The following is a 288,358-nucleotide window of genomic DNA, read 5'->3' on the forward strand; positions in this document are numbered from 1 at the left end:
GACCCCACCCCCATTTGTAACTTTAAAGCTCCCTTGAGCAGCGGGCTGACGAGCCTGGGATCCCGCACCTACGCGCCTGAGTGGTACTATACCTGGCAGATATTGGCAGCCATCGGCAACCCCAGTACACGGCCTATCCCTGCTGATGAGGGGTAATACCCCGAAACACGTGTCCAGGGATGGCGAAGACAGCGGAGATGGCAGAAGATCGAAAGATGATGCATCGCGAACACTTTACTACATTGACCAGAGTCCTTAGGGGCGACACCGCCGGTGTGTGAGTAGTGTGCGACCCCACCCCCATTTGTAACTTTAAAGCTCCCTTGAGCAGCGGGCTGACGAGCCTGGGATCCCGCACCTACGCGCCTGAGTGGTACTATACCTGGCAGATATTGGCAGCCATCGGCAACCCCAGTACACGGCCTATCCCTGCTGATGAGGGGTAATACCCCGAAACACGTGTCCAGGGATGGCGAAGACAGCGGAGATGGCAGAAGATCGAAAGATGATGCATCGCGAACACTTTACTACATTGACCAGAGTCCTTAGGGGCGACACCGCCGGTGTGTGAGTAGTGTGCGACCCCACCCCCATTTGTAACTTTAAAGCTCCCTTGAGCAGCGGGCTGACGAGCCTGGGATCCCGCACCTACGCGCCTGAGTGGTACTATACCTGGCAGATATTGGCAGCCATCGGCAACCCCAGTACACGGCCTATCCCTGCTGATGAGGGGTAATACCCCGAAACACGTGTCCAGGGATGGCGAAGACAGCGGAGATGGCAGAAGATCGAAAGATGATGCATCGCGAACACTTTACTACATTGACCAGAGTCCTTAGGGGCGACACCGCCGGTGTGTGAGTAGTGTGCGACCCCACCCCCATTTGTACCTCTTGGTATGTTTGCTATCAAAACACGAACAGAATTCCACTGGGTTCACCCCATTGGAAGAGGTGTGGCGCAGCAGCCAGGGCGACTGATGCTGGACGCTGGGGCTCACGGTTCGATCCCGGCTCCAGCAGCAGGGGTCTGCCCAGCACCGTGTGATTCTGGGCAATAGCTCGCTTAATCTTCCTGACGGCCCCCAGCGCCTTGACACCTTCGGGCAATTGTTCGCGCTTTACAAATACTGGACATTTGAACTGTTATTTGGGAGAAAACTCAGCACCCTATTAGAAATGGCAGTGGAACAATGGACAGAGCGGGATGAGGGAAAACCATTGTTAGAGTATAGTACGTCATTAAAAGAGACTCTAGCCACCCTCTGGGCCAAAGTTCATAGCAATATCGAATGGGCACAACCAAAGCAAAATGAAGTATATGACTCAGATAGTAAACTTAAAGTCTGGTCTAACCTTCAGAGAAAACTCTCTAAACGAAAAAACACAGTGCTTTACCCTCATGTGGCTTGGACATTTAGTTCCCTCCTGACTCCGTACCTGACGACACAAACAAACTGACAACTAATCCTACAAGGAAAAGGAAATACCCGTTACTAATCTACTACCTATTTACCTCTAACCTTGGGTTTTGGAGGAGCATGTTAGTCACCTCAAAGACCTCGTCTGGGGTAGTTAGCGATACATAAATACAGTTTACGATTACAATGGCAATATATGTATACACTTATATATCGAAAGAAGTATGAGGCAAGCCTGAATTATACTTAGAGTCTTTGACATCACTGTTACACATGAATTTAAATATCCTAGTGATATTTGCTAATGACTTACTAAGGGGGGTTCAGATTCTGGTACTGTTAATGGAGTGATTAAAACTTTAGAGAATTTGTAAACATTTTGGAGATATAAAGTCAAAGTTGTTGAAATTAAAAGCTTGGGAAACAAAAATCCAGGGTTGACCGTATCTTAGCGGTTTTATTTTTTACTTTGAGCAATGCCACAAAGCAATGGCCCTGCTGTACATGATTAAAAAAACACATTGACAAAGCCAATCTTGTTTTGCACTTGGGCAGCCCTTCCTGTACTAATATAGCCAATGAGTCATTATAAACAATGAGAATGGTACTGCAGGGGTACCCATGCTGGACCCATGGTGCAGCATCCACTGCTCTCTAGTTAAGTCCGCTCTGAACAAATAGCATAACATACTATGGACGGTACCTAGTTTCACACAATCTTGGCACTTAGCAGGGCTGTCAGGAAAACGTCTTGATGTATTACTCCACTCACTAATCTTAGTTTCATCGCCCTCGGAAGGACAAACAAATGAGTAGGCCTCGACCTACCTACAAGCTATGCACTGTGAGAACTCTCCACTGGCAGCATTCACTTACTGTGGGATGTCAGTGGGAATTAGAGCTCCTTCGCTCCTATAAATCCTTTTAAAATACTTCAAGAAATGTAGTTTAAATATCATTCCAGGCAATGATCACAGATGCTGGATAATACAGGACAATTATAAAATACTAATTACACTGCACTAAAGGACAATGAACATTTTCCAGCTTTAAAATTTTCAACAATGCTAAACTGTAAGCCTATATTCTACGTATATAGGACGTACTAGGCTTACAAAGAGAACAACATTTTGGTGTATTAAAAAACAGAAAGAAACTCAAAAAGGTCCCAGCTGAAATGCTTATAAATTAGACAGATATTGTAAGAAATTGGATTATTATTTGGGATGGACGACTGCGTCAAGGAATAATCACAACTCTGTCAAGGCGAACCCTCAAAGTCACTAAATTAACTCATACAACCCCCTGAGAGCTGTCAGGAAGAAGACTGGCTTAACATAGGGCAATATATGCAGTAACAAAACAGTAATAAAGTCAAAACACCAATTAATAAAAAAGCAAACTGAATTAGAAAAGTAATAGTAGAATTTAATAAACAAAATAAAACCAAAACATCATAATTCCAATATGCGGAACTAGAGATATGAATTTTTTAAGTTTTGATTAGAAATAGCCCCAAAAGCACAAAGCACAAATGCAGTTCAGGAAAGTGGTAGACCAGGACCACAACATAATTTAAGGAAGATTGAGATGGAGCCCTCCTGGGATACAACAAGTTGATTGGTCCCGGAGAAAGTGGAAGTCAAAAAGTTTGAAAACATTTCTAACTCCCTATGCAGAAAGAGGTTTTGTCACTTTTCTGAAGAACAATATTGTCATTTTTTCTAAGTTCCAAACAACTAACACCAAGGTCTAACACTTCTAAGGCCTCCAGGACCTCAGGCGAATGCTCTTAGAGACTCGATCCAACTCCAGTTGCCACTGGTCAGCTGGACACTTTAAGAAAAAGGCTTCTTGAAGCTTGTTGTGTCCTCGTGGCCAAACAGGGGGTCAGCCAACTAACTCTTAGAGTCTACTTCTTTATCCTGGGCACAAGTGGGAGCAAGTTCATTCCTTCAGGGTTCCTCTCAGGTCACAGGCAGCAGGTCCAGTTCTCTTCTGTTCTTCAGCAGGTAAAGAAAGTGTTTTGAGGATGGTACCTTGCAGTGGCACATTTATGGCTAACACCAGGTACTGGGTGTGGGTGACTCTACGTGAACCAAGATACAGCATTATCATTTTAATTTGTACTATAGTTTTATACATAGGAGAGATAGGCCTGCCACAGTGAACAAATACAATTGAGGAGATCAATAAGGTTGAAGTGGTAACCAATCTTTTCTCCCTTTGAAGCACCGAGTATTTGGATATTTGTTGTTATACCGAGCCCTAAAATTGTTGAGCGCCCTAGGAAATATTTCATGTTTGCCAAAGCATTTGAGTACTGCCACAGTGAACATTGCTTTTTGGGCTGTGTCACTATAGTGACATAGTAATATTAATTTTCTACATTTCCCACTTTTAAATAATATGCACCCTGCCTTTTTGGCTACAAGGTCTAAATAGGGGTGACTTACTAAATTTTAAAAGGGAGATTTTTACCTGTGAAAGATGTATATTGTGATAGGTTGCACTGCAGGGTTTACACTGCAGCAGTCAGACTTCACACACTGTCACAGCAGTTCCTGTCAATGCAATGTAAGTTTGACAGACAGCTCTGTCAACCAGACGGAGCCATACGGCAAACTTACAATTATTTTTTTATTTTCAAAAAGAAAATCCCAAATTATCTTTTTGAAATTAAAGAAAAACAATACCCTTTCCCCCTCGCAATGGCAGCTTCTTCCAATGACAAGGGGTGCACTGGCACTGAGCACTTTTCAATATCTCTACTATCAGGTTTTCCTGGCAGTGACTGGCATTGAAAATCAGCTCTATGGCCACCCATCTAAATTAGGTGGGTGGACATATAGCGAACTTCCAACAGTCTCACTCCATCGGAGGGGTTTGATGACGGAGGATATATTTGTTCACCAAATACACTGAATAAAACACGCGTCTAGTACTTTTTTGACAAGTTGAAGTTGTGCTTTCCCGTATGACACATTACATCAAAAGAGAAGCCTCAAACAAACTCATCAGTGAAAGCTAAAAAACATACTTAAAAGTTAGTAGGAAAAAGATCACAATAGTGGGGATCTGAAAAACGTTTTCAGACATTTTCCCAATATTTAATATAATTAAAGTCAAATCTATTGCAAAAAAACTCCCACCGTTTACAAGTAGAACTAGAACTAAGTGCTTATAAGAAATTCCCTACAATTTGCTTCAGCTCACGTTGCCCGATTTCCAAAGCATTTGCATATCCAAGTTTTACCTTAGATGAGCAGAAAATGTATTTGAAATCATGAATTCTCAATCTACACAATTTCATCTTCAAAAGTGGAAATTACGCTAACATAGTGTGTTTCAAAAGTCAGAGTTAGAGGCAGGTTTTTGAGTGTCTTGCATGGGTCTACCAGTTATGGTCTGTGATCAGGCTCACACTTATATGCTTGTGGATAGTCCTATACCTCTAAATGTAGTTTATCTCTCTAGAAACCAACACATATTTAATCCTGTCCGGTAAATTGTAGGAGCAACTGTGATATTTTCACTGTGGGAACCCCTAAAAAGTGTTAACTGAGTAAATACAAATATCCTATTTCCGAATGTGGAATCTTTTGCATGCTTTATTCACATACAAAGAAATTTAAGAACGTCATTGATTTCCTCAAGTGCCTGAGGGATTACTGTGAAATCCAGATACAGTTGGAAATGTACTCCAATAAAATGTAGGCATTAAAAACTGACCATTTGTTGAACGGGGGTGGAGGGGGGAGTGTGACGGTCTTTAAACAATCACTGAGAAATTGTGGAAACACTGAAAGAAAAATTCACTTTGTAGAAGACACTTTCATTGCCAGTGCAGTACATAACTATTGAGATAAACTGGACATCAATATTTCATCGCAGGAAACTACTCGTTTCTAAAATTATATCGAACTGAAAAGGCCAGTTGTAGTGGACAGTGTGTGTGTGGTGGGGGGGTGGGAAGTTTGGGGAAATTGAACAAAGAACAAAACAACTAGTGAAGCCTTTTGTGATAAACCACCTACTGCATTTTAAAGCCATCAAATCACATTTCATTTTTGGTTTACTTTCCAGGCAAGATAGAAGCAAGGTTACTTTTTTGTCTTTATTTAAGTATTCCACATATTTCTGGAAAGCATAATAGACAGAACAGTAGATTTCCACCAAGTAAATATTTACACCCATATTGTATTTGAGTTCCAAATACTACTCTGCAGAGCTATTTAGCCATAACAAAAGTCTCTGTAGTAGTCAGATTTGTAACATGGTGGGCAGAGGATAAAACTGGAATGCTGTCCTACAATGGGATTTCAGAATGTCTCATAATTCCAGCTATCAATTGTCCAAGATACTTACAGAGAGAACTCTGGATGCGTATGCAACCCGAGTCTCAATGTTCTAAAAACACTTTTCAATCAATAAAAAATGATGTTCTTTCTTTTTGAAGTAAAATTGTGTCCTCCTCTGGTTGACAAAATTGTAGCAGTGCAATGATGGTTATGATAGTTTCACACCAATTTTGCTCTGATCTTTTTTAATTAACCTTTGGGCTTCTTTTTCCATTTTCTTTCTTTGTTGCTCCGCTGTTCGCTTTTCTCGCTCAGCTATTTTCTGCTGGCTAAAATTAAGAACACAGAACATATGGATTCAGTTTGTACTCAAATAGATTAAAACAAACAACTTCAACGGTTCAAAAATGCAATAGGAAACATTGGAAGTGACAATCACAAGGAACACTGCTAATAAACTACAAGGATGACCTAAAGGAAGCTCTGCCTCGCTTTTAAAGTAAAAGTATACTGATCATATTGGATACAGCAGGACCTTTGTTTTTGCAATAATATAATTTCTAAAGGCTATTTTAAGAAGTATTGTATAGTCTCTTACTTTGTATACACCTCCTTCCTTTGAAACACATGTCTCCATGGAAACAGTCCTGCTTCATTTATAACGTGATTGTATCAGGATGATGATAAATATTTGTTTCCAGAAGAAATATACCTTCGGATTGTGAATTATATAAATTAGGTGGGCAATGAGCCTTCGATAAAGCACATACTACTGAACAAACTAAAATTGTAACATGCCCTAATTTACAAAAAAGTTAATATTTAGTTAATGGTATTGCCCCAAAAATGCAGATCATGAACTCAATAGGGAGAGTAGCACATGCAGGATTTGAAATGGAAAGTGCCATGGGTTATGTACTCATAGCACATATTAATATACGTAGACACCGCTCACAGCAAATGGGACTCTAACATACATTTAGAAATGAAAACTACCTAACACATATATTTGTTTGAAATTACAAAGAGGCTTATCTCCTGAGAAGACTGCAGCTTTTGCAGAATGCTACAGCACAACTTCTTTTAAAGCTACCCAGAAGGACTCACATCCAACCTCCCCGTAAAGAACTTCATTGGCTCCCTATTAAAGAGCAGTGAGGTTTAAAGGACTCATCATGACACAAAGCCTTTTACCACTCCGGTCCCCAATATCCATCTAAAAGGACCATTCCCTATTTTCCACCCAGATCACTCCACTCCTCTGACTCTTTTCTGGTGGTGATCCCCAAGTTTAGAAGGAAAAGATGGGGTGGCAGCTACTGCTCTTACCTAACCACTTAAGACTGGAATGCCATTTCACAGCAGGTGCGGGATGCAGAGGATATTTCTGTCTTTAAGGGTTTGCTCAAAACGTGGCTTTTCAGTTCTGCATTGTAAACTACATGACAACAAGTATTAGTACCTAATACAGCGCTGAGTCACTCACTGAATAGCTGTTGCGCGCAACAAATCTCCCAGATAGATAAGAGGCGTGAATGTTCTAGCACAGTGCAGCAAAATTATGAATTTATGGAAGGATGTATGTATCCTCGAAAATAAAATTGGTTATTGGAAATAAAATCATTGAAAACAAAGAATTTACCCCAAACAGAAATTGAAAAAAAATAATCTTAAACTAAATGAATGGATTAATAAAATGTCCAAATATGCAACACTGTAACCGTCATGTTAATTACCACAATTGGTCTGTATTTCCACAATAAAGTGAGAAAAAAATTATCGGAGGGGGCAGGGGGTTGGTTGGGGGGCGGGGGGGTAGGACTGCACTGTGTAATTAACATAGTTGCACAATGAGTGATATTTTTACCTAACTCGGACGCCATGTTAACGATTTGGACTTGAATATGGACATAGATCTATAGAGCTTGATATCTCCAAAACGTTAAAGTAAAGTGATGTTCGAGTTAGGTTAAAATATCACTAATTTTACCTAGTTATAAACTTAAAATAGCATTGATATTCAGCAGTTATACTTAACAAAACTAGCTAACTATAACTTGCACCTCCGCCAAATATTGCCTATGAGCCCAAATATTGCTTCATCCATGATATGTTCAACAACATCAATGACGACATCTCAAATGAGTGCACTACGAGGCCGCAAGTTACAGTTAGCTCAGTTAACTATAACTTCCCACTTTTACAGGTTTTTTAAAAATTGTTTTAAAGAACGCAAAATGAGGTATTTTACCAAGTCAGATTTTGAGGATTCCTTAAGTGTGATTTTGTAAAAGTATGTTTTTTTCACTGGTTTTGTGCTCTATCTCTACTATCGCCATACCACCATATCCAATGACAAGACTCCGCAGCAATGCGGAGATGCTTGTACGTCCGGAATCTGGATCTCTCTACACTGCTGCAAGACCATCGTAGAAGTATAAATGTTAGGTTTAATATACTACACTAATTTATTTTTAACTTTGAGGTTTAGTAAACGGGTCAGATTATGAGTTTCAGTGGTGTGTTTTTGTATTTAAAAACAACTTAATTTTGAGTTTTGCAGTCTCGTAATGGTATTATGGTACTCTCGCGGAGTACTGGAGACCAGTGTCACAGACATGAAAAACGTATGACTGGTTAAAATCACCATCTTCCTTTCTTTCTACAAGGATCACAACTTTTGAAACGTATTTGAGAGTAGTGTTTAGCTGGGTATACTTCCAAATTTTGGGGGATTTTTCCAATTGTTTTTGGGAGTCAACTGAAATAAGCAATGATATCAGGAGAACAGAGTCCAGAAGAGATAGAGGAGGAAGAGCAAAGTCTCGTACCATGGAAGGTACTATGGGATTTTTTTAACCATCCCATCAGGTCCCAAAAACGTTAAAGCAAAAATTTCCACTTTCAACATCGGTCATCAACAATTCAGCAGGGGGCAACCGAATAGTTACTCTTTAGGCGCGTCTATGATGCTAAAACATATGCGATCCTTGCATTCCCGGATATTTGCCCAAAGGGAGCGCTTACGTCTGAAAGGGGATGAGGCCTCAGCATCTGGCACAGGACCATCAGCTGGACAAAGTGCACCATCAAATCTGCTCCAGAAAAACAGTGGCCAAATGCCAGCCTACCAGTACATGGTCACGTAATACAGCCAGTGCTGGATAGTGGTGGCAGGAGAAAAGAGCACTGCAGCAAGAAATAAGCTTGTCATCGACCACCAGGGAAAGCAAAAGTAGCAATTCCTTCTGTTACAACTCCAAGTTCAGAAGCATATGCTTTAGTTTTCCTTTCAGAACCCAAAAATAAATTAAAATCAATTGAAAAAACACTAAAAATAGTGGTTTAAAAATGCTTCTATTTAACGCCACCTTTACAGGTTTAAAAAGTTTATGTTTGTCAAGTCTATGTGCATGTGTGAGTTTTTATCTGTGTGCATGTCTGTGTGTGAATGTGTGTGTGTGAGAGAGCTTGTGTATGGATAAGTGCAAGTCTGTGTACGTTGGGTGTATGCATGAGTATGTCTGTTGTGGGGGTTTGAGAGTGTTTACGTAGGTTTCAGTACATGTGTATGTGTTAAACCGTTTAAGAAGGAGCCGAGGTGGATGCTATATGATGGATGGTATATATTTATACCACTGAAAAAAAACAAAGGTTAAAAAGAGGTAATAGTTAGATAAAAATATTAGTTAAAGCATACCATTTTAACAAACAAACCAACTGAATTTCACCAGTTATAGTTATCTAAAGTAAATATAACTTGTGCCCTTAAGTAAGTAACTGGGGCCATCGCCATGCACAGCGTTATCATCAATGGTGTAATTTTAGATATTGCAGGGATATTATCAATGGTATTATAGCACATGTAAAAAATAAATGTAATTTTGGAGGTAATAAGCAGTGCACGGCTAGGGCACATTTCAATCTACATGCTACAAACAGATGCTTACATGGGAAGTACAATTTTCCATTCATAGCATGTGATGCTGTAGATACACATGCTCTGGATACACAGTGAAGCAGTACCCTACCTAAAACTGGTGGCTAGGGTATGGATGATGACAATGTCTAAAACAAGGTCCTTAGGAATGTGTGGCCAACCAAAGGCTATAGTATAGTGAGGACATCCACACAGTGGTGTTTGGTAAATGAGTGAGCGATTGCTACTTTGCATATTTTCTATTTTCTATTTAGGGGGTTTTGTAGAGCGCTTGGTGACGCACAGCGGCGTGTCCCCGCGCTAATGAGCTAATGTCTACCAGACTGATAAATGCAGAAAATTACTGTGAAAATAGAGCAGTCTTCAGCTTGGCTCTGAAGAGTGTTTCTGAGGGTTCTAGTCGCAGTGCCATTGGTAGCTTGTTCCATCTGGATGCTGCAAGGAGCCTAAAAGATCTTCCACCCATCCGGGCTCTGGACACCTTGGGAATTGACAGGAGTCCTGAACCGGAAGATCTCAGAGAGCGAGATGGCTCATAGGGTGTCAGCAATCCTTTCAAAGGGAGCGGAGCTCTCCCGTTGATGATCCGGTGGCATGTGCACAGGGCTTTGAATTCCACCCTGCTGCGAATCGGGAGCCAGTGCAGAGACCGGAGGGCTGCTGCGGAGCCCGCTCTTCTAGGTAGTCTAAGCACTAGTCTAGCAGCGGCATTCTGGAGAACCTGGAGACGGCTCAGGTTCTTTTCCAAGGTTCCCAAGTAGAGAAGATTGCCATAATCCATCTTTGACGTGACTAGTGCATGCACCAGAGTTTGGCGGGCTCTGATAGGTAAGAATTTTAATACCTTCCTGAGACTTTTAAGGGTCCCAAAACATGATCCAACCACCTGATTGATCTGAGGACCGAAGGCAAGGTCAGAATCAAACCAAATGCCCAGGTTCTTTGCTTTCTGGCAAGGGGCAGGTAGTGGGCCCAAGCACGGTGGCCACCACGCCGACGTCCACGCTGATTGGCCTCCCCCCACTACCAGTACCTCGGTCTTGCCTCCGTTGAGTTTGAGGCAATTGGCGGACATCCAGGCCGCGAGATCTTGCATGCAAGCTCTGAAGATGTCCGCCGAGGGACCGGGGGTACGTGATAGGGAGATGACCAACTGCGTGTCGTCGGCATATGATACCATTTGGAGGCCGTAGCTCTCTACCAAGGTAGCAATCGGGGCGACATAAAGATTAAAAAGAGTAGGGCTCAGGGACGAGCCCTGCGGCACCCCCTGATCCAGAGAGATGCGCTCAGAGTAATGGTCACCCTGCCTCACTTGGAAACCCCGGCCTGTAAGAAATGAATAAATCCACTTCAATGCTGCCCCTCTCACCCCGCCTTTGCTCAGACACTGTAGCAAGATGGAATGTGCTACAGTGTCGAACGCGGCGCTGAGGTCCAGGAGGATTAAGGCCATGGTTTGTCCCTCATCAGCACGTTGCCTGAGGGTTTCGGTAGCCCTAAGAAGGGCAGACTCCGTAGAGTGACGCGGCCGAAACCCGAATTGCGTAGGGTGAAGGAGGTTGCTTTCTTCCACAAATTTCATTAGCTGCTTATTTGCCACTTTCTCCGCGATCTTAGAAAAATAAGGCAGCAAGGAGATGGGACGAAGATTCTCTAGCTTCTCGGCGCTAATGTTGGGCTTCTTACGTAAGGGGAGCACCACAGCCTGTTTCCAGTCCTCTGGTATGGAACTGGATGAAAAGGAGATGTCTAGCAGATGTCTGATATAGGGTTCTAATGTTTCCAGACTGTCTCCCAGCCTCTTTGGAGAGGCGGGATCCCGAGGAGAGCCAGATTTAACAGATCTGCAAATCCCAACTAAATCCACCGGTGGAGGGGTGGTAAAATTAAGTAGTAGATTGTGATCGGCTTCATCACTCAATAAGTCTGCTGACATTTCCGCTGCAGGAGGTATAAGGGGAAAAGCGGAGTAAATCTTGGAGACTTTATCTCCGAAGTAGTTCGCAATGCGATTACATGCTGCTACTGAGTGGTCATCCTCTAAGGTAGAGGTTTTAGGGGTAGCCAGGGTTTTATATATGCTGAACAGTTCCCTGGGGTCATGGCTCTTTCGTTGGCTTTGTGATAAAAGGATGGAATGCACTTCACTAGCCATCTAGCAGTAATTACTTTCTAATAGGCTGGTCTTTGTGAGGCTTGTTAAATGACACAAAGAATTGGTCAGTTTTACTTAGGCGTAGTCCTGTCAATGTAATACATAAGAGCCCATTTAATTCATTGAGTGTGTAGTTGCCTCTGTGCTACGGAGTCTGGTTGGGTAAAGAAGATTGAGAGTTCTGGTGTCTGGTTAAGGTGGAAAGGAGACACCAGCTAGGGCAAAAACCTAAAAGTGGTTCTAAATACTACCCTGTCCTTATTGCACGTGAAGGAAAGGTTCCTGCAATAGGAGTGCCTGAAATTCTCAAATTCGTCTGAGAGAAGTAAATGTCACCAAAAAAAAGCCACTTTTCATGAAAGATCTTGGCAAGAGCAAGGGTGGAAGGGTTTGAAGGGGCCCCATGAGTCTGGTAGCGCTACATTGATGTTCCGCACATGGAACGGAGGGGAACTCAGGGAGGGATGACCCTTTTGAGACCCTCCATTAAGGCTTTAATCACTGATATCAAACAAGCATTGGAAATACAAACGGTCTCGCATTTGTTTGAGTTAGAGGTTTTGTCAGTTAATGGCAATGTCTTTTACCTATGCATTATAGAGTGTATGTATGTGGTGTTTAGTTGAATTATGCAAGTTTAATTGGATTAGTTAGCTGTGGACTTGTGTGGCGCATAATTGTGTGGTGTGGAATGAATTTGTGTAACATGGTGTCCTGTGGAATAATGTGGATTGTAATTATGTGGAGTGGGATTGTGTGTTATGGAGTGTGATTGTGTGTTATGGAGTGTGATTATGTGGAATGATATTTTGAGGAGTGGTATGAAGTGGAGCTTAATATGGTGTGGAGTTGAAATGTGTGGAATTGTGTGGGGTGGATTGGAGGTATATGGTGTGTTATGTAATAGTGTTATTGACTTGAATTATGTGGTTTGGAGTCGAATTATATGGTGTGGATTGGAAATATGTGGCTTGGAACTGTGTGGACAGGTTTGTGTTTTTGGTGACAAAAAAAAAAGATAGGAGCTAAGATCCAGATGTGCGTTTGTGGGTGTTTTTAAAAATAAGAAAATGTGAATCGGTGTGTTTCTTCTGTGAAAATATGTCTTAGAGTAATTAAATACAATGCACATAGTATACATTTACTGCAAAACTTCTGATGTCGATATCCACCATATTGAAAACCCAGCTTTGGAAATTAGTCTAATTTATTATTTAAAACGCTGGTGAGGCTCCTAATTGCATTTATTATTAGAAATGACACGATCAGATTTGAGAACCAGACTCGGCTAGATTTCCCCCAGTTTGAATTTTTAAAATTAAAAGATTGTTTGTGTGTCCGTGAGGTATTTTAGAGGTCGCCAAGCCAACAGTCCTATTTGTCCAAGAGCTCTGTTCACGAGAGAGACAGCTGTGTCATAAATGGTGTTACAGCTAAGAGGTTAAATATGTCTTTTTAAAAAAACAGTACGATGATACATATTTTGCACATTTACTGAAAACGTTTCCATTGGAAATGCTAGGAATTCCACAGTTTCTATTCCAGTAGCATAACTCTGCAGCTGCTTTACTTTTGTTTAAATGCCCGCACACAGAAAGTTAGCTCTCAAGTTCTACATTACGAGGACCCTACTTTATCGTGATAAGATGACAGGGATCGGAGCCGCGTCCTTAATATCCAATTTGAAACCGGTCTGGTTTCAATGACAACAGATCTGCCTATTTCATTACAATGATTGGTTCATATGGTTTTGCCACTTACCTACTTTTCTTATTACAACATAGAAAGGAACATTTTGCAAAGCGAACCCTTATATATTCCTTTTAGCAGATTTTTGAAAAAACAAGAAAAAGGGGTGTGACTGAGTTATGGTGCACTGTTATGAAATCGTAAAATCCATTCCGTGTCTATGGCGTTTGCTACTGCTGCCCGTGTCTGTAGTATGCCACTGGGCACACCTGTGTTCCTTCCAACCACATCTAGTGGACTTTGCACGACTGAGGCAGGCCTGGGGTTTTCTTCCTGCAACTACCATCACTGCCACTTTCTGCTCCCATCACCAGTGGACACTGCGTCATATAGAATGGTAAAATGCCTGTGATTGGGGAGCGCATTCTGACCTTTTCAAGACCGGGGTTGAGTCATTGGTGTCCTTGTAATTTATATTGTAGTGCCTCCCTCTCCGTGCAGCCAGGGCCAGCGTATCCAAGTAGGCAAGGTGCAACACTTCCCCCCCAGGGTAGAGGTGCTAAACAATTAGACAGGGTCTGAATCACACAGTGTGGCAGCCGTGAAGCGGGAGCGCCGCTCATCTTTAAAGGTAAAAAAAAGCACACTAAACCACCAGGGTGGCATCCGTGAAGCGGGCACCACGCTCACCTTAAAAGTTAATAAAAACAAGTAAAGAAATATTGCCTTGTATGACACTGAAATAATGTAAATGTCACATTTAAGCAATTTGAAACCTTGGCAGCTGTGTAGAGCCTGACTATACAGGGACATCTAGTAATCACTTGAGGTACTGCACCCTCATATATCTAACGGGAAATGGCATCTGGAGGAAGCACACTAATCCGTGGAAAATTTGCATTCCCATAATCTTTTGCTGCACAGCAGCCACGGTTTAATTCTTGCATGATTACATTCTTTAAGGGTATATCATGTAATAATTTTGTTTTTAGCTTTGTTTATTATTTACATTTGAGAATATTTAAGGTGCAATAATACCCCCATAAAATTGGTGTGGTGTACGTATTACCTGTAACTTTATTGTATCGCTACTTTTTCAATGTGGGCAACCTTTTTCCCTTGTTCACTGTACTCAGTGTGATAGTTAAGTTGGAGATACTGTGTTAAATGTTTGGGGGACTCCTGCGGGTTTCCAATAATTATCGCGTGCTGCCTTCTGTTTAAAGCTGGGTTACAGCAATTCGGGAAAAGAGCACATCATTGTGTGCTCGCAGTTCTCATTAGACCGCGCGCTCCCCTTTAATATTGTAGTTTGGAAACTTGAGGTTCGTGGTAGGGTCACACCACCCGTGAAGACACAAATTAATGAATATAGGGGCATATTACCAAGGGCCTTATCGCCGCTTTAGCTGGAATTTTTCCCGCTAAAGCGGCGATAATTTAATTGCCCTATTACCTAGCTGTCGCAAACACCAGTTAGCGACAGCTAATAGACAATAGCGGGCATTTAGGGACCCACTTTGCATGTCAGCGATAATTATCGCTAATGCCATGCAAAGTGGGCGTGCCAAGATGTTAGCGACTGGAAACAGTCGCTAACATCGCTATCCCCTATTACCAACTTTTGGAAAAGATCGCGCTAAGCTCGATTATCTCCAAAAGCTAACGCCTGCCCAGAGCAGTTCTTAGCCATGTTATCCAATGGTAGGTGGATAACATGGCTAAGAGCATTTGCTCGGTAATGCATGAATATCGCGGACTTTTCAGCGATATTCATGCATTTCGGCCGATTTTTATCGCTTAGGAGATAAACCTTGATAATAGCAAGGCTCCTAAGCGATAAAAATAGGCGAAGCTCGGCGATATTATTTTGGCCGCTAACCAAGCTTAGCGATAATTATCGCTATAGCTTGGTAATATGCCCCATAATTTTCAACAACTGGAGGATTGGGCTTAAAACTATGGAGTGCTCCTGCTCTCACAGTGTGTCCTGGCAAGCTATGTAGAGCCTGACTATACAAGGACATCTAGTAATCACCTGAGTTACTGCACCCTCATATCTAACAGGAAATGGCATCTGCAGGAAGTACAATACGCCGTGGAAAATTTGCATTCCCACAATCCTTTGCTATACAGCAGCCACGGTTTAATTCTTGCATGATTACATTCTTTAAGAGTATATCATATGATAATTTTGTTTTTAGCTTTGTTTATTATTTATATTTGAGAACGGTTAAGGTGCATTTATACCCCCCTAACACTGGTGAAATGTACGCTCTATCTGCAACTTTATTGTAGCGCTAAACATTGTCATTGTTGGTTAAAATGTTTCCTTTGTTCACTGTACTCTGTGTGATAGTGAAGGTGGAGATACTGTGTTGAATATTTGGAGGATTCCTGCGGGGTTCCAATAATTATCGCATGCTGCCTTCTGTTTAAAGCTGGGTTACAGCAATTCGGGAAAAGACCATGTCATCGTGTGCGAGCAGTACTCATTAGACCGCGTGGTCCCCTTTAATATTGTAGTTTGGAAACTTGAGGTTCGTGGTAGGGTTGCACCACCTGCGAAGCCACAAACTAATGAATATAGTTTTCAACAACTGGAGGATTGTGCTTAAAACTATGGCGTGCTCCTGCTCTTACAGTGTGTCCTGGTAAGCTGTGTAGAGCCTGACTATATAGGGACATCTAGTAATCACCTGAGGTACTGCACCCTCATATATATCCAACAGGGAAATGGCGTCTGCAGGAAGCACAACACTCCGTGGAAAATTTGCATTTCCACAATGCTTTGCTACACAGCAGCCACGGTTTCGTTCTCGCATGCTTACAATCATTAAGAGTATATTGTGTGATAAATTTGTTTTTAGCTTTAATATTTATATTTGGGAACGTTTAATGTGCATTTATACCCCTGTAACATTAGTGTGATTTAAGTTTCTTTTACTACTAAAGACAGCCTTTATCCTTCCTTCGATCACTGTACTCCATGTGATACTGAACGGGTATAAGGCCGCTTGCTGCCCTTCTCCATATGTCCTTCAGCCAGGCCGTACCAGGCCGCAGAAAGGATGGACAAGCAATGGCACAAACTCGCACGAGCTTGCACTGAAGTTAAAAAAAATATAGATCCACAAAAAACAACCTACACAAAACAAGCATTGGAAATGCAATAGGTCTCGCATTAGAAAAGTGGAGTTATTGGTCTTGTAAATGACATATTTTATTTATTTGTTGGTTTTTAAAATTGCTAAATTGATGGCTTTGTCATTTACAATGCCAATAGTTATAACTTTCGCGAATGTGACACCTATAGCATTTGGAATGTAACATGTTTTGTATTTACGTGACTTAGATGGCAGCTCTGGTCGTTAGGCCACATCTCTAGAGAGCAGGAGAGTGCAGCAGGGGAGAGAAGCACAGCAATGCAATAGGTCTCGCATTAGGAAAGTTTGAGCTATTGGTATTGTAAAGCACACATTTTTTATTTATGTGCTTGTTTTGAAAATAGCGAAATTAATAGCTTTGTTATTTACAATGCCAATAGTTTTATCTTTCGCAAATGTGACACCTATTGTAACACAATATGTGTTGTGAGGGTGAGTGAGGGTGAGGGGTTGAGGGTGAGGGGTTGAGGGTGAGTGAGGGTGAGGGTGAGTGAGGGTGAGTGAGGGTGAGTGAGGGTGAGTGAGGGTGAGGGTGAGTGAGGGTGAGTGAGGGTGGGTGAGGGTGGGTGAGGGTGGGTGAGGGGTGAGTGAGGGAGGGGGAGGGTGAGTGAGGGAGGGGGAGGGTGAGTGAGGGAGGGTGAGGGTGAGTGAGGGTGAGGGTGAGTGAGGGTGAGGGGTTGAGGGTGAGTATGGGTGAGGGTGAGTGAGGGTGGGTGAGGGTGGGTGAGGGTGAGTATGGGTGAGGGTGAGTGAGGGTGAGGGGTTGAGGGTGGGTGAGGGTGAGGGGTTGAGGGTGCGTGAGGGTGAGGGTGAGGGGTGGGTGGGTGAGGGTGAGGGTGTGAGAGAGGGTGAGGGTGAGAGAGGGTGAGGGTGAGAGTGAGTGAGGGTGAGGGGTTGAGGGTGAGTGAGGGTGAGGGTGGGTGAGGGTGGGTGAGGGGTTGAGGGTGAGTGAGGGTGAGTGAGGGTGAGGGTGAGTGAGGGTGAGGGTGAGTGAGGGTGAGTGAGGGTGAGTGAGGGTGAAGGTGAGTGAGGGTGAGTGAGGGTGAGTGAGGGGTTGAGGGTGGGTGAGGGTGAGTGAGGGTGAGTGAGGGTGAGGGGTTGAGGGTGAGTGAGGGTGAGGGTGAGTGAGGGTGAGGGGTTGAGGGTGAGTGAGGGTGAGGGTGAGGGAGGGTGAGTGAGGGTGAGTGAGGGTGAGTGAGGGTGAGTGAGGGTGAGGGTGGGTGAGGGTGAGTGAGGGTGAGGGTGAGTGAGGGTGAGGGGTTGAGGGTGAGGGTGAGTGAGGGTGAGGGGTTGAGGGTGAGTGAGGGTGAGGAAGGGTGAGGGTGAGGAAGGGTGAGGGTGAGTGAGGGTGAGGGTGAGAGGGTGAGGGGTTGAGGGTGAGGGGTTGAGGGTGAGTGAGGGTGAGGGGTTGAGGGTGAGTGAGGGTGGGTGAGGGTGAGGGGTTGAGGGTGAGGGGTTGAGGGTGAGTGAGGGTGAGGGGTTGAGGGTGAGTGAGGGTGAGTGAGGGTGAGGGGTTGAGGGTGAGTGAGGGTGAGGGGTTGAGGGTGAGTGAGGGTGAGTGAGGGTGAGGGGTTGAGGGTGAGTGAGGGTGGGTGAGGGTGAGTGAGGGTGAGGGTGAGGAGTTGAGGGTGAGTGAGGGTGAGTGAGAGTGAGGGCGAGTGAGGGGTTGAGGGTGAGGGTTGAGGGTGGGTGAGGGGTTGAGGGTGGGTGAGTGAGGGTGAGTGAGGGTGAGTGAGGGTGAGTGAGGGTGAGTGAGGGTGAGTGAGGGTGAGTGAGGGTGAGTGGGGTGAGTGAGGGTGAGGGTGAGAGGGTGAGGGTGAGAGGGTGAGGGTGAGGGTGAGTGAGGGTGAGGGTGAGTGAGGGTGAGAGGGTGAGGGTGAGTGAGGGTGAGGGTGAGTGAGGGTGAGTGAGGGTGAGGGTGAGTGAGGGTGAGTGAGGGTGAGTGAGGGTGAGTGAGGGTGAGGGTGAGTGAGGGTGAGTGAGGGTGGGTGAGGGTGGGTGAGGGTGGGTGAGGGTGAGTGAGGGAGGGGGAGGGTGAGTGAGGGAGGGGGAGGGTGAGTGAGGGAGGGGGAGGGTGAGTGAGGGAGGGTGAGGGTGAGTGAGGGTGAGGGTGAGGGTGAGTGAGGGTGAGGGGTTGAGGGTGAGTATGGGTGAGGGTGAGTGAGGGTGGGTGAGGGTGGGTGAGGGTGAGTATGGGTGAGGGTGAGTGAGGGTGAGGGGTTGAGGGTGGGTGAGGGTGAGGGGTTGAGGGTGCGTGAGGGTGAGGGTGAGGGGTGGTGGGTGAGGGTGAGGGTGTGAGAGAGGGTGAGGGTGAGAGAGGGTGAGGGTGAGAGTGAGTGAGGGTGAGGGGTTGAGGGTGAGTGAGGGTGAGGGTGGGTGAGGGTGGGTGAGGGGTTGAGGGTGAGTGAGGGTGAGTGAGGGTGAGGGTGAGTGAGGGTGAGGGTGAGTGAGGGTGAGTGAGGGTGAGTGAGGGTGAAGGTGAGTGAGGGTGAGTGAGGGTGAGGGGTTGAGGGTGGGTGAGGGTGAGTGAGGGTGAGTGAGGGTGAGTGAGGGTGAGGGGTTGAGGGTGAGTGAGGGTGAGGGTGAGTGAGGGTGAGGGGTTGAGGGTGAGTGAGGGTGAGGGTGAGGGAGGGTGAGTGAGGGTGAGTGAGGGTGAGTGAGGGTGAGGGTGGGTGAGGGTGAGTTGAGGGTGAGGGTGAGTGAGGGTGAGGGTGAGTGAGGGTGAGGGGTTGAGGGTGAGTGAGGGTGAGGAAGGGTGAGGGTGAGGAAGGGTGAGGGTGAGTGAGGGTGAGGGTGAGTGAGGGTGAGGGGTTGAGGGTGAGGGGTTGAGGGTGAGGGTGGGTGAGGGTGAGTGAGGGTGAGGGGTTGAGGGTGAGTGAGGGTGAGGGTGGGTGAGGGGTTGAGGGTGAGTGAGGGTGAGGGGTTGAGGGTGAGGGTGGGTGAGGGTGAGGGGTTGAGGGTGAGTGAGGGTGAGGGGTTGAGGGTGCGTGAGGGTGAGGGTGAGGGGTTGAGGGTGGGTGAGGGTGAGGGTGTGAGAGAGGGTGAGGGTGAGAGTGAGTGAGGGTGAGAGTGAGTGAGGGTGAGGGGTTGAGGGTGAGTGAGGGTGAGGGTGAGGGTGAGGGTGGGTGAGGGGTTGAGGGTGAGTGAGGGTGAGTGAGGGTGAGGGTGAGTGAGGGTGAGTGAGGGTGAGTGAGGGTGAGCGAGGGTGAGGGGTTGAGGGTGAGTGAGGGTGAGGGTGGGTGAGGGTGAGGGTTTGAGGGTGTGTGAGGGTGAGGGGTTGAGGGTGCGTGAGGGTGAGGGTGAGGGTTGAGGGTGGGTGAGGGTGAGGGGTTGAGGGTGGGTGAGGGTGAGGGTGTGAGAGAGGGTGAGGGTGAGAGTGAGTGAGGGTGAGAGTGAGTGAGGGTGAGGGGTTGAGGGTGAGTGAGGGTGAGGGTGGGTGAGGGTGGGTGAGGGGTTGAGGGTGAGTGAGGGTGAGTGAGGGTGAGGGTGGGTGAGGGTGAGTGAGGGTGAGGGTGGGTGAGTGAGGGTGAGTGAGGGTGAAGGTGAGTGAGGGTGAGGGGTTGAGGGTGAGTGAGGGTGAGTGAGGGTGAGTGAGGGTGAGGGGTTGAGGGTGAGTGAGGGTGAGGGGGTGAGGGGTTGAGGGTGAGTGAGGGTGAGGAAGGGTGAGGGTGAGGGTGAGGAAGGGTGAGGGTGAGTGAGGGTGAGTGAGGGTGAGTGAGGGTGAGGGGTTGAGGGTGAGGGTGGGTGAGGGTGAGTGAGGGTGAGGGGTTGAGGGTGAGTGAGGGTGAGTGAGGGTGAGGGGTTGAGGGTGAGTGAGGGGTTGAGGGTGAGGGTGGGTGAGGGTGGGTGAGGGTGAGGGGTTGAGGGTGAGTGAGGGTGGGTGAGGGTGAGTGAGGGTGAGGGGTTGAGGGTGGGTGAGGGTGAGTGAGGGTGAGTGAGGGTGAGGGGGTGAGGGTGAGTGAGGGTGGGTGAGGGTGAGTGAGGGTGAGTGAGGGTGGGTGAGGGTGGGTGAGTGAGGGTGAGTGAGGGTAAGGTTGAGTGAGGTTGAGTGAGGGTGAGTGAGGGTGGGTGAGGTTGAGTGAGGGTGAGTGAGGGTGAGTGAGGGTGAGTGAGGGTGAGTGAGGGTGAGGGGGAGTGAGGGTGAGGGGTTGAGGGTGAGTGAGGGTGAGTGAGGGTGAGGGGTTGAGGGTGAGTGAGGGTGAGTGAGGGTGAGGGGTTGAGGGTGAGTGAGGGTGAGTGAGGGTGAGGGAGGGTGAGGGAGGGTGAGGGAGGGTGAGTGAGGGTGGGTGAGGGTGAGTGAGGGTGAGGGGTTGAGGGTGAGTGAGGGTGAGGGGTTGAGGGTGAGTGAGGGTGAGTGAGGGTGAGGGGTTGAGGGTGAGTGAGGGTGAGTGAGGGTGAGGGGTTGAGGGTGAGGGGTTGAGGGTGAGTGAGAGTGAGGGTGAGTGAGGGGGTGAGGGGTTGAGGGTGAGTGAGGGTGAGGGGTTGAGGGTGAGTGAGGGTGAGGGAGGGTGAGTGAGGGTGAGGGGTTGAGGGTGAGTGAGGGTGAGTGAGGGTGAGGGTGGGTGAGTGAGGGTGGGTGAGGGTGAGTGAGGGTGAGTGAGGGTGAGTGAGGGTGAGTGAGGGTGAGTGAGGGTGAGTGAGGGTGAGTGAGGGTGGGTGAGGGGTTGAGGGTGAGTGAGGGTGGGTGAGGGTGAGTGAGGGTGAGTGAGGGTGGGTGAGGGTGAGTGAGGGTGAGTGAGGGTGAGTGAGGGTGAGGGTGAGTGAGGGTGAGGGTGAGTGAGGGTGAGTGAGGGTGAGGGTGAGTGAGGGTGAGTGAGGGTGAGGGGTTGAGGGTGGGTGAGGGGTTGAGGGTGAGGGGGTGAGGGTGAGTGAGGGTGAGTGGGTGAGGGTGAGTGAGGGTGAGTGAGGGTGAGTGAGGGTGAGTGAGGGTGAGTGAGGGTGAGTGAGGGTGAGTGAGGGTGAGTGAGGGTGAGTGAGGGTGAGTGAGGGTGAGTGAGGGTGAGTGAGGGTGAGTGAGGGTGAGGGTGAGTGAGGGTGAGTGAGGGTGAGGGTACATGCTTTTCACTTTCTTCAAAGGTTGTCCGTGCATCAAGGGTAGTTGACTGAACTTTAAGTATAATAATTGTACGTACTCTTCGGTGGCATTGAGCTCACACCCTCGAATGGTCTTCGGTAGTATTGTTTCCTGTAGAATTCTATTTCCTGCTTATAAATTGCATGTCTCGGTCAGTATCAGCAAAGTGGTATGTGCATGTGAAAGTCGGAGAGTTGGAGGCGGTTAAGGAAATGCAGAACATTCTGCAAAAGTAATTGGAAACCATTTTTATCTTGAAACTGTTTTTAACCGACAGTCTTTTATTCCTAATCATAGATGAGTGGGAGTAATACAGGGACTGGAGCAGCAGCGCCTCAGTTTGGATTGGTGTGGCAGGCAGGAGAAAGTCAGGAGAGGGAGGAGAGGGAGGAGGGGGAACTGCTTGCGAAATCAAATTAAAAGCGGCCGGGCGGGAAATGCTCTCGGTAGCATTCGTTTGAAGTGTGAAGCAGGGGGCGGGAGCAGCCTTTGATGTGCGGATAATTAGGGGAGGAGCAGCCAGGAGATCCAAGCTGGGGAACAGATGGCTGGCGATCTGATGCTGTGCACGCGCATTTTAGGTCAATGACCTAAAAGCGCACGGGTACAGCACCAAATCGCCACAGTTAGTTAAGCTTTGTTTAAAGCCCTATAGTCTCGCTTCTCTCAATGCGCATGCGCATTGATAGGTCACGAGACCTAAAAAGCACTAACATCAGTAAAGGTCCAATAGCCATGGGCGTGATCTGTCATTTAGCTTACAAATAAGGCACTCAAAGCATGCCATGTCGTACATGTTGTCCAACCAGGTTCTTTAATGTTGGAATTGGAGTTGACTTCCAAAGTCGCAGCACTGAAGAACAAGTTACTTACCTATGGTAACGATATATCTGTAAGAAACAGTAGTTAGTATTAGATTCCTTACCTTAGAATATCCCCAGGCGTCAGACTGGATCCGGAAACTTTTGCGTAGCAGTACCCTTGCGCGTCGGTAGGCGTCGTCTGCGGCTCCGCGTCTGTCGTCGGCGCCGTCATGATGTCGTCGGAGTACTTAGACGCCGCCTCGGCGTGCTGACGTCAGTTCTTAGACACAGCTTTTCCACGCCAGAAACGCAGAGCCATGTTAAAAACCAACACTGGTGCCATTGAAACTAGGGCCCTTATAGGGGATGACCTTAACCCTAGATATCGGTTCGCAGAACGGGGATGATGGGTGGGGCGGTAAGGAATCTAATACTAACTACTGTTTCTTACAGATATATCGTTACCGAAGGTAAGTAACTTGTTAATCTGAAAGAAACAGGTTAGTATTAGATTCCTTACCTTAGAATAGATACCCCAGCAATACCAACCCCGGTGGTGGGTCTGCGAACCAATAATCACACCAGAAAGTCCTGGAGGACGGAATGGCCAAAGAAGCCATCCCTCCGGACTTGGCTGTCCAGGCAGTAGTGTCTTGCAAACGTGTGCAGCGATGCCCACGTAGCTGCCTGGCAGATGTCCTGCAAGGGGACTCCCCGGCCCAGGGCAGTGCGAGCCGCCGTTGCCCGAGTGGAATGGGCCCTCAGCCCAACAGGAGGCTCCTTCCTTGCCAAGGAGTAACATGCCTTGATACACAAGACGACCCACCGAGAGATGGTCCTCTTGTGCACCGCCTGTCCCTTCTTAGCGCCCACGTAACCAACAAAGAGTTGGTCATCCACCCGTAACTGGCGTGTGCGATCTAGATAGAACGAAATCGACCGTTTTGGGTCCAGACGGTGGAGCCGCTCTTCCTCTTTAGAGGGATGCGGTGGCAGAAAGAAGGTGGGCAAGGTGATAGACTGCCCGATATGGAAGGCCGTGACAACCTTGGGCAGGAAAGATGGCTTAGTCCGCAACACAACCTTGTCCGGATGGACAGAAAGGAAAGGGGGTGTGCATGAAAGAGCCTGGAGCTCACTCACTCTCCTAGCAGAGGTGATGGCAACCAGGAAAGCAGTCTTCAGAGTTAGAAGGCGGAGAGGACAGATGTGAAGTGGCTCAAAGGGAGCACACATCAGAAAGGTAAGAACAAGGTTCAAGTCCCACTGAGGCATCACAAACGGAACAGGAGGGAACATGTGTGTGATGCCCTTCAGAAAGCGAATTACAATATGGGACTTGAACAAAGAAGGTTGATCAGGCAGCCTCAGAAAGGCTGAAAGGGCAGAAAGGTGGCCCTTGATAGTGCCCAGAGCAGAGCCCTGCTGGGCAAGGAAAACAAGAAAATGAAGAACCTCAGAAAGAGGGGCAGAAAGAGGATCCACAGCCTTTGCTGTGCACCATGCCACAAATTTGTTCCACCTGCAGGCTTATACCGACTTTGTGGAGGGACGCCTGGCTGCCATAATAACATCACAGACTTCAGGAGGCAAGTCAAATGGCCTCAACTGTCGCCGCTCAATCTCCAAGCATGGAGGTGGAGACTGGACAGGTTTGGGTGGAGGACCGTCCCCTGCTGCTGCGACAGAAGGTCCTCCTGAAGAGGCAGACGAACCAGGGTATCGACTGGCATACTGAGTAGCTCTGGATACCAGTACCTTTGTGCCCAGTCCGGAGCCACAAGGATGACTTGGGCCCGGTCTCGTTTGATCTTCTTCAGCACTCTGGGCAGAAGTGGTATAGGAGGAAAGGCGTACAACAGACCGCAACTCCACTCGCGACGAAAAGCGTCTCCGTGCGAGTGCCGCCTTGGAAATTCCAACGCGCAGAACTGATGACATTGCGCGTTCTCTTCGGTGGCGAATAGATCTAACCAAGGCTCTCCCCACTGCTGAAGGAGGCCTTGTGCCACGTCCGAGTTCAGACGCCATTCGTGATCCATCATGCACCGACGGCTGAGTTCGTCCGCCCTGGCGTTCAGAGAACCTGCCAGGTGTTGAACCACCAGGGTCATGCCCTGATGTGCCAGCCACTGCCAGTGGCGCAGAGCCTCCTGGCAAAGGGTCCACGACCCCACCCCGCCCTGTTTGTTGCAGTACCACATGGCGGTGGTGTTGTCCGTGAACACCTGCACTACACTCCCCCGGACAGAGGGGAGGAATGCCTTCAGTGCTAAACGAATCGCCCGCTGCTCCAAAAGGTTTATGTGGAGCCGGGACTCTGCCGGAGACCAGAGGCCTCTGATCTCCGCCTCTCCCATGTGGCCTCCCCAACCCTGGAGGGACGCGTCCATCACAACTACGTGCTCCGGTTGGGGAAGGGAGAGGGATCTGCCGCTGACCCAATCGCGGTCCGTGAGCCACCACTGCAGCTGTCTCGCAGTGCCCTCCGAGATCAGGACATGGTCGGACAGGTTGCCCTGATGCTGGGCCCACTGAAACTTCAGGTCCCACTGCAGAGCCCGCATCCGCCACTGTGCGTGATGCACCAGAAGGATGCAGGAGGCCATCAGCTCCAGGAGCCGCAGCCTCAACCTGACCGAGACCCGGGACAAAGGCTGAAAGAGTGGAATCAGAGCCTGAATGTCCCGAACCCGCTGTTCGGGAGGATAAACCCGAAACTGCGCAGAGTCAAGAACCGCTCCGATGAAGAGGAGCTTCTGAGAGGGGCACAGGTGTGACTTTGGCACATTGATGGAAAACCCCAGCTGGTGCAGGAGGTCTGCCGTCGTTTGGAGGTGGCTGACGACTGTTTGGGGCGAGCCCGCCTTCAACAACCAGTCGTCGAGGTAGGGGAAGACTGAAACCCTTAACCTGCGCAGATGAGCTGCGACCATCACCATCACCTTTGTGAACAGCCGTGGGGTGCTGGTAAGGCCGAAGGGGAGCACGGTAAACTGAAAGTGCTCGTGGCCAACCGTGAACCGCAGGTAGCGCTGGTGGGCCAGCAGGACGGGGATATGGAAATAAGCGTCCTGCAAGTCCAACGCTACCATCCAGTCTCCTGGGTCCAGGGCAGCTAAAACCTGAGCCAATGTCAGCATTTTGAACTTCTCCTTCCGGAGGAAGCCGTTGACGTTCCGTAGATCCAAGATAGGGAGTAGGCCCCCTTTGCCCTTCTTGGGTACCAGACAGTAGTGGGAATAGCAACCACACCCTACTTCTGGCCCAGGAACGCGCTTGATGGCCCCCTTGGCCAAGAGGGCCGTAACTTCCTCTTGCAGAAGTCGCAAATGATCCCCCGAGATGCGGTGGTATTGCAGTGGCATGGCTGGAGGGGTCGCCTCGAAGGGGAGGGAGTAGCCCCTTCGGACGATTTGCAGCACCCACCTGTCCGATGTGACAGTGCGCCAGTGGAGGAGGTGATGGCGAACCCTGCGCCCCACTGGCGTCACATGGGCCTGAAAGCACGGACTAGGAGGGTTTTGAGGCGGACGCTGCAGGGGAAGGTGTGGACTGACCTCGCCGTTGTCCCCGACCGCCTCCACGGCTGTTTCCACGGCCGCCACCGCGTTGAATGTTGGTTTGCGGCGCGTGGCTGGCAGCACGTGTGGGGGCGCCCCTTCCTTGGCCACGAAAGGAGCGAAAGGCACCTGTTTGCTGGCGCGGGGCCGAGAGTCCCAAGGACCTGGCCGTAGCCCTGGAGTCCTTAAAGCGCTCAAGCGCATGGTCTGCCTTGTCGCCAAACAGGCGACGGCCATCAAACGGCATGTCCATGAGAGTATTCTGGACATCAGCCGAGAAGTTGGCGGACCTCAACCAGGCGTGGAGACGAATCGCCACCGTCATTGCCATCGCTCCGCCCAGTGAGTCGGTGGTATCCAGCTCACACCGGATAGAATATCGCGCTGCATCCCGGCCTTCCACTAGGGCTTGGCAGAGTTTAGCCCGTACCTCCAACGGGCATTCTGGCAGCACTTCCGCGACCGTGTCCCATAGAGAGTGGGTGTAGCGGCCCAAGAGGCATGCGGTGTTGGAGGACCGCAGTCCCAGACTCAGGGAGGAGAATACCTTCTTGCCGTACTGCTCATACCTCTTGGATTCCCTGTCCGGCAGGGCCGACGGGAATGCGGTCTGGGAATTTGAAGATTGGATGACCAGGCTCTCGGGGGTGGGGTGGGTGGACAGGAAAAATGGGTCGCCCGGGGCCCGGCGGTGGCATCTGGCCACGTTCCTATCTACAGGCGAACCCGTAGCGGGCCTGGACCAAGTGCCCAAAAGAACGTCAGTCAAGGCATCGTTAAACGGCAGCAGAGGCTCAGCCGAGCAGGACTGCGGTTTAAGGACCTCAGTGAGGAGGTTAGTCCTCACGGCCGCGACGGGGAGCTCAAGGCCCAAGGCCTTGGCAGCCAGCCTCAACACCACACTGTAGGTTGCACCCTCCTCCGTAGCGACGGTAGGAGGCGAAACAAAACCAGTGTCTGGCGAGGTGTCAAGACCACTGGCATCCCCAAGTCCACCTGTCCAGTCCTCCTGGGAGTGACACTCCCGTGTCAGAGGGTCCTCAGACCCCTCCCAATACACCTCATCACCCATCTCCTGATAATCAGGGTTGTCAATGGATGAGGCCGGTTCGTTGAAGTAAAACTCCCCAATCGACATCGAGGGCGGCACCGCTCCGGCCCCGGATCGAGGGAGGCATCGGGGACGGCGCTGCCCGAAGACGGCGTCGAAGGTGACACCTGAGGGACCGGCGTCGGTGAGGTCGTCAAGTCAACTGGCGACGACCCGGATCCAGAAGCGGATCCTGTGGGGCCCTGCAGCACCGAGCCCGAAGGCGCCCGCGGCGTCGGGGCCGAAGCCGCCGACCCGCTAGGGCCCCCAGACAGGTCTGCTTGGCCCGAAGGCGCCGCGGAGCCCGCTGGAGGAGTGAGGGACCTCATGGCCATGAGGAAGCGTTCGATCTCCTCCGGCGTCGCGTGCTGCCCAGGGACCGGAGGCTATGGGCCAGGCCGGGACGCCCGCAACTCCGACGGAGCCACGTGGGCGGTGTTCACCCATACCCCCGGCCGCGTCACGCGGAGTCGGAAGAGCGATGACATCTCTGACTTCTTATGCTTACCTGACGACTTCGAACCAGAGGAGTGAGGTCGACTCCCGGAGCTATGATGGCTCCGACCCCGCGACCGGTCCCTCGACCTCCGTCCGGACCGGGACCTCTCACGGCGCGGGGCCGACTGCCGGAGTTCGAGTCGCTTGCGGAACCGCTCCCGCCTAGCTTTCGAAGTCAGGGCCCGGCAGTCAAAGCAAGTCTTGTCGTCGTGGTCGACGTCGAGACAGTGTAGACACCGGCGGGGAGGGTCGGTGACCGACATCAGTCGGTCGCAGTCCTCACAGGGTTTAAAACCTGGCATCCCTAGCGGCACCGTTCTGAGTCGAAGACTCGAAAAATGATCAAGAAGATCACAAAAAGTTTAGTCAAAAAATGACTAAGGTACCACTTTTTCCGGATCTGCGCTTGCTGGCGCGGAAAAAAGAAGAACTGACGTCGGCACGCGGAGGCGGCGTCTAAGTACTCCGACGACGTCAACACAGCGCCAACGACGGACGCGGAGCCGCAGATGACGCCTACTCACACGCAAGGGTACTGCTACGCAAAAGTTTCCGGATCAAGTCTGACGCCTGGGGATATTCTAAAGTAAGGAATCTAATACTAACCTGCTTCTTTCAGATAATTTCATTTAAGTGGCTTTTTTTGGTGACATTTACTTCTCTCAGATGAATTTGAGAATTTCAGGCACTCATATTGCAGGAACCTTTCTGCCACCTCTAGGGCAGAGCAGACCCATCTATTACATTGCTGAGTCACAGAGGGGAGGGCAGAAGTATCATGCAGGAGCACTAGTCTGGCGGTCAAAGGTCTGTCTACCCCAAGATCTTTCCTAATATGGTCCCAGCCCTGCAACCAGAAGGTTCACAGCCGGTCATATTCCCAGAAAATATGGACTGTATCACATTCAGTTAAGTTGCATCTCCAACACAGTGAATCTGTACTAAGACTGAAATTGTGTAACCTGGCTGGTGACCAGTGCCAATGGTTAAGGTTCTCGAAAAACAACTATGCCTAAGGCGTGCTTCCAGTAACCCTTTAAAAATAGTCCACCAGTAGAGAATCCCAGTCATCATCCAAGAACTGCGTTAAGACTAGTTTCCCACTAGGTATGCAGTGCTGTGGGCGAGAAAAAACAGGAGTCCAGCAATGTGCCATACAGTCCCACAATTGTTCACTTAAAGTTTTTAAGTGTAAATATGTGTGCTAGGGAGATCGATATGTGCATTTTCCAGGACATATAATAAGGCGTGGGGCAATTTATTACATCTCCATAGTTGGGCGGATGGAATTGCAAATTCCCATCTCAAGTCAGAGTACGCTTTGATGGAGCCGTTAGAGAACAAGGTATTAAATGTGGTGAATACCATGAGTATTTCAATTGGACCAGTTAATTTCCTCACCACCGACATTGCGCGAAAGTGTGGCTTTTTGCGTTAATGCAGTTCGAGACTTGCACCAGCCTTTGGTCTTATGCTATGTGTACTGAAAAGTATGAATGATCAGGTTGAAAATTCCTCAAAATGTAATACATGGCAAGATCCGCAGACGTCTGCAATATGTGAAGCTCCAGCAACACCCATAAGAGTATGGACCTGAAAGAAGGCAACCAGTACACAGAATGGGCCAGCTGTTGTGACAACCAATATCCCTCCAAGAGGAGTAAGTTGGCCTTCTCAGATGAGTAGTGGAGCCTAGCCCCCTTTAGTCTTGGTCTATCTGGCCCCCAAATGAATCCGGAGATGGAGTGCTGGATGCTCTGCCAGCAGGAGACAAATATAATGAGAGGCAGCATTCCAAAGATGTAGTTGAATTTGGGGAGGTCTTTCATCTGGATAATCGGATCCTTACCTCACACGGACAGGTTCAGGTCAGAACACCTTTTAAAATTGCACTCCATACGATCCACAATGGATTGCACATTATCCAGAACCATATCTCCCGGATCCAGATTAATATACACCTGAAGTATTTTAAATGTGACTCAAAACACTTAAATGGTAGGCTACCCAAAGAGGCTCTTGTGGTGGATGGCGTTAAAACCAGGTCCGCGCATTTCGATCTAATGGCCAGAAAAGTGGGAAAAATAGTCCAGTTGAGAAACCAGAATGACTGCTGAGGCCAAAGGGTTTGATAATGTCAGGAGAATGTCACTTGCGTAATAAAAGGCCTTAACCTCATCGCATCATGTGAATACCGTTATTGCTGGCATTAGATAGAATTGCAATCACCAGACGTTCCAGAACCAACAGGAACAACGATGGGGACAAGGGACACCCCTGTCTAGTGCCGCTGGGGATGTCAAAATATGGGGAGGAGAAACACCTACATGTGACAGATTTAGGGGGATAATAGTACATGCCCCTGGTTAGTGTAAGAAAGTAGTTACCTATGCCCATCATGGTTGAAAGAGGTAACCTCAATTGACATGGTCAAAAGCCTTCTTTGGCATCCAAGGAGCAGAGGACTTTCTCTTCCACCTGGTCCCTCACTGGCCAAATAATATGCATGAGTATGCAGATAATTAGTAAAGGAGCGACCGGGGACAAAGCCCACCAAAGAGTCGTGAATAGAATAGTGATCACTATTCAAATGTGCTGCCGAAAACCTTTGCCAAAATCTTAACGTCTGCATTTATCAAAGAAATTGGGCGATAGCTCGAGCATTCCAGAGGAAGAACCGTAATTCGTGATCTGAAGAACACAGCTCAGAGGTGCCAGTTGTCTAGGTCCTGTAATAAACCGAGAAGATGGGGATGGTCTGGGAATTGGTAGCTTTATAAAATTCATCCGGAAGGTTGTCCTCACCAGGAGCAGTCTGAAAACCTCTGTTTGATTGACCAACGCCGAATATCTCATCAGCATGCAGTGCAGCACAGCCTTCCTACCACCCACGTATGCGCCGAGGTCACCAAGCCCTTATTATCCTCCAAATATAATTATTTATATTCTGTGAGGCGACGTTTTTCCTCAGAGTCCTTATATGGGGAGGTATTGAAGCACCAAGGTCCTTGCAGGAGTGGTATGCAAACCCAAATCGGAGTGCAGCTCTACAGGGTCATGATCAGAGACCCAGCAGGGGGTTATATTTGCATTTGCTAAGTGTTGGTTCACCAAAGGGGTACAAAGGAAGTAGTCAATGAGAGTCCGAATGTAATGGGAACAAGAGGTGAATGTATAGTCTTTAGCTCATGGGTGCAAGGTAGGCATGATCCTACATTAGTTTTCGTAGGCCATGCCTGCCTACATCAGGGTGTGTGTGAGGCCTGCCCCCGCTTCTCATTTATCCACGGAGCGGCGGATGGGATGGTTGGGTCTTGAAAATCTCCTTGACTTTTAAGTACGGCATAGCCGCAGCAGCGCTAGAGGGTCTACCACTGGATTCCATGTGAGTACTTAACGAAAGCCTCTACAAAAACTATGTATCATTTGTCCTTTTCCTTGAATATACAGGTTGCTCAATTAGCACCAGATCCCTCCGTTTATCAGGCTCATGTCACAATTCAACGACTGGCAAAAAGTATGCATCTTTTCTACCATATTTTCTTTGCCTCAGATTAACTTTATTGAATATAGGACTATCACAACCAATGTCCTTCTGAATAGAGTGTGTGTTATATGTTATGTGTCTTTGTGTCTTGTACTTGTCATTTTTTACAGGTCACTGCACCGAATTAGAATGACCTTAAATGTCTAGAAGTAACAAAAGTGTCACTTTCTTTAGGACACTTTCTAACCATGCTGGAGTTTACAACATGAATACAACATGTGTTTCTTTTTCCTTGTGTTCTTCATTTTTAGGTCTCGCCTGTCGATGCGCATGCGCATCGAGCAAGGCGAGAGTATTGCGAGTTATCCACTCTTTATCCACACTGCAAGGAATCGTGGCGATTCCTTGCAGTGCCCGTGACTTTTAAGGTCAATGCGCATGCGCATTAAGCTTATGCGCATTGACCTTAAAAGTCACGGGCGCGTGCATGTCCGTCTTTGTTTACCGTGTCGCATTTCTCCTCCCCCCTCCCCTCTCTTCCCTTCGGCTTGTTTGTTGATTTGACCCGCTCCGCCCCCTCCCCTTCCCACCGTGTCGCATTTCTCCTCCCCCCGCCCCTCTCTTCCCTCCGGCTTCGTTTTTTTTGTGGTTTATTTTACCCGCCGTGTCTCCGATCCTTTCGCTTGTTTATTTGAATGAGCGTTTCCCTGGCTTAGAGCGGCACCCAATTCATGGGTGCCTTACTTTAATGTATACAGATGCTTGCTCTCCTCCCTTTGTGAGTGTTTCTCTGGCTCAGGCAAGCATGCTGCTGGCTTTCACGTTCCTGTAGCTGTACCCTTTACATCCGTGTTCCTAACCTTACTGCTTCAGACTATTAAGCCACCTTCACACCACCAGCCCCCTTTAGCAGCCCACGCATGCTCCTCCGCACAGAGGTTCCAATCACAGTAACTGCATGCCACAGCTTCTTCGTAACTAACGTCCTCCTGTGCCGTGAACCTCAGAGAACGAACAAGAAAGAGGTTACTGGAGGTTCTTTCAGTGGGTACACACTCTCCCTGAAATCTCAGCTGAGGGGCACCGACAGCGAAACTGGTTAATGCAATCTAGTATCGCATTTCTCCTCCCCCCTCCCCTCTCTTCCCTTCGGCTTGTTTGTTGATTTGACCCGCTCCGCCCCCTCCCCTTCCCACCGTGTCGCATTTCTCCTCCCCCCTCCCCTCTCTTCCCTCCGGCTTCGTTTTTTTTGTTGTTTATTTTACCCGCCGTGTCTCCGATCCTTTCGCTTGTTTATTTGAATGAGCGTTTCCCTGGCTTAGAGCGGCACCCAATTCATGGGTGCCTTACTTTAATGTATACAGATGCTTGCTCTCCTCCCTTTGTGAGTGTTTCTCTGGCTCAGGCAAGCATGCTGCTGGCTTTCACGTTCCTGTAGCTGTACCCTTTACATCCGTGTTCCTAACCTTACTGCTTCAGACTATTAAGCCACCTTCACACCACCAGCCCCCTTTAGCAGCCCACGCATGCTCCTCCGCACAGAGGTTCCAATCACAGTAACTGCATGCCACAGCTTCTTCGTAACTAACGTCCTCCTGTGCCGTGAACCTCAGAGAACGAACAAGAAAGAGGTTACTGGAGGTTCTTTCAGTGGGTACACACTCTCCCTGAAATCTCAGCTGAGGGGCACCGACAGCGAAACTGGTTAATGCAATCTAGTAGCACAATTAGGGGAGTGATGATCATTTTTATGTGTTGATACATTTTAATTATTCAATGAAAGTTTTACTGCATTTTTTTTTTTGTTGGGTAGCTTCATCATTAACAATGGCGGCGCGTGCCTTTATTCATCTTTAATAATGGCGGTAGCATGCCTTTCTTTTGTTCTGCGCGGCTCGCCCATCTCTTTATTTACTTTGCTGTCATTCAGAAGCTGTCAGTGGTGGCCGCTGTTCAACAGCCTGTTGCGTTTTTGCGGTCACAGGAAACAAAGTTCCAAAACGTTCCTGGGGCCGTAATCGAAAAATGTCATGTCAGCATTAGGAATAGGCGTGGCAGAAAGCAGCATAGCTTTTTCACACCGCCTACAATGTCTCCAGCCTTATATCTGCTTTATTCGCTACAATCAGCAAGTCATGAATATTTGTTGGGCGAAGCGACATTTAACGCTTTGCAGTGAGTTATAGTGCGTGTGCATTTACACATGGGGAAGGGGGTTGTTAAGCGCCTGCTGCACAAAACATTGCTCTAGGAGCGCTGCGCAGCAGACAATGGAAATCCGATGGAAGTAGATAAGCACTAATCACTGGTTACATTCTCAATGGCTCCCAATGCTGATAAATAATGTTTAATATTTGTTATCAGACGCCACAGTGGAGCCGCTGCAGTTCTGTGTTCATTTCCACACAGAAAGCCGGCCCTCTTCTTTCTCTCACTAGCTCGCCTCCAACCCTCATCTCCCAATGTAATTTCATGTAATTCTTTTAGTGAACGACTTTATTACAATGATGCCAAATCCACGATAAGAAGACAAGCAGGTTTATTGCAGCACAGCTAAGGCGTCCGCCCAGGTTGATCTCCAGATGCAACTGGAGATAACTGAGTGGAATATACAGTTACAGGCACTCCATTAAGAATGTAGAACGCCATGTGAAAATACACAGAGCGCACAACAACCAGGCCTCATCAGCTGTACCTCAAAACAACCAGGACTCATCACCCCTCTCTCACAACAACCAGGCCTCATCACCCCTCTCTCACAACACTCACTCTCACTCACCCTCAACCCCTCAGCCTCACCCTCACCCTCACTCACCCTCAACCCCTCACCCTCACTCACCCTCACCCTCACCCTCACTCACCCTCAACCTCACTCATTCACCCTCACTCACCCTCAACCCCTCCCCCTCGACCCCTCCCCCTCAACCCCTCACCCTCACCCTCACTCACTCACCCTCAACCCCTCACCCTCAAACCCTCACTCACCCTCAACCCCTCACCCTCAACCCCTCACTCACCCTCACTCTCACTCATCCTCACTCACCCTCAACCCCTCACCCTCAACCCCTCACTCACCCTCACTCTCACTCACCCTCACTCAGCCTCAACTACTCCCCCTCACTCACCCAAAACCCCTCACCCTCACTCACCCTCAACCCCTCACCCTCAAACCCTCACTCACCCTCAACCCCTCACCCTCACTCACCCTCAACCCCTCACCCTCACTCACTCACCCTCAACCCCTCACCCCCTCACTCACCCTCACTCTCACTCACCCTCACTCAGCCTCAACTACTCCCCCTCACTCACCCAAAACCCCTCACCCTCACTCACCCTCACCCTCAACACCTCACTCACCCTCACCCTCACCCACCCTCACCCTCACTCACCCTCAACACCTCACCCTCAACCTCAACCCCTCACCCTCACTCACCCTCACTCCCCCTCACTCACCCTCACTCACCCTCACTCACCCTCACTCTCACTCACCCTCAACCCCTCACCCTCACTCAGTGCAATAGTTCTCAGACCATTTCAGTTAGAGCTTTTAGAAATGTTTATGGCTTTTTTTATTTGTAATACTTTAGCATTGGCTACAGGAAACAAAAATGCTAAACATTGACAAAAAAACCCCATAAACAATTCTAAAAGCACTAACTCTAATGGTGCGAGACCTATTGCATTTCCAATGCTTGTTCTCCAGGTCCTTATTGCAGGAACATCGAGTTCGATTAAGAACATTTAATATTTTTACCTATTTAGACAGAGTACGGGTAATTTAAGCCCTCATTTTCTGACGTGAGTAAGGTGGGGATCTGTGCACCCCGTCCTGAAGAAGAAGCCTAGCTTCAAAACAGGTCGACGCACTAGTGAGGTATTGTACATTATATACAAAGTACCTCCTCCACTACCCTTTTAACAATACCAGCATGGAGACAGAATAAAATATATTTCAACACTCATATGCCAGGTATTTTTTAGAGACACTTACACGTTATTTCACTCCTGACCCCATCACTCACATATTGTCCAATACCCTCACGCACCACACAGTTTCATAACAAGTGCTCCCGCGTAGTCGCCGGTTAGTAGCACGCTGCATTCCATAGAGGGATGCGAAGACCCCTATGAAGAAGCATGACACCAAGGGTCCTTTTGGTGTGTGAGGGGTATTTAAAGAACACTGTGTGCTCCTCACCACTGTAGGGACCACACTAAATACTAAAACCATGTGGATTCCTTTTGTTTATACATAGTACGCACGGGGAGACCGAATCCACAATCTTTCCACTCTCTCTTTGTTTTGTTTCAGGATCTCTCTTGCATGCTGATGCTGTACACAACATGACAAGACAAGGCACACAACTGGCACAAACCATGTCAGCTCTAAGGAATTCCAGTGGTGGAATAAAGGTAAGGTTCAGACGATCTGGGATCAAAACACCCAAGAAAAGGGGCATATAATCCTTCTCAATGCTCTCTGGTAGGCCAATAATCCCGCTATTGTTGCAGAAGCGGAGGTCTATCAAATCTACAACTTTCTTCTGGAGATACCAGATATCCTTACCCCAATCCGGATTGACATCTGGGCGGGATTCCACATTTATCAGCTGCCCTGCTAGAGTTGTCAGTCTGGCATGAAAGGAACTAATGTCACTTCGCAACGACGTACTTCTGAATTTGTTGTGGATGCTAAAGAAGACATCTGTGCAATTGAACCTTAAATCTCAGTCAGTTCATTTTGGAAAGAAGTGAGGGCAGACTCCAGAAAAGCAGGGGTTGAAGAGGAATCGGAGGATGGTGCATTGACCTGAGCTGTGTTAGCCACAGCTTCCAGGAATGTGGACTCGTGAGTAGATTTAGATTTTGACATAAGAGGAGGCAAGCAGGAGATTAGGTGAGGCTAAAGGATGAGGCAGCACAGGAAGCCAGAGGCCTTTAGGAGTGCTCGGCCCCCCCCCGAAGAGGGGAGGTAACATCCATAAGCTGCAGAGGGCAGATTAGAAGATGGTATCCAAAACAAGAAAGATTCTCTTTTTGAGTTTACTTGAAGCTACAGCCCACAATTTTCATGTACCACGGTAGTAACTCTGTAAAATATTCCTGCTGCTGGTGAATGTCTAAAAACTAAAACCCTCAAATGAGATGTCCCCATTATGGGGGATTGGATTCCACAACCCCCGTCTGCACCAGAGTCTTGACTGTATCCTTAAGGAATATGCTACTTACCAGTATGCATCTGTTCTTGGCATGTGAGGCTGCTGACATTCATATCTTGTGCATAGATCGCCGCCTAGTGTTGGGTCCGGATGTTGCAATTTGTCAAGGAAGTCTTCAAAGTATCACGAGATAGGTGACTCCTCCCCTGGACTACAGTGCGCATGGGCATCTTCTCCATCCTCAGATTGTTTTTCGCCATTGTGGCAAAGATGGAGTATAGTAAGTAAGAGCTGGCCATGCAAAAGAGAATCCTGCAGCTGCAACAGGCACCGGGGAGGAGGGTGGGTGATATGAATGTCAGCAGCCCTACATGCGAAGAACAGATGCATACTGGTAAGTAGCATATTCCGTTCGAGGCATGTAGGCTGCTGAATTCATATCTTGTGCATAGACTGTATAGCAGTATCTCCTCTAGCGGTGGTCACCTGTACCAGCTGCAGCAGTCTGAAAAAGAGTTTTAAGGACAGCCTAGCCTACCGCAGCTTGCTGCTTTGATTGCACGTCTACACAATAGTGTTTAGTGAAAGTGTGTATGGTAGACCATGTAGCTGCCCTACATATGTCTTCAAGGGGAATATTCCCTAGGAAAGCCATGGATACCCCCATTTTACGCGTAGTGTGCTTTTGGGGGAACTGTTAAGAGTGCATTTAGCTTTTTGATAACATATTTGGATGCATTTAACTATCCATCTGGCTATTCCTGATTTTGAGATGGGATTACCTTTATGTTGTGGTGAAAAAGTAACAAACAGTTGCTTTGTTTTCCGAAATGATTTAGTCCTGTCCACATAATATAGCAGAGCTCTCCTTACATCTAGTGTGTGTAGGGCTCTTTCAGCCACTGACTGTGGGTTTTGAAAGAAAACTGGCAATTCTATGGATTGGTTGATATGGAAAGTGGATATGACATTTGGCATGAACTTAGGGTTAGTTCAAACTACTACATTATTTGCATGTATTTGCATAAAAGGTTCTTGGATGGTTAGTGCCTGTAGCTCACTTACTCGCCTGAGGGAGGTAATGGCAATTAGAAATGCCACCTTCCATGTTAGAAATTATAATTCACATGAGTGGAGTGGTTCGAAAGGAGGTCCCATAAGTCTGGTAAGTACTATATTTAAGTTCCAGACTGGTGAAGGTGGGTGCTTTGGAGGGATTATCCTTTTAGGACCTTCCATAAAAGCTTTGATTGGTGGTACCCTAAACAGAGACAGGTGTTGTCTGTTCTGGAGATATGCTGCTATAGCAGCAAGATGTAGTCTTATAGAAGAGTATGCTAGATTGCATCTTTGAAGGTGCAAGAGGTAACAGATAATGTTTTGGATGAAAGCATCTAATGGATTGATTTGGTTATTGTTGCAGTAAATTACAAATCGTTTCCATTTAGCTGCATAGCATGCTCTAGTAGTTGGTCGTCTTGCCTCCTTGATAATGTTCATGCAATCAGGAGGTAAGTTAAGGTATCCGAACTCTAAGACCTCAGGAGCCAGATCGCTAGGTTCATCTGATTGGGATCTGGGTGCCTGATTTCTCCATGGTTCCGAGTTAAAAGATTGGGCGAGAGGCGTAGTCTTTGGTGGGGAACTACTGAGAGTTCAAGGAACGTTGTATACCATGGTTGTCTAGCCCATGTGGGAGCAATCGGGATCATTGTGAGTGACTGCTGATGTAGTTTGCGTGCCACTAGCGGAATCAGTGGAGCTGGTGGAAAAGCATACACAAATCTGCCTGACCAGTTCATCCATATCATATTGCCCTGTGACAACGGATGTGGGAACCTGGCTGCAAAGTACTGGCATTTTGAGTTTTCGTTTGTGGCAAACCCATCTATCTCTGGCTGCCCCCATTTTTGGAAGAATGGTTATAGAACTTGAGGGTGAATCTCCCATTCGTGTAGCTGTTGACTGAGTATGCTTAGCAGATCCGCTACTTAATTGTCTTTTCCTGGCAGGTGTTCTGCTAGGAGAAAAATGTTTTCTGGAATTGCCCACTTCCATATGTTCTGTGCTAAGTGGGACAGTTGTGGAGAGTGTGTCCCTCCTTGTTTCTGAATATAGTACATGGCTGTCATGTTGTCCTTCCGAATCAACACAGCCCTGTTGCACAGGTACTTTTGGAATGCTTTTAGTGCCAGAAATATTGCTAGCAACTCTAGTTGGTTGATATGCAGTCTCCTTTGTTTGATTGTCCAGAGCCCTTGGACTGTGTATTGTAGTAAATGGGCTCCCCAACCTGTCAGTGATGCGTCCGCTGTCAGTACTACTTGTGGAACCGGCTCCTGGAACAGTCGCCCCTTGGAAAGGTTTTGTGGGTTCCACCACTGCAGAGAGTTGTAAGCGCGACTGTCCACCAACACTAGGTCTTTTAATTGTCCCTGAGCTTGGTTCCACTGCCGTGCTAGGCATTCCTGTAGTGGACGCATTTGAAGTCAGGCATGGGGGACAATGAATATACAGGAGGCCATCATGCCTATGAGTTGCATGAATACTCGAGCTGGCAAAGTGTGTTGTGGCTGAAATTTCTGAATGAGAGTCTGCATGTTGGCTATCCTTGATTGATTTGGATATGCCTTTGCTAGAGATTTATTTATTGTAGCCCCCAGATATTGTTGTATGTGGGAGGATTGTAGATGTGATTTTGGGTAGTTCATGGAAAAACCCAGGCTGTGTAGCAGCTGGAGTGTTTGAGACGTATGACTTGCAAACTGCTCGTACGAGTTTGCCTTTATGAGCCAATCGTCCAGGTATGGAAACATGTGGATGTGTAGCCGTCTGAGGTGTGCAGCTACTACCGCTAAACATTTTGTGAAAACTCTTGGGGCTGTGGTTACCCCGAAGGGGAGACCTTGAACTGATAATGTTGACCTTCTATTGTGAACCGGAGATATTTCCTGTGAGCTGGATGTATAGGTATCTGAAAATATGCATCCTTGAGGTCTAATGTTGCTAGGAAGTCACCTTGCTGGAGTAATGGGAGTACTTGTCGCAGAGTGATCATATGGAAGTGCTCTGAGAGTATGTATTGATTTAGAGGCCTGAGGTCCAATATTGGTCTGAGGGACCCGTCCTTTTTGGGAATAAGGAAGTATAGTGAGTATACTCCTGTTCCTTGGTGTTGAAAAGGGACAGGTTTTATGGCTCCCTTTTCTAGCATGGATTTGACCTCTAGTTGTAGCAGGGTGATGTGTTCTTTGGACATAGGATGTTGTCTGGGAGGTATGTTGGGTGGAGTAGAAGTGAGTTCCAGGCAATAACCATACTGGATAATTTGTCTCACCCACCCGTCTGTGGTAATTGCATTCCAGACTGGTAGGAACTGTTTGACTCTGCCTCCGACTCGTGTTAAATGGTCTGGAAGGAGTGTGATGAAGTCACTGTTTGGAGGCAGTGGAGGCTCTGGTGTTATTGCCGCCACGTCCTCTGCCCTTGTTATTATTGCCCTTGTAACCTCCCCTGTTGGAGCCCTTATTGAAGGAGCTTTGGGTGTTGCTTTTGTATGCAGAGAAAGTCTGTGAAGTGTTGCCTCTTGCGGCGCCTCTGTAGGAGGAGCGACGAAAGGAACATCTATGTTGTTGAAACTGCGGTACAAAAGGGGGTGGTAATGGACAGAGCATCTGAACCAATCAAACACTCACACCCAGTCAAAAGATCTGCACGCCCATAGATTTTGCAGTTTCAGTATCTTTCTTCATTTTGTCTAAAATGGTATCTACTGCAGGACCAAACAGGAAGTCTTGGTTAACTGGTTGGTTAAGGTTGGTGGATTGCACCTCGTTTTTAAAACCAGAGATGCGTAGCCACGCGTGTCTGCGTAGTAACACACTAGTGTTAACTGACCTGGCTGCTGTGTCGGCTGCGTCTAGTGCACATTTAATGGAAGCATTAGTTATAAATTTGCCTTCCTGTATGAGGTCGCTAGCTCGAGCTTTGAAAGGTTGTGGCAAGTGTTGTAGTAAACCTTCAAGCTGGTCGTAGTGCGCTCTATCATAGCGAGCTAGGAGAGCCTGTGTGTTTGCGATCCTCCATGAGTTAGCAGCTTGTGAGGCCACTCTTTTGCCTGAGGCCTCCAATATTTTAGACTCTTTGTCAGGAGGTGGAGCGTCTCCTGTTGTTTGCTAGTTGGCCCTTTTGCGAGCGTTTTCTACTACCAGGGAGTCTAGAGGCAATTGGGATTTAATGTAAGTAGGGTCTGTAGGTGCCGCCTTATATTTATGGCTTATACATATGAATGCCCCAACGGTAAGGTCTTACGCGCCTTTATTACACGAATCCTTTTCGGTTTCAACTTCCAGAAACGCGGAAGTTATACACAGCCCGATCAACAGCTGCTACCTAGCTGGAGGCGTACTCTGTTGTAGAACGTGGATTACACACACGGTAAGCACCGGCACTAGATTTGAATATACACTGCAGCTAGATTACTGTTTTGAGCCGCCTAACAGTAGTGTTGCTGTTCCTTTATAGGCACGAGAGGTGGGACAGCACAATGGCCACGCTCCACGGGTGATGAGTAATGGAGGGATGAGGAGCATCTGATTGTTTTCTAAAACACAGGTAATTCACCTAGAGGCCTGGTTTCCTTCTTTTGTCACTGTGTAGACAGTGCATTGTAATGAAGGGAGGTTACAATAATGGCCCCTACCATTATTATGTTCCTACAGGGCTTCACCACGCAGATTCTGGCTTTGATCCAGCAAATTCTTCTCCCCTTGGGAATTGAGGGATAGGGACACCCTGAACACGAAAAGGTATGGTTTATACAGTCACTCCATACAATATCCTATTAACATCACCCCGGGGAATGACACTGATAGACATAATTATATCCCCTACAGTGTTATACTTATTATCGAAATTGCAACTCATCGACTACGCATTCGGATCAAATAATTCATGGAAGAAGTCATTCCTTTCAACCACGTTCTGGTAAATACCAATTGGGCTCTTAGCCTGACTAGTGGACTTCGTTTATTGTGAACTAGTTCTATGTATACTTGCTTTTAATATTTATTATTGTAGGATTGAAGAAAACTTCTTGGGAGCGTGGGAACAATCGCCACCACAGTCTTCAGAAAGGGTAAGCCACTTAGAAATGGGTAGGGCTTGACCTCAATAGTAGTTGCGGCAGCACTCATAGAATCCCCATTTTTTGTTTTAGGGTCATCCGTTACCCTTGGTTGCCTCGTTACTGCTTTGTCCTGATGAAGACTCGCATGGCCAAGGCTTAATTGACCGACAGGCCTTAAAGACGAGTCGAAACGTCCACGCCCTTAATAACAAATACCTGCACCATTCTGTCTCTGTATATTTATGTGCAGATCTTATTGTTGACACTGAGTAGTCATGAACATTCAAAGATAAGCATTTGACCTAATTTGTTTTTGTTTGTGGCCAGGTTGTATACTACGACTAATTAATTTCTTCGTTCGGTATATATAAAAACAGTTACGATTATTTTATGTCACAAATATTTTCTGTGAATTCCTTTTCTGTCTTTATCTCTTACACACCTTTTCACCCAGAGCTTTTCTATCTGCACGCTCGTATTGGGGCAACCTTTGCTATTTATAAAAACAAAAATTTTGAAATGAGTAATTTGCTGACCTGGTAATATTAAATATTACTTTTGTTTTTGAATATATTTTGTCTTTTGCTGCCGTTTCTTTTCAAATGCGTTTAAATTTCTCATGTTTTGTAGAGTGAGATACATTTATCGTGTTGAGCTGATCTGTAATGACAAGCTCTCGATTTGAAAATTTACTGATTAATTCAGGGATACATGAAAAAATATAGAGGTCTTGGACCATTGTTTTTGTATCGTTATATTTTTTCTCAACCCTGGGATTGAGCACCTGTGCCCTGGCTGGATCCTTGAATATGTCTGGTTTGTGTTTTAGTACCCCTTTTAGCATAGGAAGTGTCCTGACATTTTTCTCGGAGGTTGGAAAAGTGTCAAATAGAAAATCTTCTATTGGGTCAGTGTGCATGTCGACCTTGTGGTATTTTGCAGCCCTATCTAGCAGTTGGTTAAACCCAATGGTGTCATCAGTAGGCAACGGCTTAGTAGGGTATGGGGAGGTGTCAGGGATGGGTTGTGTGTCATATGGATCATTTTGATCATCCCATGTGTCATCCTGAGCCTGTGGATCCTCTGGGTCATTAAAATCTTCCTGAGGATCTTTCGCCATGTTATCCTCATCATTGTATTCAGAGTGTGTAGGAGAGTAGGGCACAAAAGGCATATTAGGATAGAAAGGAGGAGTAGTAAAAGGCCTAGGGGGAGATGTCCCGAAGTCCTTTTTCTTTGGTGGTACAGGGCAAGTAGTGTCCGTGTCCAATGGTCTCTTTTTCCGGTAATTGATGGTAACTTTGCCGGTTTCAGGGTTTATATACAGTTTTTATTGTTCCTCTGATTCTGGATTAGGATGGAAGAGTTTCTCTTCCACTGTCCGTGGCTTTGGCGCCGATGTTTTTGGCTTACTGACTTGCTTGTGACCTTTTGGCTCGAGGGCCTTTGGTTCTGGAGTCTTTTTCGGCTCGACTGTCGGTTTGGGGTCGGTAACCTTTTTTGGTTCGACGTCTTTCATTGGTTTGGCATTCTTTTTTTGTTCTGCGACTTTATTTGGGTTGACGACCTTTTTCGGGTCGATCCACTTTTTGTGCTGGATGACTTTTTTAGGGCGAGTGCCTTTGGTCGAGTCGATGCCTTTTTTTGGTTCGACTGGCTTTGGTTTATTTGCACTCTTTTTAGGATCGGGTGCTGTTTTCGGATCGTTGACCTGTTTAGGTTCGAGGCTTTTCTTTGGCTCGATAGCTTTTGACTCGATAACCTTTTTGGATTGGACAACCTGTTTTGGTTCGACCCCCCTTTGGCTGGTCGACCTTCTTTTGTTCGACAACCTTTGGCTCGACGGCCTTCTTCGGTTGGACGACTTTTGGCTCGACAACCTTCGGTTCGACAACCCTTTTGGGTTTGACGACCTTATTGGGGGGAATGTTACTTGGTCCTGGGCTCTCGGAAGGCTTTGATTTGGTCTTCTGAGCCGAGCCGGAGGGCGGGGCTTCTGAAGGGGTTTTTCGATCTCGGCTAAGGCCTTTAGGCGATGCTTCGACCGGAGCCTTTGGTTCCGGATAAGCGGCGTTGGGGGCTGTGTACTCCCGATTTGTCCCGGTGGGATCTCGTCGTCTGAGTCCGACTGGTCCTCGACGGTGACGATCTCTAGGTCCGAGTCCGCCGCTTCTGGGAAGTCGTGTTCATCATCAAAGATGTTCTCCAGTTCCGTGCCGACCGCTGCATCTCTTGCCTAGCGGCCCGTCGAATCCGGATGGTCTTCTTCGAACGGAATTGGACACACGCTGGGCAATTCTGTTCGTTGTGCTCTGGTGATAAGCACTTGTTGCATACTGTATGCTTGTCAGTATGCGGGAATTTGGAGTGGCATTGTGGGTACCTTTTGAACGGGCTCCTTTCCATCGACAGCAGACCCACGTGGCGCCGAAAAGGCCCAACGGCCCACGTCGACGACCGGATCAAGATGGAAAGGTTGGTCGAGTCAAGAAGTACCGAACGAGAACAATACCATCGAAGTCGAAGGCCTTTTGGCCTTTAAAGTAGTTAGTTTCGGTTTTCGAAGTTGGAGTAAAGGAATAACATCCGAACCCAATGGAGGAAAAAAACAATCTGAGGATTGAGAAGATGCCCATGCGCACTGTAGTCCAGGGGAGGAGTCACCTATCTCGTGATACTTCGAAGACTCTTCCAGGACAACCAAGTGCAATCATCCGGACCCAACACTAGGCGGCGATCAATGCACAAGATATGAAATCAGCAGCCCACATGCCTCAAACACAACGCTTCCAGACTGAGGAGTGTTTTAGCCATTATATTCTAGTATAATACAGTCCCAAAGATCGTTGAGCTGGCTGTGCAAATCTTATGTTTTGTTAGTTGACAAAATAGGCATATTTTATAGAACCTTACAAGCTGGTGTTTGATTTACATCATAATTGGATTTTTTTTTTTTTCGAGCTACTTAAAGCTGATTACAGAGTGATAATTCCAGCTAAAAGACTCATAACTGCTCCTGGTTCCCTTGTACAGAAGGCACTTCCTACTCTCACTGTTATTGTTGGACTTGTGTATACACTTGTATGATATATTACCAAATACACTAGAGTAATGACAATAATGAACTAATTACAACAAAAAAGTCTGCAGTTCCTCCTACAGGACAGATGGTGACGGTAAGTACCCCCTGTCGTGAAAAAGCCATCAATAGTCTCTAATGCCGCAGGTCTGTTGAAGGCCGCAATACGGGAATGGCCTTCAAAAGGCTCTGTTGCTGCGGCAGGGGTATATTTCCTGAGTATCCCTGTCTTCAGGTTATCAATACCACCACAAGACTGTGGTGAATGACCCCTGATGCCTCCAACGGTCTACGTTAACAAGGACGCGGCTGTTCAATCACACAAAGGAAGGACAGCAAGCTTGCTCAATCCAGCAACATGCTGGATTGTTGAAAAAAAGTGCTCCTCCTCCACCCTCCAGATAATCAATCCCTCATGTTGAGGTCTTCTTGACCCTGCTCGACCGTCAGTGAGCTACCATCTTCAAAAGCACCTACCTGGCAACCTCTAGTGAAGGCACATGAAAGTCTAAACTAGGCCTGACTTCTAGTATTGAAGTAAATATAACCTGATATTCTGGACAGCGGAATTTGGAGGTCCCAGTAATGCGGTAGTGGACAAATCACTTCCACTTGGCTGCATAACAACCACGTGTATACATTCTTGTGGGAGATCTAGATAAACAAACTCTAGGACTTCAGGTGCCACAGCTCGAATGGGTTTTGGATACCTGATCTGGATTTGGATCCGGATGAGAAGGTCCAGCCTGCTGGGTGTTTTTGCAGGGGGACTGATGAACATATAGAGGAGTGCTGAGTACCAGGTCTGTCTGGCCCAGGTGGGGGCTAAGCGGATGAGGGTCTCTGATGACTGTTGCATCCTGCATACTATGAACGGAGAAGTGGCAGAAAAGCATAAGCAAATATCCCTGATCAGTTCATCTATAGTGTGTTGCCCATGGACCATGCGGTGGGTACTTGGAGATGAAGCTTGGGCATTTTGTGTTTTTATGGGTGGCAAAGATCTGCTTGTGGGGCACCCAGCAGTGGACGTAGCTGTGGAGGACTTGTGGATAGAGATCCCACTTGTGGAGTAATTGGTACATCCTTCTGAGCAAGCCTGCAAGGTTGTTGTCCACTCCCGGAAGAAAGTCCACCATCAGATGAATGTGGTGGAGTGCCCAATGCCAAATGTTCTGAGCTAACAAGGAGAGGTAAAAAGAATGAGTGTCACCTTATTTCCATACGTAGTACATGGTGGTCATGGTATCTGTCCTAACAAATACAACTTTGCCCTGAATGAGAGGAAAGACGATGTTGAGAGCAAACAGAACTGAAATTTGAGGTTGTGGATGTGGTGTCCCGGTTAATGTGGAGGCCATGCTCCCTGTTCTGTAGTGAAAATTAGATGTGCTCCTCGGCCAGCTTGTTAGGCACCCATGGTGATCGTGACTTGCGGTATCGGGTGCAAAAAAGGGCTGCCTTGCAACACACCACTTCAGAGGGCAATGTATGATGGTCTTTACAAATGCTAGCTCCTATAACAGACCCTTGGCTTCTGATCATTAGGCTTAAAGGCACTGTTGCAACAGACGCATATGTAAACGGGCATGGTGCACTATGGCAATGCATGAGACCATCATGCCGAGGAGGATGATTTGGCTGAAATCGACACTAAAGCTGTTGACAGGCCAAGACCCTTTGTTGGCTATAATACTTTGCCTGTGATGGAGTTTCGTGTTGACCCCAGGAAGGGTTGTATTTGGAGGAGTAACAAATTGGAAGTAATGGCAATGATGACGAACCTGAGGCTGTGGCGGAGAGAGAGATCGTAGCCTGGGTGTACTATACACACTGGTGAGCTAGCACTCTTGATCAGACAATCGTCAAGGTAGGGGAAGACGTGTAGGCCTCCTCTTTATAGATGTGCGTCGATCACTGTGAGGCATTTGGTTAAGACCCTTTGGGTAATGGTGATGCTAAACAGTATCACTTTGAACTGGTAATAAAGACCACCTAAGCATGAAGAGCAGGTAGAGTCAGCAGGTGGGATGGATGGGAATATGAAAGCAGGCGTCCTTGAGGTCTAACACCATCATAAAGTCGCCTTGATGCAACAGAGGGATTACATCCTGTAAGGTTACCACACAGAAGTGTTCAGACAGGATGTAATGGATGAGGGGCCTGAGGTTCAAGATGGGCTTTAAGAGGCTGTCCTTCTTGAGGATGAGAAACTAGAGACAGTAACCCCTTACGCCCAATAGGTGGGGAGGGACTGGTTCTATAGCCTATTTCTGAAGAGGTGCTTGGACCTCTTTCTCTGTGAGGTTAAAGTGGTTGCTGCTGAGGTTGCGTTTGTGTCGTGGGATGTTGGTAAGGAGTGTGAGAAGTTCAAGCTAGCAGCCTGGGCGAACCACAGCCAAGACTAATTTGTTAGATGTTATTTCTTGCCACCATGGAAGAAAATACTGGAGTCGCCCTCTATGGCAGGTGTTATGTGATCAGGAAAGGTGGATGGAGTCTACGTTTGGTGGTGGAGGCTTCTTTGCCAGATCTCCCTTTTTCCTTACCTCTGATGTTATTACTACTATAGGTACACCTGCTTTAGCCATGTGGTGTGAACTGCTGGTTGGCCTACTGCTGCAGTCTCTGAAATGAAGAGGTAGGCTTGAGAGAAGTGGTTAGCCTACCTTGGTCTAAATATTCCAAAAGGAGCCTCTAGGGTTGGATGGTACCCATGGACTTGGACGTGTCAGTGTCTTTTTTTATATTATCGAACACTCTGTTAACCTGGAGACTGAAGGAATGTTCCCCATCAAACTGCTGGTTGAGCAAATACAGAACTAAAGGCTTAAAGATGGAAATGTGGAGCCAGGCATGGGCTACATCCAGGCACTTGTATTGTCGCCCCAGGCAGCGGTATCCGAAGCGCTCAGGGAACACAGGATGGTGGCGTATGAGATAGATCTAACCTCTGCCACCAACTCTTTCCACTCTTGTTAAACTTGTTAGGCAGGTGTTTTATGAGATCAGTCAGCTCAGTGTGCTCCGTTGGACCTGGAGAGTAGGCAGAGTTGGCGATTCTCCAATCAGACCACATCCCTTTCCCCGACAGCATCTGGCGTTTTTGCTCACTTTACCGCGCCGAGGAGCATAGCCCAGGACCGGAGAGTAGTTTGTACTACTAGAGAATCTGGAATTACTTCATTTCAAATGTTTGGAAGATATAAATGTTGTGTCTACCCTATGGGGTTACCACCCTAGCCTTGATCGGTTCTTTGAAGGTGCCAGTGGCCCACTTTAGCATCCCCTTGATCATGGGCAGGAACTGCAATGTCCGCTTGAATTTAGATAAGCTTTTCACAAGGAATCGTTGTCCTCAGGGAGGATGTGCATATCAACATTTTGGGAAGTGGCAGCTATTTGGATGACCTTCGGATATGTGATGTTTCTTCTGGTAGTGACGACCTAGGTGAATAAAGAATCATGTCTGGATCTCATCATTATCATGTATAAAAGTTTATTAGTACTCTCTGCTGGAAAATTAACGTAAAACATTTATTGTTAGACGTAGTATTATGTTAGCCATGTAGATCAAAGAGTCTACTAAATGTTAATATTCCTCTTGGCTATGGATTATGTTAAAGATAGGATAAAAACAAATTCCCGAATCACCGAATAAAATACATATAATGCAAGTTCATATGCATGCACATCTTTAATATGCCACGGGCTGAACACTGGAAACTCACACAAGTTGTTTTCCAATTGGAGTGGCACAAGGGATCATTAGGTGATCCTGACGAAAAGCCTTTGGGTAGGGCATGAAACAGGTAGACCTTTGAAATACATGCATTTAGCTGTATGCCTTTTCATTTCTCCTTTTTTAACCATCCCAGTAGAGAAAGAATAAATCATTTTCTCTACTTAGCCAGGTATTTATAACGTTATTTTCCATTAGATAAGACCCTCCCACTCTTACACCTCCCCATTCTTCATAATTTATGTCCAAAATCCTCCCACGTATTCGTCAATTGCAGCACGCCCAGTTCCGCAGCGGGACGGAAAGAACCCTATGATGAAGCATGCTACCAAGGGAAACCTTGGTGGATGAGTGTTATTTTAAGAAAACTTTCTATTGTCTACCGAATAGAAAGAGTGGAAAGTAGCCCAAACAAAACGGACGGACTCGCTTTGGTTATTACATAAAACAGTACACCAACATGTGAAAACAGTGATAATTGGAATTGTGGAACTGCCAATACATTTGTAATAAAACTGCTTTAGAGTGTTCCCAAAATCCTAGTATCGGGGCTCACACCACTATCACTACACCCTCCAAGCCAAGGCACTGAAATTAAGGGTGCAGGGTGCTGCAGTACCCCCCATTAGCCCAAAAAAATAAACTTGCTGGAGTTCTGGAGGTAAAATGAACAATAAAGAAGCCTTTAAATGTTGTTTTTATTTTGTCACATTTGGTGTGCGTCCAAAGAAAAGACGAATGTCAGGCAATGTCTTCTGACAAATAGCTGCATATTCTTTTAACATGGAGGTTTACCTTAGGACAGCACGGGCCTAACTCTGTAGCTTTTGTAATTCAGAATTGTGATTAAAATAAAGATTTAATAAGATTTCTTGGTGTAGCAAAAATTATAAATATTTGCTGAAATTTGATTCCACACATTATCCTTTGTGCGTTATATAGTTTAATCATAAAACCGCATATCAGTGTGAACTTAGTTGCCTTTTAAATGGGAAAAGTGTTTTTTGTTAAAGAAAATGCACTACCACACCATGCTTTAGTAATATATTTGTGACAGTATGCTTTAAAATGCAGCACTGGCTACATATTACCATTTTCTGTACATGTTTTTTGTGTGACGCTTGCATTTTTAACAAAACCTACGACTCTGGTACAGTTACATTGATGCCAGCACCCCCACTCTAAAAATTGTATCATCACCCCTGCATCCAAGGGGTGCTGGAAAGCGGGAGGGATGGCATGCAGAACTTGAAGAAGCCAGCTGTGTGGGTAGTACGGAACAGTACTCACATGAGATACAACCACTGCTTCATTTGTGAAAGAAAGTGTGCCGGTGCCTGAAATGTTGGCGCGTGGAACATCAAGGCTGGTCATTTTAAAACCATCTCATTCCTCTTAAATCCACAACAAGAAACTCCCCCCCACCCCTCACTCCCCTCAATCTCACTCCTGCAGGTTCCTACTTTTTTCTTTTGTGAAGGTGTGATTTTCTTTCTGATCTCTGTAATTTCCCTCTCTTGCACTCGGTAAATAAAGGATGCGGAAAAGAAGTGCCGGTGCTTAAAAATTGGTGCCAGTGCCCCCTACCTTCTCAAATTAAGCACTAGAAGCAACCTCTGGTGGCAAATATATCCTTCATAAGTTGACTCATTGGATGGAGGTGGATGGGATAAATAATATAAACATATAGCTTTTTTTATGTTTATGTTAAATCCTTAGAATTGTTTTTGAGATCTAAGTAAATATTCATTGAAAACATACCGAAAAACTTCCTCAGTTTGTAAAGCATCGTCCTCTTCCTCCCAGGCATTTGTGTTCTCCTGCCAGGTTTCCAAGTCCCCTAACTCGGGCTGTAGGCATGAACAAAACAATAATTGTTAGAAAGAAGCAACAAAGCAGCATGAATATTTTGCAGTTATCAAACCATATACACTAATAGAAGTAAATATTTGCATTTGGCATGTTTCTGAGGAACGGAGAGAATGTTGGTAAATTCTGTATTTTTTGTCTATCCGGAAGAGTTTAACTCGCTACAACACTGATTACAGCTCTATTAGCCTACTGCAAGACTCTTACTTCTCAAGCACGTTAGTTATATTATTACTAATCCCCACTAGCATAAACACGGTCAATTGAGTGTGTGAAGGCTAAATATGTATTTAAAACCTGGGGTTTTATTTGATACTACCTTTTGTTTCAGTTTTCCTGAGGTACACATTTAGAAAAGAAAAAGACACTTTAAAAAAGGTTCTTTCCCAATAAAAAAACTGTTACCTCTCCCGCTATCATGTCAAATAGTTTACCAGACATGATAGCTAGGAGTCAAAAAATGCGCAAGAACTTTAATTTATCATTTAAAAAAATAATAATAAAAAACATTTGTGGACTAGTAATAAAGAAGCATAAACCGTATGAACACTTTCTGCACAAAGACACTGTTTAGACAATGCTCTTCAATCGGACAGAAGGAAGCACAGTCTTGGCAAGTGCTGAGCAGTCTGAAACGGCCTCTTTAGTGGTGCCTTCACTCATTAGCGCGAGACATGTTGGAGACACCTCTTGAAACACTTTCCTGCCGAGATGGCTGAAACGGTGGCCTGAAATCCTCGTCAGTTCAGGCTAGATTTCTGAGCCGCTCGGGAATCCTGCACTTACGAAAGGTGATGTTGTACACTGATCCAGTGTATATTAATTCAGCATGCTTTAGTAATTGGCGAATCATACGGGTACTTAAGGAGGGAAACGCAGGTTAATGTTATAGAGTGGGTTCTAGTAGGTCAGGTAGCGTGGGGAAATGTGTGGTCTTATATACACTAAAGAAAAGAAGTCTCGGCAAAAGATAGTGATGACCATGAAGTGCCTGGAGCGCACTCTTTTTGAAGTTTAAAGCTCATGTAGGACTGCAGAGAGGTCATTACAGACATCTGAAGAAGGAAACAATTTAACCAATAAACCACTACATAGAAAAGGGGTTACCGAGAAATATAACTTGGAAATTTGTTACCACGAAACATTAAAATGAAGATTTAAAAGGGTTCAAAAGAGACAAGGTACATTTTATCATAAAGGAGAAATGGTATGGTTGTAGTTTAGGAGAGACAGCGCACTTGAATCTAGATGTTAATTTAAGATCATTGCTTTTATTAATGAGCTCACTGACTGACTACAGGAGAATTACATTGTAGAATTGTAAGAATGAAGGTAGCCCGCATAGACAATGAAAAAGGATGAAAGTAGGAGTCATAGGTTACAGGTGTAATTAGTAAGCTAGCAGCCCCACCAGGAGCAGCATCCCAGCTGCTCAGCCCACACACACCAACTGAAATTCACTCCACCAGGCACACAAACATTCTAGGACATCCCACTCACTCTCGCTGAGCAGCAGGGCTCAGGAAATGTCCTTTAGAACGAAGCCGTAATCCCGCTGTGCCTACACAGCGCAGGCAATAGAACAACTGTGTATCAGTATGCATTTGTTCAGCAAGCAAATCACCTTACCATAAACCCCCAGGAGACGACTGTTATCCTGCGGCGTACTATAAATGGTCCGGGGAGGAAACAGTTAACACTCTATACTCCGCTTTTCACAAGGCTGTTCAGAAAGCATCACTTGGCCCCATTTCTAATAGGGCTTTGATTGCAGTCATTCCCAAACCAGGTAAGGACCCACTTGCTTGTGGCAGCTACCGTCCTATCTCCCTTATTAATAGACATGTTAAAATTCTGGTACGTATTCTGGCTACACGACTTTGCAAAGTCATTCCATCCCTCATACATCCTTCTAAGGTTGGTTTTGTTCCAGGTCTTTCCCCTAGGAATCACCTTCGAACTCTGGCTCATACTTTATGTACCGCGAAAGAGCTAACGGAAGATGCAGTGGCTCTTTCATTGGACACAGAATAGGCGTTCAATTATATAGACTGGGGTTCTCTTTGCTACTTTGAAACGCTTTGGCTTGGGCAAACAATTTATTTTTAAAGTTCGCCTGTTATATGAAAATCCAGTAGCTCAGGTTAATTGTGGTGGATTTCTTTCAGACCCTTTTCCAATTCAAAGGGGTAGTCACCAAGGTAGCCTCCTTTCTCCCCTCTTATTTCTGCTGGCAATAGAACCTCTTGCCTCACTTATTTATTTGTCATTCACCGTGGATTCAGGGTGTACCTATAGCAGGTGGGAATCTAAACTGTATTTATATGCTGATGACATTCTTCTTACTTTAAAAGATCTTCCTTATTCTTTGCCAGCCTTACTTGAGATAATTGATGTCTTTGCTGCCCATTCTGGCTACAAAGTAAATCGGGATAAAAGTGAGGCCCTTCCGCTCTACTCTGGCACCACAAAAGTATCAATTGACGGATATCCCTTTTGTTGGAAAGCGACACATCTAAAATATTTGGGTATATTGGTTTAGCTGAGGTTTGGTCTCAGATAATCTCTCCTCACTTATAACACAAATAGAAACTGATTTTTCAAAATGGTTCCTCTTAGGTTTCTCCATGTGGGGAAGAGTACAGGCCATAAAGATGGTCACTTTACTTCACTTTACTTATGTTCTTGTAATGCTTCCTATTGTAATCCCTTTGTCCACACTGCGCCGAATAGATGCCTGTTTTCGGGCTTTTGTCTGGGGATCTATGCATCTTCGTCTAGCTGCTGCGAAACTGATCGCTCGCCGCTCCCATGGTGGTTTGGGTTTGCCACCCCTTGAACATTATTCTGTCGCCCTGCATCTCTCAAAATTAGTTTACTTGCTTCCAGGAATGGCTGATCCCCCACAATGGGTTACAACGGAATATTCTCTACTTAATCGTGATGATGGCCTTAATTTTTTATACGGAACCCGTAACCCACTTGCATCCCCTCCGCATCCTGCGATCCAAGCTACACACCATGCATGGAACCGAGCGCATCGTCTTCATCGGACTGCATATTGTTTACACTACAAAGCTACACTTTGGGGTAATGAGAGCATTGGAATAAAAGGTCATGCACTTCACTAGTCTGTTTGGAGAACGAGAGGAATTCAGACACTAGATCAGCTTATATTAAATGGAGATTTAAAATCCTTTGACTGTCTTTGTGAGGAATTTGATCTCCCAAAGCACCAGACTTCGTAATATTTGCAACTACAGCAATGTTTGAAGCCCTGTCTGGGTCCTCTTCCCTGGATATTAGACTCTTCACCAATACTAAATTATCTTCTTACTCGGGGAAGATATAAAGGAGTGATATCAGGTCTGTATAGTGTTTTAACTAATCATTTATACTCACAACCACTTCTTAAAACCCTTCGTAAAAAATGGCAGGCGCGCTAACTTATTATAATTGATGATGATGATGTTTGATCAGACGTATTGGAAGCCCTTGACTGAGGTACTCTGGAGAAACGTTTGAAATTTTGCCTTTTTAAAACTTTACATTATTGGTATTGGACACCTCTGAAATTACAAAGAGCAGGATTAATATCTCATTCTACGTGCTGGAGGTGTCCTGGTATTAATTGTGACCTACCTCGTATACTCTGTGAATGTCCCTCTATACAATGTTTTTGGGCTTATGTAGGGGATACTCTTGAGGAAACATGCCCCTTCCTCCTCCCAATACCTTATTGCATTATCTTGACAACTCTCCTGATATTTAGACGTCCACAACGCTGTCTTTCACACTGCACTTTCTACAGCTAAAATTTGTATCCTAAGGCAGTGGCAATCATCCAGCCCCACTACGCAGGAAGACTGGATGGGTAGCAATGATCCAGACAGCATCCTGATTACAAGATCAGGAGGAAATGTTTCTACAGGTATGGGCTTCTTTTCTCCGAGATCCCTGAATGTTTCTTTCCTTTTTTTTATATTTCATTCATCTTTTCTTCTTTTCCTTCCCCTGTTCTGCTATCTCCCTTTAGTTCCTCTCTTTCCTTCCACTCCTCCCCCCATCTCTCCTTTCCTTTATTTTGCATACACCTTACACCTATACATTTCCCTCCTTTTCTTTTTCTTTTGTTCCTCTCCTTTTCCGGGTAAGGTGTCTGTAATGAAGAAGCTTACTCAGGAAAGAAAACTTTATTCAGTTGCTTCATCAACATATAACCCAGATTTTGACAGTTGGGGTCTGGGAGTGCACATTAGAACCCTTACAACATTCTTACAAACGGTTCAAAACAACGGAAGAGAGTAGGGCGGAAGAGTACAATGGAGGGAGAGAAAGGAGGGAAAATAAAGATAGACTACAACAGAGTCTATATCCCCGCTTATCTATTTATTTATATGTGCATTTATCTATTTATGATTCTTTTTATGACTCTATCATCCTCAAGGTTCATCATATTTAATGTTTCACAGATTAAAATTTCTCCCTTTGTATCCACATTTCAATCTATTGAATTTATTCCATGACTGTTCGCGACAAAGATTATGAATGCTTAAACATACTGTACACTATATTCTTTTCTCCTGTTATCGGTTTCTTATCTTCTAGAAGACCCCTTTCTTATCCTTCCTCTCAATTATTCTGTATAAGTCTTTCCTCTTTGAAAGTGTACTAATGTTGTTTTTTTGTCAATGGACTGTTGTGCATTAACTTTATATACATATAGAATTTAGAAACAAGCATTGGCATAGCCAATAGGTAGCGCCTTTGGGGCCTTAAAAGTGTTTAGGCAGAGCTATTGACTTTGCCAATGTGTTTAAGCTGTGCTGTAGAGACCTGTGGCTGCTGTGCAGCATGCTGAAAAGTGCTGCTGCGGCGGTGGCCCCGAGTGCTGCGGCGGCAGAGGCCCCGAGTGCTGCGGCGGCGGAGGCCCCGAGTGCTGCGGCGGCGGAGGCCCCGAGTGCTGCGGCGGCGGAGGCCCCAAGTGCTGCGGCGGCGGAGGCCCCAAGTGCTGCGGCGGCGGAGGCCCCGAGTGCTGCGGAGGCCCCGAGTGCTGCGGCGGCGGAGGCCCCGAGTGATGCGGCGGCGGAGGCCCCGAGTGATGCGGCGGCGGAGGCCCCGAGTGATGCGGCGGCGGTGGCCCCGGGTGATGCTGCGGCGGTGGCCCCGGGTGATGCTGCGGCGGTGGCCCCGGGTGATGCTGAGGCGGTGGCCTCAAGTGATGCGGTGGCCCGAGTGATGCGGCGGCGGTGGCCCCGAGTGATGCGGCGGCGGTGGCCCCGAGTGATGCGGCGGCGGTGGCCCCGAGTGATGCGGTGGCCCGAGTGATGCGTCGGCGGTGGCCCCGAGTGATGCGTCGGCGGTGGTGATGCGGCGGCGGTGGCCCGAGTGATGCGGCGGCGGTGGCCCCGAGTGATGCGGCGGCGGTGGCCCCGAGTGATGCGGCGGCGGTGGCCCCGAGTGATGTGGCGGCCCCGAGTGATGCGGCGGCGGTGGCCCCGAGTGATGCGGCGGCGGTGGCCCATAGTGATGCGGTGGCCCCGAGTGATGCGGCGGCAGTGACACAGTGTCTTTGCTAGTTACAGTGGGTAGAAGAGGGGTAGTAGGGTAGAGGGGTAGTGGAGGAGGTAGAGGGGTAGTTGAGGGGTAGTTGAGGGGGGTATAGGGGTAGAAGAGGGGTAGAGGGGTAGTAGAGGGGTAGTAGGGTAGAAAAGGGGGATAGTGGGGTAGAAGAGGGGGTAGAGGGGTAGAGCGGTAAAAGAGGGGTAGAAGAGGGTTAGAAGAGGGATAGAGTGGTAGAAAAGGGGACAAAGAAGGGTAGAAGAGAGGTAGAGGGGTGGAAGAGGGGTAGAAGAGGGATAGAAGAGGGGTAGAAGGGTAGTAGAGCAGTAGTAGAGGGGTTGACGGGTAGTAGAGGGGTAGAGGGGTAGAACAGTAGAGGGGGTAGAAGAGGGGTACAGGGGTATAAGAGGGGTACAGGGGTAGAAGAGGGGCAGAAGAGGGGCAGAGGGGCAGTAGAAGGGTAGTAGAAGAGTAGTAGAGGGGTATAGGGGAGGTAGGGGGTTAGAAGGGTAGAAGAGGGATGAGCAGAAGGGTAGAAGAGGAGTAGAGGGGTAGACGAGGGGTAGAAGAGGGGTAGAAGAGGGGTAGAAGAGTAGAAGTGGGGTAGAATGGTATAAGGGTAGTAGAGGGGTAGAAGAGGGGTAGACGAGGGGTAGAAGAGGGGTAGAGGGGAAGAAGAGGGATAGAGGGGTAGAAGAGGGGTAGAAGAGTAGTAGAGGGGTAGTAGAGTGGTAGAGCGGTAGAAGAGGGGTAGTAGAGGGGTGGAGGGGTAGTAGAGCGGTCGTAGAGAGGTAGTAGAGTGGTAGTCGAGGGGTAGAGGAGTAGAAGAGTGTTAGAGGGGTAGAAGAGTGTTAGAGGGGTAGAAGAGGGATAGAAGAGGGATAGAAGAGGGGTAGAAGAAGGGTAGAAGGGTAGTAGAGGGGAAGAAGAGGGATAGAAGAGGGGTAAAAGATGTAGAAGGGTAGTAGAGGGATAGAAGAGGGATAGGGGGTGGTACAAGGGTAGAAGAGGGATAGAAGAGGGATAGGGGGTAGAAGAAGAGTAGATGGGGTAGATGGGTAGTAGAGGGTTAGAAGGGTACAAGAGGGATGGGTAGAGGCAGTAGAAGGGTAGAGGGGGTACATGGGCAGTAGAGGGGTAGTAGTAGAAGGGGGTATCAGGTTAGAAGAGGGGTAGAGGGGTGGTAGAGAGGTAGAAGAGTAGACGAGGGGTAGAGTGGCAGAAGGGTAGCAGAGGGGTAGTGGAGGGGTAGAAGAGGGTTAGTGGAGGGGTAGAAGAGGGATAGAAGAGGGGTAGAGGGGTAGAGGGGTAGTAGAGGGGTAGAAGAGGGATAGAAGAGGGGTAGAGGGGTAGTAGAGGGGTAGAAGAGTAGTAGAGGGTAGTAGAGGGGTAGAAGAGCGGTAGAAATGGGGTAGAAATGGGGCAGTAGCCCCCAATCTGCCCCCTGGGAAGAAAGCCCACTAAACACCAGCAAATCTTTGGGTGCACTTGTTTTTAAGGTAGGGGCTGCCCAAAACGGTCAGGCCAATGCCCCCACCCCACCACAATTACAGCCTTTCTGCCCCCCCACCCCGGGGGGCAGAAATCCCACTGGACGCCAAGGATTTATTTGCACAATTTCAATGGGGGTAGGGGCTGCCCAAGACGGGCATGCTAATGCCCCCACCCCGCACCACCATTACAGCCCTGCTGCCCCCCCGGCGGCAGAGGTCCCCAATCTGCCCCCCAGGGGGGACAGAAAGCCCACTAAACGCCAGGGATTTTTTTGGCGCATTTGTTTTTAGGGTGGGGGCTGCCCGAAACGGGCACACCAATGACCCCACCCCCTTGCCTGGATTATGGGAAGGGAAATGTTGGGGTACCCACGCAAGCCATACCTTGCTGGACTCCCCGAGGTGTCTAGTTTGCAGAAATGTGTGAGTTTGTTAGGTTTCCCTAGATGGCCGCTGAGCCCGGGGACAAAAACTCATGGGATCCCCATTGCAAAACTAGGTTGATTTGTGTTAGGTAATTTTGATGTAGGTTTTTGGCCCTTGCCTGTCGCGAGTGCTTGACCCACCCACACAAGTGAAGTACCATTTTTCTCAGAAGACTTTGGGGAATGTGGGGTGCGTTGAATTTTGTGGATCCACACAGATTCCATAACTTTTCACCACAGAAATGTGAGGAAAGTTTGTTTTTTTACAATTTGTTAGGTTTGCAAGGGATGCTGGGTAACAGAACTTGGTGAGAGGCAGTCAAGTCACCCCATCCTGGATTCCCCTGGGTGTCTAGTTTTCAAAAATGTATAGGTTTGGTAGGTTTCCCTAAGGGCCGGCAGAGCTAGGGTTCAAAAACTACAGCTAGGCACTTTGCATTTTTTTTTTCATTTTTCACTGAGAAATTTTGGTGTGTCCATGTCGCGTTTTGAGCAGTTTCCTGACGCGGTCACTAGGCCTCCCACACAAGTGCGGTACCATTTTTCTCGGAATACATTGGGGAACGCGGGGTGGGTGGAAATTTGTGGATCCACGCAGATTCCAGTACTTTCCACCACAGAAAGGTGAGGAAAATGTGGGTTATTTGACCATTTTTAAGGTTCGCAAGGGATGGTGGGTAACAGAACCTGGTGAGAGCTAGTCAAGTCACTCCATCCTGGATTCCCCTGGGTGTCTAGTTTTAAAAAATGTATAGGTTTGGTAGGTTTCCCGAAGTGCCGGCAGAGCTAGGGTTAAAAAACTACAGATAGGCACTTTGCAAAAAAAAAAAAAAAAAAAGGGTAATTTTTCATTGTGAAAATGTGGTGTGTTCACATTGCGTTTTGAGCCATTTCCAGTTGTGGGCACTATGGCTACCCACACAAGTGAGGTACCATCTTTATTGGGAGACTGAGGGTAATTCAGATTGGGAAAGCAACTGTTACTACCTATTGACGTTCGATGCATTTCTGCCTTCCAAATGAAAGACAATGTGTAAAAAATAAGACATTTTGAAAAATGACCGATAATTCTCATGCTAGTATGAGTATTCCCAATTTCGGCAATGAGCAAATATCTACTATTTCTAAACTCTATATTTTGTTCCCATTTCAGAAATACATAGATGTATTTCATACCGATTTTTCCATGTATACATTTTCCCAGGATATTTGCTATATACCCGGTACATAATAAAAAAAACACCTCGGAAGAGGTGTGGCGCCGTGGCTAGGGCGACTGCCGCTGGGGATCACGGTTCGATCCCCGGCTCCGGCGGCAAGGGTCTACCCAGCACCATGCGACTCTGGGCAATAGCTCGCTTAATGTTCCCAACGGCCACCAGCACCGGGATACCCCTGTGGGGTGAGCTGTGAGCTATACAAGTATTGGATTTACATTGCAAGTCGCTTCTCACTATTTGGCTCTGGGTTCGTCGGGTTCTTGGTGAATCTATAAGTCTTATATATCCCCACAACCAGTAACATCCAGCGGATGTAACAGTATATTGCTTTCAAAGAGCCGTCATATCAGAAGAAGTTACAGGTGAAAACGTTGACACAAATTGCTGTTTTTGTCAACTAATTTTTCCTATATTTAACTGTTTCTATAAAGAAACCTTGAAGGATCTACACAAATGACCCCTTGCTGTATTCAGAATTGTGTCTACTTTTCTAAAATGTATAGCTTTCCAGGATCCATTATTGCTTTCATACCCATTTCTACCATTAACTGTAAGGAGGTTGAAAGCACATAAAATAGCAAAAATAGGCTAGGTCCCAAAAAAATGCCACAACTGTGTAAAAAATCTGTTGGTTTTCTGACAAAAGTCTGTCACTCCCTAAATGCTGGGAAAATGGTGATTTCAGCCCCACAACCTCTTTTTGATACCATTTGCAGGGAAAAAAACAGACGCTATCATTTGCAGCACTTTTTTCCCAATTCCCCCCAAAAAACTAGATTTAGCTTTATTTTGGCTAATTTCTGGGTTCCCTCCAGGGGAATCCACAAACCCGGGGTACCTTTAGAATCCCTATGATGCTGGAATAAAAGGTCGCAAATTTGGCGTGGATACCTTATGTGGTCAAAAGGTTACGGGGCCTAAGTACGAACTACCCAATACCAAACAACAATACATATAAGAAGGAAACCATCATCAAACGGACCTATAAAGAAAGCAGAATACATAGAGAAATCACATACACATACTCTCCCCTTCAGAAAATGTGTGCAATACATGTGCCCCTACTGGTGCCATCATGCCCCTATGGGTGCAATACATATGCCCTAGGATTGGGTGACGCAAAGTAAATGCCCCACCACCAGCAATCTTAAGGAGAGCACCTGTGTGCAAGACATGACCCCCATAAAACTTAAATGAATCATGGTTTGGGTGCAAATGCCCAAGCCACTAAAGTTAAGTAGTACTTGAGGTTATATCCAATATACCTCATTACATGTAATGCAGAAGTAAAACACTAATTTTAGAAAGGTTTGAGCTTCATGCAAATATCCATTACCAGTAAAACGTAAGCACTGTGTGGAGTCACAACTAATATGTCCCATCACATCTAATATAAATGTAAAATGTTTGAGCAACAAAAAAAAAAATATGCCGGTTAGAAATTAGGGTATCCAGTTGGCACTAATTCCTTCTAGTCCAGGAAGAGGTATACTCTTCTAAGATAACCCCTTCTCACCCCCTTGGTAGCTTGGCATGAGCAGTTAGGCATATCCAGGCAATGTGTAAAGCATTTTCACATAACTCACAGTAATACAGTGAAAACACTACAAAATGACACCACACCAGTTTTAGAAAAATAGCCAATATTTAACTGTACAAAACAAGGACAAATCGATAAGAATCCAGAATACAGTTCTTCAAGAATATCAAAAATAGACTTTAGAAACAGTTCCTTGAAGTTGATAGTTCTGCCTGGAGCTACCTTGGGAATGTGGAACAACAAGTCCCATTGTTCCGAACTGCCGCAGCAGTGCTGCCTGACTGCAGAGTCGAAAGACCCTCAAACAGTACCATTTGTTCCGGCTGACCGCAGTGGTGCAGGGCGGTGAGTAGCACAGAGAAAAGGAGTGCAGTGCCCTTACGCCGGCTCTGTGGTGGACGTCCAGCAGAATCATTAGACCAGGACTGTGGTGCGAAGTGGGGCAGTGCTCATCGCAGTGCGGATGGTCACAGTGCAAGCAACGGAGTCCATCGAGGACCAGCAGTTGTTGGGTCTGGTGTTGGTGGGCCGAGACTGCTGTGTGGGATGGGGCGGTGTGCTGAGTACATTACGCGTGATGCTCCCAAACCACAGTTGAAGCAGCGGCTGCAGCGATGTCAGCTATCAGCGGTGGTGTCGGTGAGACCAGGGCAGCGGAGTGAAGTGTGGCGGTGCGGACTGCTATCTCTATAGGTTGCGGTGCGATGTCCACAGGTCACGGTGGCTCGGTTGCAGTGCGAAGAGTGGTGGTGCCCTCTGCGGTGCCTTCAGGTCACTGGCCAGCAGCAGTCTCGGTGACGGCTGGGGATTTCAGTTTCCCTCCGTGGCAACTGAAACACCCAGTTCCAAATGTGGTACCCAGAGGAAGGTTAAATCTTTGCTGTTCCTGAGACTTCTTGAACAGGAGGCAAGCTCTACTTAAAGCCCTGGGGGGTACTATGATGAATACATTTGTAGAAAGTTCAGTCCAGTCCTTTCACTGGCAGACAGAAGCATCTACTATAGGCCAACACAGCAAAGCACACAGCAAAGTGGTAGACCCTCCTCAAAGTTTCTCCGGCTCTTCTTCTTTGCAGGTTTCTTGATCCCAAATAGTTCCAAAGTTCTGGGGTCAGGGCCCCAAAATTTTCCTTTGAAGTTGGTACAAATTAAGTTCCTCTGGCATACATAAACCAATTCTGTCTGGCCGAGGCTGGGTTCTATCCATGGGGTAGAGACAGCTTTGTGGAAGGCAGCCACAGTCCATTCAGGTGCAAGTGGCAACTCCTCCTAATTCTCCAAATGCAGCCAGGTCTATTCAGCCTGGTCATGAGTCACCCACCTCCACTTGTGTCCATCTACTGTGAAGGCACATCTGCAGCTCCTGTCACTCTGAACTCAGATGTTGAATACACAAATGGGAGAGGCACACAGGATGGTTATGCAAGAAAAAGCCCACTTTCTAAAAGTGGCATTTTCGAACAGACAATATAAAAATCATCTTTCATAAAAGATGTATCTTTAAAATTCTGAGTTCAGGAAGCCTAAACCCCAGTTCTCTATCTTGTCCCAATTGAAAGTTGGGCTTGTAAGGGGTCAAAAGGCAACTTCCACGTTGACCTATGAGACAGATAGCCTTGCAATAGTGAAAAACGAAATGTACAGTACTTCACCATCAGGACATGTAACACACACTAGTACATGTCCTACCTTTCACACACACTTCACCCTACCCACCGGGGTACCTTGGGTCTAAATTAGGGTAGTCGTACGTGTAAGAAAAGGGGAAGGTTAGGGCCTGGCAAGTGAGTTTACTTGCCAGGACGGCATGGCAGTAAAAACTGCGCGCAGATACGGTAGTGGCAGGTCTGAGAACCATTTGAAAGATGACTTGTGTCGGTGGCACAATTAGTGCTGCAGGCCTACTAGTAGCATTTGAATTTCAGGCCCTGGGCATACAAAGTGCACTGTACTAGGGACTTACCAGTAAAATATGCCTATCCGGGAAAACCAATCATAACACAATTTACAGTAGGAGCACTTGCCCTTTAACAATGAACAGGAGTGTGAAAGTGTGCAAAGGCACTAAAACCTGCAAAAACCAAGTAAAAAACTGAAAGCCAAAAAGTCAGGGAAAAATCTGCCAAAAAAGGCCATTCCAGCAATGTCCATCACCAGAAAATACAAAATATTTTTGGGGTAGCAACATACCGCCCTCAAAATGGTTTGAGCTCAACAACTTGTCCCACCACCAGAAAATGCAAGAAAAGTTTGAGTGCAAAACCATGCCTCAACACCGTAAGAACACCTAACAAATAAGGTTTGGGAAATGGGGTGCTGCCATATCACCAGTACAAAGATTTGTATGGGATGCATACAAACCAACATATCCCAGCACAGGTAAAAGCATGCAACGTATGGGTGAAAAAACAACCTTAATCTAAAAAGCAACACACTCACATTCAGGTGCAACACTCCCACAGGTGTATAACAATACATGGAGGTTTAAACCTCAGCATGCCAAAGCTGACAAGTAAACATGGCGGAGACAATTCTGCAGAAAATGCCAACCATTGTAGAATATAGCAAACAGCAATAAAATAAGAAAAAAAAGCTGAAATAGTAAATTAAGAAAAGCACTATCATCACTAGAAGGGATAATTGGCATTACATAAACAAATCATTAGCAAATCCAGAGTAGAACTTAAACATATACTGGCATGGCGTTTTAAACAACATGACACGTCTTACGATATAAACCATACCCCGGTGAGCGGTTTCTCACCCTAAACATACCACCTCTTAGTAGCCTTCCAGAATGACGCTAATGCGCAGATCTCAGCCAGTTAAATCGTAAATCATACGTTCTTATATAGCGCCTTTCACCGTAAGGTCTCAAGGCGCTTGCTTTGGGAACCCGTCCTGGTTTTTCCCTGCGAGATAACCCCTACTGGGCCTCTCCAAGGTGAAAGCCAGGCATCCCATCGCGGTGGGGCCGTAGTGGAGAATATGCAAGCTATTGCCCAGAGTTGCAGAGTGTGAGCCCATGATTCGAGTAGGCACCGAGGCGAGAATTATCGAGTCCGTGGACATTTTGAGCTCAAGACCCTGCCGCGTCGGGGATTGAACCCTGGTCCTGGGTCTGACCTCTGCGTCCGGGTCTGCCTCCTCTAACCGGTGAGCCACACTTCTTCACAACAATTTGAAGTTGGATCTATAATGCTCACCGAGCAACCTTGTCAATGAGAATGATAGTCCCTTATCTTGTACCAGTTCTCCGCAGAAGGTAAGAACTCACTACCAAAATGCATCCAGAAACGCCGCTCCAAATTGCGGAAATACAATCACTGAGTCTCCCTGATTCACAATGAAATCAAGTCATTGTAAAAGTCCCAATTGGCACTGCAGATGCCAATGTGTAGACAAAGCCTCACTTTTTGAACATGCCACAACAGTAAGAGGAGGTAACATCTTGCTGAGCTGTCGTTCCAGCTGTACAAGAATGGTAACTGGTGAGCTGGTAAGCTGCAGAGCACTTAAAAAGTAAATTGGAATTAGGTTTCAATACACACAGGACACTGCTTCCTGTTTCCCCTTAGAAGCAGTAGAGCGCATTCCAGTGTTTGTTGCATCAGCCAACAAGTAGGACATAATCCCATGCGGCAGGAATGCCAATCAGCCTTGCGGTTCTAGTTGCCACCGCACGTCATGAATTCCACAACACAGCCAGCGTGAGCCTCTATGAAATGCCTTGCAGATGCAAAGCGCATTCATCCTCCTTAAGGCTCGAGGTCAGCAGCTCGAGCATGAGTCTGAGTTGTTTAGATTAAAAAAGTAGGCAGCCGTGACAGATTTGGAAAATGCACTCACCTGTGCATTTAAACTTTAACTCACCAAGGTTCACGCTAAACTGTACACAGGAACAGAACATCCTTGATGAAATTTCCAGCCGGTTTTTACAGGTGTAATGCACCATCCCTCTGGCAATGACATACTGCAAGGCTTCAAACTGCCGGTGGGCTCTGAATTCACAGTGCTGAGAAAGTGCACCCTTGCCTATCCAACTTTCCAACGTCACGCTGTCCACATAGACAAGATGAATGTGATGGAGCGAGGTGGCAAACGCAAAATTTTGTGTACCCCTCTTGAAGTCAATGTCCCATAACGATAACATTTACTAAAGGTCAACCATAGAATAAGATGCACACATTTTATTATACACTGGAGTACTAATTTTGCTTGCATGTTGCCACATAATTAATTAATATGTTTTGTTATTGTGAACTAATGCGCAGCTTAAATATAAAGAAACGCAGACTAAATGTGCTTATTGTATACGTTTTTGTGCTAAGAAGTGGTCGATTATGTAAGTATAAAACGTATTTGTGTGGCTTATTTGCTAGGTAACAACTAATGGGAAACATTAGTATGGTGGGAGGTAAACAGAATGGGTTTAAATTCAATAATTAACATGAATTTGTGTTTGTTTCTATAATAGTTCCAAAAGTGGCTTCTGAGGCCTAGATAAAAAATGGACGCTCGGGTAAACAGTGAGCAAGAGCTGGACAGCGCAGGCGCGCCAAAAACCTGCAAGTCAGAGTGAACTGCATGTGCTCGAGGAGGTTCAAGGCAGCCTTGGCCCGGAACCTAGGATGGGTGCCAAACATGGATGTTTGAATGTTGAGATCGTGAGAATAGGAGGCGATGTTTCAACTAAAAGAAATAGCTAAGCTATGGACTGTCCTAAAACAAAGACCCTTTATTTTTCTGCTGAACCATCGAGAAAATGATGTTGTAATGGTGAGATGATGCTCACCCACCCCGAATTTGTCCAATCAGAGTTCGAATAAGTAGTGCTAGTTACAATTTAGATAGATTAAGTTAGGGAATTTAGGTATAAAAACCCCTGGTTTTGTCTAGAAGGAGTCGCTTTTTCGATTTCTACTGGAAGTGCTGCCCGACTGATGATAGATTCCTGGATGTAAGACTCTAATGATCTTTATTTGTTTGCTTTGCAGAATTGAAGGATAAGATGAGGGTGTTAGTTAGGGATGTTAGGAGAGAATGAACTTGGAACTATCTGTTCTTTGCTAAACTTTAACTGAATTCTAAAATAAGCGATTTTTCCTGAGCTCTAAATAAAATGATCATTTTGAAATAAAGTTTAAGATTTTACTGAATAAAGAATTGACTAATGCATAAATGTCAGACCTAATAAAGTTTGCTGTTAATAAAATTGGGAAAATGGAATTTTAAAAGCTGGTCTTGTGATTTTCCTACGCCTAATTTTCTTTCTAGCAGATCCGTTGCCACTATGGTGGTGTGTCTGAATAAGTAAATGTTTAAATAGAACCATGGTAAAGTGCAATAATTTGTAGGTGTAAATAATAAATAGTTAAATAGGTTTAGACGCTCCACCAAATGTTACAGCATTTCTCCATTACGATTCACCAAAAGTCTTGAAGCCAAGTGAGCAGAGTAAATGCGCAGTGTTATGGGCCCCACTGATGCATGATTTATGTGTTTTAAAGGTTTCAGGGAATTGGTGAGTATTGATTAGAAATGATTTCTGGAGCCGCTCTGTATCAAATGCAGTCAATACTGCAAATGAATCAGAAAGATGTAGGCGTCAACTGTAAGTCTAGCCTCAAATGCTTCCTGCACTTTTACTCAGAAGGACAGATAGTAGAAGTCTTTGTAGGCACCAAAGTAACTCAGCAGCCGGACTTTCAATCTGCGGTATGCCTGTTTAAATGCCCTGGTCTGTGGACTGTCTGAAGGAAAGAGACACTGGTGGGGCTACCAGCTGCATTAATATGACAGGCTTAAAAAAGATTTTCTTAGTAATCCTTTTAATTGTTTTGTCTCTGGTATAGATTCAGTTACACTCCAGTTTCAATCTGATCTCCTCCCCTGTGGCATTTTCTTCCTATTAGGCCCATTTTCTGCTTGTTGTCAAAGTAGAAAAGTAAGAATCAGGGTAGCCAGTATAGATGACGAAACAAATTAAAATGTAGTGTTTAGTTTCAAGTTGGAGGCATAGGTTACAGGTATTCTAAGTAGTAAGGTAGCAGCCCTACCGGAAGCAGCATCCCAGCTGCTCAGCCCACACACACCAACTGACATTCACTCCACCAGGTACACAAACATTTAATGACATCACACTCAATCTGGCTGAGCAGCAGGGCACAGAATACAAAAGAAGAAATACATCGCAATAAGAGCTGGATACCACACACATCTACTATACACTGCAGCACAAACTCCATCTCCCAGTCAGCTTGCTCTTGCATACACCACTACCACAGCAAATGCTTTATACAAAGTACACACAAACCATTTTGTACAGCAAATACATTGCAGTCACAGGAAAATGTACATCAACCAACCTTACCTCCTGCACAAAAATAAAATACACAACATTCTATATCTTATTCACCAGGATCCATTCTCTACCAATGACTACAATACGATATGAATGTCAGCAGCCCTACATGCCAAGAACAGATGCATACTGGTAAGTAGCATATTCAGTTCGAGGCATGTGGGCTGCTGAATTCATATCTATAGCATAGAATGCATAGCAGTCCCTCCATTAACGGCGGCCGCCTGTGCCAGCTGCAGAAGTCTGAAATAGTGTCTTAAGAACAGCCTGCCCTACAGCTGCCTGCTACTTGGAGTGCACATCTACACAGTAATGTTTGGTAAAGGTATGTGGTGTAGACCATGTGGCTGCTCTACAAATATCTTCCAAAGGGATATTACCAAGGAAAGCCATAGAGGCCCCCCACTTGCGGGTGGAGTGGGCTCTGGGAGGGACCGTTAAAGTGCGCTTAGCCTTGTGATAGCAAATTTGAATACACTTAACGATCCACCTGGCTATACCTGCTTTGGAAATGGGGTTGCCTTTGTGCTGGGCTGAGAAGGCAACAAAGAGCTGTTGTGTCTTTCGAAAGTGTTTTGTCCTATCGATGTAGTACATCAACGCTCTTTTGACATCAAGAGTGTGGAGCATCCTTTCTGCTACCGTTTCAGGGTTCTGAAAGAATGCGGGCAGTTTGACGGTTTGATTAACATGAAACTGCGAAACCAACTTAGGAAGGAATTTAGGGTTAGTGCGCAGCACCACCCTGTTGGAATGAATTTGAATAAATGGCTCTTGTACTGTGAGCGCCTGTAGCTCACTAACACGTCGTAGAGAGGTAACGGCAATGAGAAAAGCCACTTTCCATGTTAAGAATTGAATCTCACAGGAATGGAGAGGCTCAAAAGGCGGGCCCATCAACCTGGTGAGGACCTCGTTGAGGTTCCACACAGGAGCTGGCGGGGTCCTGGGAGGGATGACCCGCTTCAGCCCTTCTAGGAAGGCCTTAATGGCAGGCACCCTGAAAACAGAGAGGTGCTGCCTGTTTTGGAGATAAGCCGCTATGGCGGATAAGTGTATCCGAATGGAAGCATATGCTAGATTGCATTTGTAAAGATGTAACAAATAGCAGATGATATTAGGAATGGATGCATCTAGCGGGTTGATGTGTTCTGCACAGTAAATGACAAACCGCTTCCATTTCGCTGCATAGCAAGCTCTGGTAGTGGGCTTTCTTGCCTCCCGGATGATGTCCATGCATTCAGGGGGCAAGTCAAGGTAGCCAAATTCTAAGACTTCAAGAGCCAGATCGCCAGGTTGAGCTGTTGCGGATATGGGTGCTGAATGTCGCCATGGTTCTGCGTCAAAAGGCTGGGCGTGAGTCGCAGCCTTTGATGCGGCACCACGGAGAGTTCTAGAAACGTGGTGTACCATGGTTGGCGTGCCCACGTTGGAGCAACCAGGATGAGTGTCATCGAGTGTTGCTTTAGCTTTCTTGCCACCAGCGGTATGAGAGGTGCTGGGGGAAAAGCGTACGCAAATCTGCCTGACCAGTTCATCCATATCGTATTGCCCTGCGACTGTGGGTGAGGGAACCTGGCGGCAAAGCTTTGGCATTTTGCGTTTTCCCTTGTGGCAAACAGGTCTATCTCTGGATGACCCCACTGCTGGAAGTACAGTCGGAGTACTGATGGGTGTAACTCCCACTCGTGCTTCTGGTGGCTGTACCTGCTGAGCAGATCCGCCATCTGATTGTCCTTGCCCGGGAGGTGTTCCGACATGAGGAAGATGTTCCTCTGAATGGCCCACTTCCACATGCTCTGAGCCAGGTGAGACAGCTGTGGAGAGTGTGTGCCTCCCTGCTTCTGGATATAGTACATTGCCGTCATGTTGTCCGTCCGGATCAACACAACCTTGTTGCAGAGATGTACTTTGAAGGACTTCAGTGCCATGAAGATTGCCATCAGTTCCAAGTAGTTGATGTGCATCTTCTTTTGCTGCGTTGACCATAGTCCCTGCACCGTGTAGTGGAGTACATGAGCTCCCCATCCCTGGAGAGATGCATCCGTTGTCATGATAATCTGTGGCACAGGCTCTTGGAACGGTCGGCCCTTGCAAAGGTTGTGTGGATTCCACCAATGCAGAGTTGTACGCCCGACCGGTCACCTACACTAGGTCTTTCAACTGTCGATGAGCCTGAGTCCACTGATGTGCCAAGCATTCTTGGAGCGGATGCATATGTAACCTCGCATGCGGGACTATGAAGATGCAGGAGGCCATCATGCCTATCAACTGCATGAACACTCTCGCTGGAAGGGAGTGTTGCGGTCTGAACTTTTGTATCAGCGACTGGATGTTGTCGATCCTCACTGAATTTGGCTGAGCCGTGGCTGCCAGAGTATCTATCGTCGCACCCAGATACTGCTGCACATGGGCTGGCTGAAGGTGCGACTTCGGATAGTTTAGTGAGAAGCCCAGACCGGGAAGGAGATGAATGGTGTGGGACATGTCAGCGGCGCACTGCTGGGCCGACTTTGCCTGAACCAGCCAGTCGTCTAGATAAGGATAGACATGGACGTTTGGTCTCCTGAGGTGCGCCGCCACGGTCGCCAGACATTTCGTGAACACTCTGGGGGCTGTGGTCACCCCGAAAGGAAGGACCTTGAATTGGTAATGCCGATTTTGGATGGTGAACCTGAGGTATTTCCTGTGGGATGGATGGAGTGGGATGTGAAAGTAGGCATCCTTGAGATCCAAGGTTGCGAGGAAATCTCCCTGATTGAGCAATGGAAGAACCTGCTGCAGTGTTAGCATGTGGAAGTGTTCTGAGAGAATGTACTGGTTTAGGGGCCTTAGGTCCAGAATAGGCCTGAGGGACCCGTCCTTCTTTGGGGTTTAAGAAGTACAGGGAATACACCCCTGTGCCTTCTTCCTCCACTGGCACGAGCTCTATTGCGCCTTTTTGCAGCATGACAAGAACCTCCTGCTGCAATAAGTGCAAATGCTCTGCTGACATAGGACGGTGCTTTGGTGGTATGTTGGGCGGAGTGGATGTTGGCTCCAAACAATAGCCGAACTGGATAAGTTTCCTGACCCACCTGTCTGTGGTGATGGATTTCCAGACTTGCAGGAACTGCTGGAGTCTCCCCCCGACAGGTGTTGGATGGTCGGGGGGCAGTGACAGGGCGTCACTGTTTGTTGGTGGCAGAGGAACGGGAGTTGTTGTTGCCTCTGCCTTTGGCGTTGTTGCCTCTGCCTCTGCCCTTGGCGCTGTTGCCCCGGTATCCTCCTCTACTCTGCTTGGTGTACGAGGATTGCGCCCCACCTTTATTGAACTGTGTCTGCTGTGACATCTGGCCTCTGTTAACACCTCGATTGCCTGAGCGACGAAAAGTGTTCCCTCGAAACTGTTGGGACTGGAGAGCGCCCATGGACTTGGCAGTCTCAGTATCTTTCTTTATTTTTTCCAGGGTGGTATCCACCTCTGGACCAAATAACCCGTCAGGGTTTACTGGCTGGTTAAGGATGGTAGTTTGGATTTCTGGTTTAAAACCTGAGATTCTGAGCCATGCTTGCCGTCTGAGCATTACACTGGTATTAATTGCTCTGGCCGCAGTGTCCGCAACGTCCAGTGCGCATTTAATGGAAGCGTTTGTGATGAGCTTCCCTTCCTGGATAAGCATCTCCCCTGACTCCTTATATTGGTCAGGTAAATGTTGCAATAGGGTCTCTAGTGTGTCGTAGTGTGCCCTGTCGTAACGTGCCAAGAGGGCCTGCATGTTTGATATACGCCAGATATGGGCAGCTTGAGCTGCTACTCTCTTCCCTGATGCCTCCAGCACTTTCCATTCTTTGTCTGGGGGAGGAGCTTCACCGGTGGTCTGCGAATTCGCCCTTTTGCAGGCATTAGAAACTACCAAAGAGTCCAAAGGCAACTGGCCCTTGATATAGGTAGGATCGCCAGGTGCCGCTCTGTATTTCTTCTCGATTCTAGGGTTGACTACCCTTGACCGTGTGGGTTCCTTAAAGATGCCCGCAGCATGTTTCAGGACCCCCTTTAGCATAGGAAGAGTCTTGACAGTCTTTTCAGCAGCGGAGAAAGTGTCAAAAAGGAAGTCCACATCCACAGGGTCAGCATGTAGTTCTACATCGTGGTTCTTGGCAGCCCTTTCAATTAAGGCATTAAATGCCGCAGAATCCTCTGTGGGAGAGGTCTTAACATTGTACACCTGAGGGTCCTGGACGGTGTGCTGATCCCCTTGGTCACCTGCCCCTATCCAGGAGTCCTGTTGCTCATCAGGCTCTGTGTTGGCTGGGAAATTATACTCCTCGTCCTGCTCTCCTGCATCCTCTCCATCAGAATAAGTGGGTGAGGGTGTCGCAATTCTTGGAGACTGTGGAACAATTGGTTCGACCAAGACCATGGAATCTGGAGCAGGCCTTTTGCGCTTTAGAGGAATGGTATAGGACTCCAAAGGTTGCGTTGCCGTGACTTTCCGCTTGTAAAGCGTAAGCTTCCCGGTGTCGGCATCAATGAAATGCTCTGTCTGCTCCTCTGGCAAGTGTTGCTGACGCAGCAAACTCCCATCCGGGCGAGTCGGCTTCGATACCACAGAGTCCTTGGGCACCGAGCGGGGTGAGAAGGCCTTCGGCGCCACCTTTGGCGGCAGCGTGAAGAGGATCGGCGTCGAAGTCTTCGGCGTCGAGACAACGGGCGTCGGGGCGGAAGTTGTCTTCGGAACTGACGTTGAAGCCTTGTCCCTAATTCGCTTCAGGGAGTCCGAGACCTGCTTCGTAAAGGAAGCGGACGGTTTCGTCGACCCGACAGTCGACCTCTGTCCACCCCCAGGGGAAGACCCGAGCGTCGATGACTTCTGCTTCTTGGGGCGAGGCATCGGAGCATCCTCCTTAGGTGCGCCACGACCCTTGTCCTTGGCCGCAGTCGCGGACTGCTGCGGCTTCGGATCGGTGGCCTTGACCCCTGGCGTCGGGGTTCCGGTCTTCGGCTCGACGCCCTTGCCTGATGTCGGCTCGATGGCCTTCTTGGGCTTCGGCTCGACGGTCTTTCTCGGCTCCGAGTCGGCGGCCTTCTTTGGCTTCGGCTCGACGACCATGACCACTTTCGGCACCTTGACCGGGCCGACAGCTTTTTTCGGCGTCGACCGCTTCGACACCTCGGAAGATGACTGCGTCGATGGGGGAGCAGAAGTCTTCGGTTTCGATGGTGCTTCGGCCAGTTTAGTTGTTATTGACACCGATGGTTTCAGTTTCGGTTTCGACAATGGCGGCTCCGCCGAGGTGTCCGTAGCAGGGCCAGAAGGCGGGGCCGTGGATGCTGGTATAAGGTCTTGGGTAAGGCCGAGTGGCGATCCCTCGACCTGAGCCTTTGTAAATGTTCGAACGGGGCATAGCTCTTCCTCTGAGCTATCTTCCATGGCCCCATAGGCCTCATCGTCGTCTCCTACTTCGTCGACGACGTCTTCAACATCAAGGCCTCCGACATCCGCGTCGTATTCGATGTCCACCGTTGGAGGTGAAATCTGCATTCAAACCTCTTGTTCGTCTGCTTCTTCGTTGTCGAAGATGTTCACCGGTGCCGGGGCCGACTGCCGGGCCGCCATGCGCCGAAGCCGAAGAGTTTTCGTCGAACGAAACTTTGAACAAGCCATACAGCTGGCTTCATTGTGGTCCGGCGACAGGCACTTGTTGCACACCGGGTGGACGTCGATGTGTGGGTACTTCGAACCACACACGGGACACTTCTTGAACGGGCTCCGTTCCATGTCGTTGTTGTCGAGGGTCTTGCTGTGTCGACTGGGCCTCGATCACTGAAGAGTCACTTGACTCCCTGGAAATCCAACTCGGGAACCGAGTCGGAAACAGAACCGGGGCACCGAACGCAAACAATACAGACGTATAGAGAAAGGCCTTAGGGCCTCGAAAAGTTTAAGTTGATTCCGAACTGGAGATAACGAAATGACATCCGAACCCAATGGCGGAAAAAACAATCTGAGGATGGAGTCGATGCCGATGCGCACTGTAGTCCAGGGGAGGAGCCACCTATCTCGTGATACTTCGAAGACTCTTCCAGGACAACAATGTGCAATCATCCGGACCCAACACTAGGCGGCGATCTATGCTATAGATATGAATTCAGCAGCCCACATGCCTCGAACACAGTAGTTCCAAAAATACTTCTTTTATTAAATCAATCCTTAAAAACCGGCACACAGCCAACGCGTTTCGTTCCCGGTAGTGCCAAAAGGGAACTTCATCAGAGCTCTTAGATATATAACCAATCTGCAATAATAAGTTAGATGCTTGAACAGTTGACGTCCTGAAGGGCACAATACGCTTGGAACAAAGTAGGTAAGGATATCTTAGATATTCAACCAATCGGCGATGATGAGTTATATGCTTGAACAAAGGGCACAATTCACCTGGGTCAAAGTAGATAAGTATCTTACGTCATTAGCTTTAAAGAAGGTCTCTAAAACGGTCTTATAGATAGTACGTGCAAATCGCCACTTGTTTGTCAATAGATACTGACTGGTACTCTCCAAGGAAAGATTTCGTAGAACGACATGATAACCGGCTGGGTCCGGATGTGTGGAAGTTGATTTTCTTCAAAGAGGTCTTCTCGAATCATAAGGTAATGTGATTCCACCTCTAGTTAGTAATGCACATGGTCATCGGCAGCATGGTTACCTGGTTTTCTACACGACAAGTGAGGCTGGCGATAGAGCAAAGAGATACAGGAGAGAAAGCAGGCCTCAAAAATAAACTTCGCCACTCCCTAAGGCAAGTCAGATTTGATCAGGTCGAGATATTTTTAGTAACTACTTGTCCATTCTGGTGAGTAAACTTAAGCTGGAAGGAACAGGTGTTCTGTTCACTCAAAGTGAATGAGCAATAAAGACACCTTTGAAGTACGAGTTACTTACCTTCCGTAACGATGTATCTGGTAGAGACGATTCTAGCCGCAGAGTCTTTAACGGAGAATTATCCCCAGGCGTGAGACTGGCTCCGGCAACTTTTCGCCACAGCAACCCTGCGCGCCGGGGAGTGGGGGAGGGGGGTGGCTGGCATCACGCGACTCCGCCCAGGCTTTGTCCGCATACAGGACGTCAGTGAGGTCACATAAGTCCTACCCGGTGCGCCTACATCAGTTTTCTTCAGAGAACATTTCCGTGCCACAACGCGGAGCCATCAGACAAAACTGTGAGAGTATAGTAGGAACAGTGTATGAAAGAGCAGAAAAATTGGAAAAAGGGATGGTGAGGAACAACACCATTAAGAGCAGTGACAGGCACTGTAGTACCTAAAGGCAGGCAAAGAATAAAGAACAGAGCCCAGCGGTGAGCAGCAACCCTGCCAGTACGGAGATAGCCCCCCCTGGAGACAAAGAACATGTGTAAAAATGTCATGATAACATGTAGCAGGACTACAACCCCAACACAAAAACAAGGAAGGGGAACGAGTCCGGGACAACAAAGAACGACAAAACTCCAAGACGGTCCCATCACAGAGTGTGACAACCCCTATATGGAACAAAGGGCAGAGGCACAGCCAAAATATCCCAACCTCGAGAATAACAGAGGGCCCAGAACCCTAGCAACCAGAGCATAAGGGCGCAGAAGTACCCATAAACCTATTCTCCAATGTGCCAAAAGGGGAGGAAAAGGAACAATTAAACAGGACGAACATCTTGTCAGGACGAGTGAAAGAATGTACACATAGAAGACACAGCCACCTACAGTGAGGCGAGTGCAGAAGACCAAGCCAAAGTACATGCAGAACGGGGAGGAAGAGCGGGCCGTGAAGGAATCTGTGGCTAGAATATTCTCTACCAGATATATCGGTACCGAAGGTAAAAGTAACTCGTACATCTGCTAGAGACTACTAGCCGCAGATTGCTGAACGTAGAATAGATACCCTAGCCATATGCAGAGGGTAGGGGGGTCAGCCATAGGACCCCCACCTGCCTGGACATAACAGACCGCCCCACAGGGGACGGTTCAAACGGACAGGGTGAAGAGCCCTGTCCCCCCAGGCAAGGGGAACCCCTACACTTAGAAGACCACCGACCCTGGAGGGGATGCCGGAAGACAAAAAAAAGAGGCAGCCCGTCCTAACTCAGCAGTGGAAACAAGGACAAGGCAAAAGGAGGCCAAAGCACACCACGCCCATACAAGGTAACAGGGCCTCCAACCACGGCCAAGACAATGAAGGAGGAGCACCGAAGAGAAGAGCAACCTTGAGACCCCAAGGAGAAGAGGAAGAGCAAAGGCAAGCCCCCCACTGGGAACACACCCAGTGAAGAGGGCAGCCAAGCCTATCACAGCCAGAAGGCAATAGACCAGACAGAACGACGCCGCCAGCAATACGCACGCGGATGCAGACAGAGGAGTCCGAGGTCACCCAGGAAGAACCATCCAACGCTCGGCAGGGACAGATTGCGCCCGAAAGAGGGACAAGGAACACAAGAACCATCTCATCCCCCAGCGGACAAGGCAAGGATGACTGTCCCACTAAAGCGCCAAGAAGGCACAATGGTGCAGAGGACAGGTCGGCACCGGCAAGCACAGCCAGACGCCTAGAACACCACGGAACGATGTACTCAGGGCAAGCCAGAAGTCAGCCGAAGACAGAGAGCAGGAAGGCGAAAAAGAGTTGGGACACGCTCCAGGGAGGGGACCACACACACGGCCCAAAAAGAAGTGGAACCAGACAGAGCCATGACGCCAGGCCGCAGACAGCAGGCAAGACCAGGCGAACAGTGCAGCGATCCCGGAGAAGGACACCCAGGGGCGCAACTCAAGCCATTCCAAGCCATCAGCAAGAGGATTGCATCTGCAACCTACCGTAACGCCACGGAGAGCAGAGACCCGAAGGCGACCCCAGCTCCCGAGCTATATAACAGCTACCACTACCCCAGACAGGGCATGTTACGTCCCAAGATATGGGAACCTCTCAGGAAAAAACGTTCGCAACAGAAAAGACCTGCGGAAAAACCAGCAGAAGGCTAGTCAAGCAGCCAGAGAGAAAAAACAGAAGGCCTAGTCTGAGGGCTGAATGTATGACATTGTTCTGCATTCTGTCCATCAACTGTTGTTTTTGCATTTGTCACCCCGAGTGGGACGGGTATGCTCAGACGGGAGTCCCGTGCTCTCCACGCCACTGGAGTCAAGCTATCTTGGCTGAAGACGGCTGATAGCCAGAAACCGGTCCTAGGATGCTTCATTCCGGTCCAGGGAAGACATGGCTTGGCAGTTCGGACTGGAGTGTTCCCATGAGGCACAGGGTCAAGGCTGATTTGCATATGGCCATGTCAGAACGAATAGTTTTCTTACCTGTCGGTGTAGTTTTGCAGCTTGAAGATCTTTCTGGATTCACTATGCTGTGCATTATTCCGCGGTCTTGTGGTTGGGTCCGGATTCGTAGTCTTTTCTTAGTTTTTTTTTTTTTCGTAGCCCAGGTGGGCGTCGGCGTCACACCTCCTGGGTGTATTTCCGGTGACGTCGGCATGCTTCCTGCGGAAGCTCCCACTCTTGGGAGCCATCTTCGGGTTCTTTTTTTCCGTGTTTCTTTCGTTTCCGAAGTAATGGCAATGTTCTATTTAGGTGATATTTTACTGCTTTGTACTTTTCAAGTCCTTTCACCTTTTTCTATTTTTTTTTATTTATTTTTTTCATATCCACCTCTTCTCTCTCCAGCCTCATCTTTCTAGCGGAGGTTGGTGGGTTCGCTAGTGAATCCAGAAAGATCTTCAAGCTGCAAAACTACACCGACAGGTAAGAAAACTATTCGTTTTGCAGTGTGAATCTTTCTGGATTCACTATGCTGTGCATAGATTTTGTAGCCGTTTCTCATCTCTGTGGCGGCTGGGTGGAAGATGAGCGTTGGCTATTGAATATGTGCTGGAGCACCTTCTGTCCGACTTGTGCTTCCTTGTTCATCTGTATATCCACACAGTAGTGCTTCGTGAACGTGTGCACCGAAGCCCATGTTGCCGCCAGGCATATGTCCTGTATGGGTGTGTTAGCCAGGAAAGCTATTGTAGCACCCTTTTTCCTAGTGGAGTGGGCATGTGTCCCCTCTGCTAGCTCTTGTCTTGCACGTTTGTGGCAGAGTTGAATTGTCTGTGCGATCCATCGTGCAATAGTCTTTTTGGTTACTGCCTTTCCCATGAAACTGTTTGCGAATGACACAAAGAACTGTTTTGTTTTCCTGTGTCCCTTCGTCCTCTCAATGTAGTGCATGACTGCCCTTCTGGCGTCCAGGGTGTGCAGGGCTCGCTCTGCGCTAGTTGTTGGTTTTTGGAAAAAACTCGGTATCTGTTTAGACTGGTTCATGTGGAATTTGGATACCACCTTCGGCATGAAGTGTGGGTCAGTCCTCATCACAACCCTATCATTGTGTATTTGTATGTAGGGTTCTTGTAGCGTCAGCGCCTGAAGCTCGCTAACTCTTCGTAAGGACGTTATTGCAACCAGGAAAGCTGTTTTCATCTTTAGCATCTTTAGGGAGGCCTTGTGAAGTGGTTCAAAGGGTTCCTTCATGAGTTCCGTTAGGACTATGTTCAAGTTCCATGCAGGTGGCAGCACCCGCTTGGGTGGTGCGATCCTTTTCGCTCCTTTTAGGAATCTCTTCACCACCTGTGAAGTGAAGAAACTCCTGCACGTTTCTCCCCTTGTGTAGGCGACTATCGCTGCCAAGTGAACCCTTAACGAGGATGAGCTAAGGTTCGTCTCCAGCAAGTGTGTCAGGTACTTTAGCACTGTGGAGTCCTTCTTCATTTTATTGTGAAGTCTTTCTTTCCTGCACCACATTGTGAATCTTTTCCACTTCGCAACGTAGCACTTCCGAAAGCTGGGCCTCCGTGCCTCCTGAAGGACCCTCAGGGTGCTTTCTGGCAATCTCAAATGTGCGAACTCTATGTCCTCAGGAGCCACGCTACCAGGCTCAGGCTCTCTGGCTCTGGATGTAGCACCTCTCTGTTCTGCATGGAGAGTAGGTCTTTCCTCTTGCCGAATCTGTGGGGTGCACACTGTGTCATCTCCATGATCTGCGAGTACCATGTCTGCCTGGCCCACTGTGGCGCGACCAGTATCAGGGTCATGTTGCTCGCTCTGCACTTGCTCAGCACTCTGTGCATCAGTGGTATCGGGGGAAAGGCGCATGCAAATGTCCCGGACCAATCTATCCATAGGGCATTCCCCAGTGACCTCTCCTCGGGCTGTCTGGATGCGAAGTTTTGGCATTTTGCATTCTGACGTGTGGCAAACAGGTCCACTGATGGTGTTCCCCATCTGTCGAACAGCCACTTTGTCTCCTGAGCATTGAGCTCCCACTCGTGGGATGCCGATGTCTGTCTGCTGAGCCAATCTGCCTGTATGTTGTCATTCCCTGGTAGGTGTATGGCTAACAGGTCTATTTTGAGAGGGATGGCCCATCTCCATATCTCCTGCGCCAGCGTTGAAAGCGGGGCTGACTGTGTGCCCCCCTGCTTGTTGATGTAGAACATCGCTGTGGTGTTGTCTGTCTGCAGCAGCACCTTGTGTTTGTACAGTCTTGTTTGGAAAGCTTTCAGTGCAAGGAAGATTGTCTTCAATTCTAGGTAATTGATGTGCTTTGTCGCATCTGCTGGCGTCCACAGTCCCCTCACCTTGAGCTCCTCCATGTGAGCGCCCCATCCCTTCAGGGATGAGTCTGTGGTGATGGTCACTGTTGGCGTTGGGGGCGTTAGAGGCTTTCCCCTTGTTATGTTCTCCATGGTCCACCATGTCATCTCCTTCTGCACTGCGTGCGTTACAACGACTAGATCCTCCCAACTGCCTGTAACCTGTGACCATTGCTCCTGTAGCCATTCTTGAATGTGTCTCATGTGGAGACATACATTCGGTGCCAGGTGGATGCATGATGCCATCATCCCCATGATCTTGCTTGCAGTCCTCACTGTCCGAGCTTGTCCCTTCCGGTAGAGGCGAGTTTCCTTCACCAGCGCCCTCGCCCTCTTCTCGCTGGGGAACACCTTGCCCTGTAAGGTGTTGATCTGTGCCCCCAGAAAGATCTTCACTTGTTCCGGCTCCATTGATGACTTCTTCCAATGGATGGAGAACCCCAGGCTTATGAGCGTGCTCGTCACTGTATGTGCGTGCTGCTTGCATTTCGGGTATGAGTGTGCTTTCACCAGCCAGTCGTCCAGGTAAGGGTATACGTGTATCCCCTGCCTTCGTAGGTGTGCTGCGACTGCTGCGAGGCACTTTGTGAAGACCCTTGGTGCTGATTTTAGTCCGAAGGCTAGTGTTGTGAACTGGTAGTGGCTTTCTCCGATGGTGAACCTGAGCATATGCTTGTGCCTTCTGTTCATTGGGATGTACAGGTAGGCGTCTTTGAGGTATATTGTGACCATGAAGTCCCCGATCTGCAATTGCGGGAGCACCTCTTGCAGGGAGGTCATTTTGAATGTTTGCGTTCTTATGAATTTGTTCAGGAACCTTAGGTCCAGAATGGGCCTCATTGTCTCGTCTACTTTTGGCACCAGGAAGTACGTTGAGTATATTCCTGTGTTTCTTTCCTTGAAGGGTACCCGTTCTATGTGCTGCTTCCGCAGGAGTTCCTTTGCCTCTTCCTGAAGACTCTCTAGCTGCTTGCTTGCTAGTTGTTTTCTTTTTGGTTTTCTGCTTGTTGACCTCCCCTCCAACTCTATGCAGTATCCGAATTGGATGATGTTGAGGATCCATTTGTCTGATGTGATTGCTCTCCATTCCTGGAGGTAAAATCTTAATCTTCCTCCCACTGGTGTTATGTGGTCGTAGATGTCTAGCTTGTCTTGATCCCTCTGTACGTGCTGCCCGCTGGGATCTATTCTGTGGGTGGGCGCACAGAGTTTTTTGAAGTCACTTAGAAGCGGGCTGCTGTCCCCCTCTTCTATTCTGGCCACGTCCATTTCCTCTCCATCGAAAGGACTGGCCTCTTTGTTGGTATTGCCAGGACTGCTTCTGCTGACCCTGCTGGGCCTGGGAGTCCGCCTGGTGCGTTTGTTGGAAAGCCTGGTGTGATGTACCTGGCTGGTTTCCACCTCTCCCGCCAGGCCTCCGTGACGGTGTGCCCCTTCTGCTGCCTCTGAACTGCAATGCTCCCATGGACCTTGCTGTTTCGTTATCTTTCTTCAGTTGGCTGAGCTTCTCATCAACTGTTGTTCCGAAAAGCGTGTTGCCGTTGAACGGTGTGTTCAGAATGCTGTGTTGCACCTCTGGTTTGAAACCTGAAATCCTTAGCCAGGCGTGTCTTCTTTCAGTGACACCCATCATTATGAGCCATCCAGGGCCGTCTTGAGGCAAGAATTTGCCGCGTTCTTCCCTTCTTCAACCAGTTTTTCGGCCTTCTGCCTGGCATCTTGGGGCAGGTCCTTCACCAACTGCCCCAGCTCCTCCATGATCTGGTACATGTGCCTGTTTATCAGGGCGTTGGAGTTAGCCATGCGCCAGTGGGTCGCGGCATTCCGTTCGATCCTTTTGCCCACCAGATCCATCCTTTTGCTCTCCTTATCCGGTGGTGGTCCAGAGGTAGTGGGTACGTTAGCCCTCTTCCTTGCTGTGGCCGTGATAATGGAGTCTGCGGAGACCGTCCCCTGAATGTAGGGTGGGTCTTTTGAGGAATGTTTGTATTTTTTCTCTGTTCTGGGAGTTACTGCCTTGCATGTTGCGGGCTCCCTGAATGCTTCCTTCCCCTGGGTCAAGACGCTGTCGAGCATTGGCAGGTACTGGCTCCTTGTTTGTGTGGGGAGCAATGTCTCTAGAAGGAAGTCTGCTTTCTGCTTCTCTTCGTCGAGCTTGAGCTTGAATGCCGCTGCGGCAGACCTTATCACCGAGTTGTAGGCCCCGATGTCGTCCGGCGGCGAGGGCCTCGAGGGATACGTTTCGACCGCCTCCTCTGGGCTGTCGGTCTCGACATCCAGGTAATCCACCTCCTGTAAGTCAGAGGGGGCCGACTCTGCGTCCGTCCTGCTGTCCTCTTCCTCCCGATAGTTCTAAGTATCGTAGGGATTCTCGTACTCTTCCTGGTCGTCGACCACCTCAACGTCCGGGTCTTGTTCTTCGGCGACCTCGTCTTCCTCCTCGACCACCTCCACCACCGGTGGCTTGGTCTTTTGAGGGATCATGAAGGCCTTCATCTTTGCGTCAAATTCTTTCTTCCGCTGCACGATGTTTTCCATTTCGGCCTCGAGGCGCCTTCTCTTTTTCTCCATCTCGGCCGCGTGTTCCGCGTCGGATGGTTCGGCCGCTCTTTTCGGCGGTTGGCTCGGCGCCGTGCCTTTCGGTGCCGAATTTTTCGACGTCGGCGTCGAACCGAATTTTGGGTCTCTGGTCGGCGTCGGTAGTTTTGGGTCCTTGTCCCTCGGCGTCGATCGATCCTTTTCGGGGACGATTTTCGACAACCTCTGCTGTTCAACAGCTCTCGGCGCCGGGGACTCCTTCTCAGAGGATCCGCTGGGCCTGTGAGTACTCACGGACGCCTGGTGTTTCGGCGTCGGCGGCTTCGCCCTCGTTTTTTCGAGACTCAGAGTCTCTCTGGTTCTTGGGGGCCGGAGAGTCTCCTACCTTATCAGAAGTCTTCGTGTAGTCAGTCTCTACGACCGTGTAGCAGTCGTCTTCGGGGGCAGCGTTGTCCTCTTCCTCGGAAGACATCCCCAGATCGTAGAGGGACGGAGTCGGTCCCTTCCCTTGCAGGGTGGCGTGCGCTACCCTCTGTCTCTCTCTCACACGAAGGGTCTTCGGGGCAAAGGCGAAGCAGGCGTTGCAGTCCTCGCTTTCGTGATTCACCGGTAGACAAAGGTTGCATACCGGGTGCTGGTCCTTCTGCGCGTACTTGTGGTGGCAGTTACGGCAGAACTTGAACGGCGTGTTGTCCATCATCGAGCGCTCAGGGCCTCCCTGGTCGCGTGTTCGTCGACGGTCGTCGAGGATCTCTATGAATTCGCCTTTTCCTTTGCTGACTCCTCGTCGATGAAGTCCCCTGGAGTCTTCAGATGACTTTCTTTGTAATTTCTGTATTTTTCTTTCTTCTTTCTCCAAAAATGTCTGGAGCCCAAACGGGAACGATCCAGACCCGACCGCAGAAAAAAAGAATCTGAAGATGGCGCCCAAGAGTGGGAGCTTCCGCAGGAAGCATGCCGACGTCACCGGAAATACACCCAGGAGGTGTGACGCCGACCCCCACCTGGGCTACGAAAAAAAAAAAAAAGAAAAACAAAGAAAAGACTACGAATCCGGACCCAACCACAAGACCGCGGAATAATGCACAGCATAGTGAATCCAGAAAGATTCACGCTGCAAAACTGGGGTGGTGTGGTGAGCAAAAAAACGATGGATTTAGGCCCAGATCTCTGTACTGGGGTGAATGTATGACATTGTTCTGCATTCTGTCCATCAACTGTTGTTTTTGCTCAAATCAACATAGGCACCAGTCTGAGAAACGGCAGACATAAGGGACTCCGCCGAGTCCCACAAGCTAGAAGTGGCCCTTGCAAAACAGCGTGTTAAGGGCCCGCAGAGCCGCACTGGTTGAGGCGAATATATTGAACCTCCAGGAGTCCAGCCAGCGGGCCTCCCGTGAAGTGGCGGCGGAGAGGGAAAGGTATTCTGCAAAAGAGGGCCTCTGCTAGAGGGGTGGAGGGAAAGACACATCGGATCACGAGGCGCCGGATGGTGGTGGTGCAGAAGGTGTTGGGACACCGGGTCCCCCGTGGCGGGACGGCCCCAAGTCCCCAAAAGAGAAGAATGGAGCGAACCCTTAAAGGGAAGCAGCAGCTCCCTACCACCAGAGCCCTGATGGAGAAACTCCATAAGATGATTTGTGGGGAAATGGGCAGCTGGATCACCCATGTGCAAAATTCCCACAGCCGTGGAAACAGCGTGAGCGAAGGCCGCACCCGCCTCCGTAGGACCCAGCGGGAGGGAAAGCAGCTCCTCAGTAGGTGACGGCTGCAAGTTAAGGCGGCCGTCCCCCAATCCAACTGGATGAAGGAAGTGCCAGGTCCGGAAAGGAGGAAGAGGGACCGAGGAGTGGGGGACCTGCTGCGCCTCCGGCAAAGACCGCGGCCGCGGTGACGGCGAGGAGCTCTCCTTAGACGATGTCGGGGAAAAAGCTGCGACGTGTCGGCTCGTCTCCGGTGAGGATGACACCAGCAAGCACGAACCTCTGGAGAAGAGGCATCGAGGACGAGTCAACGGCCGATGTCGGCCTGGCGCCGAAGAGTCTGCAATCTGAGGCAGGACATCGTCGTCCGACACCAGGGGAGACGCCGGAATGACCTCAGCTACAGCGCTCGGCGCAGGAGATCGGGGCTGTGCCGGAGCCGGGGCTGTGAGGGAACGGTGCCGGAAAGGCGTCGACCCGACCGACGAGGCAGCCGCCTGCGTGGAGGGGCGAGAGGGACCCGGGGAAGGACGAGGGGTCCCCCGCCAACCTCGTCCTGTGACTGGACGAGAAGGGCATCACCTCGGCCAAGGCCACCACCCGTCCCGAAGACCGAGTGGGACTCGGGGGTTCGACCTGAGTCCCGGAAACCTCCTGCGACACCACAGGGACTCCGCAGGAGTTTGCGGCAAAGCAGAGGCGCCGTGACCCGAAGGAGGGACCCCCTCAAAGGGCCGCACCTCAACGGCACCACATTCTCTGAACCTGGATTTGAACCAGTTGGCGGCGGGGCTGGAGCTGCCAGCAACGCCGCGGAGGGTCCGCACACTGCAAGGGATCCGCTGACGTCCCAGGAGTGGAAGGAGGAGAAGCCAGCGAGGCCTGCAAAGCCGCCGCATATGTCTCCATATGGGCTCTAGTCGACCCCACAACGGGAAACGGCGGATAGGGGGACGTCACGCGGGCCACACCACCTGCGGGGAGCCCACGCCCCCAACAGGCAGGGAACCAGCCCTTGGGGACAAAATGCAACACTTACCGACAAGGGAGAAACGCTCTTGCGGCATGGGAGAAGGACGATGTCAACAACGGAGGCAGCGGTTCCGAAAACCCTCCGCAGGGGCCGGGCGTGGTGACGACGCCGATCTGGACATGTGAGCTGAGAGAAACTTCAGTTTCATCTGCTGGCACGCCTCACAATCAGTGGAGTCGTGGTGTTCCCCCAAACACCACATGCAGATGGGGTGAGGATCCGTTGCCGACATCTGGCACGCACAAGACGAGTACTCGCATTCGCACACTGTTCCCACACACACGCAAGAAGCGAAAGGGAAAAGGCCTGAACAGGCCAGAGCACGATCCGGATGCACGTTGCATGCGGAAAAGGAAAAAACTGACGAAGGAGCGCTGTGGTGGGACTTATGTGACCTCGCTGACGTCACGTACTCAAACAACGCCTGGGCGGAGTCGCCTGATGCAGTCCCCCGGCACGCAGGGATGTTGTGGCAAAAAGTTTCCGGATCCAGTCTCACGCCTGGGGAGAATTCTACGTTAAGGAATCTGCGGCTAGTAGTCTCTATCAGATTCTTATTTTTAACTTGACACGTTTGTTGTCTGTTCAAGGATAGATGTTAAATGTCAGTTTGTCTTTTTATTTGTTGTTTCTTATCTTATCCAGAAAAAGTGTTTACTTTTCTTTCTCTTAAAAAAGTTTAAGTTTTTTGTTAATTGAGCTTTCTATCATTGTGAAACAGAAGGCAGTAAGATGTCATTTTTTTTCCGGACACACAACATTTTAACAGCTTGTAAGTGAATAGTACAAGTATTTCAAAATATATCAGGAATTGCAAAATCATTTTTTTGTAATTCATAAGTGTGATGCAAACAGATTTAAATTGGATCAAAAGAAATCAGAACACTTTACTTGGTGATGTCCAAATGACAAATATTTCACAAACTCGTTTTCCAAACATTATTCACTAAATAGTTTTATCAGTAAACGTTGTGGCCATTTCAATGGAAAATCAGATAATTACAGTTTAACCAAGAGGGACAGCTCTGTATCCTATGTGTGGCTACATTTGTATTATAAATGGAGCAAAAGTTCAGTCTACTAAACCAAATAAAGTAGTATTTCATACAGCAGACATGGTGAACTGGCATATTTGAAGGTGCTCTATTGCGAGAAAGAGCAAAACGGCAGCTCAGTGAATTAATATATTTGCCCAGGATCATATAATTTGAAACCAGTTTATGGGTCAAGATCATTATAATTAAGTCAAGTGCAATATTTAAGTCACTAGATCTGCAGGTTCATTAATAATTTTAGGATTTGCAGAGGCCTAGGAAGAGAGGGAACTATGCAAGAGAAGTCATTAGGAATAAGTGCAACTCCAGCGGCTTCCCGGGAGGAGGTTGTGTGCATATGAATCCACAGCACTACATGCTATGAACAGATACTTTCAAGGTAAGTAACATTTTCCATGTGAGGCTTGTGTGGTTTTGGACACACATGCTGTGCATAGACTGTAAAGCAGTCCTACCGAAAGTAGTGGCAAGTCTGTGGGTGTTGCAGTAGCCTGAAATAGTGTACGGAGTACAGCCTGGCCAACATTGGCTTGTTGGCGTGCTAGTAGATCCACACTATAGTGTTTTGTGTAAGTGTGTGGTGTAGACCAAGAATCTGCTTTGCTGATATTAGCTAAAGCAATTTTCCGGAGGAAGGGAATAGAGGCCCCTTTTGCATGTAGGGTGGGCTTTTGGAGGAGGAGTAGGCAAAACCCTCTTGGCTTTTGCATAACATGTTTGTGTACATTTGACTATCCATCTGGTTACCCCTGATTTTATGAGGTTTGGAAATGGCAAAAAAGAACTGAAGGTTTTTCTGGAAGGGTTTTTCTCCTGTCTACATAGTATATTCCGGGTCCTTAATGCCTAAGGTATGGAGGGCGTGTTCTGCAACAGAGTCAGATTCAGGAAAGAAAAATGGGATTTCTATAGAGTGATTAAGGTGGAAAGGAGAGACCACCTTAAGGAGGGAATTAAGGCTAGTGCGAAGGACAACCTGTGAACCTGAAAGAAAGGTTCTTCCAAAGTTAAAGTCTGGAGCTCACGGACACGCTCAGGCAAGATGCTAGAAAAACCACCAGGAGAGGGCATGCATCAGTTGTTAAAATGGAAGACCCACAAGACTTGTATGGACCATATTGAGATTCATCATGATCTTTTCTGTCTTTATTTTGGTGTGTACACCATAAAAGAAAAACCACATATAAATGCAAACAATGCTAAAACACATTTAAAAAAAAGCTAAAAGTCAGGATAAACAATTGTGAATTAAAAATGTATTTGGGTTTAAAACTGTGAGAATCACATAGCTTAGCCCATGGTTAAATTTCAAGAAAATTCATTCTAGCCCACCACTTGGAACTTAAAACACGTGATACTGAACAGACAATAAAAAGTTCACTATTATATTTTAGTAGCCCGAATGCTTCTTTACAGTGTGTTGTGCCAAGGTTCCTACACAACTGGATCAACCATCTGTGTCTAATATGGGGATTCCACACTGGGGCCGTGGGGACCCCTGGAGGAAAGACCCTTTTGAGACCCTCCATTAAAGCTTTGAAAACAGGAATCCTGCAGAGGGAAATATATTTCTTATTTTGGAGATGAGCAGCCAGAGCAGTACATGGAGCTGGATAGAAGTGCCTGCTAGTCCACAGGTCTGGATGTGTAGTAGGTAACAGACAATATCCTGGACGCTAGCTGCTAAGGGGTCAATGTGTGTTTAAAGTCAGTAACAGTCAAACCTTTTCTATTTGGCAGCATAGTAAACTCTAGTAGCGGGCATGCATTCGGGAGGTAGGCTGAGATAACCAAACTAAGACTCCAGGAGCCAGATCACAAGGTTGAGGCTCCTGGTGTGCCTAATTTCTCCACTCTTCTGCATGAGAAGGTCCGGCCTGCTGGGGAAACTCTTGTGTGGCACCACCGAGAGCTCAATGAGAGCGGTGAACGAAGATGGGAGCCACCAGGATGAGGTTGAGCGAGGTTTGTCGAAGCTTCCGAACCACAAACGGAAGGAGACGGAGAGGCGGAAAAGCATGGGAAATATCCCTTACCAGTTCTCCATCGTGCATTGCTCATGGACTGTGGGTATGGGAATCTGAAGATAAAGTTTGGGCTTTTGGTTTTTCTGCTATGGCAAAGAGGTCCACGTTGGGGAATCCCTATTGCTGGAAGTATTGGAGGAGGACTCGTAGGTGCAGTTCCCAAATGTGGACTTGTTGCTGCATCCTGCTGAGGAGATATGCAAAGTCGTTGTCTACTCCCAGAAGGCACTGCAACAGCATATGGACCCTGTGGTGGAGAGTCCACCGTCAAATGGCCTGGGCTAGCTGTGAGAGCTGGGGAGAGCAAGTGATGCCCTGTTTCTGTAGGTGGTACATGGCTGCCATCTTGTCCATCCACACGGCGATTACCTTACTCATAATGTAGCAAAGGTAGGATTTCAGCACTAGATGGAAGGCTAACAACTATAGATAGTTGATGCAGAGACCCCGTTTCCACTGGCATTAAACAGTCAGGTCTTGTAAATGCGGACCCCACCCAGTAAGAGATGCGTCTGTTGTAACGTTAATTCAAGAAACTGGGTCGAATAAAGGCTGCCCATGCAACAAATTGCTGGTGTTCCACCATTGCAGAGAGCGGTATGTGTGGCAGCTGATCAACACCAAATCGCCCCAATGACCATCCGCTAGAGACCATTGATGGATTAAGCATTCTTGCAGAAGGCGCATCTGTAATCCCGCGTGGGAGACTATGGCAATGCCAGAAGCCATTATTCTGAGTACGTGCATGACTGTCCGAAATATGACTTGTTCATCTGGCTGATAAAGAGGGAGCAACACATGGAAGGACTGCACCCTTGCAGGGTTAGGATAGGCCTTGCTCACTTCTGAATTGAGGCCTGCCCCAAGATAGGATTGAATCTGATGGGGATGAAGGTGGGACTTCGCAGCATTGGTGGTAAACCCAAGGTCGTATAAGAGGTTTATTGTGGCCTGGCAGAGTGAGCGACACTGTTGCTGTGTTGCTCTCCTTATCAACAAATTTTTCAGGTAAAGGAATATAGGGATGTCCTGTAATCGCAAGTACGTGGCTACCGCTGTGAGGCATTTTGAAAACACTGGAAGTGCGGTTGTGATCCTGAACAGCAGCACCTTGAAATTATAGTGGTTGCCACTTTCCCCACAAACAGGAGGTAGAAACAATGTTCTGGATGAAATGTGATGCGGAAGTAGGCATCTTAGAGGTAGAGTGAAGGCATGTAGCAGTAGAAGGACATCCTGAAGAGTTAACAGGTGGCAATGTTCTGATCGGATATATTCATTCAGGGGGCCTGCGGTCCAGAATAGGTTTGAGGGACGTGTCCTTTTTGGGAATGAGGAAGTAAAGGTAATACACCCCTGTGCCATGTAGATGCTGTGGCACAGGCACTATGCCTCTTTAAGAGGAGTGCTTGAACCTGTTGCCGGAGCAGAAGTACGTGTCTGCAGGGTGGTATGTTGGCAGGCATGGAAGTGAGCTCCAAACAGTACCTGCACTGAATGATGTCGAATACACACTGTTTGGAGGTGACGTGTTGCAAAGTGGGGAAGAACCTCTGAAGTCGACCCCTGACAGGTGTTATGTGGTTTGGGGAGGAGGAAGCAAGTCATGGCTTGGTGGAGCAGGTTCTTTGGGGGAACCGTCTTTTCCTCTACCATTGGAACTGTATGCCCCTCAGAAGCAGCCTCTTGGGGAAGATTCCCGAGCCTGCTGGCACTGGAAGGAAGTGGCAGAGTCTGAGGAGGTGTCTTGGGCCACCATCGTAGGTGGACTAGCAAAAGGGACCACAAGGGGTGGACGTCTGCAGCGCATTCATTGCCTTTGCGGTCTCCATGTCTTTTTTAAAACATCTTTTCAAGCATCGCCCGAATAGGTGTTGCCCATCAAATGGTGGGTTGTGGAAATGCTGTTGGACGTTCGACTATGAGCACGCTTGAATTGATGTCCTTATTGGTGGTGTTGGCACTATCAATGGCACATCTGATTGTGGAGTTCAAAATGGGCTTCCTTCCGACACTAGCTCATGCCCTCTCGTGCAATACTCCTTTGACAGATTTTGGAGGAGTTCCTCCATCTTGTCCATGTGGGCCCATTCGTGTCAGGAAAGCAGGCCGATTGAGCTGAATTGTGCCAGTGGTTTATTATTTATTTATTATTGCAATTTGTAAAGCGCAACGATTGCCCGTGGGTGTCTTGGCGCTATGACTTCGGTTAGTGTCTTAGTGAAGAAACGGGAGGAATTCTATCTGTGATAATTGGAGACGAGAAAGTTACTGGTCGAACAACCAGGTCTTCAGCAATTTCCTGAATTGAAGAAGAGAGGGAGTTGATCTAATCACTAGCAGAAGGGAGTTCCAGAGTCTAGCAGCTGTAACCGTGAACGTCTGTCTCCCCAGGTGACAGTCCTAGTCCGCGGTACCACTAGTTGATGCAGTGTTTTGGACCTTAGCTGTCTAGTAGGACAGTATGCAATAAGCTGCTCTAGTCAGATTGTGCAGCAACTCGATTTTCAGCTGTGTCAATATGCTTTTTTTCTTTCTACGATGGTGGCACGTTGCCGGTACCCTGTACGTTGGCTCGTTTGCGAACCGTATGCACCTTCAAGGAGTTGGGGTGGGGATTGGGGGGGGGGTTTAACCCCAGATGTAGAGTGGATCAGAATGGGAGGCCTTGTATGTTTTGTGCCTACCATAGGGGTGATTGCACAGGCTTGTGCCTGGCTCTCTAAAGATGTCCAAGGCTGGTTTTAGCGTGCCTTTCAGCATTGGGTGGAACTGCATGCAGCGCTGTGAGGAGGAGAGCTTTTCCAGCAGGAAATCTTCCTCAATGGCATCCCCATGCATGCTGACCTTATTGAATGAGGCCACCGTAAAGGAGGTAGTGTCATCTGGTGGGGTGCGACGGGGGCATGGCTAGGCCAGCCACAATGTCGAACGTGACTCTTTGAAGCTTCGCTCACCGGCCCGCAAATCATCAGTCATCTGGGTTTGGCCCTCCTTGGACGGTTAGGGACTGCCTATATGTGAGGGGACCCATTGCATCTTTCAGCAGAGACTTTTGTTATGCCAGGCAGGCTCTTGCACCCAGATTCCAGACAACAGGTCCAGCACCCAGGCCCTGATCGGCATGGGATGGGCTGCAGCCTTTGCCCCCAGGGAAAAAGACCCATCTTTGGAGCCTGCCCCGGTTGAGGCTACGAGGACTGGGGTCTCCAGGAGAGGACAATACCGGAATGCATTCGCTCCTTCCCTTTTGCAGCGTAACCCCTGACTAGCACGGACTAGCGAGTGTGTAACCGAGGAGACACCTGCCCACACAATCATGCTAAACTTCTCCTGGGAGACAAATGCAAAAACAACAGTTGATGGACAGAATGCAGAACAATGTCATACAGCCACCCCGTACAGAGATCTGTGCCTACAGCCATCGTTTTTTTGCTCACCATGCCATTCCAGTTTGAACACAGCCATATGCAAATCAGTCTTGACCCTGTGCCCCATGGGAACAGTCCAGCCCGAACTGCCAAGCCAGGTCCTCCCTGGACTTGTAACAAGCATCCTATGACCGGTTTTGGGCTTTCAGGCCTCATCAGCCAGGATAGCTTGATTCCAGTGGCATGGAGAGCATGGGACTCACGTCTGAGCATACCTGTCCCACTCGGGGTGACAAATGCAAAAAAAACAGTTGATGAACAGAATGCAGAACAAGGTCATACATTTACCCCAGTACAGAGATCTGGGCTTAAATCCATCGTTTTTTTGCTCACCAAGCCATTCCTGGCTGATGACGGCTGATTAGTCAGAAACCGGTCCCAGGATGCTTGTTTCCAGTCCAGGGAAGACATGGCTTGGCAGTTCGGGCTGGACTGTTCCCATGAGGCACAGGGTCAGGCTGATTTGCATATGGCCATGTCTGAACTGGGGTGGCGGAGTGAGCTAAAGAATGATGCTGGATTAAACCCAGATCAGTTGACTGGGGGTGAGTGCTTGCAATGTTCAACATTCCGTCCGTCATCCCCTTTGGTTTTGCTTTGTTCGCCCTAAGTTGGCATGGTATGCCCAGACGTGGGTCCCTTGCTCACTTTGCCACTGGATTCAAGCTAGCCAGGATGATGACGGCTGATTAGCCAGAAACTGGTCCTAGGATGCTTGTTTCCGGTTCAGGGAAGACATGGCTTGGCAGTTCAGGCTGGACTGTTCCCATGAGGCACAGGGTCAGACTGATTTGCACATGGCCATGTATGAACTGGGGTGGCGGAGTGAGTTAAAGAAAGATGATGGATTAAACCTGGATCAGTTGACAGGGGGTGCGTGCTTGCAATGTTCAACACTCCGTCCGTCATCCCCTTTGGTTTTACCTTCTCCCGAAAGTCAGAGCTCCAAATGTAGGGAAGGCCGACACATCCAGTAGCGGCCTGCCCCGGGTGGGGACGCCGCCCCAGCTGGGGATCACCACAACACAGCGAGCAGTCTTGGCCACAGTGAGTACGCTACATCAAGGCTTTTGACTTTGCTGAGCATGGGCCACCCAGTGGGCCATTGCCATCTGACCATGCCCCCGACCAACGCAATGCCCTGCGTTACTTCTCTTCCCCCTTGCTTCAGGTGCACGCTGGCATGCTTTGGCCACAGACCGCTGCCCTAGGGACTTGGACACGGTTGCACTTCTTGCACTTCAGCTAAGCCTGGATCCTCCCTCATGGGCCTCTCCTGCTCTGCATCATTGCATTGAGGGCCCAGAATAAACTTACTCTTTGCTCCCCTCCTTCTATTGTACCCGGAGGCTCAGGCTAGTCTTCACACTTACCCTACATTGCTTGACCTTGGCTGGGGCCCGCTGAACTTTCCTGTACCCAGGCAGGACTTACTCAATTTCCCCTCCTATCGGTGCTCATGTAGGTACGTGTGTGGGGACTTGCTGGACTTAGTCATATTGGCACGAACTGAGCAGGCCACTGCACCACAACAAATAGCCTTCCACCTCTGTGATGCACATTTTGAGTCCCGTCAGTCACGCACTGATGTGCCAACAGTACTGCAACAGCCACCTCTTTGTTGCTCCCACCAAAAACACCTGCGCCTCATGTACTGTATCTTCCCTGATCATCTACGCAACCCCCCTGCCCCTCTTGGCGTTCAATTGGTGTACGTGGGTAGAGGAGGGGCCGGACCAACCACCGGGGATCGCCTCGGAGCCCTGCTTGGAGCCAAGCACGTCACATGGGGCTGGGGTTTACAACCGCAGAGGACTCCTTCAGATGCTGATACCCTCCAGCCGGCCATCCTAGTCAGTTATCACCTTCATAGGAGTGGGCGGCAGGAAGGGGATCGCAGGACTAAACCTGGCACCATCAGATTGCTTTGGCAAGGAGACACTCACAGCTTTACATCATGGGCAGATTCAGGTCAACCACTCTGGGCCCATCTTCATCATGTGCAGCTCCACCGCTGGCGATGGCGAATCCTGCCCTATGTCCACATCCGATTGGTTTGACCAAGTGCTGGCTGCCATTGAATTCTCTGATGTCTCAATGGAGGCAAGGAAAGATTTGGCTCCACAACAATCATCGTTCTGTATTTGTACAGAATCCCAGCAACATGGCACCAGCAATGATTGGTCTAGTTCTTATTCACGAGAACCCTGAAAAGTGCTTGTGCTTATCCACAATCCCCTAGCACAGTTTCCTGGAGACGTCCGTGGTGTGAGGGTGTGGCATCCTATATTTAAGGAATGACTGAGCTCGCCTCTACTATTAGGGCCATTAGGCCTATCGTAACCCATGGTTGGGAAACCAAAGTTTTGGCATACGCCGATGATATTGCTCTAGTGACTCCCAATCCCGAAACGGCTATCGTTGAAATCAAAGTAGAAGCGGCGAGATTCGGGACACTCTCGGGATATTCCCTTAATCGTAGCAAAACACAAATCTGTAATAAGAACGTAACGATTAATGATGTTCGAGAAGTTAAAAATTGCAACATATCTCGGTGTCGATCTCTCTGCAAATATCAACAATATTGTTAAAGATAATGTTGAGCCACTAATTGCTAAAACGAAATCAGACCTGGTAAGATTACATAATTTACACTTATCCATTATCGTCAGATGTAATATTATCAAAATGTTATGTTTTCCCAAGTTTTTATACTTGTTGTGTGCAATCCAGCTGGAATTTACCACTAACTGTCTAAAAGAAATTGAGGCTTTATTTTTCCGATTTATCTGGGCATACGCCAAGCCAAGAAGGGCATATAAATAGGTCTCTTTACCTAAGAAAAGGGGAGGACTGGCCCTACCAAATATTAGACTTTTTTGCTGGGCCACTACACTACTATATAACCTAGTTCTTGTACAAGAGAAGCCAAGTGATAATGCAACAGAAGAAGTACCGACCCCGCTGGAACTCGTAATGGGGGTAGAAGCGTGGGGCTGGGTCTGGCGATATTTAAATGACAATCACAATAAAAAAGTTCACTTTAAAACACTGCAAGGGGGGTATAGAATTATAAAATCAGTCAGTCTGGAAACTAACCGGTTTGGGGCATATGAATGACTACACACCACTTTGTAATAACCCCAATTTACCTGAAATGTTTAAAGGCCCAATCATTAAAAGATGGGGCGACGCAGGCTTGACTAAGCTTGGAGCCTTTTTTTCCCAACAGGACTGGTCTCTTTTGAAAATCTTAAAGAATGGTATGAGCTAGATCAGAGGGATTTTTACAAATATCAGCAAATTCAGGATTTTATAAATAAGAAGGGGGGTCCAATAGGTGTGGCTAATAACGATACAGATACATTAAGAAAGAATAGAGATTTATCTATTGGAGTGGTTTATAACTTACTTAATTCACTAATGTTAGATGACATGGAAGATCGGGCATTAAAGTGGAAAGCGGAGACTGGAATCCTGGAAAATCTATTTATTTACTCTGTCAAATTTGCACAGAATATTTTAATCCTAGCCCAACTCCAGGTTCAATACTATAAATCATGCTTCTCATTATATTACAACCCAAAAAGGATCGCTAAATAGGGGACGGGGAGAGGAACTGTCTGCCCCCGGTGCACATTATATCAGGCAGATCTTAGTTATATCTTTGCCTCCTGTGATGCACTTAGTAAACTAAAACAAGAGATTACCAACTTCTTTAAGGAGGCTTTAGAAGTTGACTCTTCTCTCTCTCCGACCTTGATACGACTTGGAGGTAGCCCAGGACATGCAGGGGAAGCCTGGAGAAGAATTAGTGTTTATCGGTATGGCGATCCTTCGCTTATATCTCGCATCTGCCTGGCTGGATCCTAATCCCCCGGGTTTCAGCAAAGGCTTTCTCGGCTATTAGCAAACTATAATTTGGAAATAAGCTAGATAGTCCGTTTGGAATAAGCAAGATAGTCCGTTGCAAGCTTATATCTCGCATCTGCCTTGCTGGATTGTTGGGCTGGAAAGAATTGTGATTATATAGTATTGCTGTGTAAATGATGAAATGATCTCTAATTAAAGAAGTATATAAAAATGTTCTCTTGCAATAGATATGAATGCGGTATGTGATAACTGAAAGATGTGTAAGAGGAAATGGCGGAGGAGGACTCAGATGCCACTCGAGGTGGTGGTGGCACAGTAAATGGAGCCGGAGGTGGCAATGGAGTTGACCCAAGCATCTGAGTGAGGGGCTCTAGCAAACAGCCTGCCAGAGGACCAAGGCCGGGAAGCCAGAGGAGAAAAACTTGCAGCACCAAAGGAAGGTCTCCGCATGGAATACTAAAAAATTCCAGGGAGCCAACAGACACACCAGCAGGAACTGCAACTCTCTTGAACATGTCATGACTTAGAGAAAGAAGGCTAGGCCGGCATCCTGCACCAGGAACTGCAACTATTCCAGTGTCCAAATTAACCTCAGTACTGGAGGTGAGAGTATTTTTTATTTTTTATTGTGCCTCTTCATTCATTTGAATATTTAGACAAAGGGGAGGGATAAGGGGACCTGGATCGCATTTTGGCTCTCGACCTTCACTAGGATACTTTTTGACCCCTAGATCCATCTCTAGCATGAGTCATCAAAAGCTTGGATTCAATCTCTTTGATGGCTTTGCGGTTCATGCAGGAACAAAGGGCCCACAAAGAAGAGTTGTGTTTGGAGAAGAGACACCATAACAAGTCATCAGTATTGCAGGGCTTAAACCCTGACTTTTTAAGTTGGGAGGGGAGGGGCTTTTAGTGCAGCAACAAAAGCAATTTGAAAACCAGAAGCTTTTCACCTCAGAGTTAAGAGAAGCTACAGACCTGCATCGAAAGCCCTAGGAAAAAAACAGTAAATCATGTCAGGGAGCAAGTAACATCAGTATGACCCTAGTGTTTAGCTGAAGTCTGTGCGTACAATCAGTGATGGAGAATTCCGGATCAAGACTGGCCTCAGATGTTCGAAGGTGATAAATCTGCAGGTAGAACTATCCATCAGAAACACAGCATTTTATAAATTCAATTACAATATTGTGTTGCACAATACAATATTCCACATGTAAAGATCTCAATTTAGGAACTCTGGTACAATAAAAATAATGGTTAAAAAGAACAGAAAACTAGTTACTTACAGACTGATTCATGAATGGAATATCTAGGGTGGGTGCTGCAAGTCTGCTGGAGAATAATGTGTTTCCATCTGGGACTGCAAAATTAAGTGGTTCTCTTTTCTTAATTACAATCTGCCAATGGAGAACAAAGATAGAAGAGACTTGTTACATAGGAACTTTAATGCAATGATTACCGCAGGAACAACATACATAACTGTTAGGAAAGGATTGTTATTTTACCCGTAGAGAAGGAGAGTCCTAAGAAGAGTCATTAAATACTTCTAGAATGTGGAAGGGGAGTATATGCAAGACGATTTTGGACAAAACACAGTAATAAATAAAGGTTTGAGAGCGGAATGGACTAACCAGGAAATGATGGACAGCTGCCTTGCACAAGTTGGAGGTAATCATATAAACATAGATTTTTGCATGATGAAGTAAAAGTAACTTTCATAAAATCAATAAACGCTGATTTGCTCTACTTCTGTGTGGGATAGGAAATACTCTCCAAATTAAAGCAAAACATGTTAATATAAATACAATGCTTGCTTTCTATTGTGTAACATTTAGCAAATATGTACGAGCGATATGAAGAAACAAGTTTAAGACCAAACAGCTCTGCTATCCAAAAACACTTTCCTGTTCCTCCTTTGCAAAGTGAAACAAGCATTGGCAAAGTTAACTGGTTCCGCCTTTTGGACCTACTGGCTTTGTCAATGGTTCTAACCTTGCTGCCTTAAGATGTAACTTTATTTATTTTAGGAGTTTTAAACAGCACTAGCTGGACCCAAGGGTATCAGCGCGCTTCACAGCAAGTAACTTGTGTGCAAATAGGCAGTACAGAGAATATAGTAGAACATAAGGGTTTGCGCCGGATATAGATCGAAGGAGTGATCAAGCAGAAGGAGCATGGAGGGTGCAGGTCAAACAAGACGTGTATCCAAAAAGTTTTCTTGATCAAAGAAGACTAGTATCAAAAAAGTTTTTTTGACCAGAGTCAGTGTCACCGGTCACATAATTAAAGTTGGATGGAGTGCAGGCTAAGGTACTTCCATGGCTCCTATCGGTTCACTCGAGAGCAGTCGAGGAAGAGGACTTTGAGCAGGTTTTTGAATTTTGGAAACGAGGGGATTGTTCTGATGTGGGGGGGATGGAGTTCCAGATTTTGGGGGCGTTTCTAGCAAACGATCTGGCCGCAGTTTTTTGTTTGCGAGTTTTCAGCGGGATGAGTAGCAGAGTGTTGGAGCTCCTGAGGTTCCTGAACTGGCCGGCCCTTTTGAGTTTGGCGGCCAGGTATTCTGGTTTGCCTGTGTGCAGGGCTTTGCGCGTGAGGCAGGCTGCTCTGAAGGTGGCTCGCAACTCAATTGGGAGCCATTTAAGTTCTCTGAGTGCAGGGGAGATGTGTTCGAATTTCTTAGTTCCAGTGACCATTCTGGCTGCTGCATTAAAGCATTAAAGATTGTTTTCAGGGAGGAGAGGTGGGATTTTGCTGTGCCAGTCAGGGCTGCAAACCCATAACCGATTCTGGGGAGGACCAATGCTTGGGTGGCTTGTTGAAGGTCCTTGGGCGGGAGGAAGGGTTTTATTTTGTACAGTAATTTCAAATTGAGAAAGGTACTTTTAGCGGATCTTGTAATGTGTTTTTTCATGTCCAGTTTCGGGTCTAGGGTGATACCTAGAGATTTTACCAAATCTGCCAGGGTGAGGTTACCATTGAGGGCGTCAATAGCTTCGATCCATTCTGCAATTTGGGGGTTTTCGTCTTTGTTTGAGATGAGGAGTACTTTCGTTTTCTCTTGATTGAGTTTCAGGTGGTTACTTGAGAGCCAATGTTGTACCTCTCTGCGCGTGGCGTTGAGTCTCTGGATGTTGTCAATGGAGGTGGTTTCCAGATATAACTTCGTGTCATCAGCATATAAGTGAAAAAGAAGGTTGGATTTCCTGAGTAGAGTGGTAAGGGGTTCAATGTAAATGTTGAAAAGCTGAGGGGAGAGCACTGACCCTTGTGGAACACCCATGTTAACAGGATGGAGGTCGGACTCGAAGTTTTTAATTTTTATTGTTTGTGAACGGTTGTGGAGAAAGGAAGAGAACCAATGGAGGACCGTCTCTTCAAGACCAGCCCTTTCTTGTAGAACCCTGATGAGAAGTTTGTGATCGACTGTATCGAATGCAGCCGAGAGGTCCAGGAGGATGAGAAGGCAGCATTGGTCCGAGTCAAGTGACTTGTGTAGATCGTCTATGACAGTGAGGATTGCGGTTTCAGTGCTGCAATCTTTTCTGAAGCCGGATTGATGGGGAGCTATAAGGTTGATGTTGTCCAAGTGTTGGGTCAGTTGAAACTTTCATATATAGATTTAAGTCATGTTGGCTCCACTTCTCATATATATTCAAGTCCATTATGTGTTTTCCACACTGAGTGATGAGTCGGTACACCCACCCAGGGATGACGTCTGAAGTTTTTTCCATTTCACAAATTCTTCGATGTCCACCACTACAGACTGCGGTGACCTTTCCCTGTGACAACCACTAGATCCTCCTAACCCCACAGACTGTATGGGCACACACTGTTAAAGTGTATCTTACAGTGGCAAAATATGGTGCCAGCTGAATGGAGGATGTTCTCTATTCTTCCCAGTTTACTGCTTTTCTCACGTACGAAGGCGGATGTCTGGTAAGGAATATGCTACTTACCAGTATGCATCTGTTCTTGGCATAGAGGGCTGCAGAGTGGTACATTTATGAATAGATCGCCATCTGGTGTTGGGCTCGGATGATTGCACTTTGTTTTTCTTCTGGAGAAGTCTTTGTCGTCATAGGTGACTCCTCCTCTCGGTGTTAGTGCGCATGGGCATCGGCTCCATCCTTAGATTGTTTTGCCATAGTAGGGTTAGATGGAGTAGTGTAGTATAGTACATAAAGATATGCCCATGTAAATGTATCTAAATAAGATAATGTTGGGACAGACACAGGTTCCCGGGGAGGCAGGGAGGGCATGTACCACTCTGCAGCCCTCTATGCCAAGAACAGATGCATACTGGTAAGTAGCATATTCCGTTCGAGGCATATGGGCTGCAGATGGTACATTTATGAATAGATTGTAAAGCAGTTACCTCCCTAGCGGTGGTCACCAGTGTCTGTCGCAACTGTTTGAAATAGAGTTTTTAATACAGCTTGGCCCACTCTGGCTTGTTGTGCAGCCTGTACATCAACACAGTAGTGCTTTGTGAATGTATGTGGTGTAGACCAAGTTGCTGCTCTACATATGTCATCTAGGGGAATGTTCCCTAAGAATGCCATAGATGCTCCTAGTTTTCGTGTAGAATGAGCTCTAGGAGGAACAGTTAACGTTCTCTTTGCTTTAATGTAACATATTTGTATACATCTTACAATCCATCTTGCGATGCCTGCTTTAGAGATAGGATTGCCCTTATGTGTTGGGGAAAATGCTACAAATAGTTGTTTAGTTTTCCTGAAGTCTTGTGTTCTTTCTATGTAGTACAAAATGGCTCTTTTAACATCTAGTGTATGTAGAGCCCTTTCTGCCACCGTCTGTGGCTTTGGAAAGAAGACTGGTAATTCCACTGGCTGATTGATGTGGAATGCTGAAATTACTTTAGGCAAGAACTTTGGGTTTGTTCTAAGAACCACTTTATTCTGGTGTAACTGTAGGAATGGTTCTTGTATTGTTAATGCCTGTAATTCACTTACTCTTCTGAGTGAGGTAATGGCTATAAGGAAGGCCACCTTCCATGTAAGGAATTGTATTTCGCACCTATGCATAGGTTCGAAGGGTGGCCCCATTAGTCTGGTGAGTACTACGTTGAGGTTCCAGACTGGGGAAGGTGGTAATCTTGGTGGAATGACTCTTTTAAGACCTTCCATGAATGCTTTTATCGCTGGTACTCTGAACAGTGATATGCGCTGCCTGTTTTGTAGGTATGCTGCTATAGCTGCTAGATGTACTCTGATAGATGTGTACGCTAGATTACATTGCTGTAAGTGTAATAAGTAGCAAATAATCTCCCTTGTTGATACGTCCAGAGGGTTGATATTGTTATTAGTACAGTGTATAGCAAACCTCTTCCACTTAGCTGCATAGCATGCTCTGGTGGTTGGACGTCTCGCTTGTTTAATTATCTCCATGCAATTTGGGGGGAGATCTAAGTACCCAAATTCTAGGATTTCAGGAGCCAGATCGCTAAGTTCAATTGAGTTGGATCTGGGTGCATTATTTCTCCATGGTTCTGTGTAAGGTGCATGGGTAGAATTCGTAGCTTTTGATGTGGCACTTGTGAGAGTTGCAAGAGCGTGGTGAACCACGGCTGTCTTGCCCACGTGGGTGCTACTAGTATCATGGTCATTGAATGTTGTTGCAGTTTCCTGACCACTAATGGGATTAGTGGGAGAGGGGGAAAAGCGTATGCAAATTTGTTGGACCAATTTATCCATAACGCATTGCCCTGCGACAGGTGATGTGGGTACCTGGACGCGAAGCTTTGGCATTTTGCGTTCTGATGAGTGGCAAATAGGTCTATCTCTGGTTGTCCCCATCTTTGGAAGAATGGCTGCAGTATTTGTTGGTGCAGTTCCCATTCGTGTATTTGTTCTGACTGTCTGCTTAAGATGTCTGCTATCTGGTTTTGGACTCCTGGTAGGTGTTCGGCTAACAGATAGATGTTTTGAGGAATGGCCCATCTCCAAATTTCCTGTGCTAGTCTGGATAATTGGAGAGAGTGCGTCCCCCCCTGTTTTTGAATATAATACATTGCTGTCATGTTGTCTGTTCTGATCAGGACTGCTTTGTGGATAACATGTATCTGGAAGGCTTTCAATGCTAGAAACACTGCCAGTAGTTCTAGATAGTTGATGTGCAGTGTTCTTTCCTGCACACTCCACCTTCCTTGTACTGTGTACTTGTCCATATGTGCTCCCCATCCGGTGAGCGATGCGTCTGCTGTTATTGTCACCTGTGGAATTGGCTCTAGGAACGACCGCCCCTTGGTAATGTTTGTTCTGTTCCACCACTTCAGAGAGCGGTGTGTGCGGTCGTCTACCAACACCAGATCCGTAATCTGCCCTTGAGCCTGATTCCACTGTGTCGCTAAGCATTCTTGTAGCGGACGCATTTGTAGTTTGGCATATGGTATTAGCAGTATGCAGGATGACATCATGCCTAATAGCTGCATGAACACTCTTGCTGTTAGTGAGTGTTGTGGCTGAAATCTCTGAATGATTGTAATCATTGTTTGGACCCTGACTGGGTTGGGGTACACTTTGGCTTTTTCTGTGTCTATAGTAGCCCCCAGATATTGTTGAACCTTGTTTGGTTGTAGGTGTGACTTTGTGTAGTTCACCGTGAACCCTAGCTGGTGTAGTAGCTGAATTGTCTTTTGTGTGTCTTGCAGACACTCCTCTTGCGACCTGGCTTTTATTAGCCAGTCGTCCAAGTATGGGAAGACATGAATTTGTTGTCTTCTTAGGTGAGCTGCTACCACTGCCAGGCATTTTGTGAACACCCTTGGTGCCGTTGTGACACCAAATGGAAGGACTTTGAACTGATAATGGTGTCCTTCTACCACAAACCTGAGGTATTTCCTGTGGGCTTTGTGAATAGGGATATGAAAGTAAGCGTCTTTTAGATCCAGTGTAGAAAGAAAGTCCCCTTTCTTCAGTAAAGGAAGTACTTGTTGGAGCGTGACCATGTGGAAATGTTCCGAATTTATGTATGCGTTGAGAGGTCTTAGGTCCAGTATTGGCCTTAGAGACCCGTCCTTTTTGGGAATTAGGAAGTATAGGGAGTATACTCCTGTTCCCTGTTGGTGCTGTGGAACCTTCTCTATGGCATGCTTTTCTAGCAGTGATATTACTTCTTGTTTTAATAGTGTCAGGTGATCTTGTTTCATTGGACGCTGTTTGGGGGGGATGTTTGGTGGGGTAGCTGTGAGTTCTAGGCAATAACCATGTTGGATAATTTGTCTTACCCACTTGTCTGATGTGATGTTTTCCCAGACAGGTAGGAACTGTGATAGGCGTCCCCCTACCGGTGTTATATGGTCTGGGGGAAGCTCTATGAAGTCACTGTTTTGGGGTTGGAGAGTTGCGGTTGTTGTTGTTTCCGCGACCTCTACCCTTGTTGTTGTTACCCCTGTATCCACCTCTAGAATGACCTCTGGGTGATGTAGGTGTAAAAGAGGTTTGCTGTTGGTTTGTACCTGTACTTTTGGATCCTCCTCTATAGGTGGATCTACGAAAGGAACCTCTTTGTGTCGGCTGTTGCAATGCTCCCATTGATTTAGCCGTTTCTGTATCCTTCTTCATCTTTTCTAGGGCCTCATCTGTCCCTGTGCCGAAAAGTGTTTTCCCATCAAAAGGTTGGTTCAGTAACGAGACCCAGGCAGAGGCGCACCCGCTGATGCTGACTACAAGGACCACAACGCATCGGGGCTACACGCTGGTAGGATAAGTAGTGAGCGACCCACTGGACTTACTTGTACATTCAGGCTCCCTTGAGCCGGTGGGGCTGACGAGCCCGGGTTGCGCTCCTACGTGCCACGAGCGGTACCAAACCTGAAAATATTTTTGGCAGCCTACGCAGCACCCCTTCACACTTTCCTACTCCCTGCTGACGAGAGGCAACAACCTCGAAACACCGGTGTCCAGGGATGGCCAACGCGACTGATTTTTCCTCAAGACCCAGGCAGAGGCGCACCCGCTGATGCGGACTACAAGGACCACAACGCATCGGGGCTACACGCTGGTAGGATAAGTAGTGAGCGACCCACTGGACTTACTTGTACATTCAGGCTCCCTTGAGCCGGTGGGGCTGACGAGCCCGGGTTGCGCTCCTACGTGCCACGAGCGGTACCAAACCTGAAAATATTTTTGGCAGCCTACGCAGCACCCCTTCACACTTTCCTACTCCCTGCTGACGAGAGGCAACAACCTCGAAACACCGGTGTCCAGGGATGGCCAACGCGACTGATTTTTCCTCAAGACCCAGGCAGAGGCGCACCCGCTGATGCTGACTACAAGGACCACAACGCATCGGGGCTACACGCTGGTAGGATAAGTAGTGAGCGACCCACTGGACTTACTTGTACATTCAGGCTCCCTTGAGCCGGTGGGGCTGACGAGCCCGGGTTGCGCTCCTACGTGCCACGAGCGGTACCAAACCTGAAAATATTTTTGGCAGCCTACGCAGCACCCCTTCACACTTTCCTACTCCCTGCTGACGAGAGGCAACAACCTCGAAACACCGGTGTCCAGGGATGGCCAACGCGACTGATTTTTCCTCAAGACCCAGGCAGAGGCGCACCCGCTGATGCTGACTACAAGGACCACAACGCATCGGGGCTACACGCTGGTAGGATAAGTAGTGAGCGACCCACTGGACTTACTTGTACATTCAGGCTCCCTTGAGCCGGTGGGGCTGACGAGCCCGGGTTGCGCTCCTACGTGCCACGAGCGGTACCAAACCTGAAAATATTTTTGGCAGCCTACGCAGCACCCCTTCACACTTTCCTACTCCCTGCTGACGAGAGGCAACAACCTCGAAACACCGGTGTCCAGGGATGGCCAACGCGACTGATTTTTCCTCAAGACCCAGGCAGAGGCGCACCCGCTGATGCTGACTACAAGGACCACAACGCATCGGGGCTACACGCTGGTAGGATAAGTAGTGAGCGACCCACTGGACTTACTTGTACATTCAGGCTCCCTTGAGCCGGTGGGGCTGACGAGCCCGGGTTGCGCTCCTACGTGCCACGAGCGGTACCAAACCTGAAAATATTTTTGGCAGCCTACGCAGCACCCCTTCACACTTTCCTACTCCCTGCTGACGAGAGGCAACAACCTCGAAACACCGGTGTCCAGGGATGGCCAACGCGACTGATTTTTCCTCAAGACCCAGGCAGAGGCGCACCCGCTGATGCTGACTACAAGGACCACAACGCATCGGGGCTACACGCTGGTAGGATAAGTAGTGAGCGACCCACTGGACTTACTTGTACATTCAGGCTCCCTTGAGCCGGTGGGGCTGACGAGCCCGGGTTGCGCTCCTACGTGCCACGAGCGGTACCAAACCTGAAAATATTTTTGGCAGCCTACGCAGCACCCCTTCACACTTTCCTACTCCCTGCTGACGAGAGGCAACAACCTCGAAACACCGGTGTCCAGGGATGGCCAACGCGACTGTTTTTTCCTCAAGACCCAGGCAGAGGCGCACCCGCTGATGCTGACTACAAGGACCACAACGCATCGGGGCTACACGCTGGTAGGATAAGTAGTGAGCGACCCACTGGACTTACTTGTACATTCAGGCTCCCTTGAGCCGGTGGGGCTGACGAGCCCGGGTTGCGCTCCTACGTGCCACGAGCGGTACCAAACCTGAAAATATTTTTGGCAGCCTACGCAGCACCCCTTCACACTTTCCTACTCCCTGCTGACGAGAGGCAACAACCTCGAAACACCGGTGTCCAGGGATGGCCAACGCGACTGATTTTTCCTCAAGACCCAGGCAGAGGCGCACCCGCTGATGCTGACTACAAGGACCACAACGCATCGGGGCTACACGCTGGTAGGATAAGTAGTGAGCGACCCACTGGACTTACTTGTACATTCAGGCTCCCTTGAGCCGGTGGGGCTGACGAGCCCGGGTTGCGCTCCTACGTGCCACGAGCGGTACCAAACCTGAAAATATTTTTGGCAGCCTACGCAGCACCCCTTCACACTTTCCTACTCCCTGCTGACGAGAGGCAACAACCTCGAAACACCGGTGTCCAGGGATGGCCAACGCGACTGATTTTTCCTCAAGACCCAGGCAGAGGCGCACCCGCTGATGCTGACTACAAGGACCACAACGCATCGGGGCTACACGCTGGTAGGATAAGTAGTGAGCGACCCACTGGACTTACTTGTACATTCAGGCTCCCTTGAGCCGGTGGGGCTGACGAGCCCGGGTTGCGCTCCTACGTGCCACGAGCGGTACCAAACCTGAAAATATTTTTGGCAGCCTACGCAGCACCCCTTCACACTTTCCTACTCCCTGCTGACGAGAGGCAACAACCTCGAAACACCGGTGTCCAGGGATGGCCAACGCGACTGATTTTTCCTCAAGACCCAGGCAGAGGCGCACCCGCTGATGCTGACTACAAGGACCACAACGCATCGGGGCTACACGCTGGTAGGATAAGTAGTGAGCGACCCACTGGACTTACTTGTACATTCAGGCTCCCTTGAGCCGGTGGGGCTGACGAGCCCGGGTTGCGCTCCTACGTGCCACGAGCGGTACCAAACCTGAAAATATTTTTGGCAGCCTACGCAGCACCCCTTCACACTTTCCTACTCCCTGCTGACGAGAGGCAACAACCTCGAAACACCGGTGTCCAGGGATGGCCAACGCGACTGATTTTTCCTCAAGACCCAGGCAGAGGCGCACCCGCTGATGCTGACTACAAGGACCACAACGCATCGGGGCTACACGCTGGTAGGATAAGTAGTGAGCGACCCACTGGACTTACTTGTACATTCAGGCTCCCTTGAGCCGGTGGGGCTGACGAGCCCGGGTTGCGCTCCTACGTGCCACGAGCGGTACCAAACCTGAAAATATTTTTGGCAGCCTACGCAGCACCCCTTCACACTTTCCTACTCCCTGCTGACGAGAGGCAACAACCTCGAAACACCGGTGTCCAGGGATGGCCAACGCGACTGATTTTTCCTCAAGACCCAGGCAGAGGCGCACCCGCTGATGCTGACTACAAGGACCACAACGCATCGGGGCTACACGCTGGTAGGATAAGTAGTGAGCGACCCACTGGACTTACTTGTACATTCAGGCTCCCTTGAGCCGGTGGGGCTGACGAGCCCGGGTTGCGCTCCTACGTGCCACGAGCGGTACCAAACCTGAAAATATTTTTGGCAGCCTACGCAGCACCCCTTCACACTTTCCTACTCCCTGCTGACGAGAGGCAACAACCTCGAAACACCGGTGTCCAGGGATGGCCAACGCGACTGATTTTTCCTCAAGACCCAGGCAGAGGCGCACCCGCTGATGCTGACTACAAGGACCACAACGCATCGGGGCTACACGCTGGTAGGATAAGTAGTGAGCGACCCACTGGACTTACTTGTACATTCAGGCTCCCTTGAGCCGGTGGGGCTGACGAGCCCGGGTTGCGCTCCTACGTGCCACGAGCGGTACCAAACCTGAAAATATTTTTGGCAGCCTACGCAGCACCCCTTCACACTTTCCTACTCCCTGCTGACGAGAGGCAACAACCTCGAAACACCGGTGTCCAGGGATGGCCAACGCGACTGATTTTTCCTCAAGACCCAGGCAGAGGCGCACCCGCTGATGCTGACTACAAGGACCACAACGCATCGGGGCTACACGCTGGTAGGATAAGTAGTGAGCGACCCACTGGACTTACTTGTACATTCAGGCTCCCTTGAGCCGGTGGGGCTGACGAGCCCGGGTTGCGCTCCTACGTGCCACGAGCGGTACCAAACCTGAAAATATTTTTGGCAGCCTACGCAGCACCCCTTCACACTTTCCTACTCCCTGCTGACGAGAGGCAACAACCTCGAAACACCGGTGTCCAGGGATGGCCAACGCGACTGATTTTTCCTCAAGACCCAGGCAGAGGCGCACCCGCTGATGCTGACTACAAGGACCACAACGCATCGGGGCTACACGCTGGTAGGATAAGTAGTGAGCGACCCACTGGACTTACTTGTACATTCAGGCTCCCTTGAGCCGGTGGGGCTGACGAGCCCGGGTTGCGCTCCTACGTGCCACGAGCGGTACCAAACCTGAAAATATTTTTGGCAGCCTACGCAGCACCCCTTCACACTTTCCTACTCCCTGCTGACGAGAGGCAACAACCTCGAAACACCGGTGTCCAGGGATGGCCAACGCGACTGATTTTTCCTCAAGACCCAGGCAGAGGCGCACCCGCTGATGCTGACTACAAGGACCACAACGCATCGGGGCTACACGCTGGTAGGATAAGTAGTGAGCGACCCACTGGACTTACTTGTACATTCAGGCTCCCTTGAGCCGGTGGGGCTGACGAGCCCGGGTTGCGCTCCTACGTGCCACGAGCGGTACCAAACCTGAAAATATTTTTGGCAGCCTACGCAGCACCCCTTCACACTTTCCTACTCCCTGCTGACGAGAGGCAACAACCTCGAAACACCGGTGTCCAGGGATGGCCAACGCGACTGATTTTTCCTCAAGACCCAGGCAGAGGCGCACCCGCTGATGCTGACTACAAGGACCACAACGCATCGGGGCTACACGCTGGTAGGATAAGTAGTGAGCGACCCACTGGACTTACTTGTACATTCAGGCTCCCTTGAGCCGGTGGGGCTGACGAGCCCGGGTTGCGCTCCTACGTGCCACGAGCGGTACCAAACCTGAAAATATTTTTGGCAGCCTACGCAGCACCCCTTCACACTTTCCTACTCCCTGCTGACGAGAGGCAACAACCTCGAAACACCGGTGTCCAGGGATGGCCAACGCGACTGATTTTTCCTCAAGACCCAGGCAGAGGCGCACCCGCTGATGCTGACTACAAGGACCACAACGCATCGGGGCTACACGCTGGTAGGATAAGTAGTGAGCGACCCACTGGACTTACTTGTACATTCAGGCTCCCTTGAGCCGGTGGGGCTGACGAGCCCGGGTTGCGCTCCTACGTGCCACGAGCGGTACCAAACCTGAAAATATTTTTGGCAGCCTACGCAGCACCCCTTCACACTTTCCTACTCCCTGCTGACGAGAGGCAACAACCTCGAAACACCGGTGTCCAGGGATGGCCAACGCGACTGATTTTTCCTCAAGACCCAGGCAGAGGCGCACCCGCTGATGCTGACTACAAGGACCACAACGCATCGGGGCTACACGCTGGTAGGATAAGTAGTGAGCGACCCACTGGACTTACTGGTTCAGTAACGATGTTTGTACCTCTTGTTTGAACCCTGATACTCTGAGCCATGCATGTCTCCTTAACATGATGCTTGTGTTTGTCGACCTTGCCGCAGTTTCTGCCGCATCTAGGGCGCACTTTATTGAAGTGTTAGTAATTAACTTCCCTTCTTGTATAAGTTGATCTGCCCTCTTTTGATGTTCTTTAGGGAGATGTTTGATGAGTGTTTCTAACTCATCATAATGCGCTCTGTCATACCTTGCAAGTAGTGCTTGCGTATTAGCTATGCGCCAACTGTTTGCCGCTTGAGATGCTACTCTCTTGCCAGAGGCATCTATTAGTTTAGACTCTTTGTCAGGAGGTGGAGCTTCTCCTGTAGATAAAGAGTTTGCTCTCTTGCGAGCGTTTGTGACCACTAGTGAGTCTAGAGGAATTTGCCCCTTAATGTATATTGGGTCTTTTGGAGCTGCCCTATATTTTTTATCAATTCTTGGGTTCAATACCCTAGCCCTCACTGGGTCTTTGAATATCTCTGATGTATGACTGAGAAGGCCCTTAAGCATTGGTAGTGTTCCTGATGTTCTTTGTGCAGTAGGTAGTGTTTCTAATAAGAAGTCCTGTACTTGAGGTTCTGTATGTAGGTCTACCTTATGAAATGTTGCTGCTCTAGTAATGAGTTGTGCAAACCCAGTATTGTCATCAGGAGGTGAAGGTTTTGAGGGATATGACTCAAGGTCGGTATCATTACCTGATCCCACATTATACTCTTCCCATGGGTCTGCCTCCTCTGGGATTGTGTCCTCATCATCCCCAGGGTGTCCCCCCTCCCCTGTGTCACTCTCTCCATCTGTTGTAGGTGTAGATGGGCGTGTGGGAGGAATATCTGGCCTATTGTGAGGAAGAGGCGAAGATGGTGTGTGAGGTTTGGGAGAAGGGGGAGGAGTTGTATTCGTCCCCATTGTTCTCTTCTTCGGATGAGTCTTGTCGTCCGAATGTTCATGTTTCCTCTTTTTAGGTAGTTCTGTGGCTACCTTGCCAGTCTTTGGGTCAATAAACAAAGTCTTTTGTTTAGGATCCGTTCCGTGTTCCTGTGTCGGTACCGCAGTTTTCGGTTCCGAAAGGTGTTTTTTCTTTGGAATGTCCATTTGTATTTTCGGTGCCGAAGTTTTGTTCGGATCCGATTTCTTCGGTATCGAAGATGTCCCCGGTGTCGAGGGTGTTTTCGGCGCCGAAGCGTGCTTCGGTGTCGACATGGACTGCTTCGACTTCGAGCTTTCCTTGACCTGGTGCTTCGGTGTCGATGTGGTCGGTTTATCGGAACCGGAACCACTATGATGGGGGACCGAGTGTTTCGGTTTCTGTTTCGTTGCCGGGCTCGAAGGCGGGGCGTTGGAAACTTTTTTCGGTTGTCTGACCGGGCTCGAGGGCGGGGTCGATACCGTGTGGGGTCTGTTTTTCGGTAAAGGGACGTCGTCACTCACGGTTTGTTGGACGTCGATTTCCTCGACGTCGGACTCGTCCGCTTCAGACCCCGCCTCGTCGGCCTCTTCTTCCTCGTCCTCTGGTTGCTGGTCCTCAAACAGCTCCGGGATTGCTTGTGACTGCATTCTCGATACCTCGTGTCTTCGGGCTCGACGGTTTCTAATCGTCGATTTTGACGAGAACGCTGCACAGGCCTCACAGTCCCTGGATTCGTGTTCAGGGGACAAGCAGAGGTTGCACACCTCGTGCAGGTCCTTGTGTGGGAACTTAGCACCACACGTTGGACATTTTTTGAATGGAGTCCTTTCCATGGACCCCGGGCTGGACTACGTCGAGTTTCTCGTAGTCGTCGTCCTTCGAACCGCGTCGGTATGGAGTGAAGTCGCGTTCGATAACAATACCGTCGATTTGGAAAGGAATACGCGCCGGTTATAACCTTCTTTGTTGAAGTCGGTCCGGAGCGCTTCGATCCTCATCCGAACCCGATGGCGGAAAAAAACAATCTAAGGATGGAGCCGATGCCCATGCGCACTAACACCGAGAGGAGGAGTCACCTATGACGACAAAGACTTCTCCAGAAGAAAAACAAAGTGCAATCATCCGAGCCCAACACCAGATGGCGATCTATTCATAAATGTACCATCTGCAGCCCATATGCCTCGAACGGAAGGTTTCTCTGCTCTGTAATGCCAAATGCATGTACCTGGGGAGGTGGGTTAAACGAAACGTGCACTATATCTAGCTATACTTCACAGGACTGTTTTGTATTGACTGGCATGGGATAGGTTTGAGTTCACTGTGAATTCACATTGGAACAACTGTTACAATGTTGCGTCTGATCCCCTCTGGCATTGTTGAAAATAATTCCTCTTCACCAGTGATTGTTACTTCTAGACAGGAATCGAAATAGATGGAATCCCTGTGCAAGTGAGGTCCAACAACTGAAAAATATACGATATCGGGGAGAAGATTTGATGATTGGTTGGTTGAACTAAACTGGTAATATTTTTTCTTGTGCATCAGTATGATTTAAACTGACAGCCACTACGTAGCTGCTTCCCAGAACAATGGAATGACTGAAATGTCATCATTGTGATGTAGGTTGTTGTAGTATAATGGTTGAAGCATGAAAGAGGTGTTTTGGTTAGGGTTGTGTTTATATGAAATTAGAAGACCATATGTCAGGAAGCTGGCCTGAAGATATTGCTTAGTGACTGGTGGAGAGATAAATACTCCAAACCCACTAGTGCGGATTTTCCTTCAGAGATGGAAAGGTTGGCAGTTCCTGCCGTGTCAGTGCTGTCTGCACTGAGACTTCACATGTGCAGAAAAAGCAATAATCAATAGCATTTTGGCAATGAAATACAAAACATTTCGGCTGCACTTGAACTCTCGCCAAGTTCAAAAAGACAGAGCCCATCTTGGATATGTAGGTTTTACTTTCCTCAAGGTCTATGAGGGTTGTCTTGCTAGGCAGTTGTGAGGTGTGTTGCTGCAGCCAGTGCCTAGGGATCTGGATCTTAACAAGAAAGTGCATAGTGACGAAGTTTGAAGTAGTCATTCAAGCCATAACGGGATGTACTAGTAAACATATATTTAAGGCACTCATGTTTAGCTTTCAGATTGAAGGAGAGAGTCAGTTATACAGAGATACAGCTAAGGTACGAGATCTGAACCACGTCGGTGAGATTTCCCCGATGTTGTGCCCATTGGAACTTCAAGTCCCAAGACTGAGCCTGCATACGCCACCTGGCGTGTCTTACCAACAGGATGCAGGAGGCCATGAGGCCCAACAGCCTCAGAGTCAGTCTCACCGAAATCCTGGATAGAGGTTGAAATATCGGAATCAGCCTGAATAGCCTGAACTCGCTGCTCAGGAGGATAGGCCCGAAACTGCAATGTGTCCAGAACTGCTCCTATAAAAGAAAGTGTCTGAGAAGGAGTCAGGTGTGACTTTAGCAAGTTTATAGAGAACGCCAGCAAATGCAGAAGGGTTGCCGTAGTCTGAAGGTGAGAGACAACTAACTGGGGCTTGGATGCCTTCAGCAGCCAGTCATCGAGGTAGGGAAAGACTGACAACCCTAACCGGCGCAGATGAGCTGTGGTCACAGCCATCACCTTTGTGAACACCTGAGGTGCAAGGTAAGACCGAAGAGGAGAATGGTAAACTGAAAGTGTTCATGGTCTACCTTGAACCGCAGGTATCGCCTGTGGACCGGCAGGATGGGAATGTGAAAATATGCATCTTGCAGATCCAACGCTACCATCCAGTCTTCTTGGTCTAGGGCAGACAAGAACGGAGCATTTTGAATTTCTCCTGTCTGAGGACGAGATTGACGGTCCGAAAATCCAAAATGGGCCATAGCCCTTTGTTCTTCTTCGGAATCATAAAGTAGCGGAAATAACTGCCACTGCCTACTTTTGAAACTGGGACATTTTCTATAGCTTCCTTGGCTAAGAGCCGTAACTTCCTCTTGGAGCAAATGTAAATTATCCGCCATTTACCAATCCAAATTTGGCAGATTAGAAGGAGGAAAAGAAAGAAGAGGTAGAGATTATTCCTCCTGGACTATCTGCAAGACCCACTTGTCCGTTGTTATGGATCTCCAGTGGGGGAGATGACAAATTCTCCCACCAACTGGAGTAGTGTGGTCCTGCAGAATTAGCCTAGGATTGCTTGGAGGCTGCGGAAGTGTGGTTGACTTCTGGCATCAATTCCGAAATCGGACTGCACCCCGTCCACGTCCTCGCACGGCTTGGGCAGTCTGTGCGGGAATTGGCTGGGCTCACTCGGCTAGAAACCCCTTCCGTTGCCACAAAAGGGGCGAAATGAAGACTGGCCAAGGGGGGTGGAATAGAGGTCCAATGATCTGGCGTAGCTCGAGAGTCCTTGAACCTGACCAGGGCGGAGTCTGCCTTCTGCCCAAAAAGGCAGGTTCCATCAAAGGGTATGTCCATCAAATTGGCTTGGGCATGCACAAGAAGCCAGTTGTACGTAGCCAGGCATGGCGCCTCAAGGCCACAGTCGTTGAAATCGATTTGCCTAGCGAATTGGTCGTATCTAGGCCACACCGTATGGTGAATTTTGCTGCATATCTCCGCTTGGGAGAGCCCAGCCCAGGCCTCTTCCTGGACTTGTGGCAGCACTTGTGCAACCATCTCCCAAAGGGAATGGGAGAAAGGGCCCAACAAGCATGCATATTCACTGCCCGCAATGCCAGGCTGGAGGAAGTAAACCTATTCTTCCCGAAAGAGTCCAGTCGCTTGGATTCTCTATCCGGAGGAGCGGAAGGGAATGCGCCTTGAGACATAGAGACCTGCACCATCTCTGGAGTGGGGTGTAGGCTGAGGAACTTTGGGTCGCTCAGAGCTGGGCGATGGCAGCGTGCAATCGTCCTATTCAAAGGAGCCCCTGTGCTAGGTTTGGACCATGTCCCTAGAAGGACGTCTGTACGTGCCTCATTAAAGGGCACCAGGTGTTCGGAAGTGGAAGCCCCAGGTTGAAGCACCTCAGTCAGGAGGTTAGTCCTGACCTGCACTGAGGGCAGCTCCAAGTCCAAGGACCTCGGCTGCCCTCTTAACCACCATTTATATCAAAACGAAATTACCTGGCCTCCAATTCTCATTACTGCTTATTTATTCAGCAGATTTTAAATACAATACATTCAGTTATTGTACCTCACTTTAACATTTGTGTATATTGCAATTTCCTTTCTGCAACAGTTATACAATTTTGGTGCATTCAGGGATACTCATCTCATTTTTCAAAATAATTTGTGCAAACAATAGTGAAAAAAACATTAACAACATATAAATACGATAAAGCATACCATTGCATAAATTCTTTGTAGATTCTACAATAGTTACACCAGTCAATATTATAGAATCTTAACCACCATGGCATAAGATGCCCCCTCCTCCGTTGCCACTTTTGGGAGAGAGAGCATGCCAGGATCTGGAAAAGTATCCAGTCCACTGGCCTCCCCAAGTTCCCTATAGCAGTCCAAATTCTCCTCAGACACTTCCTGGGTTTCAAGAGGGCCCTCAGATCCCTCCCAATCCTCTCCTGAGCCTACCACATCTTCTCAAGGGCTCAGACAACACCATAAAAGCTCTGGGTTATGTCATCGTCGGAACCAGGGTCGATGGATGGAATTCCGTCTCCGTGTCATCGGGAAGGAGGTTGCCACCGGCTGGCATCAGTGACGTCGCAAGCACAGACTTCGGATACAATGCCGAGGAACATCGCGATGGCACGACTGGCGTAGTACCATCCCCGAGGCCCCACCGGCTTCATGGACGGGGCAAATGGCGTTGTACCCAATGGGGCCCCTTTCAGCCTTGCAGGGCCCAACGGCTCACTAGAAGGGTCATTCTGCTCAAATACACGGCGCATGGCCTTGTGAAACTTATTATTTTTATTAGAGGGGGAGTTGCCCCGGCTCCTGTAAAGAGGGGGTGGGGTGGGTCAGGTGAGACACAAGGTCGAATCTGGCTATGCAGAACCGTGCCAAGAACATCGGTGCTCCTTACCTCTCTCAAAGACGGACGCTAGTTGAGGTGAAGATGAAGACTGCTTGGACTTCTTCTTATGCCTCTTCCCCGAGTGTCCTGAGGATCTCGAATGGGAGGAAGAGGACTTAGGGCTCGAGGAGCGGTCCTGCGACCTCCTGTTCTTTGATCGTGACCGTGACCTCCTCGGCGTCTTGCTGGACGGTGTCAAATGCCGGGCCTCGAGCAACTTCATCGCCCGCTCCCTCAAGGTATTCGGGGTCATTGCCCAACAGTCTGAACACGACTTCGTATCTTGGTCGCGTTCGAGACACCAAAAACGTACCCGATGCGGATTGGTAACTGACATCATGCGGGAACAAGTTCCACATGGCTTGAGACCGGTCTGCCTTGAAGACATCCCTCACACATAAGTTGGATAAAATAAAAATGTTCTACAAAAGTTGAGAAAAAACCTGGCAAAAAGCAACAGAGAGGCAGCTCTCCCCGGATTGGGGAATAGTGGCATGGAAAGAAAAGAAATGACGTCCGCCTGCCTGGCTGGCGCCTATATAGGCACCACCACGCCATAGCAGACTGAGGCTTCTGGCAGATCCCCAGTGAGATCTCTATCGCTGGAAAACCTCTGTGAAGAGTAGCATAAGAAGAAAAAGGATTATTTACCCTCAATGTTCTTGAATTAAAGTTACATAGCTCACATGGATGTAAACAATTGAAAAAGGAGTTATAATTTGAGAATATTCTTGGTAGCAGACTTAAAAAGACTATTACGAAAGATGCACCAGGGTACACAATGCTGAGCCCACGGGCAATCAAAACCTAACAGAGAACTCTAGAAATAAGGAAGCCTGTGAGGACCAAGATGTTTGCTTCTCACAGGAAACGGTGCACAAAATTAACAAGCAAGGGGTATAGCTTCAAAAACAGCTTCCTGATTCCAACGGTATACAGAAGAAGACAGGTAGTTGGAGGCCAGTAAAATGGGCCAGTGGTGAGACAAAGTTGGGGAGGAGGTGTGCCTGGTCTTCAAATTCTGCAGCACCACTAGCACACTTTAATCATATCTGGAGTCTACTAATAAGAAGTGGGGGTGTCCGGGGGAAGGGAAAAAGCAAGATGCAATGACAATGGTACATGGGAGCACAGAATAAGGAAGTGGGCATGGATGTGGACCTGGGGGCGGGAGGGACTGTTGATTATTTCCCATGATGTATTCTCTAATGCCCATACATATTAACTGCATTTCGAAATGTTTCTTCTGCCACAGACTGCTATGCTCCCTATGCTTATCCTTTTAAAAATCATACAGTTTGCATTATAAATTCTTTTTCAAAAATAATGAATGTGTTTACTTGTGGCATTATTCATATATGAATAGAGATGGTAGTCTAAAAGAGGTAAAAACTTTCATCTGGACAAATGGAAACTCTTTATGTTGTGTTCCAGATTCTTCTTCATATCCACAATTTCTCAAGAGTATGCAACGATTCAATTAAAGCACATGTTCAAATATACAACTGGGGCGACTTAATTTTCTGTTGGTTTATGGTATAAGCAGTAAGTGTGGCAGAGAATACAAATGCATGAGTGATGCTGTGCTGACAAGAATGCAGGGACCTACTTTTTGAGTTTTCCGTATAGTTGGCATCATATCCCTGAAATAATCTGGCTCGTTTTCATCCATTTGTGATAGTGCATTGCCATTCCCACCTTCCACTTTCACACTCGTAGGTGCATCCTCATCCCAAGAGCTCCAATCTTCGACTTCCGCCTTAAAAGAAATGAAATGCAACTAGGTTAATGTAATCTAACAATTTAGCATGGAGTCTGTTTTTCTATTATCTATGCAAACATCACAGATGACAGGGAGAGGCATAAGGCATACAACACACAACACCAGAAGGATCTCTTTTCAAGGAATACTAAGACATTTTAATAATGGCTAGGTTTCTACTTTCCAGTTTCACGATCACGCCTAGTTAAATTGGAGGGTTTGGTGTCAACATTTTGGCAAAACGAAAATTCTCAGTTTTATCTTTCAATACTGCAGTGTCACCTGGTCACCAAGCAGCCTCTCTCTATGACAGAGTTGCATTTAAAGGCATGGCTAACACTATAGAAAATCACACGCTAATACTCCTATTCCAGCAATTAATTATGATAAGAAAAATTAACAATCCATCAATAGCACAGTCCATAAAATCTGGTAAAAATGTACGCAACCTTCCTTTCTTCTGTCCTGCAGTTACAGTGGGCAAGAACAGTCGATTTTTGGCACTGGAAAGTATGTTAATAGCTGGTTACAGTTTCATACAGATGTTCAAATGACGTGCCTGAGACAGCTTAAAATGCATACAAACCCTTCAGTTTTCCAACTAGCATGTTTGTAGATTTTACCCTAATTTCAGTTCCTCCAAACAGCTCTTCCTTTTTCCTTTCATCTGTATAACATATTATGCATGTATGGCGTCTTCTGTGCCTTTCACAAGGAGGCCTGGCCAGATGGGGTTCCGCCCTGAACACAGCACGGAATCCGTTCTCCTCATAGTTACTGAGAGATTTAAAATGATATTGGACATGGGAGAAACTGCCACCATTCTTCTTCTTGATCGAAGTACAGCATTTGATACCGTTGATCACAGTATTTTAATACATAGACTAGGGGAGGTTGGGATTCAGAATAAGGCCATCCTATGGTTGTCCTCCTTCCTAAGTGAAAGATCTTTCCAATGCAGGGAATCGGGCTTCTTCTCAGACACGGTTGTTGCCCCATATGGCGTTCTTCAGGGATCAACACTCTGTCCCACCCTGTTTAATTTTTACATTAGTCCTCTGGCACAAATTGTAGAGGAGTTTGGACTGTCAATACTGTCTTATGCTGATGATACACAATTGGTAGTCTCAGTGTCTGATGCCACTAACTCAAATCATCTGAAGAAAGTCCGATGCGTGGAAAAAATAGCAACATGGATATCCAACTGCTGTTGAAAGCTCAACGGTGAAAAAACCGAGCTTCTGTTCTTGGATTACTGCACAGATCCTAGGAAAAGGGTCAGCTGGCCAAATAACAGGGGTGTGAACCCGCACCAAGCCCTCCATCAAGATCATGGGGATATGGCTTGACCGGAACCTTTCTATGGACACCCTAGCAAAAACACGTTCAGCTACCTGCTTCGTCATTCTACGCTTACTCTCTAAGATCATAGACCTTCTCCCAGACTACGCGCGGAGAACGATGATTCAGGCACTAGTGGTCTCAAGCTTGGACTATGGTAACTCACTGTACCTAGGGGCCCCCAAATATGTAGTCAACAGGATTCAGGTGGTTAAAAATGCGGTGGCCAGGATGCTACTGAAGATACCAAAGTAGGAGTCTGTGAGAACTTCAATGTCCAAACTTCACTGGCTTCCTATTTAATCCAGAGCCAAGTTCAAGGCACTATGCCTAGCCCACAAAGCTATGCAGGGCAGAGCTCCAGCCGTGTTACAATCCCTTGTCTATCGAGATGTCCAGAACAGGTCCCTCAGGTCCTCATCTGATTATCTCAGGAGTAAAACGAGAATAAAAAGAACCAGATGGGGAGGAAGATCCTTTACCCATTTGGTCCCAAAACTTTGGAACTCAATGACCACTGATTTGCAACTTCTAAAGGACCTACGTAGTTTCAGGAAGAAACTTAAAACTTGGCTCTTTTCATGATTTCCACTCTACGCCGACCCGCTACGCTCACTGCAGCGCTGGGAAGCCCTTGGGAAGCTATGCGCTTTATAAATCACATATATACATAAATAAATAAATAAATAAATAAATAAATGCTACTACTAGGCACTTTGTAAAGACCCATGGTGGGTAGTGACACCGGAGGGGAGAACCTTAAATTGGTAGTGTTTTCCTGCTATGACAAACTTGAGGTATTTGCGATCAGCAGAATGAATGGGTATATGGAGATTGGCGTCACCGAAGAAAGGGAAGTTTGGTATCAAAACTTGCATTGATAAACCCACACTGATTTCAGTGTTGGATTTATCAATATATGCCCCCACGTGGTACATTAGAGGTGCCCCCTGAAAACCTACCAGCCCCTGGTGTGGTTGCTGTATGGTCTTTGCTAGCCTGCCACCTGAGACACTGTTCTGACCTCACAGGGAGAGAGCCTTTTGTTCTCAGGAGACGTAGAACAAAAGCCTGTCTTGGAAGACGGTGCAACACCCCCTCCCACAAGATGACCTGCTGATTAGCCTCTCTAGAGCAGCAAGAATCAAAAAGCTGCTGCCCTTGGAATGCAAATCTGGCTCCCCTCAAAGGAGAGGAAGCCGACCTCCATTTGTCCAGACCACTTTGCCATCTGAAGAGGCAGGAAAAGTAGCTAGGCGTGCCACCCGCAGGCTGGTACCACACCTAAGGTGAGCTAAACTAAGGTGGACACAACTTTTCAGAAGTAGCGATCTTTGTGGTAGAATAGTTAGGAATTCTGGGACAGGTTTATGCCCACTTCCTACAGAAACTTGTCATATAGGGGGCTTAATTACCTTAAAGGTCAGTAACCCATTGACTACTACCCTGTACTCCCCTAACGCCCCTATATTGATTATTTAGGGAGGTCCCTGGCACCAGAGAAGCATATTGTGATGACATAAGAAGAGAGAGGACACCGAAGAGCCGCAAAAGCAGTGAGAAGCAGCAGCTGACCTGGTATCAGCCCCGCTGGCCTGTCGGAATCCCTCGTCGAAAACTGCGCCTCGTCCTGCAAATGGGGACTACAGAACCTTGGGAGGACTGCCTGCCTTTGATAACGATCCAAGACCTCTCACGGGACAGTGGAATTGTTCCCTGCATCTCGCAGCAACTCCAAAAGAGAAGACTCCTAGGCCTCCGGAACCAACAAAATCTAAAACGTGAAGCCACCACAGCACCCTTTGTTCCAAGCCTGAGTCAACTTGGGCCAACAGTGCCATCGAGGTCCCCAGCCCTCCAGAACCCAAGTCCATGGTGGATTCACCCCTTGTGGACTCCCAGATGTCGCCTGCAGCCTCAGCACACAGGGCCCCCTCTACCGCAACTGCTCCAGTAAGGAAAAACACAACAGTTAAGGTCACCCCTGCACCAATTGCCCCTGGGCAAGGGAGAAGAGGACCGAAGGTGTCCCTACATCCCAGAGCATCATGAGGCCGGAGACGCCCTGTTGGTTCAGCCGGATTGACCTCCTGGCCAGAGTCTGCAGCCTCTTTTTGTAGAGACCAAACTCCATAAAGTAACAATGGGATCACAACGCTGTTCTGTACCCTGTACACAGCTGCCCTTGTGCCACTGGTGGTGTACTGCTGGTCCGGTTTTGGACTTTGCTCACCACTCAACTTAACTCCTGGAGATTAGTCCTATAATTCGCTGTACTACACCTGTTTGCAAAACCTGTTCTTCCTTCCATAGGACCACTTTTCTGAAATCGAAAATTGAATTTAGGGTCCCCTTTTTGAACTGAAAAGAATTCCCTTTTAAAAACTTACTTACCTGAACAATTTCTGATGCCTAAACATACATAAAGATACTTGATATTTCTATAAACTGGGATGGATCTCCTTCTTGAGTTGTCTGTATCACTTATTGATCATTGTGCTTATTTTGCAGATATCTTGCACTACTCTCTGTTAATTTAAGGCTGCTTGATCGTACTACCGCTAATAGAGCACCCCGGGACTGCTAGAGCAAGCCCTTGCCCACTTTATTAGGGAACATGGTATATCAGATTATTGATATATTCCATAAAGAGCCAGATTCCTATACTTTTATTCCCCAGAGAGGGCCAGTTCTCTGGGGGACGCACAGCAGTGAAGTGCTTTACTTTACTTTTGCCAAGTCCCCTAGAGGCAGGTGATGTGTAGCGGTACCAGCCAGAGTAGCTATTTGCCTGTTTGCTGCAGTGTCTGTGAGGCTGGGTCGCCTCCAGGAGGAACACAGTGAGGGTGTGTGGCTTGCAAATTCTTTCCTGAAGAGTGAAGCATGAGTAGAGAAGAGATCTGGCTCCCCTGCCTGCACCTGGAGGCTATATGCCTGCCAGCTGGAAGTGTGCCCTGACCTCGCGGGCTTTGGCTCAAGTAAGGTCACAGGACTCTGATACAGGTGCCCACAGAGAAGAGACGGGCAACCAACTCAATGAGAGCACACACCAGTGGGCACTTAAGTGGAAACAAACGAATAGTAAAGTTATGCTAGACTAAGGCATAGCCGCAGCAATGGCTCAGGAAACCATTGGTGCAGACTTGCCCTACAAGCCCCATTAAGTACTGATTAAAATTTGCATATTGCTCTCACAGGATCCCCAAATTCATTTTTGTTGGAGGCCACCCAGGAGTATTACTGACACTGAATGGGTGTGGTGGCTTCTATATCCACAGAAAGTCTCTCCCAATACGAGTCATATATTTAATTATGCTCACAGGACGTACCTTACTCTTCATAGGTTACAGACTATCTAGGACGGGAGACTAGAGGCTGCCTTTGCTGTGCAACACTGAATGCTGACTTTGGTCACATGACTTGGGGTTTGCCTGGGCACACAGGGTTCTCGGGGAAGGTAATTTTGCATCTCACCCTTTCTAGGACACTCGCTAATATGCCTGCAGTTTGCTTATTAGGCCTCTTCCGCAAGCCGAGCCCCATGAAGGTGAGGAACAGATTCGAGGACATGGCCCTGGCTGTGGCCAAGCGACGAGTGGCCATTGCCTGGAAATCACCCAGAGGAGTGTGGAAACATAGGTGACTACCATCACGTACTGGGCATGGGCTGAAGTAATTGCACTACAGGGGGAGGAAGCAAGGGGTGTCCATAACAGACCTATAGAACCACTCTGGAGGGAAGTGGTTGATGAATGGGAATCCCGGGTGCTGCCGTAAGCAGATGGATTGCTCTTCCTTGTCCCTCTCTTGGCCCCCATCTCCTCTGCAACTGATGTCGTTCATACATTCTGTGACAAGACATAGGAACGCATGGAAATGGTTATAGTTGGTTTATTAAATTAGTATTATCATCTTTTGGTATTCAATTCACCTGAAAGTGCAGCCATAACCCTTCCCTTGTGGGTGCTCGCTTGCTCCTGTCTGCACTGCGTGGACTACAAACTGTAAATCAAGATTCAGTGGTAACATTGTACTGTATTGCTCTATCATTTGAAATACCTATAAACAAAAGTATTAATAATAACTATACATTACAGGTATTGTCTTGGTTAGAAACCTCACCCGGATAAAAAAAAAAAAAAAAAATCAATAAAAATAGTTGGATTCACAACTCAAAACCCAATCTCCTCTCACCTATCCATTTATCGCACCAATGGCCGATACATGAATTCACATGAACTGGCATATCCCCTTCCGTCGGGGGTAGAAAGCGCTATATAAATGTACTTAAAATTGATTACAATGTGTATGCATGGATCTAAGATTGACCGTCATATATGTCTCCTTTATTGATGAGATGTTTATTTTATTTATCCATGTGTTTCTGAACATCTGTCTTTGCAAAGATGGGCCACAGAGTGCGAATTAAAAACATTGTATGGTAAGAAATAACATGTTTCTATAGTACACAATGCTGCAGTATTTGTTATCCAGAAACTGAGCATGAGGAAGAGAACAGAGCGGTTTGTCACAAACATCTGGAACACTTAGGAAAACAGCAGTTTCCTGATAGTAAAAAGGGACCAAGTCAACATACAGCGGGGACCGGTTAGGGCATTGGTTGGAAGATGGGGTTCTTGTTCTCTGCTTTGGGGTCAAATGGGAAGAAGGCTCCAATGGAGGAGAATGGACAAAGCAGAAGGCTTTTCTTCTTGAAAAATGTTTTGAGTTCCTCACACTGTTCGACATTACTTTTTAATAGCCAGTTTCAGCCCATGATGCTGCACAGCAGTGACTGCTCCTCGTACTGCACATCAGGACCAGCCCATGATACTGCCCTACAAAGAACTCAACACACTGCCGCGGACTTGAAGAACTTTGCAATACCAAACTCATGCCTGCTCTGTGTATTTCTTACCAGTAACCACTTCTCACACTGCTCATTATTCTGCCCATCACTGCCAGCTCATTACACTTGCCATCTTCATTGCCTGTGCACATCACCCATCAGAGCAAGATCCCGACTTTCATCAAGGACCCCCCAAGCATCTCCTCGCCTTGCCCATCAGTGTAAAATCTGCACGCTGCCTGCCAGCATCTGATGTTGATTTCATTCTCCTGTTACCCCTCCTCACAGTAGCTTCATGTGTGCACCAAAAGTGCTCTTCACAAGGATGACACTGTTTAAGTCAATGCTTGGCATCTCTTCTGAAGTAGTAGTCAGTAAGCCATCTGTGATATTGATTTTAAGTACAGGTTTTCCAGTATTGCTTTTTGTACTCTGCTAAACCAACCAATGGCAGTATTACACATGAATGCGCCGGTGCTAGTTGTCACTGTGCGCCAGAGTATGCTTGTGTTTGTGTGCGTTTACGTCTGTGCGCTAATACAATATGTACACAGATGCAAACGCACAAACACAGAGCTCAAAGTCTGCACCAACATCACAGCGCATTACAAACCGATCCTCTGTAATGCCATTGAGCACATACTCTGGCGCACAGCAACAACTAGTGCCGGCGCAGTCATATGTAATAAAGCCCCGAATGGGTACATTCTAGCCATGAAGTTTTGGTCCATACTGCAGGGATGTTTAGAATGTGATTATGAGAATGATCATGAACAGGACCCTACAATTAGAAGGAGAGTTCAGTTGTAAAGTGTAGTAAGGTCAGCCAGGAACAAATGCACCATTACTGCTATGGTAAAGAATGAATTGGTCAACCTCGTTACAGTCAAGAGGATGGCCCAAAAAATGTGACTGCTATAAAACATGCTGGCTGAACTAATAAGTCATTGCAACATGAAAAGGGATAGCCTTATAAAAACAAGCATTGAAAATGCAATAGGTCTCGCTTTTGATTAAGTTAAAGCCATTTGCTTTGCTAATGGAACAGCATAGCAAAGCAAATGGCTTTAACTTAACGAAAGGCGAGACCTATTGCATTTTTATTGCTTGTTTAAATTAGACTTAGACCCAGAAAAATTGACAAAGTTATGAAAGGGGAGAGGGAAAGGAAGAGAATGACAGAAAACCGGTGACAAGGAAGAAAGCAGGGATGAAATAGAACCTGAAAGGAGTGGATAAGAGGTCATCGGGCGTCTGTGGTGGATTGGAGGGACCTAGAATAGAATCGAGATGAGAGGCCCCGGTGTTCGATACCACTGTCCGCTGGCTCCACAGTAAAACACTGGTGGGTTCCAGCACCTATTCTTACAAATTAAGCAGTGGGTAAGTCCATCCCAACAGAGTAGAAAGTGTCATATGCTACCCACCCCCTCAGTGTGATGACAAGCCAGTGACGTGAACTCCTGAACGATGGGGCAGGTTTGTTCGCTACGGTTGTTTCAGCTCCGCAAACTACCATCCATGCCAGGTATGTTGAAAGTACCAGGTGGAAAATCACCAGGGCAAAACAGACCTCCACCCTGTCCACCTGCATTCTCTTGTCTGTGGCCCCCCAGTGGAAGGGTTTATGAGAAAATGCATAATTAAACAAAGCAGAGAACATTAGTTACATCCGACACCTAAAAACCTGACCGGTTGGCTTTGCTAATATTTGTCCTTTGCGGAGATGTCTACTACATGAAGAGTGTCAGGGGTGTAGAACTTTGACGATAAGAGCTGGAGTCTGTGTAACAAGGTTAACGGTAAATAACGTTTTGTTTTTTCCAATGAACGAAAAGCATTTACACCAACTGAGTTAACTCCAGATCCAACATTCTCAGTACAATGTACGCAAGCGAATTAGCATACCACCCCCACAAAAAGCAGCACCGGCAGTCAAGTGCGCTCACAGCCCAGCCACCCTGTGAACATCCTAACACTTGTAATAGGGTGCATCCAAAAAGAGCGCACATATTTAGGGAAAGCATGAAAGCCTGAGTGGGACGTTCAAAAACTATGCAAGTAATAAGTACTAATATCCTCGTTATGCATTAAGGAAATCTCAGTATGCATGGTCATTTATTCGTTCAAGGCGGTTTCAATTTGTCTGAGTCTCGATCCAAAATATCCCCAAACTATTAATTCTGGAAAAAAAAAAAAACGTGCATGAAGCAGGAGAGCAGCTTGCTGTGAGAAGTTGGCCTGGCATATGCTGTCCACTATTCTAGTGGGCACCTTGCACCAGTCCAAACGACCCCTTATTGATGGTAGGTTAAAGACAACCTTATAGAAAGCTATCCTAGTGGTTACTGTGGAGAGCAGTCTTCAGGCTAAGTCTTGAAGGAATGTAAAGCAGCTTGTTTTACCAGTCTATAATCTCTGGAGAACCACACCAGGTATATATATAAAATATATGTATTTATTCTAAACACATCCCCTAGTCTCTTCATGAGGCTAGTGGCATAAGTACACAAGTAAACTTATTCAACACACAGTAAATTAGCACAATATATGATTAGCCCTAGGGGTGTCACAAACCATATACTAAGAAAGTGGTATAAGAACCACAACGGACATAGGTACATGGCATAGAGCCTTTAGAACCGCTGGGGCCACTAGGAACCACCCAAGGTAGTAACACAGGGGACCCACGGGGGACGCGTGCAGTGTCTAAACACAGCCGCGAATCACCATTAACTTCGATAGGAAAAGGCGCGGTTGGAAAATTAAAGATTAAGGGCACTTAGGAGTGGACTAGGTGCAAACCCCTTTAGAACTAGGCAGTTCTAGAGTCAATACCCATGGGAGCACCGGAGTACTCATGTTACCTCATCCAGGGAAGCCAGGTGCATAGGTTTCTTTTGATGTCGGGTTTCGTCGTCGTTTCCTAAGGCGAGCTGTGAAGAAGTGATGCAGGCAACCAAGTGGAAAGTGTCCGGATGTATCTAAGGGTGGATCGAAGATCTGAAGAACCGAAAAGCAGAGGGGACAGAGTCTGGGTCACTAGCCAGTAACCAGGAAGGCAAGGAGAAGATGCTGACCAAGGTCGGGTGATTAAAGGTGAAGAAGGTGAAGTTTGACTCTTCAGCCATGAGGACCAGGAGGCGTCGACGACGACCAGGAGCTGGATTTGAGCTGTCCCACGAAGGATGTCGAGTGCTGCAGCGTCGGTATCCAGATTGGAACCAACAAGCCTTGGCAACAGCAACCCACGCAGAAAGCAAAGATTGGCTCCGGTGCAGTCCAGCAAGGTATGAGGGACTCATCCTTTTTGGAGGGGAGTCAGGGCACGTCTGGAGCAACTAGGAAAGCCCAAAAAACAGAGAGTTACCTTTGTGTGGACCCACCAGTCGACGGACAAGGGATCGCAAAGGAGCCTTGAGCTGAATGCTAGAAGCGGGCCCACGGAACACTCGTGGAGTGTAGGCCCACAATCTTCGGTGCAAATGGTGTTCGGGGCTTGGACTACAAGTAGCCCAGCACACAACTTCGGGAAAGCTCAGGAAGTTAATGCACTAGCAAATGTACACGGTGTCCAGGGTCTCCAGTTCCACGTCTCTCATGATGGCTGCGGGTCTCCGCTTTGATGTGATCTCGTGTCTGGGTCCCGTGTCGGAAAACCTTCTGGATCCGGCGGGACCCTCAGAAATGCAGACCGGCAAGATGCTTCTTTGGTGCCCGTTTGAACAGGGGAGTCAATCATTGACCCCAAAGGAGATTCTACCATCTTCTAGTTGATGTAGAAGTCGAAGTTCCAGGATACATGTTGCAGAATTTCGTCCAGGGGTAATCTGAAGTCCTAAGGACTGGGTTCCCATACTTATGTGAAGTTGGGGGTTGGACATACTCTGGGGACCCACCTATGGGAGGATCCAGGGAGGGGGATGGCTACACCACTTTCCCGTTGTCCAGTTTCACGCCAGAGCAGGGGCTGAGTGCCCCTGCAACCAAGTGTGCCCCCAGCACTGTCTGAAAAGCATTCTATGCATTATCCAGGCCTCCCCTGCCGGAGTTTCTTCCAGCAGCAGTAGGTCAGATTTGTGTCTGTGGCTGCAGCATCCATTTTGTGATGCTGGGGCTCTTTTACGAGTTTGTGAGCCTGGGTACAATACGGTATGGAAAGATAATGGTCCTCAAACCAATCAGAGTAAAATCAATTACGATTTGTTTGTTACAGAGCTTAAATGAATACCACGCTCTTGGAGAGAGACAATACTTCTGAATAAGTAATATATATATAATATATAATGAAGGATGTGCAGCAACTGTATTTGTATGAAACAAAATAAATGAATTCCAATTGATAAAGCTTCTCAAATGTTATGCTTGGAGCAACCTCTTCAAATGTTTTTGCATAAAGTTTGAGAAGCTTTATCAATTGGAATACATTTTAATGATTGATTGGTTTGAGGAGCATTGTCTTTCCATACCGCCATTCCAAAGTTAGCATTAACCGCAAGGTTGTAATGTACTTAAGAGTATATGGCTTGGCTGCATCACAGAACAGCTACACCAAAGTGATTCCGAAAGCTGCAGAGAGGCTCAGCTCATGCTTGGGCACCCTCTCACACAAAACCAAGCACTCTGCCTTCAGGATTGTTAAGGCCTGCCATAGGAGGGACTTATAGGTTTATATGTGTCAGTGATTAAAGGTAGATATAGGTAACCTATATCTTAGTAAGGGGTGTATGCACCACCTTACCCAGGCTTCTGTAGCAGACCTGTGGTGCCATTTTGGAAGGCTTCCCATGGGTGGCATAACACATAGTTCAGCCCCTGGTAGGCCTTTGGGGTACCTATGCCCCTAGTACCTAAGGTATCATATACTGGGGACTCACAAGGGTAACCCAGTAACCAATCTAGAGTGTACCTACTGTACATGCAATCAATTTAGAGAAGAAGAAGCTAGGCTGGGGTCGTGGTTAGCAGGGCCCCCTGCCAGACTAAAGTCGAAAAACAGTGAAACACCAGCAAAATGTGGGGGTAACCATAGTAAGCATATTCTACTCTCCTACACTTGCAAACAGAGCTGAGAGCTTTGTGGCTGTGCCGGGAGCCGGCACAGTGCTGAAACATGTTTACACTGTGGGCAGAGGTGCTGCCCGGGGCTAGCCTGTCATCTGCGCCCCTCACCACAATTTCCGTAGAAAGCGGGGAGGGGGCTCCTCTAGTAGGCGCTGGGGAGACAAAGCTCGCACCTCCACCCCCTCTCCTTTCTTCCAGCTCACCATTGAAAAAATAATTAGAAAATCTGTTTGCAACATCCGGGTCTGAGGTGCTTCTGGATGCTGTGATCTATGCAGTATTTTCTATATTTATGCCAAGTAGTTGAAACAGAGTTGCAAGTGGTCTGGTGTTTCAGACAGTTCTGGGGCTTTGTATACTATAGCCCTGTGCATCCATGTAACTATATGCTCAAAACGCCACATGCGAAAGCAAAACTACATCTCCCAGAAAGCACAGCGTTGCTGGCGTAAAACCAGGTATGGCTGCGCGAGCGTGTCATATGTGGCGCGAGGATACCTGGCAGCTGTGTGGGAGGAGCCAGTGGGAAACATGAATTAATCCGTTTGTTCAGCATGTAAAATAGGGCATTGTCTGTAACTGTTTTGAGACACGTAGATAAACATTATGGGAAAATCTGGGTTTCTATAGTGCTAAAAAGAAGTCAAACACGGGGTAGAGAGCTAGTCCATGTTACCAGGAACGGAGCACTGTGCTGCGGATACCAAGAGCCCCAGGGCTGCGTGTGGTGGGGAGAGAGGGCTGTTCGGTCGTGAATAATTCACTGGTAAGCGCGAATCACTAGCCAGGAAGGAGTCGATCACAAGTCAGGGCAACATTACAATATAGCGCCCCAACCAGACAAGCATCACCGCGCTGCACGCACAATACTTTGTGAGTTAGCATCCATTTAATAAGGCACGATCAAAAGTGAGCAACAGCACAAAGAAGATCTTTACCAGCATTGCAGAATGGAGTAGCGCTGCATCACTACACAATAGCACCGCACCACGAGTGCAGATGTACAACCCACATCAATGCACTATCAACATCAACTAACAGGACGCATAGGGTGTCTTAGACGGAAGGCCTCGTCTCTGCGGCTTAGAAGCTGGGATTGTATTTAGAAAGATTCGCCATTTTCACCTCGTCATCCCTCACCGCCGCCCGCACCAGAACCAGCTGGGAGACACTCCAGGACCTGGGGGCTAAGGCGACAGACTCATCCGACGCTCGTCTCATTTTAGTACACACTTAGCCGCACGCTCTCAAGTGTAAGTATAGCACCCCCACATACACCCCAGAGACATAAATATTCATCGCACTATAGAGCTCTGAATGGTAAGAAGGCAGCGCGATTTGGAAACGCTTGAACATGAGACAACGAGTCTACAGCCGGTCTTGATCACGCTGCCTGCACGGTTGGTTGACAAGCTCCACCAATCACAAAGGTTATTTGGTGGTTGCCAACCAAATAAGAGAGCCAGCTAGGCCGTGCAGACAGCGTGAACAGTAGACTCGCTGTCTCATTAACGCCCAGTAAGATAAGAAAACCTTTGCGACGGGAGGAAAGCAGGCGAGCCCGTCCAAGTGGGCCTTCTGAAAAAGCCAAAAGTACACAACACAAAAAGCTCTTTTCCAATGGCTGGCCACCGTTCACCATAAACTGTGACGCCAGCCAACGGGAAAGAGGGGCTGGGCTTGAAGCCCTTTACTGAAAGTCCGCGAAAACATTAAATCTCGCCGGGCGGGCTGCGCATGTGCGCAGCCACGCTAGCCGAGACCTAAACATGACACACTGGACAAGATACAAACATGCAGGAGAATTCCATAACCAAGAGAATGAATGAAACTGGAATATATTTTGGGGGGTGGAAGGACAGAGATGTGAATACTACTGATAAGATATGACTGACACCTCTCTATGCCTTAATTTCCTCTAAGAATCACAACATCTATTTCTAGTATTTAAACCCAACTGTCCACATTCCTATAGCAATGGAACTGGAACAAGGACCCAATGGTCACGGACTCCAGGGTACAGAGTCAAAAATCTAAAATCTGAAGTGTAGAAGTAAGACTCATCTGAAGCAATAAGTAAATAAAGAGAGATACAAAGGGAGATATAGAGCATGGAGCAGTTAGTGGCCCTCTGGGTGAAAGCTTAACAGTAGCACCAAACAAAAGAGCACAGGACAATAGAACAGGGCTACTGTATACCGATCCAATCATGCTGTATGCAATAATACAAAATTAGAAACCATATTGGCTGTTGGGTCATGTCCCAACTCAAAATCATCGGAGGGTAAAATAGCATGGCTCCAGTCACCAATCGACAAATAGTCTAAAAAGCAGCTATCTAGATCACCTTAAAAGTCCCTCCCCCTTTTAAGGTGGTGTAACATACGTTCAAAGAGATCATAAATGAACGGAAAATACTAACCTAGTTGAGAAATGTTGAAGACCTACACATTTACTGTCAAATACCCCAAACAGACATCCAAGGACCCATTCCAGATTCATTAAGGCTAGACAGGCATATTACTAGTCACAGTCCTCCGCCATCCTTTAAATTGGTGTGCTATCGCACCACCTTTAGGGTGCATCTTCAAAGTGGAGGCTCTAAATTATTCTCCGCAGCCCAGTAGTCTCAATGGTATAAGCTCTGCTCTTGAACCACTCTGTAAAGACCCTAGATGTTGGAAGCATGCTTATCTTTTAGGATACCTAGTTGTATTTAGGGAAGCAGCCTTCAACTGCTCTGTATAAATTCTCCCTAGAAACTTATTTTTGTTTTGTTTGTCTTGGATGCTCGCTAACAATGTAACATTGTTTTCAATAACTGATAGCACTCACTGTAACTTGTGCATACTGTAAATGATTTGTAAACACTACCAATGAAACGGTCCCTTTGGTTATGCTTCGATGCTGCAAAAACATTTGCGAGAATGTTGGTGGCAAGATGGAAGCAGACTACAGAGGAGATAACCATGCTCTAGTTCTTACTCTGCTGTTCTTGGTTTTCCAATACTGATAGGAAAGAATACATAAGGTGATATATTGGAGCACACCCCTGGAGACTGCACATGGTCACCTGTATGTAAGCTTTGACCCCTGTACTGCATAGCCAGACCCCTCCCAGAGGAAAGGAAACGGCGTGCCCCATCTGAATGGCACTGTGGGCTTGCCCATCTATGTGTACTTGAACATTTCAGCTGAATCTTACATTCAACTTGCTGGACACTTTTTCGACCTAGACCTACATGGTTCTTTCACCAGTTAGTGCTACCAAAACATGGTGCAGAATGCTGCTAAATTTCTCCTTGCTAGGAGCAAGCCTGAAAGCCCCTTTTAAAGTCCTGGGGCCGTATTACGTATTTGTTTTGGAAAACAGGGGACCCCTACAAATACATAGTTTGCTATACGTAGGGAAATAATACTATGTTTGAAAAATGAGAACAAATAGCAAAACATTCAATTAATTACTGCCAGAAGCTCTCCCTTACTTAAACTCTAAAAAACATTGTGACTACACAACATGCATAGAATAGACACCAATTTTTTTTTGTTTTATATGAAAAACATTCTTTATTCTTTTCTCAAGACAATTAGTGTATAATCGCTTTTTTCAAAGTTTTTATGGAATATGTAAAAAAAAAATGAAAATTATATAGTAAAAGGACATCATTTATTTTTAAACTGAATTTTCATAATTCAAAAATCATATGTATAGAAATATATATAGAAATATATATATATATATATATATATATATATATATATATACACACATACAATACATTAACTCAACAAATAACAGTAAACCAGTCAAAGCTCTTTATAAAGTAGGCAAAGCGGTGAATTGAGACTATTACGTATTTGCATTGTTTGCGCCCGCTGCATCTTTCAAAAGGTGCGCCGGGCTCAAATAATGTCTATGCACCCTATAATGATCTATGTGCTGCCCCCAGGGCAGCCGCGAACTCACCCTGCCAGCCGCTCCTTGTTTTCACAGTGAAGGCAGCACTCGCCTGCACTTTCAATGGGGATTAGACATCCCCTTGCAGGCGGGTGCAGTCAGTGACTGCACCCGCCTACAAGGGGATGTCTGGGGTTCCATGGAACCCCCTTTGACCCCTGCAGAGGGCTGCTGTTAGGAGGCGCACTGACAGTACGCCACCTTTTAAATGGCACACTGTCAGTGTGCCTCCTGAGGGCTTCTTTGACTCTGTGCCCGCGTCTGTAATATGGCGCAGGGTCAAAGGAATTCCCTCATTTGTATAGGGCATGCCCCTATGCAAATGAGGGAACACCGCACCAGCACTATCTGTATTATAGAAGGGGACGCACAAGCGTATGCCCCCCCTTCTAGAATACCAAGGTGCCCAGTGGGCAAGCAAAGCGGGCGCAAATGCCCATTGCACCCGGGGCACTTCCTGCAATACAGCTTCTGGCGAGCAGTGCAGAAGCCCCAAGGCAGCCAAGCTACGCAGAAACATTGTTATAAGTTCTCGCTATCCACAACCAGAGACTCGAGGAGAGCTACACAAAAAAGGTGCAAATCACAGGGTCGCAGCAAACATTATACAAGGAACACAGGCAAGAGACTATGAATTACCACTATGTTGAGCAGTGTATAGTTTACCTTCTATCCTCTAACTATTAAGGTATTTATAACTTCCTGAAGTATAATTAAAGAGTTTTTCCCCCACAACCCTGGCTGGACATTGACATCTTTATTGCACTGTGATAGCTGTGTTGTCCTGTACCTAAACTTGCACTATGCGGCTTATATTGGTACTGACTTTCCATCTTTGTCTACTTGGACAGTCAAGGTCGCTTAGTGAGGCTGTCTATTTGTCATGTACTATCATTAAGAGAGGTGGTCCCAGCAAATCCATGTCCTGAAGACAAAGCCTAGCCATAACAGAGGGCTAATTCTCAAAAGGCAGGTCGCATTGCCTCGATGTCCACAATATCAGCCAAAAGCAGTCTACAGGTCCCTTATTGGACAAACACTTTCTATTGTAATGGTAGCACTGTACTCACTCGCTCTCCATGTACAAATAATTATCAGTCTGATGTAAATTACTTAGTTGTACATTGAGTTCAGGCACATACAATGGTGGAGGGCAGAAGGTCGACATACTTAAGAGACAGTTTGGAGTTGTGAATTGCATTTACCATCACTATTAAGAATAGGGAAGATTGTGACAGGAAATCAAAAAAGGTTTTTACCCCTCCCCCACTTGTATAGGTTTTGTGCTCGAGCGCTTGCCTTTTTTTTAATGTCCTGGGCTATTTCTTTTTTTATTAAATGTTTTATAAATGTTCAATATATTGTTGTGCATTACATTTTTTTAAGAAGGGCAATTGTGGTGAGGTCGAGTTGTTTTATTTAGGGCAGAGATATTATTGTTGTATTGAGACAGTAAATAGTGGATCATATAAATACAAATAATATGGAATATATAAATATATATTGCTGTCCACCACTATTTGTGGCTGTATTATACATTGTGCCCCAGGGAGGAAATGGGCGTGTGCACCAGCTTTGAACGCCCACGTGGCACTATGGTATTACAGAAGAGGGTTGCAGACGCTTGTGCGTCCCCTTCTGTAATACAGATAGCACTGGAGTACATGTCGAGAGAGGGCAGTCCCTCATTTGCATAAGGGCGTGGCCTCATGCAAGGGCGTGGCCACAGGGGCACACATGTCTTTAACAGACACACTGAAAGTGCCTCCTACAGGCAGCCCTCTAAGGGGGGGCGGGGGTATAGGGTAGGGGGCCAAAACGGGGTTACATGGACCCCTCAGACATCCCCCCCTGAAGGCGCGTGCAGACACTCACAGCACCCACCTGCAAGAGGATCTCTAATTACCCCTCAAAAGTGCAGGCAGGTTGCCGCCTGCACAGTGAAACACGGAACAACTTTAAAACAACGGCTCCGTATTTCACTTAAATGCGCTATCCCCAGAGTAGCATGAGTTCGCAGTTGCCCTGGTGGCAGTTTTGCTCCCCTCAAATCATTGTCACATTTTCTTCCCCATCGCACACGCACCCAGGATTGTAAGTGTTTTATTAGTTGCTTACCACTTGATTCAATGTTTAGTAGAAGCCCCATATAATTCATGTTTAGATTTTACTATTGTTTTGACTATTATTCATGCTTATGATTGTTCACTTAATACGTTATATCACAACGCTACATCATAAAGCCCGCTCTGTCCTCGCTGGACTTATAACTGAATTGTTATGCGTGAACTATTGATCTTATGATTATTTTACTACCCATGTTTGACTCATGTTCTGATTGTTACCTTACCTATAACTGTAAAGCGCTCTGATATCCTTCGGGATCTAGTACGCGCTATATAAAACTTTATATATAAATAAATAAATCATTTGTTCTAATACGGTGCACTTTCCTTGTTTTAGGAGGGCACACCTTTTGAAAGGTGCACTGTGGTGAAAACAAGGACAGTGTGCAGTATTTGTAACACAGCCTTTGGTTTCTTCTTCGGTTGTTCCCTTTTCATTGCTTCGTGTTGTACAGAAGTGGACTACGTAACCTATTGATATTTGATGTAATGTGCCAGGGCCTATTTGTTGAGGTTTTGATGAACTAAGAGAAGAGCCTGCCACAAGACCCTCGCAAGTGCTAGAACTGCCTCTAGTACATGTCCAATATTAAAATGCTTTGTTATCACTTCTGTAGCAAAGGGGGAATAGGAAGCTGTTTATCAGCACTGATGCATAACTCTGCTAGCATGTCCAGTCTGGCTTGCCCCTTCCCCAAGCCAAGCCAGGCATGACTGGACACTGGTGAAAACATTTCTGTGCTCATATATCTTTGAAATGGAAATGAAAGTGAGCTTGAAGCACCAGAGCCTAGAATGCCTTCTGCTACATGCGCAATGGTGACCACGGAGGGGGAGGGGGTGGGGGGGGGAGCACACCCCAGCACAGTTCACTCCATTGCATCCTGGTAAATGTAGTACGCTTACTTTCAAAGTTGCTGTAGTCTTCCACCAAAGTTGGTGCAGGTAGTGCTGTTAGCTCTAGACATGTGTTTCTGGGTTTAACCTGTCATCAGTAGAGAGCAAAAAGTAGTAAGGAGCAGAGAAAAGCCATCAGGGGTTGCTAAAATGGTGCCCAAATTTTCACAGGGTCACAGTACCTCTCCACAGGCACACAGGTGCATCCCAGGAGAGCTTTTCAGCTCGTTGGCTCAAGGGAGCCTTTTGAAGACGGGGGGAGGGAGCACACTGCCTCTCTTCCCAGCACAGTTCACCCCATTGCATCCTGGTAAATGCAGTACGCTTACTTTCAAAGTTGCTGTAGTCTTCCACCAAAGTTGGTGCAGGTAGTGCTGTTAGCTCTAGACACGTGATTCTGGGTTTAGCCAGTCATCAGTAGAGAGCACAAAGTAGTAAGGAGCAGAGAAAAGTCATCAGGGGTTGCTGAAATGGTGCCCAATCTTCACAGGTCACAGTACCTCTCCACAGGCACACAGGTACATCCCAGGAGTGCTAGGAGGCTCAAGTGAGCCTTTTGAACACAGGGGAGGGGGCACACTGCCTCTCATCCCAGCACAGTTCACCCCATTGCATCCTGCTAAATGCAGTACGCTTACTTTCAAAGTTGCTGTAATCTTCCACCAAAGTTGGTGCAGGTAGTACTGTTAGCTCTAGACACGCGATTCTGGGTTTAGCCGGTCTCCAGTAGAGAGCAGAAAGTAGTAAGGAGCAGAGAAAAGTCATCAGGGGTTGCTGAAAAGGGGCCCAAGTCTTCACAGGTCACAGTACCTCTCCACAGGCACACAGGTGCATCCCATGCTTGCGCAATGGTGCATGCTCTGTTTGCTGAAAATGCATGTGCACAGCAAGGTTCACGTGGCAGCACATGCCCATTAGTGCTGTAACACACATCAGAAAACGCTTTAGTCAATTGCAGGGTTTCTGTGCGTCAGGACTACATAAACCCACAGGAAGAAGTAGAGGAATTCCCATCTGGCATTACTCAAATTGTAAGTTGCAGCAGTTGCTACTAGTCAAAGGCTTATTTCAATAGATTGATCTTAGGCCAGCGGTAAAATGTAGGATGGTGTGGTTGTGTTCTGAGGGCTGGAAGGCGGACGTTGCAGAGCCTAGTGACCAGTATACTCAGGAATGTGCATATATACTTTTATAAAGGAGGATGGTAAAACACACAGTTATTTGGGAACGTTGCCAAAGAAACCAATGCAGATGACTGAACTGTATTATGTACTTTTCCAAGACCAGCAAATCAGTGCTTTAAGAAAGCTCACTTATGCCTCTCAAACGAAAATAAGGGAACCACTGTTTCCCATTATCCTAACACTTTCTGAAACCTTAAAAACTGAAAACCGAAATTAAAACAAGTGGATGGACAACACATGCAAAGTCATGTTACTGCTCTTGCACTTCGTAAAACACAAATTCTACATACATGGATGCATTTTATTTTATCATGAACTTTAAAAGAAAATACTAAGGGAAAAATTAAGAAAACGAAACGGGTTCACCAAATATATGTCTCATAAAGAAACTTTAGCAGATCAAACCAGCACTTACCTGTTTAGGAACAGAGGAGTAATCTACAGTAGTTGGCAGAGTTATTTGGTCTCCACTGAGCTTCCTTCCTCTTCCCGTCCTAGAAATTGGGGGAACATTTTTAATTTCAAAATGTACAATAGTTTTAAAAACTGCTTAAAACACATTTTTGCAACAGAAATGCCATTTAGAAATAGGACCAGGTTTATGAGCGTTTTTGCGTAAAGTGAAGGAAAGTAGCGAGAGATCGCATTAAGTACTATTGTTGGATTCTCATAGTATACCAATGGACACTCTTAGTAAAGTAAATATGCAAATAATATTATAACAAGAAAGATGTAGTACCTTTTGTTTCATGTGACCAGCAAGTTTAGAAAACTTGACCATACTAAGGGCATTAAGAATGTTACCAAGGTTTTAACAAAATATGGGTAAAACAAACTTAGTTCTGGCTCAACCACTAGTTAATTACGATGGCAGTGCCAAGCTACACTTGTCCCTCTTCTATCCTACATGCATGTAAGTTGTATGGCAAGGTTTAAACAGTTTCATCAATGCATGTACATTGCGGACTTACTCGCATGTGTTATTCATTGAGGCATGCTCGAGTGGGTGGAAGAACTATATGAATGGCACAACCACAGACTAATGGATGAAGTCTATCTGCAAACCCCTATTACTAACTATGTTATACATATAATTCTAGTTAAAAGGTCTGGCTGACGCAGACCTAAAATGCCTGCAAGCCTCTTGTCTGAGAAAGAAGCCATGAAAAGAAAAAGGCAAGAAAAAAAAAAAAAAGATCAGGATAGCTTTCTTTGAATCAACCCACTGACCTATCTCAGCAACATGTGAAGGTAGCAATTATTGCACTGTAATGAGCCGTTTACCTGGCTCATGCAAGCATACATAATTACACTGCTAATGAGTTATCTAAACAGCTTCAGATTCATTTGTGATTACATTCTGAATGAACCATCTTACAGCCACATAAAGATACCTGTAATTCCATTTTAAGATACTGAAGCACCAGTAAGTTTCTTGTTTTTTTCTAAGGGTCAAAGTATTTTAATATTAGGTACTAAAACCTAAATTACACCACACCTATGTTTAAATAAAAGTGTTAAAACTACGCTGCAAATTAAACACGAAAAAGCCCTGTGCTCTTCCTACGCAAAGTTTATTTAAGAGCCACTGGGGAAACCAAGTCTAGGAAAAACGTGTTCTGCAGAATTGTTTGAATATGAATTCACGTTCTATAATAATAAAGCTTCCGGTTAGCGTATTTGTTAGAAGCAGCTGTCTCTAGTTGGCAGAGGTATACACTTCTGACAAATAGAGACACACCTTTTCTAGTCAGGGCAAGGGGATCACACACTTAGATAACCCCTGCTCACCCCCTTGGTAGCTTGGCAAAGCAGACAGGCTTATCTCAGAGGCAGTGCGTTAAGCATTTATGACCACATACAGTAATAAAGTGAATACACTACAAATGGACACGACACAGTAGTATTATAAAAATAAGGATGTTTATATAAGGCTTAGCACAAGACCAAATAACGACAAAAATATACCACAATCTTAATAAATACTCTTGGAAGGAAAAATAATAGTTCAAGCGTAGTTTCTTCTTAGCACTAAGTCTTTAGTAACAAAAGAAACTCTTCTTCTTTAAAACACAGTTCTTGGCAACAATGTAACTCACACGGGAGTCACACGACGTCGAGGCAAATTTAATCCAAAGGTTCGGCGTCGAGCGCTACGTCGAGTCCGGAGTCGCACAGACCCCCACAACACAGTACCTTGGAAAAAGTGAAGCACTCGATCAGCGGCGTCGAGATGTCCGGCGTCGCGTCTTCGGCGTCGATCGAGCCTCGGAGTCGGAGCGATCTGCAGCGGCGTCGACAGATGTCAGGCAGGAGCAGCGCTCACGAGGTGAAGCAGGATACGGAGTCGTCGTCGATGTCGATGTTGCAAGAGTGAGCAGCGCTCATGGCGTCGAGAGGGCTCGGGGTCGATGCGATCAGCGGCGGCGTCGACACAGGGTCACTTGGAGCTGGAGCCGAACTCGCTACTCACTGGCATCGCTACTGGCGTCGATCGGGCCCGGCGGCCGGCGTCGAATGTGCGGGACACGAGAGCTGCATTCACGATGTCGAGCTGGATTCGGCGGCGTCCGTCGGCATCGAGATTGCTGGATACTTCAGAGGTTCTGGACTTTCAGGTTCCAGCAACAAGCACTTTCAGCAAATAAATGAAGTCCTTTGGCCCTGTGACTTCAACAGGAGGCTAGCACTCTTCCAGCCCTTGGAGATTTTCCTTGGAAAAGCTTGAGTACACACACTCAGTTCCTCTCTCCTGGTTCCTTGGCAAAAATAAAGAAGCAACTGCAGGATTCCCCCAACAAACAGCACACTGGCAGAAGGGGTAGGCAAGTCCTTGGATCAGCAGGCTTCTTGTCCTTGGTTCAGGTTTCCTTGTCAGAAGTTATCTAAATTCTTGGTTCAGGGGTCCTACTCTTATACCCCTTTTTGGCTTTGATCTCTTTGTCCATGCAGGGGAATTTCCCCCCATCTTGCGTTTGTTGTGGGTGTTGCCAGGCCGAGGCACCTGGCCTATTCACTGTGCAGGGCAGAGTCTTCAGCCGCCCAGCAGGAGCGGAGCCGGCATTGTCACCGGCAGGGGCAGGGCCATTAGTCGCCCGATAGGAGGTGGGGCCAGGAAAGTCCCTGGCAGGCACAGAGTCATCAGTCGCCTGGCAGGGGGGTGGAGCCAGCATTGTATCGGGCAGGGCAGGCTATCAGGAGCTACACTTCCCCTACTCTCAATGCAAATGCCCCACTCACCCCACACTGACTCATTCAGACCTCTGGAGCCACCCAGCTCCTGTCACACGCACACCAGAACCAGCAGAGACCGGTAGACAGTTAGACAAGAAAATAGCTACTTTCTAAAAGTGCTATTTTCAAACACAGAGTCCAAAAACCATCCACCCAAACGGATGCGTTATTAAACCCTGAGTTCAGGGATACCAAACTCGACATTGCACCATGCTCCCCGAGCCCGCTAGGATTATAGCCTTAATAATCCTGGCAGCCCATTCTAACTGATGGAGAGCAGGTAACCTTACAATAGTGAAAACGAATATGGCTGTAATTCACTATTAGGACATGCCAACCTTGTCAGGCTTGTCCTACCTTATGCTTACAATGCACCCTGCCCTTGGGCCTACCATAGGGGTGACTAACATGAAGTTAAGGGAAGGTTTAGGGACTGGCAAGTAGGTGTACTTGCGCAGTCTGCGTGACAGTACCAGACTGCACGTAGGTCTAGCAATGGCCGACCTGTAGACATACTTTTACTAGGCCGCTTCTGTGGGTGGCAAAACACATGCTGCAAGCCCACTAGCAGCATTTGTATTTACAAGCCCTGGCACTCCTGGTGCACTCTACTAGGGACTGACAGTAAACCAAATAAGCCAAACATGGAATTCAATCAATACAGCAATTTCACATAGGGAGCACTTGCACTGTGGCACTGATCAGCAGTGGCACAGTGCCCAAAGCATTATACCAGCAAAAACATCGTAAACAGAGGAGGCAAACAGAAAAAAATGGAGGAGAGACTCATGCCAATGATGTCAGGTCTAACAGTATTATATTAGAGTAAAGGGACATAACACTTCCAAATGTGCGTAGCAAAAAAGGGATAACCTAATGGAGAACAGTTACAAATGGACACAATCTGATATGCTGTGAAATTACAGCAGTCAAATAAACAAAGGCCCTCACAAAAGAAATGTACAAAAGCATTGGTCGGAGGGGAACTGCTAACGCTAGGATGTGCTCTGTGCTCACATCAAAAGCATCCTGATATCGTAGGCTTAAAGCACAAAGGTAAAACTAAAGTAATTATAAAGTAGCATAACTACCTTAAGTGCGGAAGTGCTCCTTGTGAAAGAGCAAAATGCAGTCACTCAAAGTGCAATTAACCAATGACTTGAGGTGACAGACCCATTGCTCCATGCTGTAGGCTGAAGTGGGCAGAAGCAAAATGGGAATGACAACAGACCAATGGATCAAGAGATGCGTCTGAAAGCCCCTTTAAGTTAGTATACTATACAAAAAGCATTGGCTAATGTCAGACCTACAAACAAAAACGTGTTTTATATAGTGCTTCGCAGAGCATTTCTGCAGTTTCCATGCACTATAAATAATGGGCGTTACCATTACTCCATTGTAAAAGTAAAACATTTCTTTAATGGTTGTGGAACACCTCAGACTGAGTAGAACTCATGAAATTGGGGTGCAAAGTTTAAACTATACACGAGGTGAATTCTGCAATAAACGCACCGGATCAGAAAAACTCCCACATTGAAGTAATGATTCTTACATTTGACCATGAAAGGATTGTATAGAAAACACATGGATTTGCTCAAAGCCAGCTGAAAATAATGATGTGCTAAGTCTATTTCTGGGGATGGTAGATGAGCCTCTTTATGAATGTGAAAAGGGGGAGCGCTGGAGGGCACCAAGCAAGATAGCCACACATTAACAGTTCTTTGGCGGCTGTAAAGAATAGCTTTAGAAATCGCAAAGTGAACATTATCATACATCGCAGAAATATCAGCATAGTACTGTCCTGGTACCAACTGTGTTGAGCGATGCTATTTGGAGTTGCCATGCTGCTCCTGCAGCACCGTTGGGCCCGCCAGTATCTTGTGTACGAACAGCAGCCTAAGCAGGGGGAATGGGGAGAGGGTGAGGAAGAGTACCAACTAGGCTCATGCACCAGCAGCAATGCATAGGGACCCCAAACCAAATCCTGCAAGCGGCTCGTGCAGTCTATTGTTGTGAGCTCATTGAGGGACTAGGCGGTGGATTTTGCACCCCCACCGTAAGGGAGGTACGCGAGGGACCAGTGTGGAGAGGTGCAGAGATGACTGGTGCCTCTATAAATGGTTGCCTTGGCACAGGGTACTACCAATCCAGCAAACTGCATGCAATCTCAATTTTGTTACTTGCAAGATGCTAAGTGCATTGCCTACTCAGTACCTCTTGGGCAAAATCCTTCCTGTGATCAGGAGTGTGCTACACAGTAGATAAGCTGCTCATATTTTTCACACCTGACACAATGCTGCAGTAAATTCGCCATGCTTATGTGCTCATTGTGGTTTCTATTGGTGATCCTGAATAACGTTTGAGCTGCTTCAGTATAAGCAGGTTGCATGAATGCATGACAGGGGTAGGTGCTGTTCTGAGCAGATCACCGCTGATTAAACATTAACCGTGGAAACCCTACTTTTTTATGGCCAGTTGAGGATGCCATTGCACCTCTACAACAAGGATATAGTTGCATAATACAGCTGTCTCATACACATCTGTCAGTAAAATCAGAAATAATGACCTCTTATCCAGAATAACATTTCATGTTTTGTGTCAGAAAGGGGGAAATCAGACGCTAAACAACCAAGACTCAATTTCTGGAGTCGCAAAATTACATGCAATATCAAGTAAGATGACAAAGTAGGCCCTTCGCTACATGGTCCACAGAACCCTGTAGTCACAAAGGATTGTGGTGTAAAGGGCTACGACTGGGAATGAAGGACAGCCTTGCTACTACAGACTATAAAATAGACTCACTTGCAAAGCAACTGGATGACTCGAAGGATTGCCTCGACAAACTGCAGACACCCAGGTGTCTGGAGATGGCAGAACATTTCAGATGCAGTAGGCGATATGGTAATTTAGTCCAAACTCCAAAAAGATGTAGAAAGAGAGCTTGAATAACAAACTCAAAACAGAGGACCTCAAAGCACGATCCAGGCGGGGAAATTTGCACATAGCCGGAATTCCAGAATCAACATAAATGGGCTGTGTTGCAGATTACATTAAAAGAATACTCTGACATTTTTTAAAAGACAATTTATCTGTGACCTTTGTGGTGGAGCTAAAGCATTGCTTCATTTCACGCAAGCCAGTCCTTAGAGCTGCTCCTAGACTCATTGTAGCCGAACTGCTGAACTATGAAGATCGCAATACAATTTTGAAAACTGCGAGGGAAAAAGCAGTCACAAAACATAATAGCGCAACCCTGTGTTTTTCTCCAAATTTGACCCAAACATTCAGGAGGAGAGAGAGAAATTTACACCATCGAAAAAAGGCTAGGCAATTTGCGCATTCGGTACTGCATGATTTACCTCCACAAAGCTCAAGTTTGGCACAGATGGCAAGTCACAAAGAAGTGGACAAATATATCTGTAAATTATCCCAGGCTGCCAAGAGAGTATGCAGACACCATAATGGCTCTACAGAAGGCCACCTACGTGATGTTGAATGGGGTTTTTATGCGATCAGCTGACAGGTAAATAAGTGCTCAACTAAACATAGGTCACCATGCCCTCTGACATTCATTTCCTGCGTGCAAATATTTATATCAAAGCTCTTACTTTGCCAATCCGGGGTTAGAGATGATTTTCGTTCTGGTAACTTAGCAACTTTGAATGCTGGCTGACAGTGACTGATTGCCGTCTTTGCTGGGCGGTTTTTCCTCTGGTAGGAGCTGATGTGCCACAACCTAATGGTGGCTCTGCTCTTATTTAGGGTTGGCGTAAATAATAGGTGGAACTTGCCCAACCTGAACCCCTGTGTAGAGTAGGTTGACCTCAGTATTGGTGGCTTCCTAGTACCTTATTATACCAATCTCTGGTGGTTCTAGCTTTGACTTACATCTGCCATGGGTTTGCATAAGAAATGGAAATTAGAGCCCGCCACTCTGCTTGACTCAGTTTTTGTGGCTGAAGTCCAACAAGCCATTCTCAACAATTCTGCTACAAATAAAGATTCAGTGGAGGAGTTTTTAACTCTCTGTGAAGCTTTCAATGCTGTTATTAGGGGTGGACGCATTGCTAAGGGGCATGGAATTCTGAGTTCACTGGGAAGGAGTAGTTTCTGTCCTGTAACTCCAGTTCTGTAGTAGGGGTATCTCTGTTATAGTCATAATCTAGTGAATAGTCCCGCCCATGTGCGAGGACCCCGGCAATCAAAAATAATCTCTTAAATTGTCAGAAAATTGCAGAACTGCAAAGACACTTAAGAGAAAATTTAAAGACAAATAATGCAGCCTATATCCACAGGCTACACTGTCCAGTACTTCAACTAGAAAATTCCACCAAAAATCCACAAACAGCAAAGCCTGTCCAGATTTCCCTTGCTTTTACTGCAAAACCCCTCATAAATGATAGAGAGGAAGGCATGGACAGACAAGCCCCATAGGCTGCCATTTTGTGGCTTAAATAGGATACTGTGCCTTTAAGAGAACCTTCCAGAACTTTCTCCCAGTATCCCAGAATGCATAGCAGGCCCAACTTACTTTCAGTTCTTTTTGAAGGCGTAACACGCCAGACCTGTCGCATTCCTTAAAGGAACATGTCTCTCTCTCCACCGGGGAGGCGGGAGGGCGCTTATGACTATAACAGAGATACCCCTACTACAGAACTGGAGTTACAGGACAGAAACTACTCCTTCTGTAGTAGGGGATCTCTGTGTATAGTCATAATCTAGTGAATAGAATGGCAAGCCCATCCCCACACCAAAGCGGCGGTGGAGAAAAGAGAATTAACACCACTATTGTGCGAACAGATTTCGCAGTGAAGCCTGTCCAACCCGAGCATCTGCCCTGGCATCAGTGTCCAGGCAGTAATGCTTAGCAAAGGTATGAACAGACTTCCAAGTGGCCGCCTTGCAGATTTCTGCAATCGGAACATTACGGAGCAAGGCTTTCGTGGCAGCTTTGCCCCTGGTGGAATGAGCCTTAGGCTTACCTCCTAAGGTCTTATTAGCTTTTTGGTAACATAGCTGTATGCAGGACACAATCCACCTAGAGATAGACTGCTTAGAGGTCGCAAGACCCGTCCTGACTGATCCATAATTGATAAACAATTGGTCAGACCTACGAATATCTTTGGTCTTATCCAGATAAAATTTCAAGACCCTCCTAACATCCAGGGAATGTAAAGACCTTTCCGCTGGAGACGAAGGATTCTGAAAAAACGTAGGCAAAGTTATAGTCTGGTTAACATGAAAATCAGAAATAACCTTGGGAAGAAATTTAGGGTGAGTACGCATAACAACCTTAGCAGCATGAAATACAGTATAAGGTTCTTGACAACACAACGCCTGAATTTCACTCACCCTGCGGGCCGATGTAATGGCCACGAGGAACGCCGCCTTCCAGGACAGGTGCTGCAACGAAGCCTTATGAATAGGTTCAAAGGGTTCCTTCATCAATCTGGACAGCACCACATTCAATTCCCATGAAGGCGAAGGAAGCCTGACAGGAGGGAACACTTTCTTCAAGCCTTCCAAAAAATCTTTGATCACAGGGATCTGGAAGAAGGAAGTCTGTGAAGGGCATTTCCTGTAGGCAGTCAAAGCAGCAAGATGAACCTTAATAGAATGGACATTAAGGCCAGACTGCGCCAACTGTAGAAGATAAGGAATGATGACATCTTCTTTACATGTCGTCGGGTCATAGTTCTTGGACTTGCACCAGATGCAAAACCTCTTCCACTTGTACGCATAAGAAGTCCTAGTGGAAGGTCTCTTAGACTCCTTCAGTATGTCCATACAATCTGCAGGAAGATTCAGATGGCCATATTGCACTATTGCAGGAGCCATGCTGCCAAACTGAAAGACGAGAGGTTGGGGTGCAACATCAGCCCCCCGAACTTCGTGAGAAGGTCCGGCCTGCACGGCAGCCGCATGTGAGGAAGGAGAGACCGGTGAAGCAGGTCCGTGAACCACCACTGTCTGGGCCATTCCGGGGCAATCAGTATCATCCGCGCCCTGGACTGGGACAGCTTGATGAGAACCGTCGGAATCAGGGGAATGGGCGGAAAAGCGTACAGAAAGCTGTTCGACCAGTTGATCCATAACGCATTCCCCAGCGTCCCCGGCTGGTAGTACCTGGAGGCGAAGTCTCGGCATTTGCTGTTTTCGGCAGTGGCGAACAGATCTACGTCTGGAGTCCCCCACCTTGCGAAAACTTCTCCTAGCACTTCGTCGTTTATGACCCATTCGTGGTTTTCCTGTATCAGTCTGCTCAGTGCGTCTGCCTGAACATTCTGCACACCTGGCAGATGTGTAGCCGTGATCGTCAGCCCTCGAGCCAGAAGCCAGTGCCAGATCGCCTGCGCCTCCTGCGACAGAGTGCGTGATCTCGAGCCCCCCTGCTTGTTGAGGTAATACATCGTGGTCGTATTGTCCGTCTGTACAAGCAGAGAGTCGGTCTGGAAGGACGGATGAAAAGCCTTCAGTGCCAAGTGAACAGCTCTGAGTTCCAGGAAATTAATGTGGTACGTGGACTCCATCGAGGACCACGTTCCCTGTATCTGTAAGTCTCCGGAGTGCGCTCCCCATCCCTGGAGAGAAGCATCCGTCACAACAATCTGAGTGGGAATGTCCTTGTGGAAGGGAACCCCTCTGAGGAGATTTCTCCGCTGAACACCACCACTTCAGAGACTGAACAGCATGCAGAGACAGTCGTATCTTGTCGTCCCAAGATCCTCTCTTCTGATCCCACTGATCCTCCAAGCACTCCTGCAGCGGTCTCATGTGCAGCCGCGCATGTGGCATCAGGAAGATGCAAGAGGCCATCGAGCCCAGTAGAGAAGACACTGTCCTCACTGTCGTAGATGGAGTGGACATGAGAGCCTGAGCCTTCCGAAGCAGTGATAACCATCGCTCTTCCGAAGGAGACACGCTTGCAGACAGTGTATCAATGGAGGCTCCCAAGTACTGAATTGAATGCACTGGACCGGAGTCTGGACAGACTTGGACATGTTGATGTGCAACCCCAGCTTGTTCATTAGAACGCACGTCTTCCGGAAGTGTGCTTGCGCTTCCGTGAAGGAGGAGGCCTTGATCAACCAGTCGTCCAGGTACGGGTAGACAAACACCTTGTTCTTCCTTAGGTGTGGCGCAGACTTCAGTCCGAATGGCAGTACTGTGTATTGATAGTGATTGGCGCCGACTTGGAACCGCAGGAACTTCCTGTGTTTGTGTGCAATGGGCACATGGAAGTACGCATCCTGGAGGTCTATGGCACACAGCCAGTCCCCCCGTTGCAGCTGAGGATAAATCTGATGCAACGACAGCATGCAAAATTTTTCTCTGCGAATCCATTTGTTTGCCTGTCGCAAATCCAGAATGGGCCTGAACTCGTTCTTGTCCTTTTTGCGAACCAGGAAGAACCTGGAGTACAGACCTCTTCGTCTTGGAGACAGAGGTACGTCTTCTATCGCCCTTTTCCTCAACAGGATATCGGCCTCCGCCTGGAGCTCTCGCAGTTGATACTGTGAGCCGACCGGAGGAATCGATGGAGGCGGGCTGGTGAACCGAAGACTGTATCCATTGCAAACAATATTCAGCACCCACTTGTCCTGAGTAATTTTTCTCCACTCTGCCAGAAAAGATTGAATGCTTCCCCCCACCGGAGCGGCTAACAGTCGCAGGGGAAGTAAGTGCTCAGGGCCTAGACCCGGCCTGGCCTTTAGTCGCTGGGGTCGACTGATGGCCGCCTCTGCCCCTCTGGCGCTTTTGGAACGGTCTTCTGAACTGCTGCTGTTGTTGTTGCTGCTGTTGTCCAGAAGACTGGCCACGTCCTCTGCCCTGGCCACCGAACCGCCGTTGGAACGGACGGTACGCTTTCTTTGCCTCCTTGGGCTTCTCCAAACCCACCGCTGTGAGAGTGTCGGCCTCCGCCTTCATGCGGGCCATTTCATCGTCAGCGTGCTTCCCGAAAAGGGTCTCGTCAGAGAATGGAAGGTTGGCAACCCTTTGTTGAGCGTCCGGTTTCAGAGACGTGAGACGCAGCCATGCATGTCTCCGTTGGTTAATTCCATGGCAGAAACCATGTGCCGCCAGCAGTGAAGAGTCAGCTGCAGCACTGATGACTTGATTCGCCACCAACATCCCTTCATTCAGCACCTCCTGAAAGTCTTCCCGCTTGTCCCGCGGGCGAAGTTCCACAAATTGTTGAAGGGATTCCCAAAGGGCTCTGTCGTACCGACCCAACAAGGCGGTAGCACTAGCCGCCTTCATTGAGGTCGCTGAAGTCCCACAAACTTTCCTCCCAGATGAATCCAACCACCTAGATTCTTTATCTGGTGGAACCGTGGAGGAAGGCGTGGTGGCGTGCTGTTTGCGTGCCGCCGTCACAATCACCGAATCCGGAGGGGGTTCCACCCTCAGAAAGGTCGGGTCCGAGTCCGGAGCCCGGTACTTCTTCTGTAGCCTAGAGGGTGCCGCCCTAGTCACCGCTGGGGTGAGAAAAAGATCCGTGGCCGGTTCTTCCAGACCCGGCACCAGCGGCAATAGCGGTCGAGACAAATGCTTCTGGTGTAGCGTCCCGAAGATGACTGAAGTCTTGGGAGTGGGCACTGTCAAAGTAATGCCCAATTTCGCTGCACCACGTAACAGCACGTCCTGGAATGACACCAGATCGTCAATCGGCGAAACCCTCGTATCTGGTGAATCCGACAAGGTCGGGGAGTAATCCCTGGTCCCAGACGACCAGGTCCGCGAACGAGACCTGTGCCTCCTGTGGCGCCTTCTGGATCGTGTGGAGGACCTGTGGCGCGAACGTTCCCTTCTTCCGGAACGGGAGCGCGACCTCCCCGCACGTGGCCGCTCCACCGGTTTCCGTGGCGGCGTCTTCCGTGGCCTGTCCTGGGGTTTCGGAGTCGGTGTCCCCTTGGGAGGTGTCGGAAGCAGAGGCAGTGACACCGACCTCGGTGGCCTGACCGGAGGTCTCTCTGGCAAAGGCGCTGGTCCATGAGGTGGGACCGGCGGAGGAGGTTGCCCTGTAGGCGGAAGCGGAGGAAGTGGAGGTAGAGGCGGAGTAACAGGAGGAGCCTCCTTTGGCAGAGGTGGAGGAGTCGTAGGCTGTGGCGGTGTATATACCACCGAGTACACCGAGCCCTGTGACTTCTTCGGGGGAGGGACCTGTGACCCAGACCCTCCAGAGCGTGAGCGACGCCTCTGACGTCCTTCACCAGATCCAGCGTGACTTTTCACGCCAGAATCTCTCCTGCGCCGCTTAGGGGAGGTTGAGACCCTCGGGGACGCTGATCTCTTCCTGCTCGACGTCGAGCGTCGTTTTTCAGGCGTGGAACGGCGATCCCTCGACTCTGGTGTCGAACGCCGTCTCGACGTCGAGTGCTTCTTCCTCGACGACGATGGCCGTCCCCTCGACGACGAACGGTCCGACCTCGACGTCGAGCGTCGACTCTTCTTCCTCGTCGACCGTTTCCTCACCGTCCTCGACGTCGAGGATCCCCTCGACGGCGATCTGGTCGACGGCGGCGTCGCTTCGACGGTGAGCGCCGGTGTCTCCTTCGTCGACGTCGATGCCTTGACGACGCCGTCGGCGGTGATCTCGACGGCGGCCTACCCAGGCCTCTCGACGTCGATCTTCCACGCTGCCTCGACCCGGAGCCCCAGGGAGAAGGGGAACACACCGTCGTCATCCCTCTCGACGTCGTCGATGCAATCGACGTCGACGGAGACCGGGACCTTTTGCTGGTCTTCCTGCCTCTGGGGAGCCCCACAGAGGCCTCAGCAGGGGCAGAGGGAGCCTTCCCAGCCTGCCCAGACCCACCTGCAGCCTGCAGTCGCCTCTCTTCTAGGCCTTGGAGCCTAATTTTCAGCCTGTCCCTCAGGGTCCTTGTAGAAAAGGTCTGGCAGATGCCACAATCCTCAGGGAAATTCTCTTCAGGGAGGCAAAGAATGCAGACGTCGTGTGGATCAGACTTGGCCTTCTTCCTTCCACATGCTGGGCACTTGTCGAACAAAGCAGGCATTTTAGATCCCTCAAAGCCTGAACAAACACACAGTAGTGAAAAGGAAACACCAAGAATCAAATGAGAACACTTTTAATCCAAAAAGTGTACAAAAACTCCAATAAACCCTTGAACAAGGGAGAGCTCAATGCACAGGGTCCTGTAAGCAGGAGCCGGAAAAAAGAACTGAAAGTAAGTTGGACCTGCTATGCATTCTGGGATACTGGGAGAAAGTTCTGGAAGGTTCTCTTAAAGGCACAGTATCCTATTTAAGTCACAAAATGGCAGCCTATGGGGCTTGTCTGTCCATGCCTTCCTCTCTATCATTTATGAGGGGTTTTGCAGTAAAAGCAAGGGAAATCTGGACAGGCTTTGCTGTTTGTGGATTTTTGGTGGAATTTTCTAGTTGAAGTACTGGACAGTGTAGCCTGTGGATATAGGCTGCATTATTTGTCTTTAAATTTTCTCTTAAGTGTCTTTGCAGTTCTGCAATTTTCTGACAATTTAAGAGATTATTTTTGATTGCCGGGGTCCTCGCACATGGGCGGGACTATTCACTAGATTATGACTATACACAGAGATCCCCTACTACAGAAGCAACGTTAGCATGCTTAAGAGGGAAATAGCACAATTGGAAACAACAATTAGCTGCCATAGACTTTACTGTGCACGCTTCCCTTAACCTAAAGAAGATAGTGTTCAGGAAGGAAGCTGAAAGGGAAGATAAATTTTTGGGGAATACTCAGCAGCCTGTAGATTTGGGAAGTCGCACTCCCCAAATCTATTGCACCGAGGCCGCTTATTGGTGTGAATGGATTGACGTAGACATAATTAAGATTAATACAAAGGATGGGCATGCTCTGCACTGCACACACAGCATTCTGATGAACGAATTACAAGATCTGGGCTTACATTTAACTGGTATAAATCTGAAAATAATGCCCTAACTCAAAAAACTGTCCTCCACTCAGCACCTGACTAACCACTCGCAAGGCAGGTGGAGCTAATTGGTTATCTTGGTTTCAGGTATCACTAGGCTACAGATTTAATGCTGCAGGCTAACTATTGGGAACGTATTACCACAATTGCTAACTTAGCAGAGAGATGGATTAGGCTGCCTTTGTCACTAGCTGTGAGAATTGCATTGATTAAAATAATACAACTATCCATATTACTATATTTGTTACAATATGTCCCCATCCTCTAAATAGGTAATTTTTTAGGCAGTTAAATTCTCTGCTGATTCAACTTGCTTGGGTAGGTTGCCAGCCCAGAAGTGCAATTTTGAGCCATATTACTATGTAGCGCAGGCCCCATACAGCTAATTCTTGTTCCACAGAGGGTGGCAAGCGTCACACCTAAACCTGGAGGCAGGGCTTCTAGCCCCCCTGCCCATTGAAAGTGGCATTGTTCGAGCAACCACCTACAACTCAGTAACATACATTCATACAGGTAACTGCCCAATTTGGGCATGGTCAAGACTTATTTCTCTGACAGGCAGAGCCAACAATTATTTGCCAACAACCGACTGATTATTAGTCCCTGTTTTGAAATGATTAAAGATAAGATCACAATTAAATGTGTGCAGAACGAAAGCCTGTAAACCATAGGTGATCTCATCAATAATGCATTATGACCCTGTCAGACTGTATGAATGAAGGAACGATATGGCACCCTCATGGACATCTTAGTATATAAAGGCCTGTGCAGCACACTGCACCAGGTATGCCCCTACATGCCAAGGAATGTCCTGAGTGGCTGGCCCTCGGCATGATGCTTTCTAACCCCAGCTCCGCTACATTGATAACTAGATTATCTATCAGCATAATTAATGAAATGTCAGCAGAGGAAGTATATGTCAAATGTAAGTGGGAACATGCACTCAAACATGATATCATAGACACTCAGTGATCCTTCTGCTAGCAGCAGACTAACGAGATATCCAAGAAAAGCAGACTCCATAATAACCACTTAAAATATGTACATCAAAGCTATTACACTCTGATGAGCTTGTTGAGATACAGCATTATATCTGTCCCTAACTGTTGGCACTGTTGGACTGGTGAGATTGACTTACTACATTGTGCCTGGCATTGCACGCAAATAATGCTCTTCTGGAGGGAGGTAAAGGCTGCATTGTGTGAAATGACAGACCTTCAGATAGTTCTACCCCTTCATAGCGTTGTTGGAATATGTCCAAGATATTATAAACCATACGGGGCCTCACCCTGTAGACATTTATTCCTATTAAAAGTGACAAAAAACAGGGTTTTTAATATTCTTCTCAATTCCCTTGAGTGTGTGCAGTCCAACTACTCATGTTTATCACAGTGTCGCACTAAAAAGCTAATGTCTGCTACCATACAAACTCCCCACCTTCCATCCAATGAAAAAATGTGGGAGGAGAGAGAGAGTACCTCATGGTAGAACCGCCAACAGGGTTGCTGGCTAGCAATCACCAGTTTACTCACATATCATCATTGGTAACTCCCTCTCTTCAGTGAAAGAAATAAAATAAAGAAAAGAACAAGCATTTGCAATCGAATAGGTCTCGCATTAGGAAAGTTTGAGCTATTGGTATTGTAAATGACAAATATTTTATTTATGTGTTGGTTTTGAAACTAGCGATATTAATAGCTTTGTCATTTACAATGCCAATAGTTTTAACTTTCGCAAACGTGACACCTATAGCATTTGTAATGCAATATGTGTTGTATTTACATGACTTAGATGTATTAATATTACAAATAACAATGGCTTTTATTTTTTTAATAATTAAATACAAGTTATTGTAATTTATAAAGGCAATACCTTAACATTTTGTAAATAACTTTTGGGAAGATTATGTTCAGTGTATTTTATTGTGATGAAAATCCAAGAACAGAAGTGAAATATTAACATCTTTTTGTGACATTTATAATAAAGCTTGAAACATTGAGAGAACATATTAGAACCAGTTGTTGTTGAATGGTTGCACAGAGTGATGCTGTGGCCTTCAGTGGTGCTGAGTGATGCTGTGGCCTTCAGTGGTGCTGAGTGATGCTGTGGCCTGCTGTGGCGTCGAGGGGTGCTGTGGCGTCGAGGGGTGCTGTGGCGTCGAGGGGTGCTGTGGCGTCGAGGGGTTCTGTGGCATTGACTGGTGCAGAGTGATTCTGTGGCGTGTTGCGCTGAGTGATGCTGTGGCGTCGAGTGATGCTGTGGCGTCGAGTGGTGCTGTGGCGTCGAGTGGTGCTGTGGCGTCGAGTGGTGCTGTGGCGTCGAGTGGTGCTGTGGCGTAGAGTGGTGCTGTGGCGTCGAGTGGTGCTGTGGCGTCGAGTGGTGCTGTGGCGTCGAGGGGTGCTGTGGCGTCGAGGGGTGCGGTGGCGTCGAGGGGTGCGGTGGCGTCGAGGGGTGCGGTGGCGTCGAGGGGTGCGGTGGCGTCGAGGGGTGCGGTGGCGTCGAGGGGTGCGGTGGCGTCGAGGGGTGCGGTGGCGTCGAGGGGTGCGGTGGCGTCGAGTGGTGCTGTGGCGTCGAGTGGTGCTGTGGCGTCGAGTGGTGCTGTGGCGTCGAGGGGTGCTGTGCATTGAGGGGTGCTGTGGCGTCGAGGGGTGCGGAGTGATTCTGCAGCGCTGAGTGGTGCTGTGGTGTTGAGTGGTGCTGTGGTGTTGAGTGGTGCTGTGGCGTTGAGTGGTGCTGTGGCGTTGAGATCGAGCTAACAGGGGAAAAGGAGTACAGGAGGTTATTATGAGAAGTTAAACACCTCTTACGCCGAGACCTTCAAGTCATCTTTGATCTGTAAGGCGATTAGACATTAGTGTGTTTATTCCAGTATGGCTGCGTTTTTTCAGTGTGTTTGTTAGCATGTGAGCCCTTCGGTGTTGTCCGTGGGTGGGGGTGGTTGGAGATGGTTGATAAAAAAGTAAAGCGGTGTTCACATCATCTAAAAATGTGGCCACTGATATTAGCGTGTGTCTGTGCAGCTCAGTGCCGCACGGAAAACGCTCGAGGGGGTGAAAGACCGACAGCAGAGAGCTGTTAAGTGAAACTAGTCTTCACGGCTCGATGCTGTTTGGGAGGTGGGAGGGGGAGTGATAGGGCTGAAAGCGCATTGCTTTGAAGTCGTGGGGAGGCAGTAGTAAACGAGTGGGAGGGAAGCGCTGGCAAAGCGTCACGCTTCAAGAGCCTGGTGGGGGAGGGGCCAGGGCAGCAAGCGAGTGGAGCGCATTCCAATGAAGTCTGGTGCGATGGATGTGAAGTGATCTTTTGTGACTCCAGCCGGATGCATTTGAGCACCGTATTAGCGTCCCTGAGATTAGGCCTGATAAGGCTTTTGGGCTAAATGGTAAAAGGAAACTGCATTGAAAGGAAACAGATACCTCGGCACAGCACTGCGTATAACGCCTCGCCTGAAAGGCTACTTTCATAAATATTAAGGCCTTTAGGATCTGTCTGTCTAACTGTAGGTCATGTTGTAAATAATCGCACATTTAACAGAAAATTATTTCTTCAACTGCATTTCTTATTTAGAGTTAACGCGGAAGCTTTTTAATTTCTTAACATCGAGGGGCCTGGAGCAGGTTTCTCAGTGCACGAATTATGCCTCAAGTAAATACTGTAACTAAAGATGCTCCGTCTCGATGCATCGACTCCTTTAGCTGTCCATCTGATGACGTCATCCGGCACGACATGAAATGAGGACAGAAACAAAAGAAGGTGATAGCCCGTTACATACCAGGCTGATATAATAGCACCTAAATATTTGATGGTGGGAACGGGCTGCCTCTTTCCCAGGAAACTCAGTTTCTTTGTTTCACTGAGACACTGTATTAAAAAGTTCCAAAGCAAAACTGAGAGGTACAGATTAAATTTCAAAGGGTCCATGGCGCAATAGTTGACAGCTTCACGAACAATGCACTTTCTGTGAAAAATAGCATATCACACAGTGAGTCTGCTGAATCTGGAGCTGTGCACGTTGCTTACAGACACGCATGTTCCCCCCCCAATGAGCATGAATGTTCACATATTGGGCTGTTCCAACAGTCCCTTCCCTCCAATACCCTCCTGGCTCAACAGTGAGGAAATAGGGGGAGGACGGGTGGATAGACTTTCTCAGATAAGCATCTGCCCTCGCTGGCAGATGCCCCCAGTTCCTCCAGAGGGTGACAGAAAGTGCGAACAATTTAAGTGCTAGACACGAAGCACATTTTATTTTAAAATAGAAGTTTATTTAATTGATGTAAAAGCACGACGATGTTAGAAGTACACATTAATACAGCAGTTGAAAAAAATAAACAAGCATTTACAATGCAATGGTCTCGGCATCATTAAAGGTAGAGCTATTGGCATTGCTCATGACTTTTTTTTCTTTAAATCATAAATAAATGGCATTGTCATTTACATTGTCAATACACACCACTCTGCACTCAACTGCACTCACCTGCACTGCACTCAACTGCACTCAACTGCACTCACCAGCACTGCACTGCACTCACCTGCACTGCACTCAACCGCACTCACCTGCACTGCACTGCACTCACCTGCACTGCACTCACCTGCACTGCACTGCACTCACCTGCACTGCACTGCACTGCACTCACCTGCACTGCACTCGCACTGCACTGCACCTGCACTGCACTCACCTGCACTGCACTCACCTGCACTGCACTCACCTGCACTGCACTCACCTGCACTGCACTCACTTGCACTGCACTGCACTCACCTGCACTGCATTCACCTGCACTGCATTCACCTGCACTGCACTCACCTGCACTGCACTCACCTGCACTGCACTCACCTGCACTCACCTGCACTGCACTGCACTCACCTGCACTGCACTGCACTCACCTGCACTCACCTGCACTGCACTGCACTCACCTGCACTGCACTGCACTCACCTGCACTGCACTGCACTCACCTGCACTGCACTCACCTGCACTGCACTCACCTGCACTGCACTGCCCTGCAATGCACGCACTGCACTCACCTGCACTGCACTCACCTGCACTGCACTCACCTGCACTGCACTCACCTGCACTGCACTCACCTGCACTCACCTGCATTGCACGCACTGCACTCGCCTGCACTGCACTCACCTGCACTGCACTGCACTCACCTGCACTGCACTGCACTCACCTGCACTGCACTCACCTGCACTGCACTCGCCTGCACTGCACTGCACTCACCTGCACTGCACTCACCTGCACTGCACTCACCTGCACTGCACTACACTCACCTGCACTGCACTACACTCACCTGCACTGCACTGCACTACACTCACCTGCACTGCACTACACTCACCTGCACTGCACTACACTCACCTGCACTGCACTCACCTGCACTGCACTCACCTGCACTGCACTCACCTGCATTGCACTGCACTCACCTGCACTGCACTCACCTGCACTGCACTCACCTGCACTGCACTCACCTGCACTGCACTGCACTCACCTGCACTGCACTCACCTGCACTCACCTGCATTGCACGCACTGCACTCACCTGCACTGCACTCACCTGCACTGCACTCACCTGCACTGCACTGCACTCACCTGCACTGCACTCACCTGCACTGCACTACACTCACCTGCACTGCACTGTACTGCACTCACCTGCACTGCACTCACCTGCACTGCACTCACCTGCACTGCACTCACCTGCACTGCACTCACCTGCACTGCACTGCACTCACCTGCACTGCACTGCACTCACCTGCACTGCACTGCACTCACCTGCACTGCACTGCACTCACCTGCACTGCACTGCACTCACCTGCACTGCACTGCACACACCTGCACTGCACTGCACACACCTGCACTGCACTGCACACACCTGCACTGCACTGCACACACCTGCACTGCACTGCACACACCTGCACTGCACACACCTGCACTGCACTGCACACACCTGCACTGCACTGCACTCACCTGCACTGCACTGCACTCACCTGCACTGCACTGCACTCACCTGCACTGCACTGCACTCACCTGCACTGCACTCACCTGCACTGCACTCACCTGCACTGCACTCACCTGCACTGCACTCAACTGCACTCACCTGCACTGCACTCAACTGCACTCACCTGCACTGCACTCAACTGCACATACCTGCACTGCACTGCACATACCTGCACTGCACTGCACATACCTGCACTGCACTGCACATACCTGCACTCACTACTCTGCACTGCACATACCTGCACTCACTACTCTGCACTCACTACTCTGCACTCACTACTCTGCACTCACTACTCTGCACTCACTACTCTGCACTCACTACTCACTACTCTGCACTCACTACTCACTACTCTGCACTCACTACTCACTACTCTGCACTCACTACTCACTACTCTGCACTCACTACTCTGCACTCTGCACTCACTACTCTGCACTCACTACTCTGCACTCTGCACTCACTACTCTGCACTCTGCACTCACTACTCTGCACTCTGCACTCACTACTCTGCACTCTGCACTCACTACTCACTACTCACTACTCACTCCTCTGCACTCACTCCTCTGCACTCACTACTCACTACTCACTACTCACTACTCTGCACTCACTACTCTGCACTCACTACTCTGCACTCACTACTCTGCACTCTGCACTCACTACTCTGCACTCTGCACTCACTACTCTGCACTCTGCACTCACTACTCTGCACTCTGCACTCACTACTCTGCACTCTGCACTCACTACTCTGCACTCTGCACTCACTACTCACTACTCACTCCTCTGCACTCACTCCTCTGCACTCACTACTCACTACTCACTACTCTGCACTCACTACTCTGCACTCACTACTCTGCACTCACTACTCTGCACTCACTACTCTGCACTCACTACTCTGCACTCACTACTCTGCACTCACTACTCTGCACTCACTACTCTGCACTCACTACTCTGCACTCACTACTCTGCACTCACTACTCTGCACTCACTACTCTGCACTCTGCACACTCACTCTGCACTGTGCACACCACTGATATCATGGAATGTTCCACCACACTTTCTAAAACTCTATAGTCCGAAGCATAATAGGCACAGAACCAAAAGAAGGGTAGACATTGCTTAAAATAATCTTATTGTAATTATGAGAAGCAAAAGCGAGACTGTGAAATGTGCTGAATATCAGTTTGTTACGAATCAACAGAGTGGAGTTAGAGAACCAAGAAATAGTAATTTAGAATCCGGGTTAGAAGGAGTAGTAATCACAAGCTGAGGATCAACGGGCACGAAACAGCGTGGTGGGCGCGCAGGACACGCAGCGTGAGCGTGCACATCAGCTGAAGATTGCCGGAGAAGACACAGAGCCTGCCTGCTGCCATGACTGACCCACTGCGGAGGGAAAGAGCCCGGTGAGTGGGGATAAGGGGGGGGGGGGGGGGGCGGCAGAGAGGGAGTGAGGGTGTGTGTGTGTGTGTGCGTGCGTGTGTCTGTCTGTGTGCGTGCGTGTGTCTGTCTGTGTGTGTCTGGTGTGTGCCTGCCTGCCTGCCTTTGTGTGTGCGCGTCCACAGATCCTGGTCGGCTCGTGCACCGCTCTGTACTCCCTTGCGAGCTTACTCGGCGACAATAGTTCTCGTTGCCGAGACCTAAAAAAATTAGTACAGTAAAAATAAAAAAGAGCAAGGAAAGGAGGGGACTTACGCACAAGTTAAATAAAGTTACATAAATGTCTGATGGTAAATGACAAACAAGCAAGCTCTTGGCATTGCTGTGGGGAGGGGGGGAAGGGGGAGGAGAAACAAGAGACACGGCCTGGCGGCCGTGAAAGTGAAAGTACGGCCGGCCGGCCGTGATTAATTAGGGGAGGAGAAATGCCTGTAACAAGAGGCTAATGCGGGGAGAGTGCAAAATGATCCCTTTCAAGTGAAGCTGCTGGCGGCAGATGGCTGGCTTTCATGTGCGCGCGCTTTTTAGGTCAATGCGCTTGCGCATTGAGCTTGCTTTTCATGGGCACAGCATGAAATCGCCCGATGGTTAAGCTCTCGTTAAGCCCCTATATTCTCGCAAGCTCAATTCGCAAGCGCATTGACAGGCGAGACCTAAAAAACAGTGCTTGTTCTCCTTCTCGAGAACCACAAACAATGGTGATCACCCATGTGATAGTAAGACAAGATAGACAATGCTTACTATTGTGTATATACATATACCCAGAGAACCCCAGTGACAAATAATAAATGTGATTCTCACCATTAAAATTGTAAGGCTTGCTGGCCAATCAACTTAAATTCTGGGCTGCAAGCCCTCCAAATTAAAAATGGTTCCTATCAAACCATATCTAATACTTTATTGCCATTGCCAACATGGTTCATTGCTGTAGTCTTGCGCAACTTCATCAGGGCTAACAGGGGTTCATCTTCTCAATCTTTCACTTCGTATTTATATTTGTGATGGTAGATAACCACATACAACAAACTTGAGCCAGTTGTAAAGAATCACATGCCTACACCACAGGCAATGTGAATTTCAAATAGACTATAGTGGCACTTAGATCATTTAGAGCATGATTACCTGGAGGTTGCCCCTCCCCTAAGTTGAAGTAAGCTCAACTGCCGAACAATGCCTGGGCGAGGTTCATACTTATGCTGTACATCAGCTGGACTGTGGGTGAGGAGGCCTCACTCTTTCATCGCGAGTAGAGGGGGACGGAAGCAATAACTTAGAGCAGCAGCGCTGCCTATCTACTCTACACAAGTGCAGGGGAGACTCACTTGTGCCCCAAAGCACTGCATTTGCCTCTACTCCTGCCATCACTCACCAAGTGAATCACACCTACTTTGATACCATTAACTGTGACACCAGCATTAAACCAGGGAAGACCTGGACTTTGCTTGGCCCCTCGGCTTGGTTAGGGCTCGTAAGACTATTGGGATCCTGGGATGGTGCTCCCCGGGCCCCTAGTGTGGCTACATAGGAGCAGCACTGACCTGACCTGCTACTTCTGAGTGCTCACCGGTCAGCCGTAGGGTGGTGTCTCCCTTTGTTTTGGCCTTTCGCCTCCTGCTCTGGACTATATCTTTTTGTTGGACTTAGCACCGATTAGCAGCAGTAAAGTGCAAAGAGTCCTAAGGTGCGGGTGCTCTCTCCTAAAAACATGATGACATTGGCAAACCGGTCCCAGGCCTCTGCCACTACAGTAAGGCCTGCCCCTTCCATAGGCCAGCATTGAGAACTCCCTTATATCCCTTTAAGTGATAACTCTTGAATAGGAAGGAGCAGATACATCGTGTTCGGTATGGTTGGAATGGTAGAGAGAAATCTTCTCTATTGGTGTCTTTGGATTTAGCACTACTGTTTAAGAATTGCCACTTTTAGAAAGTGAACACTAATATACAACTTGCTCCCCTCACACTTGTGTGTTGCTTGATATTACAAGTACATAAATCAGGACTACTTCTGATTATGTAGGTTTATTTAATTTCACCCTTTACTTTTCAATTTTAAGTACAAAAAAGTTTGTTATTACATGTATGAGAAACACGAAACATAAAACGTTTAGACAAATATGCAAACCATAAATGACAACAAAAATTATCAAATTCACAATATGAAACAACACATTTACACATTATTTGAATATTGCAACATTTGTTCAGATTGTAACAAAAATGCTAGTATCAAATATACTTTTTCCATAAGTTCATTAAAGGACAAAGAGTCTGAAAGAGGGCTAATGGGATACAAATCAATGAATCCAAAGCGCAATTAATCCTGTTTGTTTTTATAGCCTTCTTTGTGCCGACGCGTTTCGAACCCGTTAATTGGATGAACGGGGTCTCATCAGGGCCTTGTCACTTCTAATATCTGTGTGTTATGTGCAAAAAAAGGGAAAAAGAGAACAACATCTTAGTTCTGTTGTCCTAACCCATTTCACTTTACTAACACTCTGCCTCTAGACAAAATCGTACCTGTAGCTTGTGGCCGGATTCACAAGGTTCAACAGCCTTCTAGTTCTCTGACTGTCTCTGGGAAATCTGTAAGGTTAGTTATGGATATTTTAGAAAAATTGTGAACTGGGTGGTGATCGTCCCTAGCTCGTGACAGGTGCTTTCAATTCATACCTGTTTTTAGCACCGCTGCTCCTAAAAATGTGTCTTCGTATCCCCCTTTGTTTTCTGTCATCTGTTTTCTTTTTGGAACTGTGATGTGGCTTGTGCTCCCTATTTGTAAAAGGTCGGGGTTATTTTTGAAATCATACTCGGGCGTGCTTGTTTAACATATGGGAGGTTTTAGAAAAACTTTCTACCTTCAAGGGAAGCGTCCCTCGGCAAGCGTGAGTCTGCTCTCCTGGCGTTACAATTCCGTTTTCTTCAATCTGTCAGAAAAACGGGAGTTTGACTATTCTATGTTTCGCTTGCATTTGTATGATGTATTTAATTCATTTCGGCCCGTTTGCTCCTACCTTTAGTGGAAAAACGCGGGGCTCGAATTTAAAGCATCCACCAGTCTTCGGTGCACAGTCAGTCTGTGCTTCCGCGTTCCAGCCGGCATTCGTTAGCAACAGACATCTGACTGCCAACGTCATAAGAACCTATCAATGACGCAGTCCAGGGTTTGTGGGACTTGTAGTTCCAAATATATGATATACCATCTTGTATAAAAGATGTTTGTCAAGATGATCTTAGGAAGGCAACACATTGTTGTGCTGACTCAAGCGAAGCACTATTAGAGCATTTATCCTGTGCATTTTCCAAGGGAGTTAAAGCCTAGAAACTTCTGACAATGTGTTTAGACCACTTTGGGTACTATTAAATTTCAAAATTAGATATGCCTCTTTTGTTAGAAGCACATTTTCAGTATCTGGGGGGCATTTCGTCTGATTTATACTGTATAATACAGTCCATTTGAATTCCGTTTCTCGATGGTTTTTCTCTGTAAAATGCTGCACCATGGGCGCATTTGCTACCTTATAATATCAAGCAACAAACAAGTGTGAGGGGAGCAAGTTGTATATTAGTGTTCTAAGAGGGTCCAGCCCCCCCACGTCCCGGGACCTAACTCCTTAATCTTTAGTAGCACTTTTAGAAAGTGGACATTCCTCAGCCCTTCACTCAGCTCTGTGTGCCTACTGCTGCCCCAATCAACGTCTTGCCCAGGGTGGCAGCCCCACACTTGCATATTCCCTAGACTCCCCACAACACAGGAAGGGCTCCCTCCATCTACATACTGATGGCCCTCTTGAGATTGAAAGGGAGAATTAGTGATTCGCACCTACACCTGAATAGGTTTGGCCCTGCCACCCTGCAATAGGCTTAACAGCCCTGCTTTGTTAGTGCAGACAGCTAGGAACCAGGTCAGGAAAGGCAGGGACCTCCCCAAAACTTCAAAGACTCTCCCAGAAGCTTCTGCTCATTCTAGTAGCTGGGCATCAGGTATACAAGTAAGCTCTGACCCCACATTGGTACACCACTGGATCTGGAGTAATCTATGCTGGAGTAAAGGCTGTTGTGCTGGAGCATGGCCATCTTGCTGTGCTGACTGTTCCAAGGGACTGCTGCCCTGCTTGGTTGTGCTGTCCTGCCGCTCCCTAACCTCTGCCCTGCAACACCGATCAAAAACACCCCCAAAGTGACTTCCAGGACTTGTTGGTTTGCCCCCCCTGTCGTCCACTGAGGCCCCAAAGATACCAAAGACAGCTCTACCCCAGGATCTGCATCTTGTTCTGAAGTGTGGGGCATCCTGAGTATCGAAGGTTCAACGTCCTACGGCTGGGTGAGCGGAGGCCGCACGAGTCCTGCATTGGCTTCTCCAAAGGAGGAGAAGCCCTCTGTACTCAATTCTCTGCAACTAACCCGATTCGAGCGATCCCAGAGGCCGCCCTGTACCTCCCCCAACTTCGTACTTTATTTCTGCAACTAACTCAATCCGAGCGGTCCCGCTTCGCCTCCAGCAACATTGTACTGTATTCTTACAACTAACCCGACCCAAGCGGTCACGGAGGTGCCTCCTGCCAACTCCGTACTTTACTTTTCCGCACCTAATGCAACCCGAGCAGTCCGGGACGCATCGCCCTGCATAGCTATGCGCATGGCAGGTGTTAGGTTTACCAGAACTATTCGGTGAAGCCAAACCTCACAAGAACTGGCTGGAGTACCATAAAGGTTCTAAAGCGAGCCCGCTGTCTTTTAAATGTACTGTTCTTAGGAAGTTAGAATTCAACCTGCTGATTGCATTCTTGTCGTTTTCTTACCAGATCAATACTTACTATTTTCCAAAACCTGTGTGGAGTCCTCTTTGCAGAGCTTTCTTTGTCTTGCAGTGGGAGTGTGTTACACAAACAGTTTACACTTTGCCTCTTGGGATAAGCCGGCTCTGTGCCAAGCTACCTGAGAATGGGTACAGGAGTCTCGAAGGCAGTTTTGAGACTTAGCCTGGATAGAGTGGCAGTCCCTGCTTGGCCAAGGGGTCATGCCTCCGCCAACCAGAGACCCCATTTCTAACACACAAACACACTTTATTAAGGCACCCTGCAGACACCTACTTGCCACTTATGATCCTCCCATCATATTGACAGAAGGACAGTACAGCTGCCCCCCTGGTACCCCTCACAGAGGGACACACAAGACCACTGAAGAGTCGGGGCATGAGTAGCTGCCCTGAAGCTACACATACCCAATCTCATCGGGCGGATGGCACCACCCTGGCTACACCATCCACTTCGAAACAAAGCAAAGGTGACTCCGCTGTGTCACGATCCTCATTCTAGAATCAAACGTTTTTATTGAGCAGCAACGTATCACTTAACACAGCTAGGCTGCCTACATCCAACAGCCGGCAGAGCACAGTCCAACAACGCTGAAACACAGCCCTAGGGCCTACACCCCTGGGGGCGACCCGGCGAGGATAAACTAAAGGCCAAGCGGAGCAACCAGGTCTTGTATTGATACTGCATTTTATAGAGAAGAAAAAACAAACAGTGACATGAAAACAGAAGCCCACCCACCCCCTCCAGCGCCCCCCCCCTCGTCCCCCCTCCCCTCTCCGCATCAGCCCTGCCTGCGCCTCCGCATCTGCCCACTCCCGCCTCCCAGCCCGCACATTACCATCCAAATCTCCCTAGGAGCTTGCCTTCACCGGCTCCAATGGGATAAGCTGCAGGATTTGCAAGAACTTGGGGCATGTTTCCTCTCGCAAATCTCGTGATAGCAAGTGTATGAATGGTTCCCACAGCTCCGCATACGTCTCACCCTTGCCATCCACACACAGCGAGAGCCTCTCCATACCCAGCAGTAGCCACAGCCGTCTAATCCAATCTCTCGGGTCAGGGGCATCAGGGGAGCGCCACAGCGCAAGGATGACCAGGCGCGCGGCCAGTAAAGCTAGGGCTATCTGCCTACCCCTCATGGAGCGCAAGGGGAACGCTTTAGGGTGCGGTAGACCCAGCAGCACGTACTCCGGGGCCCTGGGAAATGTAATGCTGAATGCATCGTCCACGTCGTCCAGGACCGCCTGCCAATATCGCACTAGTTTGGGGCAGTGCCAGAGCAGATGCGTCAGGGTGCCCGTCGCACCACAGCCCCGCCAACAGAGACTTGGGCATTTGGGATCCCACGCGTGGATCCTAGCCGGGGTGTGATACCAGTAGGACACCATTTTGTAGGCCGATTCGGCCCCAGTCACGTTAGCAGCAGTGTGGTGTGCGCGATAGTGCACCTTGTCCCATTCCTTGTGAGCATACGGGCGGACCAACTCCGTCTCCAATCGAACCTGCGCCTTAGTACGCTGTGCATATGGCCGCGCAAGGATCAGTGCGTAAAGTTCAGAAATGAATTTGCGGTTGTCCTTTTTACAGACAACCCAGCGCTCCAGCTTTGTCATGGGGCGGGACATGTTAGCCACGTTAGAGGGTAGCGTGACCCAGTGAGCGACTTGCGAGTAGGGGAATGCGTCAGACTCAGGCAGATCAAAGTACTCCCGACGTAAAGAGGAGAACGGGATCAGCCCCTCTAGATCGAAACACTGGCGACGCGCAGCCTGGGGGGGAACTCCGGATTGTCTACAATAGGCGTCAAGGGCAACGGGAAGGTGGTCCAGCCCCGCCTGCGCGCTAGTCGGTCCCAGGCGTCCAGCGTTGGGGAGGTGACCGGCGATGAGTACAAGCCCCATGCCCTATGTTTACGCGGGAGCCACAGTTCGCGCCAAATATTGCGGCCCGCCGCCGCCTGGTCCATAAATAGCCAGTGTTTGCTGGACAGTGGTCTATTCCACTCAAGGATATAGCGCAGGCACGACGCTTGATAGTATGCCTCAATGCAAGGGAAGCCCAGACCACCCTCGGCCTGGGGAATCGTGACCCGGGCGAACGCCAACCGTGGACGCTTGTGGTTCCACAGAAATTTGGTAAGCAGCCTCTGCAGTTTCTTCAACGCACCCGGTGGGGGACGCAAGGGCAACATCTGAAAGAGGTAGAGGATGCGCGGGAGGATCGTCATCTTTATCGCCGCCAGTCGACCAAACCAGGCCAGCTGCAACCGGGACCCATCCGAGACGGACTTGGCCGTCTGTTCAATCAGGAGCCTGTAGTTGAGGGAAACAGTCTGTGGTATTGTGGGCGCTAATCGAATTCCGAGGTATGGGATGTCCGTGTGGACCCATTGGAAGTCGAAGTCCCTCTGAAGATCCCGGACATCTTCGGCCGGTACCGAGATGTTGAGGACCTGGGATTTAAGGAAGTTGACCTTGAAGCCAGCCACCGACCCGAACTCCCGGACCTCTTGTGAGAGGTGCCGCAGAGAAGAATGAGGGTGGGTGAGCGAGAGGATCACATCGTCGGCGTAGAGACTCACCTTGTGATCTTCTGTGCCAAAGCGAATCCCGTGTATGGCCCCATTGTCTCGGAGGCGTTGAGCGAACGGCTCCATATAGAGCGCGAAGAGCAAGGGCGACAGGGGGCAACCCTGCCGCGTCCCGCGTGTGATGGGGAAGTGCTCCGACCGGCATCCGTTGACCCTCACCACCGCGCTCGGGGAGGCATAGAGGCAGCGCACCCAGTTGGCATAGGTGTCTCCCAGCCCGAAGGTTTTCAGGACCGCGAACAGGTACGACCAGTCAACCCGGTCGCACGCCTTCTTGGCGTCTATGGAGAGGAAGAGGGCCTGCGTACGGGAACGGTGCACTGAGTCCATTAGGTGTAGGAGCCTCTTAGTGTTTTCACCCCCCTGACGCGTGGGGACAAATCCCACCTGATCAGGCTCAATAACTCCATCCATGTAAGGGCTAAGGCGAGCGGCTAGGATACCCGAAAATAGCTTCATGTCAACATTGAGGAGCGAGATGGGGCGGTACGAGCTGCACTCCTTGGTATCCTTCCATGCCTTGGGGATAACCGTGATCACTGCTTCTGCCATAGAGGGAGTTACTCTCCCCGTCTCCCTGAAGGAGTTAAAGAGGCGCGTCAGGAAGGGCGCCAGCTCCCTGCAGAACTTCTTGTAAAAGATGGCCGAGAAGCCATCCGGCCCCGGGGACTTGGCCGGATTCAGGCGCGAGATTGCGGAGATGACCTCTTCAATGCGTATCTCCGCACCGAGATTAGCCGCCGAACTCGAGGAGAGAGGCGTGATCCCGCATGTTGCCAGGTAGGCCTGGACACGGTCAGGCTCGGGCGGCTCACACGTATACAGCGTGTGATAGAAGCGTTGAAAGGCTGCCGCCATGCGGTCGTCCGCTGTCTGCTCCACTGCGTTCGTGTCCCGAATGGACGGGATAGCCACCCGCTGCGTGCGCGCCCTCAAGCGGTGTGCCAGCATCCTGCCCCCCTTATCGCCACTAAGACAGAACTTATGTCGTAAGCGCAAGAGTGCATATTCCGCGCGGTCAAGATCTAGGTGTTTGAGCATGCGCTTCTTCGTCTCCAGTTTTCTCCAGACCCGCTGCGCCCCGGTTCGCTTATGGATCGCCTCCAGCCCCCGTACATCGCTCTCAAGCTCTTCCAGTTTCTCCCTGCGCAGCTTAGCCAGGGACGCCGAGACCGCTATGCAGTCGCCCCTCACCCCTTACTTAAGCGCTTCCCACACCGAGCTCAGCGGCATGTCGTCCACTTCGTTGGTCGCGAGGTAGTGTGTGATCGTGTCTCGCAGGCGGGCAACTACTGAGACGGAATTGCGGAGAGAGTCGCGCAGGCGCCAGCCCCCCGATGGTCGCTTGCACCCGCCCTCGGCCAACCGCACGGAAATGAGGGCATGATCGGATAGGGAGCGCGGGGCAATCTCCGCCGCAGAGAGCTCGGGCATGAGTGAGGTAGAAGCAAGGAAGTGGTCTAAACGTGCGTAAGTTTTGTGGGCCGCTGAGTAGTAGGTGTAGTCGCGCTCTAAAGGGTGCAGAGTACGCCAAACATCATGGAGTCCCCCTTCCTGTAACCATAATAGCCCTCTCTTGGACATGGCCCCAGTCTGGTGCGAGCGCGCTTCTGACCTATCCAAGGACGGGTCCATGACCACATTCAGATCACCCCCCCCTCAGCACCCAGGGGTCAGGAGACGCTAAGGCGTCCGCAAGCGCTGAGGTCAGGAAGGGTTCCTGCTGAACATTAGGAGCATAGAGAGAGCCTACTGTAAGGCGGGAGTCGCCCCATTGAATCCTGACAGCTAGAAAGCAGCCCTTAATGTCCACCACATGAGACAATATTTTGCAATGCGCTTTAGCACTGATCAGAATCGCTACCCCCTGCTTCTTCGCAGCACAAGAGGACCACATTTGGATTGGAAAGCGTCTATCTCTCATTCTCTTAGTATCCTTGGAGAGGAGGTGCGTTTCTTGTAACAAGCAGATATCACTCTCCGCCCCCTCCAACAGCGACAGAATTGCCGCACGCTTATCTGGGCTGTTGAGGCCCCGCACATTCAAACTAACAATTTTCAAATCCTTCCCCATCATACCGGCAGAACACAGAGCTCTACAAAGGCGAAGCGCACCACACATTGACAGTAGATCATTCAGCATTGAAATGGAGGCATTTAACGGCTGATGGGGAGTCCCCCCTTCCCCACAAACCACCCCAACCCAACTCCCTCCCCCCACTTCCCCCCCCGAAGAAAACCGCCCAATAACAAAATCCCCAACAACATGATTGGACCCCCCCGCACAATAGGCAAAAGGAGGGAACAATAGTCCGTCACAAAAGTCCAAAGGGCTGGGGGCATGGACTCAGCCCCGCCAACCACCCGGGTCCTGATGCAGGACATCTCCCCTGGCGGGCATGACACTACGTTACCCATCTGAGTCCAGACGATAGTTCCCTCTGACACCAGTTGTCAGCCTGCAGAGGTCGAGCATGCGAAGACAGGAATCAGGATCCCTCCGGGGTCTCCGTCATCTTCGCCACAAAAGCCACTGCCGCCCCCCTCTCTTTCAGGCTAATGGACAAGTCCGGACCTGCAGGTTTCGCTGGTTTGCCCACTGTTTGCCACTCCGAGGAGCGATGACGCAGTCTCGCAGGGGAGGACGAGGCCTCCGGCTGGGCATCAGATCCATCCAGCCCCAACAGTTCACGAGGCGCCTCCAAGGACCGCACCTGGATCAACTTGCCTTTCCATCTGAAGACCAGTCTGAAAGGATGCCCCCAGGAATAGGGTACACCCTGCTCACGCAGGAAGGTGGTGACCGGCCTAAAGTCTCTCCGCTTGGCCAGAGTGGAAGCCACCAAATCCTGAAATAGCACCGGGCGATGGTCACGGAACATGAGGGGATTGTGCCCGCGTGACTTCCTCAGAATCCTTTATTTAAGCTGAAAATCGTGGACGCACACCAGGATATCCGGGGGAGGGGCACTGGATCCACACGGAAGGCGACCCTGTGAACTCGGTCCAACTGGATCTCTCGTAGGTCCTCCTCTTGCAGGACGTGGTGGCGGAAGAGGCCTTCGACGTATTCCCGTAGGTCCGTTCCCTCTCCTTTCCACGGGACTGCTCGAAACCTAATATTATTGCGGCGAGATCTGTTCTCTAGATCCTCCGTATGTGCCTGCAAGTCCAGGTTCTGCTCCGTGAGGCGCAGGACATCTTGCTGGAGCTGATGTATGTCCTCGGCCGTCCCCAAGTCATGATCTTCCAGGGTTGCAACTCTGTCTCCAATGGCGTCGACATCCCTTCGCACCTCCTTCAAATCCGAAGCTAGCTGAGTCCGCAGCTCCTGGATGGCCTCCTTTATTGCTGCAAAGAGCTCACGCATAAAGGCTTTGGTGGCAGGAGCTTTGTTGTCATCCGGACAGTGGGGCTTGTCGGCCACCGGCGTGGGTCGCAGCGGCGAGCTCTTCGGGACTCCGTCTTTCGGGGGTTTGTCCTTTTTCGGCCTGGTCGACGCCATGGTGCCTCTCCCTCTCCGCTACACCAAAGCAATGGCCAACGCGTGGCACCTGTGGGTCACTTCGCGGGGCTTCCCCAGCCGCCCGACCACCAAGGGTACCAGGCCAAATCGTCTGCGGGTCCTTCGTCCACGGCGCCGTCCCGCGCTTGTGGACCCGGCACTGCTGCGTCCCCACCACCAGGCCAAGGCGAGCCGCCGCAAGCCCGGGCAAGAGGAACACGGGCGCGGACCCGGGGCCCTCCTGAATAGCCAAGACCCGTGTTATCTCACTGTCCGGGGGGTCGTTCAGTGGTACGGCGCACTAGGACATCAAGCGCCATTCACTGCGGAGCCATCCATGAAGGCCGCCCAGCCAGCACCATTGGCGCCAAATGCACTCTCCACGCAGCTCTCCGGGGCAGGTCCACCCCGTGTCGTGAGGCCTTCTTACCGGGGCACAGCTCCACCTCCAGGTCCACGGGGTGGCGGGTATCCAGTGCGGGCTCCACACGGCTCACCGCCGCTCCCACCGCATTGCTCCCCGCCTCAGGCCCCTCGGGGTCCGCTTGATGTTTTCCGGATTGGGTCAGATCAGCGCCTTATGGCCGCACCTCCAGCGGGCCGGGCAGTCGCATATGCTCTGTAGGTCCCCCCGGCAGTTGCCCCGGCAGTTGCCCGCCGCGAGGTCTGCAGATCTACTGCGAGGGCCGCGTCGATTCCAGCCTTCAGCGCTGGGGACTCTCGTAGCCGCCCGCCGGAAGCAGGCTCCGGCAGCAGGAGGGCGCAACACCCGGCCGCGCGCCGATTAGAGGCCGCGCCCAGTATGTCCACGACGCTGCTTCAGAACGGCAGCTTGCTCCGAGGAGGCCTCCCGGGCAGTGCCCAGATGCCGGGCAGCGGCTGTGGGTCTCGAATAAAGATCTCTGCAGGGCTGGAAACAAAGCTTTAAACAAAAGCGGCACCGGAGGGACTGATCGAGACGTCTCACTCCGCCGCCCTCTTGGCCACGCCCCACGATCCTCATTCCACAAGCCATCAACAACCAATGTGGCGTTTTGGAACACACAATTGATAAGGTAGCCCTAGATCTTGGACTGCTCCTAGATGACAATCGCAAACTAGCCAACAAGATCAAAATCTATGAGGATACACTTGTGATATTAAGCCAGTAATAACCACAATGGAGGGGCAGTCGATAAGACAGTATGCACAAGGTGGATATACTGGATGGGTGAGCTAAAGGCACTAATGAGTGCAAGCTGTGTGTACAACTTTCTGATTTGTGGGCTTGGAGCCTGAGGACATGATAACCTTACACGAGAGACATGTCTGACGATTGAGGTAGTACCGGTGGGCTTGTCTAACTTCTTTGCTATAGAACCAAAAAGTAGTTTGTGAGCTACCTGAAAGTAGCTCTCTGGTGTGTAGCCCAGTGAACTAAATGACAAGTTTGTGTTTGGTTGGATTAATATATGTGTGTATTTTAACCAAAAATATGTTCATTTCTAGAATTAAAAAGCTGATATTTAGATAAAAATGGAAGGCTTTCTAAAATGTATTTAAGGCAGACATTTGAGTGATAAAAATCAAACAGTGTTGGGCAGACTACTATTAATATTTTGTTGGTGCTAGGGGCATTGCAGCTTGGCTGTTAAGTATTATCCATACAGAGGAATTCCACATTGACAAAGCATTTTTACATAACAGCTGGCAACTGTGCCGGATGCACCGAGTTAATCACTGCTAGTAATCTTACATATGGTTGCCACTAATTTAATCAGGTCTGATGTGGTTCGTACTACAGCTCTAAAAATATTAGTAGAATGGAAGGATTTTCATTGACCATAAATAGCTCTTATTGCATAAAGGTTGGAGACTACTGCTGAAGAAACCAGTGCTTAGAGGGCCTGCTTGGCCCCGCCCCTGGCACACAGCACAGACCTGTAGTGGCATACCTGTTACATTATAGGGATTGAGACCTGGTATTGCAGCGTTTCTGCTATAGTGGGCCCTTCCAAATGGTAAATACCACAGTGGCCATCTTTCTGGATCATACCTTGGAAGTGCAGTACAGCTAGGGCTCCTTTCTCGAGGTTAAGAAAGGACTACGAGAAGTACAACTATACACTGTTTTTCCCAGACAATTTCAACAAGCATTTGCAATGCAATAGGTCTCGCATTAGGAAAGTGTGAGCTATTGGTATTGTTAATGAACAATTTTTTTTATATGTGTTGGCTTTGAAAATACATAAATTAATAGCATTGTTATTCAAAAAGCCAATAGCTTACACTTTCCTAATGCGAGTCCTATTGGCTATGGAAATGCTTGTTGGTAGCAAGCAAGGACAGTGCTGTTGTGGTGCTGAGTGATGATGTGGTTGGGCTGAGTGATGTGGCGGTGTCCCCGAGTGATGTGGCAGTGCCTCCGAGTGATGTGGCAGTGTCCCCGAGTGATGTGGCAGTGTCCCAGTGATGTGGTGTGAGAGGGTGAGGGTGTGTGGTGATGTGAGGGTTGTGAGGGTGAGAGGGTTGTGAGGGTGAGAGGGTTGTGAGGGTGAGAGGGTTGTGAGGGTGAGAGGGTTGTGAGGGTGAGAGGGTTGTGAGGGTGAGAGGGTTGTGAGGGTGAGAGGGTTGTGAGGGTGAGAGGGTTGTGAGGGTGAGAGGGTTGTGAGGGTGAGAGGGTTGTGAGGGTGAGAGGGTTGTGAGGGTGAGAGGGTTGTGAGGGTGAGAGGGTTGTGAGGGTGAGAGGGTTGTGAGGGTGGGTGAGGCTGGGTGAGGGTGGGTGAGGCTGGGTGAGGCTGGGTGAGGGTGGGTGAGGGTGGGTGAGGCTGGGTGAGGCTGGGTGAGGGTGGGTGAGGGTGGGTGAGGGTGGGTGAGGAGGTGTGAGGGTGGGTGAGGAGGTGTGAGGAGGTGTGAGGAGGTGTGAGGAGGTGTGAGGAGGTGTGAGGAGGTGTGAGGAGGTGTGAGGAGGTGTGAGGAGGTGTGAGGATGAGGGTGAGGGTCCGAAGTAAATGGTGGCAGGACAGACATCACAAGACAGAGAGAAGAGACTGCGTGGTGATTGCGTTGGTCAGTTTCAGGAGGGGCAGAGTCAGCACAGTCTGCGAGGGATCAAAGTGTCTAGAGGCAAAGCATGGCTGATGTAGCATTGCAGCTAGCAAGTCGAGTGTTTTCAAGCTGAGTGCCCCTAGAGAGATGGTAACACAGCACCAGCATTTGAGGAGCAAGACTACTGTAAACAAGCACGGTAGGCTTTCACTTTCGTCCAGAAACAAGCTCTTGGCATTGCTGTGGCCGGGGGAGCGGGAGCGCATTCCTTTGATGTCTGATGCTGTGACGGGGGAGCGGAAGCCTTTGAAGTCTGATTAGAGGGGGGGGTAGCAGCAGCCTTTGAGGTCTGATGCGAGGCACAGACAAATGGTGGTGTGTAACGTGGCTGGCGATGGCGTGCACGCGCATAGATCACATGAACTGTATGCGATCAGCAGCCGTTTTGGTAGACTTTTCTTTTCCGCTTACTATAATCTCGCCGAGATTATTGGCTCAGGCAAGACCTAAAAATCATGGTGAACGAACAGACCAAGTTCTTCAACACTCCCAATGGCGCCTCGAACTGGCTTGAACGACACCGCTCTAAATTACATGACGTAAACTGAAGCTGCGCTGCACCAAGAATTATATAAGGTAGACACGCTGGGATAGACGGACGCCCAAGGCTGCTCCAAACGTCAGATTGAAAGGGAGAGAGCGGAAGAAATACAAAAGACTTTGGGGTTCTGTCACAAAGAACCTCCATCAGTAGGAACACAGAGATATAACAGACAGCTCAGGCTCGAAGGCGCCAAATTCCGTGAGGCCACGTTACCTCCACATGTATTGCCGCAGACTGCAAACTATAAAATCTTCCTACTATACAACTCACAGCTCATTGCATATATACAGCCATGTAATGGTTTGTATAAAGGTTCACTTGCATCCAGACACCTCACTTTATACCCGTCGATAAGGCCTCTAGCACAATTATACATAGTTTTGTTACATGGGGGAGCCGGGAGTTCTGGGGGAGAGACATTCTGAATAGCCACACACCCTCACATACTTCTTCCTTGGCTCTCAGCTTTTGAAGAATTAATTACTGATTGGACACAGTTCTCTTTCTCTCAAGGTATACTTGCTGAATTTGAACGGAATGCAGCTGCACTGCTAAGCAGAGGGTGAGGGAGGGGCAGTGATGGGAAGTTTTTCCTCTTTTCCGCTGAACACATGCCCACCTACATCGCTGCGCAAATTAATACACCACCTGACTCATTACCCTGGGATCTTCGTCCAAACATGAATAACTAAACCTTTGTCACTTGGAACGTGCAAGGGATGCAGTTAGAAATTGGGCTTGTTGGCCATCTGTGGTGGGAGCCCTGGACAAGCAATAGCCACAATCCCTCGTAGGGTGAACCTCAAATAGTTACTAAATTAACCAGTGCTGAACCCTGGATAGCCAGGCTTAACTTAGAGGCAACGTGTAAAGTATTTATGCAGCACACAAAAAGTAATAAAGTGAAAGCACAACACAAGAAAATGGTAATAAACAATTTGACACCAAAAGTGCAACTAGTAGTACCAGAGTTCTGAATCGATTTTTTGTAAATAAGTGCCTAAAAGAACGAAGCGCCAACCGCAGACCTCTATTCATGCAAGACTGTGTCAAAATTGAAAAATATGGCCGACCGCGATGGAGCGCAGTTTGGATATAAGAAGTGGATTGGGCTGGGTTAGCTCTTACCTTCAGACTTAAAAAAATTCTTGAGAAAAATGTTTTGAGAAAAAAAAGTAAAACAGGGTAAGATGAGGTGCCTGATGAGGGAGCGTCATTGCCAGAAAGCATTGGGTCAATGCTTTCTATGTTTGCACTTAGTCTCCAAAAGGAAATTAAATAATCTCCAGGGGGATGAGGCAGAGGGCTGTAGTCGAAGATAGTTCCACGAAGTCGGATACATCTTTAGCAAAGGACTGCTGAAACTGATTTGTTGCTGAGGAAAAGAATGTAGTGGGGAAAAGCCGCGAAGTCAATCAGACTGGTTGGGAGGGCAGGCGATCAGGTTGGTCCCAGTCTCCTCCTGGTTCTCAAAGAAGTTTTTAGCCAAAACCTTTACAAAGTTCCCACTTTTAGATTTTGGCTATAGGGGCATCTTAAGCACCAATTCCAAAGATCCAGCACTGGAGAGGCACCACTTGGATGGTCAGGACTCACTGGGTCCAGGTGTGGGTTCAAGATGGATGAAGCCTTTTGTGTCCTTGTGGCTCTGAACCCAACTAGCCCTTGAGAGACACTATGGGGTCCTGAGGAAGTGAAGTTGAAGCTCCAGCCCCTTTCCCCAGACAGAAGGCAGCAGAGTAGCAGAACAAACAGGGCAGCAATCCAGCAGTCCTCTAGAGCATCAATCCAGCAGAGCTGCAGTCCTTCCAGAAGAACAGCAGTCCTTTTTGTAAGAGTATCCACAGGTCCAAAAGTGTACTCAAAAGTTGGTGCCTTGGTTCTGGTAGGTAAGAGAAGCTTCTAGACAGTGACTTTGAGATGCACATACTTTCTAATTTCCCCTGCCCTGACTCCAAGGTGGTTGCAGTGACAATGTGGGGTTGTTTATCTCTATGTGAGAAGGCAGAGTACAGGCTATTCAGTTGCAAGAGAGGCTGTGCTCAGCTCCGCCCGCCCCATCCTAACAGCAGATGGTCCATTGAAGCACACAAATGGATCTATTGTGTGACTATCTGGGAGGAATTCACAAAGTTTAACTGCCAGTTACTCCCAGTATTGTGACACAGGCTACAGGCACAAAAGGGCTAAGGGCAGAAAAAATGATAACGTTCTAAAAGTATAATTTTTACAATTGTGATAAAAAAACAGACATAAACCATTAAATAGGGCTTTCCACCACAATTTCAAAGACACCAGCCATGGCATAGCTGCCAGCTCCCAATTAAAAAGGACAGCTTATTAAAGAACCCCCAATGTTATCCTATGGGAGGGGTAGGCCTCACTGTGGTAAAAAGAAAATCTGGGAGTTGTTTACTACTAGGACAGGTAAAACATAAAAAGTACATGTTCGACCTTTTACTTACACAGCACCATGCCCTATCGGCTACCTAAGCCCTTCTGTAGAGGTCACTTATACACAATCAAAGGGGAGTTTAAGGCTTGACAAGGGGGTTTCAATGTCAAGTCGACATGGCAGTTTAAAACTGCACTCAGGCTGCAGCGGTAGGTGTAGGACATTTTGAAAAGTGTTACTTAAGTGGATGGCACAGTAAGTGCTGCAGGCCCACTAGCAGCATTTATTTACAGGCCTTGGGTATACGATATACCACTCTACAAGGGATTTATGGATAAATTAAATATGCTAATGGGTATAAGTCAATCTGAAAATGTTTTAGGAACAAAACACAAGCACTTTAGCACTGGGTAGCAGTAGAGTCCTAAGGCCAACAAAAACTAGTTCAGCATTAGGTGGAGGGAAAAAGGCAAATAGTTTGGGGGGTGACCATGCAGAGATGGGCAATAACAGATGGACTCCACAAGAAAGCAACACAAAATACTGCAATACCTTAAGTGCAGAGGGGTGGACATTGTGTTCATTCAAGAGACACACTTAACAGAAGAGGAGATACCCAGACTTCAAAGGGGATGGAGAAGATGAGTACTTGCCACTGGGGTTTCTGCTTATGCATGAGGAACACTAATATGGGAGCGACTGAGCACGAAGATTGAGCCCATCACTGTGAAAGTAGACATGGAAGGTAGATTTGTCCTCCTCAAGGCACGTCTTAAAAGCTTACCAGCACTTCTGTGCAGCATATATGCCCTAAATGTCAGGCAAACTCCATAACTAAACACGCTCATCCCACTTCTGTATTAGGTGGGCGTGCACATTACTCGTAGGTGACTATAATAGCGTGGAAGACATACACCTTAATTCATCAGTATGGCTGCTGGCAGACACACCCAAGGTAAAATTGGCAGTGGGATTAAGAGACTGAGCCGGAAACTGGGGCTGGTACATGTTTAGAGACTGCAACATGGGGCTAGTCGTGGAAACTCTTTCTACTCAGTGAAAGAAAAAGAACAAACAAATCTTGAGAGTTCTATCCGAGCTTTGAAACAGACTCTCCCTGCAGACTGTTTGGCTAGACCCCAGATTGCAGCTCTGCGAGAGAAACATACAACGACTCTCAATAGTATGTGTGTGTTACGGTCTTAAGGCTACTTGCACATCAATCATACAGAGGGTGCTAGGGCAGGCTGACTGTTGGCAAGACTTCACAAGCCTGCAGATTGTGGTCACTCAGTTACTCGCATCAAAAAAAGCATCCGGTGACCTAGTGCTTTGCCACAGTGATGTTCACAGGATGTTTGTCGATAGCTACAGAGAATTCTATAGTGTGCAGCCGCAAGAACATAAAGAGGAGGCAATCTTTCCTGGACGGGGCACCGCTGCCTCGCCTAGGGACTACGGAGGGTGAGTTCCTGAGGAGACCCATCATGGAGCAAGGGAGACCATACCGGATAAGGCACGTGGTAGAAGCCCAGGCTAGGTAGCTTGCCTACTTAATCCTATCACAGCTATTCTGCAGTTCTCATGGCCAAATTGGCTTTAATGTACGCAAGAGCTTTGAAGGGTGGCTCTTTATCAGACCCTATTAGGTAAGAGCATATAGTGTTGATACTCAACACTAAGGGAGACTCCCTCGATGTATCAGCCTACAGGTCACTCTCTCTATGCTGAATGTAGACTTTACAATTCTCAGCTGAGTGTTGCCCCCCCCCCGGTAGCCCACATCAATAAACTTGTCTACCATGACCACAATGCTTTAATTCCTCAGTTTAGTACCTCCCTCAAAATCCGGGGCCTGTTTAGGGTCCTGGATGATAGCCTGCCACAGCTAATACTATCTATAGACATTCACAAAGCATTTGACATGTTAGATTGGGGATAGCGGACAGCAGTAATGCGCAGCATGAACTTGGGGCCCGGGTGGGACAATTGGCTTGCCCGATTATACTCAGGTGCACGTGTGTGTGTATGGACGTGTTGGTGCATTTAGGAGGCATTCGGAGTGCACAGAGGGACACGTCCGGGATGCCCCACTGTTGCCACTGCTTTTTGCGAAGGCAGTTCAACAACTTGCATCCATGATGAGAACAGAGGGAAGAGGGAGATGGATTCCACTGCAGATCGCAGAGCATTGTGTCTCGCATAATGACTTGCTTCTGTACCTCTGTGATGCCAATTTTGGAGTCTCCTTGAGCAAATAGATCCTGAACTCTTTGGGAAGAGTCTCGGGATAACGACTCAACTAGAATAATTTCTGTGCCTTCTCAGCATCCCCTAGATTTCAGGGTCCACTGTGGCTCGAGCCACAATGAGATGTTAAAGGGACACTCAGATATTTTGGGGTCAATGTGTATCATTCCAGAGTGGAAACGAAGGAAGAAAACCTGGGTGAGGCACTATGAGTCTTGAAGGGCTACATGGGTTTTTTGCACTCCCTTAAGTTAACCATTATTGGCAGATTTGCACTGTCTAAGATGTTCATCTTACAGGGAGTCCTTTACTCTTTTGTTAACCTTCATATGGATGCCGCAGAGCTGGTTCAGGGAGCTAAACCCCTGCTAAATGACTTGATTTGGGATGGGGCAGACTCTGGGTTTTACTGGAGGTGCAGACTGATAGAGGACAATTGGGGCTCCAGACTTTGAGCTGTACTTCTGCTCTGCCCAACTGCAACGAGTGGCGAGATAGTTAACCAGACACCATGTTACAGAGACGGGAGACAGCAAGAGAACCGTGCTGCAGGGATGCCCTTGTGGCGGCGATATTGGGAAGAGCGGCTGAGGGCAGTCCAGTGCCCTAATCTATTAACCTAGTGCTATGCTGCTGAAAAGCTGCAGTCTGTAAGGCACCACACCACCCGCTGTGTGCGCCCGCACTCCCCATAGTTAGCATACCCACATTTGGAAGAGGCTTATTTCCAGAGTGTATGCTATGGGATGGAATGTCAGCAGGTCTCGATTCTGTGGGGGGTGGGGGTTGCTACACGGAAGGCAGGGCTTGCGACCTTGATGATCTAGTCAGGGATGAGGGCCTGCCACAGACAGAATTCCTGACATATATAACACTACTGAGGACAATGCGTGATATCTAGATGACGGGCACGGCAGAACCACCCACACACAACTTGCTGAGGACCTTGCTGACCCTTGGCTGGTGCCACAGCCTCATGTCTTGAATCTATCGGATGACTTTTCCATGGACACACACACCTTGCCAGGATTACAAAACCACTGGAAAAAACCACTTGGGCAGTCCATTAAAGGGAAAAGAATGGGAGCAAGACATGGTGAGGGTACACAAAGTGCCCTGAAACACGTTACAAATACACAGTATTCAACTTTCACGTTGCACTGCTCTCACTCCATGCAGGCGGAAAATTATTATGTAATCAGACACCATATGCGGTCATCATTGTGCCCAGATGGATGTCAACTTCATCCATATGGTGTGGAGCTGTCCTACAGTAACGAGATTTTAGGCCAAGGTGGTTGGGGACTTGGAGCGCACACTAAACAGATGCAATATACACACTTTAGGTATTTGTATTCTGGGCATTTACAGTCGAATGAGAGTAATAAATTGGTTACCAGATTTCTCGACCTGACCCAGGGTATAGCTCATAGGGACATTATGTAACACTGGCGTTTAAAGACAAGCCGTCTCAAAGTAGATGGAAGGCTGAGGTGGAGATTTGGGCCACAGTTGAGGGGGCGGCCAAGTAGGAACTGTGGGGATCTGCATCAAGCCCATGGAGGAGCTAAGAATGCAAGTCTTCAATGCCCTCATGGAATCGGACCACTAAATACCCTCTACGCTTACTACTGTGACACCAACCGAACACCCAGTCTTAAACCTCCCGCAGGGATAGAAAATCACCATTCCCCCTCTGGTAGATTACTGTTCCGGTAATAATGACGGTGTCAATGAATCATGCCTTTGCTGTACTTGGTGCTGCAGCTGAGTGGGCAACTGTTGATAACACCCATCATAAGATACATGCATGTGCCATTTGTATGATCAGTTAATGCTATGTAGTCAAATGCGGCATACATGAATATGAGTGTCCCAATACTATGTACTCCAACATGTTATTGCTTGTTCATTCTTATAAAACAAACCTTTATTTTTTTTTTTTAAAGAACCTGCGGACCAACCAAAGCATAAAAAGCAGGAGTCAATGGTAAAACGTTGACATCCACCAACTATGTAGCACAGAAATAAAAGTATTTGATTTCCAAGAAATAAAAACAAGCACTGGTAAAGTCAATAGGTCTTACTTCTCTTGAACATGCAATGACAGTCATTAGATCTGGCTTTTTTGTTAGAGAATGCGTTTGATAAAAGTTAAACAACTTTGCCAATATTGCTACACACCGTCCATGGAAGAAAATACCATAATGAAGCTACCTACTGGACTACAACAATACAGAAGCTCAGAGTAAGGCCCTTTGCAGAACAGACTGCATTAGCACATACAAGATATACCCTCAAACTGAAGTGTTATTAAAAAAAACAAAGTTGCAATATTACATTTATGCTGTTAGTAATGAACGTAAAGGGCACAATAAAAAATTGGATAGTATGTACTTTTGAAATGAGTCAGTAATTTTGGTGCAGCTAAAAATTCAACACTCTTACAATAAAGGCAAAATGATACACCTAATTTAAGACTACAAAGCTAATAGGAAAATTATTGAATTAAACAACTCACCTGCATATTAACCTCTTAAAAAAAGAGCAGAATGATGCTATGCAAGTGCAAATTTTAAAAAGACGAAACTGTGAAATAGCCATGATGAGTAGTTATACCTAAAATAAACAAAACACAAATTAAATCAATCGCCAGCAAAGCTAAAACCACCATCCTTCTATTTATCTTCCTGTCGGATGAATCAGCACATATGTGAACATTCTAAAACACACTAATGGAGTCAAGCAGGTAGAAAAAAAGTTAAGTTATTAACGCAATGCTATCAGTCACCTGCAGGAAAGCACTATTGTCCATCCTAAAGAAAGAAGTGGCAAGCATTTGTGTGCATGCATCAAGCAAATAGATTCTCTGGGTATTACACTCTTCCATGAGTGACACACATTGGGATTTTATTCAACAAATGTTGGAATTATGGTCCTTCTTTCCAATTCTAATTTTGTGTAATGACTGAACCAAATATTAAAGAAGAGATACATATCAGTTCTACTTTGCTTGGGGAAAAATAGCTAAACATAGCACTGCAGTCCCCACTAATGGTTTGATCATAATCCCCCAGAGTTGTCAAAGGTAATTAAAGATTCTTCTTGGAAACTGCTCCAGTTTTGGGCATGATAAGAACATGTGATATCAATCTTTTTCTTCCCTCAAAGCAGAAAGAAAAGGCATCTAGAATCTGCAAACAAAATAGACTATGTGTGGGGATGGGGCCAGTCAGGCTGTCCGAGGAGCTCTGGCATAACTCCCACGCTCTGTGGCATTGCAGGTGCAGGCAAAATTGCTGGACACATCATGAAGCCAAAGTTGCCAGAACCTGATGTTGCAGAATGGTCCAGTCCCAATGCCCACTCAACCACGAGCCTGGAATGTTCAGAACGGTCAGCCTTCCACCACTTCTGGTAGACTAAACAAGATGGTGGTTTGGCCTCATGTGCGCTTTTTTAATACAGCCTGCACCACCCAAGTACTGATGCTCTATAGGAGTGGGAAGAGGAAACTGACCAACACCCAAAGCAAAGGCTAACACCACCCCACCCCCAAAACACCCCTACCCAGTACTAACATCGGGGTTGCAGTACTGCCATGACACAGCACTTGTGTAGCAGTAGACTGAACCTGGGAGTAGAGTAAAGGTCAGGCAGAGACGAGAAAGAGCTGCTAAGGCCTCTGAGAACTGTCCTGACCTATGAAGGCATTTAACTACAGAATTGAGGAGGCAGTGAACAAATTCAACCGAGCGCTCTGCAACCGTATAGAGTTGTAGCTCCACAAGAGCAAGATGCCACATAAACAAGCCAACACCAAAAGAGGCCAGCATAAAAGGGAGTCATTTGCACTCAGGTCAAGCAGGGGTGATACTGAAGTGGAGGATTCCCGTTTCGTTTCAGGGAGGGCCTGGCACCTTTCCTACTGAAGCAGGGTCGAGACTGATTTGCATATGGTTTGGTCTAAACTGAGGTGGCATGGTGAGCAAATGAACGATATATTGTAAAGTTACCCTGAGTGATCGGCAGTAGTTAGACTTATTGCAAGAATCCTCCCATCACTGGTTGTGTATTTGATGAACTGCCACAAGTGTATGCCCAGACGTGGGTCCTTTGTTCCGATCCCCTAAAACAAAACTTTATAAACTCTTCCCTCTGACTCTTCGCCTCCAAAACTCCATTTTACTCATCCAAAAGCCACCTCCTACTACTACGACCTAAAAAAAAGAAATCCTTCACTGTTTTATCCCTCCACTATCCTTTTCAATCAAAATTAACAGACTAACATGGTCACTTCTCAAATTCCATATTCAACTATACTAATATACTGCCCAAATAACTGAATAACATATCCACTTCTCAAATTACTTCATATTTATACTATACTAAATTTCAACACAAATTCTTTATGGGATCCGGAGTGGCGTGCTCCTCGCCAGAAAAGCGCTTCAACACCCATCAGGGGTAACAAGTGCTATATGAATGCAAATCTTTCTTCCCCTTTTATCCCTCCGCTATCCTTCTCACTCCGAGTAACTGACTAATATCCACCACCGAAATTACTTCATATTTCACCATATTAATTCACAGCTAATCCTTTATAGGCTTCCTGAATAGCGTGCGTCAACAAGCGCTATAAAAATACAAACCTTTGTCGTCCTCCTGCATCCTTCTGCTATCATTCCAAATCCAAATAACTGACTAACCTATCCACCACTTAAAATGTACTTGCATGTTTCACTATACTAATTCAACACTAATCTTCTATGGGTCCCGTAGTAGCGTGCTACTCGCCGTAAAAGCAATTTGACGCCTCGTCAGGGGTAGTAAGCGCTCTATAAATGCAATTACAAAACAATACAACACAATACGCCATTGGAACTAAGTTACACCCAACTGAAAAGCCCCAATCAGGGTGAAACCAGTCTTGAATTGCTTGTGTTCCAGTTCAGGGAGGATATGAACTGGCAGTTTACGCTGCACTGCTCTTATTGGAGAAGGGTCAAGACTGATAGGCATTTCGCTGGGTCCAAACTGAGGTGGCATGGTGGGTAAAAGAACGATCTGTGAGAATGCTATCCAGAGAGACTGCTGGTGGTTAGACATATTGCAAGCATCCTCCCGTCACCTTTTATGCCTTTGACGCCCTTTTCTGTAAGGCATTTGTGAACGCTTTAGAGTCAGATACGTTGAGGGGCACACAGTGAAAATGAAAAGGCTTTAAAAAGTAGTACTCTTATTAATGATATCTAAGCAATTTGCCTCACATTTTTGTGAAAGAGATTCATTTAAGTGCCTAGCTTCTATAAATGTACCTTGTTTACGATCTGAATTATGGGCTCACCCTCAAAACAGGAAAGTTCAGGACTCCACAACACTTTAAATACATTTATAGGAGTAGATTTCAGTTCAATGAACGGATTTTATTAACAAGGAAGCTATTTAAAATCAGTAAGCAGTTGGTGCCATGGCAGAAATAACTGATTGTTTAAAAAATAATGTAAAAAATGGAAATGTATTGGAATCGGCTGTTTCAGCAATTGCCAATAAGTTTGCTATGACATCAGAGAGGATTATTAAACAGAGAAAAATTAGGAAATATATGACTGGGTTGTAGGTAGGTCAGGATAGCTTCCCTGCAGCATAGTCAGGAATGAGTGAACAGTGGCGACTGTTTATTTTTGTTCACGATTGGGATAGACAATTTCCAGCAATGCTTCTGCCAACTACAGAGAGAGTATTTTCAAATCAGTTATCTTAAAAGGGAACGCTCTGGGGCTCAATGTTTCTTTTGCTGAGGTAGCAGACTTTGGAACTTACTGTGACCAGCTCACCACTTACTTCACATCCCTTGTTCAAATAAGACTTTCTTTTCAATAGGCATTTCCAACCTGAATCGTTTAACAGCTAATATGACCAGTGCCTTCCACTGCAGCTCTAGGTCAACAGCTCTTGTGATGGTTTGCATCTAAATTTGACTCCTTCTCTCCTTTTGTCGTACTCGGTGTACATTCATCCCTAAAACCCCGATATTTTGCTATGACCTTATTGCCACCCTCTTTAGCTTACCTCTCATTTCAACCTCCAATACAATTTTCTGTCCTGAATGTATCGCTCCATCTTCTGGATACTATATCCGATTATTGTTCTACACATATTTTGGTAGCTTTAAATGTTCCCCTGTTTCTCGTCTTGCATCGAGGACTTTACTCTTTCTATTGCAACATGTTCTATAATTGTAACGTCTTTGCAATGATTTTTCGCTACACTCAACAGCAAAAATAAATAAAAGGTAATATTGCTAAAGAACAGCTTAGTAGATATTCAAAGACCACACCAGATTGAAAATACCTTAACACCTTTCAGTGTACACGCTTCGGTAGCATACTAGTAGAAAAATGTAAGGCCATGTGAAAGTAACAAAAGTGTTTAATTGGTTACCATACAGATTTTCACCAAATATGGAAATATGAAATTATTACTTACTCTGGCTTGGACCGCTGGGTATCTTCAATAATAACATTAGAGGCAACCTGGATCAGATAGTTCCTTTGAGGTAGGAAAGAAGAAAAAAACAGGAGATAATCACCAACAGCTTGTTCATATGGGGCACGTGAGAGATTATGGAGAACCAACAATAACTGGCAAAGCCAACAGATCTAGTGCTGGCTGTCAGTCCCTTGACTTGGTCAGTGATTTTTCTCTTTTGCCATGGCTTTTATAAAACTATATTGCTGGGGAGTTGCAAGGCGTTCACCAATATAAAAATTATTGGATAAAAACAAATAAGTATTGTGAATTTCAAAAAACACAAATTGCCCAAGTAATCCCTGGCACTGAAAATTACTTGGTGTGCAGATGTTCTCCATGTAAAAGAGCAGAATGCTATCCCTCACACTTAAGTTAGCAAAATGGCTAATGGGCGATTACCCATTGCACATGCTGATGTGGATGGAAGAAAAATTTAAATGACAGCAATAAACCAATGGATGAAGAGGGTTGGCCGACAGCCCTATAACTTAGTATATTAGTTTATTCAAATTAAAGGTTCTTGGCTAACGCCAAACCTAAAAACACCATCTTGTTTTATATAGCGCCTCCCAGTGCACTTTAGCCACTTCCATATGCTATAAATAACAGGCCTAATAAAGGAGATAAACTGGTGTGTCTATGGCAAGCTTAAGTACATAGAGAAATGTTAATTCTAGCTAAACAGAAATAAATGACATACTGCTGAACCTACAATTGTCAAATTAGCTCACCTTTTCTGAAAGTAGAAGAAGAAAGCGCAATAACTACATTTTAACCATAAATGAGGTCTGTATATCTCGGAGTAACTGTACCTCCAGCTTATTACATATTATGCATAAAAAATGATTATTGCAATGAACAACAAAATTACAATTTAAATTTAAAAAAGTGTTTACCAAGGTAATAAAAATGTGTAAATTCGGGATTGTTTCTAAATCAGGCTGTCTTATTCTAAAAAAGTTATTCTTAGATTGTGGATGCGGGGATTCAGGGGCAATTGGTGGTGGTAGAGATCAGAAGTGACGCCTACTCCGGTTGCATGGGTAAATAAACCTGTACATACATATAGTTACCTAATGCAGTCTGGAAATGTCAAGTGATACAATATAGTGCATACATGCCAAATTCAGACAGGAAACTACTACTTCAAGGCTAGTCTCCTCCCTCCAAATTCCAGCATGCAAAAAACCCAATACCTAGGCAGCCTTCAGACGGCAGGGGCTGGTTTTGTGTGACACAGATTTTGCACTGTCAGTTACCTTTTTTCCTGCAAGCAAGTGCACAATATTTTTGACAATCATTCTCTGCCTGCCATAGCACTTTTTCTGTGCTCCTGACAGGTATGGAAAAAACTTAAATTTGAATTTCTGAAATCCAATCCTGCAGCAGCACACTTGCAAGTTCCATACACGCCAATAGACCGGATGCAGGTCGTAATAGAAGTCAATGGGTGTTGTGGTAGTTGTGTCACGTCTGCAATGTGTCTGACTCTGACTGAAGTCACAGGAAGGGCTGAGTATGCACCCCAAATCCTTTGTTTCCGCCTTCTTGAAGCTGGCAGTCTCACTGCTGCGATCAGCTCATGGAAAAGCCAACTCGTAAAACGGACGGTGGTGAAACTGCTCTGTACCACCGAATGGAAGCTCTTTTTCCCCATCCACAACCCAGGCAGTCAGCGATGTGCTGGTGGTGTTTGCGGTTCAGCCGCTGTCTTTCCAAAGGCAATCCGCACAACTCGTAATACGGGGGTCAGACCGCCGAGCTCGCAGCCTTGGACCACGGTAAGGTGGACCACCAATTTCGTAATAAGGACCTTTGTCATGAATTAGATTCCATAAGATACAAACTGAAACAGTTCCCCTTCCCTATAAAACAAAATGGCGAAGGAAGTGAAATGAGTGCAAAAAATTAAATGCAACAATTTAAAACACACACCACACAACTCCCCCTTCATAATTTTAATTATCTTACCACAAAACAAAATCCTTAAGCATCCAAGTAACTCCCTCTTTCTGCTACAACTTCCAAGACAACCATTCTGCATCCTTCCTTTGGGATCTTCCTCAACCACATTAGTACTTGCTCCAACCACATCAACAGCACACTTCTCTCCCACCATTACAGCAATCACATTGCTGTCTTACAAAGTCACCTATTCCTTTGGTAATTCAAGTAAGTTTTCTGACCAGAGGGGATGAATCTCATTCCTGCTCTCAACATCCTAATGCACACCCTGCTTTTCTCTTGAACAGAGATCCACACATTTCAAATTCCACACTTCCATTTTCCAATCTGACCACATTTCTTAGAGTCTCCACCACTTTCTCTGGTTGGAAAAATTGACTTTCACCATTTGGTACTTTCACAGGATTTATGATTCTCAACCAATCACCCACATTAATGTGGACCATTTTGACCCCTTTTTGCGAGTATCATAGTAATTCTTGCATTTGCAATGCGTTTCCAACTTTTTCTTCACCAATACCAGTGACCATTTCTCAACAGTACTGCCACACAAGCATTCAGGTGTAAATTTACACCTGGGAGTCCTTTGGAGACACACTGGTCATATTATTCTTAGTCACTCAGTTTGCCACACTGCTTTCTTGACAGCAATTCTCCAATCAAACCCTTTAACAGCACCTTGAATAACTCCCTTTAATCACACAGTTAAATCTCTCAATTATGCCATTTCCACTTGGATTATAGAGGGTGGTGAACGTATGCCTCACACCAACACTTTCAAAATATGTACTAGCTGCATTTGAAACAAACTGTATCCCATTATCGCTCATGAGTACAGCTGGAATCTCTTCTGACCAAAATGTCCTGTCCAAACCTCCAACACAGTAACCGTGTCCGCTCTTTCCACTACGTTTACAACTGGCCATATGGTAAATAGATCTATCACATACTCCTGTGCCACACCTACCGGACCCAACAAATCAACTGCTAAATTCTCCCAAGGTTGTTTTGGGATCAAACCTTTACTCATAGGTGGGAAAGGAGCAACAGCGGGCCTTCGATGCAGCACCTCACCACCAGTTCCAATGGTATTTTAAATACAGTTGTGCAAACAGCCCCTACGTCAGCTGCTGAATGACGTCACTGTGCTCCAGATCACTCAATAGTTAGATTAACAATGGGGGGCACAACTTAAAAAGTCCACGAGGCAGGAAGTATATGAAAATATTTCTTCTTTATTTTGTCAAATTGTTTCAGTTAAATATCAGATGCATCAAAAATCAGCCAACGCGTTTCGCTCCCACATAGGTGGTTCAAAAGTACTTAACGTTTGATGGGGTGAGGAACAAACACCACAATTGCAGATGGATCTCTCAACCTTTTTATCCACTCCAGACTACCAAAATGACTACTTAACAATATCTTTGGTTCTTCCAACCCCAAAATGGTCCTCCAAGCAAAGGTCCAAAAAATGTTCTACACACCAACAAGAGGAATCAATTTTCAACCTCTAAAAACAATTACTCTGTCCTCTGACAACTCTGACAATCTCCCAAAATGGTCTACACTTAGACAATAATTCCTTCCTAGGCCAACCATCAGTCATATACATCAAAATCTTCTGCAAAACTCCATCCTCTGTTTTTCCTCCCAATTCTTTTGTTTGATAGCTGGTGCCCCAAATCATAAATCAAAGCTACCTTCAAATCATTCCAGGGGTCATTCTCACACGCCTCTAAGGGACATGACATTCTGGATTAACAATCCGCCATCATATTGTCTTTCGCTGGGACATATACAACGCTGTATATATAATCTTTCATTCGCCTCGACAACCTCACTATTCTGGCTGAAGCTGTAACATTTCCATCCACCATAAGCAACTTGACTAAATAAAGGCTTATGATCACTTTGAAGAATAATTGTCCTACTCCATACAAAAAAACAAAAAAGGTCAAGGACCCATGCTCAAACTAATAATTCTTTATCTATTAAGGGATATCTCTCATCTGCTGGTGACAATTATCTAGATGCAAACAGAATGATGGTCTCCTTACCACCTGCATCTTTCTGTGTAAGTACCACCCCAAGGCCCTTATTACTGGCATTGGTCGTCACATAACTCTCCAAACTGAGATCAGAACTTCTCTGGGTAGGGACTTTTTCTGGGTAACCCCTAATGTAACAATTTCTCTTCGCACATTGGATCCCACATAAACATCACATGCCTCTTAAGTAGTAGCCTTATGTTAAACACTGTCATGTCCTTTAGGATAGTCCCATCGTGTACATACCGATTACATACATTTTGTCCCAGCCACACGTCATGACGGTCCGAACATAGGTGACCTTTTACCTAGTAGCTTACTTCTATCTCTCCGACATCAGGCTCCTGGTACCCTATCTCAATCCCTGTACCTGACGTACATAAACATGTCCCCAGGCACTGCAGATGTTATGTAGAAGGGTCACCACTTTTTCCATCCATGGCCATGGCCAGCTGTGCATGAGTGTTTTTGTTTAGAAAAGGATTACCAAAGGATTAGGGAATGTTTTCAAAAAATATCAGTTCTGGAAGAAACCCTGGACTGACCACTTCAGTATAAAAGACTCTCACTCCCCCTTAAAGACACAGAGGAGAATTCCTTCCAGGCTGGACCGACGCTCTGCATGCTGATCCTTCAACAGGGAGATACCAGACCTCCCTTGCAGGGTGCCTTCCTCGACGTAGGGACGGGGTCCTTCATTCAGAACCATCAGGTGAGGAGTTAGCGCTTCCCTGGGGGATTCTTGGCTCCTTTAGCATATATCCTAGCACTAACATACACATGCTTCACCTACATATCTAGGTTAGGTATATTTAGGTAGCTTACGCATAGTAGGAGTACGCCAATGCTATTGTTTTATATAATATGCTTTTATTCATCTCATTAACACTATGGCAGAAATGCATCTGCTATTTACGATATTGGTGTTAGCGATCACATTTGTCTGCTCCTGTCTTTTAATTGTTGCAGCGAATATATTTTACACTAGACGGACGCTTGACCAATAAATAATTATTAAAACCGATCCAACCATTATTCCATGTGTATTGTGAGAAAGTAAGCATGAGTTACTGAGCGAAAGATACTGTATTGATTTCCACGATACCCAAGGAATCAGGGTTGTCATGTTCAGTGGTTGCCAAAAACTACCTACACCGCTGTAGAATACAGGGGGTGGTAGTAGAACTGTAGAGATAGCTGTTCTAATGGCTGACTCATCCTGTGTGTTCAGAGTCTGTCTGCACACCAAGCCCTCAGTTTAGGTAATCTAAAATGCGCAGGTCCTGGGGGTGGGCTTTGAGGGGTCCTAGGAACTACACGACAACACTTTGTCTACAACAATTTGATAAATTTAGCACAATTTTCTGCCATCCCCATGAATGGCCTTACCTCTTCCTGGTTAATGGAAGCAGCTGCCCCAGTGATTGCATTGATCAAAGAAGGCTCAGGTTTGACCTCCAACCCCCACCAGTCACCTGTCCTAAGTAAGTCACATTCCTCTCTGCAAATTTGCACTCATTCAGTTCAACAGTCAAACCTTTGCTCTCCAAAACCACTTTCTGTAACCTATCATCGTGCTTTGATTGATTTTCCCCAAAGACTAGAATGGCACCCTGGAAATACAATACTCCACACTCCTTCTCAATCAGATTGTGCATGATGAGTTGAAAAACAGCTGTAGCAAGGCCAAACATCATGTTTAAATTGAAAACATCCAAAGGGCATGATGAAAGCCGTTATATTCCTAGACCTTGATGTAAGGGAAACCTGATGATATGCGCTTGAGAGATCAATAGTCGAAAGCCGTGTGGCCCCCTTGAGACTTGAAACCATCTCTGTTAATTTGGTAAAGGATAATGATCAATAAGAATGTTGTTGTTCACATTCCGTAAATCCACAAGCAAAGGGATTCTGCCATTACTGAGGCGTACTATTACCACTGGAGAAATCCTTTCATAGCACTCTACCAGTTCAAGAATATCCATCTCCTTCAATTTTTCCAATTTGATTGATGCCTCCTCTCACACCATCATAGGCACCATTCTCATTTTGTGTAGTTTAGGAACGGCATCACTCGTGAGCACATTGTCATGCTCAAATCCTTCCAGCACACCAGTTTATCAAAAACTCTAGGATATTTTGTTGCCAGTTCAACCCCTAGAGTACTTTCATTATCCAACACCAAAACATTTTCCATGCCGTTGGGGTCCAGAACAATATGAATGTTGCCTTGATCCTGCCAACACAGGACAGATGGCCCTCTTTTAAACCATCTATAATTTACTAGAGTGTCTGCCTTTAAAAATAAAGGATAGTCACCTGAAATCAAAAATTTCAATCCTGTCTCCAGTAAAACTTTCAGGACTGATGTCCGATGGAGAGAGATGCGTGTCAATTTTCTCAAAAAATGTGTTCTTCCAAACCTCATTTACAATGGTCAAAGTTTATCCTGAATCAGAATAGATTTCCATACAGCCACGTCCAATAGAAATGTTGCATTCAGGTTTACCACTAGTGCTTCTCCCCTGTATAGTCAGAACTAAATTTTCCTACCAATTTATTACACTGTCCAGTTTCAGAGACTCAGCAAACACAACAAGATGATGGATGAAGGGCTGAATTTTCAAACACTCCAACCCCAGTCAAGAGATCCGGGTTTAATCCATTGTTCTTTTTTTTACCATGACACCCCAGTTTGGGACAGGCGATATGCAAATCAGTCTTGATCCTGCACCTCATCGGAACAGTCCAGCCCGAACTGCCAGGTCAGGTCCTTCCTGGACCAGAAACAAGCATCCTGGGACCTGTTTCGGAGGTTTCACCCCTCATCAGCCAGGTTAGCTTGAATCCAGGAAAACAGCGAGAAAGGGAACCACGTCTGGGCATACTCTGGCCACTTAGTACTAACATAGCAAACACAACAAGATGATGGACGGAGTGCTGTAACTTTTCAAACACTCACCCCCAGTCAAGAGATCTGGGTGGCACAGTCAGCAAAAGAATGATGGATTAAACCCAGATCTCTTGACTCGTGGAAGAGTGGTTAAAATGTTTCAGCATGCCTTCCATTGCAGCCCTACTAAAGTGTATTTGATTTGGACTTTGATTGTTGTTTATGGTGTAACACTAATAATTCAGCACAAACTCCATGTTTATTATACAATATTACAAAAAAAATATAATATCACAGTAACTATTTTACGTCTTTGATTTATCAAAATATCAGTAAACTAAATGGCAAGAAGATAAATTCCACCTTTTTGTAAGTAGGTGGTGCTCCGCCAATGCAATGGTAATTATGGTATCCTGTTTTTTGGCATATGCTGCCAGACAGCTACAGAAAAAGAAGAAACAGTGGTGTAAAAATAAACAGTGATAGAAAATATCAATTTTATTCTTGTGCACAGAAATAAGAAGAGTCTATCGAGGAATAAACATCAGCATTATAATCTTTTGGAGGTAACAATTTTGAGACTATAAAATATGACCAAGTGTTGAGAGAGCAGGCCAAGATGAATTCAAAAAGAAAAGAAAGTACAAGAAAGGTTAGGGGCAGAACAGAAATGACGCTCAATGCCACAATCAACACATATGAGGGAACTTGCCAATCTGAAATCTCTGTTCAAGAAATTAGAGAGCAATCGGAAACCAATAATCTACATAAAATGGAGAGTTCTGTGGTGGTCAACGTGGCAAAGAGGAAAACTAATGTTGTATGTTACAGATGTGGCAGTTTTTATTATATGGGAAACTGTAAAGGGTTGCCAGTTTCATACAAGATGCGCAACAGATGTAAAAAGAAAAAACACACATGTATGCTGTGCTGCATTTGGACCTAAAGTTAATAGTGTAAGATTGATGAGGATGATACCTTACATTATGGCCATAAGACATAAATATTTTGCGGGATGTTCATTAAAAGTAAATGGCAAATAATTAGAAATGTTGGTGGATTCATGTGCATCGATAAGCATCATAAAAAACCTTTAGTGAAAGAAATTTGGGGTGCAGGGATATTACAATCTCCAGGTGGGTGCAAACTACAATAAAAACATTTATGGGGCTGCGTTTGGTAGTATTTGTAATTTAAAGCATGAAAGGCTAGAGGCAAGACTTATGTAGCTGAGAAGGGTAACCCCATTCTGGGCCTGCCATATCAATAAGAGTTGGCAATACATTTAGATCCAAATGCTAATCCACCAGTTTATGCTGTGGAATGCAATGAGAACAGGAAACCTGTAGTCAATTTAATGGCAAAGTTTCCAAACTTCTTTAAGCAAGAGCAAAAGGAATTTGTTGGATATAAACACAGGATTAAGTTGAATGATCAAGCAACACTGGTCAGGTATAAAGTTTGCAATGCTCCTATTTTATAAGGAGAAGCACAAAGTAATGTTAGAAAGCCTTAGTGTCAAGGGCATAAATTAAATCAATTGAGCTTTCTCTTTGGGTTTTCTCTACACAGAGCACCAGAGAGTCAAGATTATGTGTGGACCTCTGCAGATTAAGTGAAAAATTATGAGAGGATAGATATCCACCACCAAATTTGCATGATGTTGCGTCTACTCTTGCAAGGGCTAGAGTATTTTCTACATTAGTCTTGACTAGTGCATACCACCAGGCGGAATTAAAGGCAGAGTCTAAATATCCAACGGCCTTTGTTACTCCTGAAGGGATGTTTAAGTCCACAAAATATAATTTGGCTTTTCAAGTGCCACATCAGTTTTTCAACGTCTAGTGAAAGAAACACTTGACGGTATAACAGATGCAATTGTCTTTCAGGACAAAATTCTGGTATATGGGAGAACTAAAGTTGAACCCAATGCCAATCTGATGGCAGTGTTGAGTATGTAGTAAAAAAAAAAATCGATTAACAAATTTATAAAAATGGCCATTTATGTGTGAGAAAGTAGAGTACCCTGTACAACGAAATTCTAAGGATGCAAGGGAAGTGGGATTTAATAAAATATCTACATGTCCATGGGACAGGTTGCTTCATAAATCTACTTGCCCTGTAACAAAATCCACTTGTCTCTTTGGTGCCATGTAGTGCGACTTCAAATTATGGCAGCAATCTCATTATATAAGAGCTCTGATAGAGCCTCTCTGATTATGCCAGGGCTCATACCACAGGAGTGTTTAAATACTTGCAATCCAGTTATGCTACCACATTTCCGTTGATCTACATACTGGGTTGGAGGTAGTGGTTAGCAATAGTTCCAGGGTTAGTATGCCCTTTTGAGTCTGTGCAAACCTACTAACTTGCATGTTTTAAGGGTTTTCAACAACTCTTCTCTAACCCTTTCCCATACTGAGAAATGTTGGAAATTTACTCCAGACAATGGAAGACACAAACATTCCAGAGTTGGGAAAAAAAAGAGGTTGGAGGGAAAGTGAACTTGCAAACACTCAGATTTTCACATGAGCAAATCTACACATGCATATTTGCTCATGCTAAAATGCAGTTTATAAATATTTTCTAGGTGAACTATTATTTTGTCCTACTTCTGTACATTCTTGGGAATCCAGGAAAGCCCTGTATAGGTGCACTTAATGCAAGGACATATACCATGGGTGCACTTTTGAGACATTCTATAATAATTGGGCCTCAATTTGATCTGGAGTTGACCATGACCTTTTGTGTTTATTAAAATTCTCTCTCTCTCTCTCTCTGTATCGGCTGGCTTCACTGTGAGTGGCAGTATTCTGCTCTTTCACAAGGAGCATATCAGCACACAAAGTACTTTTGTTCAGTGCCAGTAACTACTGTGGAAGTGTATGCATTTTGAGACCAAAAACAATTTTTGCTTTTGCCAAGGTTTGTTATAATGGTGAGGGACCAGCAGCTCCCACAACAAAAAGGTTTCACAAAAACCATGCCAAAACAACTCCCACATTGACAAAACTAAAAAGCCAACCAGCAATTTCAGACCTACTAGCTTTGCCAATGCTTGTTTTTTTGGTTTCCCATAATCTTATTGAAACTGGATACACTGATTTTTCCATTATGAATATCTTTGGGAAATACTAGCATGCATCAACACGTTACTAAATGATGCTGCAAAGAAATGACACCTGAAATTTTACCGTAGTTTAGAGAAATGTTTTTTTCCTGCTTTCATTTTTTTATCAACATTTTATTTTGAAAGCAAATCTTGCTTTCAAGCTTTTGCAAAAAGTCAGAGAGCATTCTGGGAGCATTATACATAGCCTCAAATTGCTACATTTTGAAAAAAATGTGTACGCATTTTTATACTGGAACCGCCGTCAGTAGTGTAGTCAGCTTACGATATTTACTTAGTGCGCCCACCCTAATAATAAAGGCTTTGAATTAATTAACCACAAATACAAGTTTGAACAGCATTAACATATGGACAAAAATATTACCTTAAATGCAGACAGTTCCTTTCCCTGATCCATAAAGTGGTACTGCAAACTGGCAGCCAATGCGTTTGTGCTGCAGGGGTTGGGCCTACCTGTCCAAAGGACAAAATACACCTGAAAACGTGTTGCCCTTGACCCCAAACAATATGCCCTGGGTGTCGGGCTATGGGAATTCCACATCCATGAAGGATGGCAATCAACCAAAGAAGAACTACATGCAAGCTATTACTGACGTTCCTCAGACCAAAGATCAATTTCTGTCACTTTTAGTCATGGCCATATTTTATGGAAAATTTGTCGAAAATGATTCTACTAAAGTGGAACCATTGTGTAGTTTGACGGAAAAAAAATATTTGTAAGGGGGTAGGTCAGTCACAAGCATTTGACATATTGAAACATAAAACTAACTGCTCCATTGCAGAATGGGACCAGTGCTGTTGCAAAGAGACAGAGGTAATGAATGGGTGGGTCCTTATGCATCAAAGATGCTAAAAGAGTCTGAACTGAATCATTCTGTTATTGAAAGAGAATTACTGGTAAGCAGGTGGGCAGTAGAGGACTTTAGGCAGTTTTTGTAGGGTACATGTTTTATGATAAGAACTGGTCACAAATCTGTGGTTAATATGATGCTGCCAGGAGAAGGAAGATTATTATCTGCTCAATTGGCAAGACTGGCACACAAGTTACAAGCATACCAATTTCAAATGGAATATGTTCCTGTTAGGTCAAATGTATACTCATGTTGCATGTCTCTTCTTCCTATAGATACTGGAAATGAAATTCATGATGGAGGATTAAGAATGTGGGGTGCAATTTACTAGTGAGGATATGAATGCAGGAGTGTAGCAAGATCACAGTGAGCAACTTATCTCACAAGAGTTGTGGAGAAAGAAGAGCAAGGAGAATATTGCTACGGTGCAATGTTTGGAATTAATGATCTCAGAAAGGCCGAAGAGCATAAACTACACAGCTATCTTAATGCATTTCTCAAAAATATAAAGATCTGCTCACAGAGGTGAATGGAATATTGATGTATGAAGATGATTTCAGGCCACCAGTGGGCATCACAAGAACTATTTTGAAGGACATGTAGGCATTTCTATGACTAACAGACAGCTGAGAGAATATTACTGGTAGCCTAGAGTAAATAGTGGATGAATGGGTAAGAAAATGTCCAGAACGTTGAACGTTCTGGGCAGGAGGAAGGTCCATAGAGGAAATTAGGACTAGATGTTTTAGGGCGATTTGGTGTACTTCCAAGAAAAGAAGCTTTTCCCACCGGTTTGGTGGATTATGTATCAAAGTGGCCTTAAATTAGGATGGTGGAAAGAGTTACTTCTAATTCCATCATAGAGTTTTAGGAGGATACATTTTGAAGAGGATTGCCTGAAGATCTAGTTATGGATTATGGGCCTCATATCTAATTAAATGTGGAATCATACACTAACGGCCAATTATTTTCATCATTCAAATAGTCAAAGTAAAAATATTTCATGAACTGGTGAGAGAAGCTATTCAGCTTGCTGTGAAGAGTGCATTATCGTGAAGGAAAGCTTTATAGGCCACATTGTTTACACATCTTATTTCTCCAAGTTCAGTAACTGGAGTTTCTCCCTTTGAACTACTCAGAGGTAGTAAACCTGGGTCAAAGTCAATCATTGGTGGCTTAGGAAGAGTACCAGTGAATCTTGTAAATCTGGGCATGGAGAATAAACAGATTGAAAAACATCAGGAGAGGAAAAGGTGTTATGTTAATAATAAACAAGGGATGATTCACAATACAAGGTGGTGATTGGTGTACAGACTTATATTAAACTGTTAGTGGATTTCGGCAAAGAGACTTCCAATTGGTTTGATCCTGTTAAGGTCACAGAAGGGGAGACCTCGAATCTGGGGATCCGGGTTCGAGTTTCGACAATGACGATGAACATCCTGTGATTCTGGGCAAATCACGTAATCTCCCCATGCCCAACAACAACAAAAAAAAGAAGAATGTGTACTCACGTAACGCAACTGGTGCTATGTAAAGTGCTCCTATACCCGATAGCGAGTCAAGTTTGCGCTATATTAAACGCTGTAAAATAAAAAAAGTTTAGTAAGGGAGGAATAGATTGGAAATTGAGAAGAGTGTCAGTATGCATGTGCCCAGAGGCTAAAGTGAGGATGTAAGTGGTGATGGTAGAAGTGCATCTGAGAATAATGGCAACGTCTTTTTAGACATTCATGGATACAATAAGGATAATTTATCAGGAATTGCAAATGAATGATGTGGGAATTAATGCTGCTGAAAAAAAAAAGGTGGACATGAGAGGGTCAATAAGGAGTCACAGCTGATTCCACAATGCCTGTGGTAGTGGAGGTATAGATCTATTGCAGTCTCTGAAAAGACTGCAATAGATCTATACCATTTTAACTTTATTATAGGTTGCAAACATTATGATTTATTGGTACTAGTTGAGAATATGTGTAATGTTCCTTACACTGGAGTATCATTGAAAATATGATGTATAATCATTTTTATTTTTTATCAACTTGCGTTCAGATTCTTCATAATTCTATTTAAAAGTTTGTAATACATTTCTGTTGTATATTTGGTAGTACAATTTTAATGTACTTTTGTTAAGGGGAAATATGTGCAGGTTTCTAAAAATGTCTTTTTAGGTCTCGCCTACACAGCACACATGCACTGCTTAGAAATAAGACCTTTAGCAATGGATTCTGTTTTTCAGTGAAAGCGTGCACGCACTGCATTGCTTTGAATGCAACGCATGCACATTTGGCGATTCCCTTGCGGGAGCAAGCTTTAACATATGCTTGCTGCTGGCTCCCGCAAGGGAAACCGCCGCAGGCCCCCTCCTCGCTCCCCTTCCCCTGCTGCCTCCCACTCTCTCATCTCGTTTATTTATTTATTTATTTTTACTTTCAGCGCGAGGCGCACGCTGGTTCTTTTTTGGATCCATTTCGCAGGGAAGCAACTAAATGAAAGAAGGATAGAGATGTTGTGAACCGTTTCTTTAAGTCACGGTTTTCAGTAAGCGAGGAGCGCACTGGTTTTAGAAGCTCCTAAACCATTAACTCAAGAGTTTAAGCTACAAAAGCTTATTTAAATTCTTCAGCTTATTCACATTCATAAGACAATTGTCTGCAATGTTCAGTTACATTATGTCTACTAACTTGCATGATTGTTAGCCACTTGGGGTCCTATTAGAGATAGACAGTCCAGGAGGCAGGGGCGTAGTGGGTCTGGATTGTGTTTCGGACTGGTATTTGAGCCCACTTCCCAAGCGTGCCAGTACAACTTCTCAGGCCCGTAATGGAAAATAGCATGCAAGTAATAATTTGAGAGGATCGCTCCAACATGCAATTATTGAAGGCCAAGACAGTTTTCGCACACATATTTCACTCTTCCGTGAGCAAATAAAATGTGACAGGGAAATAGAAATGTAGTTACCTGGTGCATGACTGCACCTGTTCAAGTTGTGGTCATGTTAGGTGGTAGCTACTACGGATATCTCACTTCCCATGACTCACTATCACCCTATGTCAATAGAAGCCTTGGATTGGCATATTCAACCTGCACATTTAGAACTACAAAAAAAAATTTTAATCCAGGAAATTAAAAAACTATATTTATACATCAAAAAACCATTTCAATGTGTGTAGAAGCTGCTTAAAGTCTACTTTTTTGATACCCAGTAGTCTTTTCATTTCTCAATATTTGTGGAAGAAGCCGCCTTCCACTGCTTTTGCGTTCCAATAGTCTCTGTGTCGTTTAAATTAACTACATTTGGAAACAAAGTCTATATTTTTTCAAGCATATACTTTTTAAACTGCAGAAGGATTGGTATTCCTGGGAGCAGGCTTTCGGCTGCACTTTCAACTGGACGTATTTTCTCTTGCTGGAAAACTACATGAAAATAGTTTGTGTTTATTTCCATTATTATATCAACGCGAAAGAGGCCAAGTAAGAGTCAGACAGATTTCCATTGAAGGGATATAATATTGGTAATACATAGGTTAAAATATAAAAAGACATACAAAAAATATTTGACTACAAAAGTGAAACCATAAAGTCGTCTTGGGAGCAAGCACACAAGAGAACAAATAATCACACCGCCTAGAACCTATTTGTACGTGAAAAGGCGATTTTATGGGAATTATTTCCATGTTTTATAAATGGATAACACCTTGGCTCAGACAGACTAGCTACAAATAAAACAGTAACACCGATCAAACATTTCATGAGATCACTTGCCCATGTTCTGTAGAAGGCAGAGGATTAATTTTTATTTGATGCATAAATGCACTAAGTTATCTTGATGCAGATGCATATCTTTACCAATATTTAGCTTATCGTTATCTGGCACTTATCAGTAGTGGGATAAGGCAGGGCTCTGCGAGAGTAGGGAGCAACTTCCAAATTTTGAAGAAGGACTGAACCATTAAGTGCACTTTTTTTTGTAAAAGAGGTTTTTTTGTTGTTTTTTTATTTTTTTAAACACATGCGCAGTCGAGGCCCTGAATCCCCCAAAAAATGCTTTGTCACCAAAGGAGCAGTTGCAATGAGGGCATAGATGAAAGACTACTAACATACACTCTGTTCCATAAACTGATTCAGATTCTTGGCCCCTATGTATCTGACGTAAAAGAAATGTGTTGGCATCCACCTGTCAAACTGATACGTTTCTACATGAAGGAGGAGCTATCAAAGTGCTTTCCACAGACCGTCGACAATCTTTAACATTAACAGCAATCGGCAGATTCCACCAAGGACCTTTCAGCAACTAGACAGTACTACCAGATATTTCTTCCTTTTCCTCAATCTCAACCTAGATCCACTACGCCCAGCTAACTAGAGAGCCATCTCTCTTCTCTCAGTTTTTGGGAAGATGCTGGAGTCTTGGTCAACCTCCTGATTACCAGATTGATTGAGAAGACTAATGCCCTACCTCCTTCACAACCTGTTTTTTGTGCTGGCTTCAGCACTGTGCCGGCACGCATAGAAGTGTCCGATTTTATTAAGACTTGATTTGACCTAGAAACGAAATCCATAGTTATTCTGCTTGACCTATCTGCAGCTTTCGATATGGTGTCCATGATATTCTTATACAACAGCTGGGGAATGCAGGCATGGTGAGCTCCACTTGAGAATGCTTACTGTTAGAGAGGAAGGATTTTAGCCAATCAGACCACCTGCTCCCTTTACCTTGAACTACAGAGAGTTTAATGGTGGAGTGCCGCAGGGGTCAGCCCTCAGCCCCATTCTAATGGTGGAGTTCCGAGGGGTCAGCCCTCAGCCCCATTCTTGGTAACATCTATACAGCCCCTCTTGCTTTCATCATACAATCATAGGGCCTGAATACAGAGACCTATGCTGATAACACTCAGTTGATGTATGCTTTCAATCACTTGGATGACAATATCACAGCCAACTTCCAGGGTTACCTGTTGGAAGTAGCTGAGTGGATGCACAAAAACAGCCTTTGTCTGAACTCAGATAAATCTGAGGTCTTAGTATTTGGCTCATCCTCTATATTAGACCTGACCTGTATGTGACCCACTGAATTGGACCAACATACTTTACAGACCACCACTTGGACCAACCCACTTTACAGACCACCACTATCAACAAGCATTGGCATAGCCAATAGGTCTCGCCTTTGGGACCTTTTAAGTGTTTAGTTATCCAGCACAATATCCTTGGTGCAACAACATAAACTGTGGCATGGCTAAACACTTATAAGGTCCCAAAGGCGAGACCTATTGGCTATGCCAAGGCTTGTTTAGAATGAGGTTGCGGGATGTGGGGGGTTTTGGATAGTTGGAGGTGGCAGACAGACGGAGAGCAGAAGTGCTGTCTGCTCCTGTTGCATAGATAAATAAATCTGTTTCTATGCATTTACCTGATGTCGTCTGGGGACTTTAAGTGACACATCAAGGACCAAATAGGAAATTGTCTCAATTAAAATCATCACTGCCCCCAAAGGATTCTTTTAATTGCTAAATTGCAGTACAGTCTCTAAACAAACATCGTCTAGAATCTGCAAATACTTTACATAGAGGTGAACATGCAGGTGCGGTATTTACTTAAAACTTTTCAGGGCAGAGACAGTTTTTTTGCAGGCAATGGCACATCACAATTTTGGTAATACCAACGTAAGGTATTTGAATGCATTAATTGGACTCCTTACAAAATCATTGGGGGGTCGTGGGGGAGAGAATCACAGAGCAGACCAGGAAATGTTTACATCAGCAGAGTGGACAGTTGTATTGTCAAGCGAGGAAACTCAACCTTACGTGTGAGATTATTTAGACTTCACTTGGTCACTTTTCTGCATGGATCACTTTCGGTTTACGTCATTAACAGCCTGCAATGGGGGCTTGAATAGAGCTGTCAGTCATTTTTAAGTTTAAGAGACTACACGTCAGCCAAAAACACGTTTGAATATGTTGCCTGCTAGAGGCATAGTGCATCAACTTCAAGGACTTTGCTCTTTCATATAGAGTGCTATTGTTGGGAATGTCCAATGTACTCCAACAACATGTTCCCACGATGAAGACATACAGATATGCAAGTCAAACGACCACATTTTAAAATCTTCTGTCAGAGAGTCTAAAGCTAGCAGCCCAACGAAAGACACCTTTAGTGAACGGGTCAGCTGAAGACAACAAAAAGCCTATAAACATGCTAAATGCGGAACTGTTTTGAAAGGAATACAGATATGACTACATTACAATGGTGTGTACATACGTTCCAGACTTTCAATTTGTCATTGATCAGACACAACTCTTTGGATGCATCTAGTGGTGTTTATATCATGGCGTAGTTTTATTAATGACTAGTAGGCTTGATTACTGTCGCTTTCTACATTCCCTTCTCCACTGATAATCCATTTGTTACCTCAAAAAGCGCAAAACAATTTGGAGAAGGGTGGTTCAGAGAAGCTATCGCCATATAAAGCTAAATTAGTGTGCAAATTGTACTATTAGGTCTTCACAGTGGAATGTCCTTTAGGAAAAACCATGTCAGTTTCTAGCAAACATACTTTGTGATCCAACAAGTTTTAGCTAGTGGCGTGAGGACCTTGAAGATGTAGTTGCACGCTTGTCTGCTGAGCCCAGTTAGGAACAAGTTATAAGCCAGAAAGAGTAGATGATCCAGAGTATGTTGATACGTTAAAAGTTCATTGTAAAGTATTGACTATAGGAGAAATGTTCGGATGCCAACTTGTAGTCATATTGAACTGAAAAGGAAGAAATAACTAAAGAACATGAAGTCACTGTAAGGATTGACATATTGATACTACCAACCATCTGGAGATTCTGCTTTATTGCTGTTGCCCATGATGGCCATGTTTGAATGACTAGCACTAAGAAAAACTGCAGAACAGATGATGTTGTCATATTCATGCAAGGGTGCAAAGAGTCTGACAAAATGAGCAAGGTGCGTGCCTGTCCACTCATACCCATGGGTTTACCTGCGGGGCAGTGGCAGGTGGGCAGAGATATAATAGAATCCATGAATACATGCGTTATGCTGTGGTGAAAGTAGATTGTAATACCATGTGGATCAAACTGAAATTTGAGTCACATCATAGAGCAAAGGAGTTCCTGGGTTTCTTCAAGCAAATATTTTCAAGGGAGGGAATTCGCAAACAGATTATCATTGACAATAGAGCTCAGCAGTTCTCTTATGAGGTTGACACCCTCTTAAGGACCAATAGTTTCAGTAGCTCCCCAAGGTAGCGGGTAGTTTGAAGGCGAACAAACAATTAGCTGTACAAAGGGTCTTGTCTGTGAGGAATGTATTGAGAACACTGCTGTGAGCATAGCACACCAACCGCCAGTGTGACCAGCAGAACCCCTTTTGAACTTTTGCTGGGTAGATTGGCTAAGACTAAGCTCCATCCCCAATGGTTTTAGGTAGAAGAAACAAGGGTTCGACACGCCATAACAGTAGGAATGATGTGTTATGTGAAACTGCTAAAGACAAAAATGGGTGGAACTACATTTTGACAAAACGAAAGTAGTGGCAGATACAATTGTGAGAGAAAGATAGAGGCCTGGTTAAGATTTAGTGGTAACTTTCCTAGCGCAGAGGAAATAACAGGCCATTGCGTGTGGTTGGAACTGCTGGTTCGGCCTTGATGTTAAAGAATGGACAATGGTGGAATGATTCTCATGTGTGCATGTGTCAATATAGGCTAATCATCTGCACAAGGGGTGTGGTGTGGTAAGTAAGATTGTGCTTGACCACTGTTAGAAATTAGGTCTCTAGTTGGCAGAGGTTTTCACCCTGCCCAAGCAGGGACCACCCACAATCCAAGTCACGGTAAGTCAGATACACAAACTAAATTAACATTTGCTCACCCTTTGTTAGCTATGGCACAGCGCAGCCAAGAGGCAATATGTAAAGAATGCGTTCAACAATTAAATTACAGTAACAGTGAAAACACTACAAAAAGACTCCACATCAGTTTAGAAAAATAGAGAATATTTATCAGAGTAAAACAAGACCAAAACGCCAAAAATCCAATAAGTGGTACTTGCTATATGAATTTTTAAAGAATAAACAGCAATATAGTGCTTAGAAGTCAATAGCGCTAAAAAAGTTACTTGAGATCACGCTAGACCAGGCCAGGGTAAATGCAAAGTTCAGGCCCACTGCAGGACCCACGCAGGGCATGCTGAAAAAGTACCTTGGATGGAGCAAGTGTTTGTTCCGATTCACCCAGTTGGATCGATGAGTTGAAGTCGAGCCTTGCAGTCGGGGCCTGCATAGTCGTCGAACCCCTTACGATGCAGGAGCTGCGTCATCGTCGAACCTCGCAGTCGGGACACAGTTGTTGTTGGCCTCCCTGGGATATCATCAGATCGGTGCTGCATCTGTTCCGATCGGCGCAGAGGAGACAATACATCCATTTCGGAGCAAAGCAGCTGCAGAACCCACTTTGGAGGCCCAGACCTGGAGGAGCACCTCAGGTGAGGAAGGACTACCAAATGACAGAGGACAGGAGCTAGCAGAGTTGAAGGGAGTCTTTGATGGTCCGGAGGCTTCAAAAACAGGGCCCAAGACAGCAAGCCCATGGAGAAACTTGGGTACAAGGATGGAGAGTACGTCCAGTCCTTCTCACTTCCAGGCAAGAGGCAGCACGCCAACACAGCAAAGCAGGTAGGAAAGTGGCAGTCCCTCCTACAGCACAGCAATCAGCAGGTCAACACAGCAAAGTAGTTAGCAAAGTGGCAGCCCCTCCTGCAGCACAGCAGCTCTTCTTCCAGGCAGAATGTATTTGGTTCCAGCAAAGTACTGATTTGGTGGTGTCAGGGGTACAGTACTTATATACAGTTGTACCTTTGAAAGGGGGACGACTTCAAAGAGGCCTGCCTTTCTTGCCCTGGCTCCAGACTCACTACAGGGGGAGTATGCACACTTTTGTGTGGGGACCTATTCAGGTGCAAGTGTCAGCTCCGGTCTTCCTCTAAATCTACCTCAGGAAGGCGTATCAGCCTGGTGATGGGCCATCAGGATGCAAATGTCACACCCCAGCTCCCTTTGTGTGACTGTCTAGAGAGAGTTCATAAATCTCCACCCAACTCAGATGTGTATTCAGAGACAGGCAGAGGCACAGAACGGTTCAAGTAGGAAAATGCAAAACTTCTATAAATTGCATTTTCAGACTTGCAATTTAAAATCAGACTTCAGTTAGGATTTTAAACTGGGAGTCCAGGGCCACCAAACTCCAGATCTCTATCTTTTCCCAATTGGAAATGACACTTAAAAGATTTTTTTAAGGTAATCCCAATGTTAACCTATGGGAGGGATAGACCTTGTAGTACTGAAAAAAGATTTTAGCCTTTTTTTACTACCAGGACGTGGAAAACTCAAAAGTACATGTCCTACATTTTGAATACACTTCCCTCTGCTCATATGGCTGCCTGGGGCCTACCTTAGCAGGGCTCAAAAAATCCCCAAAATGGTACTAGTCCTGAAGGTCCAGTACCTTGAAAAATATCCTCGACCTAACTGCAACCTACTTGACCTCCATCTCTGAAAGCGGAGCAAATGTGACAAGATAAGATTTAAAGGCATCTTTATTGCTCATTCACTTTGTGAGCAATAAAAATGCTTTTATATCTTGTTATCTTGTCGTATTAACTCTGTTTTCAGAGACAGAGGCCAAAGTTAGTTTGTCTTCCTACTCACCAGAAAGGGCGAGTAGGACCTAAAAACAGCACGCGCTCATTAAATTTAGTTCGCAAATGCGAGTGGTCAAGTGGATTTTTCGAGCCCTGCTTAGGATTGACATATATGCAATAAAAAGGGTAGGTTTTGGCCTAGTAGGTAGGTTACCTTGCCAGGTTGAATGGCAGTTTAAACTAGACACACAGGTTATGCAGTGGCAGGCCTAAGTCATTTTTAAAGGCTACTGGAGTGGGTGGCACAATCAGTGTTGTGTGCCCACCAGTAAAATTTAATTTACAGGCATTGGGCATATATAGTGCACTTTTACTAGGGGCATATAGGTGAACTAGATATGCCAATTGGGGGTAAGAATGTTATGTTACCATATTGTGAGTACAGAGCCTATGCACGTAAGCACTGATTAGCAGTGGTAAAGTGCCCAGAATCTTAATGCCAGCAAAAATGAAGCCAGCAAAAAAGGGCGTCAGAGGTCAAAATGTCAGGTGAAACCACACCAGGGTTCCCAGGTCTAACAGCCATAATAAAAGTTTTGATACTTGTGTGTCGAGCAGTGCCACCCTCCTTTTCTGAATGAAAGTACGACTATGAGTGCATTCTCTGCTGAAGCCCATCTAGTTGCTCGGAGCCAGGTGTGCTATAAATTTTAGCAGAGGCAGAATGAAAGGTCATAATTCTCATAATCCCAGCTTGCCAGCTAAATTCAGTGACTATTTGATGGACTAAATTTTCCAAGAAGGAGAAAAGATTAAATATTCTGCAAAAATACTTTGCCACACTATTGATGTTAACGTGCCTTGTTCCCTTTCTTCCCTTCTGTTATCTGTGCGTGTGCACCCTCATGTGACAGGATAGTTAGGGGAGTTAACTTTTCCCATACTTGTACTGTAGGTAAATATAGACGTTGTGCTCCTCCCCTCTGGGTCATTGTCGTTAAGACACTATCACTTGTGTATACGCCCTCTCCATCACGTTAGCCTTCATTACCAGCTGGGTAATGAACTTGATCTCTCTGCAAATAGTAGTTTGCTTACAGGTCAGAATCGCAAGTAGTGTGAAAATTCAGTACAAACATGTACTGCAAATGCATTGAGATGGAATGCGATCTAACAGATTGTATTATATATTAAGTAAATAATGTGATGGTCTAAATATCTAGTTTTGCCCTAAGCTTACCTCTGCGAGGATTTTATGTCACTGTTTGGTCATTGAATAATGGATTAACTAGCTTATGCTCGGTCGTGTTGATTCAACATACTTGATTATGCATGTTAGAGATTGGGTGAATAATTCCTCATCATTAATTCTTGATTTTATATTTTTTTATGTTTAAAGATTGTTTAACTGTTTTATGTACTTTCATGGCCTAGTGCTTAAATAAAGATTTTTGAACTAATGCGAGTCCCCATTGAACGCAGTGGGTTTGGGTTTTTTAAGCGCAAGAATGCATTTCATGCTAAAATATACAGTGAAATCACAGATTTGCATTTTGCATAATTATTTAAATTCTGCCAAATATTTCACATAATTATGCAAAAGCAAATTCTGCATACCTACTACAAAAGATGCAGAATTCGGTGTGTCATAGATTCACCATGTTATGCCTCATTTCTAAGTTGAAAATTCAGAATAGGAGCCATTAACCAAATATGATAAATACTTCAGCCTTGGTTAATGATATTTACAAGATGCAACAAATACCCACCCTCTACCTCACAACTTGCAATGATTATGATGCACATATGGTACTGCTGTTGAATACAAATGTTGAGTAGGAGTGCCCAAGCCACTCAATGCTCAAGCCAGAGGCCTGGAACAAGTAGAGAACTTCCTGGACCCTGGAGTGGCTTCTGCCTGCCACCATGCTCTAACCACAAGAGGCAAGGATTCACCTTTGGAGTTAAAAAGGGGGAAGAAACTGTGGACATATAGTGGAAATCTAGGGGCAATCCAGGCTTCCTCATTTCAATAAATTGTGTAATCGTAGAACAAATATTATATTTCAGTGCATGAGCTTTTCCTGAACAGCACCTTGAAATACGAGTTCAGGATATGCACTGTACAAAAATCTCGTCATTGATTTATTAGATTATAAAGTTGCTCCACGTATGCTACGAATGTAGGTCACAAGTAGGGTACACATGAAAACTGATTTGACTCCGTGCTCACTAATGGCATATTGCAATTGGCACAGGAATGAGCCTAAGTTCAAGTTTCAAAACTATCAGTTAATAATGCCTCTAAATGCAATTATACAAATCTTTACTGAGGTGAAACGCTTCTGCATTTGAATGAAATAGACAATTTCGATATTTGAAAAGACATTTTTAGATGAAGTTTGCTGCATGATTTTCATGCCAACTACTTTCAGGACTCGGTTTGGGCGCAGGCCCTTAAATCCAATCCACAGCCTTGGCTCGGATCTTCCTCGCCCACCTCTGGCTGAGCTGTTCGCTGTTTCAAACCAGCCTTCCTAAAGGTCGAGGAGATAATCAAATGGAACCACATGGTAAACAAAGGATAAGGAACGTGGTCCCTATAGACGTGTATGCTCATGGGCCAAACTGCAAACTAAGCACGTTACCTCTGGAGGATACGTTAACGCGGTATAGTAGGTCTGCTAAAATTAACAAATGACAACAATAAAGGCGGAGCAAAAAGAAAAGCCTAGTGTAAAAGGTAGAGTCAGCGGCCCAAATATAAGCAATATGGCCGGTAAGTGATCCCACTGCAATAGGAGGGATCAGTGGCACCAGTATTGGGAGGTGTGCACACGCTGCACAGGATGAGATTACAAAATAGATTTTCTAGCAGCCCAGTACATTCCGGGCATGTCCTCACCTATTTTCGGCCTCTTTTCTTCCGCTGCTCCCCTTTCCGGGCCCCAGCAGGCTCCTATCCTAGGGCGCCGCTGCAGCCGCCGCTCGGGGAAGCCATCGCAGTCAACAGTTGTACTAACAGCGCAGGCCCGGACCGGGAACACCCGGAAGTACAAGAGGCAGAGCGGAGTCAACGCCACCGCCATCATGGAACGGAGTCATTTTCGATCTAAATGAGAAGCGCGGCAGAAAGCAGACCACTTGAGAGTTTAAATCCGCCATGTGAGAAGGTTACTTCAAAGTTATTTGTATATTTTCCTCCTCTCGAGTCTCTCTGGGAAACGTTGGCGCTTCAGAATTGGGCGACGTTGCCAGTGGCAGCTGTAATTGTCCATTCGTGGAGCGGTGGTTGGTAGGGACAGAGTAAAACAGCAGCTGAGCTAACAAGTATTGGCAAAGCCTAATCGGGCTCGTCTATCCATACATACCATAATTTTAGAAGAGGGAAGTGGGAGATTAAAAAAAATATCTGGAGAATGTATTTCCCCCATTGGTTTCTATTGAAGGAGAGTTAATTTGATAGGAGAGAGCCAAAAGTAGGCAATTTTTTGGCTTCAAAAATCAGGAATTTCCTTTCTGATTTGGGTCTAATGCAGCCAAGTTAGTACCACTTATCAGGGGTTAGACAAAACATTTTAGTGCTGGTGTTTGCTTCACCACTCTGAAACAGGATTATTCATGCAAATAGCGCGCCAAGAACAACTACGTGGCTTGCTATAATCGCACTGTGCTTCCAATAGGAGAGTATTACTAATACTCTCCTATTGCAGGCCTGCCAAGTGTCACGCATCAGACGTGACGCTATCGCATTTCAGTGTGGTAATCCGCATTACCGCACTGAAATGTATTGGCCCGCAAATGCGTGACTTAGACTGTGAAGTGCAACCTACCATGGTAGTAGAAGCTATGTTCCATTAGGTGAAGCAGCATGCAGTGAACAAACTGAGAGTAATCTGACCTCCGCCAGCTGCACATTACTGAAGCATTGCAAAAAATGTATCGTTTGTTAGTCTGAGTTGGCCCCCACCGCGCCACGGCCGGGGGGCTGGCTGCATGCATCAACCTAGTCTCACTCTCAGCCCGGCCTTGGCGCATCCTCACATGACTTGGCTGTCACAACAAACGGGTCGCCAAACGGACAGGGTCCAGGTAAGTGTACATTCTGGGCAGAGCTGGGTGCTGATTAAAAACGAAGAGCAGCTGTTATAGTGTGAGGCCGTTTACCAGCTGCTCATGTGATCGCAACAACTCTTTTCTACAGGACACATTAGAGTTTATTGGGTCAGGGGGCGGCAGCTCTCTGATTGTTTCCTGGGCTGTGTACTCCTCGTTCAGACTAAGTGACACCGCGTTATGACCCTTCCTGTAACTCTGGAGCGAGCAGCCGTGCCCGTGGGCAGCATCACTCCTGCTGTATGCGACTCTACCAGTCTGCTGATGGTTATCTTGACGTTGTGCATGGGATGAGGCGAGCTGCTGTATTTATTTCAGTTTAACACCTTCAATGCTATGGAGATTTTTCTCCTGTGCTGAAGATTAATATTTCCCATTGTTCATGACAAGGTCAGCTCGTCATAAGCACAGGTCCAGTGTACTGCATGACGAGCTGACCTTGTCATTAGCATAGAAGGGGTTAATAATCTATCTAGCTTAATCAGGCTCCACACTACTGCAGACGTGGAGAGGCAGCATAAAACTAGGACGGTTTCTTGTTACAAGTGGAGTTTGCCAGGTATATGAGGCAACAAAATAAGAGGGAGAGTTGAGCCAGAGCCGAGCCAGGGGCCAGCTCTGGCTCAAAGAGCCTGTGCATGAGCAGAGCATTTCAAATATTTTCCACGTAAATAATGCAGCAGTGTGCTATTCACATACCGTGGGACTGGCCGCACATGACTGTTTTCAATAAGTGCAAGTATGCATGACTGTGAAATTCATTAACAATTGCATATTATTGTAAAATAAAAAAAAGTGTAAATAATGAAAATGAGGGAGACAGAAAGGAAGGGAAGTGAAAGAAGGGCAGAAAAAGGACCGAAAGGGAGAAGTGAAGTTATGGAAGGAAGAAAAAGATTAAAACAAAAAGTAAGAAAGAATTAGGGATGGATGATATATGGAAGGAGCATAAAAGAAATGAATAGCTCAAACATAGAAGAAAAAAAGAGGTTAATGTTGTTAAAGCAACGCTTTGTTTCTGAAAGTTTATAAGTGTAATGTGCAGCTTTTAAGTATTGAACAAAATGCTATTTTGGCTACTCATGGCGCCATCATGGGACAGTTCAGAGTCTAGTAAAGAGACCCTGGAGTAGTGGTGCACTATCGAAGAGTTTACAGATCTCAATAATGGCACCTGCGGTAGCAGAGCACACACACACATAAATTGGTGAAAACGTTCATCCCACCACACAAAGATTCAGCAGTGCAAGCTTTCCTCATAATTTGACTGGGTGTGTGTGATGTTATTTATTTGGTGGTGTACAGTTGTGTTTGTTAGAATAATTATGTGTGTCAAGACAGGTGTTTGGTGGAGTGCGATAGTGAGTGTTTGTTGTAGTTGCCAAGTGTGGTGGTGATAGATCCCTTACCTTCTTGGCTAATCCTCTCTTTAAACTCAGTAGCTAAAGAAGTGATGTTATGCATCCCCTCGGATGGGTGACATGCTTAACAGTGGTACTTACTTTCCTTTCTTCCATAGGTTTACGTCAGCTGACATAGCACTTAAGAATTGGAGCGCAAAACAATAGAACTTAGCAATCAGTCCCAGTACACTATGTCAGCATTATATCTCCTCGGACACCCCCAGCCAATGCTTAGTTTAAACCTGTGGTTGCAGATGGGGCCTACCAACACTAATTTTTGGAGGTCATCACTTATTTTTCTTCATCAATACCTTTACCCAGAGTAAGAGAGAGAAACCCCACAAGGGGAAAGAAGGAGGATAATATTTTATATGTTTCCGTCGTCTTCATTGCTTGATTTTGCTTGCAAGACATTGTCACTCATAGTCGTTGAATGTCACTGATAATTACACTGAAATTATGAAAATGTCACACATAAGCAATCTGAAACCTTGGCAGCCATGGAGTATATACATAGTTGCCAAGTTTTGAGATTGCCATGTGTGACATTTTATAATTTTTAGTGAAATTATGAGTGACATTTCAACGACTATGAGTGACACTTTCTCGCGAGCATAAATCATGCAATGAAGACGAGGGAAACTTCTAAATAACAGAAATTACAGCCATTTGAGCACAAGACAGTCCAAGAACTTCTTGAAACTGCTGCAGAGCACCCCTGTTAACGGTCACGCACTGACCCTGAAGATAATACCCAACTACAGTGGTCTGGTGCCCTAGATGAGACTCACAGAGCTGAGCAGAGATAAAACTAAACCAGTACTCGGGCTCACTGACTCCGGAAGGATGATCAGACAGAGCAGCCCTGCAGATCGATGCTGTTTGAGTGAAATTATTTTTTTCAGATGAGATCATGACTCATGTAGTTAGTACTAGGTGCTACAGGCAAGTGGGTGTAAATACCTGACGCAGTGCTTTGTAGGACTAAGGGGAAGAGTGGGCTGTAATAATGCAAAGGGTTCCTCAGTTCTTACCTCTCTGCGGAGGTGCTGTCTCACCTTCTGGCTGGCCTACCCGTATTTCTTTTTTCGAGAACTAATTGTTCCTGTATTCACAGCCTTTCTGGCTCACGTGACCCCCTTTCCCTAAGTTGTCCCCCAGTTGTTTATTGTGCCATCTCCTGCTCTGTGTTTGTTCCCTTTACACCATGGCTCCCAGTCCCACCTGATAATGCAGGGCCCTGCTGAAGTGACCCCTGGACTATATGGTGCCTCAGGTTAAAATACTTGAGTTGCCGTGACTTTTATCTTGCTACTATTTTGCATGCACGTGCTAACCTGTATAGTGTCACCGACTAAAACAGTACTTACTTGTAGAGGTCATGACAAATGCGGTCCGTGTCAGACTGCACTGCTGCTGCATCGATGCATGGACTCTGCAGCCTGTTCTTCATCCAGAGCAGCAGGACTGCTGACCACTGACTCGTCCCGGCCCCCGGCGCCGCTGGCCAGCTGAGCTGCAGTAGTGTCAAGTGTTAGCGCCCGCCTAGGCGGGCGGCCACTGAGAGAGCAGCAGAGACTCGAGTCTCGTCGACTTGAGTCCCCCGCCACTTCTGCCTACTTCCTTTTCCTCCGGACGTGATGGCACTCTACCGGCACATCCGGATGTTAATACCGGCCCCCATGGTGTGCCACAGTGTGACTGAAAGCGGTACAAAAGGGGGTGGTAATGGACGGAGCATCTGAACCAATCAAACACTCACACCCAGTCAAAAGATCTGGGTTTAATCCATCACCGTTCTTTAGCCCACTCTGCCACCCCAGTTCAGACATGGCTATATGCAAATCAGTCTGACCCTGTGCCTCATGGGAACAGTCCAGCCCGAACTGCCAAGCCATGTCTTCCCTGGACCGGAAACAAGCTTCCGAGGACCGGTTTCTGACTGAAAGCAGTAGCATCGACTGATGGGTGGGCAGCCCCCCCCTAATTGGCAGAAGTGAGTGAGTCGACTGTGTTAAAACCGCGCTGCTCCGTCGCAGCAGCCAGAATATTGCCGCAATGTTGCCAGGTGACACAGGCAAGGCAGAGATTTGATACATTGTTGCGCTCTCAGCCACTCCAGATCTGAGAGCAGATGGATTTAACTATGTAGGAACTCAGCCCAGCAACGCAGCACGTCTCTTGGGAGCAGTAGAGCCGGTGCACAAGGGCCGCAGGTGGCACGCGCTGGCAGGTGGCAAAATGCGTGACAATGCATTTCATTGCGGTGATGTGGAACACCGCACTGAAATGCGTGAGCGTCACACCTGATGCGTGATACTTGGCAGGACTGTATATATGTGCTAACATTTCAAACCGAAAATAATCGGGGAGTCCATTTCTCCCATTGACTTTAATTAAATCAGGAGTTATTTCAGGTGGCAGACAGCGATAAAAATCGGGAGTTTTCTGTCTGAGTAGGGTCTGTTGGCATGTAGGCAGTAGAGAATATTGACTTGTGTACTTTTGAAATTATTTTTTATAGTTTTATATAGTGCAAACTAGACCTGAGACATTGGGTATCAGAGCATTTTACAGGAGCACCAGTTTTGTTACAGAAGTGTAGAGAGGCCACCCGGCTAATACCTGACATTGTTGAAAGTGTATCACCCCTCGTGACTGGGCGCCGTCCGAGGGGATAGATAAACAGGCGCCAGGTCGCACGTGACCTTCAGCCGAGACTGTAACTGTGTGTCTTGTGTGCCCTTCTTGCTGCGCGCTGCCAGTCCTTGTGGCATACCTTTCAAACACACCACACTGGCGACAAGGTGTGAACAGACCCTCGCGCCTTTCCCCTGGCACCGGCGACGTATTGCCTTGGCTACCAGCGTGTAGCTGCATCGGCTGGGAGGCTCCGTACTGCCCATGCCCTCCTTTGGTCCACTTGCCGCAGTTGCGACTCTGGTCTGGGGCGCCCCTTGTGAGAGCGCATGCAGCAGTGTGCGGCGATCCGCGTCTGAGCGGACGGCATTCCTGCCTGCGCCTGCCACTCAAGAGCTCACCCGCAAGTGACACGTTGAGCGAGGGTGGGGTCCTGGGCCTGAATCAGCAAAATTCCCCAAGGGCCTACGAGGAGGCCTAATTTCGCTTGGAGGATGCTGCATTTAATGAATATCACTGCGCTGGGGGCTCAGGAGCAGCAACGAAAAGTAACACAGGGAGAAGTGAAAATAAAGGTGAAATCGGATCACAGGTGCCCAGCAGCCACCAAAGCAAGAAAAGCCTCCACCAAGAAATAAGGTTAGTAAAAAGGATCACAAGGGGCCCACGACAGGCGCACGGGGACAGAGAGCACAGTGTCCAAGAAGGGGGAGTCGCAAGGCCACCCCACCCCCTGCACAGGGAGGTGCTGTCGCATCCAGGGAAGATCAGACCCAGTACAGCATGGGGGACCCTCCGCCACCACAGGCCCTAGCACTAGCTAACCCACACTCTCATGCGTCAGTGACGCCCTAACCCCCATTCAGCCAGCTAGCTGACCACGCCACAGCTGCGCCCTGATGGAAGCTCTGGGTGGGACGCCTTAATCACTATTTCACAGGGACCCGCGAGATGGATGGTACGGTGAAGTGATCCCTGCTGATGCACTTTGGAGGGGACGAGCTCTACGAGCTGTTTGAGACACTGCCCAACACTGGAGCAGCCCACGAGTATGACGCCGCCATCCTGGCCCTCAATAGGTACTTTGACCCACAAATGAACCCGGACTACGAGCGTTTCAAACTACGCCAAGCCTGCCAAACGGAGGGGGGGACAGTGGACATGTCCTACGCCTGGCCCCGAAAGTTGGCAAGCTTATGCACAAACTTCAACCAAAATGAAGAGATCAGGGCACAAATCAGCCAGGGATGTAAGTCTGTCGCGCTGCGGCACCAGATGCTCCGACAACCAGGGATATCCCAGGACGAAATCCTGGTCCTTGCCCGCTCGCATGAGCTGTCCGACAAGCGGGCCGAAGAGACGGAGGCCATCCGTGTGAGGAACACTCGGGCCGCGGCGACGCAGATGATAGTCCAGGTCAAGGAAGAGACAGTAGAGGTCGGGCAGAGGCGACCTGGCCCAGGCCAGAGGCGGGGTACCAGAAATCAGCGAAATGGCAACTGTGGGCAGTGTGGGTATGACCACAAGGAGCAAGTCAGGTGTCCGGGGAGAGGGCAAACCTGCTTGCAGTGAAGTGTGGCAAGGCCAATCACTATGCCAGTGTCTCCTGGAGCGGAGCAGGGCGCTCGCGCAGAGGTGCGTCCAGAGGGCACTCGACAACCCTAAGGAACCTCACGTTGGAAGAGCACAACAACCCAGGAGCACCCCTAGGATAAGGTGCGACAGACTACTACAAAGACGACGATGACTTGTTCATCATATCATTTGCAGGAAGGCCAGGACTGAGGAGACACCCCTGATGTGCAACATCACGGTAAACGGAACATCAGTCCAAGCCCTAATAGACACAGGTGCATCAGTTAACGTGATGGACTCCGACCAGTATGAGCAGCTGTCGCCCAAACCTCGCCAGACACCGAGCGCGGCCAAGATCTACACATACGGAGGCACAGAACCCATACCGCTCCGGGGGATGATGGAGATCGAAGTATCCAGTGCAGAGTATTCCATGATGATGAATTTCCACATGACCAAAGGGAAAAAAGGAACGTTACTGGGATGTCACACGGCAGAAGACCTGGAGTTGGTGTTCTTTGCCAATCAGGTTCATGAAAACCACGCCAAAGACATGCTGAGCGAATGCCCCCAGGTCTTCCATGGGCTAGGCAACCTGCAAGGATGCCAAATAAAGCTTCATATCGACAAGGCAGTTCAGCCGAGGGCCCTTAGGCACAGGTGCATACCCTTTCTTCTGCACCCTGTGGTCGAGAAAGACCTGCAAGACCTTGAGGGCCTGGGGGGTCATAGAAACGGTGTCTGGACCCACGCCAAGGGTGTCCCCGTTAGTCATGTAGCTGAAGCCAAAACAACCTGGCGCCATTCAACTGTGTGTCGACATGAGGCTTCCAAATCAGGCCATCTGGAGAGAGAGACACGTAACACCAACCATGATCGATATTGTGGCAGATTGGAACGGGGCACAGTGGTTCACCAAACTCGATCTGAACTCCGGATACCACCAGTTTTGGTTGACGCCAGAAAGCCGCTACATTACCATGTTCTCCACGCATGTCGGCCTCAGGAGATGTGCCCGGCTCAGCTTCAGTGTGTCATCCGCCGCAGAGGTTTTTCAAAACACCATCAAAGAAGCCTTCTCAGGCCTGTTAGGCATATTCAACATAAGGGACAACATCCTGATTTATTCACAAAGCCTCAAAGAACACCATATCCGATTCCGGGCGACACTACAGAGGCTGGCTGACTGTGGACTCACACTTCATAAGAAAAAGTGCACCTTCAACCAAGGGTCAATAGACTTCTTTGGATATGTCTTTTCACAAGACAGACTCCGCGTCGATCCCCACAAAGCTGAAGCATTCCGGAGCACCCCCGTCCCACAGAATCCCACAGAAATAAGGAACTTCCTCGGGATGGCGATATACTGCAGGAGGTTCATCCTGAATCTCGCCACTGTGGTGGAACCTCTCCCGCAGCTGACAATGACCGGCACGTCCTGGGAGTAGATGCCAAGAGAGGAAGCAGCGTTTTAAAACATCAAGTAAACCTTACCGGATTAGATGACTATGGCATATTTCCTCCCCAAACGGAAGACAGAGCTCGTGATTGATGCTAGCCCTTCGGGCTAGGGGCAGTTCTCCTTCAAGAAGACACCAAAGGAGTCTGCGCCCCGTGGCAAACGCCAGAAGGGTGCTATCCCAGATGGAGACCAGGTACGCTCAAATAGAGCGGAAGGCCCTGGCCATCAGGTGTGCATGCCAGCACTTCCACCTGTACCTATGCGGCCATCCCTTCTGGGTGGTAACAGACCACAAACTCCTACTACCACTGTTCAGCGGGTCGGCATGCCTGACACCCCCGTGGATCGAGAGATGGGCAGTTCAGCTGCAAGCGTACTCTTTTCAGTTGATGTACAGACCCGGGGCCAACAACCCTGCCGATTTTCTCTCCCGGCACCCCACGGCAAAGACTGGTGAGTCACCACAGGAAGATCACGCCGGCACGAGGCCTTCATGAAAATGGTGGAAGACAGCGCCTGCCCCGTAGCAGTGACCAAAGAAGGCTTCCACAGTGCCACAGACAAGGATGACACGCTGACAAGAGTGAAAGAGGCCCTGGAAAAGGGACGGTGGCATCGGTTCCTGGACAGAATCTCTCAGCTAACCGCAGAGGACCATAACTCCCAACTCCAACTCCGGAGAGTGCAGCACAAACTCAGTGTCTGTGGGTCCAGGCTAGTCCTAAGGGGACAGCGAATTGTCGTGCCGAAGAACCTCTGCCAGCGAATGGTCGCGTTCGCCCTCAGGGACATCAAGGCACCACCAAGACAAAGGCCAGTCTGAGGGCGAAGGTATGATTCCCCAGTATGGACAACATGGTGGACGCGAAAGTCCAACACTGCCACCCGTGCACCATCACCGGGGGCGAACCTGCTCCAGCGCCAGTAATCACAGAGAAACCGTGCTGCCCACCCTGGACGAAGATAAGTGTTCAGTTTTGGAGCTTTCCCGATGGGAGGCACACTATGGTCGTCATGGACTCCTTCTCAAAGTTCCCACTGGTAGAGCTGTTGCCCTCCACGGCATTCATACATGTGCAACTGACCCTGGAAAGGATCTTCGCCACGTTTGGGTTGCCCGACAAGAGAAAATCTGACAATGGCCATCATTCCGGTGCAGGAATTCCACAACTTCCTGGAGAGGAGAGCCATCCGATACCGCTGCATCACCCCACAGTGGCCTCAAGCTAACGGCGAGGTGTAGCGGTTCATGAGAACCCTCTATAGGCCTCTCAAAATCGTTGTGGACCAGCATCAAGATCGCAAGCCATGTCTGCAGCAATTCCTGCTCGCCTAACAGCAAACACCACTCTCTACAACTGGATGCGTCCCAGCCTTGCTCCTGCTAAAGCGCTCGCCACGAGATCTAATCCCTGAAGACCCCGAGTGGGTGCCGCCCAGGCTGGATGCCAAAAGAGCGCAACAGAAGCAGAGAACGGCCAACAAAAAGGCGACCGCATGCAGAGGGGGCAAAGCCTCCACCTTGGGCGTAGTATAAAAAGCGGTCATCAAGGATCGGTGCCCAGGCTGGAAATTTCATCAACCTTATGAATCAGAGGAATGGACAGTCACTTGAGTGGATGGCACCGTGATTACAGCTCAAAGAGGCCGACACACAGTGGTGAGAACAGCAGCGGTGCGTCCATTGGGGCGTAGGGGCGTAGCCCCACTAAGCCACATGGGCGCACCGTGGTATTTTTGGTAATTACCTCTGTGTTGTTATTATTAGCACTGCCGGCTGGGAATCCGCCGGGAGTGGGACACACCCGACTCAATCGGGAGTGCGCAGGGGGTGGGGCTGGCTGGGCTGCTGCAGCTTGAGTGACAGTCCACACTCAGCTGCAGCAGTACTGCGCATGACCAGTTATGGTGCCACCTTGCCCGAGCATGCCCGCTAGACTTTCCCCATAGAGAGGGACCAAGGGGGTGCTGCTTCTTACAGCAGCGCCGCCGCTGAAACAGGTTGAAAAAGGGCGAGTCGTAAATGTGCCCTCAGCGCCAGGATTGGCTAGTCCGTCTACCGCTCGGAAGGTGTCAGGAGTAAAGGCGGGCATTAGCCCGGTCCTGGCATCGACCCGCGTCAGTGCGCGTGCTCGCGCCAGCACCTCTTGGTGGGACGTGTTGCCCTGTTATCTCTCCGGCCAGGCCTGCCTGCCTCTGTTGATCCTGCCAGGTCAGGTGTATCTGTGTAGGGGCCATATTTGTTCACCGTAGTTTCCAGTACCCCCTTCATCATGCAGTCGGAAGGCCGGTCGTCTCCCTCGAGCACACGGTTCCGAACTGGGTAAGACAAGTGACCGTTATTTTTTTAATTAAATTGTTTTATTATTGTTGCATCCAAAGATTAAAGGACGCTGGTGTTTGAAAAGTTCCACGCGAGCCTCAAAACTGCACCTTAAACTGTCTGAAGTTAAAGCAATGTGATAATAGTAATCGGAAACTTCAGTATGCAGTGAAATTATTTTCTTCGTTATTTGCCAGATAGAATTCAAAGCAGAGGCTGCAATAATTAAGGACGCTAAGATTGTTGGTGTTTATAAAGTTCCGCGCGAGCCTCAAAATTGCATTTTTTTGACCGTCCGAAGTCAAAGCAATGCGTCAATATCAATCATAAACCTCTGTACAAATGCAATAAAATCATTTTACTCGTTATTTGCCAGACAGAATCCAAAGTAGAGGCCGCAGCAATCAAAGCGCTGATGCAGTGAAAGAGTTTATGTGATAATCGAGTTCAAAAGTGAAGGGTTACTTGTGTCTGTGCTGTGCTGTGCAGCAATTAATCAAAACAATCAGCGAATGTCTTAACGGAGTGCACAAGGCTTCAGTTTGAAAATAGGAGTATGAAATCAAGTTGAGGTTTAAGTAGAGTTCAAAGTTTAGTAAGTTCAAATTTGTGGGTTTTCAAAAATAGGTATCAAAGCTGAAATTGCAGTTAATTTTCAATTAGAAGATAAAATAACTTATCTTGAAGAGATGTGCTGGTTGAATGTTGAATTCAATATTGTTGATTGAAGTTTCATGAATGAAGAAGTTTTGAGGAGGGCACTGCAGTCTGGCAGTTGATGTAGAAGATGTTGATGAATATTGCAGTTTTAGATTTGGATGTGGGTCCAAAGAGGGCTGACTAGACCACCTCGTCGCCAAGTTTATGTTGCATCCAAAGAAGATAGATCCAGTCCAATAGTTTAAGTAGATTTATTCTTATAATAAGTACAGCTCTCTAACTGCCAGAGTGTCTCTCTATCAAGCTCCAGTCTCAAGTGAGCCACAAGAGCCTAAACATTCTAATATCTCTAAGCAACAATGACATGTACAAAAGGCTTAAAGGAGAAGCATATTAATAACAAAGATAAAGATTAACCTAATATATATATAAGATGGTCATAAAGAAGAAGAATACTGATACAGGGATATAACAATTATATATGAAGGTTCAGGACACATACTTTCATGGGTGCACTTACGAAGTTACGACTGTGCGAGGAGGCAGTTCTGGGGATGGCCGATCCCCTTTTGAGCAGGTCCTCAGTTACAAATGAGAACTACATGCACTTTTATTGTACAGTGGCATCTTCACACGCACTCTGTACACGTGTACCGCTTTGCCGTAAAAGTATTTAAGCAGGCCTTGTATGTTTGAACTGAGGATAAAAGGTGTGTCGGGCAGCATTCTGTAGATCTCGTAAAGCTGCGTCATAAGTCTGGGGGTGGAGGCGGTTTGGTTCTAGAGGAAGTTGAGAGATTTCCTCAAAGGGGGGACTAGTTATACTACCTCTATATTTTTTGGGGGGAAACTCACAAACCATCGAAAACAAGTGCCTGGCTGCCACCCACTCGATTTCTGTTCAAATTAATATTCAACGGGCAGGGCATTAGTTTTCAAGACCACACAAGTCCTTTCTTCGATTCTGGATCTGAAATATACAGACTTCTCTCTTTAGAATTACATTTAAAGGACCTACGAATCCTGCATAGAGTGTTCGTTTCCTAGGGTCAGTGCTGCGTAGAACTTTCTAGGGTTCTTTTTATACTCTAGATGTAGTACCTATAAGGCACAAGGGGACTGGGCTGGGAGCTGGGGAGGAAACCTGAGATGGAGGGGTGCCATCAAAACAACTTTTGGTAAAGTCAATAGGTTTTTGTTCAGTGAGCAAATACACACAACCTTAGCACCATGGACTTTGATTCATCAAAAATTCAGATGACGTGCAAGTGACATCACACACCTTTTGACCTCAATGCAATGACATCACAGTTGACTCCGTGTCATATGACCGTTGACCCCAAATCGAAGGAAGTGATGCCACATGAATTCTATCCTGATTGCATCACAGTAGTTTATGTTACTGAAGTGTAGCGTATAAATAAAAGTGAAACTTTATTTATAAATGACAATACAATTTACAAAAAAGAGATTTATAAACACAGTAGCGGTCATACCCACAGGTATTGATCCATATGGACCATATATTCAATATGAACTATGTTATTGATTTAGTAAACGCCTTATAATTGTTAACAGTTTTTCGCTTATGATCACTTACTTATAAGAAACCACCACACCTTTGACACATTGAGGTGACTGGCACATCATCATTCATTAGGAGTACGTACATAAAAGGGCTTTTGGTCAGTTCTCTTCATCCATAGATCTGTGCAGCAGTCATTCACATATTGCGTCTGCCCACTTCTGCACACAGCATGGTGCAAGGATCAGTCCATTTTATTCCCTTATCCAATGACTGCCCTGTGCTGTGAGTGGAGACATTTTGCCTGATATATATACACACCTGCCTAAGAAGAAGCTCACTTCAGTACCAGGGATGGTGAGCTGATAATTTACTTTTTCAATATTTTGTCCTTTTCGACTATCCTCTTACTGTTTTGTATTCATCCATATGGTTTTAAACTTTGTCTTAAGGTTACAGTAGTTCAGAGCCAATAATGCCTATTCTCTGTGCCAATAAGAAGCGCATTTCCCTGTGACACACATTTAAACTAAACTGGATTTCTATGTGTTCTATGTACACTTACCTCCTAAGAAAGGCCAATACTGTGCTATCACAGTTGTATTTGATTGCAATTTTTTTTATTTTAAATTGTTATTGCGAGCATGTTATGCCATGCTTAGGTGGCATTTTTTAAATTTTTTGTAGCATGCCCTCGCAATAATAGAGAAATAATAATTTCACCATTTTGCTGAGGTCAGGCTTATGTGCTTCACGCATTTACAACAATTAAGCATTGCATCAAGTTTAAAAAAGTGTTAATTTTATTTGTTTCATTGTATGATGTATTCTCAAGGGTGCTGCACTCCTGAATGCATTTATTTACCAAACAGAATGTAATGTCCCAGTGGGGGCTGTTTGCCGTCTGTTCTTGGCTCTGCTTTTGTCACCTGTGAGGCCAGGGATCGCTAAAGATGTGCTATTGGTTGCATGAGGCAAGCCAGCTGCGAGACCTGACAACCCTCCAAGCTCAGCACGTTAGAGCAAAACACAAAGGCAGGAGCCAGCAGGAGCGGACAGAGAGGACTATACAAGTCCCTCATATGGTTCAATGCAAGCACTCGACTGGCGGTGGAAGGACACACCCAAGTAGTCAACAGTATGGTATAGTGGGCTGTTCAACGGTACATCGCAGGTAAAGACATCGTATGCCTTTACCACATATTTTTTACCATGCATGTTTTTAACATGAACATGCTTTTACAACGCAGGCCATTACCATGCATTGCTTTTATATATCAAAACAATGTATTTGTGGGGGGAGACCCCCACACCCTCAACTCTGTGGTAAAGGCATGCGTTGTAAAGGCATGCATGTGGTAAAAATGTGCGTGCTAAAAAATGAGTGGTAAAGGCACAACAAGGTAAAGACTTTGTTGGAAAGGTAGTTTGCCGGTATGATGTAGGTGAGAGATAATTACTCCACTGGCCCGAGCTGAGTCATGATTCAATTCAATTTCAATGAAAATGTATTTAGTCAATTTTAATCTATGCTTATTCACAGAAATTAAAAGTAGTCTGAGGCCAATTGCCTTGTCCACAAAGAGAATGTCAAGCAGTACACTCATTGCAGGTATTCAAGTCAAAACAGGATTCTTTTAAAAATAAAGACTTTAAAATTTTCCAGCACAAAGTTAAAACATTGCATTAGACAATTCATGAGTGTATGAAAGTGTGTGTATTTGGAATTAAAAATACACTTGCGTTTCACTACATTTGCTGTAATCCGTGCCAAAATACCTGCTCTGTAGCCGGTACCTTTGGCCACAGTAAATGATGTGATGCATTGTCAACAGGCATAGCATGTCCATTGTGGTGCTTTACAGCACATTGTAATGTACCCTATGGAATCTTCCACTACAGCGCATAGCCATACAAATCATTGTTTTACACTACAAAGTAGAGCAACTATTGTTTCCGTGCAGCTGTTTACGTTTTAACCAAATGTATTACCCGGTCTGGTGTGTTTTATGGCAGCAAAAACTCTCTTTCTTATACCACATAGACTTTTTTAATTTAATTAGCGCCAAACTGTGTCTAAAATATGTTCAGGCGTATCCTTGTAGGCTGTTTTCGGTTAGAAGTTGTGAGAGGATGTGGCGTAAGAGCCAGAGCTACCGACTTTGCAAGGGGGAACCAAGGTTCGATTCTCGACCTTGGCTCAACCTCGGCCATTCTGGGTACACCACTTAATAAATCTCTCCGCGCCTATCAAAAATGAAATTGTTTGTCTGTAATGTAAAACTCTCCAATACCTTCGGGAAGAGTTTGCTTTATACAAAACTGCAAAAGTAATCTGTCTTGCCCGTTTTTTGTTTGTTTTTAGAACAAAAGGTTTATTGTACAACCTTAATCTATAGACACGTCCCAGTGCTAGCAGTATGTAGACACTGGGTGTGATATGTCATGTGTGCCACATGTCGCTGTCCTGATGAATAACACAGACACACTAATGCGTGGCCTTGTCACCAGGACTGAGGGCACACCCGATCTGTTTTTCTCCAGCTGTCCGATTCGACGTGACACGTGTTCCGTTTACTAACATTAACTGCTGCTCAATAGAAATAGGGAACTTGGTGCCTGGGGGTCTGTTGGTCTGTGTGCCTGGGGGTCTGTTTTTCTGTGTGCCTGGGGATCTGTTTCTCTGTGTGCATGGGGGTCTGTTGTTCTGTGTGCATGGGGGTCTGTTGTTCTGTGTGCCTGGGGGTCTGTTGTTCTGTCGGCCTGGGGGTCTGTTGTTCTGTGTGTATTGGGGGTATGTTGTTCTGTGTGTGTGGGGGGTCTGTTGTTCTGTGTGTGGGGGGTCTGTTCTGTGTTCCTGGGGGTCTCTTGTTCTGTGTTCCTGGGGGTCTCTTGTTCTGTGTGCCTGGGGCGGTCTGTTGTTCTGTGTGCATGGGGGTCTGTTGTTCTGTGTGCCTGGGGGTCGGTTGTTCTGTGTGCCTGGGGCGGTCTGTTGTTCTGTGTGCCTGGGGGCCGGTTGGTCTGTGTGCCTGGGGTGGTCTGTTGTTCTGTGTACCAGTGGGACGGTTGTTCTGTGTGCCAGGGGGCCGGTTGTTCTGTGTCCCTGGGGTGGTCTGTTGTTCTGTGTGCATGGGGGTCTGTTGTTCTGTGTGCCTGGGGGTCTGTTGTTCTGTGTGCCTGGGGGTCTGTTGTTCTGTGTGCCTGGGGGTCTGTTGTTCTGTGTGCCTGGGGGGGGTCTGTTGTTCTGTTTGCATGGGGGTCTGTTGTTCTGTGTGTGGGGGGGGTCTCTTGTTCTGTTTGCCTGGGGTCTGTTGTTCTGTCGGCATGGGGGTCTGCCCGATGGTATGTATGCATGTGGTACTGTAGGTGTGTTAGTCTGAGAGTGCATGGATGTTTACATGCATGTATCATCTATGTCGAGTCAACATGTGCTTGGATGGTGTGTATCTGTATTTACTATAAAAGTCAAACACATTCGCTTTGCCAATATTTGGATTTCATTTCACTTCAAAAGCAAATTTAAAGTCTAATTTTACGCCCACTTTACCTCTCAGCCTTGGTCATGGTTCCTCTAGAGAGATAACGGATGCAGAAATCTGACATTAATAGAGACAGAGTGGCTGGCTTTTATCTGGTATAAATGCTATCCCCAAGGCCTGTAAGTATGAGTTTTTATGAAATTGCATTTCTGCATGTTGCCTAGCTTCAGGGAGGAGGTTAATATTGTTGTGTAGATATCTCAGTGCACAGGAGGCTGTGGCAAATTACTCAGGACATAAATACAGTGGGGAGTTCATTGCATTGATTGTAATTCTTTTCCCAAACACATGTAAACTCAAACATACTCACACATGCAAAGAGCCAAAAACACCAGCACATGTAAACGCTAACCTGCTCACACATGCAAACAGCCACAAACACCAGCACATGTAAACTCAACCATACTCACACATGCACACAAACACCAGAGACCAACAAGCAGACAACCACATCCACTCACTTATTCTGATAATGGGAAGTTCCAGGCTCAAGCATGCGTACCGGAGGGTCCTAGAACAGGTGAGGTGCCAAAGATATAAAGACAACACTCCTAGCATTACAGAGTAAAGCTCATTCTCTTTCCGGTTTTTCAAAGCTGTTCTGCTTAGAAAAAGGTCAGTTCCTCTTGAGCATTCCACAAGAGTGACTCGCAGAGTAGCTACAGAAGAGTCACGTGCTGCTTCCTGGGTGTATAGGCCTATGGGGAAGGCATATGAGTCATCAGTCATTGCTTCATAGGTTCCTCGCAGTGACCGTGTGTAGGACCTGTATAATTTGATCATTGAATAGTCATATTGTATGGCTAAGCAGACCTTGAAGTTCAGATTTTTTCTTTTTTGAGTTTTATATAGCGCGAACTAGACCTGAGACATCGGGTATCAGAGCGCTTTACATGAGCACCAGTTTCGTTATAGATGAACACCTTCATTTTTTATTGGTAGGCACGGGGAGATTAAGTGATATACCCTGAATCACAGGATGTAGAGTGTTGTTGCTGAGAGTCTAACCAGGTTACCCAGCTTCGAAGCCTACCGCTCTAGCCGTAAGGCTACATCCTCTCCCCTTAGATTGTTGATTGTAGTCAATTGGTCACAATTATGCAGCTCTCCTGTACGGATCGCTCATAGTGTTCTATTTACTTAAAAAAAAATGTTTGGGGGAAAACAACAAAAATGTTTGCCCATATAACCTTATTTTGTATTGCACGTTCTTTAAATGCCATTGTCGACATCCGCCATGCCGCTGTGTTTTTTCCTTGAAGCACATGTCTTTTCAATGACATCTGAAATTCCTGCAGAGATTGGATGGGCCACATATTGGGTGATGTGGAGTTTCAGTGTAGAAGGACAGAGATGTAAAAGTCCCAGAACTAGGAGGCAAACATGGTGGCTTTGGTGTTGTTTGAAGGTTGTGATTGGTGGATCTAAGGTTCTTATCTGGTGTGTAGTATGGTAGAGTGTCAGAGAGGGTGTTGGGAGCCGAGTCATTTGCTGATTTAAAAGTTGTGATTGGTAAATCTAAAGTTCCGAGTTGGCGTGTAGCATGGTAGGGTGTCAGAGAGTAGGTTGAACTTGAATGCCATGTCATTTGCTGATTTGTATGTCCATGTAAGTGGTTTGAATACGGTCTTGTTCTTGAAAGTGAGCCAGTTGGCCTGGTGACAGGATTCAGTCTGAGCATAATAGGACGGAATGTATGAAGCTCTGTGGTTATACTGAATAAGCAGCTACCTATGTTATGCCATCTATTCATGTAATAACTGCACTTTCACAATTGCTTTATTAACCTTCCTGCTTTCTCAAATTTGCTTGAAAATGCACGATTTTTCTTCTTTTTTTTCAAAATTTTCTTGGGGGGGGGTTAACCCCCAAAAACCCCCTTTTGGGGTTCGGGCTCGCTCGCTGAGCTCACTTGCTACGGTGCTGTATGCAAATCACTTTGCGCCCCACCACTTTCAAATGTCACCCACCGCCCCTGGGTGAGAAACATATCCTGTTTCAAGGCCACCCAAGGTGCCCCGACTGCCGAGCGCTCGTCTCAGGATGGCGGCGCAGATCCAGCAAGCCTGCCGGACAAGGACACTGCATGCATCCCGGCAGGCCACGTGCCCACCCCCATCCCGTGTGGAGTGGGCGCCATCCCGAGAGCCCATCCATGCCCGGGGCGTCCGTGAGGTCCTCGGAGAACACCACTGAGAACCCGCAGCAAGTGCCCTCCTGAAGCCAATGGTACTAACTCCGACCCAGTCCGGCGCCCAGCCAGAGGCTGAAGGACTATGCGTGCTGAGCGAGCTGTGCACCCGCCGGCTTTATGTCATGGACTGCAACACATTAAAATTTGTATTATGTGATTTACTTTTGTTCTTTTGTTCCTATACTCTCATGTTCTATTTTCCTCTCCTGCTGGTTCTTTTCATCTAAAGGAAATGAGGGATGCAGAGAGGCCACCTGGCCACTACCCGAAATTGTTGCAGGTGTATCACCCGTCATGACCGGACGCAGTCCAAGAGGGTAAATAAACAGGCCCCAGGTCGCACGTGACCTTCGGCCGAGACTGTAACTGCGTGTCTTGTGTGCCGTTCTTGCTGCGCGCTGCCAGGTTTTGCGGCATACCTTTCAAGCGCGCTACAAGAAGGACACATTAATTTTTGTTAGGCAAAGGGAGTATAAGTGATTTGCCCAGAATCACAGATAGTTGAACCCAGTTCCCCAGTTTCGAGGTGGACCACCCTAACCGTTAGGCTACTTCCTCTATGTCCTAGCTTGTGACAGAAAGCACATTTAATATGCATGTCATGATTTTAAACTTCCATTACACACTATATAAGATAGACTGCGACAAAGTGCACAAAAAGGTTTAGGTTTAAGATTTAAATAAAATGCTACCAAAATATAGATCAGTAATGTGCAAACTCTACCTAGTGCAAACATTTGTATAACAGTCCATTTAAAGCACACACTCCACACCTCATCAGATCACCTTACAATACCTCCCAAAAAGAAGTGACTCCATCAATTAAAGCTGATGCCAGCTTTTAAGCAGCCTTTGCATTTGAACTAAAAAACAACTTTATTTCAGATGTCTCCCCCCGCCCCTTGAACGCTCCTCAGCTTCAACACGTCAATGGGGAAAATAAATTCCCACAGCTGGCAAGTTTCTAATGTTTATATGTGATGTACTTCTCCAGTCCAGGTTTCTTCCTCAGAATTCTGGGACTTAAAGTCTTTTTTTTACAATAGCATAAACAAGACTACAAGTCCCAGAAGTCTAAGTAAACACCTGGATTGAAACAGCACATCATGCATGAACCTGGGAAATTTGGCAGGACTAAACTTTCCAGACTTTATTTTTCAAATCTCCCTCATTCCAGGTTCACAATTGTGGCATGCATGTAAAAGACTAGATTCAAATGGGAGAATCTCGATTTTTGAAGCCAAAAATGGCTTTACTTTAGCTATCTTCCAACTAAATTTGCCTCATGCCCACATTTTTCCTCTGCTTCAATATAAGTAAATTAGAAAACTCCATTGATAGCGGATAGATAAGGATGGTATTTGCCCCACACTAACTTAGCGCAAAGTCAGAACTCCACTATGTCCATTAGGATGGACCATTTTCTCGAACTGAGTCTGAAATCACAAACTCATGAACATTGTTTTTACATGGAAGCAGATTTTGCCCCACAGTAATGACAGAGAGGAATAAGTTCACAAAGCCTTTTAACAAGTTAGTAAAGTTACAATCTCAAATCAAATGAGTTTGACATAAATAGAAATTCACCTGACTACAGTTTAAATGAATATAATTCAAGTATTTTTAAAGGCAACATATGCAAATCGAAGCAAAGTCTCATTTACATAAAGGAAACTGCCTAATAGTAAGCCAAGGTTGTGGCCAGGTCAGGAAAATGCAGAAACAGCAGGTGTCAGCAAATATAGCATTGAAAGAAGAACCAAATGAAGGTTCCAATTAGAATGATAAGGAATGCTCTTGCTCTCAAGAGTAACTCGATGAGCCTTAAAACAATGATCATTAGCCTCAAGAGAAGGGAAAGGATGTTCGCCTACAAAGGTGGACAGGAGCAAGTGATATAACTAACACATTTGACCCAGGTAAAATATAACATTTCATCCAAGAGATACATTGAACAGGTTCCCATTGATTAAGAAGCAATTAAAAACAAGTGTTCTCTCCATAGTGGGTGTCAGCCTCCTTCTCATTGATAATACAATGCCAACTATGTCCCAAATTGCGCCCTTCATGAGCTCTCAGAAATTAGTATTCTCCTGCTCAGCTTCCCAGCTAGTGCAGGTGCTAAAGTCACTGTCCAAACTAGTTAATTGCTACTTTATGTCCTTCAAACTGTAAACTAACAAAAATAACATTTCTAGATCAGCACTCGGTGACTGGAACAGAAAAAGTGTTATGCACAGCAGCAAAAATGCAATGTTTACTTCAAACATGGAATAAGGTGCCTACGGCCACTCACGATAAACTTAAGATGCACATATATTAACTGAAGAAAATCAAAAACATGTGATTTATTCAGTTTACTAAATGGAAATATAAAACAATGTGCAAAATATTGTGTGAATTAATCTGCAACATAATGATTAAGTCATTTGTAAGTCATCTGAACATTGGTTATGCATGGCAGTTCTAAAAATCCACAGCAGACAGTCTCTGCTTACGTTTAGATTCTTCCAGCTCCTTCAACTTGGTATAGATAAAAGACTATCTCGTCCACTTCTATTTTTTCTATCTTTCTCTTCAGTGTTCTATCATCAACGGATTTCTCTCCCCCTTTCTATCCTATATTATTTCCCCCTCTCATCAACCTAAATCGTTTTATCATAAAAACCAAAACAAATCAATCAAATATCAATAATTATTATGGGCCTCCCTGTCCGGTTCGAATGTGGAATTGGATAAGGAGCTTGAATCCGAGATAGAAGGAAAATTCTATTCAATGTCGGACCTAACAACCTTGTCTGATAAGGAACACGAATTGGACAGTGCTAGCAATCTTGGTGACTGGGGGGATCTTCCGGATGATGAAGAAGGAGAAGACCCTGAACTGTTTCAGTCCCAGGATACGGTGAAGAAAATTAAGGGTATTAGTGAAGGAGCGCAGCGTGATCGAGTACATCCCCTTGTGCAGATTAACTTGGACGAGGACCTGGAAGAGGACTCAATTACGCTGGGCTTGATCTACAAGACTCTTATGACACATCGTAGTGAAACAAAAATGGAGGGGCAGCGAACCCAAGGTGCTGTGAGGAAATTACAGAATACTGTGCGGCGTTTAATAAAATCATGTGCCAAAGTTACATCACGTGTGGTGGAAGTAAAGGAGAGAGTATCCTCTGCAGAAGACACTTTGGCAAAGCAGCAAACCGCTGTAGAGGCTTTACAGAATTCAAAAACTGATATGGACTGGAAGCTTACGGACCTCGAAAATAGATCACGCCGTAATAATTTACGCATATTAGGAATTGCAGAAAAAAGAGAGGGGGCCGACACCCGTAAGTTTGTCGTACAGCTGTTTAAAGAGTCATTCCCAGAACTGACTACATGGAACTGGGAAAAGGAAGTAATCCGTGCTCATAGGTTCCCGTTTGCAGTGCGACAGCATGGGAGAGACAGACAGGGTGATCAAAATTCATACCCAAGGGCAATTTTAATTTGCGTGAATAACTATCTGCTGAGAGAAGCTCTTTACGATCTAGCGCGGCCTGGTAAAAAACAAACTGGTTTGGGGTGTGAGTTCTTTGTTCGCCCGGACTTTTGTCCGACAACTGTCAACGAACGATGGCAAATGCAGAAAGTATTCGCTCCTTTTCAAGCAATAGGGGCCCAGGTTCTCCTTCTCAATCCTTCCAAACTAAAGATCATCGTTAATGACCAAACGCGCTTTTTCACATCCGCTAGGCTGGCGCAGGACTACTTATCGGATTTGAAAAAAAAATGTAAAAAAAGGATAAAATTGTTAAAAAAAATGCTAAAAAGGGGGGGGGGAATTGGTTTATCTAGTTTATTTAGTAGTGGAGCTTTAAGTATGATATTGAGATATTGAGAGCTTATAGCCCGTTATTTGTTCCTAAGATATGTGGAATATTGGATGGTGGGTAGGGTTAATCACAATTCTTGTTTCTGTTGGCATATTAATTTGTGTATCTCTCTTTACAAAGACATTCACTCTTCGATTTATGTTTGCGATATAATTGGGTACTTTATTTGCTTGGCAAAAGTTTCCTTCATATGTGACAATGTTATTAATTGTTTCTGCTCATATGCTCATATGATATGGTGGAATAGGATAATTTTCTCCTTTTTTTTTTTTCTTCTTCAGGAAACTTTATTAGCTGAATCTTTTCCTAGCTATGAAACCTATAATCTTTAGGGATTCTTGATTAAGATTATGGTACCCAAAGATCGTTAATACTGTTATGAGGAGTAATTAATTGTGTTCGAGCGTGGGGTCAGAGAGTGCCATATGTGTGTTGTAGGGAATTTGATGGGGTGGGGGGAACGGTTGATGCACCTCAACATCACTGAGGACACTGCTCTTAAGCCTCTATTTGGGTGGTGGGGGTCTGGGGGGTGAGGGGGGGGGGGGTGCTGTAGAGGGAGGTCAGGGGTGGGGGGTGGTGAGCGGGGTTGCTTTAAAACTAAAAAATGTTGAGACTTATTTCGCAGAATTGGCAGTTCAGATTGTTCATATAAAGGCTGGCAGGTTTCATTATACACTATATAGGCTGAGGAAAGCCTTCTTATGTTTTGTTTTTCTTTGCTTTGATGGGGCAGGATAAACTTGTTACAGGTACCTGGAATGTTTGCGGTCTTAACGATGCTAAAAAGAGGGCTCTTTTCTCCAAAATAGTTAATTCTATGCGTGTTGAAATACTTTGTATACGGGAGACACATATTCCTTCGGGGAAGAGGGAATGCTTAAGGCTGCCTGGGTTCGAGGTGTTAGTCTGCTCTAAACAGACATCTATGATTAGAGGGGTCGCTTTATACTCAAAGAGTGGAGTTGCTACGTGTAAAAGGACACTGGAGGATAGAATGGGTAGGGGGGCCATAGCGGAATTGTGCATTGGTGGCAAATTATTAACAATTTGTAACATATACGGATCGAATTTAGATGACCCTGATGTTTTTAAATACTTAGATGTTTAATTAGCAACTTGGCCTAGCCCACTTTTTCTCTGTGGAGATATGAACATCAATATATTAAGCGATTTTGATTTCGCTGGTGCCATAATTATGTGGGGAGAAAACCAAAAGTGTTTCGAGCTCTTCAGGCTCTTCTCCAGGAGCATGGCCTTGCAGATTTATGGTTTCTTCATAAGAAAACAGAGGATGGTTTTACGTTCTATTCTATACCCCATAAGAAAAACGTAAGGTTAGAGTATGTTTTTGCGTCTAAACAGGTGGCAGCTGTTAGTGTTATTTTCTGTTTGCCGCGGCTCTTTTCTGATCATAACCCACTGATCGCCGAATGCCCCTGGCCACGAATTAGGAAACCACTCAGAGACTGGACGTTTGAAAGGAAGCTACTATTTGATGAGGGGTACTGCTCACATATTAAAAAATGGATAGCCCAGTTTTTGAATAACAACAGGGGCTCCGCTTCAGATCAAGTGGTTTGGGACACGATGAAAGCAGGGCTACAGGGCGAGACTAAAAACTTCTCTTCCTATAAGTGGAAATTAGAACAAGAGCAGAAGAGCATTGGTTTTAGAGAGCTTAGAGAGGCAGACATTGAATTGACTGTAAATATTAAGGATGGGAATGGTATAGTTTCCTGTCTTCAAAAGGTGGCGATTCTTAAGGCCGGACTGTTGGAGTCTTTTGGACAGGATCTTGCGTCAAAGTATTTACAATATCGCACAGAGATGTTTGAATTTGGCGAGAATTCGGGCAGGGTCCTCGCCAAGAGACTCCGTCAGCTAAGTATCCAAAGTCAGGTGGTAAAAATCCAAGACGAACGCGGAATAATATATGATACCCATGAAAAGATTAATGAGGTTTTCCTGGACTTCTACTCCTGTTTATATCGAGAAGATATTTCTAGGCTTAATGTAGAAAGGGCCACGGAGGATTTCTTAGCAGATCTTCAGACCGCCGTTATTTCCCCTGAACAGGCTGACTTTCTTGCCACCCCCATTCAATGGGAGGAGGTTGAGACTGCAGTAAAATCTTTGGCTAATGGCAAGGCTAGTGGCCCGATGCAGTCCCATTAGAATTTTATAAGGTGTTCCTAGCTGAAATTGGTCAGGTTTTCCTGGAAGTGCTGAGAGCAGCCCAAAGGGGCATAGTGCCGGAATCATGGCAAAACGCAACTATAGTTTTGTTTAAAAAAAAAGGCAAACCTGAGCTGTTACCATCATCATTTAGGCCGATTTCTTTAATTAACACCGATTCTAAAATGTATTAAAAAATAATGGCAGCCCGACTTGTGTAGGTGATTACCCCTCTGGTATCTGTGTTTCAGCATGGATTCATACTGGGCCGCGATACAGCCGACCATGTCAGACGCTCCACTGCATTATTGGACTGGGCCCAAGTTACGAATTCTCCCCTCGGGTTGATCCTGTTGGACGCCAAGAAGGCGTTCGACAGGGTCTCCTGGGGGTTTATGTGGACCGTCCTGAAGTGGAAGAGATTTCCAAAAGAATTTATACAGGCAATTGGTGCGATGTATCTCTCTCCAAGAGCGCAACTCCGTATCTCTGGCCAGCAGAGAAGCTCTTTCCCTATCACTAGGGGCACACGACAGGGGTGCCCTTGTTCCCCCCTGTTGTTTGCCCTGTATATAGACCCCTTCCTTTCTAAGATTCTGGCTAATCAGGCTATAATGCCGATAAGAGCTGGTAATACGCCGTATAATCTGCTAGCGTATGCAGATGATGTTGTCGTCATAACATCAGACGAATCATCTGCTTTTAGGGAACTTAAGGAATTAGTGTAAAAAGTTCAATCGGGTCGGGGACAATCGATATTTGCCCGGCGGTATTGCCTCTGTGACCCTCTAGTTATTTAAATCAATGAAGAGGCAGGCGCTGGAGACTGGAAAGCAGGAAACAAGGTTTTTTATTCTCTCCGGAGGAGAACACAACGAAACGGACAGAAGGTATCGTTCTGAGGTGCTCTAACTGTATTTCTGAGGCCTGGCCTCTTATATCCACATTTATGACTTTATTGCAGATTACACATACATGTTTAAAGCTTTGATGTGCGGAAAAGACATTCTCGGAACTCCCCTTTGGGCCCGTTCCCACACACATTTACAGTTAAAGTCCCCACCCTAGTCACAACAGGTGATGAGCATCGCGCAGCTGGATAATCCGCCGATTCACGGAATGTGGGGAGTCTGATCGGATCTCATGGGGTGGGGGGGCTTTGATCAACCCGGGGATTCTTTGATGGGGGAAGCTTTCTATTGTACGGGGAGGGGCAAGGATGGTATCGGCAGAGCTGGGTGTCGGCTTGGGAACGGGGAGGACAAAACGGGCACACGGGGAAAAAGGGGGTTTGCATCTAAGGGCCGGAGATCATGAAAGGAAAGCAGGGAGGTGTCGCGCTGGGAACAGGATGAGGGCCGGGGGCAGAGCAGCGCCGAAGAGGGGTTTATGACTCAAGGCAGGTGCAAGCAGGGGGTGGTCAGCGTGCAGGCTTAGTGAAGGCAAAGGGCTATGTCAGGGGCCAGCGGCATGCAAAAGGGTTTGTTCTGATCGGGGCATCTTAAAATGGTGGGCGCGCACGACAAAAGTGTGGCATCAGGGGAAGAGGCAAGATGGCGCAGATAATGTTCACCAAAACGCACTAATTTTCCACAGTCCTCCCTTTAACATATTCAAGACATCTTGCTGGTTCATTTTCTACTCGGGTCTATTGTGGTGGGCATGAGAAAGAAACCGGTAGGAACCCTCGAAAAAGAGTTGTAAACAATACATTTTGAGGTTCCTAGTTTTTAGGAGGTGCACCTATTTGATAAACTTTGATAAATTTGTTCAGCAGGAAAGTCATAGGAATGAAATACAAAAAACGGTTCTGCAGCGAGAGCAGCAAGTACATATCATAACGTGAACTGGCAGGTTATTACATATTTCGGATTCGGATTGGAGCAGGATCAATACAATGGCGGCTGGGAGAGAAATGAGGCGAAGCAAAACGGTGGTTGAGGATGTCGAATGTTCGAAGTTTTATGAGTTCTCATTGTTCTTTGTGGTCTTTCGTTGGCGCTGTTGAGCACCGGCGGTGGAGCTACAAGTCCAGCTCTGTTCTAAGTTCTGCGTTGCAGGGCACGACCCTTTCCTCGTCGTTTCTGGTCGGAAAGGTCCTTTTTCGCCCTGTGTCCTTTGAGGTGATTGTCAGAAAGTTCCGATGGAAGAAGAGCGTTCAAAACAGTCCATAGGGTAGGTCAGAGGAAAAAGGGGGATGGAGCAAGGCCAAATTGGGAACAAACTAGGGGAACGAGAGACTTCAAATGGGCGGGCGTGCGACGGAATTCAGAGAGCGGGGACTTGTCGAAAGGCACTGGACGTCGAGCAGGGGCATCAGGTCGACCCTTTCTTTTCATGCTGTCGAAAACAGTGCCTCGTCCTGCAGCTCCTTTCAGTCGTGGTCTCGCCTTGGCTAATGTCGCAGGTGTCCCTTAGTCGGCAGTCGGGCCTCGTGCTCCCACATCCGGTCCTTCTCTCCTCCAACAGCAGTACCCTTAAACAAGTTTGAAAAGACAGTCTTTAGAAAATTTGCAGATGAAGATAATCAAAAAGTCTATTTTTCTCCCAGCTCCAGGTAAAGAATGAAAAAGTCCGTTACATTTAATGTTCACAACCGGCATATGAATGACCGGTGGCGGACCTGTTGGATTTACTATGACTTTCCTTCATAATCATTTATTACAGGCATGACAGTTCATCTGATGGTAACCCACCTTCGGGAGACAAATCTGGCAAAGAGATGCCGTTCTCTAGAGTTTCACATTTACAAAAGGGTACAGTGAGTCGTCAACATGGTACTACACAGATATTTTGCTGAGGGACAAACATGGCTAAACATTTCCTTTCTATCGGTGCATCCTGTTTTTCAACTACTGCGGGGTTCATTTTGATGATTTCTTTACCTTGGTCTAGTCTGTTAACCTTGTAAAACATCATTCTGGGTCCTACGTAACCTTTTACAGCCCGGTTACTTAACTAGGAAGGACAGGGGTTTTATGGGAAACAACCAGGGACATAGACAGGGGAGGTAACGGGGGTGATCGTTTTTCTGGTTTGGGTATTGCGACGTTTCGGGGAGGGGAGGGTCGCGTATTCTGAGGTCCTTGTTTTATACTATAGGAGCCGTTGACATGTAGTTCCCTCATTTCGGGCCAGATTAGGGAACCTCTGTCGTCTTACCTGTCCTTTCCCTTACGTCCCAACCTGGGTTCATTGACTTCTAGCGGAAAAGGAGAGGTAATGACGCGGCCTCAGGGTGATTGTATTTAAAGACAAATGTTTGTGCAAATACTGACGGTATTTGAAGCCAATTAGGTGGTGTGCTAGGGGTGGCAATCTGCCAATTTCGGGGCTAACCACTCGGAAGAGTGGTAGTGCAAAAAATAGAGAGAGAGAGTGAGAGGGAGAGAGAGAGAGAGAGAGAGAGAGAGAGAGAGAGAGAGAGAGGGAGAGAGAGAGAGTGCAACGGCAGGCTAAATAGTACACGTGCAACAGAGAGGGCGGCAGTGTATTCAAGAAAGGCTATTTAGTGCATTACACAGTAAAGGGGATTCACGAGTCCGCGTTAGAATCTTGTAATCATGCAGTTTGAGCAATAGACAGGGTAGAGGGGACGTACTTTGAGAAAAGGAAAGAAGAAAAAGGAGGTACCATTTTGTCGCACTTTCTCGCATTCTCGGTCCTTTGACCAGTTGGGTCAACGCCTCAGTCACACACACACACATTCCCTCACAGTTTCGCATCATACGTAACGTGGGTTCATTCGTCCGGTCTGGTTTAAGGGTGATCACTTTTTATCAGGTTGTGCTAATTTTTCGGGTTTGTTCGATACGTGAGTAGTTTGCAGGCGTGCTTAGACACCACCCTGCGGCGCTAGTCCGTTTCGCGTATTTAGACATGGCAAGGTCTCAGATCTTCGCCACACCTTGGCTGTAATCTCTGATGTAACCTGCAGAGGGAGGAAAAAAGGGGGGGGTGGGGGAGACAGCATTCGCGCGCATTCAAATACATGGATTCATAGGTCCTTTACTTACCTTTTACTCGTCTTTCCTCCTTGGGGCAGGGTCCCCGGGGATATGGTTTTCGGAGTCGGGGGGGGGTAGTGTGTTCATGTAGGGCGTGTGCGGGGAAACATAAAAAGGAAACCAGAGGGGCCTAGTGCGAGGTATCTAGTCAAAGGATATATCTCACTATCGGGATCCTTAAACCTCTTTCAACGCCGTGGCGTTCTAAAGTTCTTCGGTTCTTGGGTCCCTGCTACTTTGGAACGTTGTACTTTACAATATTTACATTATTTCATTTCACCCTCCTTTTACATTCCCTCATTTACACCATCCGTTTTACCCATCCTTGGAAGTCACGGTCTTCCTCTACGCGAGAGTTCATGAGTCAGTCGCGTACTTTTAAGTCGGAGTGTCGTGTTGTCGATCCGATCCGTCCTCCAGGGCTGGGCAACCATCTTCCTTTAACCTTAAAGAGAGAGCAGAGTAGGGTGCACAGAAAAAGAACTTTCCTACCCATCCCATATTGTTTTAAAATAAAGCATGCAATACCCGTCCATAGTTTCAAAGACTTTATTTTGCAAATTCATTTCAGCATATGGATTAGGAGGGTGTGGTCATATTTGGTCGGTCGTGGCAATGGCTAAAGTGCGTATAGTGGGGGGGGTGTCGTTTGCAACAGTAAAAACATCGGAAAGTTTTACTCATTCATTTGTAAGAGACTAAAACGTCTATTAATTGGCTGGGGGTTCGGGGGCATATATTTTCATAATTTAGAAACATAATCATAACAGTTGTAATCAGATTTCCTATATGCATACCGTACGTATGCATCGTAAATGAGGTTTACATCAGTTATAAAAATATAATACATTGTATATTCGTAGTCAACATTTGTAACGGGGATCTTTTCATACTGTTCGTCGAGTGAGCTCTCCTTGTCTTTTCTAGCCAAGTGTACAAAGGATCACAAAAATCTCAGAACATCAAGTTTATATTAGTGCAAAGGAACACCACGAGGTGTTCGTAAGTTCCGATTGATACCAGCGCCATTTTGGGCGGGGCCGGCACAGTCCGGAAGCAGCATCAGGGGGAAATGTTTCCATTACTGGCAGTTTGGACCAGAGTCCTTTTCGGCAGTTCTAGAATTCACGCTAACAGAAGGTGTGGCAATGTCATGTTTGTTTCGTTGGCGATCGAAGCAGCCGTCCCTTACCGGAAACCTGCAAAGGCCGAAGGCTCCGCCGGGGACCTTTGTATGATCTTCAAGGCTGCGGAGATGCTGTCGGAGATGGGGGCTCGTGCTCCATGGGACAAATGTTCGAGTTGTATGGCTGGCCAAAGTTACTCCAGTGGCCGGGGCCCGCCTTCCAGCGGATCCAGACGCCATTTTGAGGCCCTACAGGGGCCACTCTCGTCGAGTTTGCAAGAATGGAAGAGACCCTTCGGAGTGAAAGGAAGAGGTCCCTGTTTTGTGAGAGCGGGACGTTCAGCTGGGGTGCAGCTGTGATGCCCCCACCTGGGGGGCGAGGGAGACTCGTTCACATCGTCTCCTTCTCCCGGTGCACTCCATGCCGCTCCTTTTCATCGCCCCGCATGAAGGCCTCTCCACATCCGGTGTTCCCCAAGTGCCACCATTGTACGTTCGGTGCTGCGCAAATACTGGGGTGCCACCATTGTGTGTTCGGTGCTGCGCAAGTACCGGGGTGCCACCATGGTGTGTCCGGTGCTGTGGAAGTATGGGCACCATCGCCTGACTGGGGGTGTTCGGCGCCGGGCTGGGGGCTGGGAAACCTCCTACCGGTGGAGGTGGGAGAGGCTCGTCCGCGTCGCCTCTCCCTCCCAGCCCAACTTGGACAAATTGTTGTGGAGGTACGTGCAGGACATCCCGCCGTCCAGGACTGCTGCGGCTGTGACGGAAGAGAAAAGGAAGAGGTGCCTCGCTCTCCTCTTGACATGTGGCGGGACTACCTTAGTCTTTCCAGGCCCGTTGCGGCCGGCCAAGGAGACACGTGGCGGGACTACCTGCAAATGCCCAGGCTGCGGGCTCCTGTCTCTCCTCCGGCTCCCCCATACGTTAAGATTTCCTGACCAAGAGTTGGCGGCGGGGCTCGCCTTATATGGGTTGCCGTTGGTTGGGCGTAGCCGTAACCCTGCCCTACTTTGGAAGGTTCCAGAATGGGGGGGGGCGAATGTTCTGTTTGACTTTCATTTTCTACAGTTTATCGTTATTATTCCTTGTTTGTTGTGTTAAATTAAAAGTTCAAGTTTATTAATGGTCTACGGATGTTGCTTTTACCATTTCTTTCTTTTCAGGTTGTTTTTTATGCTAGGTTTCTGCTAACAGAGGTTGAGTAACACGGAAACACGTGTAGAGGGATGACGCAGATTCGCACATTACATACACACAAACTCAGACGGGGGACAGTACAAGTACGACATACAAAGACCCAAGACAAATATAAAAACAGTTATTGGTCATAATTATCTCTTTCCGTCTGTGAATTTTAAACGAGGCTGGGTTCCCGTCTTGACATTGCCCGACCTAGGAGAACTTGATCGTGCCGCTGAGATTTTCCTGGCGAAATCTGTGCCATCGGGCATAATCAAACGTGGTGGTTCTGTCTGGTCTGTCTATGTAAGTCGGGTTCTTCTCTGTCTCGCGCCTTTTCTCGTACTGTCGGTCTGTCGTTCTTGTCGGCCCTTTGCCTTTACTCACGCTCAGTAGAGTCGGGCATTGGGCTTTCCAGTGTCCGACATACCTACAAAAAGCGCATTGGTCTGACCCTAAGTCTGGTCGTCCTTTGCGTAGTGTCGGGGGATAAGTTGTGGGTAGCGGTGTCCTGGGGTTGTCCTGTCGGTATATTTCCCTACTTGGTTTATCCTCGTCTTTTCTCTGTCGTTTCGTAGCCTCTCTGCGCCACATACCGAGACTGTCGAGCATAATTGGCGTCGTCTTATTATTTCGAAGGGCTATTTCTAACGTTTCTATTTTATCAAGGTCAAAGGATCCTGCCAGTGGCCACTGTTTGTCTTGGCTATCTTCGGTATACCTGTGCCATAATTTATTATAAGCTATGGTGACTAACCCATAGTTTATGAACATGTCCTTATTAGGGGTGCCTTCCAGTGGAGCTATATGGTCCACCTCTAACACCCGGTCCGGGCAAAACAGGCTATTTATCAATGGGGAGAAGACAGACATGACGGCTCGTAACGAGGGACTAAAAAGTCAGCACTGCCTATCTTATCACTAGGTGCAAAGACTAGACAGAATATTTCTATTCTACGTTGTTTGCAGGTAGTGAATACCTCATGGATCCAAAAAAAAAACAAAAGACCAACAAAATAACAATGGGGAGAATGAGTAGGACCGCAAAGATCTGCGTTACCTACCCTTTTCACTATCTGCAAAAAGGATGGTCTCTTCCCTGCTTGCAGACAGAGAATCTCCAGGAAACAATAGTTTGTGAACAACAGTTCAGTTTCAAGCAATTATTGAGTGGGGGAGAAAAAGAACAAGCACGGCTGCTACCCTACTTATCCTCCACTGCTTGCAAAGGGAGAGAGAGCCTGTTGCTTCTCCGTTTGCAGACAGTGAATCTCTAAATAAAAATAAACAAGGCAATACTAGTATTTTTGAACAATCAAGCAATCAAAACAAATTCTTTCGCAACTTGTCGTGGCAACACGACCTTACCCGGACCATGTGGACAGTTTCTTGTCTTCCGAATCCAGCGCCCGATCGTCCTCTTTTTTCTCGTATTTCTCACGGCACTCCTGATGGTTCCCAGTCAGGACCGTAGATCACTCGAGAGAGGTCTGTTCGGAACTAGTGAAGTTCGGATGATCGGCTGCCAGACGAGGGTCTATTGGGCAAGAGCTCTCCCGATCGTTGCAGTCGTTCACTCTGTCGTCGGGACCTCTCCCACTGGATCCACGAGTCGCTGATGGGCCCCACGCTTGGGACGCCAATTGTAAAAAGTTCAATCGGGTCGGGGACAATCGATATTTGCCCGGCGGTATTGCCTCTGTGACCCTCTAGTTATTTAAATCAATGAAGAGGCAGGCGCTGGAGACTGGAAAGCAGGAAACAAGGTTTTTTATTCTCTCCGGAGGAGAACACAACGAAACGGACAGAAGGTATCGTTCTGAGGTGCTCTAACTGTATTTCTGAGGCCTGGCCTCTTATATCCACATTTATGACTTTATTGCAGATTACACATACATGTTTAAAGCTTTGATGTGCGGAAAAGACATTCTCGGAACTCCCCTTTGGGCCCGTTCCCACACACATTTACAGTTAAAGTCCCCACCCTAGTCACAACAGGTGATGAGCATCGCGCAGCTGGATAATCCGCCGATTCACGGAATGTGGGGAGTCTGATCGGATCTCATGGGGTGGGGGGGCTTTGATCAACCCGGGGATTCTTTGATGGGGGAAGCTTTCTATTGTACGGGGAGGGGCAAGGATGGTATCGGCAGAGCTGGGTGTCGGCTTGGGAACGGGGAGGACAAAACGGGCACACGGGGAAAAAGGGGGTTTGCATCTAAGGGCCGGAGATCATGAAAGGAAAGCAGGGAGGTGTCGCGCTGGGAACAGGATGAGGGCCGGGGGCAGAGCAGCGCCGAAGAGGGGTTTATGACTCAAGGCAGGTGCAAGCAGGGGGTGGTCAGCGTGCAGGCTTAGTGAAGGCAAAGGGCTATGTCAGGGGCCAGCGGCATGCAAAAGGGTTTGTTCTGATCGGGGCATCTTAAAATGGTGGGCGCGCACGACAAAAGTGTGGCATCAGGGGAAGAGGCAAGATGGCGCAGATAATGTTCACCAAAACGCACTAATTTTCCACAATTAGCTGGGCACTTTGGGGCAGTATCGGGTTACAAGCTCAATGTCTCAAAGACGCAGGTGGTCCAGACACCCGGCATGGCAATATCAGATGCCCCAGTTGCTCCAGATGCGTATAACCTCTGCAGTGGATACTATTCCGGATTTAAATATTCTATCGGTTATAGCTGATGTCAATACTAAATTAGAGCGATTAGATAGCCTGCATCTATCTCTATATGGACGTTGTAGCGTTATTAAAATGCTAGTCCTTCCTAAGTTTTTATATCTGTTCAGGACCATCCCGCTTTTGTTTTCTCAAACAAGTTTGATAAAGGCAGACAGGATCTGTCATAGGTTTTTGTGGGGATATAGGCGCTCACGTAGGGCAGACAAATGGATGTGTCTCCCTTGGGATCGAGGGGGTTGGGCGGTTCCTAGTCTTGTTATATATTATTGGGCTGCAATGTTACAAGTAATGGGCGTGCTGATTTGTGGAGATAAAGCGAATGTACCAATTTGTAATAGTCACACAATTTTTGAGATCGGGTTGGGGTCTGCTGCAAAAGGTATTTTACTTGAGGTTCTCGAACCTAGTTACTATAAGAGAACACGTTTTAAAGTCTTGATTGCTGCAAGTACTATTTGGGTGGCTGATCAGGAGGAAAGTAGCTATCCCAAATATGAATTTGTATACGCCTTTTAAAGCCATTTGAATGTTCCCTAGCATCTTCCAGGATCATGTTATGCACAGTTGGCAAAGTAAAGGTGTTTTTGGGATGGGGGATATAGTTGAGGATGGCGTAGTCTTATCTTATAGTGATATAAGGGATACATTTCAGTTATCTCCACGTGACTTTTTTTAAGTATTTACAGATCCAATGCTTTATCCAAAAAACCTTGAATAATACTCCTGGTATGCTGGAGAAAGTACCATTTATCGAATTGATTAAGAAGAGAAGTAAAATAGGAATTTTGTACCAATATATAGTTTCAACACTTCCGGATGACCTGACAGCTCAAAGCGCTAAGTGGGAATTGAAATTAGAAAGGGCTGGTATTGATCTAACTTTGGTGCTAGAACTTGCCAGTCAGGTTTTGGTGTCAGGCTCGCTCAAGACTCAAAGTTATATGGCAATGTTGGATCTATATTACACACCCGCTAAGATTGCAAAATGGGGTGCCATAAAGGGTAACGCCTGTGCACGATGTGGGCTGCTGGCAGCTGATGCTATACATATGTTTTATTCCTGTCTATCCCTCCGTGGGTTCTTAGCTGATATCGAGCGTTTTATCAATGATACACTCAAGATCAGATGTATAATGACTCCGGCACTTGTGATATTTGGGGTAGAGGTTGGTAATACACTATCTGGCAGTAATACCTTAAATGAATTAGCCCTCATATTTATCGCTATGTCGCAGGTCCGGCTGTGCATAACCTCTCAGTGGCTTTCTCCGGAAGCTCCTACATTTGTGCAGTGGCTTGCAAGACTATTAGCTATACACCGGCTAGAATTTTCTGTTTTTTCTTGTAAAGGGGGGAGAAGGCGGCAATTTGCAACTAGAATTTGGGCGCCTGTGGCGATTGGATTGGGTAAAAGAATAAGCAGTATTTAGGCCGCACTGTCATTTGATTAATTCCATATTTTTTTGCTTTGCTTTGCTTTCTTCAGTATCAATTGTTAGAATGTTTTTTCTTTGCTGTATTACTTGACTAGCCTGATTATCTACTGTCTACCTTATTTTGTATTAATAACCAATTCTGATGTGTAAGTTGGAATCTGTATTGTTTAATGTTTGGTCTCAATAAAAAAAAATAAAAAAAAAAATAATATGGGCCTTAAAATAGCACCCAAGAGCGCACTATGAGGCTCACAGGGCCAACTACTTGAAGCAGAACAGCCTTTTCACAAACACTTCCCAAGCATCTGTGTCGTCCAACTCCTTCAGATCTTTCAACAGACTGGTAACATTCTTCACATACTTGTTAATCCTTACTCTTATCTGGAACATAAGTGCAGCATTGCTGGATGCGCAAAAGCTTGTAAACTCTGCCCTCTTTGGTGAGCAAACTATCTAAAGTAAGACTCTTCTGAAGAACCAAGGATCTATTTGCTACTAATTCTGAATTAAAGGTGTCTGATGAACCTACAGCTTTGGCTGCCAGCCTGTCAATCAAAGGGGATAATTTTCGAATTGTTACATTATTCAAACTCACACCTACTGAAGGATTCATGGCATCAAAAATATCACCTACTTCTTGTGATGCACTATGAACAGATGTCGCGTAAGTACCTTCACTCTTGTCTTCTTACTCATGTACATGATATACCTTTGGAAAAACTAACTCCATTTAACAACTACCCTCCTAATTAGAAGGCAACTGAAAATAAGCATTATTTCTACATATATAAGACACTTCAGGAACCGATGGTTCTCTTCCAGCCACAATCTATTGATTTTTAACTTGTACTCCCTGTACACTATTACTCCATCTTACTTATAGTGGGTTCTTAACCTGTTGTTTTGCTCCTATAAAACATAACTTCCCTTCTTTTATCAGATCCAGACTCAATCCTTGGTTTACTCCTGCATCTTTTAATTCCTGGTTTTCCTTCTTCCAACTTGTAGCCTTGCTATTCTCGGAATCATTTGTAATCAGTTCCCTTTTTGCCTCCAACTCTTTCATAAAATTATTTTTATTCCCGTTCATCTTGCAACTAAGATTCCCTTTATTGTAGGACACTTAAGTCTCAACATCCAAAAAGTATCCTATTTCCTTCAGACGTCCAACTGCTGGATAAGGAATCAATGCTCTAAGCATAGGTACCTAATGTATAGGTTTATTAACATTAAAAAAATTATAACCTAAACTACCTTGTCTATAAAAAGAAACTAGTAATTATGCTACAAGTAAGGGAGTATGTTAGTGGAATGTGGTGATAACTCATACAGCACTCAATCGACGGTGGCAAATAAGTAAACATATAACATCCTTTGGCATCTATTAACTGTGAATAGCCATAGAACAACTTGAAGAACACATTATTGGAACAATTACCTTTGGACCCTTTACTGTGCAGAAGCTCAACTGGTGCTGCTCTTCTTCATCATTTAAGTTAAGCCATAATCTGGATTGCTCTGCTATAAAAGTAGGAGTAGGAGTAGCAACTACCTTTGCAACAGAACTCAAGCTTATCAGCAAGCATATCAATAAATAGATAGAAATTACTGATACTATGACCACTCTTGCTCTACATCAGTTGTGCGAAAGTGTAGACATAATTTCTTGTGAACCAAAAAAGGGCATGGCCCTGACCAGGCCCTATGACCACGTGTCCCAGCTGAGCTCCAACGACCCAGGGGGCCTGCCTACCCCTCACTTGATGCCCCAAACCCATCCTCCAGATGACACAGAAAGATGGGGGAGACACCATAAATCTGGAAGATGCTGTCAGGTGACATCCTCAGTAGGATGTAGAGCCTTGGACACATACAAAAGCCAGCTTCCCTGCCTGTCAGCTGCTCCAGTTAAGATCGATTCTCCCTGTGTTGTGGGCAGCGACCAATGGCAATCTATTGATCCAGCTGCAGATGGCCACCTGGTGAAGATCGGAAGGTTGGTGTTGTTCCTGGTGTCCCCTGCCCCTGAGAGAGCTGCATGGGGGTATGGTCAGGGGTGTTAGCCTGAGCAATATTGACCCCTGCTGTGGGTGTGAAGTGGAATCCACAACGAGTGCTTCAACCCTTGCTAGAGCTGCTGAGCAGTAGGTAAGTGGTGGGCCCCCGCCTTACTGGTCTCTGCTTGGGTAACAGGGTCGTGGATTGACGACATCAGAGCCGGTCCAGTGTTCCCAAGCTCCGTTCCATTTCGACCACAGAGAGATCTGCATCTTCGCAATTCGGCCCATCTCAGAAGGTTGGGGGACTGCAAATGCTTTCTAGAGTGGAGTAGAACACCTATCATCAGGAGCTGTCATACTGGCCCCTCTGAGTTGGCCTGTTACAATGTTTTAGCACCTGGTGGCAGATTGCCTCTACTAGACGCCTTGCACCCTCTGATCTTGGCGAGGCGCTGCATACCTTGAAAACAAAAGATGTAAACTATGCAACATCTCATGGGGATGAGAGGGGATATCCAGTCGATGTGACATTCTTTAAAAAAGAAATATATTTTTGAGGCAAGACTTTATGAAATACTGCAGAGGTCACACATGAGAGCACACATGAAAGGAACAAACTGAGCATAAGGATGGAGGCAATGAAGAAGATATCTCAATTTCTCCCAGACAAGGGAGAGGATGGGGAAAATAGATCGTGACAAAGCATCATCAGAATCAGAGGCATAATGGAATCGATGGCCACCACTGATGTCCCAGACTACATATATAGCCCGTTCACCTTGCTTCTACAGAGCTCAAAAGCCCGGCCATCAAAACAGATAGCACACAGCGATTTACAGCTCCTTCCAAATTAAAAAACAATCTCCCTCTGGATGTTCTGATGCAGCAGCCAGGTAGAAATAGTCTGTAGTGTTCAGTGGGCCCAAACTAAGACTTTTTCAGGATGTGTCATCCCTGACCCTTGCCAAACATAAATCCTTGAAAATAGTGACAGATTATCTGGGAAACCTCAAGATTGCATATTGTTGGGGTTTCCCAGTTACCTTCACCTTTCAATACAAGGACGACCAAGTCTCTCTCCATCTATATTAGGTAGGAGGCTTTTGACCTCTTTCAACAAGACGAAATGCAAAATGCAGGAGGCGACCACTCAAATAGTCTAAAACCAACATGGTGCCATCAACAATCTAAGAAAGCAACACGTAGAGAGACTAGAAAATCAGCCCTTTAGCGGCATCACTTCTTGTGAAATGAATGGCACCCAGTGGAGTCAAGATTGTAGAGACCTAGTCTTGATTGTAGAGACCAAAGAATATGAAGCGGGAAACCTCCAGGTGGGACAATTGCAGTTAACTACAGAGGTTGTTCAGATAGTATCCTTATCAATCCTTTAATGTTTTGGGGCTAGGATAACATTTCTACTTTGACTGATGATACTGATCATATTGGAACAGAACTTAGGATGGTAAAGGTGCTGGGTGGGCTCAGAGGGAAGGGGTTTCTCTCTCGGGGTCTTGATGAGCTAGCTCAAAAATGTTGGGTGACCAAACGATTTGCCACACTTTTGGGAAGAGTACCCGGATGGGGGGAAAGCTGCAATGAGAAATGGAAACAGGCCCAAGCAGGGAGCCTGAGACATATCCCCACAAGTTCTAATTTTATTGAAATATTTTGCTTTTGTGTTACCTTTCATTAGTTATAGTGACAAGGGTGGACTGCTTCCGCCACATACTTGTACAGTGAACTTGTTATGTTGGGACTCTGGGCACATTCATCAGGGAGGACTTCAGGGAGACACGCTATTGACCTTCCACTACCCCAATGTAGAACGGGAGATGAATTTAGAAAATAGTCAACTGGAATGTGCAGGGCCTCAATTCGCTAGTGAAGAGAAAATCGTTATTGAACTGATTACATTTGATGAACGCCAACTTAGTCCTGTTACAGTAGACACATCACCTGGAAGGTGATACCAGGAGATGTCACTCTAGATACTCCTTACAACAGTTCTACTTCAATTCATGGACCAAATCTATGGGAGTAGCGAATTTGGTAAGATTGTGGATCCTCCTCCAGGTAGCTGCTTTTCACAGAGATATGGAGTGGTGGTTGTCAAAAGCACAGTAATAGTCGGACCGGTAACCATAGTATCAGTATACGACCTGAATGACCACAGGGAACAATTTTTCTCCTGGCTGTTTCCATACCAGGCTAGTCATTCCTCGACCAACTTTATTCTAGAGATTTAATATAGCTCTATTTCTGAATTGAACAGATCCTGCTCCTATGGCAAATGCCTCATTCCCCCACCCTCCAACACACAAGGCTTTGAGGCTTTACAATTAATCGACACTTGGCGCATGCAACATGAAGATGTGAAAGATTACACTTTCTACTCTTGTCCATAGATCTCATTCCCGAATTGACTTTATATTCTTCATCTCTCTGTATACCTCTGGGTGGATATCTCAGAGATAAGCACAAGAATTCTGTCAGATCACGCCCTAGCATACATAACACTTGTACTGCTACTTCCTGAAGTGTCTCTTGCCACACATGGAAAATCAATAAAATAGCATTTCGAGACCCTGCCCTTAGAAAAAATACAAGAGAAGCAGTAGAAAATTATTAGAAGGAGAATGAGAAAGAGGACACCTCATGGGCAATGATATGGGACTCTGCAAAGGCAGTGATTAGAGGGGAGCTCATTAGTCACACCACTACCCTTCTCAGGCAGCTAGATCCAGGAGTCTTGAGCTCGAGGCAGAAATAGCCACATTAGAAGACGAGTTTAAGTGAACTTGTGACAGACAGCCATAAAAAGCCATATGTAGGGTCCATATAGGGTCCATGGGGAATTAGAAACAGTGCTGGCTAAGGTTGCTGTCCACAAATTACCGGAAACAAAGCAATTATATTACATACATGGGGACAGGGTAGACAGGCTCTTGTCCACAGAAAATATAAATACTGAGGTGCAGGAACTATATACCTTCTCTAAAAGGGGAAGAAGGACAGCTGCAAACGACAGAAAAAGGGATTATGGCAGTCTTTTTGACCTACTATACAGCTATGTAAGTAGTGAATCATTAAGGGAAACCCTCCAGAAGGAATATCTATCCTCAGTTAATTTCCCAGAAATTGAGACCACATATAAGGAAGAGTTAGACCAACTAATCACAAAAGATGAGGTAAACTTGCTATAAAACAGCTCTCCACTGAGAAGGTACGAGGACCAGACGGATTCAGGAACTCATTTTATAAGGCCTTAGTAGGGCTTTTGTCCCAGTATTTAGATCTTTAATCATCCAATCTTATCACCCAATAGCCGTCCTCAAAAGTGACGTGAAAGTCAACACAAAAATTCTAACGAATAGGCTAAAATGAGTGTGGACAACCCTTGTATCTCCATATCAGTTGGGGTGCATCAGTGATTGCCAAAAAGGGGATAATATCAGATTAGCAGTCAACATAATTGACAACGCCACTGTTACAAACTCACAAATTCTCCTCTCGGTGGACACAGAGAAGGCATTTGGCTGTGCTGAATGGAACTACTTGCCGAAAACAGATAGGACAACATTAAGAACCCCAGATAAAGTCCTTTGTTATGACAAATTATGTGAGTTCATCCACTACATTTCTAACACTTGATGTTACTCCGACCCCACTGACCTGTCTCAGGGGGCATGTCAGGGTGTCCCCTACTGTATTTATATTGATGTTGGAACCACTGTTCCAACACATAGAGGCTAACCCGGAGATCACCGGGTTAGAGACGAGGGACATGCAAGGGAAAATTGCATTTTCTGCCGATCATATCTTGTGTTCTCTTACTAACCCATCCACTTTGCTCCTGGCACTGGTGGCAGAGTTGGAGCTATTTCAATGGGTGGCCAGTTTTAAGGTCAATCAATGTAAATCAGTAGCAATGGGTATAGGTGGGAATAAAGAGAACAGTGAAATGGTAGGTTCTGCTTATCACTTCCAAATAGCCACAAAAGGAATCAGTTACTTGTGGTTGACCATGCCCAATACTGCTCACATTTATCAGAGAAATGTCCCGCCACTCCATGACACTTTGTTTAAAGACCTCTATTGCTGGGGCAGATTGAAGATCTCATGGATAAGTCAAATATCGTGTATCAAGATGAATTTTTTTCCAAGCCTGCTCCATCTCTGTAAATGCTTGTCCGTGCAAATACCACTTGAAGTTTTAAAGTTCCTAAAAACTAAATTTTGAGGCAGTAGTTGGGTAAGTAAGCCACCTCGCATAGCTAATGATGGCAGCCCTGCTCACCCCATTGCTGGCCTGGTGTTCTCCAGACACCAAACAACCTTGAAGTTATCTGGAACAGGTGAGATCTAGGCTTCCTCTACATCAGTTACTGTGGATTTCCCCATCAGCACATCGTCTTCTGGGAGCCATGGTTTGGGCAACAGGGTGACATTACATTATTGTAAAAAGGCAGTCCGAACACATTAGGTCATTACATTCCCTTCACCTGGTGTTGGGGAACCCGTACTTCTAACATTACTGATAAGGGATACCAAACAAGGGAGAGGTGCAATACACTGTCTAGGCCACTTATACCACAATGAGACCCCCAAGACTAGGAACCAATGTGCCATGATTTCAAACTATGACCTCACAACCTATATCAGGTCGCACAGCTTCTTCACTGGACAAGATAGCTTGAGGTCCAAGGGGAGGAGCCAACGGGTATGGAAAACATGCTGGCAGATGGGGATAGCCTTAAAGCACTTTCTCGCCATAGATAGGACTATCCCCATAACATATTTCTGGTACACTGAACAACGGTCAACGAACCTTGCATTTGAATTGACAGAAGCAGACTGGATACAAATCTGTGGCAGGGCAGCACAGTCTGTGCCTTCAACACAGGGCGAGTGCTTTCAAACTTATGTTGCAATGGTACCTCATCCCAGTCCTTTTGAAGGTGATGTGCAATGCCCTGGATGTCTGCTAGGGAGGTTGTGGCACACGGGAGACCTACATGTATGTGTGGTGGGCCTGTCCTAAATTACAGCTATTTTGGGTCCAGATCTTAGAACTTAACAAGGAGATTACAAATATTGACTTACGAAAACTGCAGCAAATAGCACTATTGGGCAATATCAAAGCTGAAAAATTGCTCTTTCCCGGGCTGAAGACAAATTGATAGCGTTATTCTTATTGGCAGCATGTTTAGTCATTGCCCAGAAATGGCAGAACATACCTCAACCAATGACAAATCAGTGGTGTGGGAAGGTATGGACAATCCTTGCAATGGAACGCCTAACGACCACCCCTGAGGTACACTATGCATATATTTGAAAAGATATGGACCCCATTATACACATATCTTAAACGAGAAAGGAGAGTCGCAAGGCCATCAGAGCTGGTGAGCTTAACAGGTACCAAGGAGCTGGTAATCAATCAATCAATCAATCATTACATTTGTAAAGCGTGCTAAATACCCGTGAGGGTCTCAAGGCGCGGGGGGGTGGCGGGAGGGGGGCTGAGAAGTCTTCTGAAGGCCAGCAGGTCCTGGGTTTGTCGTAGGCTGGTAGGGAGAGTGTTCCAGGTCTTGGGCGGCGAGGTAGGAGGTATTAATTAATTAAATCTGCCACCCGCGGTGGTTTTTTGGAAGCGTGGAACCGTGGCGAAGGCGAGGTTGGCAGAGTGGAGGCTGCGGGTGGGGATGTAGAAGCTGAGTCGGTCATTGAAGTATGCTGGTCCGGCGTTGTGTAGGGCTTTGTGTGCGTGGATGAGGAGTTTGAAGGTGATCCTGTTGTTGATGGGGAGCCAAAGCAGGCCGTTCAGGTGGGGTGTGATGTGGCTGCATCGGGGAACGTCGAGGATCAGTCGTGCTGAGGCGTTCTGGATGCGTTGCAGCCGTCTCAGGAGCTTGGTTGTTGTTCCCTGCGTAGAGGGCGTTCCCGTAGTCCAGCCTTCTGGTGATGAGGGCCTGGGTGACGGTTTTTATCGTGTTGCAGCGGATCCATTTGAGATCCTGCGGAGCATTCGAAGGGTGTTGAAGCAGGAAGCAGAGATGGCGTTGACCTGCTCGGTCATGGAGAGGGCGGAGTCGAGGATGACCCCCAGGTTGAGAGGGTGGTCGGTGGGTTCTGGGGCTGTTCCTAGCGATGTTGGCCACCAGGAGTCGTCCCAGGCTGAGGGGGTGGGGCCGAGGATGAGGACCTCCGTTTTGTCTGAATTCAGCTTCAGCCTGCTGTCCTTCATCCATTCGGCAACAGCCTTCATTCCTCTGTGGAGGTTGGCTTAGGCGATGTGGAGGTTTCGGTGAGGGATAAGATCATCTGGGTGTTGTTGGCGTAGGATATGATGTTTAGGTTGTGTTGTCGTGCGACGTGGTCGAGTGGTGCCATGTAGATATTGAACAGCGTCGGGCTGAGGGATTATCCCTGTGGAACGCCGCAGATGATCTCGGTGGTCTTGGAGCGGAAGGGTGGGAGGTGGACGCTCTGGGTTCTGCTGGAGAGGAAGGATGTGGTCCAGGCCAGGGCCTTCCCTTGGATTCCAGCTTCATGAAGGCGTGCTGTTAGGGTGCGGTGGCAGACCATGTCGAAGACTGCTGATTGGTCCAGCAGGATGAGGGCGGCTGTTCCTCCTTTGTCCATAAGGATCCTGATGTCGTCGGTGGCAGCGATGAGGGCTGTCTCGGTTCTGTGGTTGCTGTGGAAGCCGGACTGGGATGGGTCTAGGATGTTGTTGTCTTCAAGGCAGTGGGTCAGCTGTCTGTTGACGATCTTCTCCATGACTTTTGCCGGGAAAGGGAGCAGGGAGATGGGCCGGAAGTTCATGAGGTCTCTGGGAAGGTTGCTGTCTCGAAGGAGATGTTGATTGTTTTCCGGAGATGGGGTGCGATGGCTGTGCTGGCTTTGTTGAAAACGTGGTGAGGGCATGGGTCAGATGGGGATCCGGAGTGGATGGAGTTCATGGTCTTGATGGTGTCTTCCTCGCTGACGTTGGACCAGGCGGTCAGGCGACTGGTGCAGGTGGTGGTCGCGGGGGTGGTGATCTTGGTGGTGGATGTGGGGTTGCGGTGTTGAAGCTGTTGTGGATGTCGGTGATCTTGCGGTGAAAGAAGGTGGCTAGTGAGTTGCACAGGTCTTGTGATGGTGGAATGTCATTGGTGATGGAGCTGGGGTTGGAGAGTTCTTTCACGATGTTGAAGAGCTCTTTGCTGTTGTGTGCATTGTTGTCTAGGCGGTCCTTGAAGGCAGTCCTCTTGGCGGTCCTGATGAGTTGGTGGTGTCTGCGGGTGGCGATCTTGGGGGCTGTGTAGCTGTCTGGTGTTCGGTCGCGGAGCCAGCTCTTTTCCAGCTTCCGACAGGGGCGCTTGGAGGTCCGGAGGTCTTTGGTGAACCATGCCACTTTCTTGTTGGTGTGATTGGTGGCGGAGGTCTAGAGTGGGGCGAGGGTGTCGGCGCAGTCGTTGATCCACTATTTGAGGTTGATGGCGGCGGTGTCGGGGTCCGTGGGGTCGGCGGGTGGTCCCAGGGTGAGGGTGGTGGTCAGTTGGTCCTCGGTGACCTTGCCCCAGCAGCGGTGTGGCCTCTGTTGGGTGCGGTGGTGTGTGGTGTGTTTCCTGAAGGTGAAGTGGACGCATCTGTGGTCTGTCCAGTGGGGTTCGGTGGTGTGGTTGAAGGAGACGTGGGGACTTGCTGAGAAGATGGGGTCCAGTGTGTGTCAATTGGCGATGGTGGGTGTCGTCACGAGCTGTTTGAGTCCGAGGTTGTCGATCAGGGCAGTGGAGTTGGCGTCGTTGTTGTACTCGAGGTGGAAGTTCAAGTCCCCGAGGAGGACTGGCGACAGGAAAGAAGTGCAGTAGTGGGCAAAATCAGTGGCAGTGGCAAAAAGAAAGAAAAATTGTTGGCACAAAAAAGGAAGGAGAAAGCAGTCAGAGACCGAGGAGAGAAAGGATGGCAGCAATCAGGGGCAGCCAGGCGATGACACAGAAAGAAAAATAGTTCGCAAAAAAAAGGAAGGAAAAAACATTCAGAGGCCAAGGAGAGAAGGATGGCAGCAGTCAGGGGCAGCCAGGCGAGGACAGAGCGGGCAGCGGGACAGCGGCACAGGGGGACCGTGTGGTGGCTGAGGGGGCGACCTACCTGGTGACAGGGTCAGAGGTCGCTCAGTTGTCCCCATCCTGAGGGAAGCATCAGGAAGCGAGTAGGGAGTGGGAATTTCATGTATGGCAGACTTATCTGTACTATGAACAACATAACCATATACTTGTGTGAACATAATTGAACTGTACTGGCCATTTAAACTATAAATAAAGTTTAAAAAAAAGGGGAAAATGCAAACTCACAAATAACAAAAACAAGCATTCTACTGGTGTCTCCGTATCTTATGTAAAGCTCTGCAAACTATTGACTTGTTCATAATGGATATCAAGCTGAGTTGCTTCAAAGTCAATTCCTAGTCCCATGTCAATCTTTTTTGAAAGTGATATCCTTACTCTTCTACAGGTATACTGGCTCTCAAGGTCTTCAAAGGTTCAACTCAAAGGTTCAGTCATTCAGGATAATCCTTTGAATTAAGTTCCATCAAAATCCAGTCAAATTCAGAATGTGGCCGCTTTCATCATGAAGGTTTTTTTAAAGCAATTTGTTGGTCACCAATCTAATATATTTTCAAGTTAATTTCACGTTCAGCAAAGTATGCCCATTCAGGAGCTGAGTACCTCCAACTCGGCACCTGTGTCCTCTTTGTTCTCCTGACTACTGACTGTCATTGTCACTATAACTTTGCTCATTGGTCCCTATCTCTTCATTAATGACATCTGAAATGCATTACTCAAACACAGAAACTCTCGATTGACCACTTTTCATTTCCTGGCCTTCTTCTGATCACACCACTTTACCTTCTCCAAGCTCAAAGTCTGCACTTACAGCTTCTTCAGTTTGGGCCACTGTGGATACTCGTAGCTCATTCACCACAGTCCACAGGCTGACTTTGAATCACTTGAGGGCACACTTCTTCTTCTCCCTCTAAACTTCAGGTTACACTGAATTTAGCCTTTGGACATCAGTAGTGACTGTTATCGCTTCACCTCCAGTTGGTCTCACTCTTCGAGATTGTGATGCATGAATCCAGTTTGGAAGGCCTCCTCATTTAAAAGCAGTGTTTGTGATCAAGATTACTTTTTTTTTTTGCAGAGTTTTTTATAGCGCGAACTAGACCCGAACTGAATCAGGTATCAGAGCGCTTTACATAGCACCAGTTACGTTACATGAGGACAGACACACATTTATTTTAGGCACGGGGAGATTAAGTGATTTGCCCAGAATCACAGGAGGTTTTGGCGTCGTTACCGAGACTCGAACCCAGTTCCCCAGGTCCGAGGTCGAGCGCCCTAGCCGTTAGGCCAACCCCTCTCCCCAACTCTACATGGTTGGGGCATGCCATATGGGATCCAAGCACACATTTCTCACATGCTTCTTCACCAAGACTCAGTCACCAGAACTGAGGCCATGGCACTGCTCCTTCCTTGGGAGTGTAGTCGCCAATTCAACGTAGCGAGTGACAGAACACACCATATCAGCCAGACTCTTGCAGTAGTCAGGAACCATGCCATCTGTAATATTTACAAGGGAAATTGCAGGCACAGCAGGGAGTCTAATGGCTCTACTCATGGTTATCTCATGGGGGAAGTTCTGTCCTCCGATCTGGAACACTTCTCAGATTCATCAACACAAATGAAGGTGCATGGGGCCACTTTAGAGATGTGGATGCTCACACTTTAGCAATACAGGACAAAGTTTAATTTATGCCACAATATCCGGAGCCTCATGGCGGTAACTGCAATGAAACCTCTGATCACCCTGTAAAGCTGAACACAAATGTTTCATCACCTCATTTTTTAAGTGCCTGCCACAATCTGACTCAAGTGAAATCAGAATCCCACAACGAGGGATCAGCGCTCACAGCAATAATTTGACCACAGTAAGACTGTGATTTCTCCTGGTAGGGTACGCTTCCAATGCGCTGTAAAAGAAACAAACCATCATCAATATTTAACTGAGCCCATTACAAACAGAAAAAGTTGGGCCGCATGTGTTTCACTGTACCACCAGACCGCTTTATGTGGCTAGAGAGGACTAGGGTTCTCCTGCCAGCATTTAGATGTTGGCACACCTATGCCATAACTCTTGTGCAATTACTCTGGGGTGAAACCAATATGTGCAAAAGAGATGAACCATTGCGTCTTGACCTATATGAGTAGTATCATGAAAATAACATGCCATAGGAGGCAACATTGAATCGGGTAACATAGGGCAACCATCTGCAGAACCTCAGATTTCATCCTCATTCTTAGTACAACCTTCTCTGACCCACCTTTCCTGTTCACATTCTATCGCCTCTTCCTGCAATCGCTTCACCTCTTCCCATGTATCAGTAACAGTGAGCAAAAGATTCATTGAAGTGTCATGATCTTAAAATTCACCAATGAAGGCTCAAGACCCAAGAGCGCAATATCAGGCAACCTTGTTCACACATCTATTACCCGCTGTCACAAAATAATGTCTGCTGTTTTGTGCTGCGTACTTCACAATGGTCACTTTGGTGAAATCTCCAATGCATTAAAGAGTTCCATGGCATAGTGCGCCTTATTGATAGGGGAGCTAGATGAGTTCATGAAACCCGACTGACCGAAGTCATGGACCTCACAAAACCTGCACTGACTATCAGTGTAGATGGTGACACAGCAGGCTCTAGTAGTAACACTCAGTTCAGCACATATGCAGAGGTCACATTATATAAACATGAGGCTCCATCTACACCATCTAAGGTGCAAATGGCATAGTCTGCTGTCAAAATCCCTCTTTCATCTCCCAAGTAAGAGGCGTCCACCATCAGCATATAACCAGTCTCTTCCAGAGGGACACCTCAGACGTCAGGTCTTGGTACACAACCCAGTAACATCCAGGCATTCATGGTCTACCTTATCAACAGTTTCATCAAATGAAAGCAATTGCAACAGTGTATCAGGATTCAGACATAAGCATCCCTTCAGTGCGATATTTTTTCCACACGAATAATTTGTTCATACTTTGTAAATCAACTATTGGTCATGTGCTAATTCTGAATATAGGTTTACATAATTTTTACAGAGTGGGGCACCATCACTGTAAGAGGATAGCCCATTACAATGCCTTCACATTGTTGAATGCTGCGATGACACAGAAAGAAAAATAGTTCGCACAAAAAGGAAGGAAAAAACAGTCAGAGGCCGAGGAGAGAAGGATGGCAGCAGTCAGGGGCAGCCAGGCGAGGACAGAGCGGGCATCGGGACAGCGGCACAGGGGGACCGTGTGGTGGCTGAGGGGGCGACCTACCTGGTTACAGGGTCAGAGGTCGCTCAGTTGTACCCATCCTGAGGGAAGCATTGGGAAGCGAGTAGGGAGTGGGAATTTCATGTATGGCAGACTTATCTGTACTATGAACAACATAACCATATACTTGTGTGAACATAATTGAACTGTACTGGCCATTTAAACTATAAATAAAGTTTAAAAAAAAGGGGAAAATGCAAACTCACAAATAACAAAAACAAGCATTCTACTGGTGTCTCCGTATCTTATGTAAAGCTCTGCAAACTATTGACTTGTTCATAATGGATATCAAGCTGAGTTGCTTCAAAGTCAATTCCTAGTCCTACGTCAATCTTTTTTGAAAGTGATATCCTTACTCTTCTACAGGAATACTGGCTCTCAAGGTCTTCAAAGGTTCAACTCAAAGGTTCAGTCATTCAGGATAATCAGTTGAATTAAGTTCCATCAAAATCCAGTCAAATTCAGAATGTGGCCGCTTTCATCATGAAGGTTTTTTCAAGCAATTTGTTGGTCACCAATCTAATATATTTTCAAGTTAATTTCACGTTCAGCAAAGTATGCCCATTCAGGAGCTGAGTACCTCCAACTCGGCACCTGTGTCCTCTTTGTTCTCCTGACTACTGGCTGTCACTGTCACTATAACTTTGCTCATTGGTCCCCATCTCTTCATTAATGACATCTGAAATGCATTACTCAAACACAGAAACTCTCGATCGACCACTTTTCATTTCCTGGCCTTCTTCTGATCACACCACTTTACCTTCTCCAAGCTCAAAGTCTGCACTTACAGCTTCTTCAGTTTGGGCCACTGTGGATACTGGTAGCTCATTCACCACAGTCCGCAGGCTGACTTTGAATCACTTGAGGGCACACTTCTTCTTCTACCTCTAAACTTCAGGTTACACTGAATTTAGCCTTTGGACATCAGTAGTGACTGTTATCGCTTCTCCTCCAGTTGGTCTCACTCTTCGAGATTGTGATGCGTGAATCCAGTTTGGAAGGCCTCCTCATTTAACAGCAGAGTTTGTGATCAAGATTCACATTGTTGAATGCTGACCCCAACTGTAGCCACTGCCTTTAGGTAACCCAGCAACACTGCGGCTACTGGGTCAAGAGTTTCTGAAAGTAAGCAATGAGCCATTTTGAGTTTCTATGCATCTGAGACATTACTGATAGAAAACACTCTTAACTCTCAGAACAGTAAAGGATAAAAGGCATCTCATAGTCTGGCATTCCTAGAGCTGGGGTGCAGCAGAGATTTTCTCTCAGCTCGAGGAAGGCTTTTTTTGAAATCGTTGTACTCCTGTTGGAAGATCTGACAGATCATTGTGTTTAAGCATCTGTAAATGCTTGGTCACTAGAGAAAAATTGGGAATCCACTGATGATAGTATCTCACCATTTCCAGGAAAATCCTGACCTCTGTGTGTTTTGGGAGAATTCATTTGTAATATGGCAGAAATGTTCTCAAAACTCTTTTCTTGCTCCTTTCTCGATGTGTTGTCCTAGATACAGAACATCTGTCTGACAGTACTGTTCTGGGACGTATTACAATAAGTGCTCCGGGGGCGCAACGGGTGTTTGTGTCCGTTTGTACGCCCCTGGCACTTTGGTATTATAAAAGGGGGCACAGGTGCATGTGTGTCCCCTTTACTAATACCGATAGCGCTGGTGCACTTAAAGCGCCAGCTCTACCTTCAAATTCCCTTCATTTGCATAGGGGCATGCTGTATACAAATGAGGAAATTTCTTTGACTCGGTGCCTGCATCATATTACAGACACGGGCGCAGAGTCAAAGAAGCCCTCAGGAGGCGCACTGACACTGCACCATTTAAAATGTGGCGCACTGTCAGCACTCTTCCTGAGAGCAGCCCTCTGCAGTGGGTAAAGGGGTCACATGGACCCCCCCAGACATCCCCTTGCAGGCAGATGCCGTCACTGACTGCACCCGCCTATATGGGGATCTCCAATCCCCTCTAAAAGTGCAGGCGGGTGCCGCCTGCACTATGAAAAAAAGGAGCAGCTGGTTTCATATGAATGCGCTGCCCCCAGGGCAGCGCAAGTTTGCAGCTGCCCTAAGGGCAGCACGTACATCCTAATAGGGCTCATTGTCATTGTTTGCCCCAGGCGCACCTTATAAAAGGTGCGCCAGGCGCAAACAATGACAATGCTTGATACGGCCCCTTATGTCCATTTTCGGCTGGTTGATTCAACAGTGCAATGGTATCTTGCCTACATTCATCTTGCGCTGTCAACAATTGATATATATGAAATCAGGACTGAGTTACACTGCAGCTTTAGGGTCTCCAGATTCTTTTTCAAGATCTAGTAGAAGATTGAGGGGTGTGAGAAATTGGGTTGTTGGTTGAGGGGGATGTTAACCATACTCAAGCAGTAGCCACAATACCTTTATGGTGAACTACAAAAGTAATTAAATTAACCTGTGCTTAACCCTCTCTTAGCTTAGTACAAAAGGAGTTAGGCATAACTTAGAGGCAATGTGTAAAGTTTATATGCAGCACACAAACAGTAATAAAGTGAAAACACAACACAAGAAAAATCCCACACAAAGTTTGAAAAATGAGTTTGTTTTAATAAAGTATTTGACTCCAAAACAAAAGTCCAATCAGTGAACCAGAGTTCTACATTTTTAAAGTTTACGGTAAAATCTATGCATAAAAGATCAAAGCACAAACCGCAGGCATCTAGTCTCACGAGACCAGGTCAATGTTGAAAAATATGGGCAACAGTGATGGAGTACTAGTCGGATGCAAGAAGTGGATTGAGCCTGGTCGGAGCTTACCTTCGGACTTAGAAGAACATTTTTTTAAAAATTCTGAGAAGGTAAAGTTTCACGGGACAAGGCTGCAGGCGGTGTCCAAGGAATGATCATCGTTACCCGGGAGCCATTGGCCCAAGTTGCGGTCAAGATTTCTACTTTCAGACTTAGTCACTTTTTTGGAAGTCAAAACTCTCCAGCGGGATGAAGCTGAAGTCTGTAGCCGAAAGAGTTCCATGAGGCCAGATACTCCTCTGGCAAAGGACAACATAATATCATTTACTGTTGTGTAGAAGAACGTAGCGGGAGCTGCTGCAAAGTCAGGCCGACCGACGATCCAGCTTGGGCGAATAGAGAGCAGGTTCGTCCTGGTCTTCTCTTGGTTTTCAGAGCAGCTTTTAGCCTCAAAAATTCGAAGTCCCAATGTGAGCATCCAGGTGTATTATATGGTATAGCTAGTGAGGAAAATGATATTTTGCCTGACCAAATATGACCAAATATGTCCTCTACATATACCCTATGTTACATGTCATGTGCATGTCACCCATGCATATTTCCCGTAGTGGCCTGAATCACTAGGCCCCTGCAATCATGTCCTGCATTAGAAATGCCAGTCATCAAGTCTCCCAAACGTTAAGTTAGCATAAGGCCCATGTATTTGCATTTTGCATTGTACACCTCTAATAAATATCGTACTGAACCCTTTTTGTGGTTCAGATTGAACCACCAGTCCCTGAATTAATGTTTTTCATGACTCCTGACACACTGGAGCTGCAGTTACGTCCCTCTGACCTCGCATACTTCTAGCTCAGCCGAGAGAAGCCCAGCAAGAGGCCTGCCAAGACAGTATTATTATGAATAACAGTTATCTGAGGAAAAGTACACAGAACCCGTCCGAGGGAGATAGGCCTAGCCATTCTGTCTCCATATAAGTAAATCACAGTGCTTGCACCCATAGAAAGCTCATGCAATGAACGAATAAATATGCCCTCTCTGTCTTTTAGTGACGAACAACCTTGGCTTCTTTTGCTTGCTGACTCTAGATATCAGTTGTACTAGATGTGCTGGTCGCCTTGACATAAAAGATCTCTCTGCTAGGTTGAAAGTCAGCCTCCACCCAGTTACACGTCAATTGCATGTCATGCTCAAAGTTGCACAATTAGGGCACAGTTCGAGCTGGTCATGCAAACTCCTCCTCTGTGTACCACCCACCTATGACACCTACCTATCACCTACCTATGACTCATCAAAGTACACACCCTCATGCACACCCACATGTTCTTATCTCATTTTCTGTCTTGCGCCTGCTCCTATGTACAAGGAGTAAAACGTATATAATATAATGTTTTGTTATTAAATGTTAGAAGACTCTTCCTGAACGTCTGTGGTGATGGAACATATTCTCCCTTTGACTCGAGTTATTGGAATAAAGCCCATTTTAACTCAGATACCACGGACTCTGCTTCTCACTTGATGCATGCTAATTGTTAATGCCTAGAAATTCAGCCAGGGTAATATTTTATTTACCACATAATTTGGCGCCCTTACATGGACATATCCCTTTCCCCACTCGCCGGAGTTGTGGGTCTAGTCTTTGCCCCCTTCTACAGCCGTGACGGACTTCAAAGCGCACCAGCAGGTCTTCCTGCCACTCCCTCAGGCCCACGGAGGAGGACGGACTGCGACCAGGCATCCATGTGAGGCGGTGAGGAAAGCGGATCGTCTCAACCAGAGGCCCAGCCCGTGAGAGAGCAAGGTCCGAGGTCTCCAGAGGTCCACCTGTTCCAAGGCGCAAGCGTAGTCAAGTCAAGTTTCCGAGGCCTTCAAGTTTCAAGTTTCAAGTTTCAAGTTCTGCTTTCCTGGTGAGTACCACTATGGGGATTGCATCAAGTTCAAGACGGACTCATTTTAAATGAGAACGGTCAAGACGGGCCCACGGTAAAAGGTGGGCCCGGTAAAGACGTGTCTCAATTTTTGGGACCGGTATGGTTGTACTGTATTTTCAGTGCACAAAACTGTTTTTCAAGTACATGTTTTATTCCATGTATCAGGTTAGACTGTGTCTGTTTTAGTGTTATAATGTGTCTTGTATGAATGATTGTTGAATGTTTCAGTCTATTTTTGTGTATTGTGTTTCCATTGTATTGGTTTCTGTTTTCAAGATCAAGATTACGTCAGATAGGGACCAGAAAAGGTATACTAGAATAGACAGTTAAAATACGGCCTAGAGACACACCGGGTCATGATATGTATTAAAAAGTCAAGACCCTCTCAGAAAGACGCTATTGAGTTATGGCGCAAAGAGTGACATAGGAGAACAGAGAAAGAATTCAATAAAGCAGAGAGAACTAAACAAGCCAAGAAATGCCGTTGTTAACTGGTATTTATCCCGTTCTGTCAGAAAAAACTAGCTAAAGTGACCACCTCAGAAAGACCCAGTAGGTAGAGAACGCCACCACCTGTACCCTTTAGAGTATGTAGAATTAAAGCCAACAACATCTGAAGAGTTCATTTCCTTGTATCTAGACAAGTCCTTTCTGGACTGCGCAAGTGCCTTGTGAGTAACTAGTTGGTTTATTTGTGAATTGCGCTTTGTGCTTGAGACTTGTGAGTAGTTTGTTGCATCCATGTGTGTAACGCTTTGTGAGTGGCTTGTAGTTGCTTGTGAATAGCGACTTGTGATTAAGACTTGTGAGTAGTTTGTTGAATTTTCTTAAGTATAGCTCCTTGTAAATATGCCTTGTGAATAGCGTGTCATTTTTGTAACTTGTTGAGTTTCATGTAAATATGGCTTGTGAATAGCGCCATGTAGTTATGGCTTGTGCAGAGCATGTTATCATCAGGTCCCTAGCCATTACGTTAGGCAGGAGAGAGCTGGATCTCTTTCAAGTGCTTAGAGAAAATGTTTTGAAGATGTGCGTATGTGTTCTGTGATAACGTGGAGAGATGAGTTCATGACTTTCCCATGTACTGCAGTCATTGGGGAATGATTGTGCTTCGGCTGCCAAAGAGTTAATATCTTTTATTGAGAAGGCAGTATTTGTTTTAACAAGGTGTTGAGGGATTCTGGCGTTTTTTTTTTTGTGTTTGCGGGGGGGGGCGTGTTTTTGAGCGGAAATTCGTACCCGTTCCAGTGGAGGGATTTGGTTGCTTTTTGGTGAGGATTTAGGGAATAGCTTGGACTACTGTGATGCCAAATTTGAAAAGGATCCGAGCTGTGGAAGTGGTGAAAAAAGCATGTTTTGTGTGGAGGTGCGATTTGCCATGTTATCCAATGGGCGTATTCTGTTTGCAGATTGAATGGTAAAATGTTGCATGGAGAGTAAAGAAGTGTATTTGTAAGGGTTTTTGCATTGGAACACTTGATTTAATGTGTTTTGCTCAGAGGTCGGTATAGTTGTAAATAGACCAGTCGAATTGAGATAAGGGTTTTGCACGGAGGGTGCTTAGATGTTTTCAGGGTTGACAAGAAAATATAAATCAGATCCTTCATAGAATGTGTTTTTATTAGTGTAATAGAACAGTGTGTTTTTTTAATAGGAATGTTTCTACAGAATATTTTTCCCAATGCAAGCTGCCCTTTAGAATAGCGTGTGAATGTTAGCCCACTCAATTAGGTAAGTGGCTATTTGTGAAATTAATGAACATGGCCCTTTTTGATAGCTTTAATGCACTACCATCTTAATGCATTGCTATGTGTCCCCTACATTAGTTTAATTTGCATTTAGTTTTAAGACTGACCTATGTACTTTGACAGGCTGCTTCAATTGATATGTGCAGAGAACAGTCCCCACTAAAATTAGAAAACATGGCCTTTTGAAAAAGTATGAGTCTGGCCATTTTAATAGGTAGAATAGAAAAGTTTGCACACTTACTTATGAAAATATTGGTTATGCAATGCAGAATTAAGGAGTTCGACATGTTATTTTCAAAAAAAAGTAAAATATGGTGTGTTTCCATGCCATGATTGTTTTGTTCTGTTTATTTTTTCCCTTGCAGCTAGTAGCAGTACAGAATAATTTAAAATGCTAGCATGTCACTCAGTTACAGAAAAATATATGTCTTTGTTAATTTACTTTTTAACACGTTTTAAAGTGTGCTTCAGTTAAAGTTAGAAAAGCTCTGGCCTGGGAAGAGATATGTTATGAAGTACAAGGAATGTGTTTGACCTTGAGACAGTCCGTCCGAGACCGAGATGGCCTGGTTCCCAGTGAATGTTTATGTAAAGGGAGGGCTACTCCCTCTTGGAGCGAGCAGTGCCTGTCTTGTTGGCCATCCTCCAATTCCTTTCCGCGGACAATTATTGGCTGTCCTCCAGCTGAGTCAGGCTCTTCCTTGCAGCCAGCTTCATTGACTTCAGATAAGTCACGCTTGCAAATGGATAGTTATTCCCCCAGTAGTGTAAACAGAATAATTGGCAGGAGTCTTGCTCTTGCAATGAGTTCAGCATCTGGCAGTCATTCAATTTTAGATCTCAGTGTAGCCCGGCTTGGAGTTGATTCAGAGCTCCGAGCGCGAACATAATTCTAGAGGGAGGGGCTGTTTCTCAAAGGAGTATCGAGGCACTAGGCCTTCTGTTTATGACAAGAATAATGTGGATTTTATTCAGATACATTTAGAGAACATATTGTAGGTAGTATGGTCATACTATTACCAGGATTTAGAGTAGGATTTATTGTAAAAGTGCAGAGGTTTTGGATAGAGGTTCCCCAATATAAAATAGTGCTTTTGAATTGAGAATTCATTTTTATTTATTTATTTATTTTTATATAATTATTTTTGCTAGATTGATGACAGTGATCCCTAGCATTTACAGTCAGACACTAAAGACAGCTAGACAGTGTTTACATGCCTACCAACACAAACGACATTCTAATTGCAGCAAGATCAGAACCAGACTGTGACATTGCATCTCTGACAGTCTTGTACTTTCTGTGTAAAGCAAGTGGTGTACAACACTTGCTTTCCAAGGGGGGTACACCAGGTATACAGCTATCACGCTAGACAGCTAACACAAGAATCATACAGCTCATTACTAACCTTTCACAGCCCAGGACACAAAAGGAAGTACGTGCCTTTATTGGCCTCACTTCTTACTGTAGGCAATGGATTCCCCAGTATGCATATCTAGCCAAACCACTCATACAGTTAACTACACAGGAGGCAGCCATGTTGACTGTTCTCCCTAGGACACAAGAACACACCTTGGCATTTGAGGAATTAAAAAGAGCATTATGTCAAGCGCCAGTTTTAAGCGACTCCATGTTACAGTAAACATTTTATGCTTTTTTATTTTTATTTATTTTTACATTTGACTGTAGCGAGACTGACAGGATATGAACTGACATTATTTCAACCACACATAGAGATCAGACGTTGTAACATTCTGAATCCTGCAACACTTTTGCCCTCAAGTACAGTAAATGCATCACCACATGACTATGTGGAAGTAATGAATAAACCAAGACAAGACCTGACAGATATTGCACTTCTAGGCCCAGACCTGACACTCTATGTAGATGGATCATGCATGAGAACAAGTACAGGAGACTTAGTAGCAGCGTATGCCGTGACCACTGAAGTCATAGAGACACAGAAAATAGACACACTGTCTGCTCAAGCAGCAGAGCTCATTGCTCTGACACAAGCCTGCATAAGAGCAAAGCACTTGAAAGTAAACATTTATACAGACTCACAATATGCCTATGGCGTTGTTCATGATTTCGGGGTCCTGAGGAGGAAGAGAGAGGTTTCTTGACCTCTCATGGTGCCAAGATTCAGCATGAGCCAGCTTATTCAAGCCCTGTTAGAAGCCATACATTTACCTACAGCCATTTCTATCCTGAAATATAAAGCTCATACCAAAGTTACAGACACCATTACCCAGGGTAATGACCTGGCAGACCGAACAGCTCAGACAGCACAGACACCACCAGACACGACAAGGACAGAGTTACCATTACTGACAACATGTATGACAGTCAGGGATCCCACACAAGATGTACTCGACATACAGACACATGCCACTGCAGATGAGATAAAGAAATGGACTGAACAAGGAGGGGTCCAGATTAACCAAGGTTGGATGACTAAGGGAAAAAGCACATGGTTTCTTTCAGATTCTATGGTACGAATAATCATAAGCCCAACACATAGTCCCGCACACTTAGGAAAGAAGGCAATGCTAGACTGTTTACAGTATATTTGGTTTAACAAGCACCTATGTGCAGCAGTGAAGCAGAAAATACGAACATGTACGATCTGTTGTCAGTTCAATCCAGGTAAAGGCATTCCGGTGGAACAAGGCGGATTTCATCCTCCTGACCACCCTTTTGAGGTTCTCCAGATGGATTATATCCAAATGGACAGATGTAGAGGTTACAAGTACGTCTTAGTAGTTGTGCACTGTCTAGATGGACAGAAGCATATCCAGTTCCAGATTATACTGCTGTTACAACAGCCAGACAATTAGTGCGCAGTACTTCCCCAGCTATGAATCACCTCATGTGATCTACCTCATGTGATCTATTCAGATAACGATCAGCCATTCTCCTCTGAATTAATGAAACAAGTGTCACTTCTGTTAGGAAAGAAGTTCCATTGTGTCAGACACCCAGAAGCAGTAGGCCTTGTAGAAAGACATAATCAGACCCTCAAGGCAAAAAAAAATTGCTAAGATCTGTACAGAAATAGGCGTGGATTGGATGGTTGCCTTGCCGGTTGCCCTCTTTTACATGCGTATGGTAGCTCATTCCAGAACAGGCCTATCGCCTTATGGACTATATATGTGGCGTACGCCTATGCCTAGAAAGGAAAAACTAACTGATGTTGAGAGTAACATGCTGACAGATTACCTGGCTTCCTTGATTTCTGCACTACTCTCTTTTCATTCACAGGTTGCTGCCGCCTTCCCTGACAAACACCCAGGTCGAGGAACATGCCATAGCACCAGGAGAATTTGGACTCCTCAGGATCTTTGATCGTTCAAGTCCCCTTGAGCCACGTTGGTGGAAGGACGTAAAGGCCGAACTCACCTTCATCACTACAAAAGACACTTTGGAACTTTGAAACGTCTAAAAAAAAAAAAAAAGAACACTGACCTTTGCTAGAAAATACCCCTCAGCAAGAGTATAGGTCTAGAGTGAGATCTAGTAAGTCAGACGTAGTTTAATTGTTTAAGCCCACCCGGTGGTGAATCGGTTAGACTAAGTTTTCTGACATGTATAAGATCACAAACAAGAATAGTAAAAACGAGAATAGTAGGAAGAGAGATAAGAGGGAAAAATACTGCAAGATAATACGCAGTAGATGTATAGTTACTTTAATCGTCCTTTTTATTCTGTGCATTGTTATAATTGGTGTCAGTTTATTGCTACATGTTTTCTTTCCCATTTCCTCACATATACACTCTTCCAGTAACAGCACCATAGAGCATACATTTAGTGACCTGCCTCCCCATGAACTGTCATATCGACTTGCACTACGTAACAATACGTTTATTCGAATGTTACACCATTCTCACCAGACCAGCAATGCGACTAATTGCTGGGCATGTGGCCAACTGCCCCCTTATCAAGAGACGAAGGGAGTATTGCCCTTCTACCCTTTACCGTTCTCACACAATGGTTCGTGTGGAGCATGGTTTGCTCTAATGACCTCAATAGATAGAAAGTACATAGCTTATCCAGGTGGCTGGATATATGGAAACCTGAATAAAGTAATGAATGAAGCATGCTTTCCAGACAAAGACGGATTCCCCCAAAGAAAGGGATCCGATTTAGAGAATGAAGAGTACGAGCAGGGGAATGCATCTGTTAATTTTATAATGTTAAATGTTCAGCCAAAGCAAAACACAGGTCCACCGTTTACATCAGTCCTGCCAGCAAAAGGTGATTTATGTGTTAGTAAGAAAGGCTCAGTACATATGGGACACAGCAAGTGTAACACTGTAGTAGAGTTTGATGATAACGGACTATCTTCTTTCAAAACATCACGCCATACCTATTTCATTTGCGGTCAGACAGCCTACGTACATCTGCCCTTAGACTGGGGTGGGACTTGTTATATAGCATTCTTATTGCCACCCGTTTTTCTAGCCCCATCAAATTATCATAGAGATTCACAACTAGAACATGTTAGACAAAAGAGAGAGACAGATTCTGCAGGGATTGATCAGACTGAAACAGCTTGGGAGCAATATACAGATTTCAACAGAGGATTATTTTTCTTCAAAGGTCCCGTCCAAAACAGTAAACTGATACGCAGGTTAACAAGGACTCTTGAAACAGTTGTAAATATAACTGCATCTGCCCTGGCGAACTTAACCCAGGAACAGTCTGCTATTAGACTTGTCGTTCTTCAAAACCGCCTCGTTCTAGACGTCATCTTGGCGGATAGGGGTGAAGCCTGTAGAGTCATCCGATCTAGTTGTTGCGTTTTCATCCCAGATAATGCACCATCTGTGTACGAAGCAATAACAAGACTCCACAAGATTGCTAATGCCATACATCAAGATCCAGGCACATGGACTTGGTCCAGTTGGTTCTGGGGTGTAATATCTGCATGGGGATGGAAAGTTATGTCCTTCCTAGGAATAGCCCTACTTATGGTATTTGGTTGCTGTCTCTGTCTGCAGTGCGGCCCGGCGATTTGCAGCCTGTGTGCTACTGCCTGTATTCCCCATCCACGTAAACAAAGAGTTAAAAATGAACAAATGATTCTGTATGATGAACTATACGGTCTCATGAATATAGATGTATCCTAAAGGGTTATGTAGGGAACAAGGAGGGAATGAGGAAAATTATATTTTGCCTGACCAAATATGACCAAATATGTCCTCTACATATACCCTATGTTACATGTCATGTGCATGTCACCCATGCATATTTCCCGTAGTGGCCTGAATCACTAGGCCCCTGCAATCATGTCCTGCACTAGAAATGCCAGTCATCAAGTCTCCCAAACGTTAAGTTAGCATAAGGCCCATGTATTTGCATTTTGCATTGTACACCTCTAATAAATATCGTACTGAACCCTTTTTGTGGTTCAGATTGAACCACCAGTCCCTGAATTAATGTTTTTCATGACTCCTGACACACTGGAGCTGCAGTTACGTCCCTCTGACCTCGCATACTTCTAGCTCAGGCGAGAGAAGCCCAGCAAGAGGCCTGCCAAGACAGTATTATTATGAATAACAGTTATCTGAGGAAAAGTACACAGAACCCGTCCGAGGGAGATAGGCCTAGCCATTCTGTCTCCATATAAGTAAATCACAGTGCTTGCACCCATAGAAAGCTCATGCAATGAACAAATAAATATGCCCTCTCTGTCTTTTAGTGACGAACAACCTTTGCTTCTTTTGCTTGCTGACTCTAGATATCAGTTGTACTAGATGTGCTGGTCGCCTTGACATAAAAGATCTCTCTGCTAGGTTGAAAGTCAGCCTCCACCCAGTTACACGTCAATTGCATGTCATGCTCAAAGTTGCACAATTAGGGCACAGTTCGAGCTGGTCATGCAAACTCCTCCTCTGTGTACCACCCACCTATGACACCTACCTATCACCTACCTATGACTCATCAAAGTACACACCCTCATGCACACCCACATGTTCTTATCTCATTTTCTGTCTTGCGCCTGCTCCTATGTACAAGGAGTAAAAAGTATATAATATAATGTTTTGTTATTAAATGTTAGAAGACTCTTCCTGAACCTCTGTGGTGATGGAACATATTCTCCCTTTGATTCGAGTTATTGGAATAAAGCCCATTTTAACTCAGATACCACGGACTCTGCTTCTCACTTGATGCATGCTAATTGTTAATGCCTAGAAATTCAGCCAGGGTAATATTTTATTTACCACACTAGACGGGGTCTTATCATGGAATACCCTTGCAAAACCTTTATTGAGTACAGTCAGGCTCATTGAACAACCATAAGCTCACCCCCTGGGTAACTATGACTTTTGAGCAGCAAGGCTTGAATAAAGGAACTTAGAGTAAAGCATTTAACAGTACTAGACAGCAAATTAAGAAGCCACATGACATGGAAGAAGAATAACACCAATTCATAAAAATACAGTTTCATTTTAGAGTGAAAGATTATAAAAAATCAACCGGAATGTTCCTGATATATGATTATTCAAACCTCACTTTTAATTTCAACTGCAAGCAAGCATTGGTCAACAAAAAGTTTGCAAACTCTTCAAAAGTTTCTAAAAGGTAGTTTAACTACTCCGACCCAGCTTGAGTGACCAAACCAAATCTAACAGTATCAAGGACTAGGGGATGTTAGAAGAACTGGGGGTCTCTAGTTGGCAATGGTATACACCTTTGAACAAATAGGGACCCTTGCTTCTAAGTCAGGATAAGGGGATTACAATGCTGGATAACCCCTGCTCACCCCCTTGGTAGCTTGGCATGAGCAGACAGGCTTATCTCAGAGGCAGTGTGTTAAGCACAGTAATACAGTGAAAACACTACAGATGGACAAAACCAGATTTTATAAAAATAAGTATTCTTTATATGGACTTAACACAAGACCACAAACGACAAAAATCCACAATACTGTACTCAATAATAATTCTTCAAGATGGTAGAAATAGCTCAAAAACAGGTTATTCACTTAAAAGCAGTCTTTAGCAACACATAACCCCAATGGGATTGATCACGACGTCAAGGTCAAAGAAATCCCAAAGTACGGAGCCGACCGGGAGATGCACGGCGTCGGGCCCGGAGTCAAACAAGACCCACAGTGAACAGTACCTGGGAAACGTGAAAACAAAGACAGGTCACGGCATCAGGGAGGTGCGGCGTTGTTGGCTTGTGGCGGCGTCTGCTTCGGGCAAGATGATGCATAGGGACCTGGATGCTTGCGCAGGGAGGGGAGGTGTCGGTTCCTGCCCGGAGAGGAGGTGACGTCACAATGGCGCAGAAACCACGGTTCCGTACGATGTCGATGGATTCTTGACCACCCACATCGGCGATAGGTTCCGCGATGATGTCGGCTGCGGAGTCGATGCGGCACAGCAGCAGGCCCCGGGCCGGCGTCGCAAGTTGGAGCATCGCTCACGGCTATGGCAGGCTTACGATGTCGTTCGCTGGTGTTGAGGTGGCATGGCGGCCTGCGTCGGGTCTACGTTGCAAGTCGAAGCAGCGCTCACGGCTTCGATGCAGATGATGGGGTCGCTCGCCGGTGTCGATGTTGAAGGATTCCTCCTGTAGCCACTAGAACAGCAAGTTCCAGATGCAGGCAAACAGAAGGGGTGAAGTCTGGTATCCCTGAGACTTTGACCAGGAGGCAAGATCAAATCAAGCCCTTGAAGTAATATTCTGCAAGATGATGAAAGTTCTTTAAAAGTTCCTTCTCCTTTCCTTAGCAATGAAGAGACCACTGCAGGCCAACCCACCAAAGAGCCCACTGGCAGAGGGACAGTCCAAACCCCTGCAACTTCCTTGGTTCTTCTCCTTGGCAAAAGGTTTGTCTTGTTCCCAGAAGTGATCTAAAGTCTTGGGATCTAGGTCGCCATATATATACTGCAAAATCCTTGGTCCTCTGAAGGCAGAGGGGCCTTTGCCTAGTCCAAACCAGTTCTGGTCAGTCTTGGAGCACTTTGTTCACAAGACTCCTTCTTTCCTTTCACAGGGTAGGCCAGGGACATCAGACACACCACAGGAGGTGGAGCCAGCATTGTGGAGGGATGGCACAGTCCTCTTCAGGTCCCAGGTGCAACTCCTCCCACCCATCTAAATGCAGATCTCTCTATTCAGCCCTGTACTGACTCACCCTGTCTCCTGGAATCCCCCAACCCCTGTCACTCAAACTCCAGAAAAGGAATACACAAGCTAGCAGAGGCAGGCATGGATAATTAAGCAAAAAAAACTACTTTCTAAAAGTGGTATTTTCAAACACAGAATGTTAAAACCAACTATACTAAAAGAGGTATTTTATCATTCTGGTATACTAAATTCGAATTTCTACCATGTTCCCTTAGTCAGTTAGGATTATAAGATGTTATAATCAAACTGCCCATTCTGGCCTATGGGGAACAGGTAGCCTTGCAATAGTGAAAAACGAAAAGGCTGTAATTCACTATTAGGACATGCCACATACACCATGGCATGTCCTACCTTATACTTACAATGCACCCTGCCCTTGGGCCTACCTTAGGGGTGTCTGATAGGAAGAAAAGAGAAGGTTTAGGGACTGGCAAGTGGGTGCACTTACCAAGTTGACATTGCAGTCCTAGACTGTACACAGGCTCTGCAATGGCAGGCCTGAGACACACTTTACAAGCTGCTTCTGTGGGTGGCATGACCAGTGCTGCAAGCCTTTTGATTTACAAGCCCTGGGCACACATGGTGCACTGTACTAGGGGCTGACAAGTAAATCAAATAACCCAATCACATAGTCACTAATCTATACATCAATTTAACATAGGGAGCACTTGCACTGTGGCACTGAATAGCAGTGGCACAGTGCCCAAAGCATCTAACCAGCAAAACAGATCAAAGACAGAGGAGGTAATCGGTATAAAATGGAAGGGAGACTCATGCCAATGATACCAGGTCTAACACGTGTCGCTCCAGCTGAAATGTGGGGAGAACTACCCTTCCACTTGGGAGTTCTCTTCACTAAGGCAGAACAATCTAGACAGACCATCAGCATTGGTGTGTTCTGTACCAGGGCAGAGTTCCACCGTAAAGTCTATTCCCTGTAGGGAAATGGACCACCTTAACAACTTTGGGTTCTCACTCCTCATCTGCATCAACCATCTGAGCGGTCTGTGGTCGTTCTAAACCAGGAAGCAAGTCCCAAACAAGGATAGTCTCAACTTCTTCAGTGCCCAAACCACAGCAAATGCCTCACGCTCAATTGCACTCCATCTCTGTTCCCGTGGAAGTAACCTCCTACTGATGAAGGCTACAGGTTGGTCTAGGCCCTCCTCATTAATATGTGATAGAACACCTATCACAACATGCTCTGAAGCGTCTGTTTAAACAATGAATTCCTTTGAGAAGTTGGGCGCCTGAAACACGGGTGCTGTGCACATGGCAGTCTTCAGGGAGTCAGTTCACTTTTTTGCGCTGCTTCCTGGAAGTCAGCTCAGTCAAGGGTGCAACAATGTTGCCATACCCTTTGACAAACCTCCTGTAGTACCCTGTGAGTCCTAAAAAGGCTCTCACCTGTGTCTGAGTCTTTACTGGTTCCCATGCCAGGATGGTATCAATCTTTGGTTGTAGGGGCGCCACCTGGCCGCTTCCTACCTGTTGCCCCAAGTACACCACGGAACCCTGCCTGATCTGGCACTTATTCGCCTTGATCGTGAGGCCTCCCTTGCGCAGTGCCATCAACACTTCCCAGAGGGGGCGCAGATGTTCTTCCCAACTGGCGCTAAACACTGCAATGTCATCCAGGTTGGTGGCACTGAAATCTTCCAGCCCAGCCAACACCTGGTTGACCAACTACTGAAAGGTGGCAGGGGCATTCTTCACACCAAAGGCATAACCCGGAAGGTGTAGTGATCATCTGGTGTGGAGAATGCTGACCTCTCTTTGGCCCCATCAGTCAAGGTGATCTGCCAGTACCCAGACATCAAATCAAATGTGCTGAGGTACCGATCAATGAGCTCATCAGCTCTGGGGATGGGGTGCGCGTCAGTCCTGGTGACTGAATTGAGTCCTCGGTAGTTCACACAGAACCGGAGTTCAGGTGTGGCACCAGGCGCAGCAGCCTTTGGGACCAAGACCACTGGGCTGTCCCAGGGCCTGTTGGAGGACTCAATCACCCCTAAGGCGAACTTCTTGGAAACCTTCTCCTTGATGTAAGCACTGACCTTGTCATTCACTCTGTAAGCCTTGTGCTTCACAGGAGGACTGTCCCCAGTGTCCACATGATGAACACACCACTCAATGACACCAGGAATCAAGGAAAACAAATCAGAGAATTGTCCCAACAGTTGGCGACAATCTTGCTGCTAATCAGGGGTCAGTGTGGCAGAGAGGCTGACACCATCCACTGATCCATCTTGCTCTGTTGCAGACAAGAGGTCAGGAAGAGGCTCTGTCTCTCCCTCCATTGCATCATCTGTTGCTAGGAGCGTGCCCACTTCGGACATTTGTAAGTGGGGCTTCAGGAAGGCGGTTAACCTGCAGGACCCAAAAAGGTTTCCTGGGAGATCCCAAGTTCACCAGATAGGTGACATCACTCTTGCACTCCACCACCTCAAATGGTCTGGTCCACCTGTCCTGGAGCACACAAGGCTCTACAGGGGCCATGACTCAAACTTTCTGTCCAGGTTGAAGCTCAATCAGAGTGGGATTCTGATCGTACCATCGCTTCATGTCCTCCTGGCTGGCTTCCAGATTCGCCTGAGCGAGTTGTCTGAATCGCCGAGTCTGGTTCCTGAAGGCCAGCATGTAAGTGTGTACATCCGGGTGAGGTTTCCTGGGAGATTGCTCCCAGCCTTCCTTGACCAGACTCAAAGGTCATCTTACCGGGTATCCATACAACAGTTCAAAGGGGCTGAACCCTAGGGACTTCTGTGGCACCTCACGGTAAGCAAACAGAAGGCATGGCAAGAGGATGTCCCACTTTTGCCTCATCGGTTCCTCAAGACCCATGATCATGCCTTTAAGGGTCCAGTTGAATCTCTCAATCAGCCCATTACCTTGGGGGTGGTTAGGAGTGGTGAACTTGTATGTAATACCACACTCCTTCCACAGGGACCTCATATAACTGGAAATGAAGTTGGTACCTCTGTCAGACACCACCTCTCTGGGGAACCCCACATGGGAGAAAATCCCCATCAGTGCACGTCCCACCACGGGGGCCGTCACTGTCCTGAGCAGGATGACTTATGGGTACCGGGTAGCATGGTCCACCAAGACCAGGATGAACGTGTTACCCATCGCTGTCTTGGGGTCCAGTGGCCCCACAATGTCAATGCCCCCCATTCAAAGGGGGTACTGACTACAGGGTAAGGTTGGCGAGAAGCATTGTCTACCTTCCACTTTTCCGACTTGCCTGGCAAGTTTGACACGTCCTACAATGAGTATCTGAATTCTTGCGCATCTGGGGCCAATAAAAGTGGGTGACAAGCCTTTCAAAGGTCTTGTCCTGCCCCTGATGTCCAGCTAAAGGCACATCATGAGCCAACCTCAGTAGGAATGCTCTGAAGCACTGGGGTACTTCAGGTTGCTGGGCACCCAGGCTCAGCAACCTTAGGCTCGCTATACAGGAGGTTGTTCTCCCAGTAGATCCAATGTGATCCAGACTTATCACCTGCTACCTGGTTTGTGGCCTGTTGCCGCAACCCCACAAGAGAAGGGCACTTCTTCTGCTCTGCACACAATTCCTCCCTAGAGGGTTCTCCTTCTTGCTGCTAATGGGTGAGATCAGGTAGGTCCCCCAGTTCAGCAATTTGTCCCCCTGTAGGTTCCAGGGCATCCCCCTCATGGTCTGCCTCTTCCTGGACTGTGGGAACAATGGGAGCTGGTTTCCCGTGCCCCCCACCTCTTCTATTTACGGCTAGTTCCTGGGCCATACTTTCAGGCTCCAGGACCTCTTGAACACCCTGACTGGCTGCCATAGCCCGAGAGGTTACACACGCCCACTCAGGCAGACCCAACATCTCCAAATGAGCCTTCTTCTCCACCTTAGCCCAAGGGGAGCTTTCCAAATCATTGCCCAACAGACAATCAACAGGCATGTCTGGCCTTACAGCCACTTGAAGGGTACCAGAGACCCCGTCCCACTCAAAGGGAACCTGAGCCACCTTGAAGTGGCTCTCTGTGTTGTCAGCGGCAACCACTGGGAAGAATGCATTGGTGACCACCTGCTCTTCAGACACCAAGTGACACCTGACAGCTGTCACACTGGCTTCAGTGTCTCTAAGAGCCTCCACTCTATGGCCATTGATGGTCACCCACTGCCTGTATGTTTTAGTGTTATCAGGTAGTTGAGCTTTAGGGACCATCTCAAAGTCTCCTAAAGAGACAAGGGACATTTCTGCGGGACCCCACCCACCTTGGACACCCATCTCCCCCCCAGGGCTACACTGACGGGGTGGTGCACGTGGTGGCACATACTGACCCTTTTGGGGACACTGGGGATCATACCAACGGTGTCCCACTTGCTTATACTGAAAGCATGTAGCAGGCCCCCTATGAACAGGTTTACCTGTCGGGGACTCTGACTTCTTCTCAGTCGGAGGCTGGGAACCCTTCCCTTGGTTCCCTTGGGAATTACTTTGGGGTACTTTCTGGAACTCCCTCTGTTTACCCTAGTCCCCGCCACTCTTCTGCTGGGGACCCTGCTCACCTTTGGCTGAGTCACCCACATGACCCTTGTGGACCCTGGTACTGACCCAGCAGTCCGCCTCCTCACCAAGCTTCCTAGGGTTAGTTAACTTGCTATCAATAAGGTGCTGGTGTAGCTCTGGAAAACAATTAGCAGACACGTGCTCCCATGGAAACAAATCATAGAGCGTTTCAAAAGTATCTACTTTGCTACTGTGGTGGTGAGCCTCAGCAAGGCCTACCAGTGCTAGGAGTTCTCCCTTCTCTGCACAGAGTCCTCAGACCAATTGAAAGAAGTTGGAATAGAAAAAACAGAGTTTATTAAACCTCATGAGGTGGAACTACATTCACACAACACCCTTCGGCAATGTATGAAGTAGCACACTGACTGGAAGGAGTTTGGTCCTTTTATTCCCACACAGGGGCTCAAATGAAGGCGGTGCAAGTACAGAATGCTGGTTTCAAATACATACAAGGTCATACAGAGAGTGTGCTGGCAACAAGTGGGAGGGGCTGACAGTTAGCTAATTCTGGTGGACACATCCTGACAGTTACAAGTTGAGGACAGCTGTAAGCTCAACTGAGCATGTGCGAAGCAGGAGAAGTGTTGTGATTTAATAATGTTGGTCCTTATCGGCGACCTTACTCTCTGGTTATAGTGCGTTATTTATGTTCATGTACTTACGTCATGCATTCCATTTTGGAATGTTAGGAATGTGTATTTAAGTGACGTCATCCCAGCGTCCGGGGCATTTTTCATCACCTTCTCCCCACTCTACTTTGCCCCAGCTGTATCCCCGTGGGCCCTCCTGTACTTAATAAATACTTCATCCTTCCACTTCTGTCCTTCTCATCTTTATAACAATGGCGACGAGGATGTAAGCGTAGGAGAGGCTCATGGACACTATCGATATCATCGGAAAATTAAACAGCATGGGAAATCGAGCAGTGGGTGACTAATGTGAACGCGGCAAACAGAAATGAATAACGGAAGTAAGTGACATACCGTTAAGTGATCTGCGGCTGTGAGGAAATTGTGTGGAGGCACTGAGCGAAATTGACAACCGTGTGAGACATGACGGGAGCTGAGTGAGCGTCATGAAATTCTAGCCAGCTGATTGGCACAGCGTCACTGACGTAAATTGGCAGCCATTTTGTGAAACTGAATGAAGGCAAACCCTGTCAGAACAACGTGAGGAATCGAGCGGAGGAGAAATTGACAATCTAACTGCACTATGCCGCGTAAAGAGAAACAAATGAAAGAGGTGCAATAAATATCACAAAAGAGTGTCATATGAGACGATAAATAAATAAGAGCAGACCATCAAAGTACAAGGGAGTGTATCCTCATTAAACAAAGCGATTAATAGGCGGTTGACATTGCAAGAGGAAATATAAGAACAGGTTTTACATATTACACAAATATTAATGTGAAGAAGAAGGAGAATCTTTTGCATATAAACAAAGGTCACTAAGCTAAATAAAGCAACCATCACTGAGGATAAAACATAAAGTATGGCGCAAAGTAACAATATCTGCGTACCACCACTATTCCTGGAAGAACCAGAGAAACCCATAATGAAATGGAAGAGTTGGTTGAGAGCTTTTGAGAACTATATTGTATCAATAGACGGTAAGGGGTACGACACAGAGAGAAAGAAATCGCTTCTATTCGGATTGTTAGGGAAACCCGGTCAAGAGGTTTTTGATAGCCTGCCAGAGTATGAGAGTCCACCCGGAGTATTTATAATCCTCAATGAATATCAGGAGGCAATAAAAAGGCTTGAAAAACAGTATGATGAGGAAAGCAATATAATGGTTGGCAGGCATAAATTTAAGCTCAGAAAACAGGAAGAAGGTGAAACTATCGAAGAGTATATAGCATGTTTGAGAGTGTTAGCAAAGGATTGTGAATTCAATGAAAGGACTGATATTTATATAAGAGACCAAGTGGTGTTTTATTGTTATTCCAAAAAGGTGCAAGAGAGGTTGTTGACATGCAGAAACCCCACACTACAGGATGTAACAGACATTGCTAAAGCAATAGTAAGGTCGTTAGTTACTACTAAAGTGTTGTCAGGCAGCAATAGTAATGATAATGTGTTCTACTTACAGGAAAAGAAGAAAAGTGACAGCAAAAGTTTTGGGAAAAGTTGGGGGGACAAGACGGTAGGAAGTAGAAATTTGAGTTGTTTCAGATGTGGGTTGCAGGAACATCTAGCAGATTGCAGGACATGTCCCGTCATTAACAAAAAATGTGCAAAATGTAAAAGGTATGGTCACTATACTGCGCTATGGAAAACAAAGAAACCTACTGAAAATGTGAAGGTGAATACAGTGGGGGATTTTGATGAAGAAATGTGTGATAAAATTGTACTATGTGTAGAGATGGTGCATGGGAAGATAAAGGGGCCAATAGGTGATGTAAAAATAGGAGATGTAGAATTACAGTTCACTGCTGATTCAGGGTCACCTATAACAATTATATCGGACAAATTATTTAAAGAAAAATGGCAGGATGTAACACTACATGATACTGATGTAAACCCGAAAGCATTTGGGGAACAAGATATAGAAATTATGGGTTATTTCTGGGACACCTTAATGTTCAAAGGCAGAGAAATAAAGACTAAGATATATGTAGCAGTGCAGGGCAGAATCCTAGTAGGATGGAAGGACTTAGCGAAGTTAGGTGTGATTCTTCAACCAGGTGCTAAGGAACCAATTATACTAAAAGAAGACTTCATTAATAACATATGTGTGGAGGAGCATCAGGTAGGAGTAGAAGAAGTAATGGATAAATACAACAAAGTCTTTAAGGATGTGATAGGGTGTGTAAAAGGATTTATACACGAAATAAAATTAAAGGAAGACGCAGAACCCATCAAACACAAAGTGAGATCAATTCCACTGTCAATAAGAGGAGAACTAAAGGAGGTGCTAGCGAAATTATGCAAGGAAGGCGTGATAGAGGAAACAGATACATCTCAGTGGGTATCCGCAATAGTGGTCTCAAAGAAAAGGAAAACAGGGGAGATAAGGCTGTGTGTGGATCTCAGATCTTTAAACAAAAACATTTTGGTGAACTGCCATCCACTCCCAATGATACAAGAAATCCTGCAATCTGTAGCTGGATCAAAATACTTCACCCTAATCGACCTAAGAGCTGCATATCATCAGGTCATGTTGTCTGAAGACTCAAAAAGCCAACAACATTCATAACACCATTTAGTGCTTACAGGTATATAAGATTACCTTTCGGTCTGGCATCCTCGTCTGGCGTGTTCCAGAAGTTAATGGACATCCTGTTTGGTGAGGTCAGAGGAGTCAAGGCATTCCAGGATGATATCCTAATAAATACTGAAACGGAGCAAGAACACATAAGAGTACTAAGCAAAGTTCTAGGCATCCTAAGGAAGAAGGGAATGACAGTGTCGAAGGAAAAATGTAAATTCATGAAGGAGAAAATAGAATATTTGGGACATGTGTTATCTTCCGATGGAATAACACCAACGGATGACCTGGTCCAAGCAATCAGAGAGGCACCAGAACCGAAAGATAAGGAAACCTTGAAGTCATTCCTTGGACTCAGTGAGTACTACTCAAAATTCATAAAGGGATATGCAGACAAAGTAGAACCACAAAGGAAAATCCTACGAAAAAATGTGAGCTATGTTTGGTCCAGTGAGCAAGAATTGGCATTTAATAAAATAAAAAAAGAGATCGCTGAAGCCCCTGCTCTGAAGGCATACAACCCCATACTGGAGACCGTAATCACAGTGGATGCGAGTGCCAAAGGTATAGGAGCAGTATTGTGTCAAGTAAAAGGAGATCAAGAAAACACTATTGCGTTTATATCAAGGAGACTAAGCGAAACAGAGAAACATTACAGCACAATTGAGCGGGAGGCACTTGCCTGTGTCTGGGCTGTGCATAAACTGAAGAACTACCTATGGGGTAAAAGATTTGAAATAGTGACAGACCACAAGCCATTAGTGTATATGATGGATGGAGAAGGTCGTGGAACCGGAAGAGCAAGCTCAAGATTGATCAGGCTTTTGTCCAAACTCCAAGAGTACACATTCAGTATCAGGCACATAAAAGGAGGTCTCAACAGCAGGGCCGACTGTCTGTCTCGTCTGCCTACGGACAACCAGGATAATGAATCGATGGACGATGTGGAATGTGTAGTGGCCTGGGTAGATGCATGGGAAGCTAACAATGGGTCCGTGACAGAAACAGAGTGGAAAGAAGGATTGGAAAAAGATAAGACAGTAAGTAAGGTAATGGACTACATGAAGTCAAAGTGGCCCCCTATCAGAAATCTGCAGAATGAGTACAACAGCTATCAACAAATAAGCGATGAGCTAACAATAGAAAATGGATTCCTAAAGAGATGCAACCTATTTATTTCACCGGCAATTTTGAGAGAGAAAATAATAAGGTTAGCTCACAAGGGACACCCCGGAAGTATTGCAACAAAAAACATTGTCAGAAAACACTACTGGTAGCCTGGAATGCATCAAGAAGTGAACAACTTCATCGACAGGTGTGAGGCATTCCTCAAGGCTGACAAGCATTGGAAAATACGCAAAGGAGATTTACAAATAGTGGAAATACCCGAAGGACCATGGCAAAAGGTAGCTGTTGACTTCGCAGGACCATTTCACGGATTGAGTGAAGACTGCAAATATATCGTAGTTATGACAGACTACTACTCCAAGTGGGTACATTATAAATTTGTGCGCTCAATTACTACGGAACAGGTGATAAAGTTCTTCAGGAAAGCGTTTGCGATGGAAGGACAACCTAAAATAGTTGTCTCCGACAATGGAACACAATTGGTATCTAAACAAATGACTGAATTTTTTGACATAGCTGGCATCAAGCAGAATAAAACACCCCTGTATATCCCAAAGAGCAACGGCCAAGTAGAGAGAATGAATAAATTCTTAAAAGAAGGAATACAATTGGCCATCGCATCAAAGTTGAATGTGAAGGACGGCATCCGAGAAAAGATAAACACTTACAACAACACACCAAATGAGACAACCAAGTTCACCCCATTTTTTTTAAAGAGGGGAAGAGAATGCAATGATGTGCTTACACCAACATTTAACGATTGGTATAAGAAAGATGGAAGAGTTGAAAAAATAAGGGATATAAATATGAAATATATCTTGTCTCTAGGCAGATTTCCAGAGCAGTTAACAGGAAGGTAGGACAGAGCACATGGCGAGCACATGGCAAACAAAATGGCTGCCAGAAATACAAAATGGATTCCACACAACGGACAAGATAGTCTCTAAATATAAAATGTATTCTGCTAACGCTTAACCTAATCACTGCTAAATTACAACAGACGACCCTTTCAGTATTAGCTGAAGACATTCGTTTATCTGGGGTAATCTAGATATACATCCTGTACATGGATGTTCATCATCTCAGTAATTTCATTTTTTAACATTTGTTGTGCTTTTATGTTTGCAATATTTCCTTTGGTAGGTGTACAAGCAGTGATGCACATGGAGCAAAGCATAGGACCACATTGTATACAAGTACAGCATGTAAATGGTATCACCAGTAGTATACATAGAATAGTTAGTAGCTTCTAGCTCCAAGTAGCAAAGAGTGTCCATATCCAGTTCTAAAATGTCCATGTACCAGTCTCTGTGTGAATTTCTGCAGCAATCTTATGCAGTTTTGAGATTGCATCATATACTGATGGTGACTGATCAGGTATAAAAACACAACAACTGCTACCGATGATGCGACATGCACCACCTCGATCAGCCAAAATCACGTCAAGCACCATCCTATTTTGGAGTGCTACAATTCTTTCAATTTGCAGTTCTTCTGTAATGTTCCCAAGTGCCATGGCTGTCTGATTTGTGACATCTTCCACAACACGAGTCAATCGCCTTATCTTTCTGCTATTCAATGCAGCACCCACAAAGAACAACAAACCCAAATTGAAATCGACATATTGTTGCAAAGTGGTATCTGTCTGGTCAACTTCATCTGCACTTATCGTTCGTTTATGTCTATTCTTGGAAATGTCCTTATACAACTTTAAATTCAAGTGATATGATGGAGGGGCCAAGAACACAGGTAGAAACAAAAATGATATATAACATACCCCGGACCACCCAACAGGCAATTAAAATATGAGTTGTGTTAAGACGTAAAACTACTCTTGTTAGCTCCTTCAATAATCAATGTAGAAATACATTCACTTCGTCCTACGGGAATTCTCCCAACACTGCTAATACATAAATCTGCTTGAGCTCTGGTTACAAAAATCACAAAGGGTCCAGTGTTTTTAATAGTTCTCACATTTGTGAAAACTTATAGTGTCGAAATATTGTCTGGTTGGTACTCTTCCCATTCCCATTTAGTTCCTTTAGCTCATCCCACACACCCAACAATTGGTAGTATTCGTGGCATTGTGTGTATGATGCAACATCTGGATGAATGCGTTATTCAGGTAGGATTGTCGATGCTTCTGCTCATGATAGGGAAGCATATAATAATGGTGTTCCACAGGAGCTGTAGTAGTGGCAACGAAAATCTGTCGAGCAGGAGCCACTTTCTCAACAAACTAGGTGAATATTGCCATAACCACCAGGGCAACAACAAACCCTACAGCACAAATAATTATTTTGTTATTCATTTTCGCAACAGTGATGATTGATCTTTTTAAAAAAAAAAATTGTTAAAAACAATCATTGGAGCTCTTATCCCTTGGGCAGCCGCTGATTTTTTCACCACGGGCCAAGACGGGTGTCACTACACTAATGCAGGGCTGATCCCACCCCCCCTTGCCACATTGGTTCTCCGTTTCCCAAACCCAGGGCAGTAGCTCAACCTGTCTCGTTCAACACTGCAGATTCTTTCCTCGGTCTCAAGTGGTATCGCGAAGCTCCAGGAATCGTGTGGTCCGGGAAGCCTTCGGCAGATTCATCAGGTGAGATAGCTTGACCTTTCTCCGTCTCCAGAATATCTCAGCGCAGCAGGTTCCACCAAGGCAGACGACACTCGCTTGCAATGCGTGCTGTGGACCCAGTTCTTTTTGTTCGCCACTCGAACTGCTGTCCTTGTAGCCAAAAGCACCTGCTCCGGACCTCGCCACCTCGGTTCCAAGCTGTTCGATCTGTCGAAGACCTTGACCATCACATAGACCCCGGGACGGAGTTCATGGGCCTCACCTGCAGCTCTGTCAGGAAGAGCTTCTCGAACCTGTTGATGAATAAAGATCAAACTGTCGGTTAACTGTGCCAAATAATCATTCAACAGAACTCAAGGTACATCATGTATGGGGCGTGGCTTAGGAACTCCCCAAATGTTCATCGGTCTCCCAAATACCACCTCATACGGGGTAAGACCTGATTGTGCGTGTGGCACCGATCTTATGGATAATAATGCCAAAGGTAGTGCATCTGGCCACTTGAGGGACGTGGAAGCCATTATTTTTGCCAGCTTCAATTTTAAAGTAGCGTTATACCTTTCCACCAATCCTGCTGATTGCGGTTGGAAGACTGTATGGAATTTCTGTTTGATCCCTAACCCTTACAGGACATCCTTAACAACTTGCCCAATAAGATGAGGTTTGTTGTCACTCCACAAAAGCTTACAAACACCACACCTCGGAAACAATTCCTTCAGAAGCACCTTTGCTGTGGTAAGAGCAGTATTATCCTTTGTAGTGAACGCCTCTATCCATTTACTGAAGGCACATACCACCACTAGGACGTATTTTTCAGATTATTGCAGCGTTCAAGTTGGATGTAATCCATCTGCAAAACTTCAAAAGGTGCGGTTGGTGTAGCAAACCCTCCTGTAGGAGTTTGTGTGCCTTTTCCAGGATTATACTGCCAACAGATCAAACAGGATTGTACTATTCTTTTAGTTGTTCTGGCAATTTCAGGATGTTCCCAGACTTGTGTAAGCAATTAAGTTATTGCTAGGGCTCCAACATGTGCCAGCCCATGTGCCATTTGAACCATAGGTTGTAAATAGGCTGCAGGCAATTTCCATTTATTTGTTTATTTGTTACGCCAACAACCCTCTTCATCTAACATTCTTTCTTTAGACCATTTCTCAAGTTCTTCCACAGAGGCAGATCTCTGTATATCCAAAACGTCCTCTCTAGCATCATGCCAAAGCTCAGCTTGTGATTTTACTATGTACATGGATGTAGTGCTTCGCTGCATTGCAGTTTCACGGGCTACGCGGTCTGCGAAGGCATTGCCTTGTCCTATTTTGTCAATGATTTTCTTGTGTGCGCTACACTTCATAATGGCAACTTTCTTCGGGTATGTAGCGCAGTCAAGAGATTATGCACTAAGCGTGCATTATCTGCATCCCATGGGATATCAGAAAACCTGTTTCGTTCCAGAATAGGCCAAAATCATGAACCACTCCAAAAGCATAGCGGCTATCCGTGTAAATGTTCACACATAAGTCAGTGCTAAGTTCACACGCTCTTGTCAAAGCTATTAGTTCAGCTGCTTGAGCCGACTTCTGTAGTATGCGAGCTGTTTCCACTACTGTCTCAAGTGTTATGATTGCATATGGGGCTGAGGTTGTGCCATCTGGTAACTTCAAACAGGACCCATCAACCCACAGCTCCCCATCTACATCTGGAAGGGGCGTAGCTTGCAAATCGATGCAACCCTTTGTCTGTTCCTCAGTAAGGAATATACAATCGTGAGGTTCCTTTGACTGGGACTGAGTCGCAGGATATGGCAACAAAGTGGCCTGTTTCAGTGTCGCGCACCTCTTCAAGGTAATATGAGGTGCTAACAGTGTCAATTCATATCCTGTCAGGCGGGCACTAGTTAAGTGTTGTGTCTTAGTCTGATTCAAAAGGGCATCTACTGCATGGGGTACTAGCACCAACAGTTTGTGTGACAAAACTATCCCTTCACTCTGACATATGGACACAGCTGTCGCTGCAACTGAACTGAAGCACCCAGGCAACGCACGAGCAACAGGATCAAGAACTGAAGAAAAATATGCACAGGGACGCTGCTTTTCACCATGTGTCTGTACTAAAACTGACAATGCACACCCATCTTTCTCGTGTACATAGAGTGTAAAAGCTTTTGTGTAATCTGGTGTGCCTAACACTGGTGCAGAACAAAGAGCTTGTCTTAACTGACGAAAAGCGTTTTGGCATTCATTTGTCCATGGAAGGGGGACCGGAGTGTTTTAGTCAAAAGCGCTAGCAGGGGCTTAACAATGTGTGAAAAGCCCAATATCCATTGCCTACAAAACCAATGAAAGCACAGACATCTTTCTGTGTGGAAGGTACTGTGGTGTCTAAAATTGCTTGAATGTGATCTGGTGTCAATGCATGGCCCTCCTTAGACAGAAGGTGACCTAAGTAGGTTACCGTCGGTCTACAATATTGCAATTTCTTTCGTGATACTTTATGATGGTGTGTAGCAAGAAAAGAAAGCAAAGACAAAGTACATTTTTCACACTGCTCAGGCGTATCAGCTGCCAACAAGATGTCATCGACATATTGTATGAGAGCCACTGCTTCAGAGAAAGTAAAGGAAATGAGTTGTCGTTTTAAGGCTTGACTATAAATAATCGGACTCTCAGTGTACCCTTGAGGAACTCTACAAAATCTGTATGATCGATTATTCAGAGTGAAACCAAACAAATATCGGCTATCAGGATGAATAGGCATCGAGAAGAAAGCATTCTTCAAATCGATTACAGAAAATGTAGTTGCTGTCGGAGGGACCAGGGTAAGTAATGTCGTTATTTCAGAAACCACAGGGTACTGAGGTACTACAATCTTGTTGACTGCTCTTAAATCAATGATGAATCTATAATTCCTATTGTCAGTATCTTTTTTCAAAATGGGAAGAATTGGACTATTGCAAACATTGTAAGAAACTTCTTCCACGACCCCTACTTTAATCAAATCATGTACAATGCGTGTGAGTGCTTCTTCTCCTTCTCGAGAAATTTTATACTGAGGCAGTCTTAGCAATGAAGCACCCTCATTGACACTAATATGCACTGGTGGAATAATCATTTGCCCTACATCGGTGTCTAAAGTAGCCCACAAGGTACTAGGGATTGAAGCTAATTTAATGTCCTCTTTAATAATACAGGATCTCTCAATCACAGGGTAGTTGTCATTCAAAATAACCCGTACTCCTTCCGGAGAACATCGTATCGTAGCCCTGAAATATTTGAGCATATCAAGACCCACAATATTATCTGGTGTGTTTGGAGAAAGCAAAAACAGACATGGAGCAGTAAACTTATCAACATGGAATGCAAGTGGTTGTGACAATGGGCTAAGGGAAGGTGTTCCATCGAAACCTGCCGATGTAATGGTTAAGCCAGGCAGGGGAGCCCTTGGAACCAATTGTTTTGACCAGGCGCTACGAGCAGCTCCTGTATCAACCAGAAACTGATCCGTAGAACCCAAAACATGTTAGAACAAATCAAGACCCACCAGGAAGATCAATCCCTTTCAAAATAGGAAACAAACTATATAGCTGCAAAAAAACAGGAAACAAATAAAAAAAATGGCCGAAATACCGGTGGGAAAAGAAAAGGAAGACTTGACTAAACCAAAGGCAAGGAGCTCGAAAAGGGCAATTTTCAATGCCCATAAAGAAGAAGACAAGGGAAGCTTCTCCAGGGTGGGGGGGGGGGGGAAGACAATACACAGAAATTCACCAGAAAATCCAAAAAATTAAAAAAGAAAAAAACAAAGCACACGGTGGAGAGCAAAATGGGGAAAAAAAATTAAAAAGTCCTAATAGAAATACCTGAGGAGTATAAAGGCCCAGTCGGAAGATACAAAGACCAGACCAATGATGACGGCTATCGGTAAGAGCGTAGGAAAAGAACTTAAAATATTAACGTGTAATACGAACGGACTGAGGATTAAATCACGGACGATGAAGATATTGGAGTACTTAAAGAACTGCAATAGCGAAGTAATTCTAATTCAGGAATCACTGCTAACATAAGAGGAGTGGGAACCAAACTGCAAAACTGAGGGTTGGATAGACCATTGTATTTGCACAAATCAAAACTGCAACATAAAGGGAGTCGCAATCATTTTTTAAAAATCTCTGAAAGCGGTGATTGAAAAAACTGAAATCAACAGAAAAGGCAGATGGGCCATCATGATGGCAAGAATCTATAACAACACATATACACTGGTTGGCTACTACCCAGCCCAAATTCCGATGACCCTGAATCACTTCAGAAAATATATGCCAACCTACTTGCAACCAATACTCCGATAATAATGGGAGAAGATTTTGACATTATATTAAACACCTCAGAAGACAGACACCCTGCAAAGAACCTGCCCAACCTGCCAAAAATGAGAGAATGGGTGGGGCGATGTATGAAAGACCTAGGCATGGTGGACGGATGGAAAGAAAAAGGAAATATAAATCAACGATTCACCCATAAAAACAAAAGACTAGGGCATGCATCTAGAATAGACTTCTTCCTTATCAGTAGGGGCCTAGTAGAACAAACGGAAAAGGTGGAACCATTCCCAGCCCATATCTCGGACCACTCTGTGGTACAACTCATCCTGGTGCTAAAAACTTCACCTCTTCCGAAGAGGTGGACTGTGGATAGGAGTATCTTCTTAGTCCAGGCCTACAATGAAAAACTGGCAGATGAAACAAAACTGTTCTTTGATCTACATAATGCTGGAACTACAAAAGAAACTGCCTGGGATGCCTATAAAACAGTTATCAGAGGGAAAATCCTTAGTATCGCATCACACAGAAACAAAGAAAAGAAGCTATTTATTGAACAGATTGAAAAAGACTTGTTATCTCTAGATACGGACCTCAAAACTGCCAAATCCAGCAAATCAATTTCTGAAATAGAAGAAAGCATAAGAAACAAGAAAACAGAGCTGAATGACTTCCTGGAAACAAGAGTAAGAGATAAATGGGAAGCCAGTAAACTCTCACATTATGAATATGAGAAGGTTGCGGGAGGATCCTGGCTTGGAAAGCAAAAACCGAAAGAACTAAAAATAGGATCACAAAGATACAAAGAGAAGGTCATCAAGGATACACTTCAGAAAGCAGTGTATTTAGGCAGGAATTTAAACGCTTTTTTGAGGATCTTTATATGGAAGACCTATCTAGCTCTGGAGACCAAATACAGAACTTCCTAAATGGAATTACTACTCCGGCAGCATCTCAGGAACAAAAGCTTCCTCTCAATCAAGAGATCTCGAAAGAGGAAGTCAGAGCGGCAATTAAGACCCTTAAAAGAGGGAAAGCCGCTGGCCCAGACTCCCTACCAAATGAATTATATCTACATCTCCAAGAAACACTGCTAACACCTCTTACAGAACTTTTAAAATGTATATTTCTAGATAACCAAAAACTCCCAAACTCCTGGAATGATGCAATCATTACCATCATCTTAAAACCAGGGAAAGACCCAACTAAATGTGAATCATACAGGCCCATCTCCCTCTTAAATACGGATTACAAATTATACACGCAGTGTTAGAACCGGGGTCTCTAGTTGTCAGGGGTATGCACCCTAGTCCAAGTAGGGACCACCGCTTCCGACCTGGTAGCTTGGCGCAGAGCAGCAAATGCGTAACTTCAGAGGCAATGTGTAAAGTATTTGTGCAACACACAACGGCGATGACACAGTAAAAACACTCACAAGAGGAACACCACACCAGTTTGGTATAAGAATAAGAATTTCTTTATCTAAAAACTATGCGAGAACCAAAAGCAGGTAAATCCAGCTCCAGGCCTGATCAATAATAAAAAGGATTCCAATTTCCAAGCAAGATCAATAATCAATAAAAATGAATCCAGTTCCCAGGCCTGATCAATAATAAAAAGGATTCCAGTTTCCAAGCAAGATCAATAATCAATAAGAATGAATCCAGTTCCCAGGCCTGATCAAATCACCAAAAGCTCATGTGTGCCAAGGGCTCCGGCTGGTAATGTCTTTCTCACAGTGTCCTTGGATGGCAAAAGTTCACTTGAGGTAGGTTCTTATGGTCAAAATTCACTGTGGGAAGGTTCTTAGGCCAAAGTTCCCTTGCAGCGTAATAAGTGTGCCTCTCATAGAAATGATGCTCCCAGCGTAGGAAGTGCGGCTGCCCAGGCGCTGCTGGTAATGCTAAAAAATGCCCCAGTGTCAATTACCAAGTAATTATGCCCCCGTAGGCCGGTCAGTGAAGGACGGTTCCCAGCCAAGCACAAAGCTCACACTCCAGGTACCCGGCCAACCCGCACCCTGCCCCCTCGCAGTAGCCTGGTTGCACTGAGGCGTTACCTGGGGTGGTGGTTGCGGGCGTGGGTGCGAGGCTCCTCTCCCCCTGGGGCCTCGGGCTCAGCAGGCGCTGCACGGGTGGGGGTCACGGCCACACAGCGCTCCTTTAGCCCAGCGCTTAACAGTGCCTCCAAGTCCGGGGCAACGACGGAGCCTCCTGCTTCGCTTCTCAGCGCTACACAGCGCGCTCCGGTCCCAGTGGCGGTGACCTCAGAGCCAGTTTCAGTAGGCTTGCGCCAGAAGCAGAGGCAATCACAGAGCCCTCGGGAGGATCACGGGGCAAGCAGTGCTGAGGGCAGGCACAGCGTTGCAGGGCAAATCTTGAGAGTGTTGTTGCTGTTCCAAAGGGCAGTCTTTAAAACGCTGTGGTCCAAGGACAGGTAGTTTCCTTTAGCTTAAAAAGGATGCAGTCCCAAAAAGGCAATATTTAAAAGGTTGAAGATTCTTTAAAATGTGGTTCAAAGAAAAGTAGTTCCTTTGGGATGTTGTGGAGACACTCTGGTGGTGATGTCGCAGTCTCCCATGCAGGGCAGGATCAGCAGACAGTAGGGCAGCTCAGCAGGTTGTGGGGCAGCAGTTCCTTGGAGCAGTCAGCCTCCTTCCCAGTGGCAATCCTCTTGCGCAGCAGTCCTCACTCCAGCAGGGATTCTTCCAGGTCCAGCAGTGTAACAAAAATGTGAGGCCAGGACCCTCCCTTATATATCTTTTTAGTCTAAGGGCTACAAAGTGGTGGAAGTCTCTAGAAGGGTCTGGGGGCAGGGGCTTCTGGAAGAGTCCAGGGAGTTCTGGTATGTTCCCTGCCTTCCCTGACCTAGCTGTCACAGTGACGAGAGACAGGCCGTTAAGGCTACAGTGGGCAGCCCATCACAGCTCATCCCAGGGAAGAAGGTGTGAATCACCACTCCCACCTCCCAACCCAGGCAGGCTATCAGTATGCAGAGGGGAGGGGGGAGTCTGCAGCCTAATCTAAGTGTAGGCAGGAAAAGGTCCCCTTTATAAAAGTGGGATCCCTAGTGAAGGAATGCCCAAACCCTATATATCATTTGAAAGGGTTCCCCGCCCCGAGTCCAACAAGACCAAACATGATAGACTTATTAGGTCCCTGTCAGAAGTTATTCCATAAGGAGAGGTTCCCAATATTAGCCTATGGAGGATTAGCCTTACTGCAGTAGCAGTGGCTTGTGGCAGATATGCCAGCCTCACAAGGTTTTAGGGGAGAGCACCTGCACCTCAGCACTGTTTAGCAGTGGTGAGGCGCCCAGAGTCCTAAGTCCAACGAAATGAAAGGTAAAAATGGGAGGCAAAAAGGGCAAAAATATAGCGGAGACCACCCTAAGGCTGACAGGTCTAACACGTGTCCCCCCCAGCTGAAAGTGGGGAGAACTACCCAACCTCCAGGGAGTTCTCATCACTAAGGCGGAAAAACCGAGAGAGACCGTCAGCATTGGCGTGGTCTACTCCGGGTCTGTGTTCCACCCTGAAGTCCATCCGCTGTAGGGAAATGGACCACCTCAACAATTTGGGATTCTCGCCCCTCATTTGCATGAGCCACCTGAGGGGCCGGTGGTCAGTCTGAATCAGGAAGTGGGAGCCAAACAAGTATGGCCTCAGCTTCTTCACAGCCCAGACCACCGCGAAGGCTTCTCTCTCTATCGCATTCCACCGCTGTTCTCGGGGGAGCAGCCTCCTGGAGATGAAGGCTACTGGTTGCTCCCTTCCCTCCTCATTGAGTTGCGAAAGTACCGCCCCTATGCCATGCTCTGAGGCGTCCGTTTGGACAATGAATTCTTTGGAGAAGTCAGGGGCCCTGAGCACAGGAGCTGTGCACATGGCCTGCTTTAGAGAGTCAAAGGCTTTTTGGCAAGCCTATGTCCAAATGACTTTTCTAGGGTATTTCTTAGAGGTTAGCTCAGTCAAGGGGGCCACAATGGTGCCATAGCCCTTGACAAATCTGCGGTAGTAACCTGTGAGGCCCAGGAATGCCCTGACCTCAGTTTGTGTTTTGGGAGGCTCCCAGGCCAGGATGGTTTCTATCTTGGCCTGTAGGGGTTGCACTTTGCCCCCGCCCACCAAGTGTCCTAGGTAGACTACCGACCCCTGCCCTATCTGGCATTTGCTAGCTTTGATAGTCAGGCCTGCCTGCTGCAGAGCCTGAAGCACTTCCTGGAGGTGACCCAGATGGTCCTCCCAGCTGCTCCTGAAGACAGCTATGTCGTCCAGGTAGGCAGCAAAGAAGGCCTCTAAACCGGAGAGGACCCGGTTCACCAGCCGCTGGAAGGTGGCAGGAGCATTTTTCAGTCCAAAGGGCATCACTCTAAACTGGTAGTGGCCCTCTGGGGTG

General features: G+C 46.6%; 1 protein-coding gene across 2 annotated transcripts; it reads right to left on the reverse strand.

Annotated features, from left to right (window-relative positions):
- Positions 1-2,827: 2,827 nt before the first annotated feature.
- Positions 2,828-205,375, reverse strand: EBAG9 (estrogen receptor binding site associated antigen 9). 2 transcript variants are annotated; one of them, XM_078686874.1, is made up of 9 exons: positions 205,236-205,333; positions 189,066-189,143; positions 181,752-181,814; positions 177,784-177,881; positions 134,891-134,969; positions 114,904-115,053; positions 95,380-95,490; positions 50,060-50,148; positions 2,828-6,050 (listed from the first exon to the last, which is right to left on the reverse strand). In XM_078686874.1, exons 4-9 carry the CDS (start codon positions 177,864-177,866, stop codon positions 5,930-5,932), a joined length of 633 nt encoding a protein of 210 aa, XP_078543000.1. In that variant the 5' UTR covers positions 177,867-177,881; positions 181,752-181,814; positions 189,066-189,143; positions 205,236-205,333; the 3' UTR covers positions 2,828-5,929. The 2 variants fall into 2 exon arrangements, with proteins under 2 accessions (XP_078543000.1, XP_078542999.1); XM_078686873.1 differs by lacking the exon at positions 189,066-189,143 and having other exon boundaries at positions 205,236-205,375.
- Positions 205,376-288,358: the final 82,983 nt, after the last annotated feature.

Source organism: Lissotriton helveticus, chromosome 4_1 (assembly GCF_964261635.1).
Source record: "Lissotriton helveticus chromosome 4_1, aLisHel1.1, whole genome shotgun sequence".
Taxonomy (NCBI): Eukaryota; Metazoa; Chordata; class Amphibia; order Caudata; family Salamandridae; genus Lissotriton; species Lissotriton helveticus.

Excerpts from the sequence above, each read along its gene's own strand:
- EBAG9 (XM_078686873.1), bottom strand. The coding sequence starts at position 177,866 with ATGGCTATTTCACAGTTTCGTCTTTTTAAAATTTGCACTTGCATAGCA. Across the intron at positions 134,970-177,783 it reads TTTAAGAGGTTAATATGCAG|GACGGGAAGAGGAAGGAAGC; the intron begins GTGAGTTGTTTA and ends CCCAATTTCTAG. Across the intron at positions 50,149-95,379 it reads TTCCATTCATGAATCAGTCT|CCCGAGTTAGGGGACTTGGA; the intron begins GTAAGTAACTAG and ends TCATGCCTACAG.